Genomic DNA, 288,358 nt, shown 5'->3' with positions numbered 1-288,358 from the left:
ATCAAACAAGAGATTGCTCACGCAGTAGCCCTTGGCCCAGTCAGGATGGGACCAGATGTGAAGAATGTGCTTTACTCTGCAGCTGGGAACAACGGTCTGTCCTGGAGCCTGTGGCAGAAGGTGCCTGGGGAGACTCGAGGCCGACCATTGGGATTCTGGAGCCGAAGTTACAGAGGCTCCGAAGCCAACTACAGTCCCACAGAGAAGGAGATCTTGGCCACCTATGAAGAAGTTCAAGCTGCCTCAGAAGTGATTGGTACTGAAACACAGCTGCTTCTGGCACCCCGATTACCAGTGCTGGGGTGGATGTTTAAGAGAAAGGTTCCCTCCACACATCACGCCACTGACACCACATGGAGCAAATGGATTGCTCTCATCACACAGCGCGCCCGTATTGGAAACCCAAATCGTCCTGGGATTCTGGAAGTTATAACAAACTGGCCAGAAGGTGAGAATTTTGGATTATCGTCTGAAGAAGAAGAAAAGCAAGTAACGTGTGCCGAGGAAGCCCCACCATACAATGAGCTACCGGAGACTGAAAGACAATATGCTCTCTTCACTGATGGCTCCTGTCGAATTGTAGGCGCTAACCGGAAATGGAAGGCTGCAGTTTGGAGCCCCACACGACAAGTTGCAGAGGCTACCAAGGGACAAGGTGGGTCGAGTCAGGTTGCGGAGCTTAAAGCTGTCCAGCTGGCTTTGGATATTGCTGAACGAGAGAAATGGCCGAGGCTCTATCTCTACACTGACTCATGGATGGTAGCTAATGCTCTGTGGGGATGGTTGAATCGCTGGAAAAAGGCCAACTGGCAGCGCAGAGGAAAACCCATCTGGGCCGCTGACATTTGGCAGGACATCGCTGCCCGAGTAGAGAGACTGATCGTGAAGGTTCGACACGTGGATGCACACGTACCCAAGAGCCGGGCTAATGAGGAGCATCACAACAATGAGCAGGTGGACAAAGCTGCCAAGGTGAAAGTATCACAAGTGGATCTGGACTGGCAGCACAAGGGAGAACTGTTCCTAGCTCGTTGGGCCCATGATGCCTCTGGTCATCAAGGAAGAGATGCGACATACCGATGGGCCCGTGACCGAGGGGTGGACCTTACTATGAACAGCATCTCCCAGGTCATCCACAACTGCGAGACCTGCGCTGCAATCAAACAGGCCAAGCGAGTGAAGCCTCTGTGGTATGGTGGATGATGGCTGAAGTACAGGTATGGGGAAGCCTGGCAAATTGACTACATCACCCTTCCCCAAACACACCAAGGAAAGCGCTACGTGCTGACCATGGTGGAAGCCACCACTGGATGGCTGGAAACCTACCCTGTGCCTCATGCCACTACCCAGAACACCATCCTGGGCCTGGAAAAACAAGTCCTGTGGAGACATGGCACCCCTGAGAGAATTGAGTCGGACAATGGGACCCATTTCAAAAACAGCCTTATAAACACCTGGGCCAGAGAACATGGTATTGAATGGATATATCACATTCCTTATCACGCACCAGCTGCCGGAAAAGTTGAACAGTGCAATGGACTACTAAAAACTGCCCTGAAGGCATTTGGCGGGGGGACCTTCAAGAATTGGGAAATGAACTTAGCCAAAGCTACCTGGATGGTCAACACCCGAGGGTCTATTAATCGAGGTGGTCCTGCCCAGTCTGAACCCTTGCACACAGTGGATGGAGATAAAGTCCCTGCAGTGCATATGAAAGGCATTTTAGGGAAGACTGTTTAGATTAATCCCGCCTCAGGAAAAGGCAGACCCATCCATGGGATTGTCTTTGCTCAAGGACCTGGTCACACTTGGTGGGTAATGCAAAAAGATGGGGAAACCCATTGTGTACCACAGGGAGACTTAATTTTAAGTGAGAATAGTGTGTAACATTTTATTCTCTATGTGTATGCATATCTTTGTAAGAATATATTGATTTGGATATGATGTAGATGGTAATAGAATAAGGGGTGGATTATGTCTTGGGTTGCAGTGTAGGCTGTACACAAAGTATTTATTCTATCACCATATTCATGAACTGTTGAAACCAGATGGGCTAGTGTTTTCCCAGCCCCCCTGCCTCTTCTGCTAATGGCCCATTAACGCCTTTGAGGTGTTTTCTGCTAATAACTTTTGGGGTGTCTCCTGCTAATGGCCCATGAGTCACAGGTAACTCCCTCCAGGGGTTATCTCTGTTAATGGGCCATCAAGGACCCATTTCACACTTCTCATCCCATTGTGAGATGCTCTGCCCAGGGGGAGGAGCCAAGCATTCTCACCTGGATATAAGCTGGGATTTGGGACAGTGCAAGCAGCCCTTACCCACTGGATTCCCAGAGGACCAGAGCTCCCAGACCTTTCTACAGGATCACTGCTTCAGGAAGAGCACTTCACCTGGACTGCTTCCACCATCCTGCTCAGGTTGTATTCTGACCCTGTCAGTGATTCTTTGTGTTATTGCATTTATTTTATTTTATTTTTACCTTTTTACCTTTCTTCTCATTAAATTATATCTCTGACTTGAAGCCTCTCACTCGTTTTGCTTTCAAACCACAACAATGATTTTTAATTATAACTCCCAATGAGAAAAACAGTCATTTTTCATTGAGGTTGGATGAAGCTGAACTGGGAATATTGAAGAAGCAGCACACAGTGTTTCCACAATTTAATTATTTTAGTAATAAACATACCAGCTGCATTATTCAGAGCAAGCCTTGTATTACTCCTGGGATTCTTCTTTATACATGTTTTTTTGCATTCACAGCTTTGGTGTGATTAAGAACAAAAGTAGCACCCAGCCAGGCTTACTAGCAAGGAGAAGTGACTGCACTCTGCCCATAGTGAGGCAATTTTTGCATGCAGGACAACTGGGATTGTGTGCATGGCAAATGGGATGGAGCCCAAATATCAAGGAAATTATAGCTAACACTTTTCCGTTGCTGTTATGCAAATACTTCCTGTGTTAAGAAAACACAAGTTTGCAGTCAAATGGTACGTTTGAAGAGAGAAGGATTCCTTTGCAGTGGCTGACACAAGCAATGATTAGGGCTATTTCTTCAATAGTCAGTAGTAAGAAAATTGCTATTGAAAGAGTGGTTGCCTTATACAGATGGCAGTGCTGTCACAGACACAGGCATGCCTTGAACATGTATCACATATTGGTGTAGGTGCAGCAGGAATATCATAAACTATAGATTCCTTTTAACAATGAGAAATTTTCACCAGAATCTTTCTTGTTTGCTCACCTGTTGCTTATTCTGTGCTTAAGACTGGAACAGCAAGCCCAGGGAAGGACAGAAGCAAATGATCTTAAAAATAATAATTAGCATGCACAGAAAAAAATTGTAGCTACTTCCTTCATTACATCCTCCCTGCAATGTAAGTCACTAGGACAATAATTTTCATTTTCTGCCCTTTCTGATGTTACTGCATAGGTGAAAAACTTTTATCCCTTTTAGGCTGAAAGCTAACAAAATCTCTCCTGTAAAGAGAATAGAGGTCAGTGCCTAGGCAGGGTACTCCTGGACATAAAAAAAGTAAATCTACCACTGGGACAGTACATCTCTTGTGGTTTTGAGAGAGTACTGTTCTTCATGGCATTTCCATTAATTGATTCAGTGGTTACTGGCTCAATCTTTTTATTCTTTATGTCATTATGAAACCAATTCCTACAGTAAAGACAAACGATTTTGACAAACTGATTACTTTCTTTTGTAAAGCGTTCCCAAACTTAAGAAGCTTCATGAACATCAAATATCTGCTCCTTTTATCTCCATACTCATTCCCATTTGAGCTTATGCCCTTCTAACAGACTTTTCCCTCCGAGTGATTGCCTTTTTCTGTAAACCTTTAGCACCTTTTTCTTCTATTCTTCCCCATGGAAAGCAGAAAATAAGAGCCAAGTTGTATTAAGTTCTAGGTCAGGAAATATTTTGGAATCTAATTTTTATTTGCTTTACAACTCATGGGAAGCAGAAATTATGCAGAGTCACCAAGATCTGTAATTACCAAGTTATTCTTGGTATTTCTTAAATTTAATGAACTGAAAAATATGTTGCCTGTCCCATTGTTTCTTACTTTGTTTATTACTTTTTTATCAACTATCTCAGTCACTTCCTGTAACACATTTCTTACACACCATTTCCTAAATTTCTTGCCTACTAAGAAGTAGCTTGACACTGACCTCCCAGTTGCCTAACATCTATTCATCTGCAAACATCATGACAATATAGTAAACATCTCCTAATCTTCTGACCTAGATCCCTAGTCTTGTTCTTCTCCATTCCACTTTGAGATTCCTGATAGCAGTCTGTGTTGACTGTTGAGAAATGCGAGATATTTTGAACCAGAGTCTGTCAAACATAAGAGATTCTCATTTTGTTACCTTCAAGATGGTAAGCTGCCTGTGCTGCCTTGCCCTGTATTACTTTTTTTTGTGCTGCCAAAGCATCTCTAGGTAGGATTCTCCTGAATATTTTGCTAAACGATTAATTGAAGGTTGCTTTTATAATATGGGACAGACTGGTCACAAATATTTTGATGTGGGTCAACTGCAGCTGAAAAAAATATGCGTGAAAATACACCTGCTGTTCAGACGGCCATCATATTATTCAGCCTAATCAGTTCTTTACAGTTACTTAATCTGAGACACTTATTAAACCATTTTTGGAAAATCGACAAAGAGGGAGGGACTTAAAATGCATTTAAAAGCTTAAAAAAAAAAAAAAAGCTTGGTTGCTTAAGAAGTATTAAAATTTAGAGAATTTTGAGCACTAAACATGAAGCACGTCCACATGGCACAATACAATGCTGTGCAGAGACAATGAGAATCTATCTGAAAGCAACACTCTGTATTTTTCAAGGAGCTAACTGAGGATTTAGAAAAAAGACTCCAGAGAGAAATAGGGATTTAAAAGCTGAAGGAATTCTTGAGAATTGACATAAACTTTCAAAGGGCATCAAGATGTATGTCTTTATGTAATATTTCTATAATATCTGAAATGCACTAGTTTTGTCTTTCACACACAGTTTAGTACATACAAATGGTAGTTCTTAGAATTTTATGCAATTATCAGATGTTCAGCAGATAATATCAGTTATGCCTTATTAAACAGATATTCATAGTACCTGTTGCTTCACAAATGGTGAATGTGCAGGTATTTTTCCTAGAAGAAAATGGTCTATTGAACTAGAACAAAAGTTCAGACTGCTAAAAATATTTTTTTAAAAAAAGTAAAGGAATAACTTTTGTGGTTTTCTATTCCAGACTAAAATACAGAAAAAGTACTATCAAAGCAGGTATTTGTTAGATATTATAGCAAGAGGGTTTTGTACACATCTGTGATTTTATCACCTGGTTTCAGCGCACTAAAATAAGGAGTGCCAGAGCGTCCTTGAATTGAACTCCCATATCAATGAGTGTTTTGTTGTGCTGGGAATGGAAACTTTCAAAGAACTGGCTAAAATGTTACTAGTTTTGCTACATGTCACTCTTTTCTCTGAGTCAGCTCCTGAATATTTCACTGAGCCTGGTGTAACCAGAATTTCCAGTTTGGCTGGGACAGCCTGAAAATATTCCAGTGTCCAGCAGATATGGTTCTGTTATTTTTCCACACCACATGAAGGAAACAGGATATTCCTGCTCTCACCTTAAGCCTTGCATTGGAATGCAGGCTTTTGCAGCACAGTAGTAAGAGACAGTGACTCTGGCACAGGGTTGTAATGTGATACAAGTCTTATGTTTTACTGCAAAACAAGATGAACAGAGTATGTTCTACTCTGCATTAAATGTTGCTTAGTATGATGAGTCCCCAAAGCTTATGTTCAATTAGGTAACCTGATATGGGCCCTACTCAGGAGACATAACATATGCTCTCTTTTTTTATTCTGGCTTCTGTGGCCGTATGTATATCTTAGAAAAAAAGAAAAATACTTTTTCACTAGCAGTAACTATAGGTAAAGTAGCATAAGGAGGGAACATAAGAAGTTCTTCCCTAGCTGCTTGAAATAGCACCTGAGTTTCCTCATGGAATGTAAGAACTATCAAATTGTTCTTCTCTTGACTGACAATGCTAGCAGACATGCTCATCACTAAAATTGAATGATGTTTTTGGAAGAAACATGTCTACTAACTCTACTAAATTTTAGTAGAGTTAACTAATCTAAATTTCAGTAGAAGTATTTAAATTCTACTTGTTCAAGATTTGCCCCACCCCTCCAATATGAACTAGTATACTTAAAAACAAAAGAAAAAATGAGGACATAGTATGAAGGATGGCTAATGTTTTAGCTGGATCATGGCAGCCAATCATGATTACTGATGCAAATTATTAATGTTACAACTGCTTGAGAGAATGAGATAGAAGTCGTCAGTTAGACTTCTGTGAAATTACTTAACCACATAGTTCTCAAGGTATTCTCAATTACTGAGATTGTAAACCTTTTGCCCACACCTACAGACGCTGAAAAAGAAGTCACTGCGTGCCATCGTGTGGATATCACAAGAACAACATCTGTTCTGAAAGGATGGATTATTTTTTTGTTTGGTTGGTTGGTTGGGTTTTTTTTTTGTTGTTGTTTTGTTGTTGTTGTTTTGTTGTTTTGGGTTTTTTTGTTTGTTTGTTTTTGTGGGGGTTTTTTTTGTTTTGTTTAAAAAAAAAAAAAAAGCATGAGGAGGAGAGGGAAGAACACAAATATTTATGTCTTGAAATCGTGAGGAAACTCATTCCAGAAAATAGAGGGGGTTTGTTTTCATTTCTTGCTTTTCAGTTAAAATAAAGTAGCAATGCTAACGACCGTGAGGTCACACTGTCAACAGTTAATGGTCTGTCATTAGTTAAGCAACTAGGTAATGACTTCAGGATTTAGACTTCATATCCAACACACTTCCATTACGAAATATCACTTTAAACACTCTTGGTAACATTATTCTCTACACACTCAGAGACAGCAGAACAGAATAGACCTGATAGTAGCATACTTAGTTTATCTTTCTCTTACACTTTTTCTTCTTATACTATCACCGCTCTGTTGCAAGTTCCAGCTACAAATATGGTCATTCTCTAGGACAGTCAAAGCTACTCAAACTGAAGTAATGAATTTAAATGTGATCATGAAAAGGATGGCATTAAGAGAAATGAAAGAAGGAAAGAAGAGGATAAGTTTGAGGCAAAACCACTTAATTTTTTTTTTTTGCTTTCTTATATAAAACAGCTCATGTCCATAACTTCCATGAATAGTCAGTGCTTTATAATATGATATATAAGCCAGTTTCTCAGAACAATTCCCATGTTAAAAAGCTATTTACATGGTATACGATTAAATACAAACACAAGCCATAGACTTTTACATTGCTTTTCCACATTAAAAAATAGCAAACCGAATTCAAGGTAAGTCCTGAAATATTTTTATGACTTATCTCAAACTGTTGAAATTAGAAACTGTGTTCTAGAAGAGGGGAAAGAAAAGAAAGTGCCAATTCCCTTCAAGGACTTTCTGGATGGTGTTTCTGGATAACAGTTACATGTTTAAACACAAATATGCTTATGTGCAGCACAGCTGAGTGAGGCCCCAGAACTCAAATGGCCCATAGCATCACTGATACAAAGAGACCGTCTGCTGGTGAGCTGGCTGTTCTGTAATTTACCAAGACAATGGACATATTTCACAATAAGACTATTTTGAACTCATGTAATCTCAAATTTAAGTTGGATCAGGCAGTGCAATAGAAAAAAAGAGTGCTAATCACCTAAATACATTAATAAGCTCTATCAACATGAAGAGAAACTGGAGACAGGAAGTGAAGGAAGAGAAAAGCTCAGGTACTCTTCATTTCCCTTTGAGTGCACACAGAATGAGCACTGCTGTCTTGCTCTTTTTTCCAGAGGAGATGCCTGCACTAGCGGCAGTAATAGCGGACGGGGAGACGGAGCGCGTTGGTAAAGCAGAGTCAGTAAAAATGGTTTGGGTTTTTGGTTTGGTTTTAGTTTGGTTTGCTCTTGGGGTTTGGTTGTTTGGAGTATTGGTTTGGTTTTAAGCAAGCAACTGCAGTTCGCTGGAGAATGTCACCAATAGACCTGTTCTCGCTGCTTTTCCGAGTATCTGCTGTGCACTGAAGCATTTGGCCTTTTCTGAGCGAAAATGCGAATCCAGGGCTACCAAGGGAGCGACATTCCCCATCCCCACGCGTGGGCGCGGGCCGCGAAGGGCAGCTTTCCAGGTGAGAGGGTCGGGATGTGGCAGCCGGTGCACAGCAGTCACAGCTCTCACTGCGGTTTCCATCGAAGAAAACCCAGCTGCCCTCGGGGAGCCGAGAGTGACCGAACCCGTGGGCAGGAACGCGGGGCACGGCGCTGGCCCTGACCAGTGACGACGGGACACACCGCCCGGCAAATCGCACCGCGCCCCGCCAGCACCGCCCGCCCACCGCGGCCGAGACGGGCATCCAGCCCCGCCCGGCCCGGCCCGGCCCGGCCCGGCCCGGCCGGGACCGCCATCCAGCCCCGGCCCGCCCCGCCCCGGCCCGGCCGGGACCGCCATCCAGCCCCGGCCCGCCCCGCCCCGCCCGGGACCGCCATCCAGCCCCGCCCGCCCCGGCCCGCCCCGCCCCGCCATCCAGCCCCGGCCCGCCCCGCCCCGGCCCGGCCGGGACCGCCATCCAGCCCCGGCCCGCCCCGCCCCGCCCGGGACCGCCGTCCCCCGGCGAGGGAGGGCGCACTGGGCATGCGGCGCGGGCGCGTCCACTCTGGAGGGAGGAGGCGCCGGGACGTTGTGCGGATCGCAGGCCCGAGCGCGCCGCCCGGTTCCCCCCCTGCCGTTGGTAGCGCCCGGTGCGGGAGGCGGCGGTGAGCGGCGCGGCGGGCCCGGGCGCCGGCGCCTCAGTGCGCCGCCATGAGGCACCTGCCGTACTTCTGCCGCGGGGAGGTGGTGAAGGGCTTCGGCAGGGGCTCCAAGGAGCTGGGCATCCCCACCGGTGAGCGGGCGCGGAGGGCACCCCTTCCCGGAACGACACGGGCGGGGTGTCCACGGGGCTGGGCCCAGCCGTGGGGTCGGGGGTCCGCGCTGGGTCGCGGGAGCGCTCCCGCCGGCGAGACCACGGGCCGAGGGTCGGCAGCCCGCCCCTGGAGCGGACCGCGCCGTGCTCCTGCCAGGCAGCAGCCGTGTGACTAAGCTCGCCTGACCTCGGCGGCCGCCCGGCGCCCTGCACAGCTGCGCTATTGTCGTGACTTGCGCTTTCCGAGAACGCCCTGCCTTGTTACCTACCAGCGCTTTCCTGACGCTTTTTTCCCTGCCTCCTGCACTGCTTAGTCTTGCAGCTTCCCTCGTGCTATTCTCTGCACCCCGGTCTGTAAAGAGGTTTCCCTGAGTCATGATGTTTGTTCCTTTTCTCATCTAGTGATCGTGACAATGTACAGGATGTGCATAAGTGTCACATTCTCGGTGCGGTGGGAAAATATCCCATCTCATAAACCTCCGGTAGGAATAAGAAAGGGAATAGGCATTGAGAATCGCTCCAAGGAAGAAAGTTCAAGGGGAGTAAAGCAGAGTTTGAAACAGCAGATGGGTTTGGCCTACAGAGAATATATTTTCCTATTGCCCGTCTCTGTTTCAGTTGTCTAAATACAGGCAGATGAATATTGCAAGAGAATTTTGACATTACTTAGCCAGACACTGAAGTCAGTAGTCATATTGTGTTACATCTAACAGACATGAAACTTTATAAGACCGCTCTTGTAGTGCTGGATTTCTGACATCTGTTCCTGAGAGCATTTCACATTTTTCTCTTGATTGTTTATAACTAATGTGTTGGTATCAGGGAACAGGGAAAGAAAGCTGCTACTGTCTGTGAGGTTTGAATAAAAATTTGGTAACTGTCTATTCTTTCAAATCAGTTTGGTATCTTGCATGAAATGATCTATTCAGCTGGGAAATAGAAGTAGGATAATAATTTTGAGAGAAGGTTAAATTCAGTCAAAAGGAAATTTTATTCTACTGTAAATATGTAGTTGTCAAAGCAAATCTCAAATCCACAGTTGCCTCTGAAAGGGAACTTGTGCAAAATTGACTAAACAATTATCACATTTGCTTCTATATAGTTTATTTCATCACTACATATTTTACTGGTAAATAGTTCTGAGATACTATTTTATAGTGCAGTTGATTTTTTCCCCTCTCATTTTTCATCATAGTAAAGCTATGGTAATTGTCCTAATAGTGAAACATGCCCTGGCTGTATGTATGGTGTATTTATTAATTATTATTGCAGAAGAGAAAGAACACTACAATACAGTGTGTGTGTATGTAGGAGATGTAATAATTCTAGTATTGCCACAGTGACTGAATTTTATGAAGCTGTTTTTACACTTTGCCAATGGTATGTTGCATTATTATTATTATCATCATCACCAGTTTTATGTTTGTAAATAGTACGTAGGCAGAGTTTACTTTTAAGTATTTGAAGATCCTGTTACATAGTTGACTTATATGAGGTCACTCACTCTTTGTACAATTTTTACAGCTAACTTTTCTGAACAAGTAGTTGAAAGCTTTCCGTCTGATATCCCTACTGGTATATACTATGGATGGGCCTCTGTTGGAAATGGAGATGTGCATAAAATGGTTTTGAGCATAGGATGGAATCCCTTCTATAAGAACATTAAGAAATCAGTGGTAAGAATTTTACTTTTTGTGGGATTTTTATTGTAATAAAATACTGGATGAATTTTAACAACATACACAAAATTTGATGAATGATGTCTAGGAATTTGTGCATTATAAATGCATTTGTTATCTATATAATATTTATATTTGGAAAAGAATATACTCTTGGTAGCTAGAGAGTAGGAAGATGAAGTTGAGAAAGTTTTTCTTTCTTTTGTTCCACCATTTCTGAACTACTTCCAAAATTAAAATACAACATTACTTAAAATGATGGTGGCTTGACTTGCTGATCGCAAATTGAGCATAAACTTGGTTTATGCATTGTAATGCATTGAATTTACTGGTTATGAGAGCCCTAGCATAAGCTGGAACATAGTAATAGTCTGTTCACTGCAATGTATCTGCATTTCAGATAGGAGAGGTTGGGGCAGCTTATATAATTTGTAATTATATTTTAATTAATTCTTCTCTTAAATTATGAAATCCGTACATGAGATGCTGTGTGTAATGTGTAATGTACAGAATAAATATTTGAAGACATGTAAGGGTGTGAGGATGGAAAAATTAAAATCCTGAACTGTGACAGCTGTGGGGCTTTTTGCTGTCAGGTGCTGGTGCTTTCCTGAGTCTTGCAGAGCTGCCTTTTATTTGTTGAAAACAATTTTATTTGTACATGAATCTCTACTTCTGTTTGTCTTAGACAAATACATACTTAATTTTTTTTTTTTGCCAATAACTTTTCTGAGCAAGTAGTTAAAAGCTTCTCAAATGATAGCTGTGCTGGTAGATGCTGTGGGTTGGCCTATTTTGGAGCTGAAGCTGTGCATGAAAATAGTTTTGAGTGTCAGGTGAAACCGTGTCTTAGTCTGGACTTGCTCTTAAATTTTCTTATTCAGTTCCCTTAGGAGATAGTTGTAAAAGCTCTCCTTGAGGCAACTCCTATCAAAATCTTCATAGTTATTTGAATGTATCCACTTACTGATGAGATATTAACATTTTCTGCCTTGGAAATCCTACCTCTGAGAAGTTTTGAAGCATTTCTCCTGATGTATAAGGGTGTGGGGTTTGGGGTTTTTTTAATTGGTTTGTTAATTGGGTATTTTTGTTTGGTTTGGGGGCTTTTTGGTTTGGTGGGAGGGTTTTTTTTGCTAGTTTTTTTGGTATTGGTTGGTTGGTTGCTTGGTTGATTTGTGTGCTTGTTTTTTCTCTTTTTTTCTCTCTTTTTCTCTTTATGCACCTTTCAAGGGAGTAAGTTTTTTTAATTCCATGCAGAGTGCAATTCTACTTCATAATACAAACTAAAGCCATGGCCTTTTAATTTTTGGATTTTACGTGCTATACTAAATGTACATTTTATTTTTCATCTGTTGAGAATTTGAATGTTGGGTATTAGGCCTAAATGGTTACAGAGGGGGAAATAAACTCTTGAGTTCAAAATAATTGTCCGCTTACTTCTCTTCCTTTAGGAAACACACATTATCCACACCTTCAAAGAAGACTTTTATGGAGAAATTCTTAGTATAGTCATAACTGGATACATTCGACCGGAAAAAAACTTTGATTCCTTAGGTGAGTATTGGAGGTCTCCCTCAAACTAGTTTCTTTTTTGCCTTACTCATGCAAGTTTTGTGTTTTTACTACACCTCCTTCCATCATGAGATGTTTTATTGGTTAACCTTTGAAATTTCAGTAAAATGTTTTCGTAATTTAAAAACAAAAAACACACTCACATTTTCATATCACACTAAAACCTTCACTTTTCTTTCACTTGTCTGAGGAGTAATGCTAAAATCATGGGCTTGTCATTAAAGCCAAATGTACTAATTTCTTCTTACAATGCAGTTTTGTTAGTATTGAAACAGAACTGTTAATGTGTCTTTTGGCAAACGAAGACGATAGTGCTGATAATGAGTAAAAATGTATCTTTAGCATGCATCTTCTTTAAAAAAAGACATTTTAAAAGGGGAGAATTCTGCCTTTCAGCCTCATAGTTATATTCTAGTTCTGTGATTGTTGTTTGATATTTTGTGCCTTCTTTTTGCTTGTTGCTCTGTTCAGAATATAAACAATTTTTAAATATCCCTGTTCTTACTTTCTTCAGATGCGCTCATTTCAGCAATTCAGGAAGATATTGAAGAAGCAAAAAGACAGCTAGATCTACCAGAACACCTTAAACTCAAAGAAGATAACTTTTTTCATCTGCCAGAAGGCAAAATAGTAAACAACCGCTGAGAAAACCCATACAGCCTTTTTTTTTTTTTTTTTTTTAATTTCTTTTTCTTATTTTCACCCCTGAGATTGAATTTGCACTGCTGTCATAGACCCTTTTATGTCATATGTCTGTTAGGTGACTTTAGATCAGAACCAACCATACAAGATTATTTCAGTTTTCTTTGGTTAAGTCATCATTAGCCCAGTCATACAAAAGACCTAGAAGGCTGTACTACATCACTATAGATAAACTATGTATCCTAAAGTTACCAGGTGTTTAGAGATCTGAGCACATTCAGAGCATGACCAAAGTTAATTGTAATGCTGAGGTGTGGTTAGCTCATTTAATGAAGCATGCCTGTTTTTAACATAATGTTCTTCCAGCTTCTTTTCCCATTTTTTTAATGTCATTCTTAGATCTGGGTTTTAGCTTAGAAAATGTTGATATTGATTGACTCAGAGAATTCCTATGGTTAGATATGATTGGATAACAATAGCAGGATTAATTCTCTATAGTTCTTGTTTTTAATATGCTACACAGCTGTTGTGGTTGAAGCTGTTATTTTAATTGAAATTATTTATTTTAAGTTTATTTGACATGGAAGAAATTGCTGTTGCTCATTGTGTTGCTAGAATCTGAGCTATACTTCTTCACATTTGAACATATGATAACACATGATTTAAGTGTAGTTTAATTCTGAAGGTGTTTCACTTAATTTCAGAAAATTAATAAAAGCGTGAAAGCTGATAAACTTGAAGGTTCAGGTGCAAAAGATGCAGAAACAATATAACAAGACTTCTGCTCATTGCACAGTAAGGGAAAAGGTAGTGAGACACAAATTTGCATTGTATGTGCTGCTGGTATTTTTCATAGGAAAATCTTGAGGTTATTCACTGCACTGGCAATAAAATGTCTGACTTCAAGGTTGATATTATAGTAAGGCACAGAAAAATCTCATCAACACTCTGCACTAAGTGCAGGTAAGAGCCCAGGTTTTGGCAGACCAAATAGATGAATACACAAATGAAAGCCTTTGGGGATTTATTGCATAATATATCAACACTGTAGTGAATGTTAATTATTTTTTACAAATAGTTGCTGACAGTCTTACTCTGAAATGTGGGGATACAAGTGAGGGTTGGACTAGATGATCTCTGAAGGTCTCTTACAACCCTAACTATTCTGTGATAGGTAAGTGGAAGGAGTACTGTGAGAGTTGATGGTAATTTGAAAAATACTTTGTGAAGTATTTAATTTATAATTCTGTATCTGCTCTTCTTTTCCTCTGATAAATTTTTCAATCCCTTGATGAATGGAAACAGGTTAGCTACAGTGACTGTCACATTCGTAACTTTTTTACATCACCCTGTGTGATGAGAATATGTCAGCTCTGAGAATATATCTGGGACATATTCTGAAATTCAAAGTGCTTCTTTAAATATGTCTCAGTTGTGACTCTTTGTCTGAACTATGATGTTCAGTATGGAATGCACAATTTCTGTACTGAAATTTGATGAATTTACTCCCTGTCCTATCCTATTTTAATCCTACTTTTCACTCTACAACTTTAGAGAGTTTTAGTAAGGTAGCTGCTTGAGTCTTTGTGGCGGGTGCTGTCAAGATGATAGTTTCACTTCAAATTCCTTTGAATTATAGCCAGTATCATGGGCTGTTATTAGGGGAGAGGTCTTGAGGAAATCAAGGGCTTATGTTTGCTCTTTAGGACTTCAGTAGAAAACTTGATTTTGGTTAAATGAATTGTTCACCAGATACAGTACATTTGGGAGAGAGGGACATGGGACAATATACTTTCTTTTAAAGGAGAAGAGAAGCAATTTAGTGAGCTTTTTACTGTATAACGTGTTGGAAACTGTGTTTCTAAAAAGTCCGCAGAAGAATTGTTTCGCAAGATTGATGATTTTAATTAATTTTAAAAAAGGAATTTTAAAAAAGAGAGATAAAAGGAGAACTTTTTTTTGCTAAGAGTTTATGCATTCTTCAGATTGTAGCAATGTTAAAATCGTCTATTTTACTACTCCTTTTAGAGAATAAACAGAAGCCAAACTAGTCAACAGAGTATGTTGTTAACAATAGATTGTTGTTCATCATGGTACTGTAGCTAAACACTCATAGCTGCCTTTAAAATTGATTGTTGCCAGTAATGTCTTGGGTCTGTTGTGGAAACTATGGTGCCTTAATAAATGCCGCTATCAAAAATTCAATTCACCATTTGGTTATAGAACTGTTGTGCAATGGATAGAGAACAATAGCAAAGGGAAAACTTGAAAGACTTAAGTTTGCTCTCAAATCCTGAAGTAGCTGAAGTATGATATATGGATACACTGAACTAAGAAACTGCTCTTTCTGTGTTTGTCTTCAAGGGCAGTGTACATCTATTTGGCTGAGTGTACCTGACCATGTTATTTAAGATAAAATGTTATGTGTCACTCTTTAGGCTCAATACATAATTAATTCCTATCACAGTGTAAACTTTATGAAGGCTTATATTTTTGTATTATGTACAAGTAGCTGTATTTTGGTTGATGTTGTTGCACTGTACCATTACTAAAGGAACTGTAATTGACAAAGTTATCCTTGTCTTGGGTTTCTTTTCCTTTACCACTCCTAGCAATGTTAGTTGTCGCAGTTTTAGGCAAAGCTTTATGGGGGTGACTGCCTTATTTTGAACTTCTTAATCTTCACATGATTTTGGATTCCTCTTTGTGACTAAAGGTGCAATGATTAAATCCCAGGTGAGTTCCACAGAACTCTGTCAAGGTTACAGGGTAATCATGAGGTCTTTAGGAGTATCTAAAACAAAAAAATCCACTTAAGAAATATGGCTTTAAAATTAGTCCTTCTCACAATTAATTCCTTTGTAAAAATAAGTCTCAAGTGATTAACAGCTCTAAAGCTGTTTACTATCAAAAATGTGGAGGAATTATTTTAAGGCTCAGCTCTTAGCCATCTGACCGTACTGACAACGAGTAACAGCACTTTCATGCACTTTTATGTAAAGACTTAGTTCTTCACAGCAAGGGGCTATAAAGAACATCCTCTTCTGTAGTATTATGTATCCAGCAATGCTAAAAAATTGCTTTGTCGTGTCCCTTTAAGTGTGCTTTAAGGGACACTTTAAGTGTCGCTTTAAATTGTGTTCTACTGAGTGCTATTTATTCCCTTTGGCATAGTTTGAAAGTGCTGAACCACTTTAAAAGATAAGTGGAAAATTTTTGTTGTAAATGCTCTCTGTTTATTTCAGTTCTCTGTAGCCCAAGAAGATTGTAAAGAAGATGGAAGAAGTCTTTTTTGCCAGTGTACTTCAGGACTGTATTTCACTTTGCAATAAATTCAGACTCTCTGTTTGTGATGATACACTATTTAAACAACTGGAATTAGATTAATTAGGTGTTGATGATCTATAGAATATTTCTGATTTTTTTCTTACAAATGAGGAATACTGTGGAGGTACTTGTAAGAAGTCATGTCATAAATGCAGTTATATTGGGAAACATACTGCAAGATTATGACAAAAAACCAGCAGCTTTGAGGAACACAGATGCACCAGATGACGCCAAAAAATCTGGGTACAAGAGCTACTGTATTATGAATTGCTTTCCAACTATAATTCTATTGTAGTAAACTACTGGCACCCATCCCAGTGACGTTAGATAGATCTTGTTTGTGTGTTTGGTAGTGATTGGCATGGTTCTTGGTAGAAGTGCAAGGGCACACTTGGAGCGGGTGGTTGTAATAGTTACAAAGGACTCACATACATATTGGCAAAGGATTCGCTCTCTAAAGCGTGGTAATACATTCTCCTAAAACAGTGTGCATCTGGAAACCTACAAAATAGTCAAGTAAAGCTTTAGAAAAAAAATGCTTGTAGAAACCATGCCTTTGTCATGATCTTTGTGGTCTGAAATCTAGAGCTCAGCATGGTAGGAAAGTGTTAAATAGAGCACAGTAATTCTGTAAGAAAGGCAGCATAGAAAATCCATGAAGCAGTAAGAATTTCTCTGAAACACTGACTTCCCTCCTATTCCCGCTCATGTTCCTTGTGCTTGGAAGTCCCATTTTTAAATATGTATTAAACTGTTGCCATCCTATCCCATATATGCTGTATCATCATCTCCAGTCTCAATCACCAGATATTCTTGTAGTAGTTGCTTATGTGGGAAGGAAAAGCTTTGGGTTGATTTATAGCCTCTTGTACCCTCCTCCATTAACAACTGTGGCTTTGCCTTGTTTTATCATCCAGATGCATGTAATGGTTGCAAGTAAAAGGAAAAGCCAAATCAGCTGGTGAGAAAGTAAGGGGCTTGGATTTTCCTCTCTGGTGATAGAACAGATTATAGTACACAGTCATCTGGTAACTGCATTTTAAAAAACTGAAATTATGTGAGGTCAAGTAGGATGAGCCTTTGTTTTAAATGACCTGGTAAGAAGTGTAGGTTGGAGTACTGTTTTTGGAGGTATTGTCATTCTTTTCCAATACCACAGTTTACTCTCGTAGCTGTGATGGTATAAGGCTAAAGAAAAGGGGGTTGTTAGGGCAGCTATAGGTTTTTTAATTAGATTAAGAATAGTCAGGAGCAGAGAAGCTAGCAGGAACACAAATACAACTTACTTCTAGCCTTAGGCTAGAAACATTTTTAACTTAAGTATCTAGAAAAAATTGAAGACTGGTTGTGTGGCCTGAACTGGCTTTTCCTAATTGTATCCATTTGGTTTAATCACATTTTTTTCACTCCACAAATCTATATGCGAGATGCTGTTTCAAAGCCGATGAGGTGATTTTGGAGTGATGATACCAACTGCTGTCCATTGAAATAGGTACTTTCTAGTCAACTGTTTCATGAAAAGCGGGGGTGTTTTAAAAAATGTAGGAGAAAAGATGACATGTTGCAAATCAGTTGCAAGTAAGCCCGTCCTATTGTGGTGATAGAGCAGAGACATTATGTTGTGTGCCTTCAGCTCAGCATCCTGCTTCTGCTTTTTTCTGCTTTTCATTTTTAACTATCAGACTAGTCAGTCATAAAGCCTTTAAATGCCAGTGCTGCTCTTCATCAGGGTTATACCTTGGGATTTTTACTACAGTCAAAGCAACCTGGGCTGTCTACCAGTTTGAAGTCCCCACAGCTAGGTGGGCAGCAGCCTTCTTCAGTGTACAGTGACATGTTAGCTGGACACAAGAGTAGAACAAAAGTAAGAATATTAAAAGATAACCTATCCTTGCAGGAATATTCTCTATTGTTCAAATTGTGTTCCATAGTTAAAAGCTCAGTGTTACAAATGACAGGGGAAAATGCCTCCAAATGGTCACCTCTTATCCTGGTATCTCCTGGACTTTGTATTCATCTGCAAAACAGCCTGAGTTGTACATTTCACCCAATAAACTATCTGTGTGCACAAGGTACACACCCAAATACTGTCTTTGCTAGAAAAAACTGTTAAGGCAATATCACAACACAAAAAAGTCATTTAACTTCCCTTCAAATACACACTGAGCACTTTTGTTTGTCTTCAAAAAGAATCACAAGTGAAATCGCCAGCAGGAAAAGGTCAGTATTAAAAAAAAAAAAAAAAAAAGATTCCTAAGCTTGGTCTTGAAACTCTGTGTACCCACAAAGCAGATTTTGTGGGTGTTTTGAAATTTGTGAAAAAGCTCTTAATGAACTGCAAGGACTATGATGGACTTTTGCCTTTTTTCTTTTTCCTTATTATCATCGTTCTTTCATCTGCCCTGAAGAGGGGTCTCAGAGACAGGGGGTTCTTCAAATAATGCACATAACAGAAAAAAGCTGCAGACTGTCAGGGCAAATGTGAGACATGAAACCCAGGCCATAGCGCTGAGCCCCTGTAGACACCAGCAAAGTGTCAGGTGTCGCAGCCTGTGCTGCATAATTGAGGGTCTGAAAGAAGCAGTGAGCATGGCAAAGGAGTTCAGGAGGGATATAACTCTCTTAAGCTAGGCTAAATGTTTAATACTTCTATTTGATATGCTTCATTGGCTTTTAGTCTTTGTTTAAGGAAATAAATTGAGGCAGACATTTATTGTGAAAAACTCTTCATAGCCTTAACCAATTACTTTCATAGGGCCATTCTCTCTGATTGCCTGAAAATGTAAAATGTTTCTCCTTGGCCTTTGAACTACTGCTAAATGAAAACAGCAAATGACTGGGTTTAGTCATATAAAGATCTTTAACTTGTCAGTTAAAATTTTACTCAGGAAAGTACAACAGGTTGTTGCATAATGCTGCAGGAGAACTAGTTAATTAATAACAAAACTTCTTGACTTCATGGGAAGACTGCCAGTTTGGAGACTTCATCTCTCCTGTTCCAGTCTGTCATTCGTTGGCCCTTGCATGAAAACAAAGTCTCATGTAAAGACAAATGCTAACTCATGTCTTGTTGTTGAGCTATTTTGCTGCACTTTTTTCTGCTTGAATGTCTACTACCATGCTTTACTTGAGTATCCTGTAAGTCTCTGTTTAAAAAATTGCCTGTAGCTCTTCTGGTTGTAAGTGAAATGTGTAAAAGTCCCATGTATATGATGTGTGAATCTGAAACTTTTATGCAATCATGGATCAGAGGCTACTGTAAACTAACCATATTCTATAAATGGAGTATTTACTCCAGATAAAGCACTCCATTTTATTATTGTTATACTTGTTTGGATTTTAAAGACAAAAATGTACTAATTCAGACCTACTGAACTAGTTTTATCAAAATAATGTGCTTTCTTGGTGTTTGTTTCTTTGGACGTTTCTTTATGGTTTTCTTTCACCTAAACACCTTCTCTTTTAGAATCCCATTCAGGCCAGGCTCTGCCTTAGTGTCACATTGAATCTTGTGACTATCAGAACATTGACTACTTTGTCATACATCTAGCTCATGTCCTCTATTTCTGGAAACCAAGAAACTTATCGCACCGTGCCATTTCTCAAGCTAAGGTTTGATTAATTTAAGAAGCTACTGTTGTGCTCTCCCCGTTCAGTCTATTCCAGCACTAAAACTCTTCATAGTTGTTGGAAACCATAGGTACAAAACCTGAAAATTGCAAACCTGAAAATTGCTGCAGAATTTATTAATGGGAAGACAGTAACACCCTTCCAAATAGTCACAGAGATCTCATTACTGCAAGATGTAGGTGGCTTGGTCTGGCGGCACTACGAATACATTATTTTTTTAGACCTTCTTTTTTTTTTTCAGATACCTCTATGAAAACATTCAAAATGGGTGACAAGGAAACATAGCTAGTCTAATTTAGTGCAATTCTGAACTGGAAAAATTAAATTCTCAGTCCCCAGATCTGCCTATCCTTCCTATACTAATCTTCTATCCTTTGAAACATACCTTCAATCAGTACTGTTTTCTCAGCTATGAATTTTTTCTGGACCCTGCTGGGATATATCATGGTCTGTTCATAGATATGTGTATTTTAAATAATGGAATTATTTGTTTTGTTGTTTTGAGTTTTTTTTCTCTGTGCAGGAATATGTCTTAGAGGATGAGTCCAATTTCATACCAGAAAAAAAAGATGCAGATCTGTCATATCCTGATATTGTACTACAGCACAAGCTAAGAAGAGATCCATAGCAAAGGAAATCCTCGCCTCTTTCTGCTGCAGCAGTTTTTCTTTGAAGCCTCCTAAGTGAAAGTTGGTTCCAAGTGGCTGGAGACATTTGTCCAAATTACAGCTATTCCAGGTATTCCACCTGCAGGCACAGGTGGAATTTGAGACAGAACTCAGAACTCAGAAAAGGGAATCACATGGAGGAAAATAATAGCATGGTTGTGCTTCTGTGTTTTGGGTAAACATTTCTGCTTTCATGTGCCTACAGCAGTGCTTTTTTTAAAGCTGGGACTTGCCACATTTGGCATCTTCTGCAGAGCCAGATTTTATGAGATTTTTTTTACCTTTTCTGCTAGGATCACAAGGTTATTCATTCACTCATAAAAGTGCTTCAAATGTGTACTGCTGCTTTATGGCTTTTACCCATCTGTTCTATGAATGAATGTTGGTTCCCCTACCAACAAGGAACATCTGCTAATTTTTAGACTCTGTACAGCAGAACAGTAATATGATTCAGAATTAGATACAGGACACGAGTGAATGACTGAGTGTGCGAAGCAACAATAAAGGTTAGAAAATACTTCCTGACTGTTACAGGAAGGAACCAGAGGTACAATACAGTTCATCAGTTCATCAGTTCTGCTGCTAAAATAATCTTGATTGCCTGACTGTAAGTCAGAAAAATGGAAGCAACCTGGAAAGTCTTCTGAAGATCCACTGTTAGCCAAAAATAGTATAAGAAACTACAGCCCAAACTCACTCGTTCTTTCACTCACTCACTCACTCTGGCCACCTACTGCATTAAATAGAATGCAATTAAGATAGTGAAGAGTGGAACTAAGGAGCTGTAGTTAATTCTGTGAAGTTTCTAAGCTGTTACGTGATACTGTTCTGTGATTTGAATTTTAAAAATAGAAAAACAACTAAACCACACACAATCAATTTTTCCATTTTGTTGTTAAGTTTGAAATGAGAAGGTTTAGTTTTTGTTCAAAACTGTAGAAACACAGTTGAGTTTGACCTACATACATGCTAGAATAGCAAGGAGACAGAATCACTGGGCACTTCTATTCACCAACACAAGAATTTGTAGTATGTTTTGTTTTTCTCCAAGTTGTAGTGAAAATAAAACTTAGTGACTTTGAGAGAGGCCCATTTACCTTCAACAGGTGATTTGCACGTAGCATTCATTCAAATCCAAAAGAGGAAGAAAAATATTTCTGCTCTAAGAGGAATATCTCCACAACTGGTGACAAATATGGACCAAGAAAAACTGAAATAAGTCCTTCTAGAGTGGTCAGCTACATGCACATGACCTGTCACACTTTCAAGCACTTCAGTGAGCATTTTAGATCATGATTCTTTACGTGTCTATTTTTCATGTAGTAGAAATAATTGAAATGCTTACATTTTTTGAAGCTCATTAAAATAGTTTTAATGATGTCCAATAACCTATACATCAAAGCATTCTTAAAAATTGCCTACTGTTAATCTCACATAGATGTATATTTTATGGGTTCCTTATTTTAAGTAAACATCCAAGTCATAAAATTCAGAATTATTTTGTTAGAAAATGAGAAAAACAGACTGATTGTTTTGTGATGTTATTTAGCTTCCTGGGATGTAGTATGCTTTGTAACTTAGCAAATTATAAATTAATAATTCAAAAGTAAAGTTATGGCAGTCTAAATTGTTTCCTAGTAGAAGTCTTATAACTTATTTTTAAATGTGAGAAAGTAGTAATTTTCTAGAATTGTCCATTCTGAAAGAAATATTATTTCTTTCTGAGATGCATTTAACCAGGTACGAGGACTATGTGTTAATTTTGCCTTACTGATAATTTCCAGTATTCAGTAGTATTCATCTCTCTAAAAAGTATATTTTAAAATAAATTCAGTGTTCATACATAAACAGTTTTATATTTTTCTATATACAGATCTCTTTCAAAATGCGTTTCAAGGCTAAAATTTTCAGGAAGCCAAAGGGCAATTCTTTACTTATCTCCCATAACCAACAAATGGAAGTTCCCCCTCCTGTGACACTCTCAGCAAAACTTTTCTTTTGATCTCTTTTAAGTGTTCCTACTAAAATATATAAAACTGAACTGTGCAGTGGGAAATAAAAACAAAAAATACCAGTATCCCCAACATTTCTTCTTCTTAAGAGCTCAGTTCATAAGTGGCCCTTACATAAAAAAGCACAATGCAGCCAACAAGGGTAGCAAGGCAAGAGTTTCTTTTTTTCTCTCTAAAAGTATTTTCTTGTTAGACAAACACTTAATAAATGCCACTGTTTTCCTTGTGGGTAGGGTTTAACTCACCCAGAAGTACAAAACAAAGAAAAACAACACGGAAATAAATCCTTTGGCTTTATATCACCATATGAGTCACTGGCATGGTAAATGCAGAGAAATTACTCTGGGGTCTTATAATTAGAAGTCCAGCGTGAAAAACTGCTTGCAGCACCCAAGAAAACAGATATCTGTATAAGTGTGTGTGTATATATAGTGACGTCTTTCAAACGTGGCACATAAAATTTGATGCATTTTTATATCTTTTTCCTTGAAGACTGCACCTACTAAGGACTTTATTTAGGTTGTTTGAATCAGTTTCTCAGTAACATGTCAGGCTTTAACAGCAGTCTGAAGAATGCATGCCTCCTGTGATGTATTTCAAGGAAATACATAAGAAAATTCACATGTTGATCAAGTCTAGAGTCCTTGGGAAAAGATCACATCCACTAAACTTACTGTCTTTACCTTTGGTTTGAATCGATTGCCCGTGACTGGGTCTAGTGCTATTCAACATTCCTTGCGCATAAATGCGTACCTAACTACAGGTACCTATGCAGAAGGTACTGGCTTTTGAGTCATGTTTGCCCATCTCCTGCATCCCAAGAGGTACTAAGATGCCTCAGTTTAGGTAGCTGGTCTAGCCCCTATAGTTAAGAGATTGGATAAATTCACCTTCAGTACTTTTGTTCTGTATACATTCAGGGCTTTTATCCAATGCAGATGTATGCATATTTATTAATATTTTTAAAGTAAGTAGCATGGGATTTGAAAGAAATGAAATTAAATTAAATTAAATTAAATCTTTCTTAAAAATAAATGAATGATTTTACTTTATGTAAAGTACTTACTATCATCAGTGAAGATGAAGTTACCTGCATGCATGGGTCAATAAGTGCAACACAGGCTACTGAACCGTTAACAAGTTAAAGTAGCCACATGCACTGAGTAAGACAAGAAGTCTGGGGAAAATTCTGTGCTATTATGAGATTAAAATTGCTAACATAACACATACTTGCAAGTGGCAAGTTCATATGGTGAAGAAATCTTTATAAGGTGGTTCTAAAGGTTAACTTTAAAAAGGTCTCTAAAACCTATTATGTTTTAAATGTAGTGGTATTTGTTTTTTTAAGTAAATGAACCCCCAAAATATAACAAGAAATGTATCCATTAATTGGCTTCTTGTTACATGCCATTAGTTGGAATCGGATTTATTCTTGATGTAGAACTCATTAACTCATACCACAGTGCTATGAATTATTTCTTGTGCTGTAATTCTTATGCTCAAATTCCATTCAAAACATTTTGATTCCTTGGAGTATGATATGACCCAATGAGGAAATATAAAGGAGTTTAATTTTTCTCTGGTGAAATTCAGAGTGAAGTTTTTTTAAAAAATACGATTAGATAAAACTGAAAAATTTCCTTGTAACATCTTACTGTGGCAAAGAAACATACACCAAATACTGAAGTGCTTTGTCAGTGTTAAAAAAAAAAAAGTCATTTTGATATTATAACTTTGAGACACTATTCCATTTAATATCTATACAATACAGTATTATGTGTATGTATGTTTGCATTAATTCTGGACCTGACTAATATACCTTAGGGAATTACAATGCTTTTTTAGTAGCATAAGCACCAGGGAAGTGAAATACTTCAAATTTTGGGGGGAAAAGGAAAAACTTGTTTTAAATAAAGCATTTTAGATGTAAAAGATTGTTGGTGGTTTGTGGGTTTTTTTAAATCATAATTTTTGAAGTGTCAGCTATTTAGTTAAATTTAGCGTTATACAGTACATGGTAAATATATAACAAAATTCTTATTATACTATGCAGAGAATAGTATTCCAATAAAATTTTTAAATAGATGTCAAATATGAAAATTTACATCTGTGTCTTGGCTCAAAATAGAGTAATGTAGGAGACTAGCAGGCATATCTGCATTCTGCTTTGTGGAACCTTTGATCTAGAAATTTAATATTAAAGAAGTGTCATCTTCCAGAAAGGAGTAGCCATTCATAGGATTGAGTTGTAAACTTGGAGAGCCTTGTAAGTACATGATTAGCATTAAAACCAGATTTCATTTAATTGCTTCCCTTTGTCTTCCCTCTCATTGATTTCTCCAGTTGTGTCTTCTGTATGGAATACCACTTTATTAACTGGTATAACTGTGTTGAATTCTAAAATATCAGACTTTTAAAATTCTGTAGCAAAAATAGTTGTTTACTTTCTTAGGTTTTTTTCTCATATCCTGTTTTTCTACTCTGTGGAAATGAAGAGGGGACCTGACTCCACTGAAAGTCCAAAAAGCAGCTTATAACAACAGGTGAGGAAAAAAAGGGATTTAGATGCTTAGGAGTTATAGGTATTCATCCTTCTCTGTACATGCATGGGACATGTCTTCTGAATCTTGAAACCACAGTAATTCTGTGGTGTAAGAGACTTATTCCTCAACCATCTCCTGCTTAGATCCTGGTAAATATGATTTATGTTTTGTGCTCTGTCTTAAAATTTTCTGAAGAATGAACGTTGGGAAGGAATTAAACATAGAGAGTAAAAGATTGAAGGAGAAAAGAAGAAATAATAGACAGTAAGACAGTAGTCTGTAGTACATCTCCTTAATACAAATAAAGGGTGAAAATGATGCTTTTCTCTGAGGTTTTGGGAGCTTTGTAAATGTTGTAAACTTAATTAAGTGTATTGGTAAGAGCAGATACATAGGTATAGTCCTCAAAGTTTAATGTTCTACACATTTAAGTGTTATATGTGTGCATATTTAATAAACCTTTTGATGGTAGGAAAAATACAAGTAATTTATTTATTGTAGCCAATTCAGAGCTGTTTCAATATTACATCATGTTCTGAAAATTATTGACATTTTGGAAATAAGGTGTCAGCTTATAAGATGAGTTCTAGGTGAGCACTATTGTTTCTTGTATTAGAAGACCACAGTAGAAGTAGTTAGAGGAAACATTCTATTCAAGAGCCATGAATAACTGATACCTTCTTTTCTTAATAATAGGATTCCCAGAAACTGGGCAAGACATAAGAAGTTTACTACCTCAGGAGATTTTTTGGGTGCTATGGGGTCACATAATGTATTCAAACCATTTAAATTCTTGGATCTTCCTCAAACCTGCCTTATGTTCAGTACTCTTCCTAGTCCACAAATGGACAATTCTTAAACATTTTTTATTTACGACTCTGCTTCTCTCACTCCAAGCTCGGAAACCTTATGTCTCATAGGAGATGTCAGTGTGCCCTAGTATGCTGGGTATCATTTGCTGTCCAGTTCTGCACAAACTTACTGCCTGCCAGACTTCAAGCTGCCTCTGCTTCTGTCACACACTCTCCTGATGACTTGGAATGGCAAAGGATCTTGAGAGATGCCTGGTATCACCATGGGTTTTGGACCCTTGTGATCATAACAGAGTTTCTTTGTTAGTTAAATTGTTCCTTACTTTAGATGATGAGCTCTTGTGGCGTGGGGCTGCTTGTGTCCTGCACTCTACAATGCACCACAGGTGTTTGAGTTGGTTGCCATGTGTCTTTGCATTGTGGGAGAAGTAGCAGAGTTAGTAGTGGTAGTAATAGCACATATCGAAAACCAAGAAAAAAATTTCATGCTTCAAGAGACCATGCAAGTCTGTAAGGCTCTAAATGAGATGAGCATTAGCTTTATTGTACAGATATTTTATTAATCCAGGCAAAAGGTCACATGAATTCAGGGGAATTGTACAGTATGGAGGTTTTTCCTCGCATAAGTGCAGTTGTTTGATTTTGAAATGAAACCAGATATGTATACTCAAGGAAAGTATAGCTAGCAGGTATGCTAATGTTAGATTCTCTGATCTCATTCTGCCTCTGAAGCTTTATAGCTCCTTTTAATAGTTTCTAGGTGTTCACTTCCAGTAAAATCTAGACACTACAGTAAATTTTGTCCTGTTTTCATGAGAATCAGCTTCAGGAATATGACAACTGGTAATTAAAAAAAGAGATAATGTACCATCAAGCATGAATTTTTGCAAATAATCTGTGTAAGTTGTGGAAAATAATGTACACTAGATACTACGATTGTATTTCAACATTGAATGTTTATTTTCCATAAAAGTCTGAAGTTGAGCATCACATAAAATACTGCAATTCAATATTATATTGTATAATTATCAAACATTGAGCTGAGGTCTACATGCAGTGCTTGTGCAGTATTTTGCTTATGTTTCTGATGGCTCATTTTATTAATGCCTAGGACATTATTTATTAATTATTCATTAATTTTAAAATCAGAGTCAGAATAATAATGTGTGTAAAATATTCAACTAGGTTAAGATAATGTGGCTTAGACAAAAATAATTTGAGTCAGTGAGAAATGTAAAATAAAAATTTGCATATGTGAGCCCATTTGCAAATGTGTGAGGAAATAATATGAGTAGATGCAGCGTAGCTTACACGATGCGCATAACTATTGTGTTTATGTCTTTAGAAGCTACAGATTTTATCACAAGAAGATAAATTTGAATATCTTGTATTTTTAGAACAAGTATTTCATAAGGGCTCCTGCTGAAATGATTTCAGAGGTATATCTGAATTTTTCTGTATTACAGAATAATTTTATTTCCATGCTTTATAAACGTATTTCACCAGAAACCACCTTCTGGTATATCTCTCTTGTCAAAGGAATATAGGAACATGCAGGTTCATACATGAAATACAGAGGTTCAGATATAATTTCTGGATTAAATCCTTCATTTGCCAGATGCATTTTCTGATGCTTGAAAGTTGCAGTAATTTGCATAACATTCTACAAAAGAAATAATTCAAGTAAGGTGCAATTCCATTTCAATCTTATGAGTGAAAATATGTGATGTACTTACTGAATAAAATAGATCATACAATTTACTATACAATTTCTTCAGTTCAACATTTATCAGATACACAAGTGCAGTGAAATCTAAATGTAAATTAGTATTTTATTTCTTATTCATTTGCCTACTAAAGCAACACACAAGATTGAAAGTTTCTGTTTCAAAATATGTATTTTCTTTTAACTTTCCTTAGTTAAAGTTAGAAGTCCTTCACAAAATCAGTAGAGTATGGAACACTCAGTGATGCCTTGCAGAGGGCTGACTGATTTTGTGGTACTGGCTTTCTTCTGATTTCCTGCTCCTAAATTTAATTTAAAACATTAGACCCCTACAATGTTAAATGCCTTCTTGTATTATTTTGCCTTCTTGTATCTTGTCTGTATAAGTAGTTTCTATACAGCAATTATTCAAATGCCAATGCAAGACCAAGTTGTTCTGCACAACAGAACAACTTGTTGCTGTGTACAAATAGAAGTGGTATATAAATAAATCTCCTTTCAAATGTTATTTACATTAATAGAAAAGATTAAAACAGACTGTTCTCAAGCATTGTTATTATTTATATGGTGTTCTTAATGTAGTGAGCGTTTTCTTTTAGTTTCCATGCTGAAAAGAACCACTTTTTAGTTCTTGTTGGAAGAGAGCTAAAAAAACTCAGATGGAAAATGTAACAGAGACACAGAGTTTTGGACACAGAGTGTTTTTTTTGCATCCTTATTCCTCTGCTATTCTTTTAGAATCAAGTAATACATATTGAGAACAGAAAATCACTCTGATTTGCACAAAACCAGTCAACCATAATTGCAAATCATATTAGAAAAAACCTATATACGAACTGCTGAAAATTTTTCAAGACTGATTTTGTTTTTAATCCAATTTTGCATGAGAATTTCAAGTATTTGCTTGTCACTCTTGATTAGAGTGACCTCTTTCTCAGGACCTAGAGACAGGAATTAATTTTCTTCTAAACAGAAAATTGTGAGTTCAGCATTTGTCCTGTTATACTCCCCTAAGATGTTCTGTAAAGTAACAACATTTTTTCTCATCTTGATTTTTTTAAAATAAAATTGAATTTATCTCCTTTACTAAAAATATCCATGGGGTAAATATTAGTTAATATTGGTACTGCTAGTAACTTTGCTTACTTGGACTCCTCCTCAGTTACCTAAAAAAAGCTTTAGTCAGAGAACATGTAAATGTGAACAGGTTTAATCAATTCTGCATATATAAACCTTAGAGCTCTGTATATATTTGCTCAATCTAGTGGAACTGTAGACAGATTTTTTCCAAAAGCTTTTCCTAGAATGGGACACTTACATCCTGAAGCATCATAGATAGAATAATCTATACTTACTGCATGTGAAGGTACATTTACTTAGTACACTAATCTGTCAGTGAAAAAATGGGTTTCTCAAACTCAAAATTCTTATATTTGTGCCTTTTAGACAATTTGTCAATATTTAAGGAAAGGCAAGACTGCCAAATTCTACAGATTTTCAGATGATGAAATATGGAGCCCTTTCCTACCCTTTGTAGTCCATGCTCTGTTGCCTGTTTGTAGATCAGCCTTGCACTTGTAATCCTTGCACTTTTATAGCGGATGTTAAAGAAGGATTGTATAACAGTTCTACTTTTGTATTTAAAACATATGAGTGCATTTTAATTCTCATATTAGGAAATCTTCTACATAAAACTTTTATTTTACTATCTGTTGTAAATAACCTGGTGTTTCTTTGGTACCGTGTTAGTAACAGTGAATAATAATCTCTTCAAGAGCAACCACATAAGGAGAAGATTTGAAATGGATCATGTGACCCTTTTATAAGAAGATACTTTTATGAGTAAGAAGACTACATATGTGTTTGCTTAGTCTTCTATTGACTAGAAAAAAACACTAGTTAAAGAACTTTGAAGCAAAATCCAACAGCCAAGTTATTAATTCCATTTAGGATTCTTAGGTATGGATGGATCCTTACAGCAAAATAGAAGTTTAGTGCATCATATATTTGCCAAAGGTCATCATAGTAAAAAGGAACAGTAATTTAGGCTACTATTATCTTTTGTTTTCAATTATTGAAACTGTTTGTAAAATGCATTCTGCAATACATGATTAGAGAGACCAATTTCCAAGTCAGAGAGAATATATATACAAGTAGGAGACGACAGATTGTCTTACCATAATTCTCACAAAGCGTGGTTTGGCATAACTTGGAAGGAAGTCCTCAACATGCTTATAAAATCTTTCTCCATTAAAAGTGTGATAACGTTTAAGCACAATAGCTGCCATCCCTGTTTTTCCTTCATAATCTAAAAAAATTGAAAAACTACAAGCATGAGTGTATGTGAATGTTTTATAGCATTCAGAGGGATTTAGTATTAGTCAGAACAAATAAATGGATACTGTGAAATACCTGTCCTGTTTTCTCAGACAGCATTGAGTATAAAGTATATGATATTTCATTTATATGATATATGATATTTTATTTACTATACATGGCATTGGAATACTTTGAACATGACTTTAAGTGGGTTTATTCAATTTAAAAAATGTCACTGATGTATTTTTATTAGAAGCTCTCTGTAGCTGGAAACTGCCTGCTAGTTTTATTCCTACCTGAACACTGGTAACATAATGGCCTAATTAAATCAGAGGGACCATTAAAACAAACAAACAAACAAACAAACAAACAAACAAACAAACAAACCAACCAACCAAACCAAACCAAACCAAACCAAACCAAACCAAACCAAACCAAACCAAAAAAACTCCTCAATGCACTCACAAAGACTAATGCAATAGATGAACATAGACATATGTGAGACTGTACTTGTTCTACATTATGTTAAATGCCTGTTGTACGCTGTACAGGCAGTGCTGAGTGCTGAGTGACTGTGTCTATTCCACAGACAAATTTGTGACAAAAAGGGTAAGTGGCTCCTAGTAAATTACAGGCATCAGATTACGTTTGACATGCAAACAGAAACAAAACTTTTTTCAAAAATATGTACCAGACATAGTTCCTGCATTCTATTTATTGAAACACAAGTATAAATTCTAAATGGATAAAATATCTAATTTGCAAGAAATCAGCTGCCACATTTAAATCTATTCAGAAAGAAAGAGCAGCCTTGAGATGTGCCTAAAGGCACTGGAGAGAAAAAATATGGGCATACCTTTTCCTGAAAATAAATCTGCAGTTACTGAATTGGTGATATGTGTGTTTGTTTGTTATGGCAAGTTTGTTATGGCAAGTTTGTTATGGCAATATTTGAGACTCAAGTCAATATACAAATATGAAAGACTATGTTATCTAGATTTTATTGACATTACAACCAAAAATTGATGTAAATCTTGAGGCATTTTTAATGGGCTATTTACTGCCTGAGGTAGCAATAATACTTTCAAGGAGCTCCTGTCAGCTCCAACTGTAGATGATAATGAGAGATGCTTTGAACGTTCAACTACAGTTTTATTTGCATGCACTGCATGACTGCCACCTGCTGATCAGCCATTGAGATGATGGCCTTTTAATTTTATTTTTATGTATCTTCTTTCTTTGAACCCATTGTGTTCTCCATCTCTCAGTGCTGTCTCTTGACATCTTCTTCTTAATGTGACTAGTTTTTTTTAATACTAGGCTTTATTTCCTTCAAAGGAAATTATGAACAGTTACTCAACATCACAAAAACTTTTTTCTTTCTCAACCTGTTCCTTCAATGGCTTCATCTTCTGACATATTTTCTAATTTTGTAATTTGGTTTCCTACAACTTTTTATCATGGTATTTTATATTTTTATAAAGTATCATATATGATTGAGAACATTTCAATTATGACAAAATATATATGTTTTTGGACACTATTCATAAGATAACAGTTTCAGATGTTATCCTTTTATATATATTCTATTTTACCATTTTTCAGATAAAAGTCTGTAGCCAAAGAGAAGCATTGTGTAGTTTATAAGTTTCTATTTCTCACTAATGTGAGATAAATTTTTCATCAAATGTTTATCCCAATGTTTCTTCCATTCACTACAAAATTTCAGCACATCATGTTTATTAAATACAGCATTTTGCTGAAACTGAAATTCTAAACACTGTAGAAAAGCCTGCATTACCAAGCTGAAACCACTTACATACTTACATGTATTTGTGCATGCAGTTGCAAAACAGAAAAGCTACAGTAAGAAATTACTATCTTCGTTTTATACTCTTAAACTATAGGGAATGTCTTACCTTTTACACTTACACCATAAACGTTAACTTCTTGGACAAAATCCATCATACCAATGATCTCTGCAACTTCTAAAGTGGCAACATTTTCTCCTTTCCACCTGTTGAAAATATTTCTTATATTAATATAGATGTTGGTTTGTACATTTTTTATTTTTTATGTAATGGAGGACTACTTTTAATGTAGGCTGCATACATTCTTAACTGAAGAATGTAGATGGGCAGACAAATCCTCCTCTTGTTTAGTGCCATCTCATTTGAGATCTCAGCAATAAAAGAAGTGCCAAATTTGAAAAATTCTACTATGTTGCAGTGAACTTTGGGGGATGTGATTTCTATCCTTAGTGTTTTTGTTTAAACAAAGTTGACATTTGTCAGGTTTGAGTCTGGCCTGTGTTATCCAAGTCCTACGTATACGTGATTTCTTCCAAGCTCCCTGGATTTACCCTTAACTTTGTGTTATACCTGAAAGTGTCTCCCACTCGGTCAGTGAAATAGAGGAACCCATCCTCATCCATCTCCAGGAGGTCCCCTGTATCAAGATACACATCTCCTTCCACAAACACATTACGCAGGAGTTTCTTCTCTGAGGCTTCTTTATTTCCAACATATCCAGAAAATGGCGTATCCTCAGTAACTTGAAGAACCAGAAGACCAGGTTTACCTGCAGGCCATGAAAAGGGGATGCAAGTAAACATATATAGAGTAAGCTACTAAGGGCATAAACTATCATAATAAAAATCCTTCGGAAAACCACATCTGTTCTTGTGTGTCTAATTGCTACATTTCCTTAGCAATTCCCTGAACAGAAGAAATGGGTGAGTGGAAAAGGGAGCATAATTTTAATTCTTTCTCTTCCAAAAATCTGGACCACAGGGAAGAGATTTTTCAAGTGTGTTGCACATCACTTACCTGGTAAAAGCATTTACCCATTGAAAAGATGATTTATCTGTCATTTGAAAAGGATGATGGTCAAACAACACATGTAGAGAGAGGCAAAATATATCGTACCTAAGATCTTGTGCTTTGAAGTTTTCCAGAAGATAGGAATGCTACTGCCCTAGCACTGGTGTGTTGGTGTAAGAAAACCAGTTTTAAGCCACAGCGTGTCTGGGCCCCTGACCATAAAGGAGCCACTGGGGTCTGAAGCATATCCCTACTGGGCATCACTCCTTATTGCTGCCTGTCTAAGTCCGATTTGTAATAAGGGAGAATCTACATTGACTTCACTGAATGGATTCAAAATACCTTGAAACATGTTTTTTTATTATTCTACATCTGTGATAAGTACTTTATTCTCAGTGTGCTCCTGAGACTAAAAGATAATTCTATCTTCAAAAGACTTTTACTTTACTCCTTCAGCAGATGTAAGGAGATGTTTTCAAACAAAAAAAAAATTCTTCATAGCTGTGTTTCTGCCTCTTAAATTAAATCTTCTTCATTTTTTTTTTGAATACTCAATGTGGAAAATGGAATGAAAGCTCATACTACCTTTTGGAAGAGAAGCTGGCATTGCTGCAAATACAATGTGTAATTTATAACAAAAGAACAACCAAACAAAAATGTTGAATACAAAAAAGGAATTGCTCTAATCCCAAGTCAATTTTACAGGAGGATCCTCTAATCTAGTTTGTGAATTTACTGTCATAATGATCTACATTGCACCAAGTGATAGCTTCAGAGCTATCTAAAAAATATGTAAGAACCTGCAAAATTTTTCTAGTCTTGTCATGAAACTGGAAATGTTTTCGATTTCACTGAGAAACCAGTAATTTTTTGTCCAGTTTCTAATGTAACTGTAGTTAGGAAACAAGCTCTTTTGAAGAAAAAAGAATAAATATTTTTCTTGATTTGAATATTATCAGCAAATCATGTATATCAGAAAATTGCTACTTTTTTCCAGTACTGCTACCAGAATATGTTATAGTATATTAATTATATTATATTATATTATATTAATCAAATATAAACAATAATAATTGCTGATTTGATGACCAGTACTACTGTATGTCATTGAGATCTGACATTATCATGACCTATTATAATTTAGGTCATCTCTACAAGCCTCTCTTCTATCTTCAGAAATTTTATCTCTATGATAATTAACTCTACATACTAAAACTAATGATGTTAAATTCTTTTTCTCCAGAATTGCTAACTTTAACACGATGGATTCATGCATGTGTCACAGACACATGAACATTTGATGTGACTTTGATAAATGCAGTGCTGTCTTTCGTGAGACTCAGTTTTCAGGATTTTTCTCAAAAATATTCTGAGCTAGGAGGCTGCCTTATTTTCAGTCTGAGAGCTTCAGATCTTTGAGGGATGTATTCCATTTTAAATAGGAGTTTGGAAAGTCTGTGCAACTCTAGATATGAAATAGATAAATCTATTTTTGTCACTAAATATAAAAATATTTTCCATAATTTGAAATTAAATTCCTCAGAATTTAAATCTGAAACTTAGAAAGCATCTTTAAACATCTGGCCTCAGAGCACAACATTTCTTGGAATAACTGTATCCTTTTAATTTTTTTCTTTGAAAAAACAAACACTAAAAATCTGATTTTTTCAGGAATAGGAACAACTTTTTCTCAAGTGAGAATAAAAATAATATGGGCCTCAAATATTACTAATGTTCCTATATGATTGCAGATTTTTTCTTTGAATTATTTTATAAATATTTAGGTATATTGTTGTATATATTAGCAACATATCCCTGTTTGGATCTATTTTCCAGTGTTATTTTTAAGTTCTAGGTGTGTGTCAAAAATCTGTTGCTCACAAAAATATCTTCATCTAAACTGAGTTCTCTGTTAGTTAATAGGTAGTTAATATTTTTCCTTACCTATGGGTGCTTTTTTACACCTTCCATTTTCATCTTTTATAACTTCTTGTTTCCAGATGTCATATTTCAACAACTCAAAAGAATGTAGAAACTAAAAAAAAAAAAAAAACGCACATATGCACACTTAAAAACATCTCTTTCTTACTCACTTTCTAGCTTTGATAAAAATTGCTTTGAGTTAATGAATACTCACTATTGACTTTTGAAGACTTGAGACAGCCTGAAATAAGCTGACAGTATCCTAAGATACATTTGTCAGAAAGTGTTTATATCATGATATGCAACACTAAACATACATGTAGAGATAAATGGGTATACATACACAATAAATGGCTCCTTTATTGATAAAAAGAAGCCCATTGCCTTGAATATGGTCATATTCAAATCGTTTATATGAAAGACAAAGTGCATTTGATCAAATTGTCAATTTTGCTTTAAAACTGCCATCCATTTCTAAGTAGAGGCTTAATATTGCTGAAATGCAAATCAAGATGATTCTCTGACAAAAACATCCAAAATAAATTTACAGACATACCAAAAATTGCTCCAGAGAGATGCAAGTGGAAACTTACAACTTAATGGCCTAATTAGTCTTTCCTGCTTCATCTATCCACATGGTTAAAATTGCTAGAAGATTGAAAGTTTTATAGAATTTTATCATGGGCATGCCAAAGTTTTTTTGACATCTCAGATTAAAAGCAGAAATCATTTGGAAGTCATTAATCTGTTCTTGATCTTAACTGATCGGAATCTTCAGAATTGTTTGCATAGTATTTCACTGTACTATAATATTCATGATTCACAGAAACTGTACAAATTGGAAAAGCATTTGAGACTGTCAGGGTGTTTTTATGGTAGAAACACTGAGAATTTCAATAGTGGTTGTATATGTAATTTTATAGCTTATTTTGAGATTAATATTTTTCTCCTTTATTTGATGAGAATTTTTTGTTGTTGTTTTGCTGATCATATTTCAAAGAAAGTGTGACACTAGTTTTAATGAGTGGAGATGCAGTCAAAGAGCAAATTTGTGTAACTTTGCTTTGGAATATCTATCTCCTGATTCATACCAGAAGTCAAATCAAAACTAGTTTCTGGCCTCATCATTTAATATATGTGGGTTTTCAGGATGATAAGTAAACTTCAACAAAAAATCGTCCTAAGTCAGTCCTGTGGATAATCACTTCTACACAGTCTGTTTGGATTTTTTTGAATATATTCTATTTATATTAATATAAAGTTGGATACACAGGCTTCTATGTACTCATTTTGTATATTTATTGTGGCTTCAAAATGTATGTGCAGAGAATAGAGCCAAGGAAGGGGCTAAGAATAAGGTTCCTGTTTTCATGAACCAAATTTTACTGTATCTGGAAAGAAGGAAGCGGTTTCTTCCTTCCTGTTCTTTATAATTTCTGCCTTTCTTATGCTTTTAATTTTTTTTAAAATTATTTTATGGTTTAATTATTGTATGGTCTAATTGGTTGATTGGTGTCTTGATTTGATAATCCTTACCTTTGAGAAGATGCCAGCACGGCCCACAGCTCCTATTTTATTACTATAGTTCAGGAAACTAAGACTTCCTTCTGTGGATCCATAAAATTCAAATATTTTAATTGGGCCAAACCTCATCAGAAATTCTTTCCATACAGAAGGTCTGATACCATTTCCAAGAGCAATGCGCACTTCATGAACTCTGTCTTCTTCTTTCTGTGAACAGACAAAAAGAAACTTTCTGTAGCTGAGAAAATTGTGCCTAAATACTTAAAATTGATCTTATACTTTCTAACAAAACAATTTTCATTTATGAACTGCCAGCTTGACTAAAATACTTCACAGAACAGTATTTTTTTTATAAATCGCATAGAAAAGCATCAGAAATCTTAGTCTGAGGTTGAGGGAGTTTTGCAGGGTGAAAACTTTATTTCTGTAATTCTTTGAGTTTTCACTTATGAACTCTATAACTAGGATGTATATTACAAAGTTTAAAAGAGTTTAGCTATTAATAAATAGGTTTTATGGAAGTGGCATTTCCCATAGAATGGAATTTCCTTTCCCACCAAAGAGAGGTTTTCCTGTATCAACAAAATTGTGCCCAAGAAGACACTTGTGATGCACAATGGTCAATTTCTTTTGCAATGATACTTGGTAGAAAATTTTGCACATCTGCCATGTTCCTTAAGGAACCTGATAAAGCAGCAGAATAACTAAAAGCTGCTTAAAATATCCCATACGATTAAGTTCAATTTTAATATTAAATCCAGGTTCACCAAAAGATGATAATAAAATCTACAGTCAAAATGTAGTTGCTAATGTGTTATTGTTACATGTCAATGATGTAATTATTGCAGTAAACTATTCAAAAGTTTACTTACATAAGTGCTTTCTGCATGGGAGCAGACTGAGCTATCTATAGCACCCTATCTATAGGACTGTAGTCAAGATTCACAAGCCCTTACTTTTTCAGAGGTGTAGTTAGGATTGAATAATTAAGTTACTGTTATGACTCAATGGCAGCAGAAAAGAAACTTATTTCAGGTCAACAGAAATGGCTTCTTCAAACCAAATACATGCATTTTGGTTTTGTTGCAGTGATATTCTAATCTTTAAAACCGTAAAATTATGTTTGATTTCTAAATAATATTAAGGTAATTTAAAGATGGAACTTTGCCTTGTAATTACACTGAAATATTTTAGCAGAATTTCTAAATGTTGACTTTCAAAAATGTCCACATACAATGGTTTTGTGAACTATGTATTAACAGAGAACTTCATTTGATTCAGAACTGCATTTTATGGCAGGTTTATTATTTGCCACAATAGGATCAAGTGTAATGCAGACTAAACCTCACTTGTTAAACACAGGAGTGAAACAGGAGTTAGATATTCCCTGCTTCTGCCTAATCACATGTGTTTTCTTTTGCAACTTTAATGGTAAATCCAAAGAAATAAATGTTTTGATCACATATATGTATCCCAACCCAATTATAAATCAACTGGGAGGCTGACTGGGAGACTTCTTCAGCACTTCTTCAGCACTTGTCTTCAGGGTGAAATGATACGTTTCGTATTTTTCCCCAATATATTTTGTGATACTGTAAGACTTGAAGTAAAAATCTCAAGAGTTTGAGAGATTACAAGCAAAGGGAGAAACTGTTATTCTTACCTTGGTTCATGCCTGGTACAACAATCTGCAGGATTTCCCTGAACTACCTTGAATTTTAAATGTCTTTATTTAGAAGTTACATGGTCTCCTTTAAAAACACTCTTTGACATACTTTTTCATTATTTTTTTATCTTCTATAAGATAGCAAAAGCCTTCTGTAAGGTTTAATATTTACTTCTGATAGGTACATGAGTCTGGGTATGTTGCAGTAAATGTAATTAGTCACGGAGTTTCTGTCCACACCAAGAAATCCCTGAGTGCCTCCTAGTTTCTAAATCCATGTTCTTTCTCAATTTGTGAAACCTGAGCATGCTCAGTGAAAGGAAGGAAGGACAAACACCCTGTGTATGTATGACATAGAGCATACTCCAACAGGCCCCTCATGTTCAGCTCTAGTCCTGAGCCACACCAGACCTATTAGCCTGCACAGGTTTCTTTCAGTGTAGAAGAACCTGTGTGGTACAGCAGAGGTTATATGTGGAGGTTGCATGTTATATATGTATATAACCATCTGGTTATATGTGTTATATGTGGTCATAGTCTAGTAAGATATGTGATCTTGACATAACACATCTTGACAGAACTCCTGATGTACCTGAGCCACTTCTGTTAGCAACCTCACCTTCCTCAACTCATCTAGGCCATCTCTCTGTTTTTCCATCTTACCAGTTCCACCTATTTCTTCTCTGTTAAATTTTTGTTATTGAGCCAAGAAAAAAAAAGTTGGCTGATGCTTTTTCTTGCAGGAGAAACCTTTACACAGCTGGTTTGGCCTAGCTAATTATTTCATGGATTTTTTGATCCATGGACTACGTTTGTACAGGCTTGGGCTCTGGCCAACAGCCATCGTGTCTTCTACCTTTTAATGCTTTTTGTCTTTGATCCCTCTCCTACATCCAGACCACCCAATAATTTGATTCTGTTCAAACCAGCTGAAGAAATATTTCAGATGTTCCCTTGTTCCTAGTCCTTGTGTCAATCTCTGATCAATATCATTGGAGATCATTTGAACTTTGTGCTTGTACATGATGTTTTCTGAGGTAGGCAGGAGTACTTCTTGTCACCTCCCTTCAGCAATATCCTAACTCCCAAGTATAAAATAAATAAAAAAATAAACCAAGCTTTCTCACTGTCACTGAGAAATGAGAGTTGCAACTTAAAAAATATTTTCAGACTTACTTGTCAGTGTTTGGTGACATTTGACTTTGTTCTAAACCTGATTATGATTTAGCTCTCATGATCTTTAGGACTGTTATCCCAGGGAGGACCAAGATTTTTCACCATGGTATTGGTAGTTTGGCTTTATACAGATACATCCATCATCATATATACAGGCATGGAACCGAATGTGCCTTTGGAAGACCTCTAAGAAAAGGATTTAAACTAATAAAAACTCGTTAATCAGTTTCAAAGTTAAAGCCTCTCTTGATAAGTAACTGCTTTGGAACAGAGCACTGAAATTGTTTAATCATTTAATCTGGTTTGGACTCTTGTTTGGCCATTGAGTATGATTAAGCTTTTACAGCTTATACCTTTTCCTGGCTAACCTGTGACTTGCTGGTCACTCAGATGAAAAGCCAACAAGCTTGGCTTTGCAGAGGCACTTCTGTGAGTGTCTGGGTATAGGTGTCCTATCCTGCCAGGCTTGTTCCTTTGTCACCACTGCATTTACTGATATAAACTTGATTGCTATTGGTAACAGCAAGGAACACAAGACCTAAATTCTGTATGCACTGGAAAAAAACCTACCAAACATTGAAAATACTATACTGTTCAGAAATGGGTGAATCTATCTGACTTCCAGATTTGCTGTATCTTAAAACTGCATTTGCAGACAGAACTTACACAGGGCTGATTGCAGAGATAGCGGCAGAGTTCTCCTATGTATAAAAACATGGTAACATTGTATTTCCTACAGTCATTCCAAAACTGGCTCGCAGAAAATTTCTTCTTCAAAACACAGGTTGTTCCTATGTGATGAAAACAGATAAGGAATTTCAAAATAACATTTAAAGTAAATCCCTTTTCTTCTACCACTATTGCAAAAATAAAAAAGTTACTTCAGTTACTTAATTCAATTACTGATAAATTGAGCTAATTAAATAAATTATAAGCTATTTCCAACAGGATCTCTCTGTTAAATGTGACTTGCACAAATAAGCTTTTCTTCTTTCTCTCAGTAGGAACTAAAAACTTAGAGTGGTAGAAGCAACAGACACAAATCTTTTAACCATCTCCCATTATTAGGTCAAAGCCTAAACATTCTGTTTCGGTCAGGATCATGAACTGGTTTAGCTCTGAAAAAAGATCTTGAAATGGGGGAAATGGTAGCTCACAGTTTCTCTATTTGCATGACAAGTGGTGGAAAGGAAATGGGGTGAGTCTTCGGTGTTTCCATTTCACTTCCTTTTTTCTGTTCCTTGACAACTGAGAATCAACATTTTCTTGTTTCTGTGATCCTGATTTTCTTTCAGAGATTTCCATTCCAAAAGCCACCTCATCCTATACCTCTCATATCTGACACCCGAGCCCTTCCTAAGTGTTGTCAGTCAAGAATTTATGAATTTCCCTGTTTCTATCCTTTCAAAATTTCCTTTTTGCCCAAGTCCTCTTTGTCCCACGTGAAGCTTCCTAGAGCCTTCCAAGTTTTGAATCCCTTCTAGTCCACTTGTTCCCAAATTGGTTGTTCCTCCCTGATCTTGAAGCCTCTCAAAGCTCTTCAGCCTCATCCTCCTCAAAGGTTTGTCATGCAAATCCCAGACTCCCAAGTCTCTATCTGAACACCTAAGAAAGCTGGTACTCTACATTTTCTGTTCCAAGACAATTCACAGCCTCAAACCTCTTCATACACTCATTTTCCATCCCCTTTGTGTTTCTGTTAGGCAGAAACAGTCTTGTCAGCAGCTACTGTAAGCCAGCATGTTTGCCTGCCTTCCTCCTAAATAAACAAAACACTGAAATATCTTTTAAAACACTCCAGTTACATACTTAGCATGCCAAAACCCAGGATCTGGGCAAGACTCTAGGAAGGACATACCTGGGAAATGTCTGGTTGTTAGCTCTCTACAAATAACTCCCATCAAATTTAGAAGGGGAGATTTTGTCCTTCCCCTTTTTCACTTTAATATGATGAATCTAACTCTGTAGGTCTTACCAAACAAGAGACTGAAAAAGCTCCTCAACACATTTAGTCAATCTTATTCTGAAGGTTAGGCGTCCACAATGCATTTTTACCTTCTGACACTAAAAATCAAGCCTCAGATGCCTGTATGAACATCTTTATAGACTTTTGGCATAGGGTACAAATATGATTTCAGGTTAAACCTATGGAACATGTGCAGTGGTGCTAACAATACCTAGACCTTAAGTCATTTTGTGTCAGATTTATACAACAATTTGTGTCTGTTCTAGGTTTCAAAAACTATGCATACACCTTAGATGTTGCCCGCAAATTACAAAAGTTTTTTGGTAACCATAGTATTTGAGTTACCAAGCAGTTATTCATCTAATACTAGCATGTCAAATTAATGAAACTTGACTAGAGTTTATTATATTACCTAACTGAATGCATCCACCAATGCCAAGGAGGGAAGCACTGATGTGGTACAAGGGAAGACTGACATACATAATATCCTGAGAAATTGCACCACACTGAGAAAATACTAAGGAGGCAGCCAGAGTTCTTAGATGAGTGATGATAGCAGCTTTTGGGAAACCTGTCAAAGGGAAAGAGCAAATAACTATAAATGTACTGAATGCATTAATAGTTTTGCTGTAAGTAGAATTATATTGGGAATGTGCAGGGAGCATTTTCTCTTCTGAGTCTTTGTCCTATTCTTCACTGTTTTATGAGTATATCTCCTTAGTCTTTCAGCTCCTTCACTCTTTCTGCCTGTAAAGCTATTCAATCATAGAATTATAGAGTGGTTAGGGTTGGAAGGGGCCTTAAAGATAATGGAATCCCAACTCCCCCTGTTATGTCTGTTTTGTCTGCAGGACGAAGTCCATGCCCTTCACAGGCTTGTGCAGGTCAGCTCTGCATACAGGTTTCTCTCGCCAGAAAGCAAGAATGGGAAAACTTCTGAAGAGCCATGGTGTCTCTCAGCTTTTATTTGCAATAGAAGCAACTTCTACAAAGTTTTTTGGATTGACTAGTGGATAGATTTCCCCATTTCTTCCACTCTAAAACTAACTCCCATTTCAGAGTTAAAAGCAGAGATTCCACCATTCTTCCTTCCTGAGAAACTCTTAAAGACTTATTTTATTTGCTTTATATTCAAGAAATTAACTTCAGCCATGGAGTATCTATGTAGAAGTTCAGTAACTGAAATTTCACCCTTGTTATGCCATGGCAAAAAATGGTTTAAAGTGACTGTGCTTGTAAATAAATTAATTTCTCCCTGTCCTGACTTAGAAACTCAAGTTCTGTCTTTTTGTCTCTTGTTGCTAAATTTATACTGCCTTAATTTTCAGAGGTTTAGCTGTACTTTGCTAGTATATATCCTCACCTGTACTTCCCGATGTGAAGATATGCAGAGCTGTGTTTCTTGTGTCAGTGACAGCTCTAAGATGAAATGGAACGGGATTATCGGGCACCTTGTCTAGTTTGTCTGGTAGAGTGTGAACACACTGGTAAGGAGAACTGGTGCTCATCAGCCAGACAGCAACATTATTTTCCAAGAGATTCAAAATAAACTCTTTCTCTATTAATTCCAAGCAATCTGCCAAGTTAAAAAACAAACAAACAAACAAACAAACCAAATCTATGCTAATTATTAATATAAGTACAATTACAGACCTGATTACCAGCACTGAAATTCAGGTATGAAAAATCATACATCACACTACTGTATGAACCTACTGCAGCCATGGGAGGACTAATCTGCATACTGGACAGTGAAAAATTATCATGATGTTTAATTACCCTATATTTCTCATGTGTCTTTAATTGTATATTGGTAAAATGCCATGAATTTAGTTGGTGGCTAAGACATAGGATTTAATTTAATCACATTTGTTTCGAAGCTTGGTGCACATACCAAATAGCAAATCCTCACAGGTTCATATGGAATTATGGTAGTATTGCCAGTGTGTATAAAAGATAGAAAAACAGGAGTAGAAAGTTAAGTAAATTGCTTAGTATTGCATAACATGCCATGAACAGGGATAGAATTGCAGCTCATTGTGCTGTCATCTTTGCTCCAAGCAATGCTACCTTGGGATCACTACTTTAAAGTTGTTATAAAGTAATATAAATTTTTATGTAAGTATATTGAGCTGAAGGAAATCATTACTACAAAGGGAATCTGTGTCTTCTTGTAGTCAGTGAAGTTTTATATAAGCTACAGAAATCAATAAATAGAAATGGAAATGAAATTATGCAAATGTATCTCCCAGGGTTGTTTTCTTGCTGATGCTTAATTATTGCTCCTGGTACCTTGTACAGTACTAGGAGAGTTTCAGATTTAAGTTTTTATTCTACTAATTAATTGCATGGGGCTTATTTTGTGCTTATGCCCTTGAAATTTAAACATTCTCCCCTTTCTTTCCATTTTAGACTACATCATCTCTTTCCTTACTTTTCCCCCTCCTTTTCATCCCTCCTTTTAGGTGTGTGTATATATAAAGAGCTTGCAGCTTTGAAGGGCTCTGATTTTTTATTTTTGATAGAAGAAGAAAGCAGTGAAAAGTGAGCAGTAAATGAAACACAACACAGAACTTACCTTCTCCTATGACCAGTGCTTTTGCTGCACATGTGTTAATGCAATGCAGCAGAGATCTTGAGTGGATACTGGTGTTGAGAAAGGCCACGACAAAGCCCAGCTTGGCCAGCCCAAACCAGACATGGATGAAGTCAGGTCCACTACCCATCAGCAGGGCCACGGTGTCCCCTTTTTTCAGATTCCCATAGTGTAGGAAGGCCTGTGCAACCCTGTTACTCCTCCTGTCCACATCCCGATAAGTGTACACTGTCCCTTCATAGATAAGGAATGGTTTGTGAGGTTTTTTGTCCACTGTATGCACAAAAAGGTCAATTAAGGAGCGAATTCCATTTTTTGTCCACTTTTTTACTGTTGCCTTTGACCTCTTCCGCCTCAAGAAATAGATCAGATCTTCCCAGAAATACGGTAGAAAGATCTTCAGAGAGACACATAGCACTGCTATTCCTCCAGCAATTGTCAAGAACCACGTGCATAGCATGCTTGTAGCTGGGCAAAATAGATTTAGTGATTTCAGACATATAAAACACATACATTATAATATTTAACACTGAGTTTTAAGACATAGACTGGAAGTTAATAAACTAATTACAATTCCACCAATTAATTTAAGAACTGTTCAAAATACTTATTAGCATTTACTAGAATAAAAATACCCACAAGAGTACAGAAAATAAAAAGGGAGTTAAGGATGAAAAAAGGATTGTGCAGGATTTTTAACTTGCAATCAAAATTATGTCTAGATGTTTTGCTGTGCCATGGAAAATCCTAAAAAAAGATGGAAGCAAATAGACCATACTTTCATATTATACGTACTATCATACGTATAATATGAAAGTATGCTACATATGATACACCTGTGAGATACACCAAATGTTGTTCTTTGCTGCCTAAGTTGTATTTTCTGGTCTGATAGAATTTGAGATCATTTGAGACCAAAAGTTCAAACAGTCTGATGAACACATTGCAGGCAGTATACTCTGAAACTTCTGCATCTTCTGAAGTATCCATCCAGTTTTCACCATAGGATTTTGGGGCATTTGAAATCAACTGTGATTAATAACTTTGCAATATTTATATTATTTACACTTTTTACAATATCAGCCTGCAGTCTCAAACAAAATCATTCACAAACACATACTGAAATTTGAGAAACAACCTTTATAGCATAACAATTATTAACTTCTCGAAAGTATTTCAGGCAAAAATTGTCATATTTTCATACAGTCATAGTGGAGGACTTGTGAAGATCATGCAAGATTCCTAAAACATATAATATACATAGCATTGACCAGTCTCCTTTTTAAAGTTTCAGCCATAATTACTACAAATATTTGAAATATCTTATGTAACAATCTACGATTCAGGAATACTTCAGTAGACTGAGAGGCTTTTCTAAATGGGGTGGCCTCCACTCTGTAGTTTAGAAATATTTTACTGACAAGCTGTACCTTTGCTGTATTCCTCAAACTTGTTTATATTTTAAACCATATTCAATGAATATACTTGTAAAATTCAGTGAAATTCTTGCAGAAAGCAAGATCAGGTATGTAGCATAAAGCATATGAAATATATCAGTAAAAGAGCAACTTAAAAATGAAAGCATTGTTGCATTAATTGCACATAAACATACAAATGAAGTTAAAGCATGTAAGGCACAATACTTTAACATTCTAAACAAAAATTCTAAACCCATCAACTTCCGAAGTCTTTTAGTTTGTAAAAAGACTTTCTTAGTTACCTTGAAATCTGTCAATTCTTCTTGATTACATTGTGTTACCTATCAGGGCAAATGTCTTATCTTTCCATGCTAGAAACAATTAAAGTAGCTGCAAGCTTAGTCTTACAATAGATGTGCTGTGTGCCGGACCCTGTGTTTCAGCTCATTTGGCTTCCTTTCTGACTTTCTGTCTTTCTCAGAATGTTATTGCTTAATGGCCAAGGGCACAAACAGAAGGTGACCTCAGTGCCATGGCTTCTCTGTTTTGGAAGCCTTTACTCAGCTTTTTTTGCCACATGCAAGCATGCAAGATTCACTAAAATGAATCAACCAGTAAATCTGCTAGCTCTGGGCAAAGTCGAAATGGCAGACTTCATAAACTGAACCAATAAACACATAATCTTAAGAGAAAATAAATAAAAGGGATAATGACATTAGACTAGGTTTCAGCCCGAGATTTCTGTTAGCATTCTTATATTACTTCTATTGCCAAAAATAGCCATGGTGTATAAGTGAGAACTCAAAGCAGAATAAAACATAGGAAAAAAATAAGCAGGCTATAGGAAAAAATATTAGTCCTCAAAGCTGTGTCAAGATTAGTTTTGATTCACCGTTTCCACACTTGAATGTGATTGGAAAGGCCCAAAAATCCTTGTCCTAGAATTGTTTGAGCAAAATACTGTTTATGGAGAAGAAAACAAAGAAAATAAAAGGAAAATGTAGAAGAAGAAGGAGTGAATTTTAGGAAAGATATTATTGTGAAAGGGCATACATCTCTCTGAGAAAGACTACAGTCCTACAGCCAGCTGCAATGCAGAAATCATACTGTTGTCACTGGCTGTATGCCTGGAATGAAAAGCCTGATACTTGATTTTGACTGCAGTTTTCTGGCAATACAACCTAGCTTGCTTTGATAACTGCTTATAAGGTTTCTCCAAAGAATTCACAAAAAGTACATGCACAGGAAATTAAATTACACTCCAAACGAAGAGGCTGCTCAGAACAATGAAATATTTTCTCAAATTTAGACAAATTCAAAACACTTTGGAAAAAAAATTCACACATTGTGATAAATAGGTCTTGATTTTTCTGTAAATGCAAACCAGTTGTTTCCAAGGAGGTGTCAAATGCATGCTTAATTTGCAGTCTAAGCAAATCCTTTGTATCAAGGTTCAGCTTGTTACAATCCTTTTTACAAGATCAGCTACTGAGCTACTGTGAAGTTCTGGCATGGTTTGGTTGTTTTGTGGCATTTGGGGTTTTTTTAGAGCCTGTCTGTCAAAGTATGAAATCTGATTGTGTTGTCTCTTGTTTGCATTATTTTCACCGAGTTTCCACATAGTGGAATTTTTTTGCATGTGTACCGAGATTTTTATCTCTGCATGATCAGAAATAAACTTACTCCAGTAAGTCCATAAAGAATTTTAGAATCATAGAATGGTTTGGGTTGGAAGGGACCTTAAACATCATCTAATTCCAGCCTCCCTGCCATTGACAGGGACACCTCCACTGGACCATGTTGCTCAGAGCTCCACCCAGCCTTGGATGCTCTAGGGTATTTTCCCATGTTGTCTCTGGTAAATTTACTCTGAAATCTTGGAAAGTGCATTTGAACAATTATCTCAGAATAACTGAGTAATTCCTTTAGCCTTATTTTAATTAATGTGCAGTCTGGTTATTTCCAGTCCTTAGTCTTAAGCTGTTTGTCTGTTCAGAGCATACTATGGCAAAGAAGTATTATTCCAATTGAAACTGACTGCTAGCTCCTCTCAGTTGGAGCTCTCTTTTTCTTTGTCTGGCTCTGATCTGGAATTATTCCCTTAGAGAAAAGGAAAACAGGAAACAGAGCTGCCACCTCAGACATAGAGCTACTACATATCTGCAGCTTTGCTTGCACAAGAAGGGTAGCTCTGAGAGGCAAGGAATGTACTGGAGAGAGCAATAGCGCAAAAATTCAATCATTTAAAGAGCCAGCAAGACTATCCAGATTTGTTCTCCAGTCCTAGGAGAGTGTAAATAGCCCTGTTTTTGGCCTCTATGCCTTCATGTCCTATCTCTCTAAGGCATCTGAGATGTCGCTGAAATACCTGAGAAACAAAGACTTTCTGTAATTGCCCTCATCGTTAATGTTACACTGACCTTAAAAGTGCTTACAAGACTGTCTCATATGAACCTTGCAAGGTGGAAATAGTATTTTAAAAGATTTAGTGTTTCGAACAAAACCTCTGCTTTGAAATTCGGAAGTACAAAATTTAAATCTAATTAATTACTTAATTGGTCACCAAACTCACTAGTTTTGTTTGTCATGGCTTTTTTGTGCCATCAAGTTAGAAAGCAGGGAAAACCAGTGTTTTGTTTACTTATCTCTCTGCTTTGTTCGTCTGTTTTTTTCTTTTAAGCTGTTCCTCTGTAATCAGAAGGATTGAAAACATTTCCTTGTAATGAAAACAGAAAATTCTAAGTGTCTATTGATTGTTCTTAGGTATCTCTTTAGAAAATGAAATAAAATTCAAAAGGAAGACGTCAGTTATATCAAAATACACAATGGATTATTTTTCAGTATTTTCTGGCAACCACATGAATAATAACAAACAGGGAAGGTTTCCAAATAAGAGGGAGCACAAATATTTACTAAGAATTAAGGTAAAAGTTCTGCTTTCCATTTACATTTCAAAGTAATCTGTCAGCTTCTTCAGTGAAACAACATGCTATCTTTACTAAAAGCAATCTAACCAATAGGCAGCAAAATCTGAGTTCCAAAGCTCACCATACTATATAATCAGTAGGAATAGACTGAGAGGTTTCTCCGAAGCAGAGCTTCAGAAAATTTTAATGCAAGCAAACAAAAAGATATTTCTAAATTGACTTCTGATGCATGCAGTGGGCATTGTTTTACGTAACATAAATTATATATAAATGAAAGGCAGACATTATAATTTAGATGAGTTTATACCCAGTGGTTTTTCTGGCATCTGAATGATAAATGAAAGCATTTACTTACCAACTTTCTTTTTCTATGTATTTTGACTAACGTCCTGTATGCAACTGGATCCTTTCTGCCTCTGTGTATCACTTGTAGAAAGGCTGTATAGGTTGTCTGAAAACCTTTTTGTTTTCCAAGCAGATGTTCTCTTGAAGCTCCACACCTATAGTATGTCACTGGTGACTGTGCCTAGACATACAGGTAGACTCCTCTCTGTCTCCTGAATATCACAGGCCCCCAGTTCTCTAGCTCCTTGCTTTGCAGCTATCTTGAAACATGTGAGTAAAAGGGAATCAAGCACTGTATTTTGGAACAAAGTGTATTTGCTCTCTGTATTGAGAGTTAATTGTTAAAAGATTAAGTAGTCAATTATGCACTGTTGGTTTATATGCTTAAAAGGATGATAAGCAGCAAGACATAGGACTGTACTGAGGGAAAGGACTAATCCTAATCTGTTGAAATTGCTGTTTCAGCGCAATAGAAGCAACTTAGTGATGTTTCCATATGCTCTTACATACAGTATATACAGTACACAGCAAACATGTCTGTAACGTCTGATATTGTCGTGTAGTCTCTGCAACAGAAACAAAAGTTTTTTATGACTAACACATTTTTAACATATAAATTAGTCATACAAATATCAGAGGACATTCTTGTTATATAGTGTAAATGCTGAAAAAGGACAGTATAGTACATGGGACTGGCAGTCCACTTGATTAAGGAAGTAGAAAAGATTACATTAATGAAAACACATACCCACTGTTGACTGACAGATTGAATGATGACAGATTGACCAACTTGCTAATTTCTGAAACTCAAAACTACAACTAAGCAGCTTTTAAAAAGATTTTTCAATACAGGGGGATTGCCTGATTCCTGTTTGTGTATTTCAAATTTTTAAATAAAACATATCTTTTATATATGTATTAATATTTCCAGAACATAATTATGATATTCAGTTATTAAAAAAATCTGTAGGCCATTAATTTTTTGTAAAGTAAAACACTTTTTTTTTTAAATGCATAATAGCTTACATTATTTAATTAGATTAGAATGTATTATTTAAGGTTATGGACTTAGTTCCATTCATATACTAAATATTTTATTTTGTTTACTCCATTTGGAGGACATAATTTTAAGCTGGTCATACAGTATCCTGGCACTTTATGGAAAGATCAGACTATCATCGTGACTGGAGAAAAATATTAAAGACACTTAAAGAGAAGAAGATTACTATGGACCAGATAGCCTCAAACATAAACGTAATTCATTTGTTGGAGAAAAGAAAGGTCATGAAGAAAATACTTTGGAGTAAGGGTCAAGCAGAGGGAAGATCTCTCATTATTCTTTCTAATAACGGAAGCACTGTTTTGTGATTTTGTTACTGTTCTTGTTCCCTTGTGAATAAATTATTTTAAAGGTGGTGGGTTATATTATTGAAAACAAGGACAACACTGGGAAGTAAAAAGTAAGGTCAAGAAGATGGACAAATTTCAGGTGAAAAAGAGTTACAAGATCAGCAGAACAGAAGAGAAAGAAAACATTTATTCTGTACCATAATGGCTTTGAGTCTTTCCTAGCAGTCCTAGATTTCAGTCATTTGCCTAATAGCAGAAACTGGACTTGTATCATACATTCCAGTATGGGTCCTGCAGATAACTAACAAGCATAAGCAAAGCAGAATTGTACTACCTTCCTTACTTTCTAATTTAATATCTCCAAAATGAAATTATTAGACTAGATCTTTACATAACTTAAATTCTTCCACAGAATCACACAAAGGTTGAGCTTGGAAGAGATCTCTGGATGGCATCTTGTCAAGGTTTTCTGGTTCAGCAGAGACAGTTAGAGCCACTTACCCAGAATCATGTCCAATCTGCTCTTCAATTCTTTCTCCTGTCACAAGACACTGCTGGAAGGAGCCTGGTTCCATCTTTGCAGCATCCTTTTTAGGACTTTTTAGGTTCAGTCCTTTTCGCACGTTGATCAGGTCCTCTCTGAGCCTTCTAGTCTCCAGGGCAAAACATCTCAGCTTGCTCAGCCTATCCCCCAAGGAGAGATGCTTCAGTTCCCTGATGATTTTCATGACCCTTTCCTGGAATTTGTCCAGCATGTGCAGCTCTCTTGTACTGGGGAGCTCAGAACCAAACGCAGCGCTCCAGGTAAAGGATCACCTTCTTTGTCCTGCTGATAAAACTCCTAAAGCAGTCCAGGATGCCTGCCATGACCTCCAGGGCTTTGTCTGTAAAGCTGATTTCCTGCTGGATACCTGCATGTGCAGGTGCCTGGGGAGGCCTTTCCTCAGGGGCAGGACTTTGTGTTCCTCCCTTGCTGAACTTCTTGGGCTTCTGCCCTGGCAGAGTATGGCCCTGGGGGGATGAAGAGAAAAACACCAAGTTGTGGCTCTGTTTAGGAGGGATCTGGTTCTGCTATAGCAAGTTTGCACCAAGCAATGCAGGCTGGTAGGAGAGGAGAGCCTCAGGATATGGGGGGCAGAGGGTGTGGTGAGGATAAGGACAGGCCTGGTGTAATAAGCACTGGAACTCAGGCTGGCCCTTAAGACCTCTGTCTGGGAATATCTGCCTGGGATCAGCTGCAGAGATGCAGGTCTGAAGCTGGGGAGCATTAGTCTTTGGGGGAACAACAAAATCGCACCTGGCAAAGGTAGAAGCACCCAGGAGCACTAACTTGCCACTCCTCCTGGCCAGAGGCTGCATCTGCTCACCCCTTCTGCCATGCTACTCATCCATAGGGGCTGGCAACACATGAGGAAGCAGAGGCCATGCACCAGGAAAAGGAGGAGAAAGCACAGATGGGGACAGCAATGCCAATAGCACTGTTAATAATACTAAGATTTTGTGGTTTTCATCCATTTAATTTCCTTGATAGACTGCCGAGGGCCTTCTGATTGACTTGTGGGCTGGCAAATATTCCAGCTCCCAGCTTCATTTTCATCATTGTTTGGGGCATTCTTCCAGTACTGCTGGTGGGTTGGCCTCCTGCAGGACTGGAAAGAGCCTTGGCCTGCCAGGTGAATGGTCTCTATCTCAGCTGGACATGGAGGGACCTGGCATGGCCTGCCCTGAATCCTCATGAGGCCGTAGACTCTTCCTGTAGTTGGGAACAGAGGCACTAGGGAGATGGCTGGCACCCCCATGAAGATCAGTGTTGAGGTGATGGAGTGCTCCTCTTCAGCTCCAGCAGGGTTGCTGAAGGGGCTGGACCAGGTGTGAGAGACCCCCTTAATGAGGCAGCAGGATAGGGACCATCCAGGGGGCTGCCCTCCTGCTCCTCAGCAGCATGGCTGTTCTCCAGGTCTGGCACATGAGGGGCCTCCCTGCTGCACTGCTGCACAACAACACTGGTGAGGTTCCCTACAAAGCTCACCATGTGGTTTTTGAGGCTGAACCTTGGATGCTGGATCAAGAAATTTATGTTCAGCCCAAAGCAGCGCAGGGTGAGCATTACATAGTCCTCCACTACGTGCAAGTGCTGATTCTCAAAGGTCCGTCTCAGTTTCTGATGTATCCAGAGAAGAAATGACTGGAGGAAAGCTGGTGGTCACGGAAAAGGGATGCCCAGGTATGCATCTGGAAGCTACCTGCAGGAGGCTGGGGTATATGGTTCTCCACAGGCTGTTGTGCCACTACTGCAGGTCTGTAGGCAGCTGGATGGCCATGAGGCCTTCCTGCCTGGTGGCCAACAACTGATGACACTGCAGATGGTGTCAACGAAGTTCCTCAAAGTCATGGTCCATCTGCACCTACCAGACAATGGAGAGGTTCTCTTCTTGCAGAGGGGGCACTTTGGCTTGCTCTCAGCCCACTGCAGGATGCATGGATAGGCAGCATTGTCCCAGCTGTCCAGGCATGCAGGACAGCAGTTGCCCAGTTCCATGGTCATGCTCGGTAATGCAGTGCGATAGTGGGAGCTGTGAGATGCTGGAAGCTGTTGCCTGCTGCAGTAGTGGCTGTCACATTAGAAAGGGAAGAAATGTTGCAATCATCATCTGCCCTGGGGAAGGGTGGAAGTGCCCAGGTCCCTCAAGAAATAAACCCTCCCAGCTCTGCAAAGTAACTTTCTCTTCCAGCTCACCTATGCTGCTGGGAGCTCTCCTGGGTGCCTCAGCTGCCTAAACTCGTCAAGGCTGAGGAAGTTCCTCTGATGGATCTGGTGTAGGACACTAAGACCAGCAATAAGAAACTCCCCTCAAACAACACTGGGACCAAGGGCCTTGCTCAATACTCCAAACCTCAACAACTGACTCAGCTGGAATCCAGGCATGAGTTGACTGGGTGAGACTTGGTGAGATAAAGCAGTAAGGTCACAATCTATCATTTGGGGAAAATCAGTAGCCAACACCACAGTCTGTTACTTAGGGACATTTCAGTGTTGCAAAAAATTCAGTAAAAAAACCCCAAACCTCCTAACAACAATATACATTAAGGAGCAGGCATTCTTTACTTGGCTGGATGCACAAGGGGATATCTCCTCCAAATGCTGTGTATGCTGAGTACAGGAAACTTTCTGTTTCTATACTGTATTTTCACATAAATATTCATATTGTTTTTTCCACAATAAACATAAATATGATAATAATTTCCCCAAAATCATGAGCATATTTTCCCTCCCCTCTATGCATGCATTCTTCTGTCCTAGGGGGTCTCTTTGGTGATCCTTCTTGGTGGATGACCCCAATGTTATAGCTGGCTCACTGACACCAGGTGCAAGTGGCAGAACACTGGGACTGGTGGACTTCCAGTTCTCCTTCTTACACAATAGGCATTGTGCAGTTCCACGGGTCAGCAGATTTTGAAGAATAAGCATTGTGTTAGCTCACTGGGTGTAGACAATTTATCATCTGGTAACATCAGTACATGCCTTGGTGGCATCAGCTAACTTGAAGACACCAAGGTAACTCCAAATGTTACTCGGAGTACTATCCAGCACTATGTAACATCACAGTGGGCCATCCTCATCCAGTGCTCTCTCCAGGAGCGCTCTGGCCCAAGAATACATGTCTGGGATTACTGTAGTGCCACTGCTGACACCACCCCCTATCTTTTTTCTCATGCTTCTTACCAGTGTTTAATACCAGCCACCAAGGCCTTTCCCTGTGTTCCAAAGCCACACCAGGTCCCTGTGACCAGGGCAATCATTTCCAGGGATATCTGGCAAGAGGGCTCTCTGGATAAGAACTCATGCCTTCCTGAAAAATCTACAAGACAAAGTCTGCAAAATGGCTGTGACACTGACAGCTGCTGCTGCCAGTCACATCAGAACTTCATCAAACTCACATCCACTTGCAGCTTCTCAGGACACTCAGGCAGTGACAATTCTGGAAATGTGCTCTCTGTCTTACGCCAGGTACTTCTCTCCAGACTAAGTGGGAATACATATTTAGCAGCTTCCAAACAGGTGGATATGACAGTTTGTGTGCAAATGAGTGAATCAATTTTATTTCATAATAAAAAAATCTCTGCCCCTTGGTTTGACCTTTGCATCATTATTGTGATCTGTTTATTCACTTTGTAACAGAGGTTTTGGGATGCTCAGAATGTACCAGGAGGCCTTCTAAACTCTGTGTAGAGACCAACAGGGTAATACAAGTATATAACTATATGCATATAGTTAAAGACAAGATTACCTACCATATCACATGGCCATAGTCCTTGCTCACACAGGATGGAGTGGAGAGCAGATTGCTTTTCAGACATTAAAGTTGTTCCATTTATAAATTAGTGTGCTACAGGGAATTTGCTGGCTCTTACTATTTGTATGTCCCCAGAATCTTCTTTTCCATGAGATTTTCAATACAAGTTGCCTCATGCTATCAAGAAAAAAAGACTGTTAGATGTATTACATTATCAAGAGTCATTCTCTAATTTGATTATATGTTTATAACTTGCTATATTTGCAACATGACCACAAAGAAAAGCAAAAAGTGCCAGCAAATTAGAGAAAGGCCAAAGAAGTATGTAATTTCAATGATCACTCTTCCCTTGCCCCAAGTACACAGTAAACTATGTAAAAAAATTCACATCATGTAATGCATTCTTTGACCAAAAATCAAAGTAATACTTCAGGCTGCATGAAAGAAGAACAACTCAGAAAAGGGGATACGCAGATGGTAGAATTTGATGTCATGGTGGCTTTGGTGCCCCTGTGAGCTGAGAGGAACAGATACTAATTTCCTGTTTCCAGGTTTCTTTGGTCTCTGTTGCAGATAAAAACTGGAATACAATTTAGATTAAATCAGAACAGAAGAATTTTATTACTACAGCTATAGGAGAGAACACAGAATGACAGAGTGACCATTACTGCTGATAGGAACTCTGTCCAAAGGAGACAGACACAGAGCTGATAATACCCGTCGTGCAGGTTATACAACCTCTTCTTTGTCAAAACTGTGTCAGATAAGCAGGATATGATAGATAACAACAGAGATTTAAATCCTTCGGATAAGTAGGTTATATGCAGTACATCCATTTACAAATAATCTACTCCTTTTATGAATAATCCACCCCTTTGTAAATAAATCTTGCTGATTAGCAAGACCCTTCCTTAGCTGCAAATGTCTTTTAACCAGGGAGAACTGTAGAGACCTATGAGACATTATTTTGCTTCCACAACATTGGATTCTTTTTTCTTCCTTTCTAAAAACAGCAAAATCAGAGAATGTAAATGAAGTCATTTTAGTTAGATATATTATGCGAACAACCTTGAAGTCTGCAACCTGAACAAAATGTAGACAGGAAGATACAAAACAGAATTTTTGGTGCATCAACTAACATTGAAAAAATGTAAATGTTATTCCTAAATCACAATACTGTCCATGTTACAGAGAACTACATAGATTTAATAATTTCTATTATTGTGAAAGGATGCATTTATGTAGTAAAAACGTGGACACAAAAGGACGTAAAACAGTCTATTTTGAATTTTTTTCCTCTCTTCTATAACAAAGAAGAAAGAAATGAGATTGGAATTTAAATAAGAAAAAAATCAGCAGTGAAATAGTAATAGGTCTCAGAAATTCAAAGAAATTTGTTTTCTTGGTTTTTTACTTTGGTAAAGGGGACTTACTAGGACAATTTGATCTGTTAGTAGATAAAATCTGGAAATTTTTGAGATATTAAAGTTAGAACAATTTGATAGTTTCTCAGGAGAAAACTGATTGTGCTTGTGGTTTAGGTTTCCTTCAGTAAAAATACAGTGTTTTCTGGCTTTACCAGAATCATTTTTCCTCACAACGGCCAGAAGAGCCAGCAAGAGGAAGAATAATTCATTTCCCAGGCAGCTGTACTGTGTCAGATGTGTTACTTCTACAAAGCAAAGAGTAAGCCATGCTTTTGAACTACATCCGAGTAGCAAAAGCTCATCTAGATGCAGATACAAGAGGCCCCTAATTTACCCAGTACATATTTTGTACTTAACTCCAGCATCTCAAGCTTGCAATCCATTTCTGTTTTCAAAAGCTGTTCCAATTTTTTCATTTTGTGTTTTGCTCTAACAGCTAACCTGTCTCTTGGAAGAAATTTGTCCCAGGATGGTCTTGATCTGACATTATTTTTTCATATATTAAACTCACCTAAAAAAATAGTCTATCAAAATTATCACAACTGGTGTAAACTCACAATTCATAAAATAATAAACCATTTATTATGCTTATTACATATATTAGTTTATACAGAAAAAGCAAATCTGACCTTGCCTTATGTCCTGGAACAGAGTTAATTTCTTCCCAACAGCTGCTAAAATGCTGTGTTTTGGATTCAGAATGAGAATGGTGTTGATAACATACTGATGTTTTGGGTTTTGCTAACCTGTGTTTATCCTCAGTCAAGGACTTGTTTTTCCTTGTCCCATGCTCTGCCACTGAGGATATACACAAAAGAAACTGGGAGGGAGCACAGCTGGGACAGGTGGCCCAAATTCCCCAAAGGGATATTCTAGACCATAGAATGTCAGGCTCAGTATGTAAACTGGGGAAGTTTACAGAAGGGGAAGAAACTACTCAGAAGGGGAAAGTCTGATCAGGGGTCAGGAACAGAGCTTGGCACCAATCAGTGTGTTGTGAGTGATTGATTTGTGCATCACCTGTTTTTTCCCTTTTTATTATCATTATTGTCTACCGTTATTACTGCATCTTACTTTATTTTTTTTCTTATTAAATCCTTCTTATCTCAATGTACAGGTTTTACTTTGATTGTTCTCCCCATTGCACTAGGGTGGCATGGAGGTTAGCAGGGACATTGAGCAACTGGCTGCATGGTGCTTATTCTCCAGGTGGGCTTAAATCAGGATACTTTATAAACCCTCATCATGAGCAGTGCTCATCTCCATGAGTGATCATGCAAACATTGCAAATCTGCTTGTTTGCTTCAAAGTCTGTTTCTGAAACCTCAGTTAATTGATCAAATTCTTCCAACTGGAAAGAGATGGGATCAGAAAACTGCTCCTGACAGACTGCGGACTCAGTCTCTCCTTTCTGAGTCTACTTGACAAGTAGACTCTATGTGCCCCTGTGCCTGGAGGTCACTGCTGCAGTCCAGGTTCCCCAGCAGCTTCTGGCCCTACATCCACCTGAATGCATTGAAGCCTTTCTCAATCACTGTTTGCGCCCAGGCTGAAATATAAAGGGAATGTGAAATATCTTAAAAAAACAAAAAACAAAAAACAAAACACAAACCAAACCAAACCAAACCAAAACAAAACAAACAAAAAAACCCACACCCACCAAAACAAACAAACAAACAAAAAAACCCCCTCAATACCTCAAGATAGGTTGCAGGTTTCTCAAAACTTCACCATGGAGCACAGAATGAAATGCAGGGCTAGAAGTAAAACGGTGAGAGTCCAGAGCAGAATACCCTGTGAGCTGCCTAGCACTGGTTAAATTATTTAAATGGAGAGCAGTGAGTCAAAGTGACCCCAATGCATTATGGTGTTCTGCTGTTCTGATGCTGCTGGAGCAGGTCCCTCACCAGGAAAAAGGACTTGCAAGGGAACCTGTGGCCCACAGCATGATTCTCTTGGCAGCAGAAAACACTGGCATCATCAACCCTCCAAAATACTTTGTTTCTTGAAAAGCAGTTGAAGAGCACCTGGTGGGTGCATCCTTTGTGAGGTTCCTTTAAGACCAGCAGTGAGGTAGAGGGTCTGAATAGAAACAGAAGTCCACAACAGAGATACAACAGAGGAAGGTCCACTGGCAGTTCCTGGGTTGATTTTTGCACTTAGGAAGAGGCAGGAAGAATATATACTCCTTCATCTGCAGTGCTTTCACTCAATAGCAAAGGGAAAAAAAAATCCAAAACTAGACTCTATACTCACATGCATTAAAAATATCCTCCAGGGTATTTTGCCTATGTGGGTGAGGACATGTGAGCCAGGGAGGGTGGAGGATGAGCAGCAAACTGAGGAAGTCAGCAAGATGTGGCATATTGTATGCCAAGCACTCTGTGCTTGGGAATTATCCTTCTCTCATCCTTTCATTTAGGATGAATGTCCTAATTTGTAGCTGAGGAAGTTTAGAAAAGGGTTGAAAGCCTTTCAGCAGATACATGTGATTGCAGGTACAATGTGGGGGGTTCTTTGCACAAAAAGAGTACAGATACTACCAGGAATGGGCAGAGCAGTGTTGGCTGTACAATACATGAGGCATACAGCTAATTAACATAACAAAAAACAATTAGCAATCTTTAATCGTTTTTCTGCTGAATGCATCCAAGCCACTGAGAACAGCCCACCTCAGAAGCAATATGAAGCCAAAAGAGAGGGTAAGTTATCATGCTTGTCACTTGTATAATTTCAGTTCAGCAGCAAATTATACATGGATAGAATGGCATATTTTCCTGCTGACTTTGCAGGGGGTTTCCATTCTGTGACATAGACCAGAATTCTTATTTGGAGCAGCCATTCACAGGGACTCTGTATGGTCAGGTACCTAATCAAGAGTCAAAAGAAGACTGGAGAAAATACAGGTCTGCTGCTGAATGGTTCATGGGACCTGATAACAGATGACATGGAAAAGATGGATGTACCCAGTGCCTCCTCTCCTCAATATGTACTTCACAATGTTTTCCAGCAATGTGTACAGTGTTTTTAACCAGGCTGCTCCAATAGGTGTCAAACTCAGCAGGATCTTTTGGGGCAAATCAGACTATTTCAGATCTGAACTTTGATTGCTGAGGATGATTGTATCTCACACTGAAAGCATTATTGACATGATTCCATTTACTCCTAGTGACTTGAACGTCCTCCTCTCTGGGTTGTTGCTTCTGCTCTTGCTGGCATAGTACCTCAGCAAATTCTGCCAACCATGTCAAATCTTGAAGCCATGCTTGCTGCACAGTTTGTTGAACCAACACCTCCAGCAGCAGCTTGACTTCTATATAAAGTCTCCCTGACTGCTCTGCAGGATTCCCTAGCAGCTAAAACTCCCAGCAGGGAGCTAGGCTGTAGAAACCTCCAGGCTTCCTGAGGCAGCATGTGCATCAGAGCTTGCTGCTACTCACTCTCCTGTCCAGGCCCTGGCAGTGGGGTTGGCAGAGGGTGGGGGGCACTGGGACCAGCTGGGCTGAAAGCACTGCAGATGGGAGAAAGAGGAGCATGCCGAGATGGAAGAAGGACAGGAGGAGCAAAGTGGATCTTAGGGTGGTTTACTCCTAATTAAAAGGGTCAGAGCAGGCCTTTGCTCCTTCATAAAGCTTGTCCACAATAATTTTTCTCCAAAGCATGACATTGAGTAGTAGCTGATCTTTTCAGTCTACCTAGGTCCTGGACATGTATAGGTCTCATGCATGAAGTACAGTATGCTGTAGTGGTCCCGGAACAAAATAAGCCCATTTTTTGACTGAATGGTGTAGATATACACTAGCACTGTGTTAGTACTCTCATCAGGAATATGTTTAGTTTGAGACAGAATCACCTAAAATGTTAGAATTAATTCTGAGTAGTTAATTATTGGAAGCCTAATTTCTGTTTTCGTCCATTTTTACAATTATATTTTGGAAAACCATAGGAGTTTGAAGGATTTTCAAATTAATCTGTATTTTAAAATTGTGGAGTGCTATTACTCTGGTTTGGTGATGCAAAAAATCCTACATTAAAGCATGGACAAAAACTTGTTCAGTGTAATTGATAGATTTCATAACAGCTCCTCCTATAGCAAAGCCTCCATGTAGTGCCAAACCTCGGGCACTTGGGGGTGTCTTCTCACAAAATTTGTCTCTGACTTTTTTCAGCACGGTTAAAACGTTGCAGCAGTAGCTCTTTACAGTAAGAATCACTGATGTCACATGGGGATTTCCTCTGATTCTATCAAGCAGTCCCTGAATCCAGCCACATCTGGCCACTTGTTTCTACACTAGTGATGTGGTGAGGGTGTATGTCCGATCAGCAAGGCATGACCAGCAGCACGATGAAGTCCCAGGACTTCTCAGCATGCTGCTTTTTCCTTCGGAAAGCACTGACAGCAGTACTTCTGGCTTTGTACGTGTCTCCTGTAAAAGTGCTTAGCACATACTAGGCCTATTTTTCTTCATGGATCATTCGACCCTTATGCAGGTTCCCTTTTTCCATCTTCCTTTGCTGTAGGACATGTCACCCACACCCAGGAGGTGAGCGGGCACCAGAACTGCTGCCCAGGGCAGTGGTCACAGTACCAGCCTCAGAGAGTTCAAGAAGTGTTTCTACAGTGCTCTCAGGCACATGGTGTGACTCTCGTGATGTCCTGTGCAGGGCTAAGAGCTGGACTGAGTGATCCTCCTTGTGCCCTTTCCAACTTGACATATTCTCTGATCCTGTGATCTTTGTAGCCCAGTTTTCTGAGAGATGTGTATTCCTGTCCCCAAAGGACTCTGGCTGCATACTTGTGAATTTATTGTCATTAGTTAGCTCTATGACACAAGCCCTATGCCCCTCCATTTTGTTTAGTGCTTCTTTTAAGACTGATATAATGAGGTACTTGTTCAAGAGCAGCACAACCCAAAGAAAAATATAATTAGGCCTAAGTGGAAGTTTCTTCCTGCCATGAACCAACTGAAAACAAATTACTCCAAATATAACTTCATCTCTGCTATTATTTCAAACAACCTAAAAAACATTTCTTATGTTTCCCTGAAAAGGTGAATTCTTTTTAATTTTTGCATTACTTAAAATTAATGTTTCTTCTATGTCACATGTACCAGGTGCGTTTACTTTGAGAGATTATTGGTTTGTAGGTACTTGCTTAAATCCTCGGTAATTTTCTGAGTTTATATTTTGCTCTGCCTTTTAATGAGATGTTATTAAGTGTACCTTATTTTTGTCTCTGTCCTTAGATACCATGTCCATATCAAAGCTTTCATATGGTTTAAAAATAGACTCACATTTATAATTTAAGTAAAGTTTTAATTCCATGATTTCTTCCCTCACAGAAAACTGGTTTGAATCTGTGTTGTTCCCAATACATTGAAATCTTTGAAAGTCAGAGTAATATCTTGATTTAACTAGCAATCTATTGAAAAAGCCCGTGCTTTCAAACTTGCAGAAGATCTAAGGTTACCACTGTCAGTAACAGAAAGTCTGGGAAAATAAAAAAAAAAAGAATAGAGAAAAAAGAAAGAAGAAAAAGAAGGGTTTGTCAATATCAGGTACCAAGATAAAACCATAAGTACAGAAAAACTCTGTGTTGTTTACACCTCATACCTCCAGGACCTCCCAGCATGGCTCACCCTGTCTGGTAACAACTCCCCCTGCATTTCCAAGGATCTCACTGCTGAGCTCAGTGTAACAGTAGTTGGTGACGGGTTTTGTCATGCATACAATGAAATACAGACTTGGTTTGAAGGATATGAAGTACTTATGTCGTAGCTATAGCTTCTAGCCTTTAGAAATATCAGCTGAATTCAACATACCAATTGCAGATAAAAGAACTTGTGATATATTTAATGGTAAAAATGAAAGACAGAAATATTACACAGATTTAGTTTGGAAAGGGCAGAACTGAGTGGATCATCCTACTGTTCTTCTTCACAGTTTTCTTCTTCTTTATATGAATAAATCACAAATTCTCCTCTGGTTAAAAAAGAGTTAGGGGCATGATCTGATAGCAAACCTTTCCATGCAAAGGGGGACCGTTTATAATTCAAAGTGTAGGAGAAAGTACTGGTAGACATATTTAAATCCATCTTCCAAAGTAAGTATGTCCTTCGAATGTGTAGTATAATTCTTCATGAGACAAGACTGAAATATAGACTTCCTTGAGCAAAGGAACTTGTCTTTGAAGAAAAAAGAAAAAAATCTCAAGCTATTTTAGGAGATCAGAAAAAATAATGAAAAAGCAACTGTGAAAGGCAGTCCGAGATAGTCACGACAAATCTCAAAGTGACTTGTGTCATCCTGGCCACCCTGGTCACAACAGGATGGTCACAAAATCAACCTGAAATTCTGATGCATTCAGCTAATTTGGTTTATGTTGCAAAATCTTTCCTGGGTCTCTCTTGGCTTGGAGGCTGTCCAGTTCACCAAGGCTACCATGTATCCACACTGAGAGGTTGTTGCCTGTGCAGGCCCAAAGGACAAGGAATGCAGCACTATGCTTCTCGTGCTGTCGTCTTCTAGAACCAAAATTTACCAGACAGGAAACAGAAGGACTTACCAACTTGCTCATATGGTAAAATGCAAACAGTTGTAAAATGGGACAACCGATAAAAGCCAAGTCAGACTTTGGGAAGCTGTGGAGATGTGAGAGTATCTGTCCTGAAGAGAAGTTAAATGATTGCCCAACATTACTGGAGGTGCTAATCTACTCCTTTTTAAAAAGACTCTAGATTTGAAAGACAAAATTGTGAGAAAATTGTACAGGGCAATTGATATATTGCATATATGCAAGAAGGAAGAAGGAAGGGGCTGAGACCTTTCTTAGTTAAACTTATGTAAAAGGGAGGTTGAATTACTGGGACAAATGCTCACAGCTGCAGTGAGCCAGAATTTTTATGACCATGCTGTCCATGGGTGCTTCCTGCAGTGAGAAGGTCTTGAGGTAACTGAGACAAAGCAGACGCAGGGTCTAGTCCCACCTGAAAATACAAGGTCTTAGGACCCATAAAGAAGTCCTACACCATATTTTTAAAAAATGCAAGCCCCCAACCAGTTAGTAATTTGCATCCTAACTGTATTGTCCCAATAGGAAAGTATCTACAAATTATTTGAGAGTTGTGGGTTGTTCATCAATAGAAAGGAAACAGGAAAAGTCTTGAATTCCAGAGCAGAGGAAGTTCTCAAGAGTACTCAGTGAATATTCCTGCCAAGCTCTTTTCCTCCAGGCAGACAAACGTGACACACTGAAAAATGCTTATAAGCTTGCAGCATTCCCCAGTATGTCAGATCTCAGATGTTAGGGGAAAAAAAATCAAGACAAATATTCACATTCAGTTGAATTCAATATGAACAGATTAGCCTTTTCTACCTTAGATGTCTGCCAATACTGGGTGGGGAGGGTGTGGATGTGGTGGGAGGGAGGGAGGGAGGGAGGGAGGGAGGGAAGGAAGGAAGGAAGGAAGGAAGGAAGGAAGGAAGGAAGGAAGGAAGGAAGGAAGGAAGGAAGGAAGGAAGGAAGGAAGGAAGGAAGGAAGGAAGGAAGGAAGGAAGGAAGGAAGGAAGGAAGGAAGGAAGGAAGGAAGGAAGGAAGGAAGGAAGGAAGGAAGGAAGGAAGGAAGGAAGGAAGGAAGGAAGGAAGGAAACATTGAAAAAAATTAAGAAAGGAAGAATCTTGTATGACAAAACAAAGATGATCTGTGCATGTACGCAATTTGGCAGACTTGAAAAGCACACAGAAAATTGTAAAACGTTAGTGTTGTTTCCATACTCAGAATGAAACCCTCTCCTGATGGAGAATTAAGATCCTCTAATTCATGTGGTGCTTAGCAAAAACTGGCACCGACTGAACTATAAAGACACTCCATGCTGGAAAATTGTAACCTGGGGCTTCATTCTCAGTCAGGGAGTTGATGTTTCTCTAATGCATGGGCAGGAAGGTGTTTCTAGTGGTATCAGCTACAGCTTTGCTCTGACATAGAAAAATTGACTATGCTAACACTAATATACTCAGATGACAAACAGTTTGTTCCCCTTCTTGTTGTAGGTACTTAGGAGGGAAACAAAGCATTGTGTACATACAGCACAATCAGTTAGTCTGGAGAAATGTTATTGTTCTCACAAGCCTGAGAGTGCTTAGAGAACGGTGTTTGTGTTCTTGCACCCTTTTTACCCACACAACATTTCCTGCTTTTGCAATGTAACAGAAGTATGGGGAAGTATTTGGAACCTTGCACACATTACCTCTGAAGTCATGAGAATTTCTATGCTAAAAAGGCCAGAGGCTAAAAAGTGGAAAAACTCGAAAAGTCTGTTCTCTAAAGAAGCTTTCCCCCCCAGCAAATGTTACCAATAATTAGGAAATGGAATGTGTTGAAGTGAAAGATAGTTGGGTAACCTTGTCCTTCCCAGCTCTTGCTGCCTCTCCATCTAGCAAACAGAAAGGGCAACTTTCCATGACACAACCAGGAACACAAAGAAGGATAATGCATAGGACCACACTGCACAGAAGTATTTCTTTCATTTGATTTTCTCTGGACTCTTTTCTTTCCCTACTTGTCAGCAATGAGGAAACTGGGAGCAGAGAAGTCAGCCTTGTGGCAATAAAATTACATCACATATCGAATAACCACTGATCATGATAAAAAGTTGCTAACAAGAGAGGTATCTACAGAAAAAGTTTGACAAATTCCTATACCACAGACCACACTAGGTTCTGAAAAGAAAATTAAAAGGGGTGAAGATTTGTTTGATGGTACGTGTGAAAGGGAGCCCCTTCACTGTCTCAGAGCGGCAGCGCCCTGTAGGACTGCTCAGCCTCCCGGGGCATCAGAGCACAGCGGAACAGCCAGAGCACCACCCAAAGGGCAGCTCCTGTTGGTACAGCACAGCCAGCAAAAGTGACCCTTCTGTGCTTCTTATTCCCCCTCAGAGTATTTTCATGTCCAGATACACAACTCAGTTGAAAACTAAAATAGATGATCTCACTGATGTTAGCCTGGTAAGTTTTAAGAGTGTGAGTTTTCCTTTGTGCTTGTTTGTAAAATTGCAACCCTTGCCTTTCTAAGGTTTGTTCCATCTTCCAGTCTAATGCCTTTTCTTCAAGTTAAAGGGATTCATTGGGCCCTTTGAAATCTTTTTTTCCTTAGGAGAATTAACACCTTTAGCCATTCTCTGAAAGCCAATTCTGAAATCCGTCCTATTTTTTCATTTGCTTTGCCTAGATATCTCGACAGACCTCATGTGTTGGAAACAGAAGAGTGTGCTCCATGTGCATGAGGGGCTTGTCTCTGCCCCAGCTGACCGATGGGAAAGACAAGGAGCAAAGCCACCTACATACCAGATCAAAACAGAGGAAATAGAAGGAACACAGATTTTCTCTTTATGCAATAACTCCTATACTGTTTGAAAGTAATGAAGCAGCTAAGTTACCTGATATTATAACATTCTCTCGCAAAATGTAGATTTTAATGCCATTGACCTGTGGTGTGCTGGGCATTACTCAGCTATATACAGAATACAGGAGACTCCTCACCACAGCTGCAGCTTCTATTAATATTGGTAATGTGCTCTCACACAAAACTACTGCTACTATTTTCAAACAAGAAACAAAATGTAGCAGGAATAGGAGACATCCCAAGACATTCCTTACAAATAATCGTAAGGTTTAGGTAGTTCTTAATTAAAGGTATAAAAGGTAATAAAGGTATAAAACACAAGAGTTATTGAGGCTGGAACTGGATAATCTTAGACATTCCTCACAACCCAGACCAGTCTATGATTCTATGAAAAGAAAAAATAGACATGTAACTGAAAGAAACTAAGTTAATGTTGGGGGATAGATTTGTTTCTTTTTTACTAATAGAATTTTCCCCATAAGTTGCTAGGAAACTAACTACTGGGTACTTATAGGTACTCAGGCAGAGCAGACGAGAGGAGTTGTAGCACCTGGCTACACTTCCTTGGATCTCTGGGAGTTTCTCTCTGAGGGGGATAAAACAGGACTTTTGGGGGCAGGTAAAGGATGGTGATGGGGGCAGCTACGTTGTCTCTTGCTCTCAGCATCGGAGAGAGAACGGCCAGGCTGCTGCTTGCTGCGAAAGGAGTTCACTGTCACCACCAGGTCCGATCCTGGGAAATCTACCACCATCTGCTCGCGTGCCCCAGAGCTCTGAGCTCGCCTCCCCCTGTCCTGCTGGAGCCGGGCTGGCCCTGTCCCCCTGCTGCGCTTCTTCGGCGCTGCTTTGAGCCTTTTGCTATGCTGTAATCCTGCACTCCCCCTGCCCTACTGGGACATCCTGCTGTTCTAGCTACCATCGGGGGAGCTTCTGATCATCCACCAGCCCGGGATTTTCCACCATTCCATCTTGGTGCTCTTGGAGTCCCAAGAGATCAGACTGCCTCGGGCTTTGTGAAACAAAGCTCTCGAGGTTCATGGTTCTGTTTATTATTAATGCTGTAGCTGTTGTTGTTTGTTTGCCTTGTTACATATACTAGTAAAGAACTGTTATTCCTATCCCATACCTCTGCCTGAAAGCAGGTATTTAATTTTCTAAATTGTAATAGTTTAGAGAGGATTTGAATTCTCCATTCTTAGGGAGGCCCTGCCCCTCTCTAGCAGATACCTGTCTTTCAAACCGAGACAGTTAATCAGCTACTTCTGCTAGATAATGCGTTTACTTTGTCTTGTACACTTGATTTGAATGGACAGACTGTCCAGAAAATACCCTAGATTCGGTGGATTCTATGCATTTATATTGATACTGAAATTGGCAAAACTTTCTAACATACTTTGGAGTAGCAATCAGGCCTTCTTTATTCATAAATTTCTTTAATTGAATGCCCTAGCATTGGGTAAACAAAGTTTTTATCATACACACTTGATTACATATTCATTAAATGCTCCTGTTTACTTTATATATATATATATATATAACTTCACTTTACAGAGTCACACCGCTTGTTGGAAGTCTTTGTATAGTTCTTTGGGATCTTCTTTAGTGGTCTCTAGCATATGGTGACCTTTCAATGTGGCTGTTCCTTGACCCCTGCTTTTATTAAGTGCAATATTGTTATTTTGCATAGCCTCTACTTGGTCAACCCTGCAGAGCTGAGCTGGCATCCTGCTTGTGTTTTGCATGACTTCTGTTTTGTCTTCTTCTTCAAGGCTACATTGTTCCCTTTATTTGATAAGAGTAAAATGCTGCTTTGTTCTACCACCCTCATCAAGTGAGTAAAATGATGTTCTTTTCTACTGTCCTTATCAATATGAATAGTATGATCATCCAGCATTGCAGATTGGTTACTATTAAAAATATAAGCACCTTCATGGTTTGGGGGCATGAGTCAGATTGTTGAACAGCGTGATTTACAACAGACTGTTCCAAAAATAACGATGTCAATGTGTCCCTTTGAGATATCTAAAGCACTTGGTCAGACCTGAAACACTGTTCTGATCCAGTAATTTCTGTGGCCCTGGATTTTTATTTATGCTGTGCAGCAATTGTATTTTTGGTATTTTTAAAAATAAATCAGTCAAAACATAAGACTACCCTACAAAATCCAAAATCCCTTCTGTTAGGAGAAAAGGGTTAAAAATGGAAGAAGGGCGACTTTGCAGCTGGGAATGCCAAGGCCTGGAGAATAACAGTGTGGGGAATCCTGTATCTTATACCCACTGCTGTTTACCCTCTGTCTGTTGAAGGGATAGCATAGGTGTTTGGAGAGACTTGAAGTCAGTCTTAAGGACCTGGTCAAGAATTTTGTTTCGGGGGGAAAGAGGATCAAAGTTTGGAGATCACAAAAAACTGAGAGGTCACAGCTTGGTGATAAACTACATATGCACAGACCCTTGAGAAACTGGTGGAAACAGCAGACCCACTGCCTGTCACCTGCCAGCTTGGACTGAGCCTGACAGTGGTTGTGCTCCTGCTTGAATGTCTCTGCCAGGGACTGCCTTGGGATCACTCTGGTTAACAAAGTAATGAAATAAATTTACTCTTTGCATTTCAGCTGTGGTTTTGTGGTTGTCCTGGCTGCCGGCCTGTGTCAACTCACACACATCCTTCACTTCACATATCATTTTGAAAACATATTTAACCTCAGTTAATACAGGATTTGGCAACTAGTGTAATATTGTTGGGAGGAAAAGGTTAAAAATGCAAGATTTGATGAGGAGGATGATAGGTTTGCTCAAAGTGGCCTTGTGGCTGGGTAGACTAAGAGTATCTGTGTGGGAAAGTTCACATATTTGCTGCTGATTATCCTCTATTTTGAGAAGCAGAGCTTCTGTAGAGATAATACAAAAGCTATCAGAAACTTAAGAGGAATCTCTCACAAACAGGCCCAAGTGTCCTGCTGGAAAGAGACCAAAAACCTCAGAGGCCACAAAAGCACAGCACTGTAATGCACAGTGAGTGAGGCCTGTTGGCATCCCAGGACAGGCAGTGGGTCCCCTGCCCCACTGGCATCAGACCAAACCTAGCTGTGCTTGCAACCCCATTTCATGCATTTCTACAGCACAGTGGTGTCTAGGGACTCTTCAGTTAGTGACCTAATGTAATAAATCTACTCATTACATTTCAGCTGTGGTTTGGTGATCACCTTGGTTACTCGCACGTATCGATTCACACAGAAACACAGGGGGTTATTTAGATCTCACATTTATCTAAACAAGAATATGTAAGTTGTCCTTTAAATAACCTGATCTGAAGTTTTCTTGATCTGAGGCATACTTTGAGTTTAAAGGTTTCTATTAATCCAGTTTGATTTACAAATATATTATTATTTCTCAATTCCTGTATTCACATGATTGTCAGCTGAGTATTTTATTTAGACCAAAAAAAAAAGCATAAAATATTTCTGCTGCAATACCAAAATACATTTTCCTCCCGAGTCCAAGCAATGCAATTGTTTGGGTAGTTTGTAATAGGTCAGTTTTGACAGGTGTGCAAGTAAGAATAAAAGTAATACTAGGGCAAGGGTAGAGAAGGCATTTTCTAGAAATGTCTTCAGGTAAATCTATTACTTGTCTTAGCAGGGAATTTATTTTAAAACAAATAACCACTTAAAAAGTGAGTAATACAAACTCCTGATGCTGATTACATAAACATCACAATTCTTTAAAAACTTTTTCCCTGTAAAAATAGCCTCTTGGGGGCCCGAAGAAAAAACAGCCCTCTAGTGTATATTTTATAAACTGGATTTGGGCATCCATTTTGCTTTCAGAGAAGTAAAGAGCTGCTCACCTATTGTACTTGCTTGGCATCTACACAGCTAGGGTAGTTTATGCCTGGCAACCTTAGCAGTATTGTAAAATACAATAATGTTGTCCCAGGTCAATAGCAGCTTATTTAATGAAGGATTGCTAGTCACCAGTGAATTCTCTTCAGGAAGCAGACTTACCCACTGAAGAAGGTTCAGACTTATTCAGCTAATCTTCTTGGTATCAAATTTTAAAAGCACATATTGCATTGATTGCATTGAAATATGATACATATTTCCATCATTCTGTAGTCATAGTGTACTCTTATGTTAGAGAGATTACACTTCCCTCCTCTTTTTACTAGCTTTATCTGCCATTTTATTTCTATCTTTAGCTGAAGAATCATTTTAAACACAGATTTTTGGAAAGATTCCTGCAAGCCCCGTAGGTCCTAGGCAGTAAGTTTCTGCAGATGCAAGATATAGACAATCACCTGGGGATTGGCTGCCTCTGCCTGAGAAAAGGAGTACCACTGGTGAGTTCTCATGTCAAGCACTGCTTTCCACAGTAGCCCACATTGATCTGCCTCAACAATTACAATCATCTACTAACGTGACATCTTGAACTTACTCTAGATCATCAATCTTGCGGAACACACCTAGTGCAGGTAGCTTGGCGTGCAAGCTGTAGGTTGTGGTTTGCCTGGTGGGAAAAGGCTTCAGCCCTAAACAAGCTGTGAAGGGGCACTGCCCTCCTGTCTAACAAAGGGCAGAGTCCTGGAATGACAGCCATTGCCCAGAGCCTCTCTAGGGTCTAATGAATAGCGAGAAGTCCCCTGACTAAATAAAACCATTGGACTAAGAGGCACATGAAAAGAACATGAAGAGTGTGTGAAGAGAGTGTGCAATGACTGCAAGGGTTAAGGATTTCTTTATTCAGGGTCCCTCCTGGGGCATCCAGATTGTGCTCTGATTGTGTTGCTTCTCCACAATTTATTACTTAGGGAGCCAGAGGTCTCACTCTGCTATGGGAACCCAGGGTCGAGTCAGGAACAGAAACTTATCTGACAGTGTGGTTGTGAGGTGTTGAGACAGCCAAACAGGGCACCATCTGTTCACTGGAGCCACTCACTGCAAAGGGGCTTTGGTTCCAGCAGTTAAAACCTTGGATGGTGTGACTCTGACTCCCAGAGTGACATCTGAATGATCATACAAGAAAATGGCTTTAGCAATCAGAATATATCTGCAATGTCAATATTTGAAAGCTTATTTTGAATAAAACTCAACCAAAACCATCTCAGTTAACAAGGAAGGATGTTCTGCCGGATTTTGTGTTCGCCAATAACTAGGGGCTTTTTGGAAATCTGAAAGTGTCATGAATGAGCATCTTAAGATGCTGTATGATAGAGTGTTTCAAGAACAGCCTTGCCTGCCGTGACTGTGAGCTTGTGAAGCTTAGGCTCTTGAGGCCAGTAAGGAGGGTAAAAAGCAAGTTCTTAACTCTAGACTTCAGGAAATCAAACTCTGGCCTCTCCAAAGATGTGCTTGGAAAGGTCCCAGTGACCTTCTGAAGGGAAGACAGGCCCAAGATAGCTGGTTAATGTTCAAAGGTTGCCTCCTCCAAACTCAAGAGCAGTACCTGAAGGCAAAAATGCCAAGAGGCCTGCACAGATGACTATGGAGCTTCTGGCCAAACTCAAACACAAAAAGAAAGCATATAGAAGGGGAAAGCAAATACAGATAAACTTAGAGGAATACAGAAATGCTTTCCAAACATCCAAGGAATTAGGACAGCAAAAGCCCAAATAGACTTTAATGCAGCAAGGACATCAGAGACAAGAAGCGTAAGTATATTTAATAACTACATATAATAAGTATATGAGTACGTAGGTGATGAAAAGGTGGGGCTGTTGCAAAGGGACCTGGTTATACAGAACATGGAAAAGGCTGAATTGCTGAATGATGCTTCAGTCTTTAGTAGACAGGATGATCTTTGGAGTTTTCAGATTGCAAAGACCATGGGAGAAGTCTAGAGCAAGACAGATGTACCCTTTTTGGAAGAGAATGACATCAGGTAATACTTAACTAAACTGGACTTACAGAAGTTCCACATGGTATGATATCACTGTGAGGCCACTCTCAAAAATCCTTGACAGTGGCAACCAGAAGTGTCTGATGACTGAAAACTGGAACAGCTGTGACTGTTCAGCTGGACAAAGAAAGCTGAAGAGGAATCTCATCAATGGACATAAACACATCAAGGGAGGGTATAAAGAAGATGGACCCAGGCTCAGTGATGCTCAGTGACATGCCAAAAGGTAATGAAAAAATGAAACACTGAATGGTCCCTCTGAACATCAGGAAACACTTCCATATTGTAAGGCTGACTAAGCACTGGCACAGACTACTCAAAGAGGTTATGGAGTTTCCAACTTCAGAGATATTAAAAAAGCATCTGGACATGATCCAGACCAATACTCTAGGTGGCCCTGCTTGAGCAGGAGTGCTGGACTAGATGACCTGAAGAGCTCTCTTCCAGTGTCAAGCAGTCTGTGATTCTCTGATTCTGAAATACAATGCACAGGCTTGGATCTCCTCCTGACCTATAGAAATGATTTTGGATACCCAAACAGGATTCATTGTTCTCATGAGACTGCGTTTCCCACTCAGCCTGGAAAGGCAGAAACAACTTTTTTCAGGCTCCATTGGTACTTTTGTTTCTCAGCTAAAACAAGAAAGTACAGTAAGTGATATGACTGATAATAAAAAGTCAGAATTAAAAATAAAGAGAAATATTAGCACAAAAATGCAGGTTCAGATAATGCTAAGTAGCAAACTTATATGGATGTGTCCTAACCAAAACAGCCCTTAATTCTCAGTACAGAATTGCCTGGGCCATGAAGAAGCAGTGCTTCCCTGACAAAAGTGATAAAACAGATGGCGTCATGTCTAGATTTTTGAAGGTGGTGTGAGGACTTCTGTGGTTGGTACTCCACAGGGTAAAATACATTTGTAGACTACCTGTGGATTTGTAATTGTAAGCTGCACACAGGATTAAATATCAAATAAGAAATACTGTTGAGCTAGTGAGGGTTCATGACAATATGAAATCTCATATTAATTTTATAGCAATTATAAGTTAAAGTACGGTTTGAACATTTTAGAGCAGAAAGGCTGGCTACTTTAACACATGATCCCTGTGGGTCCCTTCCAGTTCAGAATATTCTTTACCTTCTCTTTCCTGAGCTATTGTGTTTATACAATAATAGCACTTAATGCTCCTATTACCACAAATGCATTCTTCAGCACAATGCCACATCCAACAGATTAGAAATAGCACCAAAAAAGGGAGAGTTTATTTGACAAGTAGCAAGATAGGATTGCCACATTTTCATTTACAGATTCGCTTAGGGAAAGATGGCTAATTTTCCTTACTCTTTACATACAGTTTTCATGAGGCAGAATTTATTTGGAACACATTACTGAGCGTATTTCCTTATATTTCCTTATTTTTCTTACGCAGTTTAGGTGTAAGAGATAAGAGATCACAGAAATCATTAAGATCAGCAAGCTACTTAGGCATATATTTTCTGGCTACATTAAGATTCTAGATAGAGTGACATCAATTAAATTCCATTTTTATTTGATCTGTGTGATTAGCTGTGAGATAAGGATCCAGTAGGAAAAGTAGAAAGACTTTATATTCACCTCCATGTACAGAGGTACATGTACTTTTTGATTAGCTGATCAGCACTGGTTGCTATTTCTGTAAAGCTCAGAAACTGCATGGATGGTATTAAAACATGTTTTTTGAGCAAATGGCTGAGGTTTCCAGTCACAGCATTTCAAAATAGTTCATATTTCTGATGAACAACTGGCCTTTTGAAAAAAAAGGCAATGCAAAGTCATCCACATACTAACCAAAAAATTTCGTTTCCCTTCTCCCATATTTTTTGTGTGTCCTCCCTTCCCCAGATATAAATTACAATTTAAATATATATATTTAAATACAAACAAATAAGAAGCAAAGCCACATTGAGAAGAGTTTATTTTCCCCCTCGGGAACTCCTTCTTTCCATAGCTTGTAAGCACAGCTACAAAAGTAGTATATTAGGAAATTATGTATTTTAAATTGTATGGTTACTCTTTGTGACATACTAGTGATACGTTGTTCTTGCTTCAAACTAGTGATACTTTTAGTGCAACACCTAAGAAAAAAGGGTCAAAATATTTATGACGCTTCCCAAACATGTAGCCTGCTCTTTGCTCAAAGATCTCAAGTTGTGATGGAGTACGAGGGTATGCACGTATCAAAGGGACTAGTTCCTGAAATTGCCAGAGTGCCCAAAAGAAGAAGGGGATGGGCCATTCCTCCTGAACTACCCATGCCACACTACAGCCTCCATAGGGGGCAGCCAGGCAGCTGCTCCAGCTCATTTTCCAGGTTTCTTGGATACTTCTGGCCATCTAACCCAGCCAAAAATTGCACTGGTTGTGAACCTCCCACATTTCCTCTTTTCTCTAAGAAATTATTTTTCTCATATCAACTGATTGAATGTGTTGTTCTCATGACCTTGCAAAAGATTCACTGTGTGTCTTACTTGGGGAATAAAGATGGGATGTAACAATCTTCTCTGAGTCACTGGTGGTTAGAAACATCCCTGACACTCAATCAGTGGTCATTACCTAAGCAGACCTCCAAGAACACCAGATTTTTTGTTCTAAAGTCAGTGAAATACTTTAGTTTTCTGATTAAATTCAGAGTTTGAGCATAATCTAGGAAAACACTAAATAAACTAGCAAGCATGAGATCCAGACCTACTGTTGAAGTTTAATAATCTTCACATGAAAACTCACTAGAAACCAATAACTTACCACCATACACCTGCATTTTTATTTTATTCACCTTTTTCCATATTCACAGCTTTGTCAGAAGTTAATGAAAGTTACCCAGTTCCTAATTAACCTCTGTTCATAAAAATACTGCATATGCTAATTAAAAAGAAACTGAAAAAAGAAAAGAAAGGAAAAAAAGAAGCTTATTCTTATTTCCTTTCCTTCTTTGAGGTGGTCTTGAAAACCCATCTGTTCTGGGAAGTACTCCACCTGTGAGCAGTTGCCTCCCTGGCTCCTGCTCTATTTGCTTGTGTGCCTTAAATCGGAAATTCTTTGCCAACAGGTCTGCTAATCACTTATTATGCTGCCTTTATTGGAGGTGGCTGTATTTACACTAATAGCACTACTAGTTCTGTATTGTTCAGTGTCACAAATAAAGAAATGTGCTATGAAACTGCCCAGCAGCCCACTGTGAGTCTTGTAACACAACTTCCCAGCAGTCAAATTGCAGCAATCATACTCATGCAATGGTAGTTGTGAACAGAAGTCATGACACCAGCAATGGTGATGACAGTATGTCAGGTTATTTTTTTTTTCTTTTGCTATAACAGAAAGCAGTAGAAATTAATTTGGCAGTCTCTTATTGTGTGTTTTCTGTTTCAATTATACACACAGCTTACTTAGGCAGAGTAATAATATAACCACACTGCTTTGCTCAACACGTGAGATAGCTTAGTGATTAGAAAACAAGGAGAAAAGTCACAAGGGACTAAGTCCTGTGATTGCTGGAGTCAAAGGAAAAAACCCTATTGGTTTTAATGGAAAAGCGTAAAGCCTGTGGAATGTAACCCACAACTCCGAAATAAATTGATTAGTACTAGACATTAGTATTTTGCCTTTTATACTTCAGTATTATTATCATCAACATGACAGGGGAAAAAGTCAAGCTTTTGACTTTGATTGTAAAACTGGACCTTTTTTTGCTATGATTAGGACTTATTACCATGACCTGTATGATATTCCAGTGGTTTGGTTATAGCTTTGATCATCCATCATCTAGTGAAACATTATACCTTATTTGACTATGTTTCCTATGGTATACAGGAAAACAAATAGCAAACCTGAGATGGCAAGAGAGTCTTAACAGAGGTATTATCCAATGTTTAAATAAAACAAATAATGAAATACAACATTTTAAATAATGGAACCATTCTGTTTCAAAATGGGAAACAGATTCCTGTGGGACATACCTAAAGCATATATTCCATGTGGGTAAAGAATATAGCTGTCTATGAAACAGATCAAAATTATAAAAGCAGCCATCTAATCAGACCACTCAGTAGATAACAATTTCACTCTGATAACTACATTAAATCTTTAATTACAGAGTCACAGTAGACAATTCAATGTAATTGCAAAACACCTTGCAGCAGCAAGATGTCTCTCTCAACATCAACTAAGAAAGCTATAGTTTAATAGCCACTTACTGTTTTATAAATCTGATAAGAGTAGTACTTGATGATTCCCAACAAGTTATTTAACCTTTGGATGATGACTGCCTGCCTCAGACAACAGGATGTATCCTCTGCAAGAAAAAATGATAGCTGCGCATCATGTTCTTGGAATGGGTTATAAACTGAAAGGGTTTTAAATCTTTTTAAAATCAGTTGCTGAAAATATAGCAGTACTACTTGAGAAACACACTTTGCTACAACTGTACACATTCCCTTTTGTTAATCAAGGCTTGTCTGCAGAAGATACAAGCTTATGTCCTTTGTGCTACTTGCACACTTACACTCTTTCTGCTTGTCTTTTTAGCCATGATAGCCTCATATCTTCAGAAGCACTAACAGCTTGGAGGCAACATCATACTACTTCTTTTAAGCATTTCCTGAGTGCTGCCCACTGGAATTGGGGTTTGGGCTATTGAGCAGCCCCTCTTCCAACCTCTAGTCCAGGATACTACCTGTGGTCCCCAGCAGGTAGGTGCTGTTTAAGCAATACAGGGTACACGTAGTCACTCTGTTCACATGCTTCTCTGACAGCCTTCTTGATCCCAGCAAGGATCCTAGTTGTGCCATCCTATTTCTCCCTTGTGTCATTTCTCCTGCTCACTTTCCCCTAACTCTTTGTGCAGTGCCACATAAGATAGAAATGTTGTGAGGATTTTGCATAGCCCATGTATCCCGGGAGAACATCTGCTGTTTTGCTTGTGGGTCTTCTGTGCACACCTATGTGTGTGCAGAATTTACTGTGCAGCTTATTTCCTATGATTATGTAAAGAAATTTCATTACTAAGATCTGAGGAACCCATGGACAAAAAAACTCCAAAGCAATACAAACCAAAAACCCAAACCCACAAAACAAACCACTCCATCAAAACAAAACAAAACAAAACAAAACAAAACAAAACAAAACAACCAAAAAATACCCCAAACCCCATGTCATCTCAGGCACGCAAACACTGCAAAATGAAATGTATCACTATTTTGAAAATTTCTGCCTTTCTCTCTTGTAAACATCTGCAACACCAACACAATTAAAATATATACTCCCAAAAACACAAAGCAGTTTCAGGGTGCTTAAGGGAGAGCTGCTCACAAGAGCGGTGCCATGGCAACTGAAAATCTGCCACCTCCTATAAAACCTGGAGGTGAGACAGGCAGGGAGGAGCCAGGACTCTGCAGAAGACCAGGAGAAGCAGCAGCACCTGGCATGTGCAGGGGCATGGCACTTGCAGCTGTGCATCTAATGATCTCACTGTCCATGGAACTCTGCATCAGACAAAACTACAGGATCACTGTCTTCATATCCCTGCTGATGGGATTACTGTGGGACCATGGTAATAATCCTGTTTTGACTTTAAATTGGAATTTTAAGGACTAAATTTAAACATTTAGATATTCACACTTTACTACATAGAATTTAGCTTGATGGCCTCATAAGAAGTCCCTGTGTGGGACTCCATGTCCCTCAGGTAGTCAGACTAAATGAGTATTATTTCAGAAATTTTGCCTCCAAACTGAATACTTCATACTTCATACTTCACGCTTCATACAATACTGAAATTCTGAATACTTCAAAATTATTCAAAATTATGTCACTCCACCACTCTACCACTACAGCCTTTGCTGATTAGTTGTGCCTGATGACTGGGATAATAGTCTATCGTTTTTCCAGAAGACACAAGATTATGTTTATATTGAGAGTAAAAGTGGATTTTTCCTCTGCTTGTTTCCCTGTTATGCTTACTTCCTGTGTTAGGAAAATGATGCTTTGTGCCAAAGCTTTGCTCTCCCAGTAAAGCTGCTAGTCTCCTTTGTGGTATTCAGTTCCCTACTTATTAACTTTTGAAAATGGTGGGATTTATTGGAAAATTAAAGTTACCCAGTTCCTATTTTACCTGAAACAAGATGTTTCACTATCTACTCTATGCCAATTACACTTGCTGAACATTTGGGAAATGTAACAAGACATTGGCTACCTTGAGCTGAGCTTGGGGAGGAAAGAAACATAAATCTTGAATATCTCAAGGCTGCCTTTATTTTCATAAATATTTTCTGTTTTCCCAAAGCAAGTAGGTTTCTCTAGGCGCTTCCATGCACCTATGCAAAGAAGGGTTTAAAGGCCATCTAAATGAAATCACAGAATCACAGAATCAATTAGGTTGGACAAGACCTTGGAGATCATCCAACCTATGAAATGTGCACTCTTTGTAGTCTTCTTACATGCAGCTCAGTGACACCACAAGAAGAAATGGAGAAGAAAAAAACACAGGTTACAGTTAATTTTCAGAGTTATTACCTTGGATATCAAAATACTGTGTTTTATAAGATGTATCAGTAAAGTCATGATCATTTCAGTCTTTTCATCCCTTTCACCTGCTTCTCTAAATTATGAATCTGAGGTTTTATGTTATCTTAATGCACAGCAGTGAAATTCCATTCTGACTAAAAACCCCTAATTTTGAGATGAGTTTATTTTTGTTTATACCAGTAAGCAGAAGGATAAAGAAGTTTTCAATGTTCTGTCCTCTGATGTGAGATGTAACCTCCCTTTACCTTACAGGGAGTGCCGTGAGTTTATCAAACCGTAAAATCTGAGCTTTGCCTTTCTGAAGAATCAATCTCAAAATCCATTGTTTTGCCTTGTGTACATGTTCTCCCCTGGAGAGTCTGTATCATACTGCAGTAGGACTTTGCTTTATGTGTCTGAAAACAGGACTTACAGTCACACATGCCTGTGAACACCTGCCACTTCATAACAACTCATTTTTCCTTTGGGAGGAAAAAAAAAAAAAATAATAAAAAAAAAGACATGGGAGAATGGAAAAATATTTCCCACAACCTCCATACAGTTTAGAAAAGAAACAGGATTTTAAACTGGATTTGAACTTTGTCCAGGTTTAAAAGGTAAAGCAGCTCTTAGAGTCAGGGATTCTGGGAGAACTCCCCTGCTGTTAAAAGGCAGTTGGAATGAAACTCTCCCTGTATGAGAGAGGGTATAACATCAGTATCATTGCAGTCCTGGTTAATTATATAATCACACAGCTCTTCCATGCAGACAAGTCTTATACTGAGTCAAAGTACAAGTTTACATGTACAAGATGAGAGGGTTCAAGCCTTTAATCAGATTATTGGCAGCAATTATTCAAGCCTTTCTTATTCCTTTTCAGTTTTCTTAATTTATTTGCAGCTCTAGCTGCAAATACTGTGATCTACTGTATTTGTCATATGTGAGGTCTAGGCATTCTGAAATAAAGGGGTTTTTTCATTTGTCATGTTAATTTGAGCTTAATGGTATCTGCCAAGTAGTAGAGATACAAAAAGGTGGGCCAAAATAGTCCCAGCTTCTCTGCAATTGGGGAGTTACAGGACAGTTAATTAATTACATAATGCTATTGATAGCAACAACAACAATACACTGCTTCTACATTTTCTTTTTCCCTATCCTACCCCTCTTTCTCTTTCTGTCTCCCAGTCTTTTCTTTCATTTCCATTTTCACTTTTCCTACTGCTATTTTTTTCTCTTATTTACCCAATCTCCCCTGCTAAATTTCCTTTTAGTAACACAGTTGTATCTCTTATTTATAGCCAGTGCCATAAAATGTTGGTTAATAAGGCAATAGGATAAAATTGCAACAAGACAGATGGCTACTTACACACTATTTTAAGTAACTACTTACTAGAAACTTTTCAAATTTCAAATTCTTTCTATAAGATGAAGAAGAAATTAGACAAATATGTGCATACAGTTTAAAATATGCCTAAGAGAGCTGCTTGTCAAAGGATTTGCCAAATGTTGAGTACACTTTAGACGGGGTCTGGGGACCAAATTTCACATGACTCGCAGATAGGTGATGAGAGCATATGACAGAAAACTGGGCTTCTTAAGGTGGCCTGAGCTCACTTCTTTAGACCCTTTAAAGACATAAATGGCTGTCTAAAGTTAGACACTTAATGAAGAGAGGATGTAGCCCATCTTTCCTCCCAAAAGATTATTTAGACTATTTGTACAGATAAGGACCTGGGCAAAAGTAAACTTGTTAGGAAAGAGATTGATGAGGGAATTTGACAAAGAGTCTGTTTTAGTGGTTGCAACACTGCATGTGACTTCACTGCGAAAGTGACCTGATCTTTACAATTTCCTTTGAAAAGGGACTGTGCATTTAACCTGAAGTGAAACTGATGTTCTGCAAGAACTGTTGCTGTAGCTGGTAAATTCTTAATGTGTTCCCTGCTTGCTGTGTGTGCTTTATCACTCTTGCTCTGACAGAGCCAATATGGAGATGATACTCTTTCTAATCTTTCGAACTGTACTTACATATCTTTGCTATGCTCTGAGTGCTCATATAAAGGCTGTTCCCTAAAGTGACTACTGATGTTGAATTATTTAGAAAGAGCAACTGCAAGCATTATTCTGCTCTTTCAGTTGTGCAGCCTAAGCCTTATTAGCTGTTGTTCAATTAAAAATAATTTTCCACAGACTAAAGACTACAGCACTTCTGCATACATTCTCAGGGTTTTCTCAATGCTAAATCATATGTGCAAAATGCTTCATGTTTGTGTATATGGTCTTTCCTTAATCTGATTTTAAAAAGAGACTCTCCTCAACATACACACATCCCTTTTCATGTGGAATTTTCTCGACCTCTCCCCTCTTAACACTAATGATCAGAAATCTTGGGAACGAGGTCATGGGTTTAGCAGTGGGTATTAATTTCTGGCTCAGTAGCTCAAAAGCATCCCTAAGTAAATAACACCTTTAGATTACTGTGTGAATGGATGCTAATGGTACTTATTCTGATTTTTCCTGTTACGATGCTGAGCACCAAATTCCCAATCCTTTGTTCCGTTTAAATGATCAATTCACTACTCAGAAGAATTAAATCCTTCAGAGCGATACCTCTTTGGCAGGGGTATACAGGTACACAGTACTCTGACTATTTAACATGTCATTTTTCCTGAATAAATAAATAATTCTACTTCTATCTGTGTAAAGCCAGTAGGTACATTTAGTTCTAGGAATCAAAGAACAACAATTCAGATTCACTTTTTTTTTCTGAAATTTTATCAAGTGGAAACTTGCTGAGGGATTAAATAGCAATCTTGTAACTTTCGTTGTCAGACTTATTTGATGACTAATATCACTCACAGAAGAGAATTGGAGATGGAAGAAAATGAATGTATAGATTATAATAATCAGTGCCCTTATTTCTCTATTCAAGACTTTTAGCTGTAATAAATTGTAATAAGGATATATTTTGGATTTTACATTTGAGTCTCTGGTCTGCCTTTAAGAGACAAAAAATAACCCTTGGGCAAGACATTCAGCTAATGTAAAAATCTAGATCAAAATTATCATAACTTATGTTTGCTGTATTTATATTATGGGTTTGGTATTTTCACAGAACTCCATTTTCTTTTGGGTTTGATCCCACCAAAATAATTGAGGATTTTGCTATCAGTTTTAATAATAGAATGTCCAAATCCTTAGTGGCCTGAAAAATCCATAAAGAGAAAAATAAACTTTTCAATCCCTCCAAATCTTTATTTTTTAAAGTTATTTCTGTCTTGCAATAAGTGCTGTTGTATATAAGATTGCTCCAGCCATAATCCCTTAGATATTTGCTGAAAAACTTAAAAGACATTGATTTTGTTGAGCCAGACTCTCAACGAATTTGTCAGTATGCCAAATGGGAACTGTCACCAAAAGCATTCTACCACCAAACTGCTGACTCAGATACGTCAGATTGCACTATGGGTATGATAAAGTAATGTTTTTATTTAGCATGGTGATGTAATTCAAACACAGTTTGAAGAAGGGAGTTTTACAAATTATTATAGCAATTTCAAAATTATTATGAAAGCAAAATCACATAATGGATCAGGTTGGAAAGGACTGAAGGGGGTCACCTGGTCCAACCTCCCTGTTCAACCTGGATCATCCCAGAACACATGGCACAGGATTGTGTTCAGACAGTTCTTGAATATCTCTAGTGAGGGAGACTCCACACCCTCTCTGTTTAATTGTTCCAGTGCTTGGTCACTGCACAGTAAAGAATTTCTTCCTCATGTTCAGGTGGAGCTTCCTGTGTGTCAGTTTGTGCCCATTGCCTCTTGTCCTGTTGTTTGGCACCACTGAGCAGAGCCTGGATCCATCTGCAGATACCTCCCTTTAGACATTCACAGACGTTGATGAAGTCCCCTCTCAGTCATCTCTGCTCAAGACTGAACAGGTCCAGCTCCCTCAGCCTTTCCTCCCAAGAGAGATGCTCCAGTTCCCAACCATCTTTGTCACTCCACTGGACCAGCTCCAGCAGCTCTGTGTCTCTCTGGTCCTGAGGAGCCCAGAACTGGACACAGCATGCCAGATGTGCCCCACCAGGGCTGAGTAGAGGGGCAGGATCAGCTCCCCAACCTGCTGGCAATGCTCTTCCTGATGCACCCCAAGACACCAATGACCTTTCTGGCCATAAGCCCACACTGCTGCCTCATAGGCAGCTTACTGTCCACTAATAAGTAATAACTAATGAAGAAGTCAACAAAACAATTCAAAGCACTTAAGATGTTTCTTACTTCAGCAATTACTTTTGAAACACAAAATGATCCTAAAGAAAAAATGTTATGGCAACATTCTGATCCTGTGTGGCTTTTTAACTTTCAGTTGAGTGTTTGTAGTAAGATTTTCTTGACTTCTTGTGCTAATGGACTATCACTAAATATACTAACACCAAGGAATGACTAGACTTAATCAAATAAACTTCCTAAACATGGTGGGAGGATGTTGGGGTTCTTTGTGGTTTTTTGGGGGGTTGGGGTTTTTTGTGTGTGTGTGTGTGGGAAATACTAACAAACAATATTTACTACATAGTTTCAAGTGGGAAAAGATGCATGATAACAAACACAGTTTATATAGCTTGGTTTTGACCCTTTCATTTCATAGGAGTGAATATCAGCTTATTCACTGCCAAACATGAAACGACCATGGCAGCATGGGCATTGCTACCTTAAGAAACATAAATTGAAATGAAAATTTGACATAATCTGAAAATATCTCCTAAGAAAATGATGGTCTGAAATATAGTGTAGCAAATTTTTGGATGACAAATAAAACTAGAATCCTGCTGCCTTTAGCACTACAGAACTGAGAGGAAAATGTGTCATCCCATCTCTGAAAAAAAACCAAACAAACCAGACCTAGTATTTAAGTGGTTAGGAATTTAAGAGGAAGTAAATTTGGAATTTCAGTTTATGGAAACATTGACCTGAAAGAAGTGAACTAACTTACAACTTCAGAACCCTTGCTCTCCCCCCAACTCCACATCCTGCTTTTCATTGTCTGGCAAATATCTTTCAGCTAACACACGATAATCACTTACAAACTTAAAGATTGAATTCAAGGTAATCAGTCTTCCTATGGATTTCACTTGGGACAGTTGGATATGCGAATTATTAATTAGAACACTACAAGAGGAAAACATCTGTTGTTAAATATGTTAAGTGCTATTGTTCTATCTAACGTTTTTCATTATTAGAAGGTTAAGCAGATTGAAAGTTCTCTACAGATCTGGGGACATGATCTACAATGCTGAAGAATCTAACCTATAGTTAAGTAAGTCCCAAAAGTTTAAATGATCAGTTTAGATTCATTGTCCTGTTTGCATGAACACCAAAGCAGATAAAGATGATAATCTATAACCCAAACAAGCAATTGTGGCATCTTTTAATACACACATATTTATATACATATATATACTACAAGCTCAACATTCCTATGTATGGAAAGCTGTGCAATGTTGAACTTCATGATGCTTCATTGCAGGGTCTCCTTCACAGCTGTCCAGGCAAGCAAGTTCTCTTTTTTGCATGAATTTTGGTTTTACACAGTGCCAGGCATTTAGCAGCAAAAATTTTAAGATACATTTTGTAAGTCTTTTTTTAAGTAGAAGCTGACAAACTCTTTTCAATAGTGAAAGTAAGAAGCATTTGGGCTTCTGGTTACTTTTATCACTTTGAGAAAGAAAGTGAAATACTAACAGGAGCTGTTTCCAAGTACAAAGTTCAAAGAAGGGAGTTACCATTAAAAAGTCCTTGGAGATTTCCCATTTAGTCATTGTTCACTGCTCCACCCACATAGCCAACATGGTTTATGAAGCATAAGGGAAATAAATAAACTTGCACACCCTTAACCTAACGAGAATTGAATATTTCATAGAAGAAAAGTGGAGTAGATTGACCAGAGAGGTTGTGGAACCTCCTGCCCTGGACATATTCCAGAACCGTCTGGACACAATTCTGTGCCATATGCTCTGGGATGCCCCTGCTTGTGGCAGGATGCACAGGATGCAGGATGCAGGATGTCTCCCTGTGGTCTTTTCCAACATGACCCATTCTCTGACTCTGAGAAGGCAAAAGGTACATGAATCCATAACACTTAACTTTGAGACACTATATTTCTACAAGTCAAAATAAAAGCTGCAATACTTGGTAGCTGTTTATGGTTAAAAACATCACTCAATAGAAAACTTTGCAGAATACAGGAATCAGCTGAAAAAATAATGATCATTAAGGACAGAAAAAGAATCAAAACCTAAATAATTGCAAAACCTGAAATACTGATAAGTATGAAAAAACCCCAGTGACACAAGTTTTCAAAGTTTTATGTAGAGTTTTACGTAGATCTTTTGAAGTCTTTCTACTGATAATTAATTCTTCAGTACTCTGTATGTGGGAGTAGTAGTGCAGTTTTCTTCTGTTTGAAATTATTACAAAGATTAGTCCATTTTCTATTTCATAAAAGCAGTTACAGCTTAAGAGAGAAAGTTCAAGGATCTACAAGCATATATGATAAAAAGCCCAATGTTATCTCAGACTCACTAAACATAGGTAGTATATTCAAGATTTAGGTGATTTATCCAAGTAAGCAATACAGCCATGAGAGCTGTACTTACATATAATCTAGAATTTCTCCCCATGCTTGTGCGCTATAGGAACCCCTGCAACAAAAAGGTATTTTTTGAATGAGTCATGTAAAAAAGCTCTTTTATAAATTCAGGCTTTAGCAAAGCAGTGGCAGCTCAAGAGCAAAGTTTGGATTGATCTTGATTATGCAGGATCATTGTAGTTATTTGTATTGGGGTTTTTTATCATAATGACAACCATATTCCTCCTAAATGATCATAAATATTGTGTGATGTATTCCTGCAGACCCATGCCTGCTTATCAGTTAGTTCTTATTTCTATGAGAAATCCACAGCAAGTTAGTGGGGCCATATAAACAAATGGGAAATCAACCCTGATGACTGAAAGTGTTAGTAGGAATCAGAAAATGGCCCTTTCTTTGCTCACAAACCCAGTGACAATCACTTTATTAGAAAAGTGTTTTTGCAGTAAAAATAACCTTGCTCTGAGGTACACATGGATACCTTCATTCTCATTTGGCTGAGTCTCTACATGTACTTACAGGATATACTGATTTGAAAGATGAAAATCGAAGCAAGAAGACATTACCTATTACAACCAGGCCAGTAGTAGGTGACGACATTCTGTTATTTTACTTCTGTATAGCTGAAGAAAGTCTAACACCTTGAACATACCTGGTGAAAGAAACAGCGGTTTCGTTCCTTACAGATTTCTTTAAAATCTTTTGTCTCTTACGGTCTTGATTGCTCTTTTCTCCTGATGGTGTAATTCACATCAAATGAAGACGAGTTTTCTTTTAGTGTATGAAGAACTCAAATGAAATTTGGAAAGCAAGAGTACTAACAAGAATGTGAGCCTGGAATATTTATTTTCAATAAATGAAGTAGGTTCCTTAATAGCCAGGTGATTTTAGGTGGACATCCAATTTTTAGACATGCACCATTAATTTTTCCTGGCCGCTTCTTCAAATTAATCTTCAATTTTAGGCTACAGAGAGATTAATTCTATTCATGACTGTAAAATAAATAAATTCTGAACTTTTCTCTGCATTTCAATGTTTCTTTTCTCTGAAAGTTGTTCATAAATAGCATCTGAATATCAATAAAAAGTGAGTGATAACACAGAAAAACTCAGCAGAAATATTCAGTCTAAAATTATACCATTATCTATAGCAAAATGAATGGGTTAAAGAGAAAAATTTCTTCTGACATAATCTAAACATAATCTAACATTCTAACATAATCATATTCCAGTGTTTTCAGGAGATATCCTAATCAGAAGTATGGTAAAAGCTAGCAATTTTGTCATGTGTGCAACTCAGGAATATATAGTCAAATTTTTTCCCATAGTTCTTCAATGACTTTTGCATGGAGACACATTTTCAGCATCTTTGTCCCACTACCTTTGACAGTCTTCTGTTCAGACACCAAGTTCTGAATCCACAGAGATCACTGAATAACAGATTAGTAGCAAAAATTTTTGAAGCATCGTGACAATTGTCTCAGTTATAAAACGTTTTCCAGGTGTACAGTTTCAATGTTGGGAGTTTCAATGGATGGAGTCAAAAGAAGAATCAAACACTCCAAAACAAATTTTCCTGAATATGCTGGATTTTAGTCAGAGGAGGAGAAGGAATTCTGAATTCTTACAAACTTGTTTCATGTCCCTCTGGTTTTGCCTGTTCTGCTATGCTTATTAATTTTTTTTCCTTCTTTTGCGACTGAAAACAATTGCTAACACTTTTTTCTTTTAGCATTTTCCACAGACTTAGAAGCAGTAGATTGCTAACTACAGAACATTTGCTTGTTTGATGCCTAATGCAGCATCTAATGCGAGTACAGTATGCCTAATTATCACAATTTACAGGTGCTGAAAGACATTGCATTTGGAGCCCTGCCTGTGTAGGATGGCCCTTTGCCTGGGCTGATTAAGCTGCCTGTGTGACTCTGTTGTATCTGGTACCAGAGTCCCCTTCAGTGTATTTGACTGGCCCCCACACTGCTTGTGCTGGGCCACAGAGACAGGAGATAGCCTTGGCACAGAAATACAGTGTACCAACATTTGCTCTCCCATACAATGATATCATATAGCAATAGAAAGAGAAATACACTGCAACTCTGTTTCTGTGCAGTTATAAAGGAATTTATCTGGAAGAAAAAGTTCATGTAGGTTTGGTCTCTACCTCTATCCAGAAGAGGATATGTCTCATCATTTAGAACTTCTATTTAGCTAGGGAATAATGCAATATTTTCTAGTCCTGGTACTAACTGATAAAGACCCACGCTTTGAACATATTTCTGAAATAAGTGCAACAGAACTTGCATGTAATTGCAAAAGCAACTCTGTGTTTTGAGATAGTAAGATATCATACTGCTATCTGAGCTATCCACTTCTGAATACTCTTAGAAACAGAATTTTCTTTCCCTCTGCCATATATATGAGCACAGCTTTGCACACCTGTGCACCTCAAGAGCAGGATTTTATCAGTAAAATGGTGCCAACACCCATTAAAAATGCACTGTGTCTCAAGGTTAAGTTCTCTAACATGAATCCTGAGTATATTTTTCTCTAAAGAATAGATACTCTTTAAATAGAAAAATCACGAAACAGCACTGAGAGACTAAAACCAGATGATTCACTATCAGAGGGGGAAGAACCCCAACCATGGGAGAAATCTCTCTACATGGAAGATGTTGCAGTGACATTAGATTTCCCTGAAAGACAGTCTTTCTCCACCAGATAGTAAACTGGGAGTTTTATACTTTATTTTCAGAGAAACTTGAAGCATGCACTCCGACCATCATACTTCAATTCAATGTCTTTATGAGAAAATGCATCTTTGAGAGGGAGAAAGCCACAAATACCAGAGGAAGTCTGCAGGGTGCATGCTACAGACCAATACCTAATTTTGCTGATTTGGTTGTTTGGTTTGTGTCATAATACATTTTGTAGAATTAAAGATGCAAATATATACTCTAAATTTCATTTTCCAGATTACTTCAGATATGAAGCAGAATTCTTATACTCCAGATAAGGCAACTTATTGTGAATTAATGACTGTATAATTAGTGGACATGTAAAATCTTTATAAATGCAGTCTCAGTTTAAATCTGATGGGTTTTTTTAAAGGTGAATTCAAATAATCTTTCTGTCTAAAATGATGTTACTACAGCCATTACTTATTGGGGATTGAAGGAGAGACGGGAAGACTGACCATGATCAGAATCCGATTTTACTCAGGTTTTCCAAGAACTTATATACCATTGCAGTAAGGTTAATAATTTCTACAACAATAATTAGGTTAAAAGATCATACAAACAACTCATACATTTTTCAACATATTCAACGTAGGGGGTTGATTGAATCTTCTTCTTTAAGCAGGTTTCTAATCCCATCTTCTCATGAGCTCAAAGTTCTGTTTGTCCTCTCCAAGGCATCCTAGTCACCAGACTAGATATGCTAATTAAGTCTGTCTCACTCTCGTGAATCCCCACAATTACTCTGTTATGTTAAAGAGTATGAAGCTAGAAGACTAGTCAGGAAAACATTCAGACAACATTTACTCTAACATTTTACTTATTTTTTCCCCTTCCATGAACCAGTTTGCAACTATATACTCTAAGCAATGAAACTAGCAGGAAATGAAAGACTGCTTTAGAATTTCTCCATTACTGTTATTCTGCGGGAATTTCTAGTGATTAGATCAATTCAGTTGCATGCCCTGAATAACTCCGGGAAGCAGAACTGATGCCATCTAGTTTTTGACAGCTAGGAGAGCTCAACACTGCTCAGTTTTCAAGCAAACATGTGGCAAAACATAGCTAACTGCCAGAACTTTGTATGCTCTCTGTTTGGCAGTGCTGGGATTTTTAACTCATGCAAATGCTTCTCTCATTTTCACATCCAGGTTGTAAAAACCTCTTTTTTCTTACATACAATTTTCTTTGTGGACTTGTCTTAGATTATGTTATTCTCTTCAGGAAAACAGGAAATAATGGCAACACTCCAACTACAAGTTGTTAGCATGCTCTGCAGTCTCACAGTTACAAGAACAATTGAAAAAATACAGCTTATTGCAGAACTGTTCATTAAGTAGCACAAATGCAGGGATATGGCTAAAAGGATGGGGTCATGGCTGAGAAATCCAGAAATACTGAATCTATCTGTAATCTCACTTGTATGAAAGCTGAAGAAAGTGATTAATGGAGGAAACAGTTTCCCACCTTTCAAAAAGCACACCTGTTCTGTTTAGAATAATAATGTCAACAGTACAAGGATGATAGTTTTGTTCAATGGAAGAGATCAGGATGATAGATTTGTCAACTTGTAGACAAAATTTGTCTAAATTACTGTGGGTCATGCGAGTAGCTGTATGAAGAGCTCTCTGATTTCTACAGCAAAACTGAGTGACTAGTTCTGCTCAGTTATCTAAATTGCTCATGGAGTGAAAAACAAATTAAAAATAAAACTGCAGAAGGGTAGGATGACACGAGCAATCTTTCTTAGATACCAAATACTCATTATCATCTGAAAGCAGTCATCAGAAGTCTAAGTAATTCCTATCAAATAAGGTGTGTTTTCTTAAAAGCATTTAGGACACTTTTAAAAGGCCTCCTGCCTTGTTCTGCTTTGTTTTCAGCAACCAAAAAGCTTCAGGCTTCGTGTTGGCATTTTAATATGACATAACTCACCTCTTCTTGATATATAAGTATGAAAGAATATAAATCTGTAATTACTAGACAGAAAGCAGAAAATGTCCTTCAGACAAATATAAGAAGCTAATAAATTTTAATCCCCTGTAAAACGTGTCCTTAATGACCATGATCAAAATTATTTTAATATATACCCTTTTATTATATTCATAAGCTGATCAAATCAGTAGAAGTGGAAAACTGTGTGGTTCTGGTTTTTAATATAATTTTGCTCACTTGTGGTGAGACAGGAACATAGTAACAAAAATTGCTTATTTTAATTAACAGATGAAATAGAAGTCTTTGTAGTTCCATGCATTTATAGAGGAAAAAAATCTCACCAAATTAACATATCACAGAACTGTTTGTCTTGAAACAGCATGCTACATTTTACCTCATGGATAAGTTATGGTCTGGAGAGAGACTTTTGATTCAAAGTATTTCATTACCCACTGCTACTCAGAAGACTCTAAGCAGCAGCTCTTACTGCGTTTGCAGGTTTCTAGAAATCCTTTCAGAAGTTTCTTTTTAAGGCTGAAGAAAGTAGATCTTCATATGTGTAACTTTACAACTTTCCTTCAAAAATTGGTCCATGCTTACCGGATATGTAAAACCTAAGGAAATTAAGAATGAAATTACTAATGTGGGCCCAAAATATTATCTGTGCCTATGCTGGACTCTGTACTCTGAACTTCCACAGATAGTAGCTCAGATCAATACCAGTTCACGGATTTCAAGACAAAAAAAAATTACTTGGATTATCTGATCTCACTCGTCTGGTAGAGACAACTAGAACTCTAGTATCCTGCAGTGACTGAGAACTCTGTACTGCTGTCCTTATGCAAAAGTTTTGACAAAGTGAAGACTCAAGAAAAATGTTAAATATTCTGCATTGTCAAAATGATACAGCTGCAACTACTGACAGTTTCATCAAAATTCATCACAGAGCTGTGCACCACTGGCTTCCTGGTAGCATAAACTGGTTTAAACATGACATACAATAAGGTTTCTCCCCACACCATCAAGAATGTAAGTTGTGCAGGCAAAAAAAGGTAAAAACTCATCAGCATAAAGCTAATTCCCATAAATTGTCTGAAAGAGTCTCAACCAGAAAAACATGTTTATACCAGATCATCGCTCTGCCACAGTGTTTTTGATCTGGATCTAGGATATTGTTAATACATGTCTTCAGTCACACATACGTAAAAGTAAATAACAATATTTTTCCCATCTCAGATATTTTGTGGAATAAAAAAACATTGCTATGGGATCTCATAAATGTCCTATATACAAACATCATAATCAATCCCATCAAACAGTGATTATGCAAAGAAGAAAAGTGTTTTTGATTACCCCCAAAGCTCCAGATTTTCTGCAGTTACCTCACTAGCTCGTATGCTATAAGCAGCATAACAGGGAATTCAGTATAGAATTTTGGCTTGGGAAGGGTTATTGCTCTTTAGAGTAGTTAGATTTGTGCTGGAAACAAGTGTTGATAACTCAAGGATGTTTTTGTTACTGCTGAGCAGTGTTTAGACAGCATCACACACAGCCTTTATTGCTCCTCACTGAACCTGACCAACAAGGTGCACAAGAAGTTGGGAGGGGACACAGTCAGAAACACTGACCCAAGGGATTCAATATACCATGGTGCCATGCTTGGCATATAAAGCTGGGGGAAGAAGAGGGAAGGAACCTTCATGTTGAGTGTGATGGTGTTTGTCTTCCCAAGTCAGTGTTACACTGATGGAGCGCTTTTTTTCTGGGAGGGTTTAACACTTGCCTGCCCACAGGAAATGAGGGCGTGTCTTGTCTTGCTTTGCTTATGTGCACAGCTTTTGCTTTACTTATTAAACTGTCCTTAGCTCATAGTTTTCTTAATTTTACTTTTCCGGTTCCATCTTCCCTCTCCCACTCCGAGGGGCAGCAAGTGAGTGGCACTTGGTTGCCAGCTGGAGATAAACCATGACAAGGGCAATCTATCAAAATGACAATTGCAGAAAATTAGGTTGTAACAACCAACCTACTACCACAACTACTGGCAACTCCTGTCCTATCTGTGTAGTTTTCGTACACCTGTGTGTAGCTGGCAGGCCCCAGAGCACTATAAGGAGACCCTGGGAGTGTGAGGAGAAAAACATGGTCATGGAGATTCATAACTTGTCATTTACTGAGGGTTTACTTATATAGCATTGTTACAGGGTACATGCAGGTGTGGAAAAAATTGTTCAGATACCTGTTAGGATCAGCACAAAGAGAAAGAAGAAACTTTCTCTTACTTTAGGATGCTTTTTCAAAAGTAGAGTAGTCAGAAGTTCTGCCCACTCTTGGAACAGGGCCTGGGACTTGGTATTGCCTGTTCACCATATATAACCAGTGTCACTGCTATCTGCAGTTCTTAAAACTTCCTTTGCAAGAGTTCTGTAGTCTTGCCTGTTGAGGCAAAATATAACATGAAACAGTTCACTTTAAAAATCCAAAAGGAAGTTTTGAGAAGACCTGATAGTATTAGATTATTCTCATCTTCCATTTTTCCATCTTGAAAATACTCATACAACCAGAAGCTAGTTAAAGTTGTAGATTCTGAATACATTAAAAAGAAATGCCAACCACTCTAAAGATTCAGAGCTGAGCCAGATGGCACATCTGACTGCAATCTATATGAGCCACTGTACTCCTACTGCTGTGAAAACCAGAAACTGAAGCATCAGTGGATGAAGCTAGTTTACCAGGAATCTCTCTTGTGGCTCTGACCTACAGCAGCCACTGTCTCTAAGTGGTGTGACTATTGCACATAGGTTTGAGTAAACACATGAAAAGCATTTCATAAATACCATGGAAGATAAAAAACAGAGTGAAATAAGGACCTTGAACAAAATGGAAGAAAAATGGAAGCGGAACATTGAAATGCTATGTTATTTCTTCTCTGTAACACGGCGGGCACACAATAGTTCCTTCTGTGCTTGGAATTCAATGTGCATGAGTCAGCCTGTCCGATATCAGCAATTACAGCTATAAATGCAGAGCTATTATGCACTCATGTTGTGTAGCTTGGGAGTAGTCTATTCTACCAGGAACAAAAAGGTCTTGAGCAGCTTAGGGTTCTTAACCATTCTCAAGCAGCAAGCAGGCAGTCAACTGTGCAGCCTTGCTTCACACAGCAGGACTTCAGCCCCAGCACTCTGCTCCCTGGGGAAGAGCCCAGGGTCCTGTAGGAGAGACATTCTCTTGCATGCAGCAGTGTTGCAGATGAAGTCCCAGTAACCTCCCATTTCCATCAGCAGGAAACCTTTGCACATTTTTTCCTCACAGCTTTCTTTCCACAGTCATTCATTTAAGCTGATTTATAGCCTTCTTCACTTCTTGTCCTCCTCCTCAATTCTTCCCCCTCAATTTTTCCCGGAGGCCTGAGAAACTTAAACATGGAAAGTACATGTTGGGGGAATTAAAAATCTGGATTTTTTTGCCTTCTCAGCATGGATGGGAATGACCAGGTGGATGCTGCCAGTGGCTACTCTTTTGTGGTCCTGCTCAGTGTGCATATCTGCTGCTGGCTGGCCCAAAAGCAGCTTGATGTGAGAAACAGAACTCAGAGCTCATATGCGATGAATAAAGAGAAACAAAATGAGAGGCAAGGAAGGTGACCCTCTGGCCCAGGCCGACAGGCTCAGCCCTGAACAGGGGTTGAGAAGAGGGGCTAAGACAGGCTGAGAAAGCTGGAGCTGTTCAGCCTGCAGGAGAGAAGGTTGCAGGTCTCATAGCAACCTTCCAGCGTCTGAAGGAGGCCACAGGGAAGCCGGAGATGAACTCTTTGTCAGGAAGAGAGATAAGATGAAGAGTAATGGGTACAAATTAAAAGAGAGGAAATTTAGTTAGGAAGAAATTTTTTAGTGTGAGCAGTGGAGCCGGAGCCCCTCCGTCACACAGGGGCCAACAGGTGGTCACTCCTGGCGCACCACCACGGCCCCGGCACGGCCCCAGGGCGGCACGGAGCCGGCACGGCCCCGCCAGCCGCGTCTCCGGCGGGCCCCGCACCACCGAGCGCAGCCGCTCGCCCCCCGAGCTGCCAAGGGGCTCCCCGAGCGCCCCGCCCGCAGGGCAGCGAGCGGCGGCCGGCCGGGAGGACGCGCCGAACGCCCCCCGAGCGCCCCACCGCCGCTCCCCCGGGCCGGGCGGGCGGGAGGATCCGCCGGCGGGAGGAGCCGTCCCTGGACACCGCCTCCCGCCGTCATCTGCCGCTGGAGGTGAGCGAGCGCGGCAGAGCCGGCCAGGGGCGCCGGGGGCGGCGGGTGGGTGCCGCTCTCGGGCCTGGCAGTGCTCGGCAGGCGCCGGCGGCCAGGGGACGGCCAGGGGACGGCCAGGGGGCGGCCCGCAGTCCCGGTCCCGGTCCCGTCCGGCCGCGGACAGCGCGGAGCTCGCCCTGCCCTGCCCTGCCCCGCCGGGTGTCCCCTGCCGGGGGCGGGCGATCGCGGCGTGCCCGGGACTGCGGCGCGGGCTCTCCGGGTTTGTCTGGTTCTGTTTTTGTGCTGCTGAGGTCGGCCCCGGGGAGGAGGGCTGGCGGGAAGGGGGCGGGGGCCGGGCCGGGCTGGGGCAGGGGCTCCTGTCCCCCCCGAGCCCCGCCGGCACCCGGGGCCTGAAGGGCCGGCCGAAAACGTGTCTCCTTCCCGTGCGGTGTATGTGTTTGTGTCCGTCTGTCTGTCTTCGTTTGGGAGGAGGAGATTTTTCTGATAACTTCCATGGACTTTTAAGTCTCTTAATTGTGGGATTGAAGCACTTCAAGGAAAAAGAGCAGCCCCAGTGTGAGGGAGTGGGGGGAGGTGGGTTCCTGCACACCTGAGGCGCTGGCCATTCCGGGGCTGAACTCTGCCGCAGCCGAAGGGGCTGTCCAGGTGCGCAGCCCATCCCCTGGAGGTCCGGCTGGACGCTGCGGGGAGAGCGGGGCTGGGCTGAGACATTTCTGCCCAAGGCGCTGATGTTGCTGAATAGCGTCCGATAGCAGGAAAGTCTTTAAATAGCAAACTAACCTGTTAGTACCATAAAATGACTTCTGCAAAGTAGCAATCTCTCCAATACCTTGCCTAGGTGATCGGAGGGTTTGGGGTTATCCTCTGACCCCCTCTTTTCTCTTTAATGTTGTCTCTTATAAGCTAAGCTATGGTACATGCTGTTGCTTTAGGAAAACTTGGTATCTATGTTGTTATCTCTCCCTAAGGAAATGTAAACAGACTCATTTCATGTTGCTTCTGAAAGGATATTGCTTAAGGTGAAGAAACAGTTTGTTTGTTCCTTCTGTTTTGTTAGAGAGTCATGTATTTATTTAGAGGATTTTACACTAACGTTTGGATAGCATCAGGTGAAGAGGGTTTTAGATCAATTTTAAAACCACAGAAATCCTTCTTAAAATAAACCTAATATAAGGAGCATTGGAAGTTCTGAAATTTATGAATGTGTATTGGAGCGCCCACGGGGCTTTTTTATGGAGCAATGTAAATTTATAGGATATTTATCTCATGGTTTATTATGATGGAGATACTTTATAATGAAGTTCATTAAATTGTGTCTCAAAATTCTTCCATCTTCAAAGCGGAGAATACATGTTCTGATGAATGCCTAATGTAGTTGTTATTCTGACTCTTCCAAAACATAAATAATACCTGATTTGTCCCATCTCTTTCTCCACCCAAATATTTTTTCCTGTCCATTAACTATTGGGTTTTTTCCTTATAGCCATTTCGAAACTGATTCAGAAACCCCAAAATTTAACACAAGTATTCAAATCTCTTTTGTTTTTAAAGATCAGTGTCCAATAATTAATTTATTGGGAGAAAATAAAACAAGATTGTAAAAATGTTCCTCTTAATTATTTTTATTTTGCTGTATTACATCTCTTTCCTTGATTCTTCCCTACCTACAGTTAGATTAAACATGGAGTTGAAAATCATGTTCTAAGTCTAGGAATTGATCCTTAAGCCATTAAAAGCAGTAGGAGGTTTATTTCTCCAAGTGTATTGGGTCCTAATTAAAGGCTGTCTCTAGTTATATTTTTGGATATTCTTGATATTGGAAGAATTGAAACATATGCCTAAGAATAAACATTTGTTCACATGTTTTACTATAATAGGGTGTGTTTGTGGAGTGGTGTTGATTTCTCTCTTTCTCATCTAGCCTGTAGGGTGCAAAAGGCTTTCTTTTTTTCACTTTTGACAGCAGTAGAATGAGTTAGAAACTATAAAAACTGCTTTCTATGTGGTCATGTAATGTGCTCCATGTACTGTTGAAAATGTGCTAACTGATTCTTGCAGTCCTGAATGTACTGTGCCTAATCAGTGTGTTTGTATTCTGTGTAACCAAAGTGCATTAGGTGTGTTGGCATCCTTGGCTACTTTGGAGTAGAAACTGGCAACAACCTTTCTTTGGGCATCTGGTTACTAGGCACTACCTCCCCCTTTCCCCCCGGATCATGTTTGGTTTTAAGGGTAGATGGGGGCTGGCGCAGCTTCCATGCCCTTTTCAGCACTCTGCACAGTACAGTGCTGTCTAGCAATTGCTGAGAGCCTGCCCAAAGTTTTGTCTTACACAGTGATTGAAGAATGTATACTTGGTGTCACAGTGTGATTTCTCTTTCTTCTGTGAAACGTGACCTGCTTAGTGGATAAGGGAAGGGCTGTGGATGTAGGCTACCTGGACTTTACTGAAACCTTTGATACTGTCTCCCACAGCATTCCCCTGGAGAAACTGGCAACTCACAGCTTGTCCAGCTGCTCTCTCTGCTGGTTAAAACAACTGGCTTGATGGCCAGGCTCAGAGAGTGGTGGTAAATGCAATTACATCCAACTGGTGGCTGGTCACAAGAGATGTTTCCCAGGGCTTAGTAAATATTTAAGATTTTTATTGGTGATCTGGATGAGAGGATTGAGTATACCCTCAGTAAATTTTCAGGTAACACCAAGCTGGGTGGGAATGTTGATCTGCTTGAGGATAGAAAGGCTCTGCAGAGGGATCTGGACAGGCTGGACTGATGGGCAAGGCCAGGGGTATGAGGTTCAACATGCCATACCAGGTCCTGCACTTGGGTCACAACAGCTCCATCAAGTGCTACAGGCTGGTGCAGAGTGGCTGGAAGGGTTCCAGCAGAAAAGGGCCTGGGAGTGCTGGTCAACAGCAGCTGAATATGAGCCAGTGTGTGGCCAAGAAGGCCAGTGACATGTATCAGCAATGGTGTGTAACAGTGTATCATGCCTGTATCAGCAATGGTGTGGCCAGCCCGAGCAGGGCAGGGATTGTCCCCCTGTACTCAGCACTGCTGAGGCCACACCTCAAATCCTGTGCTCAGTTCTGGGCCCCTCACTGCAGGACAGACATTGAGGTGCTGGAGTGTGTCCAGAGAAGCGGAACAGAGATAGAGAAGGGTCTGGAACACAAGTCTTGTGGGGCATGGCTGAAGAAGCTGGGGTTGTTTATTCTGGAGAAAAGGAAGATCAGGGGAATGCAAGGGTGGCCGAAAGGAGGGTGTAGCCAAGTGAGGGTCATTTTATTCTCCCAGGTAATAAGCAATTGGGCAAGAGGAAAAAGCTTTAAGCTGCACTAAGGGAGATTTAGATAAGGTATTAAGAAAAATTTCTTCACTGGAAGGGTGGTCAGATGTTGGAGAAGAGTGCCCAGGGGAGTGGTTGACTCATCATGCCTGGATGCATGCAAAAGATATGTAGACAGAGATCAGTGATGGATTTGGCACAGTCAGGTAAACAGCTGGACTCTGTGACCTTAAGTGCCTTTTCCAACCTAAATGATTCTATGATTCTACTGCTTGTAGTTATGTGATGCCGAATTTGAAATTTATATATTGTAGAAGATAAAAAGCAAACTTCAGTGATCTGGCAAAATAAAATGTGCATTTAGGAGCATATTGATGAGCAGTTGGGTACATGTTTTATTGATTAAGACCCCATGTTGCTTAATAGCAAGCTCTACATCAGTTAACTGCAACGGAATGCTTTCTTTAGTTAAGTCTTTGCTGGCAGTAGCAAGCAGGAGTTGGGGATATGGTCTTCATGTCTTCCCTGCTGGACATCCTGCCTTTCAGTGCTGGGTACAGTTTAGACCATTCCTTCTCTAAGTGTGATTTGTATTTCAGTCAGTTTTGTACTGTCACTAGTTATGGGCTCACACTACTGACACTCTGAATTTTATTTTCTCTAAATAGATAAAGTATCTGATTTGTCATTTCTAATTCCTGCTGTAGTTACGTGGTCACGTGTTGTCTTATTCTTCACATTTGTACAGTCCTGAAAGAGCCTTTTTCCGCATATATGAGCAAAAAACTTGAAGTCCTTCAGTGAGCAAGAAGTTCCATTTTTTTACATTCCCTCTTCATTCTCTAGTTGTGACTAGAAAACCGTATCAACCTGTGGCAAGGGTACAATTTGCCATTTTATTGTTATTTCCTCCTTGCAGTAAAGCTGGTCTGTCTTATTTGTCATCAGTGAAGTAGGAGGAAGTTTCAGGAGTTGCAAGTGCCTTGTATACTTTCATTATTGTCTAGATGTGCTTGTGTTTTGTATTTTGAAATATGAAATTTTTAGAAACTAAAAGTAAGAGTCAGCTCACAGTAGTTTCTTCAGTGTGTCACAGCTATGATCTGCATCATAAACAAAACTACGTTACTTGGAAAAATTTTTTGTGGTGCTGTGCATTTGCATAGTCATAGGATGCTTCTGTCTAGTAGAGCAGGTGCTGGATGATGACCATTTTATTAACTGCTATTTTTTGTTGCTAGCTCTTTTAGCTCAAGATTTATGTATGTTGATTGCATGCCACCTGGCCAGCCTGCTTTTTGGTATGCTTTGGTTTTTTAATGTGATCCTTGTTACTGGAGTATTTTAAATTCTATAGATAGTGATTTACCTTTTAAAATGTTTTCAAGACCAGAGAACACACACATTACACACCCTGGAGCTGAGGCACAGAAGCTGAAAGATTCATTCAATGCTCTCTGTGACTGCAGATCAAGACCCAGTGTTGGTAAGATGATTTTTATCCTCTTCTAAAGGAGAGCAGTTAACTGTGAATCATAAAACTCATCCTATGAAAAAAAAAGTATCAGACTTCTGGATTCAGGTTCCATTTGGCTTCTTTTATCTTTGTGCAAAATTAGGAGTTGGCAGTATTTTGGCAAGGGAAAGTATAAATTGAAAATTTAAAAATTGCCACAAAAATTGAAAATAAAAAAATTGCTGCAAAAGGACACCTGTCTTGATGTCCTTTTGTGGCACTTTTAGTTTATGATCACAATTACATTATACATTATGAACACAAATACAAAGATCCTTTGATTGCACAAATACTTAAAATCAATACCTTTAACAGTAGAAATCTTGGGGTGATCTGCAGGAGCTGACAGTTATTAAGCCTCGTTAACAACTCCGGAAACTTAACTGTGTCATTTGAACTGGAGAAAACTGCTGCCTTTTAAGATTACAGCTTGATGAACAGTGCAGTGTAATGGGATGCTGCCTTCAGAACCAAACAAATCTGACTAAAAATGCTACAACTGTTATGGCAGTTTGCCACTTTTTTGGCTGTGGTTACACAACTGTTGGTAAGACTTTATGATAGTATCAGATGACTGAATGGATCTGAATTAAAAATAACTTTGCAAGAACAAAAGAAACCAATGTGAAGGGCAGCTGTCTTTCAACTGACTCTTTTGCTGAGGCCATTTGCCGGTTCAACCTGCACTTGTTGCTGTGGTGGGGGGGATGTAAACAGCAGGGGACAGGCATAAGAGAAGTGAAGTTCATAGACTGAGACCTGATAGTTTCTCTGGCTCTTGAGAAGATGATTGAGTCTGAAAAATTGCTGTCGGTGTTCATTTAATCTCGTCAAAAGAGAGAAACTTGTTGCTTGGTTTTAACAGCTTGGTGTTCCCTTGTCCCCGGCCTGAATCTTGCTTTCTGCTCCCATCAGGGCTTTTTCTTCTTGTTGCTGCTACTTTATAGCAAAATTAGCTACTTTTACTACTCTGTAGCAAAGCCCACGGTCAGATCAGTGCCTGCCAAGGGAGTGAACGTACTGGATTCTCCTTGCACTGTACACAGAGATTCTCATCCTTCACTATCTGGGAAAGTAATTTGAGTTTTTTCTCCTGGTGAGTTTGTTTTCACAAGAAGTTCTTGGCCTGAGTACCAGTGTGAATCAGCTAAATGCCAGAGGGTACTTCCATTCAGCTAGATGATAGCTACAGGGGAGCTATAGACCAGTCAGTCTCACCTCTGTGCCTAGCAAAATCAGGGCATAGATCCTCCTGGGAACATGCTTGGGTGCATGGAAATAAGGATATGTTTAGTTACTGCTGAGACAACTTTCTGGTGTCTGCAGATGCTCTCCCCTTTTATGCCAAATTAAAGTCTTGGTCTTAATGTGTCATGAGTCAGAGCTTTTTGACAAGAGTAATGCAGTGGCCATCAAGGCCATGGCCATGTTGAGTCTGGCAGGGAGCACTACCAGAATCAAAACTATCTCAGATAAGACCACGGAATTTCATTTTCAGTAGCGCTGTCTGAGTTAAGTTTTTGGATCACTGTATTACTTAGTTACTTCAGTGTCAAATTTGACATTCAAAACTCTGTCAAGGGATGAGTCAGCTGTGTTGTGATCCTTTGTCTTTAATGTCTATTTCTCTTCCTATAGGGTTTTATAAATTTGAGAAGACTTGCTACTGATTTGTCTGAATATACAAATATTTTTGTATGCATAATTCTAACAAAACATTGCTAAGAAAATATACAGTCTATTCAGCCTTTTCTCTCCATTATGTTTGCTGGCCATATTAGAAGAGATTTATCTGAGGATGGAGGCATGAAAATTGCCTTCTAGGCTGTTAGAGATGTTGCCATGCAGGGCAATCTTTTGGAGTATGAGTCAAAGTAAAGATCATTATACCTTTACACTCTTAATTGTACAGTGCATAATCAGCAGATCCACACCTCCAGGTGCTGATTGGGATCTCTGTATTTCTTTGTGATATGTTTTGTGTGAGATACTTCACTGAGCAGAGGGGGATGGTCTGGTGTAGAGATTGCCTCTTACTCAGCTGACCCAGCTCCTGGTCACCAGGCTGCAGAGAGATTCACTGGTGTTTCTGTGGTTACACGAGTAGCCTGCAAAGAGGAAGGCTCGTGTGTCTTACCTTGCATGAAGGAGCACACACTTATGACAAAACTGTGTTCCCAGCTTATACCAAAACTCACGTCTTTGCTTGATTTTGAGTGATGTGGAAGTCAGTATGGATAACTGTATAAGGTATGTGACAGTGCATGAAGGCCGGCACACAGAGAAACCTTTGACGGACTGGTACTTTAGCTCTTTACACCCCACTCAACTTTGAGGAAAAGAAAATTTCACATTCTGAGTGGTAATGGTAGCTCCCGGGATGGAAGAGAGATGTCCACCAAGTTTAGTCACTTTGGTCAACATGAAAACAAAGGAAGTATTGTGAAGAGCTTTCTGGCTAGAAAACAGTAAATCTTCTCATGGGACTCCACAGTTTCTGGTTTTGTTTTTAGTACAAACATGATGATGTAACAAAGTCATCTGTTAAATAATGGTACTTGAATGTTTAATGTTATCAGTTTTTGTTTACACTATAAACTTTTCTGCCAGCTATTCATAGGTTGCTGTAGTAGGACTCTTAAATACTGCAATGGAAAGAGCAGTACTTAAATTATATATTTTTCAGGAGCAATAGAAATCTGAATTGGAAACTTACTTTGCTTAGAGGGTTTGCTGATTTTTCCACTGAAATAGTTTTGAACTCCTTGGAATGTGGATGAGTAAAGTTCATAGTCTTTTTGATCACTTTTTCTATGATTGTTAGACTTCTGCTGAAATTCATGGTGCTGCTTGCATACAGAGATGTGGTGCTTCTGAGACTACTTTTACTTTCACGCCCATCAGTGTGATGATTCTAAGTGTATGCAGAAAGCAGAGATGGCATTATTAAAGATGTGTCTGTTTTCTAGGCAGAAGAACATACACAAAATGTTACTACATGGGGTGCAAATAATGGAATCTAAGTATAAGATATTAAAAGTACCTAAAATTGAAGCACAAATATCTGTGTAATTTTAAGAGACCTTCTAATATTCTGATATAAGTAGACAAAACCATGCAAAGTTTTAATGTTGATAATGAGAAGGAGTTTGAGACTGCTTCAATAAAACAATCCATCTAATTAGAAGGTCTTAATTGACAATGTGAATGGCAAATTACTTTTGTATCATTTATATAGGAATACCTGCTAAAATGTCTGCTGTTGAACTTTTTTTTTTTAAAAATAAGTATATTTTCAAAATCAGGTCTAAGGAATAGTTTATTTTTAGTTTACAACTACAAATATTTAGGTTAAGATGGTTCATATGCTGCTTCACATCTGAAATGTATTTCTTATTCAAAGTCTTATGCTTAAGTTTTTGAAAGAAAAAAAAAATCCAACAGAAGGAAGAGTGTTCTACTTGTTAGCCTGCAAAGCTTTAATTAAGTCTTGGAGTACCATCATCTCTGCTCAGTCCCAAGCTCTCTGTCGGGGATTATGTAGAACACTGGCAACTAATTTTGATCTGTCCTGGAGAAATATTTTAATTGTCTGCATATGAAAGAGCAGATTCAGTGTACTGTGGTGTTTTCATGCAAAATAGCGAAGAAACATACGAGTGTTTAGCAGGACTAGGTGTTTTGTATGGCTGTCCCAAGCCTTTGGTTAGTGTTTACAAGGTTGCTTCTCTTTCTCTAGGTTTCTATCCTGCTAGAGAACATACCAGGTTTTATTTGTTGGTGTCTATCTAGGTGTGACTTTAGTTGTGTTTTTCATACACTTATGTTGGAGTCGGAAGTGTTATTGCTAACAGACAGACCCCATCTAGCATTGTCTTGTGTTTTTTTTGACTGCCTCTTTATAGCAGAGTAGGAAAACTGGAAGCTTTGAGCAGCAAATGAATACTTTGAGTCATCTACAGCCCATACAGCCTGCACTGAGGGCAGTGTTTCCTTCATTTTTTCCTTCTTACCTCAGCAGACCAGGTTGTTATTATTGTTATAATTATGTGAGCACAGGCCTTCCTGTTGTGCTGTTATTAACAAAAGTAAGCACTCAAAGCTTTGGGATAAAAGAAGAAACATGTTCGAAACTACTCTTCAGAGTTACTGGTTCCCAGCTTGAGATCATTGCATTCTGCTAGCAGCTGAACTGATCAATTCACTTCCTCTTTTCAGTAGCAACCCAGTAAGTCAATAAATGATTGCTTTGCTGATTAGCATTCTGACTTTTCTTTATAGGCTTGTTTGTAAAGGGGAAACTGTGACATGTGCTTGTCACACTCTTAATTTTAAAAGATATTCTGCTTGCTGTGGGAGGCTGATAGTGTTGTAAGACAAATGTACAACATAAAGAAAGGAGGTTGCTATCTCTTTGTTTCAGCAATGTACATTAGCAGTATTTTCTTACTATATAAATAATTTAAAATGTTGTTTAAAATGGAAACAAGAGCCACAATATGCTCAGTCTCTGGGAGCTCCAGCATCTAGATTTAACTGTATATCTTTGGGTCCTGAAGTCTGTTGTGCTAAAGCCCAAACAGAATACGTCTTGCATATTACTGGCTTCTGAATTTATAAGTCTTTTCTTAATTTGATGAGTGTCTGAAGCTACCCAGCTTCTGTTTTGTGTGCTTTATGTCACAGAAGTGACAGGAGCTCTACATAGTGAAGGGATGACGTATCAAACTGATCATCTGAGACCAGTACCCTCTTTACCATAGGAGGAAATGTTGTGTAAGGATTCTTACAGTAATTGCGTTCTGTGGAACTCTTCTTTGAACTTGCTCAAGAAAGATTGCTGTAGTTTAAGTGCATTTGTGATCAAACTGTGACTTTGGCACAGCCCCAAAGTAGTCGTGCATCATAGGAATATCCTAGCTCATATTTTTTGGTGCTTGAATTTATTTACCTGTGATGTAAAAATGGTAATTTTTTAATGGCTGTTTGACCATATGTGGAGATCAATTATTAACTAGTAAGCAGCCGTGAACATCTGCACGATTACTAAGTGCAGTTATGTTCATCACTCATCTTTACTCCTTACGCTTTGTGCAAACTATCTGCAATTCAAAATTGGGCTTTGCATCTTACCAATGTTGCCAAAAAGATTTTTGCTTTTTACACATTTTCCATGTATTCATAGCTTTGTAGATTACTATTACATAGTTATATAGCTCCTTAACAAACTGTAGTGTTGTCCTACTCCTTCACTTAGATTTTAGAACAATAACCTAACCATCCTGGAATCTTATTTAGTCTTGCCTCTATAGTGAACTAAGGACGTCTCATTTTCTCCATGTATCAAAGACATAACAAATATATAGTAAGGAGCTGGGGGGGTGGAGGGGTCTTAAATAAGGACAGAACCAAAAGTGGAGGGATTACTTAATTAACTATTCCTCTAACTGGATTATTTCTGCTAAGTATGCTAATATTTTTAAACTTATAAAATTGTTGGGGTCCTGTGTTATGTGTGCATTTCACCATATTTGCACCATATAAAGGACCTTCTTTAAAGGTAACCACTTTTTATCATTTAATATTGTTTGGCTTGTGATTTTAGACATCACCACTTGGATCATGCTTCCAAGCTTAGTACGAAGTGACAATCTGTGACAACAGAAATTTGAAGCCTGATGAAAACCCTTTTGTGTGATCTCACTGTTGGTGTTCCATTTGTTAGCTTGGTGCAGGCTTATTCTCACCTGCACATTGTCTCTCTGAGACCTGTAGGAGCTGAAGTGGTGAGAGCTGAATGTAGGTGTTCTTTGGACAAACAAGGGGAACCCTGCTTGGGCATAGGTGTGTGCCCTGATACAAAGGCTGAAAGCGGTCTTCTATGTGGTCATGGCTTTCCTGTACTTGCATTTTTGTGCATTTTTGTTATGTGGGCAAGGCCTCCTCTGGCCCTCACTAGTGGTTTTCCCAATGGCAGTCTTGCCAGTGCCCTAGATTAGCCTTGTGCACAGTGGTGTGGGCATATATGCCCCAGGCACAGCTGGCAGAAGGCAGGCATCATTGCAGTGTGACTGATGGAGAGGAGCTTGGTGTCTAGGGGACATGTAATGTGGTACCATAGAGAATTGATGCATATCCATAGCCTATGCCTAGTTTGGGTCTATGTTAAACTTAAAAAAGTAGTGAAAGTCACCTGTGATTGAAGAACTGTCTGATCTCTTTGGCTGTGATATGATGCTATAAAGAGGAGTGTAGCTTTGTATGTTTCGTTTTTCTTACATCAGGTTGTATTTGAGTAATTTGAAGTTCTCTTTGAACAAAAAAGTTACTAGGAAGCAAACACCTTTTTTATTAAGTTGGGGCAGTGTGAATTGTAGGACAAAACCCTCCACTGTACTAATTAGTATTGGTGGCTAACTTGGACACAGCAGTGTCAAGATGCTTATACTTTTTCTAAAACTCTCGGGGACTTTCATGTAGTTGTTTGGGGTTCAAGGAAGAGCTTAAATCTAAAATAATCATATTCAGTTCATTTTCATCTGAAATTATCTGGTATGTTCATATGTTGTTCATACATGTATTATAGAACTTTGAGTTTATATAGTTAACAAATATGATCTGAAATTCCCTCAGTCTTGATGTTTAGAATATTTCTGACTTAATGTGGAGTATCAGGATAGCACCATTACCTATGGCAAGTATGAAAGCACACAAGTACATTGTCTGTTTAGTGTGGTTAAACTGGAGGTTAAAATGCATGTGATAATTTTAGATGAAAGTTATAACTTTTTTTGCTTGGTTTTCAGTTGTTGGTTTTTTGGGGTTTTTGGAGTTTTATTTTTGGCTGTGGGGTTTTATGTTGTTTTGTTTAGGGGATTTTTGTTTGTTGTTTAGTTTGTTTGAGAGCTTTTGGGGCATTTTTTGGTTTGTTGGTTTTTGGTTGGTTGGGTTTTTTTTTTTTTCTTTTTTTTTTGTCAGAGCATCTCAGCATTATGCTAATGTTTACTTGCTAAAGAAGAATTTAGTGTAGTTTATCTGCAAATAAATGGTGGCAAAGTCCATGATGGTTCATGGTTCATAAATGTTGAGTTAAAAGCAAAAGATGCTTTAGGATATTTTTGTTGGCTGCTATTGAACAATTTCTTGATTTTTACATAGCTCTTCAAAGAAGAAAGAGTTTAACTTCAAACTTGAGGTGTAATTACAGGGACATAAATTTCTTTCAGGGCTTTAACTTGTCTGTCGAAATGTAAATATTCTTCTCAGTGTTTGCAACACTCTCATATTGTGCTTAAGCATCACAAATGACAAAATTGGCTAGGAATATGTGTTTTTATGAAGTAGTTTGACAGAGTAAGTAATTAGGTTTAGTAAAAAATGAGACTTAATTTTTGCATTTGCAATAATCTCTAGGGATCCTAGTGGCAAATGTCTGGCTGGAATTTAATAACTGCTTGGATTTAAACTTTGTTTAAGTAGCAACCACATTAAATACTTGGATGTTTGCTTGCAGAGTGCATTTGACACAGTTGAGATTATTGCATTTAAAAGCAGCCAAATTTAGGTGTTTTTGGCTAATTGAAACCAACAGCAGCTGTTGATACAGGAGATGGATGTTCAGAGTCTTTCTTTGGGATCTCAGAAACACTCAGTATAAACATTGACTTTGAATTTGTTACTTCCACCTATCAGCTGCAAGTGATATTTAGAATGGGTTTTGCAGTGTCTGAGAAATACTGTGTAGTATGAATCTACAAAGTGAGAATGATAGTATATCTTTAATATACAGAAGGTTGGGATTTGCAGGAGCATCTCCAGACTTGGAAGGATGAGGAATAAAATCTTCAGTGGTTTTCTTAAAGCTTTTGAGGTTTGCTGGACACAGTGTCTTCACCATTGTCCTGGGTTAGGGCAAATTTGGGACGAAACTTCCAAATGGGTTTCTCTAGAAAGCAAATTCAAGTGGTCCTTCTCCCAGCTGGTCTGGGAAAAGATTTTCTTAGAGAAAAGTGGGGAAAACTGTTTATTCAACAAGCAAAATGTTCACAAGCATAAAAAAATGAATAATATTAAACAATAAAACCTCTTACCATCCTGAAGAGAAATGACAAAATTGAGAACATCCTTGCCGTGGGTTGTAGGTCAGCTCACCCAGTCTCTCATCAGTGCTTCTTGAGCTGGAAATGCTGTCCTGGGCCCCACTGGGTCACAGGTGTGAGCTCCTAGTGTTTTTCTGGTTTTCAGTCCAGAGCAGGTTTGAACAGTTCTAAGAAAAAGAAAAAAAAAGCCAGTGCAGGGAACTTCTCTGCCTCAGCTAGCTAAACTAACAAAAAGCAAAGGAGAGCTCTCTCCCTCTGTCTGTCTGTGCTGCAGACAACACAGTCCATGAGAAGGATGCAGGGGAGCAAGTGCATTTTCTGAAAACAAACTGTGCACTTCTTCTCCCCACCTTCGCTCTCAGGACTAGTCATAAGGGCGAAGAGGTCAATATCCAGCATACAAAGAAAAGACAGTTGGGGATACAAGCATTACAAAGTCACCCCAGGACAATTAAAATTAAATGTGAACCTTCAGACACAATTTTTATAGAGCACAAAATGAAACTTTGCTTTTTGTTGAAGAATTGAAGCTAGCTGTTATGTGGAAATGAGTCGTTCAGCAAGATGCAGCTGGTTCTTGTAGCCTCAGTTCTGGTTGCGTAGATTTGTGGTATAAGGCACTGGAGGTAAAAACATTTTATGAAGTGCAGTACATAAGGCCTGGCTATTTAAGTTTTTACTTTTTATTAAAAGCTTGCACTTAAATTGTCAATCCTCTGCAACAAGCTGTCCCTCAAAACCTGAAATATGAGGAGAAAATCAGGGCTAACCCTCTAAGACCCATCAGGTTGCTTCAGCACATTCTGGCAGAAGTGAGGATCCCAAAAGCCTTTTATGTGAGAGACTCTTAAGAACTAAATATGCTTATGTAGTTGTATTGCTATTATTATTTTTATTATTATTATTATTTAGTTGTAGGAACTGTACCTTTAAGGGCTAACAGAAGAACAGAAACACAGTATAGTGAGTACAGGGAAGGTTAAGATCCCATGATTGAGGCCCATTTCCCCCATGTGTTTCCTGTGGTTTGTCGCTGTGTTGCAGGAGAGCAAAGCCTGTTGCCTGTCTCTGTGCAGGGTAAACAGGGTAAGAGGCAGTGTGAACGTGCTTGTGCTGTAGGGTTTCTCAGAGACTCCAGCTGCACACAGTCAGATTTCACTTGTAAAAAGTCTGTGTTATCTACTGGGCCTTGATCATATATTTCCTGCCATATATTCTATAAGGTGACCTTTTATTTGTACCTGTGAAATATTGGAATAAATTCTGTTCTGCCACAGACGTTCTCTTGACACACAACACTGTGTGCACATAAGTGAGAATCAGACCTGGTATTCAGGGAATAATTAGCAAAGCCAGCAGTGATGTTGGGAAGTTACAATGTCATTTGTGATACTTCCATCTGTTCATTTACCTTATCTTCAAGAGAATAAGGCTCTCTGCAGGGAAAGCAAATATTTTAACTTAGTGCTCAGATAGTGAACCATCATTTTAGGTGTGTGCAGTGGGTATTAAATGCCTCCTTGAAGTTGTAACTCAATAAAGTTTCTTGGAAACGAGTTAGAATTCCTAATGTACTTTTTGTGCAACTCAGACACTGAAATTGAAAAGTACTCTTTCCAGTTGCACTGTTGAAGCATTAATAGAGATTTGCTGTGCAGGCATGAAACCAATAAGTACTCCCTTTTCAGATTTCCTTAGATATCAAGAAAGGTAGGCAAAGCTGTACTCCAGATCTGTGCAAACACTGATGGTCAAGCTTGACAACCAAACTAAGGAGAAATAAAGATTCTTATTTGTCATGGTGCTTCAAGAAGCATGCTCTGGTCCTGAAGAGATTGTAATAACTGCAGTTAAAACTTCAAAATACACCGTTTTCATATGGGATTGTAAGAAACTGAGCTGCTTTTGTGAGTTTTTAAAAGAGATCTCCTCTGTGTTTATTGCTGGCCTCTCATAAAATGTGGTACAGGTCTGGAGCTACAGCACATTGCAGATACAGCCTCTGGGGCCTTCTCTTTTTTTAAATCCGTAATTTCTTAAATCCAGGACTTTGTTTTTGAGTCTATGCTAAATACAGCTTCAAAAACTACAATTTCAAGACAAAATAGTTTTTAAAAAGTTTCCTGTGAGATAGCTGTAGCTTTCTTTCTCAGGGAGTTTCCTTAAATACAATTCAAAGACGAAGCGCCTGTTATAGAGTTGTGCACTGCTGGTAACTCATGCATGTCATTTGACAGTAAAAAGTTTTAGCAGTGAAAAATCTTAGATGGGAGAGATAATGTCAGGTTGAGGATGGTGGATGAAAAGCCTTCGTTTTTCTAGTCTGTTGCAGTACCACACATTTTTTTTCCCCTGGCTTTTCTGCCCTGCATAAAGATGCACCAATAACTCACTTGCTGTAGCAAGGTAATTTTCTGGAGTGGTGAACCTACCTCTCCTACTTCTTGTGTTTATCTTTGTGTTTTCCTTAGGTCTTGAGATTTGGATAATATACTTGTTTTTGGTGACATTTATAGAGATCTGTGTAACCTGGCTCCTGTGTGAGATGTGAAATACTTTGAGATTTCTCTATTTATTCTCTAAAATGAGGATAAGAGAGGCATCATATATATGAGAATAAATACTGCTTTTATTTAAATAAATATATGTAAATATAGAATAAAACTAGCTTTTACAAATAATAATGAGGGCTGAATTTTGTCAGACTAGAAGACACTGGATTTGTACCTCTTTGTGTTCTTAATAAGTAATGCAACAAAACTAAGATGTGCATTTACTAACAAAGTGGTATGCTGTTGTTTCCTTAGGATCAGTTTTGCTGTTCCAGTTCTATGAGGTTACTTCTGAAGCTGCTGCAGTAGAGGTGGAGGTTTTGTCCTCCATTTTGTGACACAAGTACTTCCACCTTTAAAACAAACAAACAAACCAACAAACAAAAAAAACCCCACAACAAAACCCCCAACCAACCAAACAACCCCCCCCCACCAAAAAAAAAAACCAACAAAACAAAAAATAACACAAAAAACCCCACCGAAACAGGACCAGCTTCTGCAAGCAGCCAAGCATCAAAGCAATTTCCCTAAGGCCATAGTAATGCAGGAAGTACAGGAAACACACTATTCCAGAAACAACTTGCTTCTCTTATTTTTGATCTATTTCTTGTGATACTGAAAATTGTTCCTAGTTATTTTATAAATGTTGTCCAGAAACGCACCTCAGGGGAGTAGATGTGCACCTTAGTCAGTCTTGGCATTATCATTGCATTTTTAAAAATATTACAGGCCAGTGGAAATAGTGTGCATGGTGCCAAGTGATAGCAGGAAGCTATATTGGGAGAATGTGACAAAGTTATAGTGCGAGAAGGTAGTGGTGAAGTTTTCTCGTGTAGGAGCACACCTACTACATCATACTGTCAAAATATCATTGATTTAATGAGCTGCAAAGGCAGCCCTTGGACTTGTATCTCAAATTTAACACTGATAAAATGGTGTGTTCTGCAAAAGGCCTACTTGGAATGTATTTATGGAATGTCTTCATGTTCAAAAATATTAATAAATTTCTTTCGACACAAGGTGTTGGTGTGGGGGGGAATCATGCAGTATTTTTTCCCTTATTATTAAATATGTATATTCCTGTTAAGAATTATATAACAACAAGCTGCAAAATGAGAAGAACGTGTTTCAAGCTATCCAAAGAGCATTAGTATACTTAATGGTGAAATTTGGAAATTAAACTAGAAAATGTCTAGCAGGACTGTAGATCATTTGAAATCACAAAGATAGTCCAGATGTTAAAAAATATTTTTTTACCAATTACACAGAGGTCACAAAGGAACAAACCTGATGAATGACATATCTGTAGCTAGTAATCATGTCATCATGTCCAGGATGATGCAGTGTGTGAAAAATTCAGGCCTCTGTAGGGTGTCTCCTCTTCTGTGGGATAAGAAACAGAGGCCTCAGGCACTGCATGTTGATTGTGGTGCTTCATGTTTACACCTTGCAACAGACACCATGAGACTGAGGTCTGTGAAAAAAAACAATAGGCAGACTCCTTCTCTGCTTCAATAAAGCATACACAGATTAGTTCTGCTGGTATAGGATGAATATAGGAGTGAGAGAATGCAAAGAGCTTTCAGTCATAGAAACACTTTCATATGAAGTATTTTGTTTGTATACAAATAACCTGTGTCAATACAGAAGTAGGAGGACAACACTTTCCCTATCCAGACTGCTGTGAACACAACCAAGGCAAGTAGCGGACTGGAGCACCTATCCTGTAAAGATGAGCTGGGAGAGTTGGGATTTTTCAGCTTGATGAAGAGAAGGCTCCAGAGGTACCTTATTGCATCTTCCAGTAGATGGGGACCTGAAGGGGACCTACAAGAAAACTAGTGAGGACTTTTGACAAGGCCGTGTACTGACAAGGGCAAAGGCTAATGGCTTTAAACTGGGAGAAGATAGATTAGATATTAGGAAGAAATTCTTTACTATGTGGGTGATGGGACACTGGAATGGGTTGCCCAGAGAATTTGTGAATGTCACATCCCTGTCAGTGTTCAAGGTCACGTTAGATGGGGCTCTAAGTTACCTGGCCTACAGAAAGGTGACATGCCTGTGGAGTTGGAACAACATGATCTTTAGGATGTCTTCCAACCCAAGCCATTTTATGATCCTATAAACTACTAAACTGAAATTCATGCATGAATGTGCTTTGCTGCAATTGTGGCCATGAGATATAAATCACAGTAGTGATAGCCTGTGTTTACACCTCAGGGTCTATAGTTAAGCTTGTATGTGATAGGGAAGAAAAACCTATGCATACAACGTTTGCATTTTCTGTTTTCTTTAATTTGTGATCTCTTTTGTGTTGTACAATTGACAGAGGAAAAGAAAGGATATATGATCAGTAGGTGCCCATGGTAAAGGCTCTCTGTTATAAAAATATAAAAAAACCCCAGTATTGCAGAGGTAACTTCACTCACTCAAACCTTTTCTGCTTTATTGTGATGGGGCTTCTCATCCCCATGAGAATAATTTTGGACCCTGGTAACAGAGGTTGGAGAGAAATTGAAACTTATGTATTTGCAATAACAGTGCAACACAGAACTTTTGTCAAGTAGAGGTTCATATCTTACTCCTTTGACTGCTTCCCTTAGTTCAGAGGTTGCTTTTGTAACCATCAAATTATCCAAACAGAGAATATATAAATGTAATTATGCTGTATCAGTGCACACCTAGACTTCCAGATGTGTCTGTTCTGCTTGGAATAATACCATTTGGAGAGTCATAATAAATGTGAACAGTTATTCAATCTTAGTTGCCTGACTGGGTTTTAAAATATGCTTTACCAGCAGCTCTACTAAAAATCAGTATATTTGAAATAACCATTCAGGATTGGGATGTTTCCCAATATTGACAGCATGTACAGTAGTAAAAGCAGTGTTTAATATCTTCCTGAATTTTTCAATATGTATTGTTGCTTTTGTTTTAGCGAAAGCTATGCATAAAGTTAGTAGTTCAGATTAGTTCATCTGCAAATATTGCTGTACTTGATGTATTCCTCACAAAGATGCATTAAAATATGCTGGGGGGGTTTTGCCTTTCCCCACCCCCCCTTAATAAAAGAAACGAAAAGAGTTTGTTTTCTTTGCTCTCTTTCTTTCAATGTAACTATCAGCTCTTTCTTTACTTCTTAAATAAGTTTTTCTCTTCCCTCAGTATCCTTTTGACCATACAAATTTAATGACACCAAAGGTCTGTTTCTAGCAGACCAAAGCAGAAATAATTTCCCATGCATGTGTTTCCTGTTAAAATGTATTTTCCTTCTACTTTGGTTCCCTTGCTCTTCATCTGCTCCTGCTTTCCATTCCTCCTTTCTTCCCAGTTCAGTTGTGCACAATCTCTTTTTGAGTGAGATTCCTTTCTTCCCTTCTTGCCTTTTTCGCTCTTTGTTTTTACTGTTTTTCCCCTCCCAAATTGGTCCTGTGCTCACTTGCACCCTTCTTGTCTGTTTCGTGTATAAAAGTCTTCAAAGTGAAAGAAAGAATGCTTTTTAGCTAGATTTACTTTTCTTCTTGCTGTGAGGACAGAAATAGTGCAAAGGAAACAAAGTGAAAGACAGAGAGAGGGACTTCCAGGAGCCTTGTCTAATTTCTGAGCAAAGAAAGGTATATACTCTCACAGAGATGCATACCATGCTGGTATGAAATGCCCCTGGAGATTCCTCTTCTGTCCCCCCAACCTGATACATGTCAGTTCTTGGGGGCTGTATTTGTTATGCAGAGTATCTGTGCTGCCTGTAACTCAGTGTTATGGAAGGAGACCCCTCCAAACCCAAGTTTGTGACCTGCTAGGCCCACTCATGCAAGAGGTTTTTCAGAGACAGGTGTATGAAAATGGGCACCTACTGTAAATGTCTGCCAGCATTTTTGGTAGATATCAAGGATTAGTTATAAAATTAATTTTTCTAATTAGTTAGGTTAATTAGAAAAACACACCATTTTTGCTACAATTTGAAGAAACTCCCAAGAGAAGCATCTACCAAAAAAATAATGCTTGACTACCACCTTACCCCTCTGAGGGAAGGTGGATTTACCATCTGCTGCTGTGTTGTCTGTGCATCTTTTTCTGTCATAGCCTTACTTCACCATCACCTAGCAACTCCTTCATTTTCTCAAAAAAACCTGCAAGCTCAGACCTGTATCTCCAAACCAGTGTTTTTTACTAAAAATCATTTGCTTTGAAGTGAGGTATGGATAATGGCCTGTTTTCTTCAGCTTTTATGCCAGACTGGTATTAGTCACTGCTTGTTAACAGCAGCCTTTTTTAATGTGATTACACCTTCAGACTGGCCTTGTGAGGCCTTTTAATGTCTAGCCTTCCTCTCTGTTGCTTTTGCGTGTGCATGCTCTAACTCGCACACAGACACACACACCAGCCAGAGCTGATAAACCTCAGCAAAGGTTTTTAGCTGATCTAGAACTAAAGGTTTTTTTAACCTAATGGCTGCCTTTTACAACCATTTGAGTAATATCGTGCTCTGCAAGAAAATTGTTCATGCCACCATCACCATTTTTGTGACGACCTGTTCCTGCAGTGAAGGGACCATCTGTCTGCTCTCTGGCTATCTTTGCTGCTAGAATGATGATGAAGGGTAAGCAGTCAGGGTTGTCTGGCTGGCTCTTGTCTCACAGTATTCTTGCCCTTTATTTGGCAGTCCTTAGTTACTAATGCTGGGCTACAGATCAGTGCACTTATAATGCTGCCATATTGCAAGCAAAACTAAAGACCAGTTAATTTTTATAAAGTAAAAGCATTGCCACCTAGAATGAAATTTTAAAGAATATCACTTTTCTCTTGCATAGCTAATCATCAGGCTCCTTCTTCCCAGGAACAAGATAGAAAACAGAGAGGTTCAGGGGCTCCACATTGTTAACAACAACTCTTGAACGGCAATTTTCTGCAAATATATTTAAAATATGTTTGGTTGAGCATACTGATCTTTGTTGTCTCAGACTAAAAACCCCCAATCCAGTAGCCAGTAAAATCATGGGCTGAAAAACATATTTAATTTATTTAATTAGATGTTCCAGCAAATTAATGCCAGGTAAGGAATATAATAAAATAGGCTATTGCATTGTACACCTTAAATTGTAGGAACACTTGGTTCCTGGGAGAACGCATTGACTGAGTTGTTGAGGTTTTTTCATTTCAGTCTATGGAATCTTTATAATATTCGTAGCCATTCTTGTCAGAATCTTGTTCTTTTTCTAGTTAACAATTCATAAAACAATATACATTGAGCAAAAACTCTGATAATTGGTGTGGGTTTTTTCTTTCTAAATGCTGAAAGCTGTATTTTTTACCTTTTGAAAACTACGGTGTGGGCTGTTAACTGACTTACAGATAATACTGGATGTCTTTTCTAACCTAATTATAATGATGCCTCCAACCAAATTATAATGAAGCAGTGAGAGATAGAGATATTGTTTCAAAGGACTTTTGTGTGAAGGAAGGAGATTCTTATTTAAGCCTCTCAAGAATTGAGTGACCTTTTGATTTGTGGGAAAACTCACACTCATTTTCTTGGAAGTGCTTACAGGTTCTAGTGTCAGGTTTTATACAGCTCTTCTACAGAGTTATCACCCACTGCTTACTGTTGCTGTCTTCTTTTTAAGTCAGGTTCACAAGTACATGGACATTTTTGAATTGAAAAGGCTAATTTATGTGCAAATATGTTCTTTACTTACAATGATAGCTTAAAATTTTGAATTTTCCTATATTTCCAGCTAGGTTATTTGAAAAAATCCAGCTAGTCATTTGCAAAGAAGTTCCTGGGGAAGGAGATTGTGGTGATGCTTCTATGTTGTTTGTTAACTTGCACTTTTTAATACAAAATGTTCAAAATGCTGCAACTATATATGGAGTATAAACAACATCTGAATAATAATAGAGTGTTTCAGAACTGGCAAAAACATCTAGTAATGAGTTCATTTTACTTTCTTGCTGCCAAAATTGTTCAGGGACAGGATTTTCAATTTGGTTTGGCAAGTGAAAGGCTGCTGGAAAACAATTTGCTTATGTCATTTGGCTGGAAATATCTATTTGAAAACATTTGTATTGCCATGTTAAAATTCTGTGACTAGGTGTCCATACTTTAAAATAACTATGCATGTTTCTTACCAAGATACACCTCATGTTGCTTGATGTCAGTAGGGTAGGTATGTGTGTTGATGTGGTTTGGATTTGTATATGACAGTGGAGATATGCTCATAATTGAGCTGAGTGCCAAAGCATACTGTCAGGAAAAAGAAGTAGTCACTTGCCCATTCTGATCTCTTCATCCAAGACATGGCTTGGACAACACTGATGCCTTTTTCTGGTCTTAAAAAATTGAGAGCCAGATATGGTTAAGAGATAAGGGTTTTTTGCCTTGTTATTTTAATAAGGATCCTTATTGGTGCACCACTTTGCCTAGATGGAATGCACCGCAATGCACCCACGCAATAGATCGCATATACAGATTGTAGATCTTACAAATTAGCATATCTAACAAGGATGGCCCAATAGGAGGCCTGGATGAATGGCATGATATTCCCTCATCCGTGGAGTTCCCCCCTGGATGGGCCAAATCTCTAGTTTACAGGATATGTTGTAGGGAGGACCTGGTTTTCCCAAGATAGTGTAGGGTTTTCCGGCTTCCAGCTGCGATGCCTTAAGGATGTTTGGTCTTCTGGCCTAACAGAATACTAGGACTATACTAAGTTATCAGACTTAAGGAATTACAAGTATGTATGCTAAGAATACTGAGGATGCATAAAAGTTATATAAAAGGTATACAAAAGAAACTGTAAAAAATTGTCTTGGCACCGACATGAATATATGGCTCTTTATAAGGGCAGTAGTAACCTTTACATTTAAGCCGCCAGTGAGAATTCCAGTGAGAGAATGGAATAACTTCATAAAAATTCTGACAGTTCTTTTGGTTCCCATATTGCAGTTAAACCCTAGTGGCTGTAAAATATCTGTCCTGTTTGATGATAGGAACTCTGACAAATGGCATTATTTCTTTACATGCTGAGCAGTTCTTTACTGAACTGGTTTCAGAAAATTGTTATTTTATTAATTATGTTTTTTGATTTTTTTTTTTTGTCCTATGCAGGTTTTGAAATAGTTGTTTTCTTCCATGAAGCTTTCTCTGTGGTTTAAATAGAAATACGTTAGAAAGCTCTTTTAAACCAAGAAGACTCCAGCTTTTGTGCTTTATAGGGCATTTCATAGAATGGGATAATAGTTTCCTTTTCTATAGCTTTGTGAGTGATTTCAGAAATGTGTCTGAGGAACATCTGCTCTATAGGAAACTGAGAACTCTTAATTTAATCAAAAGACTTTTGATTATGTAGGATTTGTTCTCTGTTGAGGCTGGTATAAAACAGTTTTTTCAAATCCTTCTCAAGAATAAAGTGAGCTTTCTATTAAATGCTAACCAAAATGAAATTGTAGGGGTCTGACGAAAACTTCTACTTATTACAGTTTTAGCTTTCCTGAAGGAAAATTGTATGTGGGGGGTTAATTTGTTTTAATCAATTTTGTTACTCAGTAGAATAACTTAGAGTATCTCTTATCTTGAATTTATATTCAACTTTTGAATTTGGTGCTTACGTCATTCTTCTATCCCCATTCTTGAGTGACCTTATTTTTCACACAAGCTAGACACCTGAAATACAAGTTGCTGTATGAATATACATTTGGGAACCTAACCTTAGCCATGCATTTCTATTTCCCTCAAGCTAAAGTTGAACTCAGTTTGGGTCCTGTTACATGGCCCATTGGGCACTGCTTCTTTCCATCTGTTTCTCAGTCTTGTTTCCTGGTATTATCACTAGTGAAGTGGTGACTCTGAAGTTATGCAAAAGTCTGTGAATGATTGCAACAGCCAAGGCAATTGGTCTCTCCTCCATTGTGAATCAAAGGTCTAACAGTTTTTATTATCTTCCTCATTCCTTCCCAAGTTTCTTTTTGATCTTAGGGATGACTATAACAAAGGTGTTGTAAGGAGTTTGATTATAGTTAATCTTTATTGGTAGGTTACTTTTTTTCTTAGTTAAATTGTCTAGATGAGTTCTCTTGGGGCAGGAGTAGCACTGGTACATAATAACGCTGCTATCAAATGCATGCTTGAAAGACCGGACCACAGTAACTCTATCTTGGACTAGCTGAAATTGTTGCAGATGTTCAGTTTGAGTAATACATAGTGATTCAATGGAAAGCAGGAAGAGTTGTGGCAGTAACCAGATCTTTTCTTTCCTTTAAGATATTATCAACTACTTTTTAAACAGTTGTCTAATCTATCAAAAGAATCTCAAATATTACCTGGCACATCCTCCAGAGTAATCTCTCCCACTCTTCAGCTGTCTGTTTGCAGCTGTATAGAATGGCTCTCAACTGGAGACATAAATGGGATTTTAAAATACTTTAATTTCTTAGATAATTTAACTGCTGGACGTCTTAATTTAGCTAGCATTCATTAAAAGCTATATGTACAAAAGTTATGCTCACAGGACCTAGGAAAGAAAACATAGAGAACTATCATAATAATCCACTTGTGCATTGAGTTCAGTGTTTCCATGACATTTGCTTCTGTAAACTCTGTTGTAAATAACTACATGCTAATATGCAAATGGCCTAAATAATTCCCAATAGTGTATAATTTATGGGTTTCCTGCACAAATTATGCCACCGTTTAGTGCATGCAAATTATTTTAGGCACAGCGTTTTTATGTTGTTCAACCAAAAGTCTCAATGTTCTTTAAAGCAAATTCCTATTACCATTTTTTATACTTGCCTCTGTTGTAAAGTTACCTTTGCATAGCAGTTTTGAGTGTGGTTAACCTCCTTTTGAGGTGGAAAAATGTGGCTGAGTAAAAAGATATAGGTTTTAAAGTAGAACAGTACAGCTATTGTGAAGTTCTTGTTGTTACAAACATATTTCTTATCAAAGTAACTTGTCCTGTGCTTTTCTGCTTTTTAACTTGCATGCTCAGTCTATTCTTTTTTATACTTAATCTTCTCTAACTCCATTTGATCTACTTTTCTTTTCTCAAATGGGTATTTCTGGAGTTTCAGGTTACTAAAGCTTTTGGGTTGACCAAATTCCTCTTTTATATCTATTCTCCATCCAGCAAGGTGGGATTGTTTGCATCTCTGTTTGTGTCATTCCTTTCGAAATTGACACTTTGACTGATCTCCTTTTTGCCATACATGAGATTTCATTCCCTGTGGTTCTTACCTGCTGCTTATATGGCAAAAGCAGCTAGCTGTGCTTTCCTTTCAAAAAATCATGACCGCAGTGCTACGTGATCCCTGTCACTCTATTCTGCATGTATCATCAAAGACAAATGTAGAATAATTTTCACTCTCCTTGTGCCTTTTATTTTCCATATCAACCATTTGTCTCAGCGCATTGCAGTATTTTCTTGGACAGCATTTTTTGGTGGTTTTATCTCGAAGTGCAGTATCTGGTATATGTTAGTAACAATAGTCCATTGCCATATCAAAGTCGCGAAAGTAAAGGAGCAGAACTCTGATTCTGGCCTTTGCCAAATCTATGCCCTTCAGTGTGGTACTACCCTAACTTATATTGCATACTGTTGTATGTAGCATGCAGATGTTCCATTCTTTCAGTTGCTTCAAAGAAAACCACATCTTGACAATTTTTATTAATTTGTAATTCCAAATGGCTTATAGAAAGCTTGCTAAGTCTTCTAAAAAGCACTGTTTGTAAGTACTGCACATGAAAGCAGAATTGTGAAAATATAAATAGCAATTGGGAAGTCTTCTTTGGCTATGTACAAATAGTTCTTTCTGCTTTGTATACTTTCAGACTGCTACAAATTAATGAGAAGTTAATGGGACCTTTTCACTTTGTTAACAGGCCCTCCCTTTACAGTTTCTGCAAGATATACAAAGTGACGTCAGTTATGTCAGAGATCAAATGTTTATTCTTTCTGATTGCTGATCTGAGGTCACTGATTTGGAAAAGTGCCTTAGTTATTAAGATATCAACACCATCTAGTACACAGTAGAAAGTTTGCTCTGCTTTTACGGGTGGTGTTTGGCAAGACGTAAGAGATCTTTATGTGCGTCGAGGGAGAGCAGAAGGCACAATAGTTGACAGTAAATGTTAAGTGGGCTAATAGGGACTAGAGGAGTGAGATAGATTTGAGGCCATTGGAATGAAGCCCTGAATTTGGAAATTCGTGGAAAGGGAACAAAGCTCAACACACATCTTCCTTGAAAGTAATCCGTCACATGCAGAATTCACAAAATACAGAAATGAAAATCTATGTGCTTTGTTGAAGGAGCACAGTATGCTATGTTTCCAAGGACTTCTACACTCTGGATTCTTCAATGAATTTTCAGTTTTATTTGCATTGTTGCAAAAAAGTTTCCATCTTAAAGAATCACAGCAGATTATTTTTGAAATTAAGGATATGATTTGTAGCTATAGTTTGTGATGTTGTTGTGGCTGTTTCTGTGACCTTGGATAATACAATGGTAGTGTGTTTCACCTTGAAGAACAGGTTAGTGCACTAACTACCACTTTAAATGGAAGAGGAAGGGACTCTTGTAGGTCGTCAAATCTTCTGGGTAATCAGATGTATTCTGAGTATTTGTAAACTGTGATGGAGGTGGTATTTTTTGAAGTCCTACATTTTATTTTTTTTCCTCCAACTGAAAGCTAAAGGAGGAAGATAGATGACCTGACCTTTCTTGCAGTAAATCAAAGCATTACAATATGAACATATGTTTTTAATAGTATGAATATTATGATAAGTTACTTTTTAAATCCAGCCAGCAAACTAAGAAAAAAAAAATAACTCCTATTACGACATTTTGAAAAGACACACAAGTACTGTGCCATATTCCTGAAACTGAGGGGAGGGCAACTGTAGAAATCTCAGCATTGTGCTCAGATTAGTTGCTGAGAGACGAAAAGATCTGGCAGGTCACTGAAACTAATGCGTGTTATTAAAGCTAGGTAAATAAAGGTGGTGTGAACAGCTGACATGACTTAAAGTAGATGAACAGTCTAAATGGCAGTTTTGTGTTGGTTTTTGCTTGCTGCTTTCTCTGTAGCATTTGTGCTGGCCTGACAGTATTACAAAGACCAGGAGGAAGATCAGATTTTTTTCCCTTTTATTTTATTTGTGAATTTCATCACTTTGATTGAATTCACTACTTCTGATTTTCATCTCATTATTTTTGAGCAAAATAAAAAAGAAATCAGATAGACTAATCAGGGCTTCTTTTTTTTTTTTTTTTTTTTTTTTTTTTTTTTTTTTTTTTTTTGTGGATTGTTTGGCTTTTTTTTGTTAGGCATCACAGACTACACAATTTCTGATCTGCTTTTTTTAGGTATACTCTCTGAAATGTTCATCCAGCATCAATTAACAAGAACAGCATTTTCCAGTTTTCACAAGTGCAACAATAGTACTATCAGAAATTTTACATATATTTTACTTTCAGTCACCCTTAAAACTTCTGTAATCAGTTGTGGGTTGGGAGATCTTGACAAGGTTTCAAACCTAATTGTTCAGGGTTTTTCTTTACTTTTCCCCCCTTCTTTTTAAAATTCATATGACATTTTTTTCCCACTGCCAGATAGACAGAAAAGATAGATTTTTTAAAATTACTTTTTTAGTGGCATAAATCAATGGTATTTATAATGCAGTAAAAAGTTTGCTCTACTTTTGGAGTATTGCCTGGAAAGGCATAAGAGATCTTTCAGTACTTCTGTGAAGAGTGGAAGTCACAGCAGTTGATAGTAGAGGTTTATTATGCTGACAGGCATTACAGGGATTGGGTGGATTAAACACTCTCAGATTTTCATTCTGATTTTTTTCAGATTTGAAGCTTTTAATGACTTTTAAATGATTATTGAGTCCATTGCAACATGTAAACATTTACTTCATTGTCAGGATACATCAGTTTAAAAATATATATTATATTTTACTTCTCAGATGTTTCAGATATGAAAGCATCCAGGTTTGATCTTAGATATCCATGTGTCCTTCTGGTACAAAGTGAATATATTCCATAAACTAGTGTCTAGGATTTTTTTTTATATACATATATATATATATATACATATATATACAGAGAGAGAGAGAGAATGACATGAATTGTATATATACTTTTTCTTGTAACTGAATGACTACATGCATTACCTCAATTTTTATTTGACGGCTATGTAACTGCCCAAGCACTCAGGTATAAAAAATGTTCTCTGACATAAAAGACATAAGGTTTTTGGAGAGAGGGTTAACTTGTGATGACTGTTGAGAAAGCTGTCAGATCTTTAATGTGTTGCTCCTTTTACCACTCTGCATTAAATTATGCTTCCTTTCACTTGTTTAGATCTGTGCGTTGGCACTCTGCCTAGCAATGCTTGCAGGTTCCTAAACATCACACTTCATTGTCTGGTAAGCTCAGAAGGAAGACAATTAAACTATGAAAATTATAGTTAGCACTATTTTAAGCATGGAGAAAAGCTCCTTTAAGAAGCTAAAATATAATAAAACTAATGTAAGTCTGACTGTTCGCCTGAAGCTAACAAGTCATTTGCCTCTTGAGCCTTCTGAAAATAGTGCTGATAGTATGCTGATATCTTTAGTTGGATTTTGTGTGGAAACAAGATACATGTAGGCAATTTTTGTATGTCAGAGAATGTTTTTTGTGTCCCAACTCCCTTCATTTACAAATAATCTGATAAATAATCCTTCTGATCAAATTCTACTGGAGAGGTTAGGAAAAAAACTATTCACCGTTTTGATTGACCTAAGTTTGTCAATGGTCCAGAGTACCAGGAAGATTCATGGAATAATAAACAAGATAAGATGAGATCTAATTTGGAAATCCAGTGCTGTTGTGTATATTTTATTAGTTGGCAGAGAATCCAGACAGGAGGGAGACTTTATAAATGCATCACCTGCAAGGGAAATTTGTTCAGTGCCTAAGAAGGCATGAACTCAGGTCTTTCTAATTTCAAAGAAGTAGAGGAGTTAGCTTTAATAGTGCCTTTTGATCTTGGACCTGCCTTCAGGTAGCTCCAAAAATACCGTGAATGGGTTTTGGGTACTTGAACTCGAGGTGCGGGAAACACAAGAGAACAAGTATGAAAAGAGTAGCTTTTCATTAATGAATATGTGTTCATGGATTTCCTCCACCGCAGGGCATTTTTAGCTTAGAAGATTTGCCCCATCTGGCAAAATTTTGTGTAACAAATGTCTTCAGCTTCACACTAGAGCTGAAATCTGGCAGTGTATCACTGAATCCCCAATGTGGTTTGGTGGAAGAATGCTGCCTTATAGATCTGCAAGTCCTTTTAGTGAGTTCAAGAACTGACTCCAAAAGCTACTCTCACAGCTGCCATAAGGAAAAAATGTCTGGACAAATCTGATCAGTAAAAAAGAGTTCTGCAAGAATGAAATGACTGTGGTTTTCATAGTTGTATTAGAGGATGTTTCTTCAAAGTGGTAACAGTGGAGACAGGAGCTATGAAGGAATTTGACCTGATGATTCTTTTTAATGGAATTCAGTATAAATACTGTTTGTAGGACTAGAAATTCTTGTCAACATCCTTACATCCTTACATGTTGTGCTGACAAACTACTGGGATCAAAAGAGAATACAGTCTTGGTGTGTAAACTCCCAGTTACTTAGGACAGCTAAAGTTAGTATTCTGATAATCTTTTTTTGTCTGGTTCTGAGTTAGTATCATTGATATGAATTTATATAAGTTTCTTCATGCTTTTCTGAGAAGTCACCTGCCATATTCTGAGGATTTTGTGTCCTCCTGGCAAGAGAGAACTGTTCAAGGATTAGGAAACAGCTAAAAAAATAGGTAATCTGAAATGCACAGAACTATGAGAATGAAGTTTGTGGATTGAGTCCAAAATTGTGTATTCCACCCCAATGCATTCACTTGCCAAAAAACCCCAAAATGTTTCCTGAAAATGCATTTATATTTCAGACTGAAAACTCTGCACCATACTGTCTATTTTATTTGTATATTATTAATATTAAACATTGTTTCTTGTATTCTTTAATTTCTAGTATTCTCCTTCCACCCACTGGAAATTTTAAAATTTCATTTAATCTTGTTTTGTCTTGCTTTTTACTCCTCATATTTAAAATTAAAGATTACCCCTGTGAGAAGTTATAAATATGTTTTCTTTTGCATGATGTTTCTAACTCACTGCAGAAGCCTTACAGCAGTACACCCAGGGATATGTCTGTTTTAAAAGCAAGGAAGAATATTTCAGTTTTTAACTATCAATCGGAACAAGGCAGTATATGTAGTGAAAAGGTACATGGCTGTTATTTGGAGTGTGATTCCTCAACAGCATGTTTTATTAGTGTTTTCAAAAAAGGATTCGTTTAAGGAAATTATCTAAATTTGCTAAAAAATCCATTCTCAAAAAAAAAATATTTCATGGTAATGGAAAAAAAGCAGAACTGGCAGAACTGATTTTTGGTTGAAAAAACTAATAATGCATGGGCCTATATGAATCTAGCAAGAGCATTTTTCATGGCTGATGGCTTTCACTGAAGTCATTGGCAGTTCTAAAGTTAACTTGAAATAGAGCTGAGATGCCATTCAGGTGTAAGTACCAATACTTATTCATGTGAGCAAGGCCTCAGCAACTGAGGCTGTGTAAAAACAGATAGTTATTTATAATCTGGATAAATTAATACCTTATGCTGTTAGTAAAAGATAGATTTTGGCTATATAAGGAACACGGAATTAAAAATTCAAGAACAAGAAATCAAAGCTGGGTTGGAAGCTCCCATTTGCTGACTGTCATCTCAGTTCTCAAAATGCCAGCTATGTGGTAGGCAGAGTGGTGTTGACATGATGGGCTTCTGGCTGATCAGGGAAATTAAAAAGGTGTCCCTGTAGCACTAGGGGAAAATGCATATGGCACTTTTCCCCTAGAGTGATGGAAATTGCAGTTTGTGTTAGTTGAGAAGCATGTGGTTCTGTGATTCTAGTGTGAGAAACAAAACTGTGAAACACTTTGGGTTTTTTCTTCCTGAAGCATAAATTGAATAGATGTGATTTTTAAAGTCTGCATTTAGTACTAGGAGGTTTTCAGAGCAGAAGCCTGGAACTGAAGGCTGTAAGCTTGTGTTTCAAGAACTGTACATGTCACAGTAGTTTTTGTTACACATAAGGTTTGTAAGGTGTTCAAGAGTATTTGGCAAAAATACTCTTTAAATTCCTACTGTACCTTAATGTTTCTCTTTCTTTGTCATCAGTTAGGATAGCATCTAGGGAGCTAAAGGGGAGATCTTTACAGCCATCTTTCACTCATGGTTTAAGCCCAGCCAGCCACTGAGCCCCACACACTGGCTCACTCTCAATCCCTTGATAGAATGGGGGAGGGAATCAATAGGGTAAAAGTGAGAAAACTCAGGGGTAGAGATAAAGACTGTTTAACAGGTAATTCAAAAGCTGTGCATGCAAGCAAAGCAAAACAAGGAATTCATGCACCATTTCCCATGGGCAGGAAGGTGTTCAGCCATTCCTAAAAAATGGGAAAGCAGGGTCCCATCACAACTAGTGATGACTTGGGAAGGAAAACACAGTCACTTTGTCCATCCTCCCTTCCTTCTTTCCCCAGCTATATGTTGTGCATAATACCATATGCTCTGGGTCTCCCTTTGGTTAGCTGTGTTCATCTGTCCCTGCTGTGCCCTCCCCCAGCTCCTTGTGCATCCCCAGCCCACCCCCTGGCAGGGCGCAGCAAGGCCTTGGTGCAGCAAGGCTGCAGAAAAGGCCTTGATGCTGTGTAAGCACAATTCAAGAGTAGAAAACATCCCTGGATTATCAATACTGTTTCCAGCACAAATCTAAAACATAACCCCACACTAGCAACTGTGAAGAAAATTAACTTTTTCCCAGCCAAAGTCAGCACACTACAATATTTTTGAAACTAAATGTTTTCTTCCTCTACCCACCCCTACTCCATGTCTTACTTTATTGTGAGCTTTTCCTTTGTCAGGTACAGACAGAGATTCAGTGCTTTAGCTACAGTAGTTTCCTGCTATGGTAACAAAAAACCAAATAGTTGTACCTTAGCCTGGAAGTGAGTCCAAGACTGTAAGTTGTGGCCTGTCTTTGAGTTGTTAAACTTCAACAGAACTGAGACAGTAGCTGTTGCTCTGTGTATTATAAAGCATGTGAAAAGACACCATGAGCCACTTCAGTAGCTCTAGGGTGGGAAGAAAACACACAAAGTAATACTTGTTTTGCAAAAAAAAATTGTAGCATGAAACAAGACATGGTTGTCACAGCACAGATTTTGAAAGTTAACACAACCATAGTTAAGATAAAGCTGTGTGTTCTGTTTCTCAAAAGATTAGAACTAAAATAATTCTACTCTAGAAGCCTTTAGGAAAGAAACTGACACATACAGGAAAAATTTAACTTCTTTATGGTGTATGAGTTTTTATACTTGGTAATTACTGAACTTGGTCTCTCATTGTCTGTTTTCCTATCATTCCTAGCATTGCAGAGGTATATTATCACATGAGTGAAGAGTTATTGAATAATTTGTCTGTCTATGTTGGGAAAAAACCAAGCTTTTCTCCCATGTCTAGCATGAGTGTTTTCTTCAACTAACTTACTGAAAGAAAGCTCCCATGTTGCATTTATATTTGGCTTTTGCTGAGTATGTGTGCTCATAATTTCGGAAGTTTTGTGTCTAGATCATGTTGTATCAATAGTCTTAGAAGTTATGTGGAGAACAACAGCTGGCTGGGGATTGGTGTTTTAACTCAGCAATCAGTTATTTGAAAGTCTTCTATAGTGATGAAAATGACATTTGTTTTCCTAAAAAAGCTATTTTGGCAAGTTCTTGATGCCTTTGTTTGTGTACTGATAGAGTTGTAAGCATGGGTGAATGTTAATATTAAATGTGTGAATACAAGTCAGTGAGATGAATGACATACAATTTTAAAAGCTATAAAAACGAAGTTGTTGCCTTTAAGTAGGAGTTCAATGTATAGGAGACTGCTAATGCACATCCAAATGAAGGAATTACTGATTAAGAAACATTACCTGTATAGAGGCTACAATGAAGAATGCAGTTAGCTGCAGGAGGAAAATACTGATGTAATGTAAGAAGTGAGAAGTGTGTTTTTCTAAGGAGGCATTATTTTCTTCTCAGAAACTCCAGTTTTTTGTTTTGTTTTGTTTTGTTTGTTTTTTTACTCAGGCTCAGTTACTTCTCCAAAGAAAAGGAAGAGGAGTTTTTAAGCCTTTTATTAAAAGGTCCTTTGGTAGTGTTGAGTATACTCTTCAGATTAATGGAAAATTAAAAGCAGTGAATGAGGCCTGAGAATTCTTTTTTAAAACCAATTTTTTAGTTTTGTACAAGATGCTATTTGTACTGCTTAAGGACAAAATGAGATTTTCCTCTCAGTTGTGGTATCATGAGATTTTTTTTTTATTTGTTATCTGTGACATTTCAATGTGCTGTCTTCCAAGTCGTCACAGCTATTTCTTATAAGTGATTGGATATTATAAAGCTACAAGATTAAACATGTAATTACACAGCACTCCAGAGCATGTATGTGTATTGCTCTACATACATGTTTTATTGAAGAGTTGCTTGTGCCACAGGGGTGAAATATCTAGGGCAAAAAGGAATGACTCTGAACTGATTCCTTCCTGTGTAATACAGCTAGTTTCTAAGTGTATTCACCAAGTTATAGTATGTTCTAAGTACAGTAAGTTCTAGGTATACTAACCAAGTTATTTGACATGATTCTTGAAAAGCATCTCTTGTAGCTGAATGCTTGCTGGGACTGAAGAATAGTAGTAAAAGGAAATCTACAGCTAGTCTGTGAGACAGAAATTTTTAAAGGCATGGTGATGACAGATTTTTCTAATAATAGGTTGTGGAAAACATTTAACACCACCAATGAATGGCTTGATCTTCACTCTCAGCTCCAGATGACCTGTCCTGTTTTTTGTAAGGGTAAGTATAATTCTGTTGTGGAAGTATTAGTAAAATCTAGAATTATTTTAAACCATGTCATTCTGCCTTTGGCAGACAAACTCGGAGTGTCTGACCAAGGTGATCTCTATCTTAGTGGTTTATTCTTAGTCTAGAATGGCTTTACAGCTGTGATAAGATGTAATGTCAAATAGTTAGGGCACAATGCTAATAATGCCAAGACGGTGGATTCAATCCCTGCACGGGCCATTCACTTAATAATTGGACTTAGTGATTTTTGTAGGTCCCTTCAACTCAGAATATTCTGTAATTCAGTGTGATTCTGTGATCTCCTTGTTACTCTAAGGAGATATGCATATTAATGCAGCCAAGGATCTTAGACTGCTGAGACATACCAGTGAATATCTGGCTCACAAGCCTCATTGTTTTGCCCTTTCAAGAACATCTCAAGCAGTAGGCTGAGGAGAAGATTTCACTGCATACTGGTGTGGGGAAAAGAAACAGAGTCATGTAGAATCAGTCATATGCTGGACATATTCCTGGGCCAAGCCTCTCCTTTTAGTCTGTGTGGAAAATACTTACAGGAATATCCTAGATATGTCACTGATCTTGGTAGTGTGCTGTCCTCTGAAAAGTTTGAATTTAACAAAACTGGATAATAAATTATATGATTTTTCCGAACAATTACTTTTGTAAAGCAAATACTTTCTTCATAACTTAAGCTTCTGTTGTCAGATGTCGTCTGTTACTGAAAATGGAGATGTTACTGCTGGAAAGCCAAATGAAGAGAAAACATATAAAAAGGTAAATAAAACCTTCAGCGTTTTTATTGTATGTTTTTCCCTTCATGTCAGTAATTCAGACCTGCTATATGAATATATTTCAGAACTGACTAAAACCAAGAACAAAAGGGACACGTTCCATGGGGTTTTTGAAATTTATCCTGTGTGTGAAATCATAAGGTATTTCTATCTACTGCAGAGCTGACTATTTAAAACTTGCTCAGTCCAGCTTTGAAGTATACCATCTTGCTAGATGGATAGAAATTCTTTGCTCTCAGCAACAGATACATCTCTGGGCATAAACACTGTTGTAAGAAATTTACTAAGTTTCCAAATGCTTTGAATGTTATATGATGTGTCTAGATTACAAACCTGAAAAGCAAAGCACCTTTCTAGCACTTTGCCAAACAGACCACTATTTGTTTGCTAAGTATTTTTTCAAAAAAGGATGTTTAGGAGAGGACATATTTAATGTAGGAGCATGCATCAATCATCCATTTAGGTATTGCTGATAGTAGTTTGGGCTTTGTTTTTCTGATACTGCTTGTCTGTGACCAGCATTATTCAGGTCCACTAACAATTTTGATAACTAAGATGAGCTATAAATGCATATTTTTCTTTATATATTTAGACAACCAAATTGTTAGCTACCAGATTTGAAAATTTTTGACAGATCACCTCAAAGAAACGGTGATTATGTTTTTAAATCAGTTTCTGTAATCTAGCACAGAGGTCCTCATGCTTCTGCAGTACATACAGTGATTAGGGTTTCTAATTTCTGGGTGTTGCTTACAGTACTGCTGGTAAAGTCAAGGAGTTTAATAAGCTATTTCTCTTCCCACACCTTTTCCTGGCAGTTACATTCCCAGTACCTCAGTGGCCTTAGCATTCCAGATAGTTTTCTCAGAAATGAAAGGAAATAATATTTTAAATACAGGTTAGTTTAAATTTCCCAACTGATGACTTCAAAATATAGAAGTTGAAATTTGTCTTGACAGTTAGTATGAGAAAGGAAGAAATGTTCAGTGCCAGAAGTGAATACTTCTGCAGGTTTATGTTGCTAGACTAGACTAGTAGTAGCTGTAGGTAACTTCCATTTCCCCTGGTTATCCCACGTACTCTTCTCTGTTCCTTTTCAACTATAAATTCACAACCTTTCAGAAGAAGCTGTGTAAAATCTTCTCACTATGGCACAAATTCTACTGTGTATCTACTGGAAGTATCTCTAACAAGACCTGGGATTCACAGCCACATCACACTGACAGATTGCAGTGACTATCACCCCCAAGTTCTGACCCAGAAACTCCAGTTGTTGTGTCTTATGCCAATTTATTTCCTTTTCATATTAGTACACCTTCAGTTGTTCTATGTTCAAGATGCTGTGCTGCATATGCCCCTAATAGTTTAGTATTATTACCAAATATTATCATCATACTCTTCCTTTTTGTGATAATTTTAATAAATATTTAAACATTAAAATAAAAGAAAATATTAAACTTAATTTTTACATTAAACTTTTAATTTTTAAATTAAAATAATAAAATAATAAATCTTTTAAATAAGATATTAATTCATTTTGGCCTCAAAATTTATCCATGCAGAGCTAACTGGTAGCATATATTTGCCTGATGCCTCACTTTTAACAATGTCTCTCTTTTCTTAAGCCAAATTCCTTAGACCAACCTAAGCACTGTGAATCTGTGATCCTCACCTCCTTTAGATATTCCATATACATTGTTCCTTTTTTAATGGATGTCAGAGGTATCAATAGTATATGTCTGGAAGTATAGGGTAAGCCTGGTAGGACTTATGTTCATCAGAGGCATTGCATATCATTTCTCATTTAATTCTATGGTTTTAGGTAAGTTACACAGAGAGATCTTGCTCTGTGGAAGGGGATTTTGCAGCCAGAAGCTGCCTGTCTTAAATTGCCCACAGGTGTTGCATTTACAATTCTCCAGTTGCACTTGTTAGGTTTGATTGAAAAAGTACTTACAGTCCTTCCTGTGACTTCCTCTGCCACTTTCTCCAGAAGTCTGGGCTGGAGAAGAGCTTGTTTCCTCATCTGGTGCTTTTTCAGCTACTTGGGCAGTTTCTGCTCCAATCCACTGCTGCCCTTCACCACAGTGGAAACACTTGGGCGAGACACTAATTTACTGCCGAAGTCAGAGAGTGCTTCATAACCTATTCTTATTGTTTAGAGACTTTACTTCCACTGCCTTTTTTTAACATAATAAAGGTGTAGAAGCTTGTGCCTCTCAGCTTAGAAAAGCAGAGATCAGTACGTTGGCTTGTGCTGTGGCCTGTGGTTCTTAAGCATATTTGGCCTTAGCAGAGTTCCCAAAGAAATTACGTCTCTCTTTATTGTGGAGGAAAGAAAAGGAATTTTGTTTATAGTGGAAAAGTTTTTTTCTGGCCTCTAGAATTTTTGCAGTGCAATATGTTCTACATATTCCTGTATCTATGTCAGTTAGTTATAACTGCTATCCATATATTACAAACTTCTGTAGTAATGACTGTTTTTCACTGATTTAAGTTAATTTGACTTAGGTGAAAACAAACTATCTCCAGGAAAGTGTCTCTAATTTCATCCATGGTAAAACTTTCTAGAATAATAAGTCATCTGTAAGGCTATCAGGTTTTTTCTGGAATTTTATATTATTGCAATATTTTCTGTACTGTTTTGTTCATCTCAGCTAAAACATAGGTAGGTAACATCTTTATCTGAATTAATTAGGTCTTCAGCTCTTCAATTTCAGGAGTCAGCTGACTTGCCATCTGCATGAATGTAAACAACTTGAAGTTCCAAGAAATTTCTTACATTGCTACAGCCTTGTGAAAGGGCTTGCATGAGCATTGATACCCTATCCTTTCAGACTCTGAAATGCATAACTGGACCAAGACAGAGCATAATTTCTATTATGAATAGAAATTATTCTTCTTTCCACTGTTTTGTTTTTAGCTTTCCGTTTTTCTGCTGCTGCATTCTGACATAAATGCTCTTCTGGCTTTTAATTGTCTATTATTATGTAGTCAAAGTCTTGAGAGTAGAGGGAATACAACTTTCTGTTTATTGGTTTTGGAGTTTTTTAGGGGTGGTTTTTTTGGTTGTTTTTTTTTCCTCCCTTCTGAAAACCAGGTGTTTTTCTCTCTTTTAAATGGTATTATTTAAGGTGGGGTTGCTAAGCTGTTCAGCTGCATGTATTTGTTACAAACATTATAATCTGAAACTACTTATGAATTTTCTGTCCATTTGTAAATTGTGAGATGTTAAGTCTATAGTGTGAATATGAACAATGAAGTATTTCAGTCACCCAGATCAAAGAACTTAGTTAATGAAAGAGACACTTCACAAATATATGTTCCATGCAGCTTTTAAGTTAGAGAATTAAAATAACTTTGAGATGAAAAAATTGTAAATTGTGCAGACTATGGCCAGTTCTGTCAGGATGAAGGTTTTTTGTTGGTTAGATTGGGTTAGTCTTGTGTTTCTTTTGCTTTGGGTCTTTGGTTTGCATTTTTTGTTTGGTTGGGTTTGTGGGGTTTTTTTGTTGTGAGGGTTTTTCTCAGAGAGAAATAGGGTAAGGGATACAAGAGAGACTGGTTATTTGTTCCATTGCATGCTTGCAAAAATCAGGTCACCAGACTATAGTTTCTCTTGGATATTCATATCCAGTCATGGACCTCTGGAGTATGCAGTTGCTGCTTTTATTCATTTCCCCATTTTTTAGACTTCATTGTGAGAAGTTCTGACACACATGCAGTTTTTGGATTGCAATGTCATAATCACACATAAATCACACAAGCCCCGAGTCTGTTCCCTGTCAAATCAGATTTCAGTAGTATCCTGATGCTTAATAGTAGGATGGTGGCAAGAATGAGATCACAGACAGATGTACTAAAGCACATTAGAAGTGTAGAAGAAAATCACACCAAATAAAATAGATGTAAATGTGCACTTGTGAAAATCTGTTACTGGATTGCTACAATCTCCACATTTAGTCTGAAGGCTACCACCCAGATGTATAATCAGAGTTTGTTTCTTGTCATTACATATCTTGCAGCTCTTCTGTTTAGCGTATTAAAAGCACTTTATGTAACCTGTTCGAAACTGCATATTGTGAGTCACTTTGCCAGGAGCAAAGGAAATTTGCCTGCATAAAGGAAGCCAGCTACCTATTGTCAGAGCTTGCAAACATGTGCAAGCAGCATTGCTCCATCATTTTTAGCATTGATTTATGCCCTGCATCTAATGCCTGCAGGTAGGGTACTTTTTCTTGTAGACACTGCAATTTTACCACTGGAGGTTTTGCATCACTGGGACCTCAATGGCAGATTTTATGCATCTATGAAGACACTAAAATGACTGTCTTTAGTGACTTTGCCTGGAGCTATGGCTACTCCCAAAGCTCAGAGGTCATAAATTCTTTTCCTCAGAGACAGAACAACCAGAGTAGTTGTGGGTTCATGGCTACTACTGAAGCTTAGGCATAATTTTTTATAAATGGAGGAAAAATTAATTGAAAGCCATGGAGTCACCTGAATCCAATTTTGGGAAATGAAGGGAGATCAGATTCAGCTTGGATAAGAAAATCATTTTGATTTTCAGACACACACATGATGGGCATGAATCCATCTTCAGGAAGTGTGACCTGCAGAAGATGGGCAAACATTTGCTAGAGAGAAGTGTGAACTGAAGAAGGATTGGAGGGGTACTGTGGCCATAGTGACCCATGGTTACAAGTTGTGGAGAAACTGTAAGATGAGTTATTTTAATGGGATTTTCTGGTAAATCTATTTTTATGTTCCTATTTGTGATTTATTATGTGTCAGCTGCAGAAAGCATGCTGAAATGGGGTAGCCACCTCCATCCAGAAGTTTCAATGGAAACAGTGTCAAGAAGTCTTGTTTCAATGAGACTGTAAGCACAGCAGGCATTGAAAGACAAGACAGATCTTGCTGGAGCAATGGACTAGGCAGTAACCATATGTACATCTTGAATCGAATTGAAATTTTCTAATAATCTAAGTGAACTCTTTTTAAATATTGTGTGAAGAAGATGTATTGTTTTTCAAACAAGCATTCTCACCAGATGGTTTGGCTTAAGTGTTTACACAATTTATGGCAGGCTATATCTTCTCAGAAGTCTGGAAAACATAAACTATGTTTGCATGGAAGTGATAGTGGGAGTGGATTCCTGGTACTTCCGGTAACTAGTAAAACTGAAGAACAAATGCCTACTTGTAGAAAATTCAGATCTGGCATTAGCCATGTAGCTTCAACAATTTTGATGAAGTGACACATATAAATATTTTTCTTCCTTTTTAAAATTATTTATTTATTTCACTGAGACTTTTGCCTGAAGGCAGGTAGCTGTTCTACCCCAGTCCAGTTCATTGTCCCACAGAGGAGAAGCATGGGATAGTGAGGGAGATGAAAGCAAATTTCTCCACGTACAGTAGCAGAGAGAAGTGAACCAGAGTCAACTACTTTGTGCATGATTGCAAAGCAGTGTTAACCAGTGAAGGCTTCTGTTCAGATTCTGTTCCTCCCCATCTCTTACAAAGAACTGTGCCTGTGTTCAGGTGTCTGTACCATTTCATTTGGCAGATTTTAAAACCTGTTTGAATGACTGTAGTAGAGAAGGTGAAAGAGAGCAATCATAATTTTGCCTTTCACAGTGATAATGAGGTAGATGAGGTAGAATTTCCAAGGCAGAGTTAATTTCTTTTCATCGCTTTATGGCACCTGCAATAAACCAGCTGTCTTGTGGAAAAATCACCATCTTTGCTATAGAAAGTTCATAGGTCAAACTTCAACTACAATAAAATAAGAGGGTAGAAAACAAAAACAAGGACAAAGTTCACATTCATGAAATTCTAAAGGGTTTCCCTAGGATGTCTACTTTTGAAGAAGCCTAGAATGTTAAAGTTACATTTCATGAGCATATTGTGGGAAATGCATATAGATTTAGCAAGGAGCAATTGAGAGTTGAAAGGTGAATGGAAAAATACCTGTGAATGACAGTAGAGAGGAACTTCTATTAAATCACATGAAGCCTGTGTCCTCCTGCTCAGCTCCAGTCTGCTCATGGTTTGTTAAATGATTGCTGTCATTAATAGTCCCATACAATTACAAGAAATTATAAGGACACTTGTTTGAAAGAATAAATCCATTTACCATATCTAAAATCTTTGTGTACTGACACATTAGTGGTTTGTCAGGTTTGCCAGTAATTTACAACCTTCACACTCTAACAGAAATAATTATTGGTCAATTTATAATATATTTTCTGAAATTACAGTATCCATTTTTTTGTCATCCTTGATTTTTTTTTCTTTACTTTACTTTAAAGGGCAGATTTTTTCAACCCTTTCAGTAGCCTTGTCCCTAACTTGTACAGTTGTTAGTTTCCGTTAGTTGGTTCTTTTGGGTTTTTTGGTGGGTATGTTTGTTTGTTTTGGGATTTTGTTTTTTTTGTTGTTGTTGTTATCTGGATGTGAAGTGCCTTTATATGCATTATGTGTGTCTGAGTAACACCTTTATTTTATGAAAATAACAAATATAAGTTTTAGAAGGCTACCTGAAAGTGATTATGTGTAGGAAAAACAATGTCTAAATCCTGCTTAGTATATTTGTGGGATCATGTGCAAACTTAAGACCTGATTTGAGAGGATTTAAATTCTCATTAATTTTGCTACTCTGAAAAAGGATTTCAGCTTAGAGTAATGTAGAGCAAGTGGAAGACCAGTCTGCAGAGGAAGTAATTTAAGGGAACAGTGCATTGAGTGCTAGATTATTTATCAGTGATGCAAATATTCCATGTACCCGTGTTCTATATTATATAGTGCTGTTATATTTTATGAGTTGCATATAATTTTTCACAATTGCAAGCTCTTTTAGCAAAGCCAAATGACAAATATATAGTTACTTTTAACAAAAAGAGACAAAGGTATGTTTCATCATAATGAGGACAGTTTCAGGTTTTTATGCAGGGATAAGAACATCAAAGCACCTGTGCAGTGGACACTAATATCCCTAATAACAGCAAAAGGAGGATGGGAGAAGTTTTACTTTGTGCCTCTTTATGTAACAAAGCTGTCATAGTGTACACCTTTTACTACAAATTCAATAATTTTCATAACCTAAAATTCATTGACATGCTTATCCTGCTGGCTATTCTCATCCCTTAATACTTCTTCAGCTTCAGAAGGTTGATAACAGGTTAAATGATCTGGGAGTCACTCTACTGTCACTGTGCACTGTCAGCTTTACAGCTAATAAATTATCTCAGGGCTACTTTCTGAGCCTTCTCATGAGGCTAATAGGAAGAAAAAATTATTTCAGTCTCTAAAAGACTGAAGGTTGCTGAATTTTATTGTTTGCTTTGCAGCATGAGAATATTCAAGACAAACTGAAATAAATTAGAAGCTTAGTTTTGAAACTAGATTTTGCTGCCTTCATGGGCATTAAAAGAGGTGTCCAAGTAAAGAAAAATTCACAAGAATTAAGAAGCAGCTTCTTTATCTTTTCCTTGGATTTAATGATGACATTAATATTAATATTACTGTTACTGCTACTATTACTATTAATATTATTAATAATAATTGTAATAAATTAATACAAGTGATCTCTTAAAGACAAGGCTTGTTTTGTTTTTATTTTATGGATTGCAAAACCTAATACTTGTCAGTTGCTAAGGGCATACTGGGTTACCTGCCTGTGATGTTAGTGGTGATTGACACAGAGTGGACTTTGTGCCAGCAGTTGCTTTCAGCATGCTTACAGCATGCTGTAGCAGCCATCAATTTGTTTCAAAGCAGTTGTTAAAGTATTCTGAATGATTCCATAACATTACTTTTCTGCTGCACCAACTTCTGTGGTTGCTGAAGAAATGATGGGCGGTTACTAATGACACTCTTGAATATGAATGGAAATTAACAAGAAGGTAACCTTGTAGGAAAGGTCTGTGTCACTGTACTAGAAGGCCATACATTCTGCCTTCTGGAGACTAAAAGTCTGTAGGTCTTTTGAATTTGAAAAAAAATACTACAGATATTTTTGTGAGTTTGAAAGATGATCCAGAGATTTCCTTTTGAAATCACATTGCCAGGTTACTTGTCTTGGGTGTTTTTGAAGTTTGGTGGGTTTTGTCAGGGTTTATTTGGAATGGCATGTCCTCTGTTGTACTGTACTATCTGCTGTTCTTTCAGACATAGTCTGCTTTGGCAGTGAACAAGATGGGCATCCAGCAATGAAGCAGAAACTATTTGTATGTGTATTGGTTTGATCAGAGTTACATAATTACAGCTTTTGTTGGGCATTAATCATTCATGAATAGAAGCCTTTCAAGGAAAGAAAAATGTGACTCTTCTTATGACACAAAGCCAAATCTTTTTACTAGTCAAAGTAGCACTTTCAGAATGGAGTGTTGCTTGTTCCCACCAAATCGCTGGTTCTAAACTGTTATGCAAGTATAAGTTCTGCTTGGCGTGCAATCTTATTTAAGAGCTACACATCTCTTGTCTTTTCTTTTCTAAAAATAAGCAGCTACTAGTATATGCTGTTCCAAGAGCTATAACAAGAGTAGCTTTGTGTACTTGAACCACTTATGTAATTTCCACTCCTGAAATGGTTCTGTTTAAGTGCTGAAGTGGTTCTGATCATGAAACTTCTGATGTTCTTTCTGTCCTCTGTTAGTCTCCTGCTTGTTTGGTCGGTAGGAGGTAAAACCTAAAAGCAGGGACTAAACATGTTGTCTTCAAACTGGTTATCATGAAAGAGAAGGTACTCCCTGAGACATAGATTTCAGAAATCCCAGCTGATCCTTTATAGTATAGTAGATTAAAGAAAATATACTTATGTTAGAATGTATTCCAAGTAGTATTTTAGAATATATGAAATGGCATTTATTGAACACCGAACACTGTGTTTGTTACCCTTTTGCATATATCTAAGCACCACAAGTATGGGAAACCTTTGGCATACTCAGAAGAAGAACTAGAAGAATTAGCCTAAACAACAGAATAACAGGGCTAAGGGCGCAGATAAAGAACACAGACTCTAAGATGCTATGTTCCCTTGAAAATGTGCCAAGAGGGCCAAAGCACACATGGGAGAGATAAAGGTGAAGAGGTGAACACCAGAAGACCACTACCACAGCCTGGAGACCACCACCACCAAGGACTGAGCATGCCCAGAAGGGCGTGGGGTAATTACCATACCAAGCGAGGATGGGTGGGGTCAGGGAATGAATATGTATGAAGGGGGACCATAGAATGTCATGCATATGTAAGACCTCAGGGAATAATAAGGGGGGAAAGTTCCCTGGGGGGTATGAGTGTCTTTGGTGAAATTATTCCCCACGCATCTCTACGTCGATAAATACATACTGCTCTAACAACTACTATTAGTTGTGCAGTTCTTTCTGCGGTGTTTCCCTCCCTTCCTCATAGCATTCTTCCCCTGCCCAATGGTTTTCTTTATTCACTCCTTCCATGTTTTCTTAAAAATTCCTTTTTTGACTAGTTTCTGATTTTTACTCACTTCTGCTGTTTTTTAATTCATGAAGCATAACTGTGTATTCAGCATGGGAAAATTTCAGAGCAGGTTTCAATTTATCCATATCTAGTATCACAGTTTCATGCTGTTTTGAAGGCTTCTCTGTTCTCCAAACTCTGACTATTGAATTTAGTCAGTGCACTTTGTAAGGGTAGATTTTTACTGAGAGAGTTTGCATTCCCCATTACATTTTTCTCTGGACTCCCCATAGTCAATGGACCTCTTGCACTGACTGTTAGGGAGGATGTAATAAATACATTTATTTTCATCTAGAGTCAGCATTTAAGCCATAAGCTTGCATTGCGATGCCTTGGCATGCATGTACAATCACCTGGAATTGGTGACTTTTTTTTCCAGAATATAATGCATGCTTCACAATCCTGAAGCAATTTGAATGTCCTGTTAGATTGTAAATGTCTTAAGAGCATCACAAAAGATGGTTACAGGTTTTGTCAAGACAGACAGGAAAGTAGAGGAGGAAGAGTTGTGTTCTGGGTTAAAAGTAAATCATGAACATATAGAAGTGAACTACAGTGACTGTGGAAGCCTATCAAATGCCTCTAGGTCAAGATCAGAAGGGACATCCCTGAGGGGGATTTTAGATTGGGCATCTGCTGCTGACCTCCAAACCAAGACAGAAAGGGCAAAGAAGCACTTAAATAGGGTCACTTAAGCAACCTCTGGATAACAGATTGTGAATCTTTTCAGTGACTTCAGCTATCCAGACATTCTTGGTAGAGCAATACAGCAGGTCACAGCATCCATCAAGTTCCTGGAATGCATATAGGACTGCTTCCTCATACAAATGTTAGATATGGTAACCAGGAATGAGGCACAGCTGGACTTGCTGCTCAGTAACCAAGGAAACCAGCTTTGTAATATCTCACTTAGTGATGGCTTTGGCTGGAGTGATTGCAATATGGTGAATTCTGGGGTCTGGCTGTGCACTCTGACAGTTAATACTAAGGCAAAGTAAAATGTTATGGAAAGAATCCTCCTAGGAGCCATCACAAGTCAGATGAAGCTCATGATTAGGAAATGCCAGCATGGGTTCACCAAGGCCAAACTGCACTTGACAAACCTGATTGCCTTATACAGCAAAGTGACCTGCTGGGTTGATGTGGGGCAAGCCATGGACATTGTCTGCCTGTGCTTCTCCAAGGCTTTCTCTGTGATCTCCCACAGCCTTGTGGTGAAGTTGTTGGGTAACAGTCTGGACAAGCTGCCTGTGCAGTGGCTGGAGACCTGACCCACAGGCTGCATTTACCCCAGAGTGGGGGTAAACGGCTCCTTTTCCAGTTGGCAACCCAGCACAAGTGGGGTTCCCCAGGGATTGGTGTTGGGCCCAACACTGTTTCATGTCTTCGTAAGTGGTCATCCAGAGCTCTTAAAATCAAGTGAACACTTTGGAAGGGGGAGCCACCCTGCAGGAAAACCTGTGTAGGCCGGAAGAGTGGGCAAAGAAGAACCTTTTGAAGTTCAGCAAGGATAAGTGTAAGGTCTTACACCTGGGGAAACAAATCCAGGAGGGCAGCACAGGCTGGGAGCACAGGTTGAGGGGCAGCTCCATGGAAAGAAACCTGGGAGCCCTAGTGAGCAACAAGCTCAGTATGGGTGAGCAATGTGCTGCTGCAGCAAAACAGCCCAGTGAGATCTTGGGCTCCATCAACACGGGCATCAGCAGCAGAGATTATCCCATTCTTGTCAGTTTTGTCGGGCCACACCTGGAATACTGTTGCCAGTTTTGGTCTCCACTGTACAATAAGATATTGCCAGGCTGGAGAAGATGGAGAAAAGGGCCACAGAGATGATCAAAGGACTAGGAAGCCTGACGTGAGGGGAGGCTGAGGTTTGTTCAACCTTAAGAAATGAAGGTTGAGGGGAAATTTATCACTATGTTACCATATTTGAAGGGTGGTTAAAAAGAAGATAGAGACTCTGTTTTTACAAGGGGTCATATGGAAAATGTAAAGGATAATGGGTTAAAGTTACTCCTGGGGATATTCTACTTGAACACACGTGGAAATATTTCACAGTGAAAACAATCAGCCAGTGAAATAGACTCTCCGCAACTGGTGGGATCCACAACATGAGGCTTTTTTGAGATTTGGCTTGACTGAGTGCTTGGCTGTCTTGTCTAGATCATGCTTTTGTCAAGAAGGGTTGAACCTCTTGAGGTCCATTCCAACCTGCTATTCTGTGATTCTGTGCTGAGTTAGAACTCCATGTGTAAATTACTTGGGCAATTTGGAAAGTTTAACTTTGTTTATAGTTATTCTTTTAAATATTTTAATTAAAAATCAGTTATTTCATGTAAAGATGGTGTGTTTTGCTATATTATTACTGATAAAGAACAGAAATCAGCTTTTAGCAAACTCATGCTTGAATTCTTGCTTTCTACACAGACTGCATCCTCGGCTATTAAAGGTGCTATCCAGTTGGGAATAGGATACACGGTAGGAAATCTTACATCAAAACCAGACAGAGATGTTCTTATGCAAGACTTCTATGTAGTGGAAAGTGTCTTTCTACCGAGGTAAGGACAAGGATATTGGATTTTTCTTTAATAAAATAAAATAATTAAATAAAATAATAATACTAAAATAAAATAATCTTTAATAAAATTTAATAATTAAGCTTTTAACTAGGTACTTTGAACCCGGTTTGTTTTCCAGTTCTAACAAAATCGTGTTAGAGTAAGTATAATATATGAAACTTGAAAGTTATCTGGTCTTCATGTTGTCATTTAAAATGAAGGTAGAATTGGAAAGGCCACACTTCATCTGAAGATTTGAGACTTACCATTTATAGAGAAGGATAGTAATTTTGATACTTTCAATTAAAGGAGCAGTCCATTTGAATTGGTTTGTGGGTCTGACATTCACATTTGATTAGTTGCATATTAGTTTCTAAAAATAATACTTGATATTTTGTTGAGGGGTTTTAAAAAATCTATGAAAATTCAAGTCCTGCTGTTTTAAGTATAATATAAAAATTTATATTATGACAGTGCCTTATATTTAGACTATAAAGTTCTATCCAGCTCCTGCAAGCTATGCTGATTACAGGTTGTGCAGCTTTACTGCTTTGCCACCTCAGCTTGTATCACTGCCAAGTTGATGGTATAGAAATTGTAAAAATACAGTTATGCTGATAAGGGAAATCAAGATCATGCTGATTTTTGGTGTTCAGAAGATGAAGTACAGTCTCCGATGTAGTACCTTTTCCAAGTTACATATGCTAACAAGAGATGAAGAAGGTTTAGGAAAAATATATTTCAAACCCAGGATGAACTTGCTCCATTGAGTGTTTTCTAGGTGTTCAGAAGTGCTAAATACAGTCATTTCAGTAAAGATGTGCTATCTATGTAATCTTTCCTGGATTTGGGGATGATTTCTCTCAGTTTTTCAAAGTTTTCTTCATGTCCAGTTTGAATGCTACTTCATAAGCTGTTTCAAGTAATTTGTAATCCTTAGTATTTACTGGTGTCACTAAACCAAGTTAAATTAACAATGTAGAAAATAATTGCAGACACTTTAAATTTTGATATTTCCTCACGTAAATTTCCTTGGTTTTCGTTGAAGGGAAATATCCTTAAGGGGAAAAAACCCTTCTTAAATGAAATGAAGCTTTTCCATTATTTCCTAGTAGTTGAGGGTATTCATATCCTTGTTTTAGTGTTAATGATAGGGTTTGTGTGCAGGTTAATAGTCTTTCTCTTGTAGATTAGGCAGATATAGAGAAATTAACTATATGCATGTGTTTTCAAACACTAGGATCGCAAAATGTTTTAAAATCCAACTTACAGGTGAAAATTTTGCATATTATGTAACAAAGCTTTTATTGGTGGTAAAAATGTCTGCCTATGACAGTGGTAGGGGCTTCCATATATATATATGCTATATATTCCAAATATATATTTGCTATATCAGCTTTGTTCATGGAAACTAAATGAAACCTACATGCTAAAACTGTTTTATTACGCAGCACAGGTGGAGAAAGAAAATTTATTCTCTTTCTTTTTACACATACTTTTAAAGGAGCAAGTAAAATAAAATGGTTTGTTGTGCATAGCATTGCATGTGCCTTCTTTCTTGTGAGGCTTGCATGCATGTCCACACAGAAATGAGATTTCCTTGGTTTGTATTGGTATTAAGGAAGAGCTAGGAGACATCCCTTCTGGCTTGAAACAAAACAAAACAAAACAACAACAACAACAACAACAACAACAACAACAACAACAAAACCAACAAACAAAAAAAAAGGCAGAAGGAAGAGACTGATTGCAGTAATGTAAAATTGAATAGAAAAGCTTTAGTAGTACCATTCCAGACAGTTTCCTATTAAAAAATAAATATTTTGTGGAAAATTAGACAAATTAAAGTAATGGCCAAAGCACTGTAATTTTGGGTTTCAGTTTGGTTTTTGGTGGGGTAGGGTTTTTTTTGTTTTGTTTTATTTTGCATAGCTAGGTAGTGAGCAATATATAGCATAGTGAGACATCTTGACTGTAACAAAGAGCCTCTCCATAAAGAGCACTTGTTGACAACATTGTCTATGGAACTAAAAATTTGCTATATGTAGCAATCTCTTCAAACATGACACTTGATTTCTTATACTGATGCACAGAAATGTCAGATTTCAAATCCTTGCTATGTCCTAGTGTAACGTTCACTTTTATTTATCTAAAATATATTCAACCAGAAGTATATTACTGTGCATAAATTGTAACACTTTAAGATTACACAAAATTAATACAGGATTCTTTCTCGCTGGTTCAGAGTATTAGCATGTTGTTTCATGATGGCATTATGGATTGGTCTATGTAGGGGCTTGACAGCTGGTCTGCAAGCAAAACAATGTTAGTAGAAGAAATAACAATTGATGATTTTTGAGTGTATCCATAGCAAGGAAGAAGACAAGGCTGTCAGCATGGAAACTGATTTTAAAAGATACATAAAGAATTTTTTAGTTAGACTATATGCATAAGTAAATGTGTATACATGTACCTTATTAACTTTTTGCAGAACTTTTGCCAATTATATTTACTTTTTTTTACTATTTTTACTTTATTTTTGCTTTCCACCAATGAATATAAGTCATTGTAATGTAGTCAATGAATTAAGATCACACTTTGTTAAAAATATATAAGCTGGAGAATGCGCAGAATAAAAAACTTCAAATTTAGATCCTGATCATGGGTGTCTATGTCACATCCGACCTAACTGTGACATTGGTCCATGTCAGCAACTTCATTACCCATGTTTGAAGTAAAAAGCAAAGGTTGCACATTCTTTACAGTTGAGGCTGCACTCTCAAGGTGCATCTCAGGTGCTCTTCCCTTTTTCTTAGGGGGGGTACCTACATGTCATGGCAGCATTGTTAAAAGTAATTACTGTAATGACTTTTTTTTTGTTCCTTTTGGATTGGTCTGGGTTGAAAGCAATTAGTGGAGATTAGTTACACCAAGCAGGTGAAGTGGATTGACCTCAACCTGGAAGTACCCTGGAGCAAGCTGAGGTTGAGTAAACTTTTCGCAGAAGTTTGCAGCTGAAGGAGAACCTAACAGTGCAGCAAGAGTGGTGCTGAAAGAGCTGCTTACCCAGCAAGGTGCAGCATTTTTCCACTTGCTTTGGGTACAAATAATTCATCTGCAACTTCAAATGGGTGGCAGCTGAACTTCCCCTTAATTTTGGTGACTTCTCAGCAATCTGCCTCTTCGGATGGTGTCCTGCTCCACCTTCCTCCCATATTTTCCCTGCCTTACTTGTGTCTGCGAGGTGAGAAGACTCCGTTGTCCAGTCATAGGAAAGCCTGCTTTTTTGACAGCAACAGGAGCACTCTTAAGGTGGCAGTGGTAAGATAGACCTAAGCTAGGAGAAATTAAATGCAATGCAGCCTGTGCACCAGTGAGCCGAAGAGTGCCCTTTTATAGTTAGGGGAAAATAGTTAGCACTTTATGTTTATAAATTTTATTGGTTGAAGAGTATAAATAGTCTATGCACACCTCTCAGACCCTGAAATAACCCTCAACCTGTATCTCTGCTTCAGTAGTCATATTGAGGCATTCAGGATTCATTAAGGAGGGAGAAAAATGCCAGGGAAAAAAAGTGGTTAGGTCAGATCTGAACATATGCTCTGCATGTTGTGGGAACTACTGATGCAGATCAGAAGTAACTCCCTGAATGGCAAGTTATTCCTGGTCCAGTTATTCTGTAACTGTGTTAAATTGGTCAGAGTTTAGCCTAGATTAATTCACATGTTTATTTCTGGAAGTGACTTTAGTACAGGTGTCTCCGTACAGTGGGTGGATTTGAATTGCAAAGGTACTTGCCTTCATTTGCACATTGTAGTGGTGGAAGACCTTTCATCCCTTTCTCTTCAAGCTCCCCAGGAGTTTGTATAACATGTTGGTTTTGGAAAATGAGGTATTACCGGAAGCTGCTGTAATGGTGCTCATTGAGAACCACCATTCAGATAGTTAAAATGGTACTATGCAAATTTGCTCCTAGGATGGAGAAACAAAATGCACCCTACACTGACCTGCTTGATTCTGAAGACAGTGTCTGAAGTCTTCACCCTACTCACTGAATAGAGTGAAACCACAAGAGAAATTACTCCAAGTAACCTCTTTTCTGGATTTTCAACTCTGCTTTGGAAATCCAGCAACAGAGGTACTTACCTGGTGTTGGTACTGCTGCAACAGTGGCTGGAGAGTTTGGTAGGAAGGCTGTTCATCCTGCATTGCTCTCTGGCATACTTACACCCCTTTCTTCCTTGGCTGGAAGCATTTCCTGGTGGCACAATTCGCTTCCAGTTACTAGTTTGTACAATGTGGCTTCAGCAATATTTTGTCAGCCCTTTGACTTGGCTGTGGTGCTGGCTTCCAGTGAGATGGCCTTGGTTAGATTGGCATGTTGCTCATCTGTAAGCCTAGCTCTGGCAGGCAGTGGTGGCTCAAACTGGGCCATGGGGCAATGCATCTCCTTGTGAGTTGTCAGTGTAGGCAACTTATTAAGCTCTTTCAGTAGACACAGAAGGAGGTGAATTTTCTGTGGTGATTGAGAAGTCAAACAGATGCTACTCCATTATATCAGCTAATTTTAGCTATGAAGCTTCAGAAATGCAGAATGTTTCAAGCAAGATGGTATGTTTCAGCCTGCATTTTTTTATTTTCTTACACAGAGGTTGCTTTTGAGCACAGCTGTTGAGTTCGACCTCTTTTGGTCAAGTTGTTAGTTAATCTTATACACTTCCCTTGATGATACACTTTAATTGCAGGGTCTAGACCTTGCATATTGAGAACAGTTGCTATGGTTTCTAATGGGAAATGTGTTAGATGCTGATGACCTGTGTATGCACTCTGCAGCTACAGTCTGTATACTGAACTAGTTCATTTACAATTTGTCTTATTGTGATGCTAATGAAATTCAGTACTTTCTACTCTTTAATGTCAGAAGCTTACCATTGTATTGTGATAGCATTTGCATAACAGCCCAAATAAGTAGTCAAAAGTACTAAGAAAGTTAAAACTTTACTTGGCCAGTCTGGGTTGTACCCTACATCTATAACTGATATGTACTGCTTTCTAGTATGTTTTTGAGGACTGATTGAGAAAATTGATACTTCCCCTTGGAAATATCTTTGTACCAAACCTGTATCATAAGTTAGCTGGTGGACTAAGTAGTGCATTTGTAGTATAGAATGCTCCACAGGTTCAGTGTATTTAAAGTTGACACTAATGATGAGTTGTTGTGTAACTTAGACACATGATATGTGTTTCCAGTGGGTGGTCCCATAAGGAAGATAAGGTGACCTGAATATTCTGATAAAATGCTGCTGCTCTTCCTTGGTGCTTCGATTGCGGAGATGCACAGAATGACTCAAATTCTGACAAGGCTTTTATGGTTTGTGGGTTAAGTGATAGCACGGAGAAGAGGATGCAAAACAAATATTAGAAATGGGTATACTTTGGTGACAAAAGCAAAATCTGGTATGAATTACTGGACTCAGCTACTTCTGTTACCAATAAATTGTTGGTAAATCTCTGATAACCAGGATAGTTGAATGGTTATGTAGACTGCTTAAACTACTTTACAAGTACTCTGAGATCCTATATTTTAATAGCATTTCCAGTTGCTTATAAAATAATCGTATCTTTGTCATCATAAATAAATGCTTCTGTATTCAGCTGTTATATAGATACGGTTGACTTGATGTGTTCTTAAGTTACTTACTTTTCCTAGTTGTATTTCAAAGCTGACTTGTAGGGAACCACTCACCACAGCATTTGGTAACTGAGAGTTTAGGAAAATGTAAGTGAGAAAAAAGGATATTACCACTGGACTTTAAACCACATTATGAAGAAAACACAGACACATCTATTTGTACAGATAAACATGATATCTACTTCCATCATCTGGACAATGATGCTTTCCTGAAATTACATACAGGAAAGGAACATACCAAAGCACTACCTGACCTGCAGCATCTGTTTATTTGATATAGTTTTTAGAGCTGAAACACATTTTGAATAATTTGTAGAAAGCAGGTGTATTCAAGAGCAATGAAACTGAACTTAGATAATCTTAGTTTTTAATGTTGGGAGCATTTAAGGTTAGACATTTTATTTTGATTTTACAATCTAAAAAATAATTGCTTTCACTGAAAGAACTGAGATGCTCCTCCTCTTCACATACAAGAAAGTTATACATGGGGTCACAACTGAAGACTAATTCTTTTGTTAACAGCTCTGTCAGAGCCTTTTAACAATCCTCAGCAATGAGGGGTTGCTACCAAGATATGCAGCTGGCTTTCTCTGCCCCTTCAGATAGATGTGATATCTCTGAGTACATCCTACCAGGGTGGGGCCATAGCAAAGAAAAACTGCCAAGAAATGTATCTGGGCGTCTTGTTAAACAAAATTTTACAGCCATGGGGTTAGCCAGTAAAAATGTAATTAGTGTTACTCCACTTTTAGTTTGATATTGGACCCCACTTTTGCTTTAAATCCACACTCAGCATTTACAAAGAGACAGGCTAAAATGCACATACTGTCATTTCTAGGTGTGCTTGGTTTAAAAAAAACACAACAGTTTAAGTATTAAACCAAACTTGCACTTTAAGCTTAGTCTCTCTTCTTTAGTCTCCCTATGAATCTTTTGTGTGGTATAACAGCTAAGGTTATTAAAATGCCTTGTAAATTATAATTGCTTCCTAATCTTTCTGAAGCCTATATTTTGCTGTCATAGCTCACATAGAAAGACTTGAATTCCTCAAGATTGCCAGAATCAGAGCTTATTTTAAAAGTCTTTATCTTTGTTTTTTTCTGGAAGACCTGTGTTTAAACTAGCTGAGAGGGGAATTATATGGTTACCCCCTTTCTTATTATGTCCAAAGTACCATTTACAGATTTAAGTTTTTGTCAACAGGTCATGGGCATTTTTCTTGTTCAATTTCAAAGACATAATTGTCCCCTTGAAACTCCCTAGACTGATTAAAAATCGTTTTGTGTAATGCTTTGTACATATACTTTAATCCTGTGGGAGTGAAACTGTAAAATGCATCAAGAAAACGTGGAGAGAAACCACAGAATACATTCTTTCAATAGCTGAGAGTGGAATGTGAATAATTCTAAATAGGTAGGGATGTACTTATATCAGGTATTCTGTACAGTGGAGTCCTTTTCCAGCAAGAGCAAGGCCATATTCAATTCATACTTGTCATATGAGCTTCAAATTGATAAGATATTTGAAAGGTTTCCATTACCGTATGAAATTACTGGAAGCGAGGGTGCTTTTCTGCTAAAACTATCAAGAAAATCTTAAAAACTATTTTCCAGAGTACTAACAAAAAATCTTAAATTTTTGTCAAGCTTGCTTCATGAATTACAGAAGAGGGTACTATTGGGATCAATAACTATGCTGTTAGGTAGTGAAGCTGAAACTAATTAATATGATTAACAGAAACAGTAGGGTATGGTAAAATACTCTGTAGACCTTAAATAGAAGGGTTTTTTTAAAGATGATTTTATAAAGACCAAGAAAAGTAGTCCACATAGTGAAATTGTTATAAAGTATCTGATGTACTCTAAATACATGGAATTTTCTGTGTAGAATCTGTTCCAAAATAATTGCTCTGTTTTGCAATAAATCTCCACTTGCTATGCAGACTGTGCACCTCCTGACCCTGTGTTGGTCATTTTACTCCATATGCACTTATGCAATGGCTCAGAACTGTCCTTTTATCATAGCAACCCTCCTACCTTCATCTCACCTTAGTGAAGTGACAGTAAATGTTCTGGTATAGTAAGGACAAGTAATCTATTTGCTGACATGCTCTCACAAGAGAAGCTTTCGAGTTACAGCTCTAGGAAGCAGATTTATGGAAGTATTTAGTACTGAAATGTAGAACTTAATAAAAGAGTGTGGATGCTTCATATTCCCTGACAATTATGTGATACTTCAGTAGAGAACACTCTGTTCTATTCTTTTCTGCATCTTATGACAATTAAATGCATTTACAAGTATGACCCCAGGTTTCCACTGTAGCTCTATGATCACAGGGGCATCCTCATGTTGGACAAAAATTCAATGAGTCACAACCAGCGATGTGAAACTTAACGTCTGACAAATGTGGCAGTGTTCTGAGCAGCTGAAAGGCCTTATGAGGAGCATGAGGCTATCTTAACTGTAAAGAAACACTAACATCTTTAGCTTGTATCCTACTGATTTTCATTTTTAGCTCTATATTGGAACAATGAAGCATATATGTATTTGATTTTGATATCTTGGAGTACTGCAGTAAATATAAAGTGATCAGAGGAGTTCATTCAGACTAGGCAGCTTTCACTGTTACCTGCAGAGTTTAGCACTCCAAGAAGAAGCAGTATCCTATTGTCCTCATATGTATCATTGGTCATCCACGTGCATCTTTTTATGTGTGAATTCTAGACAAAATCTGTTTGGTTTCTTTCCTCCTTGCATCTTCTGTTCAAGAGTCAGAAGCGTTATACATTTCTGAAACCTGAGAAGACGTGTTTACCTGCTGTCACTGAAACAGCTTGGTTATGTGGGGGTTTGGCAGCATGCATGCAGGGGCAGTAGGTGGGTTGAGAAGGTTTCTGTCATCAAACTGCTGTTAATAAAAGGTGGCAAGTTCATATGATAAGTATTAATTGTACAGGATGAAAGGTCTTAAGTTCTTTCATTATATTTAATTTTTATTCATTATCTTTTTCAGGAATGTTGCTCAATGTTTATTGCTTTTCATACCTGTGTGAATTTGTAGGCTTCTTTTCTTTTAGTGTCCTCTGGCCAAGCATAATGGTACATTCTGCATTACTGAATAATTTAGTTATGGGAAATGAATAAAGAAGTGCTGGAAAAGTTGATTCCAGTAACTGTGTCGTGTTGGATTTTGTATTTCTCTATTTATCAAACCATTCAGACACCGGCCAAACTGATAAGAATAGTAAAACAGAACTGCATTTTACTATTATCAAGGACAGTAAAACACAACAGCACAACCTTGGAGAAATAGATAAAGGATGTAACTTAGGCAAACAGAAGTCATGCAAAACACAAGCAGGATGCCAGCTCAGCTCTGCAAGGCTGGCAAAGTAGAGCTTGTACAAAACAATGATATTGCACTACTCAGATGCAGAGGTCAAGGAACAGCCACATAGAAAGGACATCAGACATTAAAGACAGACCCCAAAGAACCAGATAAGGACTTCTGATAAGGGGAGCAACTATGTCAAATAAAGTCAAGTAGGTGGGGATTGCTAGTGAATATATAATCAGTGTATATGATAAAAACACTGTTCACTTAACTCTCAAGAGGACTTGATTAGAGGAAAGATCCCCAGCGTGACCAGCATGCTGTAATAAAAGCCTGCTTTCTAATACTCAAAAAAAAAAAAATGTTAGAAAGTTTCTAGCTGGCTGATTTCAGTACCAGAACTTTATCTTAAAGGTGCTGTTATTTGTTTTGAAATTACAGTGTAGAACTTTACTCTTCTGCTTAAAAGACCTCTCTCAATTTCTATCATAAATGAATCCATGGGCATAGAAAAACCATAGGGTTTTTTTGAAATGTAGCAGCATTTTGTTGCTGACCTTTACCTTGTATCTAGTATTCCTCTCAAGACTTTTGTAACTCAGTCTAAAAATACAGTGAGAGATGATAAATATGAAACAAGGAAAGGAGCTAATGAGTACAGGTAACAAACAGAAGGAGCTGGAAGCCATAGAGTAGCAGGAAAGCTATGACAGTCACTCACCACAGGAACATGGTGATATGACTGGAGCGCTCTGCTGGATGGCCACAAGCTCTTCAGAGGGGACAAGTGAGGAAGGAGAGCTGGTGGGGTCCTCTGTACATTAGGAAGAGTTTTGACTGTACAGAGCTCAAGGACAGTGATGAGAAGGTTGAGTGCCTATGGGTGACAATCAGGGGGAAGGCTGAAAAGGCAGATATCCTGGTGGGAGTCTGTTATGGACCACCCAACCGGGATGAGGAGGTGGATGAACTATTCTATGATGTGATGGTGATGTTTCATGATTGCCAGCCCTTGTTCTTGTGGGTGATTTTAACCTGTCAGATATCTGCTGGAAATTCAACACCAGAGAGGAGGTTCCTGGAGTGTGTGAAGATAATTTCCCAACATAGCTGGGAAGGGAGCCTACCAGGGAAGCTGCTCTGCTGAATCTGCTGCATACAAACAGAGAAGGGCTGGTGGGAGATCCTGTGGTTGGAGCCACCTTGAGCACAGTAACCATGACACAAGACTTTTCAATACTCATTGGAGTCAGTCTCTACCCTGGACTTTTGGAATGCAAACTTTGTCCTGTTCATGTTTAAACATGATCTTTATGCAAATGCATGTAGGTGGTGAAAATAGTAATTTCCTTTAAGGTGAGAAAAAGGGATTTGCTGGCAGTGTCTCTCTCAGACGTTTCTATTACAATGGTTAATGGTGATAGAGAGGTTTTTCTGCATTTATGGTCCTTTCTCAGCAAGCAAACAGTCAAGTTAGGCAGCTTTATGGTGAAGCTAGCTACTAATAATTGTTCAGTAATTTGGTTTGGTCTGTTTTTGTTTTCAGTGAAGGGAGCAATCTTACCCCTGCTCATCATTACCCTGACTTCAGATTTAAGACATATGCACCTCTTGCCTTCCGCTATTTCAGAGAACTCTTTGGTATCAAGCCTGATGACTATTTGGTAAGAGCCTGCACTTTTTCTTTGAGTTACAAATTATTACACAGCATGCTAGTTTCATTGTGGCAGAAAAGCATTCTTAAAGAGTGCCCAAATCAGTACAAAATTTTATGTGTGGAAGAATATATAATTAGTGAATACTTTTAATGTTTAAATTTTAATGTTTAAAATTTTAAATTCTTTATCTTTGAGATGATTCATATAAAAAACCTGCTTTGTTAATTGACTAGAGCAACATCTATGTAATTCAGATAATTTTTCTAGAGAAGTTATGATCAGTAGTGGTGTGACGTTTATCAATTCAGTTCTAATTACATAGTTCTGTGTGACTTGTGTTACTTACACACTTCATTAAAAAGTGAGGTCTACAAACGTTCCTGTCTATCTTTGAGGAACATGGATGTCAGACTAAAAAATGAAGCATTTTAGAATGCCTCCTTTGTTCTCTCTGTTTTATAAATTGAGTTTATACAAGAAAAGAAGTTTGCTGACATGGTAAAAGCCGGCTTTACTTGGTGGAACCACTTTGCACACTGCTGGGACAAGTATCCACTATTTTACCTCTCCTGTAGTTCTGCTTTTGGAAGGGAAGGCTGAATGCTGAGTTGGAATGTCTTCTAGATGTTTGCCCATCTTCTAGATGTTTGTCCAATGTTCAGTTTGTTTCATGGCGAGTCACCCAAGGGATCAGAGTCTTGGTACAAATTAGCAACATTATATGTCAGAGTTTTATTGTGCACTTTTTTGAATGAGTTTTAAAATCCTTTTCCAATATTGATAATGGCTTCTTTAAAACCAAAAGAATTTGAAAGGGCTTGGGTGAATAAAAAAGAAAAAATTGATTAGATGATTCTGAAATAATAATATAGTACTAAATAAATTGTTTCTGTTGTGTTCAAGTGTGCTATAATGAGGTTTTCTTCCTATATGGACAATAAGTCTGAAAGCAAAACTTAGTTGGTTTTGCTTTTATTTAGGTTGAATGTGGATGTCTTAATGTGGGTGTCTTATTTTAATTCTTTAGTGCTATGTATGGAATTTGTGTTACTAGTCCTCATAACCATAGTTATATATTAAAAAAAGATAATTAATTTGAATTATAAATGGTAGTGGAAAGGAAATAAGGCTTTTTTGGGAATTTCATGAATCATAGAGTCATAGAATGGTTAGATTGGAAGGAGCTTAAAGATGATTTAATTCCAACTTCACTGCCATGGGCAGGGACACCCTCCCCTAGACCAGGTGCTCAAAGAGGTGGAGCATCCACAAGCTCTCTAGAGCACACATTCCAGGACCTCACATCCTTAGAGTGAAGAATTTCTTTCTTCTATTGTCCACAACTCCTAGTGTGACCAATTCCTTACCCACTGAGTGATCCATCCATCAAAGTCTTTCAAGCTTAGAGACAAGGACAAAATGGGTGACAATAATGTCTTTATTCAATGTATTGTTTATCTTATCTCTTTTTATGCACTTCACAAGAGCTGAAGTATGTGGGCTGTGCTGCCAGCTGCTAAAAAGTCTGTGCTTCCTAGAGTAAAGTTATCATCTGCAACTTCTTTTCCACCTAAGGAAGCCTTTGCAGTAGCAGAAGTTAAAGTTTATGCAAAGTATGCATGCTGTGAATAAGATTTGTGGCAGTCAGTTTAGGTAGAAAAGGACTATTCCCTGAGGGAAGTTCCAAGTAAAGACAACTTGTTGCAGTTTCTTTTTTCTTTTGAAACAGGAAATCACACAAGTAGAAGGTAGTAAATGATTGTCTGGCTGTGGCTGCAGGGCATGTGAAGTAAAATAAGAGCAGAAATTATAGCAGGCATATGTGAGTTTACACTGTTAATTTGAAGTGATTTAAAGCTCAAGTTTTAAAGCTTCATCTCTTCCAAGGAGGATGAGCAATAACACACTGTAGGAGTCAGATAGGACAACAAGTGTAAATATATTTGAACAGCTAGTAGAATTAAATTGTCACTGAAAACCTCATGGAGTACCGTCATTTTTCAGGGAAACTTCTTGATCATAAATACTCGGTTGTCAGGCTCTTTGGGATTTTTCTTGCCTTTGGTTTTGATTTGCCTTTCAGAGGTGTCCAGTCAAAACTTGCTGGGCCCTTTAAATATCAGCATTTGGTGGGTGGACTTTTTTAGAGATGCATACCACTGGCAAATGACCAATGCAGAGTGTAGGTCAATGTCTTGTGCTTATGTTGTACTGTTCTATTGAGCTTTAATGTTTGGGATAATTGCCTTCAAATATTTATCACAGTGACAGTTACTCATGCAGATACAAATATTTTGGCAAGAAAAATGCAACTGCTGCAGTACAACTACTGATTTGGTCTAAAGGTTTATAGTGTTACAGATTGATATGGCCATTCTCCCTGAAGAAAATTGCAACTATAGGATTAAAAAGAAAGGTATTTGGTATTAATGACAATTGAGTGGGAGCAGGGAGAGGAAATATTTATATATCATGCAAAATTTTCTTAAAATTGTAAGTCTTAGCTGGAGCTACGATCAGAAGATGCATTAAGGCACTGGCATGAGTCCATAGGAAATATGCTTCTTTATTTCAAGTAGTCACAAAAGAACGTATTTATTAGATTTTCTGGAATCACTGTTATCAAGTTTAATATAAAGAGATTTTCCTATGGTTTTGAGCTTAATATCTACTCTCCATTTAATTTGAATGAAGTTTAGAATAGTGGATGCTTAATAAATGTACATTCATTTCTGTATGAGATATGGTTCTACTAGTAAGGGGTAGTCTTTGGTGTCCTTTTCCTCCTCAATGTGATTATGATTCTTAATGTGTCCTGTGGAAGAGGAAGCCTGTCTACATATGTAATATAAAGGTCCTTCAAATTCCAGTTTTTCTTGCTTAATGGTATTGAGTTTTTTCTGTTTCAAGCAGTTTTCAATCATAAAACTAGTAAAATATTTTAAAAATTAATTACTATACTAAAATTAGTCGCTCTAATATATCAAGTTTATCAGTCTAATAGTTTCAATCCCAGTTGCAAAGAATAGGATCTGCCTATTTGTCTATAATGAGAAACCTCTATTCCCAGTTTATTTTTCTACCATCTTGTACCTATTTCTTTGAGAAATTGATATGAAAACCAAATAGTTTCAGTGAAAATGTCTTCTCAAAGTTTTTGACTCAGAATTTGCTATGCTGACAGCATGGAGATTGACTCCTTCCACCTTGACCACTGGCTTCCCTCCAAAGGAACCTGTTGCTTTGGGACATGAAGAGGGATCATATGGCATATGCTCAGCTGCCAGCTGCTCTTCCATGGTTGTGCAACATGGCCTGAGCAGAGTGGCCTGCCAAACTTCAGCCAGCAGCAGAAGTATTGCTACATGATTCTCTTGTGCCTACTTGAACCTGCAGTTCTTCATACTAAACTTGTGTTTGGGTAATGCATGCATTGGCAGTGAAAAGCAATTTTTGTTTCTTCCAGTACTCAATCTGCAGTGAACCTTTAATTGAATTATCCAACCCAGGTGCCAGTGGGTCCTTATTTTTTGTGACTAGTGGTGACGAATTCATCATCAAAACAGTTCAACACAAAGAGGCTGAGTTTCTTCAGAAGCTCTTGCCAGGTTATTATATGGTAAGTAATTAAAAACTGTATTTTACCTCTATTTCTCCTGTTTCATGTCACACTTCTGACAATTCAGTTTCATTTGTCTTGAAACATTTCACTGGGTTTATCTGTATTTTTTGTAATATTTTTTATTTTTTACCTGCCTTTGTACTTCATGCCCTACACACCCTACAGGAAGAATAGATACAAATCAAGAATATATTTAGGATAAGAATTGGTGCTCTTTTAGCACTCAAGATGAAGCTGAATGTCATAATCTAATTTGATACCAAATTTTGCTTCTAATAAGCTAGTAACAAAATAAGGTTTCTAAATTTCTAATTCAGGGTTTTTTCTCCATTTTGTGTTTGTCTACCCTCTGCATTTCACTCAGAGTGGACAAAGAAACTAGACTGGTCAGTTTCCCTTTTGTTTCCAACTACTTCTAATTTTCATTTCTCATGTAGTAAAGCAATGATGTGAAAGATGCTTTTATCCATGTAATTTGTTCAAAACTTAATTTTTAAATGGAGCCTTTTAAGGGCTAATTCTAAGTCCATTGTATTGGGTTTTATGTGTCATCCGAAGGGAAAACCATTCATTAAAAAGTAAGTAGAATTTAATTAATTTTCCTTCCTTTTTTAACAAAAGCCACTCATACATACAAACAGGTATTCTTTTGGGTGGTATGTGGGACTTTGTATTATTAGACCTGTGACTGACTTTCTTTTCTTGCTTTGTTTTCTGAAGTAAATACTTGAAAAATTACCCTCTCACTTATACTAAAAATAAGGAGCGTTGTCATTATTGCATTAAAGTAACATGGATTCACGGTGTGTGTAAAAACAAAACAAGTGTACTGGCACACCAGAAAGGACAATGGTGGCAACTACTTTTTTGTTGTTCACCTCTGTTATCCTCTACCTAATTTATTTTGCCTGTTGTGGAATTTGGATTATTTCACACTTTTCTGTTCTGATGGTCAGTTGTGGGTCTGTTATGACGTCGTGCTTCTTTGGAAATAACTTAGTCATTTACACTAACCCTGAGTGTGTAAAGCCTCATGGAGAGAGGGGTTCTGTTTCTCAGAATCCAAATTAAGATAATGAGACCTACATTTGACCCAAACTCCTTCCAGCAGGTAAAATGCAAACGTTGTTCAGGTCAGAAAAATAATAAGTCTTTGGGATGCTTTTATGTTTGGCCAATCTGTTCTTTTCTGTGAGAAAGACAAACCTGTAGTTACTGCTCTGCTCTTGGCCTTTATAAGTTCCTGGCAAAAAGACAGTGCCTATGCTGACTTTCTGGAATAGAAACCCACAGAGACAATCAATTGGTTGAAGAAACTATGCTGAATAAGAAAACATAGACAAATTTCTTCATGTTAATGTCCTTTGGTCTTAAAAAACCCCTTTCTCAAGCATGGAAGTTCATTGAAAATAGACATATTTAAAAATATCTCTTTTGTTTTAGAACCTGAACCAGAATCCAAGGACTCTTCTTCCCAAATTTTATGGGCTGTACTGTGTTCAGTCAGGAGGCATTAATATTAGAATTGTTGTCATGAACAATGTTTTGCCACGAGCCTTGAAAATGCATTTCACATACGACTTGAAAGGCTCCACATACAAACGGAGGGCATCAAGAAAAGAGAGGGAGAAGTCCAACCCTACATTCAAAGACCTGGATTTCCTGCAAGATATGCATGAAGGGTTGTATTTTGACTCTGAAACACACAGTGCACTAATGAAAACACTACAGCGGGATTGTCGAGTGAGTATATATTTAAACTTTTGTGTTCACCTCTGCTCTAAATTTACTCAGTACAGGTTACTTAACCTCTGCTTATTTTCCATGCTATTTAAGGAGAGATAACTATGGATGTCAGAGCACTGATGAATCCTGTATTTTAGTTAAGCTATTGTGATCTGAGATCATAGTCATAAAATAGAATGTCCATATACTTTTTGACTGGGGACCATGAGCACTTCCCTCACTACAGAACTGGTTCCAGTGCTTGACCACCATCTCACTGAAGAACTTTTTCTTCTATCCACTCTGAACTTCCCCAGTGCAACTTTAAGCTGTTTCCTTGCATCCTATCACCAGGCACCAGAGATCAGCACCACTCTTTCTGCCACCCTCAAACCCAATACCCTTCTCTGGTCCTCCCAAATCATGCCCTGTAGTCCATTCACCATCTTTGTTGCCTTCTTTGGACACATTCTAATATTTTATATCCTTCTTACACTGTAGAGATCAAAACTGCATGTGATTCTTGAGGTGAGGCTGCACCAATGTTGAGGGTAGTGGAACAATCACCTCTTTCAAACCAGGTGGCTGTACTGTGTTCAGTGTACCCTAGGATACAGCTGGACATTCTGGCCACAAGAGCACATTGCTGGCTCATTAAGTTCATAATCTAGCACAACCCTAAGTTCCACTATCCCTCTATTTCTCAGAGCATCCAGGATTACACTAATCCATCTGTGGCAATACAGATTAACATAGGAATAAAGTCCAGTAGATTTGATGATGATTTCCATTAATTTGGAGATTTTAACTACTTTTTTCTCAAGGCATAGTTAGCCCCATGGAAGCCCCATTTATTTTGTATGATAAACTGTATGTTGAGCTGCTGTGAATATGTCTCTTAGTTATCTAGGAATGGGAACCGGCAGGCCTTGTGGCAGCAGTCTTATTTCTAGAGCAAGGTAATTTCTTCCTCAGCTGAAAAGTCCATGTAAAAGCTGTGGACATCATATTTTCAGGGCAGATAAGGGATACCTATCATTTCTCTTTGAGACCACCTTGGTGAATGGAATCAGTTCCTGTTATGGACAGAGAGAATCCCTGTAAGATTTTTTTTTTTTTCCTGTAGCATGGGTAAGAAAATGCAAAGTAGGGAAAGGGAGACTCTGGATGTCTCAGAGCTTCCCAGAATTCATGGGGTTTTGGAGAGAAAAAAATTTACTTTGTCTGAGGGAGATCTTAGGAATTTTATCATAAAAAAGCAAAATGGGTAGTCTGAACTCATGACATAGAAGAGACACCCTGAATATCAGTTTGTTGTTTACTGGCACCTGTGATACAAGATGGAAAGCATTGTTTTTGTACATGAATAGAATTTTTTGTTTAACTATCACAGAAGTCCTGCAATGCCTTGTAATTGGTTTGTAAAGCTGTTTTGTGTGACGTAATGTTCAGCTGCATATTCAGCATGAGACATTTATCTAACACAACACATTGTTCTCTCTGTAGCCTCTTGCAGTGAGTGTTTCCTGAGCTCCTACCATGTGTGATGACACAGAATGCATCAGTATGTCACATCTGGGGATCTGGATGCATTTCTGTGCAGCCCCCACTTGTCCAATATTACTTACCCAGTCAAAGCCTGGGGGAATCTACTGTATTGGAAATAACAGTGGGAATCTAAAAGATGGAACTGGACTGAAAAGACAAGAATCGATCATTTAATTGTTACATATAAAGGGACTCTTACTGATTCTTTGAAAGTCTGGGAAAATTCCTGCTACATGTTTTTGAGTGTTAACACAATCCTTTTTCAGTGTATATCTTAAATTAACAACTCTAAAGTTAGTCTAGAGTTCTTAAAGGCCCAGCAAAATTTTAAAAGTATTAAAAGTAAAGAAGAAAATTATCCTACAGTAATCAGTGTATTTACCTAAATACACATATACACAATAAAGTATATGTCTATATGTATCTGTAGTATATGTATATACACACACTGAAAGTTATATATATATATATATAAAGAATTAACTGCCTTTTTTTCTATTCAAACAAGTCCTACTCTGTGTTGTAAAATAGAGAGACCAGACACTTTTATCTTTCATACAGCTGAACTTGCTCAGCTAATAAGATTGGATCTGACTATTTTTACTTCTGTCTTTAAAAACACAAGAAATATCTCATATATTTTGTGAAAAGGACATCAGTGTTGCCTCTGCTTTTTTCTGCCCATGAGGTATTTGGATAAGTAGTGTCAGTGATAACTGGCCAGCTTTTTAGGACTTGAAAATTTGTTATCTCTTTTTACTGCTACTTCATGATAAGAGAGTTAGTGTAGGCCCTTGAAATTAAGAATTCATTTAAGAAAGGAAATTTTTGATCTTTCTGGTATTTCAGGACTAAGAAATTCTCTTCTGTGTTGCTTAAATTTGAATTGTATTTCCTTTGGTCATTTCATTTGCAATCAGAATCAGGAAGCAATGAACTTTTCTCCTACTTTTTAAATATAAACATTTCATCTGGCTGCTAGCTCTTCTCTTCCTTAAGATCCATTGCTAAGTTCAGACGCCTGTCAGAATTTCCTGGTAGTGAAAGATAGTGGTGGTGGGGACCTGCTATGGTCTGTGACTGTCCCACTGAATCTCCTGCTCTATTCAGCAATGGACCCATGTTTTCCTTGATCAGCTTTTCTCTGTGTCTTGATATTCCTTGCCAGTCTCAACTCTATCTGGCCTTTGGCTTCCTTGACCACAGCTGCCATCCCTACATGCCCAGACAATGTTTCTCTATTCCTTCTTTCTAGCCATTCTGTCCTCATCTGTCCTGTATGCTGGCTTTTCACATTCAAGCTGTGCTGTGGCTTCCTTGCTTAGCTGAATTGGCCTCCTGATACATCTGCTCAGCCAACATAGATTGTCTTGATGGCTGACACAGAGCTCCTTCTCCAGGTGGACCACTGCTGCAGTATCAGTTCTGGCCCATCACACCTCCTGGCAGTACTGGTGAGGAGATGCATGACCTCCCCAGTTAAAGAATGGACTTAAGTTGCTTGTGGTGATCCCTCATGGGCTGGTGCCTCCAGATCATCTGTGCTGGGAGAAGAACAGGTTGATAGCATTGTTCAGCTCTTGCATCCTCTCCTTGTTTTGTTCACACTTGAGATGACAGGGTCTGAAAACTTCGCTCACAGTCCATTTTGCAGTATTTGCACCTTAACTAACCAAGGAGTGTAATATTACCGTGTTCCTAAAGATGGAACATTCATGAGTTTATTATATATACAATGTACACAATTGAAAATTTGAACTAGCTTTCCAATTCCAGACTACTGCTGAGACTTGCTGTAGCTATCCTATCCTGGCCTTGTTGGAAAAGCAGTAACGATTAATCAAATTGTGGACATGTAATTTTTAAGAGCAAAAAAATAATTTGAAGATGGTTTTCCTATTGAAAAATGAATGGCTTTTGAGAGTCTGCGTTTTACCTTTATGGCAAAGAACACTGCACTTTTCTGAGGAAATTACATTTTAAAAGTGACTAATTAAGAAGCCTGTAAAGACAAGAAAATTTAAGGATAAAGAGGGTCATATCTCCTAAGTTGAGATTTGGGTATTATTTTCATCACTGCTGTTTTAGCCAGTTGCTACAAAAGTTTTATGGTGTGAATGCACATCTGTTTTGTGCTATAGCAACTGTGATGGAGACTTTGTATGACCAAATTTATCCGCAGAATTTTTCAAATCCCTTAGTAGCATGTGCAGTGTGTGTTGCAGTTTTTTGCCTTTGTTCTGCCTCAAAGGATTTACAAAGGTAATTCTTTAAGCCAAATAACTTCAGTATGCATATCCTTACAAACAGTAGTGTTGGCATAACTAAATGGAATATTAAACTGCAGCATAAGACAGAATAAAGGATGGCATGATGTGGCATGGAGATGGAAAACATACTAATCTTGGATGAAGGGCCTCTTTGTCAGAAATGGTAGTTTGAGGGAAATGATCATAGCACGATGCTGTAGATCTCTTGTATCTTTATATATTACCAATTTTGTAGTATCAATTGACATTAGTAATTTCTCATTACTTTTACTTTTAAAATCAGAATCCAGATTGTTGATTAACAATATATTTTGAGAGTTCTGTTGAAATGGGAAGTGATTCCACCTATGCTTTAGAGGGAATATAATGGTTCATTTTCTTAGGATAGATTTTTCTAAACCAGACCCATTTTTAGGCATTGACATTTGTGAACTTGTTCCTAGGAAATGCTCATTTTGTGAGACAGTCCTTTAATTTGTGTTTATTTCACATAGCTCATTATACTAAAGAGTAATTATTGATTTGTTGTAAAATCAGTCTTCTTTCTACTGTGTTAATTCCTATGTTGCTTTTCCAAAATGCTTGTAGGAGAGGAAATACTTCCTTGCATGGTTATGCATTTATACTTCATTAAATAAGCTTGTAATCTTTTTCTTCTGAGCCATCTTTTTCTTGACTCTTTTATGGAAATGATCTGATGACTTTTTTGCATGTTGTTTTGCATGGATAGCAAATGAAAATGCAGATTTCTCAGCTAGATAGTGCATAGTTTGGGCTTGCTGCATATAAAATAATGACATTTCATGGCAGAAATACTTGTTTTGCTCTGGTAGTCACTGGCTGAGATAGTGGAGTCTAACCATGACTAAGATGATTCACAGAATACTTTAACATCTGATAAGGTCTGAGAAAAGAAAATCTGATTCAGAGAGTTAATTTTTCATATTCTGAAACAACATATTTTGTGATGCCATTTTACTGTGGGTTTTTATGTGGTATGAAACAAAATAGTGCTTAGGGCGTACAAGGCATGTCACTTGCCATCTGGGTTTTCAGAGCAGCTGAAGTCAGCCTTGACAGCCGTACTTGGTGGCCAAGTGACTACGCTGTGTTGACAGAATCTGTGTAACTAGTGAATTAACGCCTATATAAATACTATCAAAATGAACAATTTAACATTAAGTTAATGAACTGAAGGTTTATTTGTCATTATCAAGTACACCACTTGTTAATACACAGCATGATTAAGACCGTTCTTGCTGAAGCCCCACAGTACCACTTTGCTAGCACGGTACATGTCAGAATGGTTACATGAGCAAAGATTGGGGTTTTCTTCCCTTTAGCCACACAAGTAATGTATTTCTAGGAATTTATGTAAATTTCTAGTGATCTCACATGGTTAGTCGGGTGTTTCGCAGGGCTTTCTCCTTTTGCTATGAATATAACCATGTAATACTGTAATTTATTTCAGTGGGATTTTTTCATTAGATGAGGTTATCATTTTGGTGCCTTGTAACAAAAACTTGCTGCTGCATCTCAAAAGCAGACCTAAAATCATCAAAAGTATCTGCAAACAAACCTTAGCACAGGAAAAGACTCATGCCCTTTTATGTTCTCATAGAATGCGGCATATCCAGAAATGTCTTGATGTTCCGCATTTTGTAAATTGTCCTTGTTGAAACAGATTATTTTGTACAACTGTGTGTGCTAAATGTTACTTAGATATTTTTAAAATTGTCACAATTTGGTATTTTAAATATTAATGAAGATACATATGTATCTTCAGAACCCCTCAGATATATTCAGCTGTAAATTGAACTGATTTACTTTTATCAAGAAGTAAGACAGCTGTCTCAGTACAGACTGAGGAATTTGACACAAAGTTTTGTTGAGTGCTCATTTATGAGATTCTGCTTTTTTATTCAGGTTAATTATTTCTTACCGGAAGTTTCATTAGAAACAAATGGGGAGCAAAACATTCTTAGATATGGTCACAAAGATTCATTTGCATAAGGAGTGGTTGGTTTGGTTATCACATTTCTAAGGGAAAGTAATCAGAACTGTGCATCAAAGCTGTAGGCAGACAGGGCCAGATCATGTCATGATATCTTGAAGGCACTTTGTGGACAGTAGAATGCCACCTCTGAGTAGGGCCATGAACAGAGTATATGGGGGACAAGGGTTCTTATGCTGTGTACTGTTTATAAGAATTTGTACTGCAGTTAATCCATTGGATGTGAATGTGTTTCAGTCTAAAAATGAAATAGCTACTTGTTTTTATGATGTTTTTCAGTAATCCTACACCAAAATCATAAATTGTCTAGGCATAGTCTATTGTACTGTATAAGTAGTATGGGTTTAAGTGGCAGTGATTAATTGATGTCATCAGAAGGATTGATTTTATCACATAAGAGGCCCCTGTGGAAGAAGAAGCAGCGCATTACAGCACAGCCTCCCATGAGACTACATCCAATCCTAGACATAGGTTATGTAATTAGTGCAGTAAAATCATGTGTCTAATGTGACCTAATTCAAAATGCAGTAAAGAATATGTTGAAGGCAGAGCTGCCAGCAGTAATTTATAACTAAAATAAATAAATATAACTGTGGCAATGCTTTTCCCAAGCCTGACTAGCTGCTGTTCTGCTTTTGCATGACCAGAGTTGCTTACTGTGCTACTAAGATATTATTTTTCAGCCTATACAAAATTTACTTTCAGCATTTTATGGCAAATATTCATTGATTACATATTTATAATGAATACATTATATCGTAATTTCTTTTTCAGAAGGTCTGAGTAAAGGGTAGCAATAAGTCAGCAGTAAAGAAAATTTTATTAGTTTTTGGCACCAAGTGCCTTTGTACGTGCTAGCCATGCTATTTTTGCAATTTATGATTGCAAACCACGAATGTTTCCACATAATGGACAATAAAATTTCAGAATCATGTGGTTAGAATACACTTTCTTGTTGTGTATGGAATCCTTTGTGAGTTCTGTCACAAGAAGATGCTGTGGACTACTAAGGGTATATAGTAGCAGCCTTTTTCTTGTTCCATTTGAACTAAGGCATCACTGTGTAGGATCTCTCTGCGCAAGAGCAAACCCATGGTGTCTTAAAGTCATTCTTTGAGTCTGAAAATCAGGTCTGATTTTGTGCCTTTCTACATTTAGATTAGTGTTATGCTTTGTTTCTTCACTGCTCTGGTTATCTGACAATGAGTATTTTTCCAACAATTAGGGTAAGTGATATAAAACCCTAATGATTAGACATACAGATGCATACTAAGTTGTTGGTTTATTGCCATTTAGTTTTTAAACCTATGCAAGTATTGAAATGGCTTTTTTTTTTTTTTAATTAAGAGAAGGGATGTTTCTGCTTAACCAAAAATATTTATGCTTGGATAATCTTCATCAAAATTACATACCTGGAATCTGCTCTCATCTCTGTAAAATCACTTTTTTCTTGTTCATGTAAAAAGACATACTATTGCCTCTTGATTCTGTGACAAAAATTACACCATTATCTTTGGGAACTATGTGCCAAAACCTATCAGGAATCACTGCTGAGTGGCGTGAGGTAAAGGAGAGGTGAGTGGCACAGTATATCACTCCTGGCTGTTAGTGGTGTTTCTCACTCCACTTAGCAGCGGCTTTGTGTAAGAAATTAAACACAGTTGCTGTCTGCGAGCAGTTTGATTATATTACTAAGTGTGATCACAGCTTGCTTTAGCTCATGTTTGGGTATCAACTTGAGCTGTATTGCCTTTCAATGACGGCATGCCAGATTTCATAATGGTGTAGCTGACTAAAACAAATGAAAGTACTTGTGTGTGAGAGAAGAAATGCTGACGGAGACAGAAATGGTTGGTAGAGCTAGAAGAGAAGGCTGGTTGATTAAGTTATGCTTCAGAAGTAGAACTTGTCCTTTGAGTTTAGATAGGCCCTATTCACCTAGTAGAGGTACATGATTTTTGTACTCCAGTCCCATTAGCTGCTAATAAGGGGGTGGTAGCAAATACTTTTGCTGACATTTGAAAGTTCTCCAAAAGTATGGCCTCTGTTATAAATAGGAGGTGGAGGGGAGATAAGAGAGGAGCACAGGCAAAAACGCTCAGGGAGGTCTGGAATGAGGATTAGAGATAATTTTAAAAATGTGTTGTTTGTAAGTATATGATGGAACCATTAATTGATTACTTGCTATAAAGGAAAAGATGCTACCTGGAATTATCTCCCTTGACTACAAAATAACGTCACGTTACATTTCAGCTGTGCATCTTCCTTTCCCACTTGTTACAAGAGCATTCAGCTAATTAGATAACTAGCAATTTGACTTATGTGGGGTAGTAAAAGGGTTTTGTTTAACAGTAATTTCAAACACTTCCTGATAAGAGTAGCTTGTGCCTTGAGAGCCTGTTTTCACTCAGGTTTGCAAAATGCTGCTGTGTAATTCCTTGTGGTTTCAGTATCGTTATTCCTTTTTTGGTAGGTTCTAGAAAGTTTTAAGATCATGGATTACAGTCTGCTTCTGGGAATCCACATATTGAACAATAACATGAAAGAAAAAGGAGAGTGTTCCCAGAGTACATCAGACACAAAACGCCACGGAGGGCAGAAAGTTCTCTATTCCACAGCCATGGAATCTATACAGGGCCCTGGGAAGTCTGGAGACTCTGTCACCAGAGAGACAACAAACACGTAAGTGCTGTAACCTGCTCTTAAGATTACTATTAAAACTATTAACAAGCAAAATATTCTTAAGTACCTGCATTCCAGGAATTGAAAGATTGAGCTTTTTTTTTCTTTCTTTTTTTTTTTTTTTAACAAAAACGATATCATCAAGATTTGCCACAGAGCATGAAATTGGAATGTTGGTCAATTGATCAGCTTTAAATACATGATGGTTCAGAGTGAATTACCTATGCACACATGCATTCTTTTATAAAAGAGATGTTATTAGACAGCTATTACAAGAGTCCCAGCTATAATGTAATTTTAACTGGAAGTAGCCTTTGAGACCAAAGCAAAAACTATAAATCAACATTGAAATGGATATTCCTACAGGCATTGTTTTCATCTTGAAGTAGTATACTCAATGTACATAGAATGATATCATTGACAACTGAAGTCATATATTATATTTCCTGAGATTAAGAACAGATGCTTTTCTTCTATTTGTCTGTCTAGCAAAAACTTTAATAGAAATCTGAATATATGGACAATCATTATTCTGTTGTTTCCTTCATAATATATTAAGTGCTGTGAGAGCATTATTGTCACCATTCCATATTTCATATAATAGTCTTTCATTATAATGGGGATTTAATATAAAATTAAGGATTTACTTTTCTCCTGGTCCTCAAGGGAGCTCTGTAGGTAAATACAACTAGTGATACAGAAATCTGTGCTTAAACCTACAGCAAAGAAGTGAAAGAATTATGATGGTATTTAGCATTCACAGAGTTTCCAGACACTGAGAACTCTAGACTATAATTAGACAGAGCTTTATTTCATTTGGTTTTTACAACTCACAATCACACCAAAGATGGCCAGAGCTGTTGTATAATGGCAGATGTGTTGCACTAGCTGCCACCCTGGGTTCCCACACCACGTGAGCTAATATAGTGCAACTCAGATCCTGACAAGTGGTGTGTCCTTCCTTGGCTCCTTGCACTATCTCTCTCATATAATGGCTAGTGGAGAAAAAAACAATGCTGAAAAATGGACCATTTTTCTAGGTGTTGGAGTAGGAAGAGAGGGCCTTAGAATGAAGGTCCAATGGCTGAATAGAGACCCTGGACCAACTGGAGGCCCATGCAGTCAGGATTCTCAGCTTGATAATGTTGCTTTATCTGTCACTTATGTGTCTGTAAAGATATTTTGGAAAAGTGCAGTAATACATAATTTTTAGTGAAAAATATATGAAACAACCATTTCAGACTTTCATTAATGAGAAGACTCTCTGTGGCTTATTACCTATGATCAATAAATTGAGAAAATTCTCCCTTATCTAAAGTTACATATTTTCCTTAGCAATAAACTGATGTATATTTTCTTCCAATTTTCAGATCATCTGAATATTTCCAATTCTATTTAAAATGTATCTTAAAATATTCCTCCATTTTTTTAATAATGGATATTTACCACTGAGTCCCAGATACCTCAACTTTTCTATTTAAAATTGGTTGCATGGTAGATGACTCACATCTGACTGACTTTGCACTGTGGCATCTGGCTTGAATATTGTCTGTTCCTTTGGGTTTACAAGTGGGTACAATTCAGCTGGTAACTGGTAATCAGAGATGTCTTAAAAGATGTTCTAACTATGTTGTTTCTCTTAGAATGGGAGGTATTCCAGCAAAAAGCTATAAAGGTGAAAAGCTGCTTTTATTTATGGGTATTATTGATATTCTCCAGTCTTACAGGTAAGTTGAACTTCAACTTCCAATGAATTTTCACTGAGCAAAATATTCTGAAATTACTTATAAAAATGGAAGTTTTACAAAGCAGTTCTGATTTTTTTTTTTACATACTTAGGTTAATGAAGAAGCTGGAACATTCTTGGAAAGCTCTTGTTTATGATGGGGTAAGTGGATTTTATTATTTTTTTAAACTGCTGATATTTTAGCTGGTGGACCTTTGACTCATGCTGACCAGGAAAAAACTAGTTCTGGTGTATTTGTAGTCTAACCTACATGGTTTGAGCTGCTGCTGAAGTCTTATCAATACATGCTCTGATTTTATTTGTTTATTTAATTAGTTAGTTAGTTAAGCTTACTTATTTATTTAAGCTTTCAAATAACTAATAATATTAGTTTGTCCTTACAACTTACACAAGTCTAGCCACCTCGTAGAACCTTGATGAATCTATAACTGAAAAAAATATATAATTTGAAAAAATAATTTCAAATGCTTGGAAAATTTTGCAGATTATGAGTTATAATTCATAACTCATGATTTCATAAATGAAATACCTAAAAAGTTCTCGAAGAATTAACCTTTAAAAGGTAAAAAAATGGTAATGATTCACTAGTTTTCACTATACCTGAAACGAGTAATATAGTTCACCTGAGGTGTCCATCTTCTTTCTTGAGATCTTACTAGTGATTTACTTGTGGAAAGTGTGACTGAGATCTTTTTCAATCTTGTAGGATACTGTTTCAGTTCACCGACCAAGTTTTTATGCAGACAGATTTTTAAAGTTTATGAATGCAAGAGTTTTCAAAAAAGTTCAAGGTAAGAAAGTAGTGACTTCTACTCTTTTATGTATTTTTATATTCATAACTTTTAATGCTCCTGTCTTGGCAATAAAAACAAGCCTGTCTTCAACATCTTCTAGCACTTTTGCAGCTCCAATCAAGAAACTAAATTTCTGGCAATTGGGGTTTTACTCTATTAGTAAAATTACTGAGAATTAGGTACTGTGTATTTTTGTCACATCAGGGCTGTCTAAATTTGGCTTCAGGTGACCACTTAGACACACTATCGCTCCCTCTCTTCAACTAGACGGGGGAAAAATTACAACAAAAGGCAGGTGGGTTCAAATAAGGACAGGAAGAGATCGCTCACCAATTACTATCCCAGGAAAAACTGACTCAGGTAAGGGAAATTATTTAGCATCTTACTAATTAAAAAAAAACATAGTTTAGAGAAACCTTCATACAGGCCTTTTCCATCAAAGGTTCAGATCAAGTTTTATTTTCACTACCTTTTGTACCACTGGAAGTCACACTGGTCTTTGCTCTGCATGTTGTCTAAAGATGATACCACTTTTCTAAAGACCAGTTGAGCCTGTGAACTCTTAGCCTGCCCATGAAAACCAGTGTTAAAGGCCTGGCAGATCGGCACAACAAACATGATTATGTGTAAAGGCATATGAAAGAAAAAGGAAAACTGAAAATGCAACAAGAAGGCAGAAGTGTAGGTGATAAGTATTTTGTGAAATTCTAAATAAGAAAAAGAATATCACAGACAGATGAAAGGAAAAGTAACTATACTAAAACAATTAAGATATTTTAAGTAGAATGAAGGAATCTAAAAGAAAAAGAGAAAAATTGAATTAACTCTAAGTAGTGATTCCCTGTATGCATGATATGTTATGGCAGCTTTTCATAAAAATAAGACTTTTTTTGAGTCTTATAAATACTGATGAATTGATAGATAATTTCTATATAAATTGACCATGCTACTGAAAGGAAGTTCAATCTGAAGTGTTGCAAGTGCAGAGAAAGGATGGTTATGTGGGACAAAAGAGACCTGGACAAGCTCAAGAAGTGGGAACCTGACCAGGTTCAACAAAGCCAAGTGCAAAGTGTTACATGTGGGTGGGGACAATCCCAGATACCAACACAGGCTGGGGAATGAACAGACCCAGAGCAGCCCTGCTGAAAAGGACTTGAGGGTGCTGGTGGATGAGAGGCTGGGCATGACCCAGGAATGTGCACTCACAGCCCAGAAAGCCAAACATGTCCTGGGCTGCATCCAAAGCAGTGTGGGCAGCAGAGCCAGGAAGGGGCCTTTAAGAGTACACCTTGGGCAGCACAAGAGCCTGACCAGGGCTACACCCAGGGTGGACTTAGAATGGTCACAAAATGGATGACCAGTCACAAAATCTTACACTTTATAAGTTTTGGTCCATTTGCATATTGGGGTTTAATTGTCCAATTACAGCTTTGGGTTCTGAGGTCTCATCCTTCTTGTTTCTCTTTTCAGTCCACTGTTTGTGCTTTTGAGCCTGAAACCTGTATTTGTTGTCTTTGGTCTTCAGCAGGAAAAGGATTTGTTTTGTCTCCCTACTCTATGAAGAGAGCTTACTAACACTTAATATGAGGCTCAGAACTACACCCCTAGGCAGCACAGAATCCAAAAAACATGAACACTAAAACTTAAGGCATCAGTCTCTTAACATTTTTGTTAGTTATCTGGAGTGAGAAACAAGTCTTTGTGAACAGAGAGAGAACAAAATACAAACAAACACTAGAACTAAATAAGATTAAAGAAAAAAACCAAATACTGGAATAAATTAATGATTCAAGGTGTTGAAAGTTAAATCTTTTGGAAAAGATTGATTAATAAGAAAATAGAAGAATCTGATGTAATGTGACAAAATGCTAAGCAAAAGTCAGCTTAAAGGAGAAAGGAGCCTCCTGAGACCCGGTTGTCTTTAAATTTTAGAATAATTTTGCCAAAGAACTGGTGGAAGTTCTGCTGTCTGAGACAATACTAAAAAGAACTCCTCTGTGTTGATAAAGAGTAGAGTGTCTGCTCCTTACTACTTGGTAGTCCTGTTTGATAAAATAAATGCCATATATGTTACCTCAACATCTGAGTCTTTTTTTCCCCAATTCTTTCTAATTCTGACTGCTAGATTTGTTCCAGGACAAGACACAACCTGTTCTGTATTTGAAGCCTACAATGTGCAATTAAAGGATATCATGCCTAATTTTCCCTTCGATCTTAATTCATCTGTCTCATTTTTCCAGGCTAATAACCTAAGTATCCTAGTCTTATTGATTCCTTCTGTATACAGGGCCGTTAATGTACTTTTATACATATTAATGGTTCGAATGCATTATCATTCTTTCATGAAAAATTGGGAATGCTCCTGCCTTCACAAACATTTCTAAGCTTTGAGTCAGACATTTCAGTTTAAACACTTAAGCTCTGTTCTGAATCTGGTTTTTTTCCCCTAGTGCACAGAACAACCATGCACAATTAACCACAGAACCTTAATAAGTGGATTTAGCCTTGGGCAGAGGCTAGCTCAGCAATTAGCTACTATGTTCTTTTTAAAAATAACATGGAATTATGTATCTGATTCTTTTCTTTAAGACAAGTGACTTGATGTAATTTGAACTTTACTACAAAGTAATGGAAGACGTGTTACAGTGCATCCGTAGTAACTTTGCAGCCAATGCATGGAGATTAGCAGTCAGCAGCTGAAAAACACTAAATGAAATAGCTTGCATCATTCTGAAGGAGAGCTACAGATGGGGGTCATGGTTCAGTAGTAGTGGTGACGATCAGTTCTAGGATTTGATTCAAAGTGCTTTTTAAATAGACAGGCCCTTATAAGAATTAGAAAAGAGGTGCTGATACCTGAGTGTGTAGGTCACTAAGATTTTGGAAGTGTTTATTATACCCAAAGGAAATGTTTGACACATGAGTGGAAATTCTGCAGTATCATTACATAGAAGTAGTTAACAGCTCAAAACATGATTGTAACATCTCAGAATATTTCAAATGTCTTTTCTGTTTTCCTATTTTCTAGGGTCTTTTTCTGTATCATTCTGTCTCTGATTACATGGGTAGTCCATAGGAGCTTTTTAACTTAGCAGTGCCAATGACTTGACTTATTGTCCTATAATAAGCAGTAAGAGAATGAAAAAGACAAAAGTACTTCTCTTGCAGATGAAATAACAATACATTTCACTCTAGTTTTAATATAATGTTTTTAAAGTAGGTTTCCAGACATGTTCTTCATCGGTATTCAAAACCTAGATTTTCTATATGACTTACTTTTTCATATGCTGAAGATGTGCAGGGACATAAGATAACATCATTCAACACCTATGTTCTTTTGGTAATGCAGCTTTAAAGTCTTCACCTTCAAAGAAACGGGGCAATTCCATCACAGCCCTAAAGGCAGCGTCACAAGAAATAGTGTGTGCAGTTAGCCAGGAGTGGAAGGATGAAAAGCATGGCATTCTTGCTGAAGGACAAAGTTATGTCAGCCTTGATGAAGAAGGTACTGTCTTTCAAATCAACTCAAATGATGGTTTTAAAAATTTTGTGTAAGTTCTAGAAGTCCTGTAACTAGAGCACCAGCAGTACAGCTGATCTCTCAAAATTAGTCAGGTTATTCTTATGGAGAGAGTACCTAGTAGTATATGACAAAATGGACCTTCAGGAGCAAGATGAAGTCAGAATCAAAGTTTGTAATACAATGTTAAACTTTCAGATTTCAGGATGTCCTAAAAAAATGTATTCAGCCCAGCCAATAAATTAACCACAGCCAATAAATTAACCACAGCCAATAAATTGGCAAGAGCCAATGCTATCCTTTTCACTGATCTCTAAAAAAGCGTATCACATGAAGTATTTGAAGTTCGTTGTTCCCAGAGTCTTTTTGAAGAGATACAACTTTGCCTCTTTCAGAACTTGCCTGCAGCCATGATGAAAGCAGAACCAATTACCTAATCTAATCTGATAAATGAGCCCTGGTAGCATGAGAATAGTCCCAGGACCGAGCAAAATTCATAACTCATACCTCTGCTTAATACTTGACCTTGGAGTTACTCTGTATTCTGCTGAATGTATTTGTTAGCAGCTGAAATTCACTCTGTAATACAAAAGAGTGTGGGTATGGGCATATGAATACTACCATTTCATCAGTTCAAACATTAGGAAACTTCAAGAAGCTGATGGGGGCACTATGGGACTCGTCATACTGACATGAAGATTCTTGGGTTCAATTTAAAATGAAATTTGTTAACATTGTTCTTTATTTCTGCATATGCAGTACTAGGTTCACACCACCGGCCAGATCTAGTGCCAAGCACTCCATCTCTGTTTGAAGCAGCTTCCTTGGCAACTACTCTTTCTTCTTCTTCCTTGAATGCAGATGAGCACTGTCAATGTGATCAACCTACACTCTATTCTAGCAGGTAAAGGCCATATATGTTAGAGGATTCCCCACTGTTCCACAAGAAGTTTAACATGGTGCTCAACAGAAGGAAGCTCTGCAAAATAAGTAGCAGAAGGGGCAAATGACTATGTAACTTAGTCTTTAACCTTTCCAGTGAAGGAGAGAAAAGCCTATAGGTTTTATCATGTATTTGTTTGTAATTATATGTATTATAATTGAGGATCATTAAATAGAAAGCATAAACATGGTGAAAAATGTTATATTAATTCTTTTGCATATTCCAAAACTGAATTGGATATCTAAACTTTGCTTGGGCCTTAGTCTGTACCTTAAACCAAACTACATTAAGGTCAGTGTAGGAAGTACTTCTTGTAGCTTGGACGTAGCCTAAAACAGCTGCAGAAATTGCTCTTTCTTCTGAATGTACAGTGCTGAATAGTCTGCTTTAAATTCTTCCATATCAACCATTTTCTGAAGTAAATTTCTGTGACACTTCATCCATGCTCTAGGATAAGAGCCTATCTGATTTTTATCCAGGAAGTATAAAAACAGGAATGTCTTAAGAAAAGTTGTGCAGATGCTAGTGAGCTAGGTTGAATGTGATTTCAGTTGTGTTAGTATGTATTTCAGCTGTGTCTGTCCAATACTATGCTTAAACCAATTAGTCTTGCTGGGAGATCATCTCTGTATGTGCCCATAGGCTCCCTTGTGTACCTGAAGTGTGCTGTGTTGTGTCTTGCCTGTTTGCAGATCTCTTTACTGTATTGAGTCATTTCTTTGCCTGTTTTAATCAAGAAGGGTAGCCACTCAAGCATCTTGAATATTGTTTGGAATAATTTGGAGTCCTCAACTACTCAATGTATAAATTTGACAAATGCACTAATGTGTCAAGACGTAGTTCTTTTCTGTAAACTGCATGTTGCCAAAAAAATCGAGTTATTTTAAAAGCAATCTTGAGGCAGTAGGATTTTACCTCCTGTTAAATATTTGACAACAGTATTTACATAAAAAGTAAAATGACTTGCAGCATTACTTAATGAAAATGATATTTAAAGCTTCCACTTCCATTAAGTTGAAATAATTCTCACTGATGTGGCATCTTCTGTACATCTGATGGTTTCCTATAAAAATTTGAGTGAGGCATGTTTTGGGGTGTAATGAAGATGAAGTTTTAACTGCAGAACAAAAATGTTTCTACACAAGCTTTAGGAAATAAAACTACTGATGAATAAGCATTAGTAGAAATAGAGCTCATTGACTTCAACTTTTGTCAAGTTTTCTGTAGGATTTCAATATTCACGATCTTTCACAAAGTTTAGAAATTAAATTACAGTGTACTGAAGGGTTTTCTTTGCTTTAAGCATCAAATAAAACTACAGAACTGCTTTGTATCAGCATCAGGTGGGAAAAGAGAATGGTATAGTTGTCTGAATAAAGAGTTCAGATTTAAAGCATTTCAAATATTCTTTACTCTCTAAAAATTAACTGTAAAGAAACCTATGAGTAATTTCCATTATATTTTACTGTAAAGATACTCCAAAATAATTCTAAAATAAAGTTTTTAGCAAGTCTACACTTTGATTGCATATCTAGGCTCATTTACTTTCCAGTTGTGATTCAGTCAATGAAATAACCACTAATGCAGGACATGGTGCCAGCTATGTGATTAGCATGCTTATCTTACAAAATCAGATTGTTAGTGTCTGTAGTCCAGGTATGGACTTCATCATTACAAGAGAGCACGTTCTCTAACACAGCAGACTTGCTACCATCATTCAGAGATTTGTGGTTCTCTCCACGTCTTCTGCCAAAACATCTACACTGTAGCCAAGAGATCTGCCATAGAGGCTTACCAACTAACATCTTTGCTGGTCTAGGTGTGCCATCTGCAGCTAAGGCCTGGCGGCAGTTTTTAATTCTCATTAAGTAGTGGTGTGTCTCACAATCTCAGTAAATACAATTCATGAGGATTAGCTTCCCTGTCATAGCTAATGGCTTTCTCTTCGGACTTAAGAAAGCTGTTAAGCATGCTCAGTATTGAACTAACTTCCATAAGATTCTGGGCACGTGCTGTTTCGTACCCACTTCTTTTGGCATCAGTTCAAGGAGGTCATTCCTTCTTCTTGTCACTTAATAATATATACTTCGGAAGTTTTACTTATGTTTTTATGGTTCACTGAAGGAACTTCAGTCCTCTCATAAAAAAAGCTAGCAGGGAAATAAACCCACCAAAAAAACCCCATGCTACAACAAACTGTAGATTCAGATCTGAGATTTTTCTTGCCAGAATTCTTCTTTTGAATATTAGTAATTATGTGATGCAGGACTCATCATTTTGCCATTTGTCTCTGATAAACAGAAAGCTTGGAAAAGTCTTTGAAACAAAGCATGAATTAAGGATTTGTTTACAAATGTGAGGCTGCTTTCAATCTTAAAAAATGTAATTGTCTATGACATTCTGCTTTGTTATTTAATAGAATTACAGTTTGGCATCTTCTTCATCTGGCTTTTTCCTTGTTCTTCAAGGTAAAATAGCACAAAGTAGGAAGTACCTGAATTTGCTTGTAACCTGTCAGAAATTTCTGGTTAAAGGTAATAAAGGAGGAGAGTCCTGTGTGTGTAGTAATAATGTGGTATTTGTACAGCTCCTTGATTCCTACTAATGAGCAGTATGTGCTCATACCACTTAGAAAACAGATGGTATTATTTTCCTCATTAAAAAGAGAGCAGTAATACTTTTGGATACCTTGAAGCACACACTGCATTTTCTCTTTGGTTTGGGTTTTTTTCTTCAGAATTGCCCTCTGTTTCTGTTACCAATACAATACTTCCCCAAGGAGAGGCAAATGGCTTATAACAGAAGAAAGGCCATCAGCATCTGTCCTTGAGAGTGCTCAGCATTTGTGGTAGAAAAAAAGAAACTGCTGCTGCTGCTGGGGTTAAGCAGACAGAAGTGACTTGCTGAGGTGGAGCCAGCTTCTGAGGCTGTGTCTTGTGAAGAGGGTTTTTATAAAGCTGGCCTGGTACAGATTAGAACTAGCATAACTAATTTGTAGTTATGCAGAGAAGGGTTCAGGGACACGTGATCAAAGTGAAAAAGAGATACTGAGCAGTAGTCATAAACATACAGCTTATTAGGAGTGTCTTTCCAGGCTGCAAACCCATTATTTTCACCAAGTTATTCCTCAGTTGAAAAAGCAGAGGAAACCCAAGGTGCTATCCAGACAGCATGAAGAGGCATTAGAAATTAAAGAGTAGTGGAGAGGGGGAAATGGCTGTATTTTTCAGCACAAAAATGACTGGACTTAAAAAACAGAAGGAAAAAGAAGAAAAATACAATAATGACATATGCTATTCAGTAAAAGTACATTTTTGTTGTTTGTCAGAAGACAGCTGGTTTCTTTTCCATAAAGTTGTTTCTCAGCCAAGTGGTTTTGTCATAAGCAATGTCAAGTATTCCTTTTAGTAAAAGAACAGAATTGACAATTTATTGCTTCTCTTAAAATTTTCAAATATTTTCCATTCCTCAAGTAGGTTTATATTTGGTCGATAGATATTTTAGTACCTAGAGTGTCTGTTTTCCACTAGAAAATGTAATTATTAGCCCAAGGCCACTTCTTTGAAAGGGTTTATTTGTTTTATCTTAGGAAATTTAATACGTACATATTATATTGTTATTTTTACAGCAGAAGTGATAACAGATTTTTTCCCTTTCCAGGAAAAATTTTCCTATTAAGTTCTGATGAATTAAATTAAAGATGAGAAATCTGAATATCCTAAGCACTATGACACTTGTATCACTTGATATTGCTGTTAGAATTGCAAAGACCAGGAGGAGGTCAATGGTGCTCCTGGAAATGTTTGAAACTTGCTTTAAAATATTTTACAATGTTTCAAACTGTAGATGTTTTACAATTCATGCTTTAAATATTTCAAGAATACAGAAAGTCTTTATTAAATGTATTTTTCAGCATGTCTCACAGGACCCTCCAACCCCAAACCCAAACAAAATCCCATGATGCATAAAGGGGTGCTTCACATCCCTCTTTAGGGCAATGCCAAGATGCTGTGGGCTGTATAAGGAAGACAGCTGAATTCTTCTGATACACCTGAGCATAAGGGAAAAAAAATCTATATGAAATCTAATTCTTCTTTCTCTTTATGCATTCTATGCCTCATTGCTGTAAGATGTATATGTAGTCTGGACTTATGCCTTCTCTTTCTTCTTCTTCTTCCTTCTTCTCTGTATATTTTTCAAATTTTTGTTTGTCTTACCTTTGTGTTGCTGTTTCTCAGTGGAGACCAGTTGAAATTTTGGAAGACTTTGAGTGATTGTGGGTTTTTTCTCTTATACAGTCAAGCTTCCTGAAGCATCCAGACTTTGAAATGCTGCTCTTCTGTTTCTTTCCAGTGACAGGGATTTATAGGTATTGGTTTTTCTGTTGTAAGGAATACTAAGCACCCCTTTTGCCAGTTGGTGTTCTACATAAATAAACTTTTGTATGTTAAGTTTCAATGTTCTGTCTATCCACACATTACTCTTAGCTTCTGAAGCTTAGATAACTTTGTCTGAATCTGATTTGAAGTGGATTAAATTCACACATGCTTCATGATAATAAGCAGTCAGGTGGAAGAAAAAGACTTGAATGCTTAAATGCTATGAACAGGTGCACTGAGACACTGGCGATATCTCCATGAGAAAGAAAATTTGACTATGATTGAACAACATGTAATTGTGGTTTAAAGTAAAACAAAGCTTTCCCAGTTCTCTAACAACGGAATTAGTTTTGCTTCTTTTTTCCTTTTCTTAATTAAGAATCAAGATCAAATGGAATGTTTTAGCCCAAGGATGGCAACAGCATAGTTGAGCATGCTCCTTGTGGCTGGTCATTACTGAAGGAGAGAAAGTACTTGTAAAAGTGGGGGTTTTTTGGTTCGTTGGTTGGGTTTTTTTCTGGTTTTGGGGTTTTTTTGCTTGGCTTTTCTTTTTCAGCCTAAGAATTAAGGATGAGAACTAAGTGCACTGTAGAAACCATATTAAAACTTTGTTCTTCTGAATTGTTCTGTCTGAAACACTTTGTATGTGGGGATTTCACTTGTTCTCTCCTGTGCCACCCCCAATATGTCTTTGCCTTATCAGTCTCATTAAATTCAGTCTGCATTAAAACTGAAAATAAATGCAGCTATGATGATGCTATTGAAGAAATTTGAACTTCAGTCACCAACTGCTGACAGCATGTGTATTACTGTTAAGAGATTAATTACAAGATTGTTGTTTTTACTCTTTTACACTGCTCAATAGAATTCAAGCTACACATATGAAAATAGTGCTAAGTCAACAGGACCTCTGTCATCCTGATGCAAGAGAAATAGTCCTGCTTTCGAAAAAATGTCCAGTACATTTTATGATAAGAGGAACATTGTAATGTGGTGAATATAAAGCTGTGTTCCAGTATGATGTTGATTCATTATTTTGTTGAGCATTTGAATTTCAACTTTATATGCTAGTTTCTGCATGCTGAACTTTGCATGCTAGTTTTGCCCTTTCTGAAGTTTTATCTCATCTGAAATATACTTAAAGTAGTGCAGAGGGAGGGAGAAATGAGTCATTTCTGGACTGATGACTGTAACCTATTACCATACCAAGCTAAAATTCAGAATTTTTGCTTTTCACCGTGTCTGTAAACATGTAAGAACTTCTAAAATATGGTCTACACAACTGACAGTTGAGTTTTCAAGGTAGCCTGGAGCCTAATTTCTGGCAGCTAGTCAAAACATGCGATGAGGGACATGTGGCTCCATTAGAACACCTTTGAGAGTTTCAGCTTTGTTGACCAAGTGTGTTAGAAAATGAGATTTCTGTGGAGGTGCATTTGCAGTTTCACATTAATTCTGTAAGGCAGAGAACAAAAAAATCAATGAATGAATAAAGTAATAGAGTGCATTAGCTCTCTAAACATCACTTCCTTGCACTGGTGTACTAATGACAATACACTCTTGTTCTCCCACTTTTCATTCTGAAATTATGGCTACTAGTGATCCATGTCTGCATGGAAAAGTCCAGTGTTACTAAGGTTACAACATGCCTAACTGCTTACTCTTTTCTCCCCTATTCTGAATTATGAAATGCTGCAAAATTTTACACCATGTGTAATGTGGAAGTAATTCTGAGATTAATGAAACTATGTGACATTTACTGTGACATAGTTTCATTCATTAAATAAATATTGAAGTTCAGGAATAACATTACTTTCTGATAAAATTTTAGTAAATGCATAAAATAAAATCTGAGGTTTCTATAAAATTAGTCAAATATGAGCTTCCTCTTATCTAGCCATTGCCAACATATCTATATTTGTTTATTTACATTCCTTTTTTCCAAGTATTTGAAGGTTTTTATGTTTAATAGAGAAACTTACTTTTAAATTTTTAGTTGTGACTTAGTTTTGTAACTTGGATTTTGGTTGATTGTACTCTCCCTTTCCTTTGCAGTAAAGGGTTACCTTCGAGTTCAACGTTCACTTTGGGAGACAGTGCCATCTATTTGACTTCAGAACAGAGCACATTGGAAACGGAAAATGACAATGCTTCAGTTTTGGATGTCTACTTAGTAAGTTGTCGAACTGTTTCTGATGGGCTTTTTCACCTGTAATTGCTTTGACTAAAGCTTAGTAAGTGACTAAAATTCCTGCTTAACTTCAAGATCCAGAGGTTTATTGAGTATTTTTTGTGTGAAACGTGTAAGTTTGCATAGGTACTTTTTGCCAAAGCAAATCCCTAAAGAATTTATGTCTATTAACTATTGCATTAATGATGAAGTATGCCAAAACACCTTTCAGTTTTTCTCTAATGGTAGGAGGTAATTTCTGTTGTTTTCCATTGGAGGAAAAAAGAACAAAACCCAAACCAACAACAACAAACTATTTCCTCTTCATGTAGAATACTTCACAATGTAGAAATTAAATTTTCCCAGAGTGGAAAGTTCTGTGTTTATGTCACTGATTTTGCAGCCAGTAGAGCTCAGTGGGAAATACATTAATGACACCCTTTTCTGCTTTGAAGGATTGTCCAGTTGTGACGGCTGATTTAAAAAGTATCTTTTCTTTGCTGTTCCAGTTCTTAGTGTGCAATTTATCTGACTGCTAAAAGATAAGGTCTTTTGTTGTCTTCATATCACCTATGTTCAAATGTTCTCTTGGTACCCACAGCTCACATTTCAGACATAAAGGCAGTAGGCACCCAATTTAAGTTCCAGTTGAGTGAAGTTTTGTGCATCTAATTTTTTTAGGCTGTTTTGAAATTGTCAGTATAAATGCAAATGGCAGGTATGTTAAGCTTGGCATTTTTTTCCAAAGGCTTATTTTCATAAATCATAAACAATTCTGACATTATTCTAGTAATATTTCCCCTTGACTCTCATGCCAAGAATTGTACCAGAGATAAAGAATCAAAGAGGGAGGTTTGTTCATATTTCTAATAAATGTTTGACAGAGACATGGTTGTTTCCTTTCTAGATAAAATTTACTGCATTCTTTATTTTTCTTAGCCCTAAAATTACCTGATTTTTGTCTTAAGAAATCCACACTCTCTTAGTATCATAAAACAGCTCAGGTTGATGGGGCCTCAAGAGATCATCTAGTCCAACTGTAATTGTTGAAATCCAACTGGAATGGTGGAAAAGGGAACCTAGATAAGATTATGTAACACTCTTTTCCACCACAGCTTAAAAACCTCCAACAATGGTATAGTGGTCTCACATTTGCCAACTTCTACTTCCGAAAATTAGGGCAGTGGTCTGAGTGCTCATTAGAATTATTTACTTTTTTTCTGCTGTGACATAGGATTAGGAGAAAAGCAAAGCAGGCACGAACCTTAAAAGATATAAGGACAGGCTTATTTACACAACTACAAGAAAGAAAAAAATTAATAAGAATCAGAATAAAGCCTTCAAAACACTTCTCTCTCCCTCAACAGCTTCTTTTCTTTCTCACAGACAACATATAAAGACAAAACTTGGAACTCTAGGTCAGTGCCACTTTATAAAATAGTATTTTGTCAATCCATTTAGAGAGAGAGGTGTCTCTTTTGGTCTGTTATGGTAACTTTTCACAAGAACTAACAGTCCACTTGTGGCTTTTAACTCTCACAAACACAGCTGCCCAGGGAAATCTGCAATTGTGAGACCCCTCCCATATCATGCAGCCTTTCCCACGGCTGCATATGAGCCATGAAATTCATTGGGGTATCATTTTAAAGGTGAACAGTTCCAAATGCAAAGCTTTTTCTTCATCTGTCTCTAAAATCATCTTCATCTCAAGAAACAGGTCATCTTTCTCCCTGGGGGGCAGAGGGCTTTATATCACTTTCTCTTTATCTTACTCTGTTCAAGCTTCTCATAAGATCAAAGCTACTTCAATATTTACTTAGTTCATGACAAATACCTTTGCTCAAATCTAAAATCTAAATATTCTCATCATCTCCTCAGTGCATATTTTTTTTCACAGTTTAAAGAGATGTTGTAGCATGTTACAGTTTGTTGCCACAGGTCACAAAAGACTTTGAGCCCAGAAAACAATGCATCTTCTCCATCTCCTCCTCTAGGATGTAACTTCTCTTTAACTGACCCTGATATCTTCATGGTGTCTCTTTACATGTCTCTCACTCAGAGAAACATTAGTGCTTTGCAAGCTTCATCTGTGCAGTGAAAAAGTTGAATTCTTACCCAGGTTTCTCCCTCTTAGGCTGTGGCTCACAGTGTTACATTTCAAAGCCACACTTATGTGGGGAGGCCATCAGGAATTTCAGGATTTCAGTAGCTAGGCTGGTGGACGCCTCCCCCCACCCCTTAGTGACACTGGGCTGGGCTGGGCCGAGCCTGGGCTCGGAGCTGCTCCTGGGGGCCTGGGGGACATCTCCATGGGCCTGGCTGGCAGCAGGTTGGCTGGATGTTTGCAGCCCGTGGGGCTGCAGCAGCAGGGCCTGGCCCGGGAGCCACACGGCGGAGTGAGACCAGCCCTGTTACCTCTTCCAAAGCAGGAAGGGAAAGGAACTTTCCTCAGTATTCTCTGATTTTTAACCTGTGTAGTCCAGGGGCATTTCTAACTCTCTAATTGGTCAATCAAGCTTTCAACAGTCTATAGCTATAACTTCCCTAGAAAAAACCACTTCCATGCTAAACCAGCACAAATGGGAACTCTGCCACAGCCTGCAGTTGTTGTTCCAGTGATTGATTATCTGTCCAGAAAAAAAATTTCTTGTATTCAGATGAAATATGTTTGTGTCTGATCTTACATCAAGATGAAGTATGTCACATTCTCTTTTTCTGTGGGCTGTGCCACTGATGTTTTTTCCTTCTTATTAGCCAGCAATGCTTGAGTGTGTATAGTATTCAGTTAATAGCTACTAATTTAATAGTCCAGCACACTTAGGAGAGTTGTTGTCTGCCCTGCCTCCACTGACACAAAACAATAGCAAGTACCCATGGCCAATTAGACGTAGAATTGACTTAGTTAACTGTGACCTCAAGTAGCCCATTAAATCAATCTACTCCTGTAGGACTTAAGTTAATTTGGCTCATTGCTAATAAAATGTTGACCTGAATCATCTGTTCAATGAAGTGAGACTGATAAATCCTGAAATGTTATGGGAAGTGGACAAATGACTAATCACACACAACCTAACGTTGCTAGCAGATTAGCTGACTTAATGAATTATGCTTTTAACTAAATAATTTGAGAATAGGATCCAGACCTGTGACACTTGAATGCTCATAAGAAAAGCATGGATGTGCATGTAGGTATACTGGAGTAAGGGGGAATGCTTCCCAACACTTTGCAAAGAAGAATCCTAAGTCCAACCACCTCAACTACATGTATACCAAATCATGAATTCTAGAGAAGAAAAGGCACTGCAAATTCATGCCTAGTCTGAGAGTTACGATGTGAAAGGAGTCACAGATACTTGGGGGGAAGATTCCCAGGACTGGAAGATCACAATAGATGTCTACAAACTCTTTTGCAAAGATAGGAAGAGGAGGTGGAGCTGCACTTCATAAAAAAGAAATCTGAGTATATGAAGATAAGCTATGGAGACTGCAAAATGTCTATCAAATGACTTAGGACCAAGATTAGATGGTTCATCACCAAGAAGGATTTTTTTTTTTTTTATGTGTATGTTCCTGGCCTTCAAACCAGGATGACGAGGCTGACAAAAACTCAGTTTGGCTCTTCAAGCAAGTATTGAGCCAAAAGAACCTGGTGGTCATGGGTGACTTCAATTACCCAGGCATTTGTTGAGAGAACAGTACAGCAATGCACAAGTTGTCCATGAGATTCTTGGAATACATGAGGACTTGGATCCTGCTAAATGTGCTGGTCATGTTGACTAGGAACAATGCATTGCTAGATTTACTGCTCACAAACTGAAAAGATAACTTTAAATGATATAGCCTTGCAGCAATCATAACACCATTGTAGGTTTAAGGTCCTGCTGAGCATACCAAAGACCAGTATTAACAAAAAGGCTCTGGATTTTAGATAAGGCAGCTTTGGTATACTCAGAACCCAGATGTGAGGGATTTAATAGGAAGCATGGATGGAAAGCAAAGCAGCATGTCTTTTGAATAATATCCTGCTGGAAGCAAAATAACAGTCCATTGCCTACAAAGTGAATGTAAGAAGGCAGAACAAGTGGCTACCTAGGCTTAACAATGAGGTTTTGAGTGTTGTTAAAAGCAAAAAGGAAGCATAGCCTCTACAGAAAGGTCATCAGGTACCTACTTGGGACTACAAGATCCTTGCTAGGGCATATAAGGTTGCACACATGAAAGTCAAGGCTCAGCTGGAACTGGAACTGGCCAGAGACAGCAAGAAGAAGAAATAATTAATCAGATACAGAAGCAGTTGTACTAGTTTGGAAGCAGACCAGTGGGGAATCCCAGGTCAGAAACACAATTTAATAGGAAAATTTTAAAAAAAATCAATAATCCAGAAACATTGACAGAGTCAGAATACAACCTTGGCACCCTGTTTGTCAGGGTATTGGTACAGTGTTTGATTAAATAGTGGCTGCAGTCCTCTTGAAGTGGTAGATGTGGTTCTGTTGAAGGAGTGATCCTATAGAAGAGTCTGATCCTCCTCTGAAGGTCTAGTGGTGGTTATGGAGCTCTTATTCTATGGGAATTCAGTGGATAAAGCTGCTTCCGGTGTTCCAAACCCCAGATTATATGCAGGTAGGAACCCTTGGTTCCTCCCCCTGGGCAGTCATAGTGGGATGTAATTTTTGAGTCATGCAGTGAGGCTTGATGGCCCATTAACAGAAGATAGCCCCTGGAGCGAGTTATGGGTCATGGAAGAGACCCTCCAGACAGGTCATGGAAGAGATCAAGAACACTGCCCCACCTGGTTTTAACAGATGGTAATAGATGTAACCAAAAGCTTGTATTCTTACATTGTAACCTAAGACAAGCAGAAGCCCTCTGAAGACACAGGCCCATTACTAGACCAAGGCAGGGAAAAAAATTACAGATAATGCTGGCAAGACAGGGGTTCTCAATACCTTCTTTACTCCCTCTTCACCAGAGTGGCTGGACCATAGCTTCCAGCATCAAGTACATACAACACACATGTTGACCCACCAGTAGTGGCCTGCAAGTGCTCAACCCACATAAATGCAAGGTCGAGGAGGGAATATACCCCAGGGTGTCAGCAGAAGTGGCTGATATTGTTGCAGGGCCACTATTACTTTTGAAAATTCATAGAGATCAGGGGCCATCCCTGATGACTGGAAGTGGGCAGATCTCATACCTATCTGTAGAAATGGCCCTAAAGAGGACACAGTATCCTTACTGTTGTCCTTGGGAAAGTGGCAGAACAAAACCTCCTAGGAACTATTAGCAACTAAATGAAGCAAGTGACTGGGAAATCCAGCACAGATTTATCAAAGGTAAATCATGCCAGACTAACCCGATCACCTTTCTAAAACAAATTACCATCTTCAGTCAATATGGAGAAAGCAGTAGATGTTGCTTGCCTGCACTTCAGTAAATCATTTGACATGTGCCATGTCTCCCACAGCTTGGTCCTAGGCAAATGTCAAATACAAACTGGATGGGGGTGGTCTGTGAGATGGGCAGGAATCATCTCACAGGTGATCAATGTGTTTTACTGAAGCTGGCAGCCTGCCACAAGTGGGGCCCCCCAGGGATCAGTACTGTTACGGAGACTGTAACATCTCCCTAAAATGATCTGGATGACGGGACCAAAAGCACCCTCACCACGCTTGCTCTGTACTAAACTGGGTTTTGAGTGGCATACCTTGGCAGGGAGAGCCACCTTTCAGAGACAGGAACAGGCTCCAAAATTGAGCCACAAGAACTGTGTAGAGTTCAACCAAGAGAAGTGCGGAGTCCTGCACCTGGGAACACAAAACCAAAGAGCCCAGCCAGGTTAGGACCCAGGAGCCGTGGAACAGCCTTGCCAAGAGGAGCCCGGGGCTCCCAGCAGACAACAAACACACAGACACCAGTGCACTGCTGCAACTACTGAGGCAATGTGGATCCTGAGGTGCATTCATGGGGGCACTGCTGAGAGAGATGTGATCATCCCACTTCACAGTGCTTGTCAGACTGCACATGGAGTGCTGTGTCCAGCTCTGGCCCCCACAGTTCCAAAACAGATGTGGACAGACTGAAGAGGGGTCAAAGGAGTGTCATAAAGATGGCCAAGGATGGGGAGAACCTGACATTTGAGGAAAGACTGTAAAGGTTAGGTCTTAGCAGTCCACAGAATTTTCAGGAGGGACCTCAACGCAGTTTTCCAAAACTTAAAGCATGACTACAGATAGTATTGAGACCTCCTTTTCTCTAGGGGCAGTGGATACAAGTTGTAGTGAGGGACATTTCTTCTCTTTGTAAAAAATAACTTTTTACAATGAGAATGATTCAAGAAGAATGATTTATAGTGAGCATGATTTTATAATGATGGACGATTCACGGGAACAACCTCCCCAGGGATGCGGTAAGGACCCCATCACAGGAGATTTTTCAAGATGCAGCCAGACAGTGACACTCGATAATCTCATCCAGGCTCCCCCTCCTGCAAAAGGTTGAATTAGATGGCCTCTTATGGTCCCTTCAGCCTGGGCTGGTCTGTGGTACTTTTGGCCCCATTTAAATAGTGAAACCATTTATTCTTTTTGAGTATGATAGCTTTTGAGTTTAGTTTATAAAGCAACAGTCTTATTTAACAATAATACTGCTTAGCACTGTCAAGTACTTCTTTTTAGGTTGGAAGTCTGTAGGGTGGATGGTGGAATGCTCTGAAAATACAGTGACAGGCACAGTTAACACCTTTTGTAAAGCTGTCTGTATGAGTTTCAGGTGTGACAGTCATCTCTTTAGTTGTAGAATATTCATTACTATTATGTCTTGGAGACATCTGTAAGTATATGTGTATTCCACTGATGAATATCAACAGAAAAATAATTTAAACCCAGCTTTGGATGTCATACAAATACCCAGTGTTTATTTCCCTAAGCAAAGGTCTGGACAAATAAATAGGTCTTAAGTGAAGAAAATCATACATGGTTTTGCAAACTAGCAGCACCCTTTCTCTGCACAATGAAGAAAAACAAATTCAAAATTCAATAATCATGGTAATGGCACACACCTGAACTGTCTAGGCATGCAACAGCCAACAGCTTCAAGGAAAGTGGATACCATAGCTAAGCACGTTACTTCTTACGCAAATTCATCTTGAGAAGTTATTTACCTCTGCCTTCACTCTCATCTCCCACACCTTGTACTGAAGCCTACTAAACAGTTTTGAGATTGTCGTGGAAGTGAGCTTGTCGTGGTTTGAAAGCAAAATGAGTGAGAGGCTCCAAGTCAGAAATACAATTTAATAAGAAGAAAGGTAAAAAGGTAAAAATAAAATAAATGCAATAATGCAAAAGACCACTGACAGAGTCAGAATACAACCTGAGCAGGATGGTGGAAGCAGTCCAGATGAGGTGGTCTTCCTGAAGCAGTGATCCTGTAGAAAGGTCTGGTGGCTCTGGTCCTCTGGGAATCCAGTGGGTAAGGGCTTCTTGTACTGTCCCAAACCCCAGATTATATGCAGGTGGGAATGCTTGGCTCCTCCCCCTGGGCAGAGCATCTCACAATGGGATGATGAGTTGTGAAGTGGGTCCTTGATGGCCCATTAAACAGAGATAACTCCTGGAGGGAGTTACCTGTGACTCGTGGGCCAGACGTTGATGGGCCATTAGCAGAAGACAGCCCAAAGGCAGGGGCCTGGGAAGAACACTGCCCCACTTGGTTTAACAGTTAATGAAGATGGTGATAGAATAAATACTTTGTGTACATCCTACACTACAACCCAGGACAGAGCTGTAACTTAATCGCATGTATCCTGTATGCATCCTGAGATGTTTGTGGAAGAAACAGGAATAGGATACTCTTCTGTCTATTAATCTCTTACTTCCTGATGCCTCACAATATCCTTCAGTGGACCTGGAAACAACAACTAGCCTGTGGCTGGGAAAACCTGAAGATGCTAGAGTCTAAGTGCTGGCCAGAAGGCAATTTTGCTTTTATGATTAAATGCATGTTAGAAGGAAAAGACACATGTTTTTAAAAACACTAGGAACAGGCTAGTAATTCCTAGTGTACATCTCAAAGCAAATCAATAACATCTGCATTAGCTGGTCTACACCTCATTTTGAAAGGTTACAAGATGTGGTTTTAAAAGGGTAAAATGCAAGGAGAAAAATGCAGTTTTAATTGACATTCTCAGATTTTCCTTTAATCCTGTGATTAATAATCTTTGTGTTTCTACCACGAGGCAAGCTGCTGCAGTCTTACCCACTACATATTTAAATGAAAAATACTTTAACTTGCTTAATTTCAGGCACCATAATCTTTTGATGTCTTTGCCTCCTGTGCTTTGCCTGTCTTTGCCTGTCTTTGCTTTGAAATGCTAAACCTTTTGGACAAAGTAAATTAGGAGCTATGAATTTTTGGTCCCATGTATAGAAAAAAAAATTCGTCGTAAAATGACATTGTGCTAATTTACTACAAAAAGCAGCTTAAAATGGCATTTTCTGAAGAGTTTTGTGTGGAAATTCTGATAGTCAAATAAGGCGAGGTGGAACAGAGGTTGTCAAAAAAACAAAATCCTTCTTACAGATAAGAGTATTGGGTTTGAGGTGTTACATTAAGGGAACTCCATGCAAACTCACATTGTGCTGCTGATATCAAAATTGAGAATGTACCTGGTAACAGCAAGAATTTTTGTTCCAGGACACAAATAGAGAGGGATCTTGGGTTCACAACTGAATGCTGGTCTGGGCCCATAATTCCTTAATTCTGAAAAAAGACCAAGTTCAAACTAGCATTTTGTTCACCTGCTAACTCCTCTGCTTAACTTCAAAGGCTTCTTGCTTTTATGAATATGTCATACAATGATAGATCAGCCAGTTTCAAACAAATTATTCTGTCAGAGAGAAACAGGTCTCTTGTATATAAGCCAGAAACAGAGAAGGTAATACAATTTCCTTTGATGTAGAAATCCACAAAACAGGCTTTCCTTCTTCCTCTGTAAATAAATTTCATCTCTTTTTAAAATTCCCCTGAAGCCCTATTTATTAGTGTCAGTTCAGGCATTGTCAGCAAATGCTGTTGAACACAACAGTGTCTTAGCGTTCTATGGAATTTGATTAATAAAATATAAAAGTCCAATGTTGCAAAATTCCATAACAGTGATCTATGATCTCCAAGTGCAACCAATCCTGATGACCTTAGTCCAGCATCACTATGGAGTGCCTTAAAAGTGATAATTCCACTTGAAAAGTAAGGAGTAACTTAAAAGCCACCCGACTCCTTCTGTTCTGCAGTGAAGTCTCAAATTGTTTGATTAAGCTTTCTCTAGCTAAAAAAGTAACACATGCAATTATAAACTATCTTACTGTGTTTTCTTAGTCTTCCCATGAAATCATGTATAAAGATAGTGGATATACTGTACTACAATATCAGTAAAATCAGAGTAGTAAGGCTTAGGTATTTAATTGATTTACTTCAGGTAGGCTTCATTTCCCTTACACTTCCAAAAGGAAAAGGACACGTATGTTAATAGCAGTGAAAAAGTTTAAGTTTGTTCCATTGTGATGCTGTATATGTTATCTGGTGTAAATGCAGGATTTAAACAAATAAATACATTTCCTCTCTACAGGGTCTTAAATAAATATATATCCTGCCTATAGGATTTCATTAGTGAATTATTTTTTGCTTACAGAATACTTCTGTATATTTAACTACAATGCAAAATTCTTGTGTAGTACAAAAGTTTTCACATGGAAATACAGCATTACTTCCCATTGCTAAAGGAATGGCTCCTAATATTTATATATAATTTAAAAGTCACTGTGACTGAAGAGATATAGATTGATAAGGGCTTCAGTAAAATAAAATAATGGAGTAACTGTAGTGATGAGCAAGCCCAGTGTATTTAGAGCCTGGTTAGTGTAGCTATGATTTGTGTCAGATGAATTGCACAGATTATGCTATTACATTTAAAATTACTTATGGTGTGGTTTATTTCCAAATGCCAATTTAATTATAGGATTTTGAAGTCTTAAGATAATATTGAAGATTAATTTTGTATTTCAAAGCTGCTGTAGATGCATAAGTAAGCAGATTTACAAACATTGGTCTATAAAATACCTGTTTAGAAACTGTCAAAGTTTCCAAACTCTTCTTACTCATCAGTTCTCCTTTTCTTCTGTACTCTCTCCCATAATTTCAATTAAATTCTAATCATGGTGTAGGTTTCTTCAGAGTGCTATTGTGGAATAATAACAAGTGCAGCTGAAATTACAGCAATATCCAGACAGAATACATGTAAAAACAAGCTAGAAGTTGTGCAGTCACACTGCACAGCATACCTCAAATTTTGGTATGTTGCTCTTTTTATGGAACATTCTGTTTCTCTGCCTTACCATTTCCTCTGAAGATACTCATAGAAAAACACAGTAAACTGAACCTGAATTCTGAGACTATGAGAAAGAAATTAAGACCTTCTCATTTGCAGGCATCCTTTCTTTCCCCTGAGAGCACAATAACCCTTAAAACGTTACGTGCCCATGGCAGAACCAATCAAGCACTCTCCTCAAAATAGAAATTATTTCAGGCTGAAAGGGGCAAACCAACTTGTTTTATGCAGTAGGGTTAGCTGCTCCTTTCCTCTGTTGTTATCTGTGTTTTCCCTATATTCATCCATGCATGATCCCAAAAAGGAGAGGAAAAAAAAAGGCCTCTGTCTTCCACAAAACTGAAACCTGGTTGGAGGTGAAAAACAAAGGAGCAGTTGAATGTAGTTTGGCAGAGGTGTTCTTGCAGAAGAAACATTATGTAAGAAGAAACATTTTAGTCACCCTTGCATGAAAATCAGACACAGGAATTGGTACTTGATTAGATTAAAAAGGTAGCAATTCAGATCACAAGGAATTTGTGGCCTGAGGAAGCCAAGTGCTGAAACAGCAGCACATATTATCATAGAACTACATGTTCTCATACCTGGGGCTTTTAAAACACCCTAAGAGGAAATCAATCAGCTCAAAAACATATCCATGGAAAGAGAATTGGAGCACAAAAATGCTCCAAGACAAAAAGTCTCAAGCAGGTTCAAACATGGTAAAGCCATTACATACATACAAAGTGTGAGACTTCTCAGGCAACAATTATAGGAATGATTCCTGTAATGTCATTTGTGCATTATTTATCATTTTGGACCAGATTGCTACAGACAAACTCAGTTTTTATGGGGGAAAAAAATTCCCATATCCCTAATCAGTGTAACCCTAGAAGTTGTGCAGTGAATTCAATGTTGCCTGGAGGATTATGTCCTGTGCATTGAACTAGATGGATTTCTTTCCAGAATAATACAGTATTGGACTGCACCTGACATAAATATGAACATCTGAAAACTTCTTCTTCTTCTTAAAATGGCATTAGTACCATCATCAGTATTTCTGTGATTGACTCATACAGTTAGCAGTTGCTACAAGTTATTATCAGCTTCTTTTTCTCCAACTCCCTTATGCAAATTTTATTGGAATTTTTCACTGAAATGCTTTGGAAGGGTCAGAAGAAAGCGAAAAAGAACAAGAATAAGCTAGTCATGGTTCCATTGCATATCAATACCAATAGCCACCTTAATGAGAAGCAGTAATAAGTCCAGAGGGTTGGAAGCTGTGCTGAGTGATCACTGTACTTGTCAGAAATGGATCTGTAGTCATTCATATCTGAGCTTTCAGACAGAAACAAGATGATGCTAATGAAAATTTTGATGAATGTCTTGCTTCATATAACATTTTGTTTCTTGGTACTAGCATTTTTCAACTTTTTTTGCCAAACTGATTCTAAAAACCCCAATAAATTAATTAAAAGTCCTTGTTAGCTTTACATCACATTGATTTTAGAATATCACTTTCTTAATTTTACTCACTTGTCCAACAATTTTACTTCACATATTAAATGGTTCTGTATTTTCTAAGTACTTAACTGCCTTAGCACATTCAGGTGCTAATATGACAGTCAACTTTACTTCCCAGACCACGGTTCCCGAGAGAGAGACAGAATAGCACCTGAGAAATTGGCACTGTGCTCAATGGTACCAGTGATCATGAACACCCTAACACTGGTGCACAATACAGTAGGAAGTATAAAGGTTGTCATAGAACAATATTGAAATATTGTTCTTCAAGGTTCAAGGGCTAGTGCTAGAAGTCATAACAAAAATATTGATTTAAATCTACTGGTTACCATTCTCTGAGATAAGCTTAAGAAATGCCTTCAGAGATTTTTTTGTTCATAATCAAGATTAGACTGTTGCCAAATTATTTAAAAGTTAGTTAAGAACTTGTATCAAAAAGCACAATGTAAAGGTGACCTTAAAAATCTGTTTAATAAATAGAACCTTACATCTTTGTAATGTTTTTTAATAAGGTTTTAGAGTAAGGTCATTACAGATCCCTTTGTTTTGATTTTGTGTCTTGCTCCATTTTGGATATATCAGCTGAGATGCCCTCAATTTACTGAAATATATTCCTCAGCTGTCAGTTTATCCTTAGTTTGAGTTGTCATAATAAGATGTTCATAAAAGAATAGTTTCTTTACAGTTCATCTCTAACTCTACAGGGATGCCAAGAAGTGATCAACTATTTCTATTACATGCAAGTAGTATAGAAAACTCTAATCCATTAACATTATTAGCTATTTGTTTTGTTTTGTTTTGTTTGTTTCTTTGGTTTTGGTGGTGTTTTTGGGTTTTGGGTGGTTGTGGTTTTTTTTTTTTGTTTTGTTTTGTTTTTTGTTTTTGGTTTTTTTTTGGTTTGTTGGTTTGTTTGTTTGTTTTGTTTCGTTTTGTTTGTTTGTTGGTTGGTTTGGTTTGGTTTGGTTTGGTTTGGTTTGGGTTTTTTTGTGAAATAGAATGATTGCTACAACATTGACTAAAACATTAATTGTGCTTGAAAGTTTTCCGACAGGTATGATTTTTCATCTCGGGAAAGAGTACCATGCGGAACCTGACAGCACTTTTATTCATGATGTATGAAGACTGACACTTTTAAGTAGTAAATGCGACAGTTCTGAAAGATAAAAATAAACTGTTGTGAATTGCTGAGTGCTCTCAGATTGTTCTGTCTTTTATGACATCCAGAGAGTTCAGCATTTTGCAGCAGCAAGTAATTCTAGTTCACTTAATACAAGTGTACTGCAATGCCTGTAAAACACATAGGGGATAGCTGTTGTACAAGAAAAGAGACCAAATGCTTTTGATTAGGGATCTGGGTCATAAAAGAATTGCTGCCAAATTGTACTGCAGCCTGCTTAGGGGAAGAAAGATGTTACCTGCTTATAATTCTGAAAGAAAACAAGTTAACACAACTTCTAACTTGTCATTTCTGTATTTCCAGTAACGAACATATGAAGAGTAAAACTAAGAGAAGTTACCATGGTTAATGAAGAGCACTTTCTGCACTTCCCATTTAAGAAGGAGGTATTTGCTGAGCCTAATAGACAAAGAGTAATAATCAACGGAACTTATTCTAAGAAGTGCCAGGATCTTTGAACCATAGAAAGGATTGATGAACTTGACAAAAATGACATGAAACATTCCTCATTCTGCTATCATCTGCTGTTGCCTGCTCAACTGTGAAGAATTGTATTCAGGCTGCTTTCTACAATATTGCCAATCACCCTTTTTGGACTTCTAAGTGATATTTTCTTATCAGCCCTCTAGTGGTTTTATTTGCATGCATTCTATAATTATGCACAAGCAAAATTTATTACCTACTTCACCTATTTAAAAATAAACACAGTGGTGAATGGAATCAGTTTAATTTTTTTGACCCCTTCAGTTCTAATCGCTTAGGTCCACATCAGTGAAAACGGGAACTGCTATTGTACAAGGGTTAGGGCAAATCTCTGCACAGACCTTATGAAAATGAGCCTCTAAAGATATTTTCACTGTTGGTAAAAAGGAGATTAAAAAGTTATTTATAACAAGGCCTTATGTTGTGTACATATATCATCCTTGAAATATTTTTGATTTTGCTTTATTTCTTGTAAAAGAGAAATTCTATAATTTATTTAGAAAATACTACTGTAAACTATAGTTTTATTGATGAATAAAAGATTTTATTCTAAAGACTATAACAGCTGTCATCCTGCTATTGATCTATACTGGATTTAATTGTTCTTGCATTTCTTTACCTTCATGAGTTAGTCTTAAGGGGCCTCTTGAGATATGACAAACAGGGCATCTGTCTTTACTAGCTTTATAATGAAAAGGGAAATCTCAAAATTAGAGCAGGAAAGCCAAAGGAACATACTGAACAGGCATTGCTTTACAAAACTATTTCATATTTTCCAGTATGGGCAATCATTTTAAGGTAACTACAGAAACTGTTTTGGTTCCCTAATTTCCTAAGTAACAGGGAGATAATCCCAAATGCCAATTATCACCAGTCCAAGATTTTATGTACTGTTGTATTTAAAAATTTGCACAGGTCTCTCTTTAAAAGCTACCAAAGTTATTGGTAATAACATGTCTTCTAGGAATAAGCATAGTAAACCTGCTAAATTGACAAAACCAGAACTTGGCATTTTAAGTCCTAGAATTTTGCTTTGTACCTGTACAGAATCTTTCTTTTAAGGATTTGGTATGGTGGATTTTTTTGGTTTGGCTTGGTGAGAGGATGGTGGTAGTTGCATTTTTTTGGGGGGTTTGGGTTTTTTTTGGTCTTTGACATAATCCTATAATCCTGATGAGTAAGAAGAATAATTCTTTAATTATGCACAGTATAGAGAAATTTAAAGGGTTTTGGGGTTTTTTACTTTCTAAGAATGCAAAGGCTAAGGCTTCGCTTAGAGCCTGTATCTCATGATTACCACTTTTCTAGACTTTAACATTAGACTGCTTAATGTCAGCAAGATAATTTTTTTGCAGAATTCCTCTGCAGAAAAGGAAAACCAATCTGCATGTCCTATGAGTAAAAACATTTTATACATCTCTGTCAAGTGTCTGCTCCTTCATGGGCAATGTACAGGATATTTAGAATGTGTCTCTGTGCAAAGCAGACACTAGTCATTAGTCTTACTTGAGGAAAAACATTTAAGCACCCGCCTAACCTTCATAAAAAACACGCATGACAATTTCCCCCCAACTACCTAGTACCTATAGCATCTGAATCATTTCTTCTTAGGAAGAACCCAAAAGATTCACAACTTAACTGCAACAATTCTGTCCAAAACCAGAATGACTGCACCAAACAATTCAGAGATGGAGAGATCTTTTGTGTACAATCCCTTGAACCCAGTAATTTATAAATCAAAACAGTAATTTAACACTTGAAAAAGGAAATCCTGTATGACTATGGAGCCTCCTGGGGAGAACTTCTCCAAAGCATGTGCACTTAAGAGGTGTGTGTGTGGTTAATGATCAACAACATTTTGCTCTCTAGTGCATAAAATGGTGTAAATTTTCAAACATCAAAGAGCACAGGAGTTTATAGAGATGCACAAGTTTCATGTTTAAGTATTTTGGTTCTCTTCATCTTGCACTGGCGTTTCATGTTGGTAGCACTTGATAAAAATTTAAAGACTTATAAACATACCTGTAGAGCTGATGAGGCAGATCATGTCAAGTAAAAATAATATACGTAAGGCACAATCAACTCCTCAGAGTATTAAAGTAATGTATTGGTCTGTTTCTCCAGATGGAATTTGCCACAGGGAGCAAAGAAGAATTAGGTCACAGACATGGGCTATCTGTGGGCAGTGGTATCTGAATACTCTGGCCCTGCAAGCTGCTGAGAATGAAAAAGCACAGGTGGATGCCAGCAATAAGAAAGGTATGGAATAATTCCAAATTTTTGTTATCTGAGTTTGTGACTTAATCATATGGCATTCAGAGGTGAAGTTTTGCCTTCAGTGGTAGTATCACCAAATAGTTGCCTTCAGTTAATAAAAAAACAAAAACCCCCAAACAAACAAAATCCCCAGCCAAACAAACAAAAAAACCCATTTTGTGTCCTTGTACTATACTATTCAATGGTTTGAAAGCACACATATCCCAGCATCTATTTTCTTGTTGACTCTGCTGATACTTCAGGCAATTTAATTTCATATAACGGTATTTTCCCAAACCCTTCTAGACAGTGATAAAAGAGTAATCAGTAGCACGCTCCCCCTGTTGTTCATAGAAGCCATTTGCTGAAACATTTCCAGTGATGCATACATTTGCTTAAAGTAAAAACACTATCAGCTCTTTCCAGACTGAATGTGTGGGGTCTGATCCTGCAGCACTTCTGCATCTGGAACTCCTTCACAGGTATTTTACACTAGTATAAAAAGCTACTGATACCAATATTGCAATCTGAACAACATTAGACTAAGGGACACAAACCAAGATGAAAACCACTAAGAAATCATTGCTAAAATTGCTAATCCCTAATTTGAGCCCATTAGAAGTTTGACTGTGTGACTGTGAAGTTTGATCAGTGTGATTGATCCTTGCTTGGTAGTAGCATCTTGTAAAATTCACTAGCTTGAACTTGTGAAATTGCTAGTACTAGAGAAAATATTTAGTCCACATTAATTCATTGATTTGTCATGAACTTAGAAACACAAGATGAACATTTCCTATTGAGACTTGTGTATGACTTGAATGACTAGAGAAAAATCACTGTGGAACTCATTGGACAATATCAGAAAACACCTGAGGTTCTTTTAATAGGAGAGGCAAGCTATATAAATAAGCACCATCTTTAAATAGATTAAATACTACATAAAAGAACAGGTATTCCTCCATTCTTCTTGCTGTTTTTCCCCTTCCCTACCAAGGTATGAAAAATCAGTCATTTGCTTTATTGATGTATCCTTTACTGATGTACAACTAATTTGTTCCTACAAGCCTTATCTTGGTCTGTAAACCATTTTCCTGTAGCTTCTCCCAGCAGGGCTAAGTATGGGTTGTTCTTCAAGGAACTAAAGTGTATCTTAAATCTGCTTGATGTGTGAAAACCTCACAACAGGAACAGGAACTGGGAAGACACTGGTAACAAAGACAGGAGTCTGTTGAACAGAGACAAAAAGCTGGCTAAGTTAGATAATGGTTTGGTACAAACAGCTTTTAGCTAAAACAGACTTCATAATTTCAGTTGAAATTTGTGCATGTAGCTTGAATTGTTTGAGCCTTTTCCCTTTGTGCAGAGTAAAATAATTTTAGCTTACAGAAAAATATTATAAAATTACAAATCTTGGTGAGAAACTTGATAACCTCTTCCCCAATATGGTGGAAGATCATAGAATCAATAGAATAGTTTGGATTGGAAAGGACCTTTCAAGGTCACCCAGTCTAACCCCACTGCCATGAGCAGGGACATCTTCAACTAGATCAGGTAGCTCAGAGCACCCAGCTGCTTACTTTATTAAGAGTTTTTGAAATATAAAAATACATCTCACAGTAACCAGTAGTGAGCTTCTGAATACTTGTATGCTTTTCATATTAATGGTTTTACATGCAGTGGCTGCACCTTTTGGTCCTGTTCTGTGGAGAGCTCTGAAGTGAAAGTAGTCTGTGTTCCCACAGAAACTGTGCAGGTTTTTTAAGAAACCTTTTTATAGGAATTATTTCTTACCTCTCATCTACTTGACAAGCCTAGTTTATTTCTCTGTTTAAGTAAGAATACGACACGTCTGGCTGAGACTACATCTTCACATACTGCTGATAGTATGGTGTCACCAGCATTTCTGGAACTTAGTGGAAAATGTCAGGTGTGACAAATTATGTGCTTTATTTTCCCTTTACTGGCTCAGCAAAACATTTTACCTGCAGGATGTAGATTGGAATACTTCCGGTCACAGAAAATAGTCCTGGAGCTATTTATATATTTATATTTATTTTTATATATTTCTATAAAAGTCCCGAGTGAATGCTTGGTGCATATTGTGGCTTCTAATTGCTACTCTTCCCACGCCCCTTGTAAATTTCCTCGGCGAGACTGCTCTGCCCGAGCAGAAGCCTGCGAAGACTGGCCCACGAGCGATTTTTACTCGGTGCTCTGCGCACAGAGTACACGGCCCCGCAGCTCCCTGGCTCTGTGACACGCCGGGGCCGGGATCTCCCCGAGGCCTGAGCTCCACAGCGGGCCCGGCACTCGGTTCCAGGGACAGCCGTGCCAGGCCGCGCTAGCGCCGGGAGGAGGACACCGGGACAAGGCCGGCGGGGAAACGGCCGCAGCCTCCAAACCTGGCCGGGCGGACAGGCCGTGCTCGGCTCTGACACGTCTGTGCTGTCCGGCAGCAAAGCACTTGGATTTAATTTATGCCGGCGCCGCTGACGCCGGAGCGGGCAGGGCTGGGAAGAAGGGCAGGGCTGGGAAGAAGGGCACACCCGCCCCGCCCCGCGCGCCCCCAGCGCTCTCCCGGCGCCGCCGCGGGGGGGGTGCGCGCGCCGGCCGGTCCCGGCCCCGCCCCGCCGCTTCCGGCGCGGCCCGGGCGCCATGTGGCGGGCGGGGGCGGCGGGCGCTCTGCGCTCCGCGGGACGGGCGGCGGCGGCGCGGGCGCGGCGATGCGGCGGCACCGGGGGCGCCCCGAGGGCGGGCGCGGGCGGCGCCGGCAGCGGCCGCACGGTGAGCGAGGGGCGGACGGCGGGGGCGAGGCGCGGCCTGCGCGGCGGCGGGCGGGGCGGCTCTGGCCGAACGCCGGCCGGGGCGGGCTGGAAGGCAGGGAGGGAGGGGCGGCGAGCGGCGATTTGCGAGCCAGGCGCCGGCTCTGAGCAGGGCGAGGTCAGCCCGGGCAACCAGCGCCGCCGCCGGGCCTCCTCGCGCGCCTCCTCCCTCTTTCCCTCTCTCCCTCCCGCTGCCTCACACCTTCCCCTTCCCCCCGTGCCCGGGGAGCTGCCGCGCACGGAGCCGGTGCGCTCCTCTGCTGCCCCTCTCCAGGCGGAGCAGGCGGTGCTGGCTGTCCTCAGCCGGGGGTGGGACGTGGAGGCGTCTGCCGGCTGCGTGCTGGGACCGCTGTTGGCAGCCTCCGGTCACAGACCGGGTATGGATAAAGACTGATGGAATTAGAGCCTCTCGGCCTGGAGGGAGCCGGAACGTGCTTGTGGTCTTGTAGCTTTTGAGTCCAAGCGTGTATAAAATGCTGTAGGAAAAGGGGTGCATGTAGTCAAACATGTCAACGTGTAGTCAAACTTGTAGGCACCGTGGTGTATTTTGTTCGCCTGTAGCGTTTTGTCGCCGTTCTGTCCTTTGGTTTTGGACTAACAGGCAGCTCGTCGGTAGTGCCTGCGGATAGATACCACAGCACGTGAAGAGAGATCGGCTTGTGTTTTGTTCTTCCGTGCTTGAAGAGAGGCTGACATAGCTTGTTTGCAGACCTGCTTTTCGACTCAGTCTGAAGTTTTCAGAACCTTGCACGAGTACACAGAAAGTAATCATGAATGCTGTTGTACCATTAGACCGCCTGGTCAGCACCAGTTAAAAAGAAAATGGAAATCCTGCCACCTTCCTTTCTTGGTGGATAGCATAAGTACTCCTGCTACTGTGTCTAACCTGGGGATTAGCTTTATTTTCACGCTTATATCGGTCTCCTCAGCGGGGTTGCCCATTTGGTTCCCTTGTCTAATACTACTGGTATGGCAATTCAGCTTTTCCATAATTTGGAAATCTGGAATCTGAAGTGGTTTTGGCTCTTTTGTACATAAAGGAGGATTTAAGGTTTCTGTTTATTTCAGCTTAGGATGTCATGACTTCAGGAGAGGGACACATGTTTTAAGTAATGTAGCATTTGAGTAGTGGATATTTATGAAAATCTGAGCCTAAGCCGTTTAATTGTCTGAAGTTGCTCAGTAATTCTGCAGAAGAGCAGTAGAAAAGTTAGAATAATTCTCTTTTCTGAGTTCATTCTTCTGTGAATGAGAGGGTGTGGGTTTTTTTTTTTTCCATTCATTTGTATGATGAAGACAAGGATATTCTAGGTTACTTCAATCATCCAAAGACTAAAGCTGCATAATTTCTTCTATATTAGCCCTGTGATATAGATTATGAACATTTTACATGAGGATGGAAAGAACTTCAATGAGCGGTTTAATTTATATGCTAAATACATAGTTTATAATTCTTTACATTTTAACTTTAGTTCCATTTTGCTTCTGCTTACTTTAAACAGCAATTACAGTGTTCTTCAGATGTGAAGAGCAGGACTGTTTGGTTCATGAATTTGAGAAATGCAGGAACTCTGAGTGACACAAGGTAAAAATGCAATTTGAGATATTCATATGGAAATATTGCTTATGTATTTTAGAATAACTTATATACATACTGAGACTACCAAACTAATGTAATGTTGATGTGATGTAAAGGACAACTACAGTTTCAGCTAAAAACATTTTTTGTGGATTTGGAAAGTTACTTAGCAAATAACTTGTGTACCTAACCGTAGGTGTCTAGCACCATTTCACCTATGCCAGAGGATGTGAAATTTCTGCTTCTTCTGAGAGGAGGTGACACAGTATCTGTTAGAGACTTCTCCCATTCCAGTGCAGCAGTTGGAGACGCAGTAAAGGATTGTGCAGATGTCTGAAATGGCTCTTGCCCTTAAGTGCCTAAAGTGGGCCCTGAACCAGTACATGGATCCTGCTCGATCCAAAGACTTTCTGGTCTCCATGCCCCAAGGCATTTTGTGGTATCCGTGGCATAAGTGACATAGAGCATATTTCAGTAACTGGATAAGAAACTTTTTTAAAAGATGTGTTTTCTCTTACCAACCGATACATATTACATATTCAGCCCATAGGAACTGTTTCATTTCCATAGGCATTAGCAATAATTGAGATTATTTTACTGAAGTGTTTGTTGGTAGGGAGATGCATTTACACACTGAGTTAAAAGCTGACACTCATGGAGAAGGAACAACTTCTGGGATTTAATTACATTTAGTTAATTAAACTGTTCTACAGTTTGTTCCACTAAAGAGGAAAAGAGGAGCGGTCTCACAGGTGCTTTAAGCCTTATGTAATAACCACAAGGGTGCTTTGAAACTCTCTGGAGAAGGCTATAATTCATAAGTTTTAGTTCATAAGCACAGTTTCAATAACAACTAATTACCAGTTGCATGGCTAATTCTAATTAAGAAGACAAATGGTATACATAAACATGACTTGTGATACTGACATTTCTAAACTGTGTATGGCTACAGGAAGCTTTGTAGAGTCAAATGACATGTATTTCTAAATGGGAGATGCTTTTGTCTCTGTCGAGTTCAAAACTAAGCAATTCTTACACTAAGTCCTTTCATGAATATGCCTTACTTTGAAATCTGATGCTGTTTACTAAATGGGGGTTAGTATAGCTAAGGAAGTAAGTACTTTTTCCTCAGTTAAGAGATCTCTAATACTAATTAATTTCAAAATTTCACCTCTGTTTATAAAGTGGATTGTCACCTGTATGATCTTAAAAAGTATGACTACTTGTTTTATAAAATCATTTCATGGTTACTGTTTCATCCAAAGTCATGGTCTCGGTATGTTTTTATTGTAGGTAAAATGCTGTCTTCCATACTTTTCCTCCTAATTATGGACTTCTGTGTCATTTGTAGCTCTTTAGATGAGACCACCTATGAGAAACTGGCTGAAGAAACACTGGACTCCTTAGCAGATTTCTTTGAGGATCTGACAGATAAACCTTTCACCCCAGAAGATTATGATGTCTCTTTAGGGGTATGTTTTAAACATTATATTACCGCTGTAATTATTGTAGAGTTTTGGGGTTTTTTCCTATTATTTGAAGGAGGATTTTAAATTAGTCACCTTAGTGCTGAAATTACAATGAGTTTTTACACCTTTATTGTATACTGACTGGGACAACAAATCTGGTGAAAAGTAACACACACTGTTGTGTAATTTAGGGGTTTAAAAAGTTTCATGTTTAGAGAAAGACATAATATAGAATAATAACTGAGCACAAGAGGAGATGGAAACTGTTCTCTAATTTCACATTGGTCTACAAATTTTCATAAACAGGCATAGATATCTGGCTTAGCAATCGGTTCCCTTCTGGTGAATACTAGAACTGTAGGCCTACATGGCATAGTACATCACATGTAGCTGTTAGAGCAGTTTCTTTGATTGGCCTGAATACAGAGAAGCAGCATTTTTCTTGACCAGGTAGTGTATGTTTGTCCTGGCTTTAGTGATGACAGCCTGTGGTGGAGAGAAGCAACAGGAGGGTGCAGTGTTTGAATAGGATGTTGCAGAAGTTAAGATCAGAGCATACATGTGGAGAAGGCTGCTGTCACAAGAGACATTGCATGGCTGGAGCCTTCAGTAGTCAGCCACTCAAATTCTTTTACAGGAGGACAGACTCAGATTAAAAATGTCTGTTTTATTTGTATGGGAATTTATTAGTTTTGATACTCAGTTCCTGAAGTGATCTGTGTGTTACAGCCCTCAACATGACTTGGAGAAGAGCACTGTTTCTCCCTACACTACTGTCTGCTACATAGGTCTTTCAATACTGCAGTTTTTTGAAGTCACTCAACTATTGCTCCCTCTTCATGTCTTACCACAATGAGAGCTTTCTGCTGGCACTGTCAGTGTAAGGTTTTGTTCTCCAGGATGTTGAATTGAATGGTTTGGGTTTCACTGTGCAAAATACAAAACCAAAACAGAAGTCTATACTTTTGGACTTCCTTATGTGTAGCTTTGTCATCATAATTTTCATTCTGTATTTCTGATAGCTGGGATATAAAATAATTGCCAGTTGCTTTCTGTTTAGCAAATACTACTTGTTGCTTTAATTATGTAGATAATGTTACAGCTAATTGCTTTTCTGGTAAAAAGCATTGTTTAACCATTACTCTTCAGTGTGTTTCAGGATAGCAGCACCTATTAGTCTGGTGTAACTATCCTAGGACAAAAATTAGAAATGGTTGAAATTTACCTCTTTAATTTTCTTAGACACTTCATTATATTAAGCTGATGAGTAATGTAATATTTTTTTCTTTATCTACTATATGATGGATTATGTTTGACATTGACTTGTGAAGCTCAAGAGGTGATAATACTTTTACGTCTTAATTTTTACCAGTGGTGTTTTACTGTATAGACTGGATGATGACAATTAATAATATGCTGTCATTTCTGTTGAAAGCAAGAGGTTAAATAGCCCAAGTTTTAATTCTAAACAAACAGCGTCAGTGCTGCAGGAAGCCACAAGGTGGCGAATGTGATAAAGGTCTGCTCTTATAAAAGTGATTGTTTTGAGCAATTTATATCATAGTGTTCGGGGAAAAAAGCACCTGTTTGGATTTTTTTTTTTTTTTTTTTGGCCAGGAACTAGCAAACATTCATCCAGCAATACAGAACACGTACAGCAGTATTTTGTAAAATATGGTAAAAGTATCTTGCAATTTAAGTTCTTAAAAAAAATTGTCATCTTTTCTAGTATTTCAGAAGTACTGTAAAATGTATGAAGAATTGTTTTCAACACACCAGTAGAGGTTTACTAATATTTACTTTGCAAGTATAGAGCAACAGTACTCTCTTAACAGCTGACCCACAGTATAAATAATAGTATAATTTTTTGTTAACTCTTTGAAAACCTATTTACTGATAGTGTTTTTGTAGAAACATGTAATGTAACATTGTGCTAAATACTTAATATGGCATAACAAACCACATAGAAGAATGCTGAAACCTGTATATTATTATGCAGGCCTGATCCTCCATCCTCTTCTTATTCTGCTGTATCTCTACAATTCTAAGACCACCGAGATATGGAAAACTTGAAATTCTGACAATCAGAGAAGTAGCTTGTTCTTGTCTTTCTGTGCACCATACTGATGTCCAGTAGAAATAACTGGCAGGACAAACGTGAAGGAACTTTTAAGCAGGAGACCTTTTTATTGTTTTGATCAGAAATATAAGTGCCTTAACAAGCACAGAAACAGCATGGAAACTAAGGTAAAAAATCAGATCCTGAGAGTATTATTTTATGCCTGGTGATAATTTAGATATGTCAGAAACCAGTAACCCTGAGTTACTTTGTAGGGGAAGGACGCTTCGAGTTGCTGCTTGTGCTACAGAGTGTGTTGGCAGGCAGCAGATACTCATACCTGAAAGTATTTTTCCTCCTAGTGAGTGTTTATATGTAGCAAATACTCCAAGCAATGATAGGTAGCTCTTAGTAGTATCTTCTGCCTAAAGTATGAAAAGTGATACCCTTAAAGGAGCTTTATTGTGCTATAGGGCTTGAAGTATTTGAGATACTGTGAACTAAATAAATTATTATCTGAATCATCACATTGCATTCTGTAGAAATGTTTCCCTTTTTAATTAGTATCTTTCAGATCACCTTTAGATCAAGTCCAGTCCAAATACTGTTGTTTTTTTCACTCTTAAAAGTCAGAACAGAAAATATCTTTGTCATTTACAAGAATCATGTTGTCAGTAAGAAATGTGAGCAAGAAAGAGAAAAGAAATGTTCACTAGGATAATAGTCTAAAGGTGGCATGACCAAAGCAAAACCTGACTCATGGAAAACCAGATTCATGGGATTTAGAACTGGAACATTTTTTCAGGTATGAATCACAATTATCAAGAAAAAAAAAAGTGTTTATTCCCTGTTAAACTGTTACTGAAGAAAAGGAAAAATATGTGGCTCAGAAATCTAGCAATGACACATAAAGCTTCTTGACTTTGAACCACACCAGTTCTGCATTGTTCATTAATATAAAAAAAGTTGCTACTGGATGATGTTTTAATCATTGCTAAACGAATTGCAATACTCCGGTCCTTTCAAGATGCCAAGTTCAAGCTCAAGAGTATTATTTAGGTAGTACCATTGTGAATGATACAAACACACTAAAATCAAACTCTGACCAGAAGGTTTAAAGTCTATATCAAACTCAAAGATGTGCTAGGTATTAACTTAGGGTTTTAGTATCTAATGATTATTCTCTCCTGCTATTATTGTTTGGGAGATGGTTGAGAATCTGATCCAAGTTTCTGTCACTGCAGATGAAGTAATTGTTGTCAAAGTAGCAGGATACAAGTTTTTATTTCTGACTTTCTTTGTCTTTTAAGAGTGGAGTACTAACAGTTAAATTGGGTGGAGACATGGGAACATATGTAATCAATAAGCAAACACCAAACCGGCAGATTTGGCTGTCCTCACCCACTAGGTAAGTTATGTGTAAGTTAGTTACATAATATCTGCAGACTGGGTGGAAATGTACTTCCTCTTATTTATAGCATGGCATGATGGTCAGTTGTAATATCCTTTTCATAAGTAAGCCTTCTGTTCTGTATGTTCTCAAAACAGGATATAATCTAAATGTTCACTAATGGTTTGATATAGGGGTTCAGGGGATACTGCAGTATTACTGGCATACCTAAATTAATACAAGAAATGTGTAACAAAGTATTTTCACACATTGTTTCAGCCCAAAACCACTGTCTACAGGTATATTACCTACATACAGGAAATATAAACAGCAATGATTAAAAAGAAACAAACAAAGCTTCTGTTGGAAAAAGAGCGATGCTGATGTCATCATCTAAATCTGTCTTTGTGTTTTACACAGGGTGGCTCCTTCCCTTTCAAGCTTGTGGGATTTCCTGCTTTATATGTTTATGTATGCATGCCCACACTGGTTGTTTTTGTCAAGCATCTGCACTTCATGGGAGCCTTAGCTAGCTGCTTCCTCTGCCTTTTCTAATGCTCTGTTTTAATCCATTCCAGGTTTTTGATTAGTTTTAGCAGGAAGGGCAGCCAGATAAGTGGAAAAATGCTGTAGCTGTCCCCCCCGCCAAAAAAGCTGTATTCTATGCCACTACCCCTGGAAAAGAACCCAGGGAGATGATAAGTGTTACTGGTGAAGGAACCAGCTTATAAGATTTTTGCATCACTGACATGCATGGGCTTCATCGCTTTATGAAAACAAAAATTCAGATGATTCCTTCTGTTTAGCTCTGGTTGAGCTATGACATACATGCTCTGGAATATGGATGTTGAGGGGAAAAAAAGAAAAGTAGAGTTTTTGCTTTTTGTACTCCCTTAACTGGCATTATGATAAACAGTGGTATTTCCTGGAACATGATGCTTTGTGTTCTCTTATTTCCTAACTTCTGAAAGGCAACTCCAGCAAATGCTGTGTGATCTGAACTGTCATCTTCTTTACTGCAATGTGCTGGGAAGTGAAGGAAGCAGATGTTGCTGCCAGTAATCACTTGAATTGAATGTTTTGGGGCATTTTTACAGTAAATGTTGTCCTTTAGTTTTTAAGAATATATCCCAGTGGAGACAAATTTGTCAAGATGTGAGACATTTTTCTTGGAATTTATTTTGGCTGTCTGTTTGCTGTTGAGTATCAGTACACCACAGTGAAAGCTTTACTTAGTTAACAGTTAAACAAGAGGGGCACAAGGGGATGTGTCCATCCTGCCAGCAGTGTGATTGCAGTAACTTAATGTAGCTCCTGACTGAAAAGACTTTTCAACCTCACAGAATATTACCAATACTTTAATGTGATAACTTAATTCTTTTCTCTTATGGTTGAAACATATATGCGGACTTTCCATGAGAAATATATTTAATCTATCTCTAACTTTGTAGGCATTTTATAGAATTCACCAGATATTTGCTTAAACTATTAATCTAAAAGTCACATTTGTGCAGTATTTCGGAGATACATAGAACTATGAAAGTGTTTCATATGCTGACCTTATCACTGATACTTACTGCATAACATTTAAAAGCAGTTCAGATAACATACATATTTCTCTGTCTTTGATTAAATGGTATGTCTTAGCCTGCTTTTCATGAATGACATCATTCTCTAGGTGCAGGAGAGTATAAATACATGCTTGTGCTGCAAAAGGTGAGGTGAGAAATACTTAGTAAAATAACTGCAGCTCATAACACCGATTCAAACAGTTGACATTTCTGATACAGACAGTGAGATTTCAGAGAAAGTGACTTGGATTTGTGCTCGCATTTGTAACTTCTCATACATTGATTAATGATTGGAAAGTTCTTCATTTGACTGTTGTGAATAACTCAGGATAGTCAAGGTTCAGATCAGTGTTTATGCTTGTAGATAGAGAACCTGCAGATAATTCTTAGGTATGTATAGAATAGTCTGTTTTCTAGCAGACTTGGCGCGTTGATTGAGATCGAAGGCATATATCTTACAAGATAAGGGGTTTATCTGTTTATCCCAGATAACCATTTCATTCCTTTCTATTTTCTTTGCTTAGCTGATATTAACAGCAGTGAGTACCTTTCAGTCATTCTCCCATTTGACATGTGGAAAACTGGTGGATAGTAAGGTCTGGAGTAGAACCTAGGTGTTCAAGTTTCTTTCTTGATACTTAATGAAGACCCGGAAAAACCAAGCCAGTAACAATAAAATAGTGCAGAGGAAAAATAGCATTTTAGTTACGAATCTCCCATGTGCAAATATATTTGCTTTCAGGGGCTAAATTATTTTGTTGCATCAAAAATGAAATTATTTGTCCTTTGCCGTGCTTAGAATATTTGCAAGAACTAATCAGTGGCATTAATTCAGCATTATACAAGTATCTGTTGTGATATTTGTATGCAAGAATATTATATCTGAGGGAAGAATGGGATAAAGGAAGAAACTGTGGGGAAATCAGTGTCAAAAGCAGGAAGGGAAAGTGCTTGTCTCCTCTAGAAATGACTGATGTATCTTGTCACCTTTCAGATATATCTGTTTGATGGCTCAGTAGTTCCTGACATATCAGGCCTTTTCTGCTCCACTTCCTCAGACTGCCCACCAGCCGTTCCCCATGCTATCTGTTATTTTTCTTGGGCACTCTGTGGCATACATTATGCATACAGGCTTCCAGCAGGTCTCCTGAAATAATCTCTACTTACACAGTGTGTGATGTTTTGTTGTTTTTGTTTTTTTTCTAGTGGGCCCAAGCGCTATGATTGGACTGGACGGAATTGGGTATATTCTCATGACAGAGTATCTCTTCATGAACTACTATCAAAAGAGTTTTCAACAGCTTTTAAAACTAAATTGGATTTGTCCTCCTTAATATATTCTGGGAAAGAAGATACTTGATCGTATTCTACCTCATAGAAGTTTAAAGACTTTAACTTCAAGCCAGGCTCTTTCTTGTGCTGAAGTACTTGAGCTTAATTCTGTTGTTTTCTTGGCATCAATATATTGTGCAAAATGAAAATAATATATTTTTCCTTTAGTGTTCAGTCTTTGGATTTCTGTGTGCTGTTTGAATCTGTGCCCATGTAGTACACATGGTTGAGATCACCCATCCTGTCACTTAATTTCTTGCTTTCTTTCTGCAGAAGTCATGAATTTTTAGTGTCTATAGACTTACTTGCTTGGAAGGACTGACCATTTGGTGACTTCTGACCAGCACACAAACACTGAACTTTTTTTTGGTGAAACATTCATCCAGATTGAGAAATGCCTGTGAGTTACATTGACATAAATTGTGGTACTGTAAATGTACCTCAAAATTTCTGGCTATTGTAGCACTCATAGTGACGTTTAACATGTCAAAATGTATGTCGTGACGGGTTTTTTCATAGTATTGCAGAACTTGCTATTCTCCAAATTCTAAATTGTAGTTTGTTTCACCTCAGGATTTTTTTTTTTTTTTTAGCTAAACTTTAAATTACTTAGACATTTTTGTGGCTCTGAGCATGATACAGAACTGGAAAGGCTAGTGTGTGAAGTTTAAGCTATACAGCAGTATCTCTGCAAACATTTCATTCTGTTACTGCACATTTCTCTTTCTCTACCCTTGTTCTTCAAAGAGTTAAACAACTTACTTTGGGTTTTTTTGTTTTGTTTTTTTTTTTTTTTTTTTTGAGCTGAGCAAAAGTAAGTTCATGGTAGTGAAAATTTGCACTGATTTTATTCTATGGCATTTAAGTGGTTTTAGATTATCTTGTTTATCATCATGATACAGCAAGCCTTCCCCTGGCACCATGCTGATGCAGAAATTTCTTAGAATCAAGTATAATTCTTAGGCTGATGAAGCTATCTTTGTCAGGCTATTAAATATGTGAAGGAAACAAACTATATACTCCAGATCTTAAAACAAAAATATTTAAAAGAAATCATGAATGACAACAATTCAGCAGTTGCGTTCTTAATTTTACATGGTTGTAAAGTCACAACTCGCAGGTTTTAACTGCCTATAAAATGGACCAAATTCTTAACTAATGCATGAGGGAAAAATTACACCACACTCTTGGAGATTGTATGAAAGATGTTCAGTGCACAATATTTTTGTTCTTGGTTTCTCTGATGCTGTAGTTAGTTTGGCATGATTCTTTAGCTACCTTGACAGGTAAGGATGGATTTTTGTCATTGAAAAACAATAACTGTGAAGTGTTCTTGCCCAGTATTTGCATTTAGAGTATAAGCATTGTTACCTGCTATTTCCCACTACTAAACAGAGAAACATTTCTATGGAAGTAACTCTTGGTTAATGGTGCATGCTGTGTGCATGTTTTAGAATCAATATAAATTTCTGCTCTACAGAATGAGATAAATACAACGACTCCCAGACCTTGTGAATATAAGAGTAAAGCATGGGTTTTTTTCATAAAGTACAGGGAGGTAAAAATAGAATGTTTTTGCTGTTCTGAATTTAGAACACTGAGAATAATTTATAGCATATGGAAATATGTATTTTTAAGTAGTTACTTTTACAATATTTAGCTCAATCTCCTAAAATTTCAGATAGTCATTTAAACACATTTGTGTACAAGTTAATGACTTGATACTTGAATTGAGGATACCAGGTTATTCCTTTGCCTGACCACGTAATTATTTTTTTCAATTGACTTGCAAAAATTATTTTCTTAAGTATTTGCATGCAGTATGATCAATAGTTGGATCTGATTGCATCTGATTGATATTTGGAAGTTCATTTTCCATTCCCTTACATCTGGTGGAAATGTTCAAACCAAAATAAAATTGCATGTAGAAATCTTAATTCATTATGTAAAGGTATGATGATAAGGGTGAAGGCCACGGACATATGTGTATTTTTGAATTCTTTCTGTTTCTTAAAAAACGTACTGGAATGAGTCTGTCCAAGTGTGGCCAGTCGAGGTGGATTTTATAAGAGCATTTCAGCATTCACAGTTTACATGCCTTGCCCTTCATCTGTAATGCTACTGCTATTTATGCAAACAATTTCCTGAGTTTAGGTATCTGAGTAACAAATGTATTTAATCTTAACTGGTGAAGATAAATACTGTCAGCAAGTTAGAATGAGTTTTATCTCAATGTACAAAATTAATCATAGGACATGACTCATTTTTTGTTTTACTACTTGCAGCAAATTATAAGTAGGGGCAAGGACTCCCCGTGAGCCGTCACACTCATACAATGGAGGCACAGAATGAGCTGTGATCCTCATGTCAGACTGCTTATTGCCCCAAGACAAGTAACGCTTCCGTACTGTTTTTTACTTCCGTAACTTACGGAATAAAAAGATCATTGTATAGTTCCCCACCTGACATCATGTCACTAGTTTCTTGTTTCACCTCTCTCAAAAGAAATAGCTAAAGGACAGTCATTAAATATTGACTGTGCACAGACAGTATCAATAAGAACCACTGTGTTACAATGCAGTTGCTCCATTGTCAGTGAAGGAGAATGTGCAGAATATTTTGGAAGCATGAGTGTTGCCATTCGTAGTTTTACTGGCTGTGCAAGCTCAGCACATAAACTGGGGTGTGTTGGGCTGTTTTTAGATACACCAGAATTTACACCAACTGCTAATCTGACCCTTGGGTTTTTACAGTTTATGCTTACACTCTGAGAGACCTAGTATGTCCAGCCTTGCTAAAATTCATCGTTTCCTATGTGCCCAGTTCTTTGGAAGTCTCCGTTCATTCATATAGTCAAGTCTCCAGCAATTGCACACAGTCTTCATTGACCATAAAATACCACCTTTGTTTGCCAGGAGTTATGTGCCTGAGTTCTTGTCTGGTGTTTGTTCATTTTCTTTTTCACTTGTGGGTAATTTGTAAGAAAACATTACTACTTCTTTCCAAGATTGTTCCATGTGATAAAGTCATTACATCTTACTTCCTTAAAATTCCCTTAATACTTCCTTAAAATTCCCTTAATACTTCCTTTAAAAGTGTCTTTTGGTAGCATCAATAAATGCGATAAAGGCCTGTCCTGAAGAGGAGGTAGCAGAATAAGAGAAAGGGGGTTTACTACAGGAACGTTTGTGTTTGATTAGTTTCTGGTTGAACTCCGTGATTGTGCTACCCAGCTCTGTAGTATTTGGGAGTCCTGGGAAGGAAGACGGTGGCTTGCCAGAAGACCTGGGAGAACGTTCAAAAGGAAACATGGGAGGGGCAGAAGCAAATGCTATCACGAAGAAATTAGCTTTGCCCAGCCGCTGGTGTTGGCAGGGCAAGGAGAGAGATGGGGCAAAGTGCTTCATATTGTGGCCCTTTAGGGAATAGTGTTTTAAATTTACACCGCACCACTATTTATAATTGTAACTAATCAAAGATGTTCCAGTCCATTTTGCTATTGAGATTTTTTTAATTCCTGCATAAAGATAAGAAAAAGTTGTGCAGAGTTACATTCATATCTCTCCCAAATTGCCTTTTATGTGAATTGTACTGCTGGCAGTTGTAGAACAAAGACAATATTCATGCCTTTTACTGAGGGAGGTGACCAGTGGAGACTGCTTTGCTGGGGATAGGATAAACAAAGACACGAACAATTAAAGTATTCTAAACCGTTCCTAATTACGGACTTTTTTTTTTTTTTTTAATTCAGGTTAAGGAAAGACAGACAAGTTCAGATAAGAAAACAATAGGTATTTAAGCCATATAATATTGCTACCCTCTTCAGTTTGCTGAATCGATTTAAAAATGGTATTGTAATTACGCAAAGTGATCCGTAACACAGTGAATAATTTTGCAAGCATTGTTACTTTCCAGGTGTAGGCTCTTCTGCTAGCCATCATTGTTCTCTACTGTTGTACTGAAAAAAAAACCAAAAAACAGCCAGTTGTATATTTAATGCAAGCATCCTTAGGCAACTGTTACAAAAGATTTAGAGAATTAAGAGATGAAGTTTTAAAACATTCATTAAGGAAACAGGCACGCACCACTGTGTAAACCAAGTGATCTGACACATACCTGGAAGTAAAACTAAATTTCCATTTCTTGTGCCTTGATTCTGCCTGAAAGCAAAATTGTGTGTGTGTGTGTGTGTGTGTGTGTGTGTCCTGATCATAAAATTAGTCTGTCACTGACTGAAAACATAAAATTTATGAGTTAGTCCTGAATTAGTCGGGGTTTTTTTCTCTTCTGATTTTTTGCCGTTGGGGCTTTTAGACTGAAATAGGTACTTGAAGCCCTGTGTATTCACATGCATGTTAATTATTAACAGTAGCTACAAGCAGAGCTTTTCCATACAATATCTAAATGCAGTTTCATGTTTGCCGTAATAAAATAGGTTCTTTCACGGCCTCCTTCCAAAGTCCAGCCTCTTCATGGAGAATACTGTTTGCCTTCCTTATCTTACTTTCTGTATGAGACATAGTGCATGAGCTGTACCTATTGAGGAAGAAGTTTATCAGAATGAGAAATGCTCATTGTGGGAATCTACTATATTTCTCACCTGCAAACAGCAACAAACCAGAAAACTTTTAAGTAGTTTGTTCTGCATGCCCGGTACGGGTGGGAGCCTGCTGTTGTAGAGGGGCTTGCAAGGGGTTTAACTGTACACCAGATAAGGAATTCCTGGTGACATTCAGTGCTTTACAATGCAAAAGAAATATGACTCCAAAGAATCCTGTCGGGACTGTTTTGCCTTGCCTTTCTCATCCCCGGGTGCAGGACAGCAGTGATGCCGAAATCTGATACCTGTGGAATGCCAGCCTGGAGTGTAGTTCCCTCCTGGTATGTTACCCTTTCGGGAACAGTATTGGTGGACTTGCAGAGTGACGCGGCGTGTTCCGGCCTGGAAATGGAGCTACCCTGCCTTCTGCTAATCTTGTGTATTTCAGCTGAGAGTGATGGTGTGAACAGAGCCCTCCCGAGCTGTCAGTAAAGCGGCCGCAGCTATTCTGTGATAAAGGACGAGGAGAAGCAGATTGAGATGCGTACGTGGAGCACGGCGCTGTGGTGTTAGACTGTCTCAGTGGTCTTCCCGTTAGAAAGGTTCAGATGGGCAACGATCCCAAGTTCCAAACAAAACACTGATGTAAACGGAAAACACACCCAAGCGCCGGGGCTGGGTGGCGGTCACCCTGCCAGCGGCGGCGGGGCTCCGCCGTGCCCACTCGCAGCTCCGCTCTGGGCGGGAGGGGCCTCGGGCAGAGCCCGGGGACCGCACTGGGGGACAGACCCGCGGTCCCCTGCCGGGACACGGGACGGGCAGAGAAGAGCCGGGGGGCGGGGCGGCCCTGCCGCGGTGACTCAGCGGCGCGGAGCACCGGGCTGCGACCGGTATTTCCTGTTCCCCCGCCGCCGCCGCGGGTGTTGGTGTGTGCGGGCGTGGCCCGGGGGAGCGGGGCGAAGGCACCCCTGGACTGGAGGGGAGGCAGCCGCAGGTGGGGACACGCCTAGAGAGGGGCCCCGCCGCCCGCCTGGTCCGGCCGCCACCGCCCCTCCCCTGTCGTTCCCTGCCCTCCCCATCCTTCCCCTCTCCTCCCCACCTGGGGGCGAGGCCGGCACCTGCTGCGGGAGCCCGCCCCTGCCCGCATCCCGCAGGAAATCGCCCGACGCGGCAGGAGCGGCCGCGCGGACCCAGCCTCAGCCTCGGCCCCGGACTCGAACTCGAGCCCCCGTCGCTGCCCGCTCCGGGACGGCGGGGCCGGGCAAGGCGCAGTCCCAGCGCCCGGGCGCCCCTGGGACCTCTGCTCCCGCTGCCGGACGCCCTTCGTGAGCAGGCGAGTATTTCCGCGGGATACCCTCTCCCCGAACCCGCGCTCTCCGTCGCTTCCCTCCCGCCAGGCAGGTGCGGTGCCCCCCGGCACCCCCTGTCCCCCGCGGCCGGCGCCTCTGCTCCCCGCCCCGGGGGCCGCGCTGCGGCCACGAGCCGCCGGCTTCTCCTCCTGGTTCCTTTGTGTGCTTTGGCTTTATCGCCTTCTCGCCTGCGCTCCTCGAGGGCGCTTTGCCGCCTTTGTCCGCGGAGCCGGACCCGCGGGGCCCAGGCCGGTCCGCCCCGCCGCGCACCTGGGCGGGCCAGCGCCGGGATCGGCCGCGATCGGCTTTGCTCTTAACGGGATTAAGCGGCTCTCGGTGACTTTTTCCGTGATAAGTACTTTCCGGAAGAGTGCGATACTACGTGGAAAGTGGGAGAGATGTCACTGGCGAGCCGGGGTGTTTGTTTAGCCGGGTTAGTCCCGGGGAGGTGGGGCGAGTCCCCCGGCCAGCGCCAGCCCCGCCGTCGGGGACCTGGGCCGCCTTTGTTGTACCGAGAATTCCTGAAATCTTTATGTTGGCACATCCCGAGTGGATTCCAGCCGTGCCTTGGGCTTTGGCTAACTGGGTCAGGGGAAGTTTCAAGTTAACAGGGAACTGTAAAACAAAGAACAGGCAGTTCCAGAAGACAAATGTTTTAATTGCCCTGTTGAAGTGCCTTGGCATCGGCCGTGTTTGCGGTGCTGGAGCCCAGGTACACTAGATTTTTATCCTGGAGTGCCAAGGTCGATCTACCAGTGGCACGCACTTCAGTATGCTTTAGTAGACAACTTCACCCTTAATTACCCCGTACTTGAGACCTGTTTGCGTATTTTTTTCCATCATGAGAAAGTACATGCTGTTTGAACATACTTGTGTAAGAGCCATGTAGCAAATCGGAAAACTTTCACGCTTCCAATGTTGCTTTCTAGTAGTTACTCACTTGAGAGAGAGAGAGAATCTCTGAATTATCTGCTCCCTAGCTTCAGCTTATAAAATCACGACGGTTTCCACAGCTAAGATCATTCCCAAGGGCTCTTGGCCTCACAGCTGTGCTCCAGCAGAGGCTGCAAAGGTCTGCTTTGTTTTAACCTTTGGATGTAATTATCAAGGTCGCATAATTGGCAACAAAATAGATTACCTTTTCATTTGTTCTGCAAATGTTTGTTTTAAAGCTTGAGAACAGTGATTCACCTATAGTTGAGGGAAAATAAAAGAGAAACTAGTATGTGCAAAACTGTTTCTTTCATTCGTGAAGCATTTGTCGTCTAAGGCTTTAACAATCAGCCCTTTCAAAGAGCGATACTTGACAAGATCCATGAAGTCCTGACAAGGCAATCCTGTACTGGAAGGCATAGGAGGTTTGCTTGTGTGAATTAATGCTAATCGAGAGATCATCCGGCTGCTTTAAGAAACTGAAATGTTTTGCATTTAGTAAGCAAGTGTGTGCCACCTAGACATGGTCAGTAAGATTTGTACTTGGTATAACATTATTATGAGGGCTGTCATCAGGCTTCTGAGGAAACTTCCTGCATGTATTTGACTTTTAGGTGAGTTTACTGTTATAATTGCTTCTGGACTGTTACATGCAAACATCTTAGGCCCTAAACATTGGTTTTAAATAGCGGCAGTGACTTCTTCTCCCTTTATAAAAAGGTGTCACTGTGAATACAGGAGAACCTGTATCTAATTTTGTTTTACTGTTGCCCTGTTTTGCTGTTTGCAACTGCTGAGATGCTTAGTGCCACTGCACTGGATTTTTCTGAGACTAAAGGCAAACGTTGGGAATTACGCAGCAGAGTGAAGATGACCCCAACAGTTTGCATGAACTATAACGTAAATACAGCTCTTCAGAATGAAGCATCAAAGTAATTAGGTGTATGATACTTTATTGATTGCTTAATTCCCCCTTTTCTTGGTGAAAAAGTCTCACTTTGTGATTAAAACAGTGTTTAGATAGCGGCGTAGTTCACAAAATAGGATGTGCCATACCTTTATAAAACCTTTATGTTTAAAAGCATTAGAAAGCTCTTGGACCATAGGAATCCTCAACTGGGGAATGGTCTAATATTCCAAGACTATTTCAAAGCTGCATTTAAGTTAGAGCAAATCTGGGTGATAGCGTTTGTGTGTGTTTTTTAATAGTTACCAATCTTGTCTTTCTCCAGAACTTCCTTGTAGGGTAAAAGAAATCTCGTGTTACAAGACTGTTCACTTGTAATTGTTGAAGTAACAGTATTTATGTACTCAGGGACGGCATAACTTTTGTCATACCGTAGCCTCGTTAGTTTCATCCTGTTGTAGTAGTCTTGGAATTGATCATTCTAATGACAGGGGGAAGAGAGCACTTACATGTTAGAACAGCTACAAGTCTGTGAAGTTAGAGCTTTTCAAGTCTGGTTTATTTTCAAATAGGTATGAAAGTTCTAATTGCAGGGGAAAATTTTTTTTTTTTTTAATTTGCCAATTGGTCTTTGGTATCAGCTGCAGAAAGGTTGTGGATCTTAATCCCAAATTGCAGTGGATTTCTGCGAACTTTGGAAGACTTCTCAAAAACGAGTTAATCTATTTGTAAAACAAATATTTATGCAGTAATTATATAGGGCACAATTTTGTCTTCTAATAGATGAGTCTTGCCATAGAGGAGAATGTTTGCAAATGGTGTGTTACCTACAAAGGTTGGAGCAGTGACACGGGGATGACTGGTTTTGCATGACTGTACTGGCATAAACGCACCAGTGCACGTCATCTTTCAGAGTCAAAAGTTCAGTTTCAGTCCCACGACCAAGTGCTCTAAATGCATTGAGAACATACCTCATCAAAATAGAGCTGTTCAACCGTGGGATGCTTTTCTCAATTATCTGAACCTATCCTCTTCCTCAGACATCTATGTCTGCTCCCTTGAAAACTTTACTTACTGCTTGTTCCCAGAGTCTTTGAAGCCTTCTGTTGCTCTTTAGTAATTTTTTACCAGTACTTGAGTTATCCTGGTCCCACTTCAGAAAGGTTGGTGGGTTTTTTTCCTGAGTGGGTAAATTATGATTTAGAACCTGCTGCAATTATGTGAGTATTTTTGTTAGGGGTTTAAGAAAGTTTTTTCTGTTTGTTTATTATTTGTAGGGGTTTTGATTAGTTTGGTTTCTTTGGGGTTTCTTTTGTTGTTATTTTTTGGGGGGTTAATGTCTTATTTGTTGTTTTGTGGGTTTGGTTGTGGGGGGTTTGTTGTTGTTTGTTTTGTTTTGTTTTGTTTTGTTTTGTTTTTGGGGTTTTTTTGTTTTGTTTGTTTTTTTTTTTTTTTGTTTTGTTTTTTTTTGTTTTGTTTTTTTTTTTAGCAGACAAAGCCAGCATTCAGGTCTAGAAAGCTGAGGTTATTTTTTACTTAAATATTACATAATTTAAACAGGTACTAAGTGCAGCATTGTAATTAGACAGCTTGATGCAGCAGGAAAGCTTACTCAGGTAATTTAATACCTTAAACTATTAATGTTTGGGTTGGGATTTAGTTGGCTTGTTATTGGGATTGTTTTGTTTTTCTTTTTAAGATGATTGCTATTTGAAAGTGCATGTCGTTAGGCCATATCATAGTTTTTTATTTCAAATGAAAATGCAGATTGTGTCAACTCCTTTCTGTTCAGTGTAAAATGGTCCTTGCGTTTGTGAATGTATTTAGGATGTTTATGATCCAAGCTTAGTAATAACAGAGTGAGCTGTGGGAGCTCTGGTATGATATCTGGTGCAGCATCTGCCCTGGTTCGTATTCATCAGCTGCAGGCTTTGTTTTTAGGAAACATGAGCTACCCAAGTCTTCCTGAATTTAGGTCAGCATTGTCATTGTGCATCTGAGTCCCAGAACCTCAAGATGACCATGGTTGTTAATCTAGGAAGAAAAGGAAACTCATTAGTGCTCTCTTTTCACATGAACAAGGTGAAAACGACAGACAAAAATACTGCCTGATACAATAGTAGGTAAATAAAAAGTGTGCAAGGCAAAATATAAAGCCCTATTGTTCTGGGTTTTTTCCAGTGCCTGCTCTCTTTTCATGCTTTTGTCTCTGCTTTTGTTTTGTACCAGTAATCCAGAAGTGCTTTTGAGAAATTTCTCTTTACTTCTTAAAGGCGTGCAATTACCTAGAGTGTGGGTTATATACATGTGAAGTGTCAGGTTTAGGATGTCTCCTTAGATTTGGGTGTATTTTCACTGAGTTAGGCATGACTTCAGATATACTGGGCCACTGTGGCTTTTTCCTAAGACTGGCTCAATGATACCTCTCCCAAAAGCATTTTGTTGTTACAACTCTATTGTACCAAACTCATTTTTTGACATTAGTATTGTATTGATAAACTGAACATGAGCTTAACAATGCAGCCTCATTATAACAAAGATTTCACATGTTGGTTAAAGCTATGTGTTATTTGCCTTGCCTCATTAATTTTTGGTAGGGTTTTTTAAGGCTTTAGAGAAAACCCATAAATCTCTCCTACAAGTCGCTGTTAACAGCAAGACTGTCTGTAGACCGGCTTGCACTCTCTATTCTAACATCTGCTTCATCATCTAGCTCTGCTTAATAGCCAGCAGATTTGACTACTGGTGTCTCTAGCCTCCTTAGCACAACTTTGTATAAGCTGATTCTGAGAATCTCCAGGAACATATGGACTGTTCAGGGTAGGGACGGTCTCTAAGGAGGAGCCAAAAGCAACTGCAATCCGTGAAGCCGTGAGAAAGAAATTTACAGGTCCTCCTCCTCTCTTTTCATTCCCACGTCCCACACTCCCAGTCTGATCCTTGATGCTCCTCTACCTTAAGATTTTTTTTAACAGATCAGGCTTTACATATACGCTGGTTGTGGCGCAAACAAAATACATGTGATACATGTGTGTTCTGGAAGTTAATAATCGACTGTCACAGTAATTCCTATCACTTGAGCAAAAGCATGTAGGAAGACATGCTTGCTTCTTTGCTCTCTTAATAAGAGAATTCTTTGATCTGTAGCTGTTACACAGATTTTTGTTGAAAGAGAGAGAGAAAGAATAGGGTTTTGTGGGGTTTTTTTTCACAAGATGGAAAGTAATTTGTTGCTGTATTGGGCAATGACGGTTTTTTAGTCGGGTCTGAAGTGACTGAAGATGTGATCCTGCCTCTGCCATCAGTTTACAAGAAGTATGCTCTACATCTAATTAAGAGTGTATGACTGTTTTCATCTGTTGAGGATTAGAGCAAATGAAGGTTTTTGCTTTGATCTCGTAAATGGTTCTTTAATGGAGAAAAAAGCTCTGTCATTCTTTCCCCATTATCAGAAATACATTGTACTTTCCGAGGCATCACTTGTGTGTTCTCAGTTAGGAAAACTGTGCTGTTGTCTTTCCAATAAAACTTGATTTCTGTTCTTCCTGAAAAAAATACAAAGACAAAAAAAGTGGAGTGGATGATAATTCTCCAGCAGGAAACAATGGAGGAAGGTATGTTTTAGACTTTTGGTTTGCTCTACAAAAGTCATCCTTCACTAACAATGCATGTACTAGCAGCTTGGAATTTCTGTTTCTAAATAAAGTTGAAGGAAGTTGATAAACGGTGAGTCAACTTTCTCCCTCTAGATACCTGAAGATTTCACGCACTATTTAACCGAAAGCAGTACTTGGGAGCGACTTGTGCTCATTGTGTGGGCAACACACTTCCCTGTGCACAACACTAGTCATGAGGCTCCTTTTCTAGTCAGAATTAATATGCTTTGCTCAAAGAGACAAAAGATAAACCAGAGCTGCACTTAATGCTTTTTAGACTTTGCATAGGACTGACTTTGAAAACTGCTGTAGGAAAGTTTTTTTAAGAATGATTTCTTAGATTTATAAGGGGAAAGTTTAGAGTTAAAGAAGTGTTAAGGGAGAAGGTGGACAGAAAAAAATACCAAAACTTCAAAGGAGAAAGTGTGGTAATACTGAAGTTGTTAATGAAACCCACTTTGAGGGAAGACTGAATTTTATAAAAAATATTTCTGCTTTTGAGTAAAATTGAACTGTCATGGACTTCTACAGTCAGAAGATCCTGAAGTACTGGAATTGTCAAAAACTGCTCACTTCTTGTCTTGACTCTTCTTTCTCAGTACAGCCTTCACAATAGAGCTACCAAAGCTATCAGAAGACAGGAAGCATTCAGGCTTAATGACGTTAGCTGCGCTTGCAGGCTTCTAGTAGTACTCCGCTTTCCTAAGCTTCTTAATGCTTCGTATACAGATGTTTAAAGTTGTTGTTAAGTGATTTTTTTTTTTTTTTTTTTTTTTTTTTTTGGACACAAAGAAGTAATTTTTGCTTAATTCATGTGGTTTAAATATATTAATTATTTTTCTTAAGACATTACTACATTTCAGACTGCATACTCCTTATCAGCACACAACTATGTAGGTGATTTTTTTTTTCCCTCTGACAATTGTAGTGGTATTCCCAGAATCTAAAAGATGCTTGATTTTATTTTGCTCTTCTAAGGTCAGCCACATGTATTGCTATTTAGTAATTACTTGAGATAGGTCAGTATGTACATGTGCTAACATAACCTACAAATGTGATTGAATATAAAACACCAAATATGGCTAATGCAGGACTTTAAGTAATGTAGGATCTGGAAATAATTACACAAATCTTGTTGTTAAGAGCTAAATATTTTACAGCACAAGAAATTATCTTGGTTTCTAAATAAGGAACATGCAATATGATATCACTCCAATAAAAATACACACATGCCTAATAATACTAGGGAATAAATAACATGCACAATTTACATTGGGAAATTGTGGTTCCAGGCTCAGTCTTCCTTTCACATTTCTTCTTTCTATGTTTTTATCTCTATTACTGCGTAAGTGCATAATATTTATATATGTAATTATGTATATCTATATCTGTATATATAAGCATTAATTTCTTACTATCTAAGCACCATTATATCAATGTTTCCTTGATTAGTTTTGCAATCAAGTACATCTCTTTGAATATTGCAATTTGACAGTACTACTGTGTCTCAGAAATGTCACTGTTACGTCTTGCAACATATGCATCTGTCTCCACCTTTGTAGTTCATACCTGAGGTCTTTGGCATGTACAGATACTTACCTCATGGCTAGAACAATTCTGAAGTGGGATGTGGCTTCTGGCATCATGTGAGGCACATTTGAATGACTAGTAGCTATCATAATGGGAGTCTCTAGTTTTCTTAATACTGTACAAGCCACATAAGGAAGTAGTTCTACATGCCTTTTTCTGAGTAGATCAGCTAAATCCCTTTTGACACTTGTGACATAGCTTTCTGGTGCTTTCTGGTGAGAAAAGTTAAGGCAAAAGCTATTTTTGTCTGTCTCAAGTTTTCTGTGCAGTTCTCTTTTATTCCCTGGATGGATTTGACAGAGAAGTTACCTAGTGCTCCATTAGCAGTTGAAAGATTATAGACAGCAGAGATTTAGCAAAGGATTAGTCAATTGGAGAGTGTGCATTATCCGACCAGGCTTAGAACCGTGATTGTCTCTTCAATCATTTTCATTAGTGTCTTATTCAAAGATCAAATTACGTAACAATGACGTTTCTGGGGAATCTGGTAGGAGTTTTTCTTTGGCTTCTCTCTCTCTTCTACTAACTATCCATGCCTGGGAGAGGGAAAAAAAGCATTATTTTTATGCTTCAAACTTGCAGCATGTTTTAAAAAACAGCATTTAAATTCAGTGAAGAGGCATGACTTCAGTTGCAGCATCTGTGTTTGGATGATAACTTAGCATGGTGGAACTCTTGAGGAAGGCAGGATGCGGTACAAGAAATACATAACTATTTTAGAAGCAGCGATAGGTATTACCCCCCTTAACAAGAGGGAATTGCTTCCTGAGGGTAGACATGCAAATCTGTGGCAACATCCAGGGTAAGTGTTAAAAAGCAATCAGTGAGTAACGATGGGAAAAATTGTGCTCACCTTGAATCATGCATTTTTAAAACTTGTTTTCAGAAAGAGGAGAGTTATTAATAAAACAGATAATCTTTTTTTGTACTTTGTGAGAGCTGTATCTTCAGTAGTTGTGGTTGAACTTAGTGGTTTCATTAGAGATTTCTTGTCCTTGGCTAGAGGAATAACTAGAAGAAAGTTATTTCTAAATGAGAAGTTTGCTGAAGAACAGAAAGAATAAACATGTGTATACTGATCAGAACAGAAATGAAATGGCTATTTTGTATTTTTTGCTTGCTACTAACCTGATGTATGTGTGTGTTTACCCTCTTCTCATTTAAAAAATACATATTTTAATTTTTATCTGTCAGAAAAGCTGTTTCTAAAATGAGAAAAGGAAAACCACTCTTGTCTGTGCAGGCAACTTTACTTCTCTGCTTAAAAGCAGGAGTTCATCATACTTAGAAATATTGTTTCCCTGCTAGAAGGTTTTTCCTGATTTTTATTAAAATAATCCAGAGTGCTTTCTTGTACCACACAACTTGAGTATTAGGCTTCAGAAAAATCCTTCTGTATGTAATTGTTTCCACCAAAAAGTACGTTGTGTGGAAAATGGAGTTGTCATTCTCTCCCACCTGCCCCTGTGGGAGATCGATGTAGCATGGATGGATGGGTGTCTTCACAGTTCTTCTGGTCTCCCCTATTTTTATAATACAACAGAACATTGTCACCTTGTTTCAGACACTGCAGAGGAGTGCAAAATATAAGACGCTTTTGTCCAAGGCCAATTAGTATGTTTCTATTGGTTTGGAATAGTTCTATGTAAGCAAGACTTCAAAGAAAAACTTGGATTATAATGGTGGCTCTTTGACTATAACTGAATTCAGATTTATCCTGTAATTTTTCTACAAATGCGCTTTCTTTAATGGTGGTAGCAACAGTAACAGCAAATAAATCACTAAGTATCACATGATTTATTTTTATTTTCCAGATCTATCCCCAGAACCACAAAATCTAGTCTAGAAAATACACCGATGGAAATGGTTTTGCACCTTTTTATTAACACAACTGTTCTTCATGTTGGTCCTAAATTTCCAGTGTCATCTTAATGAGTGCTTGTAGGGCTTTTTGTTAAAAACTTGCCCATCAGGAGGGATTCTTGGTGCCATGTATTTAGACTCAGGATAGCAGAGTGTGCTGAACTGCGACTTCCTTTGATTGTTCCATATAAATTTTGTACATGCAAATCTCTTTGATTTTTTCAGCTGCTCTTTATATGTTGATAAAATGGTACCTGATTTCTCCTGCTATTTTGAGAAACTCTGTTGGAAAGTAATGATATGTTCTTGTAGAATTCTTCTTTGTTCTCAAGTAGGTTAGTCTGCCAGAGTCACAGCTTGAATCAAACCTCTAAAAATGAAACTTACAAACTGTAATGTCTATTTCTTTTATAACTGTGACTGTTTGTCTTTCATCTATTACTGAGTATTAGTCAGTATCAAAATATAAAATACACTGTTAAAATCTGTTTTTATTTCCAGCCTTCTTATTTAGACATCTTGCTTTCAGGGAGAGGTTTAGTTAATGTGATTGTTGCACACACTTGGAATTATATTTGGATTTGCCATTCCAAAAGTTTCAGAAAAGCAGACAAGCTGTTGTCATTGGACTGTAATAGGGATCCCTTTTATGTTTTTATTAAAATTTTCAGGGAATGAAAGGTTGATAACCAGGAATTGTGTCAAAGTAAACTGAGGTGACAAAAAAAGCACTTTTTTTTTTGTAGCCGCATACTACTTGTTCTAGATGACTGGAATAAACACATAAATAATAGCAGTCTGCTAAGATCAGCTCAGCACTCACCTTCTAGAGGTACTCTGTCACATTCTTTGTAAAAATAAAATGTTATAGAAGTGTGAGAGTGTGTGTATAGAAAAAAAAATGCAACATAACAAGACACTTTCCAAAACGTAATACTGAATAATGGGTATAGAGGTCCTCATTTGTTGACTCCTCACAGCACAAATTCAGGTGCATAATTAAGCACTTTATTTTTATTAAACATCTCTTAAAATAAAAAGTGTGAGTGTGATGCTAGGTCCAGAGCCAGTTTGAAAGTTGTAAGAATTCTGCTTAAAATCCCAGACTACTATGTAAAAGAAAGTAGGAAAGACAGATACATTATTTTGCTAAGGTATTCATTTATATTTTCATATCAAAGACATTACAAAGTTATGTTTTTCTACTTCCATCTTTGCTTGGAATAGTGATGTGATTTCTGTGACAGATTGATTTTTATAAAGTTTGACAAAGTGAAAATTATGGCAGCAGTGGTAGTTAGGAATATCTTGCTTGTATGACTTTTCTGCAGCCTCCAGAATAGTATTTTGTGCACTGCCTAGAACAATAAAGCTGAAGTTTGTTTTGAATGCATGGTATAGCTTGTGCTGCTCTTTGATGGTCATATAAATTCATATTAAGCATCTTTTTGTTCTGCAACTTCTGAAATCATGCCTTGATTTAAAACTGTATTTTACTTTTAGAAAAATGCATTTATGCTGGAAGAGTATTAGGAGAAAGGAGAAAATAACCTTCTGGCTTCTAGGTGTGATGTCTGGCAGGTGCTTGCATTGTTGCATGTTTTAAAAAGTTAATCTGAAACAAAATGTATTTTTTTAATATTTTAGAAATTTTAATTTTGCTTTTTTGAACCTGTGACCTCACTATTTTTATGCTCAGGAAAAAGTGGGTGTTACACACAAGACACATCAAAACTTGGGCCAGACTTTCAGACGATTGGGGACATTCTGCAGAATTCTTTCAGTATCTCCTTCTAACGTCTCTCAAGCCATCTAGAAATGGCTAATGGATTATTAACCATAACGAAAAAGCATCTATACATTGCAGGGGACTGGGGGGGGGGGGCAGGACCAAAAAACAAACTCAAACCTGCTCAAAGAATAACTACTAAACTTTTCTAGGGAAGTTTGGCTATATCTGTCTTTGAAGATGAAACGCTTTGGAAAGATGTTTTGGAGAGAAGAATTAAAATTACTGAGATGCATGTTGGTTTTCTTTTAAAAACAAAACAAAAGCCACCACCAAAACCTAACCATTAGCTTGTGTTTCTATTTCTGTCAAAAGATCCTTCTTTATCTTAGTGAAACCATTGATTTTCTCTTTTCCCACTGGAGATAATCAAAGACTAGACAAGGGGTCAGGGAGAAGGGGAGGCCTGTGACAGGGATGCTGAATGGAAACTAACATCCTACTTGTGCCCAGGAGGGGTAGCTAAAGCCTGTTGAGCAGGGGAAGGGAAATAGAAGTTTACACTGCGAACTGTTTTTCTTTCTACCATTTGGCCACCGAAGTCCTTAAGTTACCATCTAATGCCATTGGACTGCATGTATCCAATTGTTCTTGCTGAGGATATGCTCAAGATACAATGCTGTTACTAGTTTTCCTGTGAACAGTCTTGTGGAAGCTAAACAATCAGACCAAAACTAAATTAAAACAAAAAGCCAGATGGTTTGTGCAGAGGACCAGTGCAACAAAGTAACTATAAGTATGCTTCCTGTCAATACCTTACTTCATTGGCAAAAATGTATTGATGGCTTTGCATGCAGGCTCGTGTGTAAATATTGCTGAGTATCTCCTTTTTTCAAGCACTATTTCCAGTTGATTGCCAGGGAAGCTAAAGCATGTCAAACTAAGCAGAGAAATATATTTTATCTCCTCTTTATCTCTAGGATTTCAGTGTTCCAGGCTTCACAAGCACTCTTTTGTGGTTATACGTGACTTAAATGAAACTTTCTTTTTCAGGGAGCAAACTACTGCACTGCCATCTCCTTGTGAGTGGGACTGGGAGCACAGCTGCACATCAAGCCCAAAGCATCGCACAGCCAGCAGACAACGGCACTCAAAGATCACCACTCCTCCCAAGGTACTGGTCAAGTTGCATCAGTTAGACCTAGCCATTAGTTTAAAACTATGTACTGTTCTCATGTGCCAGCTAAGATGTACATTCTTTTAGCTCTGTTTTCATAAGGTTTCAAGAAATTGTACTTAGTAGAATAGTATGAAATTAAAACTAGTTCTTTTGAATTCTCAAAGAACCTGAAAATTATTACATGCACATTTGCTGAGAACTTCATGATGTACAACAGGCCTCCAGAAGAGGAGAGGTTTCTGCAATGAAGTCAATATTCTGCTAAAGTAATGCAAATAATAATGCAGGCCTGTACTAGTTCATCTGTAAGCTAAACATTGGTAAAGAATGGATGTAATCTATGATGGTGTCTTCAGCAAATATAAATATTTAGCATGGACTTAAGGATAAATAAATTACCTTAAGCAGAAAGGGTAATATTCATGAGAGTTGCTTAGTGACTCAGTCAGTCCTGGGAAACAAAAAAGCCACACACAGGGAGAGTTGTTTTGCTGCATATTTTCTTACAGTACATCACTAAGGTGAATATAATCCTTTTGGCATATTAACCTTGCTTTTGAAACTTTTTCTCAAGTGCTTCCAGAAAGACAATAAAATGCGTCCTTAGTTTTATGTGTTGATTGAACATGCTTGGTTTGTTTTTGTAAGTCATTAAGAGATGATGATTTTAAGAGAGGCAAGGATTTTTATGCTGATGTTTTGCAAAACTATAATTGACTTTTATTTTTGAGATGAATAGCTATTGCTGCTTTAGTAATTTACTTGAAAATATGCATATCTGCTGTCCTGACTTTATAATTTTTGACATACTTAACCAAAGCTGTTTAATTTTCTGGGAGTGATTGAAAATTTGATATGAGAATATCAGTGAAATGTAACTAGGCAGGAATGTCTCTGCTGAAGTCTTGAGCACCCTCTGACATTTTCCTCAAAACAAAACTTTCAATGGTAGGGTATGCAAACTTTACATCAGGGAATGTGGATAGTTGCAAGCTCAACACTTAGCAAAAGAAACAGCAGAACCATTTATCAGCAAGGTCAAAATGGCTCAGAAGGTACACATTTGTTTGCGGGCTTCTAGGAGCTGTGGAACCGGCAGGTGAATGACTGGTATGGCTGTGTCCATCTGCTTTCTCCTTGATTATTCTTGCTGTTCTCTTCTGGACTCTTGCCAGCTCACTTTAGTCATTTGCAAAAAACATTTAGTCATTTTTACCAAAAACTCAAAAGTGGGCATTACTACCCTAGCTGGCACCTTGCTGTTTCTGGATAGGGCTGCAGAACTGCTTTGTTTCTTAATAAGTCCGTCAGCAGGAGATTTGCCAGTATAAATAGGATGGGGAGAGGCAGAGCTTAGTTTTTGTGCTGTAAAGAACTAACTTGGCTGAAGAACTGCTGTCCTGGGCTTTGTTTTTTAAATTAACCTCTATACCAGGAGAAAAGTAACACATCTTTGTGTATGTTACGTCTTGTGTAATCTGCATATTCTTTTGCTTGTTTTTAATAAGCATAAGGATCTCCATGAGAATGGGACCTTTGTTTTCTTTATTATGTTGTCTTAATTAATTTGAGCCATAACAGTTGACTACCATGGTAAAGCTTTGTTGTAGGGCTTGACTTCTAGTGGGGAAAGGCAGATAAACAGCTAAAAGCAGAGGATTGTTTCACAGCCTTGCCAGGAGTAGTCAAGAAACAGAGAAGAGAGGAAGGAAATGAGATGTAAGCAAAATGAATGTTCAAGTAGAATGTGCCTGCTGTTTAAAATGAAAAAGTTTGGGTTGGGGAAGAGATTTCCTTTCAAGTGTTGATACACATTTTGTATGGTGTTTAGGGAGAAAAACAGTGCACATTTGTGTGGTTTGGATTTGTTTAAACTACATTGTTATTTCACTCTTTAGAATAATGATACTAGCTTTTATAGCTTCTTAAAGTAGTAGAGGTTGAAGTGCTTATGCTAAGGAAAGTTGTTTCAATTTGTGTAGGCTGCAGAAGAGGAGATGGGGTGGTGGGGGGGTGTGTTCTAGCAGAGTCACTGTTAAGAAGACCCTGTTTCACTCTCTAGCAGGAGGTCAAACTGTTTCATTTACTTGCCTTACTAGAATAATTTTCAAGGAACTGCAGTGTAATTTAAAACATTGCTCAGATGAAAATATGTTTAGAACAAATAGACTGTATTTCTTTTTCTCACAACTATAATTTTTATTAACTCTTAACAAACACCTCTGCATATTCTCATGCTGTTTTATGTATCCCATGAATATGCTATACATCTATGTTTTATAATTTTATTCTTTGCAAAAAGAAAGCAGCAACAAACAAAACAAATAGTCTTCTGGTCTAAAGCAAAACGAATTTGTAATGTGTGAGATCTAGCAGAACTGATGACTGCCCAAAACATTGAGGAGAATATACATTACATTACATTATAAAAATATAGATATTACTTATTTTGTACTGTTAATGTCCACTGCTGTTCCTACTTGTTCAGCTTGTAAGACTATGTCTGTTTCAAATTTTTTTGTGACCTTGAAATTGAGTTTATGATTGGCTTAGAACAGTGCTGCCTCTTGCTCTAAATAATTATCTCTATTTTTAAATGTTTAGCAGTTTGAGGTGTCTCAGTAAATCTCTGTGCCTAGTTTAAAAAAAAATTAAAATATTCTGCTCTTGAAAACATCAAAATAGGTGGCCTCACAAGTGACAGAGGATTTGATACTGTTGATTACCCCATCAAAAATATGTACAAAGTGTGGGATGCTGTGTATGTTGGACTCTGTGTTTCTTCCTGGGACATCTATGCTTTCTAAAATAACAGCTTTAATATTCCTGCTTTGACATTTGGAAAGTGTGTATAGCTGTTCATCCTTACACTAGATCAAAGACAGCCAACAGACCAGGCCCAGCAGTTGCATGCCAAAATCTTTATGTTGCATAATCACAAGCTGTACTTTGGAAGTGGAGACAAGGGGCAGGATAATAATTGCATCATTCTGCTTTAAGCTGGAACTTGAGTCATGCAGTAACTCCAGAATGATAGGATGATTCAGGTGGTTTCTTGTACAATCTCGTAACCAAAACAAGGTCATCTGTGAGATCAGAACAAGTTGCTTGGGGCTTTACCCAGTTGGGTTTGAAAACCTCCTAGGACAGAGACCATACAACCTCTCTGCAGTGGGCCCATGATTTGCCTGTCCTCATGGGGAAAATCTTTTCCCTTTATGTACATCTGAACCTGTCTTGTTTGAACTTTGGCCCATTGTCTCTTATCCACTTTGCACTACTGCTAAGAACCTGGCCTCATCTCTTGAATCTCTTCCTGTCAGCACCAATGGGCTGCTGCTGAGTGTCCTGAAGCCATCCTTCCTCCAAGCTGGAAAAACCCTGCTGCCACAGCCTCCTCTTGCAGGGCCAGTGCTTCAGTCCCCACCATCTTGGTGACCCTCTGTTGGACTCACTTCTACACAAGGTAGCAAGTGTTGAGGTAGTATGCAAGGTGTCTCTTCTCCAGTCCCCCCAAAACAGAGATAAGGATTCCTGTGCCATATATGTAACAACCCCAGTGAAGAGCTGCATGTTTGAACCGTATGTATGGAGCTCCTGAGCAATTCCTGAGAGTCAGAGGTCAGCTACCTACACATCCTCTAATCCTGAAGGTTGAATCTGTTAGGGCCCAGCTTACTATATAAAGAAGCGGACGTAATTGGATTTATGAATCATTTAAGTAGGACTGGGCTGACTGATTTGTGTGATTTTGCAGGCTGATGACAAATGGCAGTCTAAAGAGATTGCCTGGAAGGGAAGGGGGAAGGCTGTTTGACAACATGGTATTTTTAGAAACTTCTACAATGTCTCTCCTGACAGGATCATGAACACTTGCTTTAAAACAAGAGCAAAACTGACATCTCTGTTCAGATAGTTCCACAACTGGACTAGCAGACTACATTTCCAGTATCTCTTTCTGAAATCAGTTCCCAGCTCTTTAAGGAGGTTGCCTTTTTGCCATGCTGTCTAGCAGCATTACCAAGAGTTGAACTTTAACATGTAAAGAAACAGGAAAAAATTGATTGTCATAGGGACAGGTTAAAAGGCTTGATGGTGGAGAGGAGGTGGAGAGAACCTGAATCACAACATGGTTGCTGCAGGCAAGTTTACAGAATAGCCTTACTGGGCTGGCTAGAGTAACTGTGAGAGCAGCTGCTTGTTTTAAATTTGCATTCACTAGTGTAGCATTAAATGGGTGTTCCCTCTGTGGATGCTGGAAGTGGCACATCTGCTTCATTCACAGTAGCATTAGATAATTTATGGAATATGTCCTAGGTTTTGCATGACTCAGGCTACAGCAAATGATCTCTCTAAACTAGTGCTACACAGACCATAGATTCAATCTGATTCTAGGCAAACAATGTCTCCCTTGGTTACTTAAACTGAAAATCTCAATGAGAAATGTCTTCACTGTAAGTTATTTGCGTGTTTTTCATAAAGTTAATACCAATAATCTTTCTATTGAAGTTAATTTTAAAATTCCTGTACACCTATGTAACATTTCATGAAATCCCTTGCAGATGATGCTGCTTGGTAGAGTTATAGCACATTCAGAATAGCTGGTCCTAAATACTGCAGAGAACAGAGCTGCAAATGTGTAGCTCAGTTCATATGATTTTGACATGGTGCTGATACCCAGCCTTTACTCTTCATGATGCAGTATCCCTGCAGGACTGACTACAACTGGACCTGCACCTCCCAGTTCAAAGAGAGACCAATGATTGAAATGTGCATGCAGCCATGCGTCCAAACACTCAGGGTGCTCAAGGACCTGCAGAGACACATCACACCATTTGGCTGGGGTTCCTGCCCCTCTTCTGCTTGTGTTGCTATCCCAAGTGAGTTTTATCTAGTTTCTAGGTATTCTGTATCCACACTGGGCAGGTTTTGTGGTGTTTCAGAGAGGATGAAAAAGGAGAGGTTATACCTGATGGTAAACAATATGCTTGAGCTGCATGTTAGGGAGTTGGATTTGTTTGGCTTACAAAGGAAGAGAATGGGGATGCTGTCCTCCCATGGAATAGCTGTTAGGTGAATTGAATGCTTTGAGAACCTGCTCCCCCTTTTCCTACCATAGGAGGCAGGTGCTGGAGGAGTTCACACAATCCTCGTCACTGTTTACACTGGTATCCTTCCATTTGCTGCTTATCTGGCAACATCTTCCTCTCATAAGGCCTTCCTGCATATCCATCTTGGGAGGACATCATGGTCAAAGAGCAGGCCTGAAAGTTTGTTCATGATGGTTGAATTGTAGGATAAGAAACCTGGCAATTGTTACTGCCCTGTTTCTTACATCAGTCCATGCCATCACTATGAGCATCTGGGCATTTGGCCAAGCTCTGGAGTGAGCATGAGTGCTAGAGGCCACTTAGTGCTCACATTTGGAGGCTGGTATGGGATGATTTATATGCCCATTGTGGCAGAGTAGCTGTTTAGTTTGAGGAAAAAAAATAAGAAAGCAGGAAAGGATATGTATACTTTTCTCTTAAAAGTGAGAAATTTTATGGACAAACATGGGAAATATTTTGATAAATCCACGAGGATTATTTTCCATCTGTTATTGCAGGAAACCAAATAGAGACAAACTGATAGGCCCTTCCCAGATGGCATTTGGTGGTAAGGGATTGAAAACCAGCCTATCTGGCTTGCATAACTGTGGTCAGTTCCTTAGGCTAGCATGGTGTGTTAACCCTGCTTGTGCCCTAGAGCTCAGGGAAGTATAGCCTCTGTTAGTGATAACATCCTGTGGCTCTGATGAAGTTACAAAACATGCCAAAATGAGGCATTAGTGAAGCCACAGCTTTTGTCTGGAACCACAAATAATCCTTCTTGGCCTTGGACAGGATACCTAGACTCTTAGATTGCTCTAACTGGCACTGCCTGCCAAGAGGCTGTGTCTAGTGGGGGAATCTAGTGGTAGCTCTTTATCTCTTGCCAGGACCTATGTGGAAGGAAGCAGCTTCAGGAGCCTGGTGCTCTACTTTATGCTGTCATGACCTTTGTGTTTGTGTTTAGAGATGGCAGTCACAAGATCTAGTGGCTTCTCCTTTTCCTCTCCCACCTCACGTCTGACAAACGCTTCTTTTCAAAAAGTATATTGCCATCCAGCTTAAAACAAATGTTGTTCTTGCATCTAAAATGTGTAGTTGTCTGCAACAAAATCATGTTGTCTTCATTGTGTCATGTCATTTCAACAAGTACTGGACAGTGGATTTCTCTGGTAATGCTGTGATGTAACATTCTGTGCTGATGTTGAGAAACAGTGCTCTGTGGAAAGTTGCCTCCAATTTGTAGGTGTGCACCGGTGTGGAGAGTGACAGCTGTTTTGTCTTGCCATGCTGTATCTCATGGACAAATTATTGATGCCAGGAGCTATCACAGGATTCCATGTGTGTGAAAAACCTGGCCTGGCCCCCTGTGCTTCATTTCTCCAAGTGGTCCTGACTTCAGCCATATACTGGACTGCTAGTGCTGAAAGAAAAAGTTGTATGATACCACTCACTTGTAAAAATGAGAGGAGGAACAACATGAAAGAAGAGCAAAATTTCTGGCCTTTGTTTGTTTGTTCTGTTCAAATTTGAGAGTAGGCTATACAAAGTAATGGGGTGTTTGCTTTTTCCGTTTTTTTTTTAACATTGGCTTAGAAAGTTTTTCCCTTACAGTTGGTTCTCATTCTTAGTTTCTTCCTTCCAAAAGTTGATTCAAGTATTGCCTCATCCACCCAAAATAGCATAAAGCCAGGAAGACGGCAGCACTTGGGAAAGAAGTCTTTATTTCTGAATATAATGTGGTTGAATTTCTGCCCATCTTCTCATCTTTCCTGCTTTTAGTCACCACTCATTTCTGCAAGCTCTTGAGAATAGTTAACTCAATAACGTGTTTTTTTAGAATATGTAATTACAGCCCTCAAAGCAAGCGATTTGGCCTCTAAATTGATGGCAACGGAGTGGACTTTGGAGACTGATGTGGAAGGCTGTTAGGTGGTGGGAAGGAAGTCTGACCACGGCTGTGGACGGGAGGAGTCTGTCGGCTTTTGGGGGCTTTCACACCCACGTCCACCTAAAAACACACTGACAGACAAGGTGGACAGGACTGGTGCACGCCTGACAGAACAGGCCTTTGGATGCACAGGCTGTGGCTGTTCGCAAACCTGGTGTCAGGAACGCTGCTCAGGCTCGGGCCAGCGGCCCATCGCTCCCGTTCATCCTGTGACAGGCGTCACTGCCGGCCGCTGCCAAGGGCAGGAACACAAGAAATATTTTTGTAAAGGGGGAATAACAATTCTTTTCTTCCCAGGGAGAATGGAAGTGTTTTTTCGCCTCCCCGGGGCGTTTACAGGCACGATTGGCTGGCGGCGGGGGCGGCCGGGCCCCGGCAGGACAAAGTCTCTCTGTGGAGGGCTGCTCAGAGCCGGCTTTGTCCCCGGCCAGCGGCGCGGCCGGCTCCCCGGCGGGGCGGAGGCGGCAGGAGCATTCCCCGGGCTGCCGGGACTGAGCGCCAGCCCCGAGGCCGCGGGCGGCGATGTTACTATGGGAGCCACGCAGGGCTCGGCCGGGAGCGGCCCGCGGGAGCCCGCGCCGGGGGCGGAGCAGGTCGGTAACATCCCCGCGCTCCTCCTCCCGCACCGCGGGCCCCCAGGGGAGGGCGCAGGGCGGGGCGCGGTGACACCGCGGACAGGTGTGTTTGTCACCCGCGGGACTCGCCTGCGGCTCCAGCGGAGAAGCCGCGGGTGCCGAGGAGAGGAGCCGCTCGGTGCGGGTTTGCTCCGCTCCCCACCCCGGGCCGGCGGAGACGGTGCTGGAGCCCCGGGCGGCGGGAATACCGTGTTTTTTCCGGTTAAATGGAAGCGGAGAGGCAGCCTGACCTCCGAAGCGCTGACCGGTCCCTGCGGCGCCCCAGGGCGACACGTAGTTTTGTATTTTAAATACTGGTTGGGGTCAGTGTGCAGGTCAGGATTTTAACTGAAGTTTGATGGAGAAAAAACTCTTCCCCCTCTCCCTGGTCCCGGGTTTTTTTAATCTTTTTATTTATTTTTTTATTATTATTATTAATTTTTTTTTTTTTTAAGATTGTCAGTTGCTGAACTGCAGTAACCAATGTGGCTGTGGAGCAGTAGGCAGCATCTGTCAGGAGTGGAGGGGTGGTGCGGTGTGCGTGCTGGCATGCAGAAAACTGAATTTATCTGTAGTCACTTCCCCCACCCCCGCTAAAGTGTGAATGGAGGCCATAAACACTTATTTACACCTCATACTTTGTTTCGTGGTTTGTAGAATAATCAGTACTCTTATTTGTCCTTGCAGTGTGGATTATTATAGGTGATTATTTCCATACTCTGTGTGTTCAAGTTGTTTTTTACTTAGATGGTTTCGGTTTTGCTTGTTGTTGGTTTTGTTTGGTTGGGATTTTTTCACCACAGAGGTTGTGCAGTTGATCCGGGTAACTTACTCCACTCTTCTTGTTCTGTTGTCTTCATCCTCACCTGTATTTGAATGTTTGATCTCTTCTTGATCCGTCTTGTAAGCCCTTTGGCACAGATCGCAGCGTATTTGACACTGTTGTTTCAGTACATTTGGTAAGTAGGTATAATAATTTGCTCATGGCTCTGGTGAGAGAAATAGAAACAGCCATAACAGTGTGCTGGTGACTTGCCTTGCAGGGTTCTCTTGAGGATGAGGTTTATATGTGTTGTCCTGAGATGGACGGAAAGTCTGACTTGTGCACGTTTGATCTACAGGAGTTACAAAGCCTGCATTGTGCCACTTCATGTGGCTATAGTTAAAATACTTCACTTAAAGGAAGTTATAGTCATTATGAAATGATTCCTGAAGTAAGACCTTTCACAGTATATTCAAACAAATGTAGTGACAGACTCTGTTGTCTGTCTTTTTCCATTTGTCTCAAATAGTAACATTTTTTTGGGCCTGTTTTTATCAATATTGGTGGAATCCTTTAGAAGTTAATGACAATGTTTCTGTTGGCTTGATAAAAACTGTGGGTTTTCAGGTCTCAACTGACAGTATGGCATTTCTTCAAACCATTTTAAGGCCTGCCTTTCATGTAAAGAAGTAAAAAATAATTGGTTTGGTTAAAACTTCTTTTTGGTTCACAGCTGTGAGTCCATGTAGTTTGGAAGTTGGTTGTGTTGGTTACGAATTCAGTGCCAGCTTCTCTGTGAGCAGAATGGGAGCTTTAGGTGATCCTTCTGTCTGCCTACTGTCTGAGACTGCGAGAAAGCTCACGTTTCTTATGTGGACTGGACTTAACTGGGGAGACATGGTCAGAGTCGCTACTGCAGTGGTTATGTTTCTTATAAAACAGTTGCTAATAAGGCCACAATTCCATTTCATTTATAAAGACAGCTATTTGCTCATTATTTTGTAGAAAAAGAGAAAAGAACCTGGAGAGATACTACAGCTATGAGTTCTAGCTTCATCTTTATTTTTTCTAATGAAGTTGCACAAACAATATAAAATTTATAGCTGTACTAGGAATTCTGACTAATTCGTGGCTGTTAAAATTGCAAATGAACTTAGAATCACTTCGGTTTTTTAAGCCATATTTGGAACGTATTTCTTACCATGAAAATTAGGGATTCTCCAAGAACTTTATGTGATCTGTGCTGAGAGGAGAGACATATACTGCAAGTACCAGCCTTCAGGCAGATTTATGCTCCTGAATGCATCCTAACTGGAGTGTACAGTGGAAAACAACATGTAAATGCAATTACTCTCAATGCTTTGTGAGAATAAAGCATCGTCTGTCTAACTTACTAAATAGTAGGAGAGGTGCCTTCATGAACTCTTGAGGCGTCTCTATCCCAGATCTTCAAAATACAGTAAAGAAGAGCAGGCTCCTTTAAAGAAAGCCTGCAGTTCTAGCAGTTAACTAAACAGGCAGATAATCATCAGCAGCAGCTTTCCAGGTGTTTGTGTCTTGTGTTGTGCCCTATTAAGTAATCAGAAAGCAATATCTTTTTGTGTATTCTTCCACTGGAGTCCCTAGATCTAATAAACAATACTGTGTGGGTGTTTCATAACTGAGTTTTGGATGGTTCTTGTTTAAAAAACCCACAATATTTTAAAAAACCAAACCCTTGGAAAGAAACCAGCTCTGATTAAGAGCATCTGAATATAGCTACAAGAAATAATGCACCTATTCATTATTCATTTATTTATGACTTAATAATATGTGTATACTTAGTCTGCTCTACCATTTGCTTGCACATGTGTGCCCATTCTGTGATTAGAGCGCATCCCAAATGCTTACCCCTTACGACTTCTAGTCAGTATGAATTTTTCAGAGATAATGCAGGATGTCTAGCTAGACTGTGATTCTAGGCTCAATAAACAAAGCTCTGAGAAGCAAATTGTTGGCCTTTGACTGAACTGAGAAGCTTGCTGCCCGGGTCAGCGCTTGGCACTGATTGCTCTTCTTTCTATGTTCAGCACTTGCAAAAATCCGGTGGATAATGTGGGTTTCTTTTAAAGGCCATGGCTGAGGATTCTTCTGTCCAATCAGCATTTCAGAAGCTTTTTGAAGAGTTGCAGAACAGCATGAAAAATAACTTACATTTTTTATTTCTTTGTTTTCCTTAGTAATTCTTACTCCAGAAATAAAAAGTGGTCAGTGGTTTTGGTTATTCTGTTCATAGAGTTGATACATTATTAAAGCAATTGAAGTGACAGTAGCATAGCTAATTGGTAGCATGTGTGTGCATGCTCTTTAGATGATGCATAAGAATTCGTTTTTTCTGTGTGGAACTGTGCTTGCGTTGTTTTGTCTGTGGGCTAAGTAACGACTATAGGTTGGCTGTAAATTTTTGTTATCTAACACTTACTTTCCTAAAAGTCTTTCAGTGGGGATGTTGTTTCTGACTACGTACTTTGGCAGGAACGCCCTTTCAGTTGCTGGCAGTTGACAAATACTTGTATGTGCTTTACCTCAGTATGATGTGTTACATTAGGGCAAAAAATGCCGGTGTCAGACTTTCTAAAGACATAGTGTTGATTACAGACAGATGCCTACTGACATTTCCAATAGCTGCTGTGCACTCAGCTCCCCTTTGGTAATAATTATTTCCTGGGTGTTTGTGTGCAGTGCCCAGTGCACCTGAAAGATGTAAGGATAGGTTAAGATGGTGGAAGATGATGAGGAGTCTTGTACCTCAGGGACATTTGTTGAGCTGTTGGTAAAATGTGAGACCCCGTGTACCAGAGTACCTGTACTGTTGCTATATCCCTCTTTGCTGCCCTTTTAGTGTATGTGAGATACTTTTAACCTAGTTCTAACATATGTGGATGTCTTTAGTATGTTTTGTCATTTTCTGGGTTTTTTTTGTTTGACAGGTTATTATGATATCTGTTTAATTTTGCTATGGTGGTGAATGATAAAATTTAATTAGTTAAATTTTATTCATTAACTTCTCTCCCCTGTTTTTATAATTTGACCTAATTTTCAGCTCTTTTCCCAAGCTTTCTTTTCATGGTTTGTCTTGTAGAAGCCAGTAAATAAGTTCCTAATGATTTCTGCAGCAATAAGAATAGACCGAATCTCTTGGATCACAATAATTTGAAAAAAGGATTAAATTTACCTTGGATTTTTTTTAAAGCTTGTTCTTCTATAGGCAGGTACATAACTTCAGTTTCTTTCAGATGGGGAAAAAAGCAGAACACTTTATTAAGGTCTGCTTCTGCTTTATGTCAGAAGGTTCTTGAAGTGTATAATGCTCTTTCATGTGGCTCAGACCACAAGAAGAAAACTTTCTGTTCCAAATCTCAGATGAGAAATGAACTTTTAGTTCATTTACCAAAGTGATGTTTGCTCTGGGTGGTAATTTAATGGAAGCATTTCTAAACCTTAATTCTGAGCTGTTTAGTTTCCCTTCAGCCACATATGCAAAAGCATTCTCTTGTTTTTCTTTCTTAGTTCTTTTCAAAGCCTCATGTGGTTTATGAAAGTTGCAAAAGGAGGAATATTTTTTTTTCTGTCCCTTGCTGAGCTTGTTCTGGTTAGTTTATTCTTTGTGTACTCAGTTTGCAGTTCAGTGGAAGTGGCCCTTTTTCATAGGGATGTGTCAGTTTGGTTTCATTTAATGGTTGGAGTGATGCCTGAAGTTACATTGATGTTACATGCATATCAAGTGTTGACTTGGTGGAAATATTGCATCAAGGGCTCTAGTTTTCAATTGTTCTGCTGGCATCCTTTCAAGTGAAGAAACAATGGCTGCAGATAAACTTGGATTAGTGCTATAGGAATGAACCAGACACATGAAAGTTGCTATCTTGATATGAAAAAAAAGGGCAGCTGACTTCACTCCTCTGCCCCTTGTGTTGGTTTAGTGCTTGTTTATGGACTGCTGTCATTAACACTATTGGTAGGAATAATTTCTACATATGCTGGAGGTGTATGTGGTAAATTCTTCATAGCAATATTAGTCATGCATAACTGCGTGGTATACTTAGAGTTCACATCCAGCCTTGCAAAAGGATTGAGGGAAAGAAATGAAAAATACCTGAATTTTACTAGTCTCATCTGTTGTTTTCTTGCCTGAGAGTGTTTTATCAGTGTTATCACGTATGGGTGGATTTTAGTGTAATACTACTTTATGTTGGATGATAGGTTGCTGGTGACACTGTCCCATAAAAATTCAGAGCTGTAGCTATATGATTAATCTTGTTGTTCAAAAAAATAATTATACTCCTTTGGAGGCTCTGAGGAAGAAACCTCATTGTGAGTAAAGGGATTCTGAATGTGTTTTACTGAAGTAGGTGTAGCTGGCTTAATCCATTGTCTCATGGTATATAAGGTCTTTGGAAGGGCTGGGTGATAGTTTGTTTCCTCTTTTTCTAAATACACTGTGAGGAGTATCAGTATAAGATTTACAGACCTAAAGCCTTCAAATGCAATCCCCAGATCTGCATTTGTATCTGTGCATCCCACTGTCTGAATCACAGAAAAATTGCTAAACTCCCTTTTGCAAAAGATTTTGTTTTCATTTTAGTTATGTGCAAGACAAATTAAAGTTTAGGAGTGAACTTCAGCAATGCTCTGGCATGACTGGGTGGACTGTTTGAGACATCTTGAGGGGGAGAGGTGGGTTGCTTAGACCTTGAAGGCAGGAGTGTGGTGCTAGAAAGAAGGGAATGTGGAGAGGTGTGACTAGTGTGACTGGAAAACAGTTAAAAGTTGGCTAATAAATCAAACTGGGTTTTGTGGCATGTATATGAATGATGCTGAATGTATGACTTCAAGCTCAAAACAGCTTGATTTTAGAGAGTTTTGGTATCTTTTGGTGAATGTGACCTTCAGTTTGATATTTGTGATATGGCATTGTTAATTGTATGAAATGCACCGCATAGTGTGAATTTTGTGGGGTTTTAGGCTTAGATATGATCAAATGTACCATTAAATTTTATGCATTACACGGAGCTATATTCAGGTTTATTTCCTTCAGACAAAAAAATAAAGCTAATGTGACATTGTGTTGTAAGATTACATACTTAGACATATACGCACAGGAATGCTTGACTAAAAGTAAAATGCTTCCAAGAATACAGTGTATTTGTTGTTCTATTAATAGGGTGAGAACAAAGGCTACTAGAAACCTTAACAGGGATAGAAAGTGGATGAAGCTGGGAAACTGTCAATTGTTCCATTGCTTGAATAGTCTTGCATTATGACTGGATGATTAAATATAAATGCTGGCCTGATTGGATTGTATCCCAGTAATGAATTGGCCTTTCAAAAACCAGTTGCAGGAAGTAGTAGACAGGTACCCAGCTTGTTTTTCTCAAATTCCAGAGTTGCAGGTGTTGAATGACCAATGGAATAACAATCTTCTGATGCCAGAGTTGGTCACTTCTATTGCTTAGTTTGCTATTTGAATGCGGATGCAGGAAGACGAGGCATTCAAAAACAGTAGCAGTACAAAGTGTACTGCTGAAGTTGAATAAAATTATAATTAGAACTTTGGACAGTGGAATATGTATGGTGCTTCAGTGATTTGATTTTTTGTTTTTGTTGTTTTGTTTGCGTTTTTTCTTCTGTTTATTTTTTTTCAATTTTAAGATGCCACAAAACTAAAAGCTATGTTCTAGCTGCAGAGAATAAATAATTCATGAAATTAGGTACTTCAGGAATGATGGCTGCATTTACTTTATTTCACAGTTAACTTAATTTTTTCTTAATGAGGTTGTATATGTACACCTACTGAGTCTGATTTACTTCACCATCAAATCCTGATACTGCAAGCACACCAGAACCAAATTTTTGAATTTTTATTTTATTATGCCAAGACAAGTTCAAGTCCCATTGGACTCAGTTTATGCACAATTTGCTGTAGCACTTTAATTCTCAGACTTCATTTGTGTGGGTATCTCAAGGAAGGTCCAGAAATATTGTGGCTGTAAATAAATGTGTTACATTTACAATTAAAGTGAGTGGGGCTGACTAAGTTAGAAGTAGCTTTTAAAGCTAGAGTTGATCAGGTGAACTGAAAGTTCAATGTCCCTTGAGTAGTGACCTTCCTGAAGTGTATCCAAAGAACCTTCCTAGCACCATAATCTGTGTGACGGGGTGAAAGTCTAGGAAAAACATTCAGAAAACGAAACAGCAAATAAACTCTTCACTTTCCAGTGCATACGCACATATCCTACATTAAAGTATAATTGATCTGTAAGCCTTTTACCTCAATTAATTTTGATCTTCAGATTAAATCACTTGGCTTCCAGGTTTTTATCTCTTGAAGCCTTACTGAGTTTTTAAAAAACAAGTTGTGGAGAAATCTACTTCACTGCAAGCCTGGGCACATGCTGTGCCTCTTGAGGTGGAGTTTGTTTTCTTTAGAGCCACTTCAACACCTGTGGGAGAATAAATGGTCATTTCCAAGGCTCCTCCACTGGACTGGTGCTGTAGGTCCCAGAATCCTTGGGAAAAACAGCTTCTGGCTATCATCTGTGAAGCAATATCTGAAAAGGAAGACATCTGATGAAAAAGATGTTAGTTGCTAGTTATTTCTCAAGAGGCAGAAACTGTTTTCTAAACATTAAAATAATTTAATGGGGAGAATGACAGACTGACAGTGATAGGGAAATAGGATCTGGGTTTTTTTTTCCCCCAAATGGCAGTTTTCTATTTCAATTGAAGCGGTTCCCTCACAAATTTTGAAGAATTGATTGCTTCCTTTTGGGGGAACACTGGAACAATTTTACCAGGGCAATGAGAGAAGTGTTGTTCGGCAAAAGATAGAGAAGAGAAGGGAACTTGGTCCTGGAATACCTCTGAGCCGAGCTTCTGAGATTTAGGTAATCAGTAGGTAAGACAGCTGTGTTTTGAACATAATCAGTTTCTTCCCTCCCCCACCCCCTTCATCTTGAACAAGCTTTTGTTTCATTTGTAATGGGATATTGTACTGGTTTTTGATGATGCATATGTGTGCATCTAAGTCCAGTAGAATTCAGCTGTGACAAGTCCAAGCTACTCCACTCATGCCTACCACTCATCCCAGAAAAGTTTTGCGTGTGTGCTTTTAATTGGTATAACATATGGGATATGTAAATTGATGCTGAGTTTTAATGTTTGGAACTTAATACTCTCTGCTACATAAATACTGCTTTTTGCCCCTATCTCTGCCTCTAATCATGGTAAATGATGACCTGCTCCGGGTAGCACCAAACCAGTTCAGGTGACTGCTTTTGTAGTAACCCCTTTCCACAATAATTAGAGAGGGAATGAGAACATGAATCTCTTGCTAAAAAAATTTCTTTGTTCAATAAGTGTCACTGTTTTAACAAGACACCACACAATCCCTAGTAATTTCTGCATACTCAGTTGAAATGATTAACCATTGCTCTTACTGTCAGAGATCGTAAGTTCTGTGAAATACAAGTGAATTAATTCTAGAAAATTGCTCTGTCTGTGTGTTGTTTACTTTTCTGATGTTATGAGAAATTACTCTTTTATGTCACAAAATCAAGACCTTAAAGGATCTTGTGGTACTTTCTGAAAGTATAAACTGTTTAAGTTCAGGTAAAAAGCAGTTTGGAAGAAAAAGTTTCACTCTGAAAATGTAGTTATAACTCTGCTGTTTATTCTTAAGTGCTAAAATGTAGGATTGCTAATTTTCACGTACCTATTTTCATGGTGGCTCTGTCTGCACTAGTGTGTGGTTTTTCTTTGGAGTACCAGATGTTTCTCCTTTGTTCCAGAATGTGAAACTGCATGGGGAATATGTTTATTTCCTTTTTATACGCAGTACAATTAATTACTGAAATAAAAGCATTAAGAGAAGGCACTTGATAAAACCAGAATTAATAAAGAACCCCAGCCTGTTTGATGATAGGGTATGGGCTGGAGCTGAAAGAAAGAAAATAAAAAGTACCTAACAAATTTGTTTTAACACCATGTTTACTGTCATATTTACTTATGAAAGGAAGAGTTTGAAATAGGATACTTGCCTAATGATAATTTTCAGATTTTTTTTTTTACTCTCCAAATTACGGTGATAAAAACGCTCCGCCACCAGCCCACAGCAGCTGCGGGTGCTGCAGCCCCCTCGCGGCGCCTGGGCAGCCTTCCTGCAGGAAAGTGGCTCACGCCTGCCTGCTGCCTTTGCTGCTGCCTGCTCTAGGCTTTAAAGTGCCCTGCAAATCCAGCAGGAAGTGGCAGCGCTGCTCCTGGTGCTTGTAAGCCTTTGTAACCTGCAGCATGAGCCAAGAAGTATGGGGCAGGGGAAGGAAGCAGGCTTGCTTTCTGCTTGTCTATGCCACGGGGCATATATTTGGGGTGCATATATATGTGAGGATCAAAAATACCTTTTGCCCTGCACAAGACATCCCCAAGAGTCACACCCTGTGCCTGAGAGCACTGTCCAACACTTCTTGAGCTCTGTCAGGCTTGGTACTGTGGCCACTTCCCTGGGGAGCTGCTCTGGTGCCCAGTCACCCTCTGGGGGAAGAACAGTTTTTGAATATCCAACCTAAACCTCCCCTGGCACAACTTCAGGCCATTCCCTCAGATCCTGTCACTGGTCACCAGAGAGAAGTAATCAGTGCCTGTCCCTCCTCTTCCCCTGATGAGGAAGTTTTAATTGCAATGAGGAGACTCCCCTCAGTCTCCTCATTGAGAACAGTCCCAGTGATCTCAGCTACCCCTGCTTGAGGCTTCCCCTCAAGGCCTTTCACCATCTTGGATGATTGCTCTCTAATAGCTTTATATCTTTTGAGATATTGTGGTGCCCAAACCTTGACACAGGACTTGAGGTGGCGCCACATTGGCACAGAACAGGTTGGAATAGTCAATAAATGTATAATGTATTTTCTCATACTCTTAAATAGCCTTAAAGCCACCTGGGAACTTCTATATTCCTGTCTTTTCCGTAGAAGTCTTTTTCTTGGTTTCTTTTTTCTTATCCTCCTGGCTAGATGGCCAGTCCCAAAGAGTGGTGATGAATGGGGTTAAATCCAGCTGATTGTCAGTAACAAGTTGAGTTCCCTAGGGCTCAGTACTGGGTCTGGTCTGATTTAATAAGGTATTTGATGACTGGGACAGATGACACTAAACTGGGTGAGTATGTTGATCTGCTGGAGGGTAGGAAGGCTCTGTACAGGGATCTAGACAGGCTGGATTCATGGTCCATGACCAACAGCATGAGGTTCAACAAGACCAAAGGATGGGTCCTACACTTTCATCAGAACTCCAAGCAGTGCTACAGGCTGAGGACAGAGTGGCTGGAAAGCTGCCCAGAGGAAGAGGACCTGGAGGTGCTGGTGGCAGCAGCTGAACATGAGCCAGTGTGTGCCCAGGTGGCCAGAAAGGCCGCTGGCATGCTGGCCTGTGTCAGCAATTGTGTGGCCAGGTAGGATGAGGGAAGTGATTGTCCCTGTGTACTCAGCACTGTATTCAAATCCTGTGCTCAATTCTAGGTCCTTCACTCCAAGAAAGACATTGAATTGCTAGAGCATGTCAGGAGAAGGGGAACAGAACTGGTGAAGGGTTGAGCACAAGTCCTGTGAGGAGCAGCTGAGAGAGCTGGGGATGTTAGGCCTGGAGAAAAGGAGGATCACGAATGATCTCATTGCTCTCTACTACTGCCAGAAAGGTGGGTGTAGCCAGGTGGGGGTGGATCTCTTCTCCTAGACAGCTAGTGACAAAATGAGAGAACATAGGCTCATGTTGTGCCAGAAGGGTGTTTGAGTTGAATATTAGGAAAAGTTTCTTCATAGAAAGGGTTATCAAACACTGGAACAAGTTGCCAAGGGTTATGGTTGAGTCACCATCTCTGGAGGTATTTATAAGGTATTTATAAGGTATACTCTTAGGTTTATGGTTTAGTGATGATCCTGGAAGGGGTACATTAACAATTGGACTCAATGATCTCAGAGGCTATTTCCAACCTAAACGATTCCATGTTTTAATCTGTCCCTTATAAAATCTTGTTTTCCTGGTACGTCCTTAAAAGTGAAGCCTCATCTGTTGTCCAAGTAGAATTTAGCTGCAGAGTTCTAATATTTGTTCTTCCACCTCCCTTGGCCTTCCAGTTCAGCTGACAGAAATGGCCAGAGAGTAATTCAGTGAGAAAAAATGAACATGTTTTTGTGGCTTTAGAAAACTGTCTTGGCTTCTTTTAAGAACTAAGAAGCAGAATTCACAGAGTGAGTCAAGGGGCTGCATGTAAATGAGCAGGAGTGTGGAAATTGTTACGGTCAGAAAGAATTTGTTTAGTTCATTCCATGCGACGCTGTACCCAGCTTATGCGGTTGTAGGTTTGGGAAGGAAAAACTGCATAGCCAAAAATGAAAAGGGGTGTTGGTCTTGTGAGAACCTTCCAAAGGTGCTCATTTTTAGAGGCAAGGAAACTTTGACAAGTCTGAGAAGAAAGCACCTAGAAAGCAAGAGAACAAACAAATTAAAAATAGAACCCACCTTAGATTTTCAGAAGCTATTTCTAAGGTGAATCGTGACTTGAACTTGATGTTACTGTCTTGAACAGAAAAAAATTCCCCCAAAACAAATTACCTTTTTTTTCCCCTCCCCAGAAAGTCTAGCGTATGCATTACTCAGATATTTATATGTACAGCTTCCCCATTTTTATTTAGCTGTTTCTTTAATATAGAGTTGAAGCGAAACAGAACTATTCAGAAATTATGTGCCCCAGGCTATAATCCTGCAAAAAGATGCCTTATGCCACATTCTTTAATGTCTTCTTTTCAGTTGTCAGGTTAGTCCCTTTCGATTTTGGAATTGCAGAAAAATTATATATTTATAAAACTCAAATCGTATGCCTCTATTTTGATGGTTGGGGGTTTTTTTTGTTTTTTTGGGGTTTTTTTTCCCTGTGCTTGGGACAATTCCTGCAAAAATTTTCTCAACTAGGATGCTGTTTCATCACTGTGAGCCATTTGAAGAATGCTACCGCAGGGGCAGCTGCCCTGGGCAGATTGTGTGGTACCCTTCATTACATTTATGCATTGTTTGTCATTTAAATGCTGTGAGCTGAATGAAGGTATATATTTTGCATTAAAAAGTGCACAACTTGTCAAAGATCCAGATCAGCATAGATCTTCTCTGTGTGAAACCTTTTTCCATCCCCTTGGGCTTATTCGTTAAACAATTTTTTGTGCACTGGGAGATCTGGGGCATTATGCTGTGAATGTTAATATCAGGGCTACAGTGTAAATGAGACCTAGATTCGTTTGTCAATTAATATTTCAATAGTCTGATGAACAGCGCTGTTGCCCTTAGTCTCCCCCGTTCTGGATAGGCATGGATTCTAGTTCAGTTTGCAGTCTGGAAGGCATTTGTTGTGCCATAATGCAACAAGAGGTAGAAATGAATGCAGGTTCTGCCACCCAGGAATTCTTCCTCACCTGTTAACTGGCTCAAACTCCCACAATGGGAGGGAAGGTTGATTCCTGTTTTCCGATTTCAGCGTCTGTTTTCCTGCAGAACCTGTATTTGGCAGAAATGGAGGAAGTCTCTGTGTTGACTTCCTTGCACAACACTTCAGGCTACTTGACTTAAGTCAAGAAACCTGAATTATGCTCTTGGCTCTGCAGCTGAGAGTGTTGGTACTGGGTGATTTGTAAGAAGTAGTAGTTTTGCTAACTGGAAGCAAAATTCATAGTGAAATAGTGCTCAGCACAGTGTCAAGTAATGACTGTGGGCATTGTCGTCATGATGGATTAATACCGTTCCTGAAAGAAGTGAAACAAAAGACCTTTCATTATGGTTTAGTTAACAGTTCTCATTTGATAATTTTAAAAGTTTTTATGAAACTGAAGAAGTAAAGATTGGTTTGTGAATGCCCAAAATAGGCTTGTTGTACTTCATGCGGCATTTGCCGGTAGTTTTAGATCAAATCTATGGTTTATAGCAACTAAGTGGTATAACTTCTGAAATATGATTAAGAAAAGCTTTAAACAGTATCTTGTCTTTTATATGAAAAATGGTTTGTGTTTCTGTTTAGTGACATTCAACTTATCATTATCTTATTTATCTATGAAAAACAAATTTTTAGAAACATTATGCTCCGTTTATGTTTTCTTTGCGTCTTTTTTAGGCAGCCATTCAGATTGCTGTTTCTACGTGTATTGTGTAAAAAAAAGTTTCTGGCACAAAGTCTGATAATACACAGAATCACAAAGTGATTTGGGTTGGAAGTGACTTAAAAATAATCTAATTCCAATCCCCTTGCCATAAGCAGGGACAACTTCCACTTGGCCGGGTGCTGATTGATGAATGTGTTTGTTATCTTGCCAATAGTGCAAAAGTATTTTGCTAATATTTTTTCTTGTTGAGTAAATTCCCAAGGCATCAGGTTGAAAGCAAACCTTATATAATTTAACTAATAATTCTCCATTAGAGGGAAGAGGAAGAAGGGATTGACTGCACAGCTCATTTCTATGTGATTTTCTTTTTCTTCAAAAATTTCCATTCCATTGCAGAAGTATACTTATGTGCACAGTTTCTGACTTTTTTTTTCCAACTTCCTGCCTCCTGATAATACAACCCATTGTGATGTTAAATACCATTTTGATTTTCCTGGAATGTGAAAGTAGAATTTATGATCTTTAAACACAGAGCTGTACCTTAAATTTCTTCTTTGTGCCTGTAGGAGGAAAGAGAAGGAGTTTCTGCCATTGTTGAAGAGCAGTTATCTTTTACTTCTAGTGGAACCATTTTTTTATCACTTCTCTTTAATTTGAGCCATTCATCATTCTAGAAACATTCAAGAAATCATTCTGTTTCTTGAGAAGGATCTGTTGTTCTTCTGGGAGTTGCTGTATTGGTGCAGGAGCCTATATGAAAAATAGGATATACTTCTCTGAATTGGAGCATTTATTGACAGAAAATAAGGTACCTCCTTTTTGTGCAAGATGTTGGCTGTATTTGAAAGATCCATGGGTAAAAGTAGTTTTTCTCATTTTCCTGGGTCCTAATCAAAGGTCTGCTGTGTCATACACAGGTAATTCATGGGAACGCATCAGTCGGAGCCTTCTTCCAAGTCACTTCCTCACTACAGGGGAAAAGCCTGGTAAAGGTCCTGTTCCTCTTCAGTCACTTTTTGCTATGTTAAGAATATTTTTCAAGCTATGGCTGTGCAATTACATCATCATCAAAATAATTTTGTAGACATCTTTAACTACCTAGACTATGGCATTCAGCTGAAAAAGAGGAGATGTGGTGCTTCACACCACACTGGTGTATAGGTTGCTTCTCGTTTCACTGAGCCTCCAATCTCTATAGAGGGCATTTCTTTAGTGTCATCCAGAAATTGAAGTGGATCAGGATCTTTGAGTGCCTGTACATCTAAGGCCACTCTATTTTGTCCATCATAATTGTCTTTGTGAGGGCAGGTGGCATGTGAGGGCAGTTTCAGATTCCTTTGATAGTGTATTTGGTCTTTGAGACCAAGAATACTTATGTCTTGATGAAGCACTGGACTCCCTCCACCTGGCTGTTCCTGTCAGTGGCTAGAAGGGTCCTTGCCCCTCTGTCTTTTACAGGAGGATTCTTGATCATTTTCGTTGTATGAGTCTTTTTTTAGGGAAAACCTAGACTCAGCTTTCAAGGTTTCTATACTTACAGCCATAGTATCATATGAAGGGAAACAGGAAAAGTTGAAGGGCAAGCACCTCTTTTTTTTGTGTTACTTTCAAAATGGAGCCAACAAGACTGTTTTCAGGTGTCTTTTCTGTTTGTTTGGATGAATTATGCCTTATTTGTATAGATTATGTGTGAGGAAACCCCCTTTTTCTTCCTTATCTGTAGAGGAAGAGATCAAAATATAGAGCTAGGTGTAAAACTTTCACCAGGGTGAGTGGAGAGATGCAGTCTGCTGTGCTAAGATTTTGTTGTGGTGTTCTGAGTTTTTTGAGAGCTCTCTTCTTTTCATCTCCCCAGTTTATAAACCATATCCTCATGCTTAGTTTTCTTTCCCCACATGATTCAGAAACTTTTTTTTTGTCAGGACAGAAAGAGCCAGAGTGTGCATCTGTTATTGGAATTGAGCTTGCTTTAAAAAATAGTTTCCTTTTTAAATGTCTGTGGATAATAGGTGTGATGTGTAAAAGGATTTTAACTGCCTTTGTAATCTTTTGTTAGGAGTGAAATTAGGTTGTAGTTTCCCTTTATACTTAGTTTTTGTGAAGAGGAATGCAGTGAAAATGAAAGAACAGTGTCTGGGACAATGCTTGTTTGAAAATTTTTTCTATCTCACTTTAAAAGAATTGAATTGAGGTATTCCTGTTGTGGAGTAATTTTTCTCATTATATTCCTTTAAAGAAAAAGGGTAGTCCAAAATCAAGAAAGAATAGTCCTTGCTGTTGTAACTGCTATAGCGCATGGATAATGTTTCACTGTTTTTATTCGCTTATGTTGTCATGGTCTTTTCTTCTCTATTTGGAGTGCTTCTGAAGCTTTTTCAGGGCAAGAGGGAGGAAAACAGAAAAGCAAAGAAAACAGGGCTAGAGAAGTCTCAAAGACATACTTACATTTGTTTCTTTTTCCTGCCTTTTTTGTAAAAATAAAGAAATACCAGTTTTGGAAGTTGTGAATATGAGCCAGTCGAGAGGAATGTGCTCTTTAGAAATGTTGATGGAGATTCTGGATTATTTGACAAAACTCTAATAAAAGTCTTACTTGCGTCCAAGTGAGTAACCTGAGCTGGAGCCCAGTGCTGGTGTGTTTCTCCTGGATCCCCTTGGGGTTCTTTTGGCAGCTCAGTTATGAAGGTGCAAGCCTCTGTTCATCCTAGTTCTGCTGGCTAGTGCAGAGGTCGGGTCACAGTCAAAATGCAGAATGCTGAATTCAATCTTCATTTTGAATGGAAGATCTTGAACACATGCATTGTCTCTCTGCAGCCTTCCTACCCCCTATTCTTCCCCGCCCCCTCCCCCCCAAAAACAACAACCAACCAAACAAAAAACTGCACCAAAAACTGAATTACACAATCCTTCACATTTTCCACTGCTGTCTGAATTAAAACTCTTTAGCAGTTAAAATTGGTCTACTAGAGCAAAATGAAATTTATGTATGGAGGTTTTGGTTAGCGTTGTGTACAAAACTTGGCATGTCGTCTTATCTGTTCACTGCCTGTGAAACTTACATAAAGTCTAGGGGAAAAGTTCACTTGAGGCTTAAATTTCACAGCATTCATGCAGCATAAATGGGAATGATAGCTTGACCTATTTTTCAATAAAGTAACCTATCTGTTTGGCTATACAATTAGCTTATCGGTCTTATAAATGAACCTTACTAAATGTTTGATGGCAAATAATATTATTTGCAGTGAGTATAATTTTGTATGTATTTCTCCTTTTCCTTGTTGGAGCCAAGCCCACACAATTCTGCAAAAACTGTGAATTATTGTAGTCAATATATGAATTTTCAAATAATCTGCTTCTTAAGCATTTTTAAAGTTTAAATTAGGTTCCTGGAGTGGGGGGTGTCGGTAAGCCCATATGTGTTTGGAAGAAAAATAAGGTGCTGCACAGTGATCTGTTTTCAACACTTTGTTTAAAAACAAACATATGATTACAGCACTGCATTTTCCTGGGATCTCTGAAACTGGAAGTTAGTTAAACTCACAGTACATTTCCTTGCTGTGGTTTTGATGTGTTTCTGTGTGAAACTGCCGGCAGGATTTGTTCGAGTATGTAGGCCACTATTGTATTAGAATTACATAACCGTGTTGAGTGGTGGAAACAGATGAAAAGACGGGATGTACGGCGTTCCCTCACAGATTATATCCTGCAACAATGAAGACAGCTCAAGCTCTGCAGAGAATGTGGTCACATGCAGTCAAAAAGTTGGGGATTTTGAAAGGGCACGTGAGTTGCTTTTTGTTGCGTCTTGCCTCACGTCTTTTCTTCCCCTCCTCCCCTCATATATTCCTCCCCTCTCCAACTCACTTTTATAGCCAGATGATTGTTGTGGCAGGTCTTCTGGTTTTATTCTTCTCTTGGCGTGAATGAAGTTGTCTTCAGTGATCTCTCCGTAGCAAGTAATTGCATAAATCTCTTGATGACTGTCAGAGCTGCAACAGCTGCCTGTTTGTTGTACAGTGGTGATTTTAGCACTTTGATTAGTTAGTTTCCTGCCAAAGATTCTGCTAAACAGTCTATTTCGGGTATTTAGAAAGCACCATATTTTAGTATATGAACATTAGACAGATTTAAGCAAATCCTGACTACAGTGTTCTAATTAGAAATGGACTGACTATAGTCCCTAATGAATTTAGATTAGCTAATTACAGTAATTTGCATTTACTGCAGGTAGCCTGTTGTCTGTGTGAAACCTGGGTGGACTTGTGAAACAGTTACTGTTAGTAACTGAAGGTGGGGTTCTTAACCATTTTGCCTGCCTTTCTCTCTCCAGTGTTTTGGTGTGCAATCTTGCAGTGAAACTGCGATCCTGTAAAGGATGCACAAGCTGCTCAGGATCCCTTTGTGTTTCCTTACAGATGAAGTATGAAGAAATTGGCAAGGTGATGAAGGCTTTTCGTAACTCATCACTTGATGCATTCAGAGGAGAGTAACATCACTAAATGTGGAGTACAGGATTTCACAATTCGGGTGGAGACTTAGATATTAGTTTTGATCAAGTCCCCGACTGATGATTTGTAATATTTGTAGTCTCTCCCTCACAATCTTCTCTTCTCCATTACTCTGACGGTATGGGTTAGCATCATGGCAATGGCAAGCAGCAGTACATTTTATAATGTTAAAGAGATTATTATTTAGAGATTGTTTTTGCCTTATGGGCTTCCAAGGTGACCATTCAGTTCTTTGAACTCTGTTGCAGAGCTGCATGCTTTTATCAGTGCAGCAGAACTAGTCGTGTTGTCTTGGTAATTACATTGTACAAAATCAGCTTTGCAAGTACATAGTGTGCCTTCCTTCCCTGATGCAGAGTACAGCAAATGGTAGACAGTTTCCCAAGGAACAGTTTCAAAAAGTGGATTACTTTAACAAATACTTGCGAGTTTAAAAGAGAATTGCTTGATTATCTTTTGCTGAATTTTTAATAACAGTTTGAAGGTAAAAGTAAACCCCCAACATTTACGCAGAATATCTCTGAAACAGTCACTGATGCTATGAGGATATTTTCTAGGCAAAAATGAGATGATACTATGGGCTTGGAATCTTGCAAAACCTTTATTTTAGTGTCTGTAGGCAGTAGTTTCTCTTTCATTCTTACTACTTTTTTTCTTTTTTTTAAAATCAGATGCCATAAGACTTACTTGTCAGAGTAAAGTAAACTTCACTCTGTAGGCTTATGATGCTTTCCTTTACTACCCAATGTATCTCTCCACTTGTGCACAAGGTTATACTTATGCCATTGCTCATGGAAGGCCTAGTTTTCTGGAAGGAAATTCCTGTAAGTTTCCTGTTTCATATCCTTACATCCATCCCTGATATCTTTACAGTGCTTTCCTCAGTCCTTTTCCTGCAGTGTTGTACTGAATAAGCAGTCATTCCTCAGGCCTGTCTTTGTCCCCATGGGTGGTAAGCTCCCTGTGACTGTGTTCTGCCCACCTTACTCTTGCACCTGTTAAGAGCTGACCTCAGGATTCTTGGCTGGAACGTGGTGTTGGTAGGAGGTGCATGCAGTGCAAGTTGACTTTAAGTGATGTTCATGCTACACATGTAAGTTGTTGAGGCTTTTTTACCAAGAGGAGGATGGAAAAGATTTTCCATCTTCTGTGCTTCTACAAAATTTGAACCTACCTGCTTGTCCTTCAAATTTTATCCATCATTTGGTACCAATTTGCATTTCTAAAACTTCATTCAGTGAAGTCAGATGGAATTTAAATGACACTGAGGCCCCTCTTTAGCACAGACTCATTTTTTGCAGAGCTTAAAAATACATAGAAAAGCAGGACTGTAGCAAGGGTCGGTAGTACTTAAACTGTTTCCTACATGCCAGATAAGCAAGCCTAGTCACTTCCATTTACGGCAGCATCACAGCAGTTCAAAAAAACAGCTTAGTTAAGGAGGAATTTTTCAGTTGTGGCAAAGGTTCTCTGTGCAAGGAAATATATTGAGTGAGTTCAGTTTCAGATAGCTGAAAGCTTTGACATGTTAGCTTGTTAAATGGTAATACCAGATAAAATAATTTTATTATGTGATTCAGCATATTCAACACTGACCCCAAGACACATGTGTTTTAATACTGATAGTTATGAACACATTCTTGTCTGGTCTGGATAAGTCAAAATTTAGACAAAATTACTTACATATATTTTAAAATAAGCCATCATCTCCTACATCTATTTTTAATTTTCTTTTTAATTAGACTCCAGAGGTTCTGGAAACTGGAGAGCATTGTTTATTTTCTGGGAGAACAGAGCAGATTTAGCACTGTTCAGTGTTGTAAAATTCCTGGGAAGAATGCTGAATGTTTTGCATATTCCTTCAGTATCTCTGAGCAGGACTTACTTTTGTTTTCAGTACAGTGAATGTGCAATGGAAAATGTAAATCTAGTTTCTCTTTTGGTGCTCAGAATTAACTGAAACTATGCAACAGGGGGTTTTTTTTGCATATGGGAAATAACATCCATAACTTGCTGAACAGTTGTGCACTGCCAGAAGTCTTGCTCTGAAAATGCAAGGGACGCCTTAAAGTACAGGGGTACCCTTCTTGTGTCGCTTCTCTGTATTGCTTTGGAGTTTAGTTGTCAGTACTTCCTATGATGCCTTTAAAAAGACCATTAGTCTGAACTGAGCTTATGTGTGAAATTCAGTTTTCTGAGATAAAGGAAGACCATTTTCAGTAAAAACAAATAAAACCTATGGCTTGAGTATGTGCATGCACATACTTATGCAGTACCTGGATTTTTCTTCTGCAATGGATGCTTTCCATTTTGAAATGTTTGCAGTGTCATTTTTCTGCAGTGCAGTAGCTCATTTTGCTCCTAGATTTACAGGGCAGGGCAGAGATTGAAGGGACTGGCTGTGTACTATATAATGCATCACAGCTGGGTGATTATTCTGTATTATATTTTAAGCTGTGATGTTGGAAAGATTTCAGGTTATATCATGTAAGATAAAGTGATCAGTTTTAACTGGTAATGTGGAAAAAAAAAGTCTCTGAAAAGTGTCACAGAAGTGGCTGTACCTGTACTATATAGTGATATATTGTGTTTTCCTGTAAAATGTAATTTCTTGATGAAAACTTAAATATTTAGTTATGTAATTCATAGTGGAAAAAAAGTCCACTTTTTTTGTAAATCAACATGAACAAGACACAAGAGATCTGAACTCTAGTTAATTTTGAAAACCTCAGTTGCAACTGCTAATCTTACTGCATACTGGGACAGAAAAGTCTTCCATAAGTCTTTTATGTGTTATTTAAGTCAGGGATATAGAATGCTAGTCAATCTGAATTAAATGCTTTTGCTGAATAAGGATTTTCCAGAAAATCAGAATGAGCTGTTAAATCAGTGAAACGTGAAGGGATTCTACCACCCTGGACCCATTAATATTTTCTTCCTTTTTAAAGAAAAAATGTGTTAATTGAAATACTTGAATTTCATACTAATTCTCCCAAAATATTAGAATATGCAAATTATTTTTAAACCTGTGTTTTTGTGGAGTATTTTAGATTTTAATTTAAATAGTTATATGCTGTGTGTTTTACTAATTGGTTTCTGTGTGCAACAGGCCCCAGGCATGGAAGAGCTGATATGGGAACAGTACACAGTGACCTTACAAAAGGTGAGTGAGTGCCTGTTATATTTTTAGTTTTCAAATATTCAAGCACTGGTTTACTCTGAATATGTTTTGCAATAGATGTTATTTGCATGTCTGAGTCTAGGATAGGATTAATTCATTGTCCAAATCAGATATGGTTTTTATTTTAAAGCTTAGTTGCTACTCATTCAATGGTGCAACTCTTTAATATTAGGAGTAAATTCAATTAACAATTTAAGTGCTATATTTGCTACTGTTTCATCTTTCTAATAACAGGGTAATATACCACATGTAAGCCACATAGCTAAATTCATTGTTGAAGAGCCTTAAAAGTAAAGCAGATGGTTCTATCAAGCAGGTTGTGGTTAATGTCCAAGCTTTGTAATAATCACTGAACAGGATTCCACTGATTTTATTTTTGTAATGTACTTTAGTATATGCTAGTGTAGAATCCAGTGGAAAAACACTGTTATTAAAACAGGTGGACTACAGGTGTCACTTTAAAGTTGTTTGGGTTTTTTTTAAGATAAGAGGAAGTATCTCATCAAGTGGAATCCTTTTGAATAAAAAAAAAAAAAAAAAAAAAAAAAATTAGAGCCCTTGTGCCTGTGTGCTTTAACAGCTAGGCTGCCACACCCCAGAGTACAAGGTACACTTTGGCTTCAGTGGCAGTAGTCAGTCCAGCTGTTCTGATGATCTAGCTTCAGTAAGCAGCCTGCACTGAGCTGCTCAAGTTTTTTTCACATCTCCTGCAATGAACTGAACTTGATGTCCCAAGGTGAAATAGCAATCTTTTCTACATAGCATGTTTCATGTGAGAAAGTATGGTTGAGAAGAGGTTGGTTTTTAGGTTACAAAGGTAGACAGGAAAAAAATTGCGGAAGAAGATCTTAGTTGCTGTAATGCCCAGCATTTCAGATCTCTGATATCATGTAAATCAGCATTACTTCTTTAGCACAGAGACAAGCTACTGAGGTGATAAAGGGCTACTGAACTTGCTGTATCCGCTACTACCATTGAATTTTACTGTATTTTGAATCTATTGTTTTGGTGTAAAGCATCAAACTGCTTTCTGTAGAACTAAGCTGTAGCAAGTGAAGTGCTGTTTTAAAAGAAAACCACATTGCTTTTTTCCTCCTCAAAGAAATAATCACTTACTATCAGCATTAGTGGAACACAAGGTGAGGTATGATGAGTTACACGTCCTGTGTGAGTGTTGGGGGAAAAGCATGACTTTAATTTGATGTATTACTTTGCCACTATGTTAAAACATTTTGTTCAAATGTAGCATAATTTGTAATTTTTAGTGATATGATGTGTATGTTAAATAGCTGATAAAGTTAAACTTGTGTAGTTTTGTGCTCACCTTGATGTCAGCAGCTCAGTTATGCTGACAGTTCTCTGGTTTACTCTTACTGACGTGCGTCCTTGGCATTCTGTGAAGCACTTCTTTGTTTTGTGAATGCTATCTCAGAACATTTAAGGATCTGTTATTTCTATTGTGACAGGTTTGACATATTTTACATATTTAAAATATTTACATATTAAAAATAGTTGATTGTTACAGGGGATGATTATATAGACAATGCACAAGTTTACTATTTGCTCTTTGTAATCAACCGTGATCTTGTTATTTTTTACTTAGCAATCATAATGAAGATGAGATCCTGGGAAAGCTATTCCACTTTCCCAGGCATCACTAACAAAATAGATTCACCTTACAAAAAATTTGGTATGAATAACCCATGGTATGGTGAAGCAAAATGCAGGCAAATTTAGTGAGTTTTTCACTTAATTGCTAACAATCATAAGACTGTGGAGGTTTTGGAAGACAGGAACTTGTCATCTTGATACATAGATGTGTAAACCTAATCTTTCTTAAATCTAGAGGTACTATGTGTTTCTGCAGCACTCTGCATGCAGCTGTCATATTTTAAATAATATCTACTTTGAGTACCATCACGAGAACATTCATTTTCCTCTTCTTTCTCCCTGTCAAAATTCCTGTCAATGTATTCAATTGTTACTGTATTTTGTTTTGTTGTAAAGGATTCAAAACGAGGATTTGGGATTGCAGTTTCTGGTGGCAGAGATAACCCTCATTTTGAAAATGGTGAAACATCGATAGTAATTTCAGATGTTCTCCCAGGTGGTCCAGCAGATGGATTACTTCAGTAAGCACTTTTTTCTTTGGCATTTGGAGGGACATGGCTATTGAATACATAAAACCTTTAGACAGACATGGTTGAAATCCTGGTGATTTAATCACCTCAAGATTTGGTGCCCTCTTGAATATCTAGATGTCTCTTAAAAAAAAAAAAAAAATGAAACAAGTAAACCCTACATAGAGATGTTACTTGCTATTTGGTAAGACATTATATTTCAGTGGTGGTGTTGAAGTCTTTAACAGTTCAGGATATTTCTTTCACGATTGCATTTCATTTAAAAAAATAGTAGAAATTACTTAGTATCTTAAAATCATCCTCCTTGTTCCTCCTCCAGTAAACATGTTTAGTGATCAATCAATTAAAATTTAGGAAATCAGCATAAGTAAATTGATGATGGCAAGTGAATACGAATATATTTGTATTGTGTATACCACTTTCAGACAAAACACATTCTGAAGAAAAATAAGGGCAAAGCTGTTCCTCCAACAAATCAAGGAATATAGGTCTAACCTTCAGAGTGTATGGGTAAAATCATCCTGTCACTTAAGTAGGGTAAAATGAGCACATGTAGATATTGCAACGCTAAATTCAATACTAGCTTTATATGTATGGACTGTCCAGAGAGCTGTTTTAATGCTTGCGTAAGTCTGGATGAAACTGATACTGAAATATAGCATGCTGTTCTGGCATCTTCGTCCACTAAAAGAAATTGGAAGGTTATGAAAAGAAGCACAAAAATCTTTTAGGAGTTGGAGTGCCTTACAAATGGAGGCTTAGAATAAACGATCTTCTTATTTAAAAAGGAGATTGTGATGTGATTTGATTATAATGAAGATAAAACAGTTGGTACCAAAGATTTCTTTTATCTAGCAAAAAATGGCAACATAACCAGTAATTTGTTGAGCTAGTGCTCTGACTGTAACTTGGTAGTCACCAGAATAAACCATTATGAGGAGTATGAGGATGGTGAAATGTGTTTTTTTAAAATTTTTAATGGTCACTTTTTGCATTGAAATGCCTTTATGGAATTTATGGGATTAAATTTATCAGTGTTATAGGGCTGTTTCATAGGGGGTTAGGTGTTAGTGGTCTATTTGATATGCAAGAGGTCTAACAGAAAGTTATTAATCTCATTTGGCCTATGTTTTAGAACAGGGAGGGCTTCTTGTGTATTATTGTTTTGTTGGGGTTTTTTTCTCCCAGTCACCTTTTAAGAGTAGATGTGACCTGAACACCAGACTTTAAGAAAAATGTACTGCAGTTTTACTTGTCAATATTTGTCTAAATACTGGTATGGCTGCAGCAGTTTGAAGCTTTCATGAAATTATTATGTGAAAGAAGTCTAGCACTAGGTGTGAAAAATCAGGAGTCCTGGAAGAACTAAATAAAAAAGTTTCAATATTCATCACAAATGTTCTTTAAAAAACATTATGGCAAGGTGCTTAAGCTGAACACAGTATATACAAAGATAGTGCTGCTCAATGTCTCATTTTTAGATGTACCAAAGCTGCTTCTACTGTTCAGATATTGTAGAGCTGATATAGCAAACACAGTTTTAAAGCAAAACTCCTTGTTAAACTGAATTAAATCCATCGGTTTCCTCTATTAAAAAAAAAAATGTTCTGCTGTTTTCATGAAGACTTCTCTTAAATCCTCTCTTTCCTTTTTTATCTCTCTCCCCATTTTCAGAGAAAATGACCGAGTGGTCATAGTTAATGGGACCCCCATGGAAAATGTTCTACATTCTTTTGCAGTTCAGCAGCTTAGGAAAAGTGGAAAAGTGGCCACCATTGTAAGTAAATTCCAAATGTATTCATTGTATGATGATATGTACCTATGTAACCAGTCAGGATTTTGGTTTTCTTCTATAAAGTGTAATTAAAGGCACAAAGCAAAGCAGTCCTTTGCCAGATGCAAAGTACAAAATAAATAAAACAAAGACATAGTTTCTGCAGATGAAACAAATTGAAATTAATCAGCAGTATCATAAAGTTGTCTTGTTAAAAAACTGAGAATAAAATATGTTTATTTTACTGAATAACAAGTGGTACAAAATAGAAGTTATGTGAGGCAAATGATGTTCTGCCTACACAGATCTTGTCCAGTAATAAATAAAATAATTGTTCTTCCTTCTGTTTTTCCCCAACATATATTTGAAACATGAAGAATATTCATCTGTTCAGTTTCACATTCTGATCTTTGATAGGAGTTTGTTTGTTTTCTATTGTACTGAACAGGTAGTGAAAAGACCAAGGAAAGTGCAGGCTGCTGTGCTGCAGAGAAGCCCCTCCCTTGACTATGAGGACAGACCTTTAGATGTAATGGATGACCATGCAGAATTTGATGGCAGAAGTGCTCGAAGTGGCTACAGTGAGCGAAGCTGGCAGAGTGGAAATGGAGGGCGCAGCCAAAGCTGGGGAAACAACCTGGATCAGAGTTATAGGGATGAGCATGACCGAGGGCGTAACCGAAGCAGAGACCGTGACAGAGAATGCAGCTACAGCCGTAACAGAAGTCGTGGTAGGAGCGTGGACAGGAGCTTGGATCGAGACTACAGACGGGATCAGAGCAGGGGAAGGAGCATCGACAGGGATGCTGCCTATGAACGGGACTACAGAGGAGACTACAGCCCACCCAGTTACAGTCATGGATCCTTATCTGATCCTAGATATGGGAGGGACATGAGGAGTCGTAGTCAGGACAGGCTCCGTTCCCGCAGTCCTTCACCTGAAATGCACCACCGACATGAGTACCTGGGACCACAGGATCAGAGTGCACCCATCAGTGTTCTCTTAACAAAAGGCAGACATAATGAAGGTGGGTATAATAGGGAAGGAGAAGAGTCAACTTCCAGTACAGCATGGGTTTTGGTGGGGAAAAGGGAAGAGCTGAATCACTTTCTACTTTTGATTTTTTTAAATGATGGCTTAAATTGTTCTTTCATTGTTTCTGGCTGATTTGGAATGTTGTTTCCCCAGAGCCTTGAACGTTACCTCTGAACAAAGATTTGTTCACCCAAATAATTTCAGTCTTTTCAAACCACTATGTCCATGGTTTTCCATTTTCTCTGCCCTTTTTTTCTGGTTCTGATGGATCTGATCATGATTCAGATTACATTCGGTACATCTACAAAAGGGTTAGCTAGAAAGGGTAAAGAGTAGACTCTGCCTTTAGTAGTACAGGTTTTTTGGTTCTGGTCATTAAAGAATAGTGAAATAGCAGCTGAAATACTGAAATAACAGTATTTCAGCCTTTTTTGCTGAAGTGTGTAAATGAAGACAAAAGCCTTTTTTTCACTGTGAAATAAGGACTTAAGCTGGAAAGCATATCTGAGATTAGGTTGTACGTAATTTTTTCTTTTTGGGGTGTGGGGAGTTAATTTATTTCTGGAGGGGTTGGCTGTAGTTGTTGGGTTTTTTCCTAATCTGTCCTGTTTAAATTGTAATTTTAACAATTTTTTTGCTGATTAAACTTAGTATGCAGGAGCTAATATCTTTTTTTCATTGACTCTGGCAACAATCCTTTTTCCTTCTTCTTCCTCTGCATCTAGTGTTTCCACTTGTAAAGATAATGCAGATATGTATACAAATAAGGAGACATTTAAGGTTCACTTGTATGTTTAGCTATACCATAATAATCTCTGGCATTCACATGGATACTTTGCAGACTTGCTGAAATGTGGTGATCTTTAAAGCAGAACAACATTTTGTTGTTCTAGGATGCATGTTTTTTAAAGATGTTGCCTTTCTTTTTAAGTAGCAAATATACTGACCCAAGTAACTTAGATCACAGGGAAAAAAGGGGCAGGGGAATAAAAAAAATTCCTTTGCCTGAAGCAACCTAGGCATTTCCTGGAGTACAGATAGAACAGGGTCAGCATGCAGCAACTGATGAAAATAAATACTTCCATTAGTGCTTTTTTACCCTTTTCCCCCCTCTATGCCGTGCAAAATCTGAATCAGCTGCTTACATTAATAAGCAGCTCCAGAAAAAAAGACCTTGTTTTGCTGCTGAAGATGCAGACCAGTTGTCCAAGTGTAATTGGATTTGGGTTGTTGCTTGTTCATACTGTAATGGCAGCACAGGTGTGAAGACTCAGCTTAGGGTGAAGTGGGTTTACTAGACCTACTTTTTTTTTCTCTCTGATGGTATAATGGTGTTTGATGTATGTACACTGGGTGGTTTTTAAAACAATGCATCCTCGCTCATCTCTAAAGCTGCCATGGATTATCTTCTTGGTTCCAGAATACGGACTCCGTCTTGGAAGTCAGATCTTCATAAAAGAAATGACCCGTACTGGCCTAGCAACCAAAGATGGCAACCTTCATGAAGGAGATATCATTCTCAAGGTCTGTTCTGGTTTTACTGCTAGCAGTTTGGCTGTCACTGGTTTTAGTGGTTATTCTGTACTAAGTCACGTTATAGTCAAGTTCACTATTAAACTTGAGCACAATGTGGACTTCTTTGTTATTGTTGCCTTTTTGTGTCCAGATCAACGGTACAGTGACAGAGAACATGTCTTTAGCTGATGCCCGAAAATTGATTGAGAAATCACGTGGGAAACTCCAGCTGGTTGTTCTCAGGGACCGAAAGCAGACACTACTCAACATTCCTTCATTGAATGACAGTGACTCAGAAATGGATGGTGAGGTTTAATGTGGATCCAAATTTCTGGACTCTCTGCAAGGACAAAATGGAGCTTGTTTTGCTGTGGGAGAGTAGTATTAGGTTCTTTAAGAGAAACAATGAAACACAAACAAACCTAAGTAACAGTCAATTAAGCAACAAGTCCCCTTCCTTTAGCTGAAAATAATTCTGTAGTAATCCTTCAGTTACATTTCAGGAAGGGGCAGAGATGGAAGGACCAATGTTGGTCTGGCAGAATCAATCTTACTTCTTGAAACAAGCAAATCAGTTGGTTTAATAAGAATTTTTAAAACAAGTGCATTGGACTAGTCTCTCCTTCTGAGGATGTTAACATTCATGTTAGCATTCAAATGGAGGGAAGAAGTGTCAGGATAAGAGGAAATTAAGTGCCCCCAGATAACTGGTTTCTGTTCCCAGCACCTGTTCTATACAAGTGTGTGAGCTGTATCTCTCAGCCTGATCTTGCTTCGGGAAGGGCTCAGAATGTTTGGGAGAGCAGGATGTTAAATTATTTGGAACAAGATACTTGCTTTTCTGGTGTCAGAAAATGGGATGGAAACTTTCTGTAGGTTTTACTGTGAAGCCTGAGGTGTCATTAAAATCCGAAGACCACTCTTGTTTCTTTGCCACTGAAGGACAATGATGTGAAGGTGGTCTTTAGTTTGGAAACCTCCATGACACCTCAAATCAAAGCCTGCTAGCATTAGCTAGTGCATGTGTGGTATGCTCAAAGTAGTTGTGTGACGTGAGTGTGTTTCTTAAAAGTTGTGTGAAACTTTCCTGAAATATTTTGGGAGGGTGGAAGCACTAAAAGGCACTTCTTGAATCTTCAGATTCAAGATCTGAAGGCACTTCGGATCTAGCTTGAGATGAGAGTGGGCTGAAATGTACAGTGTGTCCTATATGTGAAAACTTTGTAAATACACATGCTGATCAGGTGAGCAGATAACTTAAACAAATCCTGCATGTCTTGATTTGCCACTCTCTTTACAGATATTTCTGAAATAGAATCAAACAGATCATTCTCCCCTCAAGATGACAGATTACATAATTCTGATCTAGATTCACATTCATCCAATGAAAAACTGAAAGAGAAACCAAAGTAAGAAATTGTATTCTCTATTTCATTTTTCTCATGGTTATCAGAGTTATTCAAATATATGCATTCTTATCTGATTTCGTGACACTTTTTTTTTTATTTCTTTCTTTTAGTGCAAAAGAGGATCCCTCCAGTAGAATGTCCAGAATGGGAGCAGTTCCTACTGCATTCAAATCAACTGGTGACATTGCTACTCCTGCTGTTACAGCTGTAGACTCAAACAAAGAACTGAAGTACCAAGATGACCCAGCAGGTCAGAGCCTGAAGGTTTTGGTTGCTTTTTTTTTTCTCCCCTGGCCACAGAATGTCCATTCCCTCAACCATGTTGACAAAGCTGGTATGCTCTTCATGTAAGCCCCACCCTGACCACAGAGAAGAGGTTTGTCTTTGCTTTGTGGTGCAGGGAAGAAACACCTGATATTTTTTGATGGCAGCTGCCTATTAGAATTATCATGTGAAAAAAGCAAATGCTCTCCTAGAATATCTGCTGTTAGACCTTTGCTCTAAGCAGATGAATGAAGTCTGATCTAGCTTGCCTGAAAGAGTTGTGTATCTCTTCCTTCAACTTTTTTTCTTTTCCAAGAATTAAAACAAACAAACAAACAAACAAACAAACAAATTAGTCAGACATGCTTGATTTTTAAATCCATACTAATCTTTGGCATGGAGGGTTTGATTGCTATTTGGTAGCTAAAAATTCCTGTTATTTATAAGTTTTCCAATATCTCCTTTTTTTTTTTTTTTTTTTTTTTTAACATTTAGTGCCTCAACCAAAACCAGCTACACGAACAATTCTTAAACCCAGCCCAGAGGACGAAGCAATATATGGGTAAGGCGGCACTTGCTGAGTTCTTTTGCACTCAGTATTCTTCCAATGACCAGTATGTGATTCTTGTCTGCATGGGTTTGTGTTCTCTCTCCCATTGGGAGTGATACTCCCTTTGTAGCTTAATGCTGAGAAGAGATGACATCAGGCTTCTAACTGATGATATTTAAGATCAACTTAGCTTTAGAAATATATGCCTGGAATCTACCTGGAAGGTATAGAACACCCTGTGTTTCTGGACTTGCATGGGAACACATGCAAGACTTTTGTTTTCTTTTTATTAATAGGAAATCAATTTACATGTTTTCTCTTGAGAGTTTCCAAATGAGAAACTGAAGGAATAGGAGTGTTGGAATTATAAGGACAAGCTTTAAGTTTTGAAAATGTTCTGTATCTTGGTGTATTTTCTTAAATGGATTTTCTTCTCAAACCTTTTCTGGGTTGGACCCTGCATATGTTGTCATTGATGTGCAAATTAATCAAGTGATTATTCTGGTGAAGGGGAATTTATAATACAGGCTTAGGGTATTACCGAGAAATGCTGACAGATAAGTAGTGTCCTCTGAGTTGGAAGGTCACTCAGGCATGCAGATTTTCTGACAGCAGAAAAGCTGAACCTAGTCCAATGAAAGGACTGATTGTTAACATATCAGTAGATTATACTTGAAAATATTTCTCATTACATTGAAGACTTCTAACAAAGATGTTAAACAGTAAAGAAAATAAGTATCAGTTTAATTCATATGACAATTCATTAGATTATAGAAGAAAAAACAATGGGTATGATTATTCATAACTCAGTCTGTTTTCACAAAAACCGCAGGTGTTCATATGACAGAGAATATACTGTAGGTAGGGAGGCACTTTGGGGTTTCAAAAACAGGGACCTGTTTCCCTGCTCCATCAGATCTGTGCATGCCACTTAGTCAGTACTGCTAGTTAATTTTCCACTCTGAAAAATGCAGATTCTTTGCTTCTTGCCTTCACTGAAGGGTCACCTCTGTAAATATGGCCTATATAGTGAAAGAAGGGAGATGAGAATATTGTTAAGGAGTTGTAATTTTTTTTCTTTTGGTATCCTAATGTTGTTATATGCTTGATATCCGGCCTTACTTCCTTTTTCTGTTTGTAAATCCTGTAGTCCTAATACAAAAATGGTGAGATTCAAGAAAGGGGACAGTGTGGGTCTACGACTGGCTGGTGGAAATGATGTAGGGATATTCATCGCTGGAATTCAAGAAGGTACCTCAGCTGATCAGGAGGGTCTGCAGGAAGGAGATCAAATACTTAAGGTATATGTCCCTAAAATGCAAATAACTTCTATATACTCTTGTTTGCTTCTTAGTGGCAATATGGGAGAAATTATGATCTCAGAAATCAAATTATTGATTTAGAAGGGTGTGGTGAAGGGATCTTACAGAAATGAGTTTTTGAAGGAGAATTGTATATCTAGCTTTAAGTTGTTTATAATGTTGTGGAAGGAGTAGTTAAATAATAATAAAGAAAAATGTTGCAAGATGGGACAATAAATTTTTTGTACTATGTTTATTCCTAGTCTTGGAGGAGGAAAAATATGGCCCATCATAATTTTCTTTTATCTTTGTCCACTTTATTTGGGTTATGTGATTTATTTTTCAAGTTTCTGATTTATATCATCCATGCCACTTAATTGCTTCATTCTGCTTTTTTTCTGAAAATTCACTTTCCCATGGAAGGTTAATGTAATTTTTCCTCTACCCCTTTTCTCTTGCCTCTTCTAGAGGCTGTTAAAATTGAAAAAACAATCTAGCAGTGTACAACCAGAACATTTTATTTCAGGAAGATTACTGTTAATAGCTGGAATTAAATATTCACAAGAGACAATCATTGATTTATATATATAGAGAGAGAGAGAGAGAGAGAGAAAGATAGATATAGATCTATAAAAAAATAGTAAGGGAAGAGAATATTAAGGATTTTTTAGATAAAAGAAAAATCTGTGGTTATTCCTTTTATTGTTGATCTATCAGTTGTGGGTTTTTTTTGATATGTAGGTAAACACTCAAGACTTCAGAGGCATTGTTCGGGAAGAAGCTGTTTTGTATCTCTTAGAAATTCCCAAAGGTGAAACTGTGACAATTTTGGCTCAGAGCAAATATGAAGGTAGGCGCTTTGAAAAAAATGTATGTATATATATGAATTTTATAAGATGTGCTTTATCAGTGAAACCACAAATAATCTTTCTTGTGCTTATTTTTGATAGCATTTTAGTTAATCTCCTTTTCAGTAGTTGAGAAGATAGCTGTATTCCATACATACAAGGCTGCATGTGTGTTGTGTTTTTCAGAGCACTTCTCCATGTCTTTTATTATTAGCAAATAGCAACTCTTAATCCTGAAAAGTGGTGAGGTGCTGCTTTTTCTTCTGCTTCTCTGTCTGTAGCAGCTGGGAGAAGATCTGCTGTGCCTTGGCAGTCAGAAGAGATTTGGTCAGCAGAAGATGGACAGTTTTATTCATGAGTAATTAAGGAGCAAGAAAAGCTTCTTGCTTTCCTTTTGGGATAGCTGCCTTTTGCCCTGGAGCTGAAAGGGCTGTGCACATACAAGTACAGAACACTCCTGATAAGTGTGTGTAGGGGAATGTAGATCTCAGTTTTTAAATGTTTCTGAGCAGATGCTTAGAATTTCAAAGCTGTATTTGCTAGAATCACAGCTTAATCTTTCTTTCAAGTATAAAAAGATAAAAACTAAAAGGGAGGTCTTGTTTTAGTCTACAGAGACATCATGGCCTGTGGCAGAGGAGATTCATTCTTCATCAGGAGTCACTTTGAGTGTGAAAAAGAGTCACCACAGAGCTTAGCATTCACCAGAGGGGAGATCTTTAGAGTAGTTGATACACTGTATGATGGCAAACTGGGAAACTGGCTGGCTGTGAGAATTGGAAATGAGCTGGAAAAGGGCCTCATTCCAAATAAGAGCAGGTAAGGTGGCACCATGTCTTTCTATCCACTGTTAGAAGTAAGATTTTTTCCCTCCACCATTTTTGCTTCCTATGTCATACCTTTCTTCCTTTCAATTCCCCTCTAGAATGTATAAATTATTTTGCCTTCACTTTTACAAGAATTGTGCCTATAAAAACTGCATATTTTAGAACCATGGAATTAGGCAAGGAGACAGTGAGAGAGGGTGGTGTTTTCGACATACCAGGCCATTATTTGCAGCACAGACCTAGAGCTTCTGTCTCTGCAATCAACCAAGCTTTGAGCAGTAGCTGCTTCAGTTCCTCTTCCAGAAAATGGGTGGTGGGTCCTATTTTTGTTTGGGTTTTCCATTTTTCCCCCATCTTCTTCTTTGTCTGTCCACCTTCACCAAACAAATGAAAGACCCCAACCAGAAATAAAAACTAAACAAACAGAAACCCTTCCCTTTAGGAAGTTAATGATTCTTTGTGCAAGAGTACGCTGATGATTAATCTTTTAGAAGAATTCAGTGCTTGAATTTCTTATGTATATCCTTGTGGATAGTGTTTTAAGTATGTATTCTGAGGCTCTTTTATTTACTTTTTTTTTGGTAGTTGTAGTCTGTATTTTTGTGTGAAGTATTGACTGAACCACAGCAACATTTTTGATTAAATATGCTTTCCTAATCAAAATTCATGGAAGGTAACAATAAGTGTTCAAATGTGTACAATGCTCAAAAGAATTAAAATTAATCAGAAACCTCCCCCCCCGCCCCGCCAAAAATCATAAAAACACAACCAAACTGCTGAATTTTTAGACTGGAGCTTTTAAGTTCTTGAGTGTGGTTGTGATTTTATGATGGAAGAAAAAGCTCACAACTACATGATACACATGAGTTACAAAATACGCTTCTTGTGTGGCTTCCCTGTCTGTTTCCTGGTAAGGGCGTTTTCTCCTCTCTGTTAATTGATCTGACCAAACCAGCCTTTGTTTCTATGCTGCAGTGACTTAATTTTTTAGGCCTAATGAGAAGGGAATAGTGACAGTAATTTCTTAGGCCTTCAATTCTGAGTTGCCCTCTCTCACCACCTCTTTGCATTTGCATTCTTCTTTTTATGCTTGTGTAAGTTACCAGTTTAGGACCTCAGCTTGTAGCTATGGCAGGTGAGAGCATTGTTCTGACAATGTATTTGCTCCAAGGCAAAGGCACCTGAACTTGTCTGCTTTTACCTCCACTCCTTCCTATCTATTTGGCAAATTATCTGTTGCAAATTCAAAATCCAGTCAGTTAAAGCACCCTTGCCTTCTTTGACTAGTTCTGAACTCCCTGCTTTCTCTGTCAGAGCTGAACAGATGGCCAGTGTTCAAAATGCCCAAAAAGATGGCTCAAGTGATAGGGCAGATTTCTGGAGAACACGTGGCCAGCGATCTGGAGCAAAGAAGAATCTGAGGAAGAGTCGTGAAGATCTGACAGCTATTGTATCTGTGAGCACAAAATTCCCAGCCTATGAGCGTGTTCAGTTGCGTGAAGGTAGGTGAAACTGCTTTGAGCTGGCTGCCCATATATTGCTGGCTGCTTTAGCATCCAAATGTTTGGTCAGCTAAGAAAGTTGATTTCTAACAACTTCTCACAATGTTAAATTAGAACAAGAGGAAGTGATGACATTTTTCTCAGAATGGAGATTTCTGGATGCTACTAATAACTCTATGAAAAAGCTTTTTTATCTTCTTAAACTGCTGTTGTTCTCTCTTGTCTCCAAATTATACCTTCCAGTTTTAAGGTTTAAAATGAAAAAGGGATAAAGCAGCAGGACTTTCCTTGTTTCCTCAGATTCTTCTTGGTTAGCTCTGAGACTACAATCCATACACCTGAGATCAACCTCAGTCTTCATAAATAACACTTCAATAGTAGCTTCAGAGCAAATAGAACCTAAATATTTTCAATGGTCTGGATATAATCCATGGCTCATGTGGTCTATCTCCATGATTGTAAACTAGCTGTATTACTAGTGATGAGCAGATCAAGCTGATTTTCTGAGTAGTAGCACATGAGGGTATTCTGGAACAAAATAAATAGTTAAAAGTATTTTAAAGGAGATCCCCGATGCCAGGATGAAGACTTAGGGTAATGGCATTCTACCATTAACTCTGAGGATTTTGTTTTCACTTGCTTCAGCATGAATAGTAACATAGTTCTACATTTCTTTGCTTCTTCAAGCTGCCTTGAAGTAGATTTATCATTTGTGTCTTTATTCACACAAAAATATAACCCACTGTTTCAAGGTTCATGGAGTTTTGACAGATGGAAAGATAAATGAAGATCTGTACATTTTCAGATGTTGAATATTCTAAATACAATTCCACTAGAAGGAATAAGAAAGCTGTTAAATCAAAAGTCTCTTACTTTCTCAGGTAGTAAAAGTAGTTTTCTCTATTATTAGTTGCACCAGCATTTGAGAAATTATTTTTAAATATATTTTAATAATTTCAGCTTAATTCTTAACTTTGGACAGTAACTGAGGGTCTTTTATCTATAAAACAAATCTTTTCAGATTTCTTATTTCTCCAAATATTTTTCTTTCAGCTGGTTTTAAGAGACCTGTGGTGATATTTGGCCCCATTGCAGATGTTGCTATGGAAAAGTTGTCAAATGATTTGCCTCACCTGTACCAGACAGCAAGTAAGTTGTCCTCTTAGTGTCTTTTTCCTCCTTAACTGAGAGAATGGATAACTTAATGATCACAGCTGCCTGGCCACTCTAGATGAACTAAAATGTTTTCTTTGCAGAGACAGAACCCAGAGACGCAGGTTCAGAGAAGTCAACTGGGGTAGTTCGCTTGAACACTGTGAGGCAAATAATTGAGCAGGTAGGGCATTCCTCTGAAAACTTCATATGGTCAAAGGTGTGGTGTTTGATCTGTTTGCTCCTAGAACTTTCAGAGTACTCAAATTTTCACTGCATCTGTTTCTGTAATAAGCTTAATGGTAAAGCTGTTTGGACAGCTTCAGCTGTCAACAGGAATTCAACAGCAATTTTGGTAATTTTTATAGCTTTGAACCTGATATTAGAAATCACATTTTCTTTCTCAAGTCCATTCTAAATTTGGGCAGAGGAGAAACTGTTTTAGTTTATGCTTTCTGAATTCACCAGAGGCTTTACAGTCATGCAGTGCTCTACTTGCTCTTAACACTGTAAATATAGTATAACTGTGGGAAAACATTCCACAAGCTGTTCTCTTACTTGGACATAAATATCGTGGTTTTCCTAATCGGATGTTCCAATCACTTCCACTTGTTCCCACATGTACCACATTGACTGGCCTTTCTTGTTAACAGGATAAACATGCTCTGTTGGATGTCACTCCTAAAGCAGTGGACTTGCTAAATTACACCCAGTGGTTTCCAATTGTAGTCTTCTTTAACCCAGACAGTAAGCAGGGTGTGAAGACCATGAGACAAAGGCTATGTTCTACATCAAACAAGAGCTCGAGAAAACTTTATGAGCAAGCAAACAAACTGAAGAAAACTTGTTCCCACCTCTTTACAGGTAAGGAAGAATGTTTGTTTAACCTTCTTACTAAGTGAGTAGTGTATGGGATTGTATAAGGTTCCAAACATCTACTTATTACTCTGCATATTAACTCATGCAGGCTGGAACTAAAGAGTGTGAAGGTATGGTCATGAGTAATGCCTTCCTTGACTAATTTCAAAGTTCCTTGTTCTACCAAATTCTAATGGAGAAGAAATTGTGAGCTGGTGTACTCCCATTAAAAGATAAGTGATTTAATAAGCTTGGAAATGGACCAACTATAAAACAAAAATGCTTATCAGTGATCTAAATGAAGTAGCTGTTAAGTGTTCTCACATGCCTCAACCAAAAAGGGTTAAACAGCAGAGAATGGATAAAGGATTGCATCGCATTTATCATATATATACACCTTTTCCTTCAATTTTTGCAGCAACCATTAATTTGAATTCAGCTAACGATAGCTGGTATGGTAGCCTGAAGGATACAATTCAGCAACAGCAAGGAGAAGCAGTATGGGTATCAGAAGGAAAGGTAAGCAATCAGTTCATACTCTCTGAATCTATACAGATGTTTCCAAGTATCTCTTGCCCTTCATAATTTCATTTGCTAGTGGTCAGTAGGCTAGACAAATAGTCAGTTGATGTATGTCTGTAACAAAAAAAAAAAAAAAAATTATTCTTTCTGTGACATTTTGGAGCTTTCATCACTAATGCTGGACTAGGGGACAATGATGATGAGGGATAAACTTTTACAGGACTTTTTGTTGTATTTGTTGTATGTATTCTGCATTAGTTTCTTACAGTTCCACAGTATCATTCCTAAGGGCTTGTTTGGCCTGATGTTGAGTCATAACTGGACTTTAATTCTAATTTATTTAACCTTTGTTCCATACTTCTTACTGACATTTCCCTAGATGGATGGCATGGAAGATGATGCAGACGATCGTATGTCTTACCTTACTGCCATGGGTGCTGACTATTTGAGCTGTGACAGTCGGCTGATCAGTGACCTGGAGGATACAGATGGCGAGGGTGGTGCATACACTGACAATGAACTTGATGAGCCTTTGGAGGAACCAAGGATTTCATCTGTTAGCCGATCCTCTGAGCCTGTGCATCATGAGGAGGTGAGATGATTGGATTTTTCAATAAGACTGAACTTAATGCTTTTTAAAAACCTTTTATGTATGGCTTAAAAATCAGAGGGTTTTTTTTAAACAGCATTTTTACCTTATTTCTGATAATGTTTTAGAGCTACACTATGAAGAGGAAAAATAATAATAGCTCTGTTTTTCTGCCTAAATTTATAGATTTGTTGATGCTGTCTTATGACCTTGAACTTTCCAATTACATTTGCAGTGATTGTAGTCAGGTTGCTGGCAGTCTTTTGACTCCTCATTACTCTTCCCAAAATCATAAACTTGAGAGAGAGGAAAAATGATTGAATTACTGGCTACTGCAGTGAGTTTTGTCTCTTATTTTCTTTCACAGAGTTTAAAAAAGTTTACTCCAGAACCAAGGGCTCAGTTGAGAAAAGCTGGTAGCAGGGAGATCCTTAGAGAACCAAGTCCACCTCCAGCATTCAAGCCTGAACCACCTAAGGTAAATTTGTAGAAACAAATCTGAATACAAACATCGTCTTTCTGGAGAACTCTCCAGGGTGCCAGGTGGTCTTTGGAAAGAGCAATAGACATGGTCAGAAACTAAAAAAAAATTTAAGTGTGGAACAGAAGAAATGATCGAAAGTGTTTCAAGATCAAGCAGAAAGAAGGCTTACAGAATAACATGATTCTCAAATGCATGTGATCTCTAATATCACTTTTGCATCTACTAGCAAACTGAGAGGCACTCTTTTAGCTAAGCAAGATCAGAAGTGGGCTAATTACCAGGAAAAACATATCTGATGGCTTTTACTATGAAGCCCAAAATCAGAATCTACCACCTGACCATCACTAGGAATTTATGTTAACTGTTTGTTCAAACATTGCTCAGGAATGAAGCAAGAGGGAAAAATTACAGTGTTTGGACACTAAATTCTATTTTAGATATTTCTGAATTCACCTGACCCTGAAGTCCTTTTTTTGTGAGGATCAGTGTCCTCATATACTCTGAATATTCAAAATACAGCCCAAGTGTGCCTTGACAATGAAGACAGGGCAGAGGAGGACATGCGCAGGGAAGACAAAACTGAATATAGAACAGAATTGGGTTCTCTGCACCTGTAAATTTTAGGACATGATACTCCACATTAAGCAGTAGTGAAAAATTTGGGGCATCAGCTTTCTCTGTGCTGTGCTTGTAGCTCTGGTAATCCTTAACAAATGGGACAGACAAATGTCTAAAACTTCTAAATGTTCTGGCCTTCTATAGGCTGATGTGTAGTCTATGAGCATACGCCCAAAATGTTGCAGCAGTTGAAATATCTTTGAAGTATTATGAAGATAGAACCTGATAAATACATAGGCAAAGTGAGTACTTTCAGATTAAAGCCTTCTTTTGAAACTGTAGTGTGTAGCACCACATTATACAGTTGCTGATGTAAACTTTGTGGGTTTATACCTTTAGGGAAAGTTGCAAAATAAAGAGGATCCATATGACTTCCCCAAGAGCTATGACTCCAAATCGAGTAATGTTGCTGTCAGCAGTGAGACTTCAGCTGTATCAGCTAAAGCAGCACCACCACCTGTTTCTGTGAAACCTGCCTTTGGGCGTCCCATTCTGAGAAACTCTCAGCCAGCCGTCCTGCCTGCAGAGGAGGAGGAGGCAAAGGTGGAAGAGGAAGGAAGTGAACAAGAAAATACTCCAAAATCAGTACTAAGGAAAGTAAAAATATTTGAGGAGATGGATCACAAGGCAAGGATGCAAAGAATGCAAGAGCTACAAGAGGCCCAAAATGCCAGGGTATGAAGAGATGCCTTTCCCCCTCCTGTGCTTTGCGACCTATAGAACAGCCAGAGTCCTGAAAACTAAAATCATGCCCTTTTGGAAGCACAAGTTTGGGAAACCACATGCAGAGACATACTGTCATTCGTGTGTACTTGTGTATAAAAAGAGGCAATATTTTAAGTTTTCCTATTGTAACTATAAAAACCTGACTTCTAATAATCCTGCTGCTTTTGGCAATCTGTTGTTCTCAAGTGTGCTTTAAATTACCAGTCTAGCAAAAGATTATATAATTGTAGGAATATCAATAGGATGTTACCAATTTGTACTTTAATTGTTGTAGCAGTGAACTGCTGGATCCTAGATCCTAATACAGGATCCCTAATAGAAGAGTTTAAAAGAGTTATTTTCTTCTGCTTTCTTTTAAAGCTTGAAATAGCCCAGAAGCATCCGGATATTTATGCTGTCCCTGTCAAAACACAGAAGGCAGAACAGAACTGGCCCCAGCCGATGAGGTACGGTGTATCCAGTTCCAAACACTCTGTCTCGATTCTGGACTTTGCTGGCAGGAGGAAAACTGATCTTGCCAGTTTTTGTTCATACAAGTCATCCTGCCTTGGTATATCATTTTCTTGTAGCGCCTCAAAGATTATCATAAAGTGGGGCAGAATTTTAGCAAACTCTTCAGTGAACTCATTTCAGGATTTTTTTCATTTAGTTTATTTACAGTAAATTCATTTATAGTGTTTGAATCATCTGGGAAGAAACAGTGTATTCTTTCACTGAAATATTTACGAAGTGTTATGGCTTAGATTTGATTTTCTGGCCAACACATTATTTAATGTGGTGGTTTTATGTTTGCTGAATTTTATTTACTAACTATGAAATAGAATTTTGGGAGAAAAAGGCAAAACAGGCTTAACTTAAAAGTAAACAGGTAGCTTATTAATATATAATAAAGAAAAGGAAGAAAAAACCTGAAACCTTTATAACTTTTTTCTTTTCACAATGTTGACTTTTTTACAAACAACATAGAGACAAAACCTGTGACATTTAGTTAGTTTCACTATTTAAATATATAGTCTTTTATCAATTTTTCAGGAGAGGAGTCTCTTGTTTACCAGGGAATTCTCCCACTAATAACCTAGAAAAGTTCTCTTGCGGGTGGGAACTCTCACAGAAACAGCCGCCCCAGGGAAAACTCGCTTCCATGTGGTCTCCTCCCATCAGCAGTGGTCCAAGCCGCTTATGGATCATGGAACTCAGGCATCTGGGGTGTCACCTTTTAAAGATAAGCAACTTCAAAGCAAAGAATTTGTCATCTCAAGATGTCTTCTCACTCCCTTCACTGGTGGGGGAGCTCCTCATACAGTCCATCACAAACACCTTTGCTCAAAAATCCACAGATCGTCTCCCCAAATGCAAATTTTTCCATGATTTAAAGAACAATCTACCAACGGAGTTCATTTCCATAGCTCAAACAAGAAAGTCCAGCCAGCAGGCAACAGGCAACTCCTTCATCCTTCCTCCGATTCATCTTTCACTGACACTCTCTCCATCTGACTGGTCTGCTGGGTCCTCTCTTTGTTCACTCTGTCTCTCTTCTCTCTCTCTCTGGGAAGAGCTAAGTTTTAAAAGTTTCGTGTTGGCAGGAAAGAGTTAAAGCTTGCCCAGGCCTGCGGTTGTCAGGGGAACTCTGCCGCCAGGATTCTCCAAATCCCGGGAATGGGGAAAGCTCGGGCCGGCGGGTCCTGGAGCGGCCCAGGGGATGAAAGGCCCCAGCCCCGGGTCTCCTCCAGGGCGGGCCCAGCTCGGAGCGGCCGCGGGCTGAGGCTCCCCTGCCCTGCTGGGGAAAGGGCCCAGGCCACGGGCCGGCCTCGGGCCAGCTGCCCCCCACAGGGGGAGCGGCAGGGGGTTTCCAGCTGCTAAAGAACCGATCCGGGCCGGGCCGGGACACGCCATCCCCTCCCCGGGCTGGCAGTCTCCAAAGGAGAGCCGGGACTGCCGGACCGCCTGGGAAAGGCGGGAGCCAGAGAGGAATCCCGGCCTTCCTTCCAACTTCAGGGCTGTGTGTTTCCCAGAGGTGTATCCCTGCGTGCAATTGGCTGTTTCGGTTATCAATTCAAAGAAAACTACTAATTGCACCTCAGTATCTGTACTAAACTAACACACAAAGGCAGTTTTTTGCCCTGGTCAGTATTACAGAAGCTGGGCTGTGTTCATATCCTCTGATGTCCATTTTACCTGTGCTAGATATTTGATGACTGTTAGTCTATCCTAAATATTTGCTGTTCTAATAACAATTACTTACATGCTTATTCTTTACAGATATGTAGTGTAGCTAGGGTAAACTAAGGATGGAAGTTGATACAGGTGACGCATCAAATCTCATGAAAGTACAAGTTTTTCATTAACATTCAGTAAGTTCTGGACAGGTTGACCACTGCGTCACCTTACCCTACACACTGCACGTTTCTAGGACTCGACACATACGCAAGAGCTAACACACTGCATGATGGATTTTGTTTTCTGCTCTTCAGGACTCTCAATTTTTTTCTTGCATCGTAGCAACAGCCAGTAGAAATGGAACTTATTTCCTAGTGAGTCAAATGCTTTGATGCCACAGTAAATAATCTAAAATGCAAAGATGAAAAACTGGTATTTTCTGGATTTCTTGGCAGGTTCAGAAAAGCATTCCTTTTTATATAGCATTGGAAGCTTTATAAAAGTGATGAAAATTAATCTTTCACGTTTGCAGTGTTTGCTTACAGGTAGAAATCAGTGTTGTTGTTTTTTTTACAGGAGTGTTAATGATTGGCCTAGAAGGCAGTATTTAAGCCCTGGGAGAAAGCTGTAAGGAGAGCATGGGTTTTTCCAGAGCATGGGTTGCAAAAATCATGACGTTTGAAACTGAGGAAATACTGTGCCCTGAAGGATTCTATTTTTCTGTGTCTGCTTAATGTAATGTCAAATGTGTACCACCACACTGTATAAAAAAGCAAATGTGTGGGTTATTTTTGCCCACTTTTAAGGCTAAGAGCCTTAGTGAAAGCCTTGAGTAAAAAGGCTACCACTTCAAGAAACGTCACATAAGAAGTGTTTGGACATTGAGACAGAAGACTGAGGATGTAAAAGAAGGAGGCATAGAAAAAATTCTGTGCAAAACTGATTAAGGGAGATGTCAATTGGGGTAGCAAAGCTGAAAACCTCTCTGCTCAGGGAATAGAGTACTATAAAGCTGTTGATGTCTCCATATGTGCAGGGATGTTTAAAAATTTAAATTTGGCATTTCTCCAGGTAGGTTGAATACATCAAATCTGAGCACCATTCTCCAGCTTGATGGAAATAAGATGCCTCTCCAGATAGATTTACCATGGTCATGCAGTTTTTTATTGGCTAGAAGGGGTTTCACTTGCTCCATCTGCCTTTCTCAGCTGTATATGGCCATAAAGCAGATACTAAGCACAACAGTTTTCCATAATGGGAGTAGACATGATCTCTTTCTCTTTCCATGTTCTGCTATGTTAGCTCCAGGCCTCCAGAACCCCAGAAGCCTCCTGTCAGGCCTTACCTGGAGAGCCGTGTCAGTTACGGCAGCGATGCAGAGGAGGAGGAGGAGGAGTACCGCCGGCAGCTGGCAGACCACTCCAAGAAGGGCTATTATGGACAGCCATCCAGATACAGAGACACTGAATTGTAGGCTTGATAGCGTGTCCACGTCTAACACTTTTCTGAGGTTTCTGTTAGTCTTGGAGAGCTGTATTTTTACTGGGGGTGGTGTCAGAGGGTATGCTACTCAACTCAGACATATCTATACACTGGAACTGGAAGAGTTCGTTTTTTGGGGATATTATTTTGTCAGCATCTATGAAAAGAAATCACTATTGCCTGAATGCTGTTGCCTGTTTTATAAGGACCAAATCCTTAAAGTTTGTGTTAATTCTTGACATTTTCGTATTTTACTATAAGCCCTCCTTTTTCCTTTTTATTAACACTGCCTTTTTGGACTGTTCTGCTGTGTTACGAAAGTATGATCCCAGAGATACACTTCCTAATGCAATAGAACTAAATGTGAAAGTGTATTTGAAGAACAGTAAGTGCCTTTAACAAGAAGCATCTGAAGCTGTTTGTCTTGACATCTGATACTCGGTGCAAAGCCATAACACACTAAAAAGGGGATTGACTGTTTTACCTATCTTTATTTTTTATCAGTTTCATGGTAACAATTTTCCTTGCATGTTATTTTTCTAAGTTCATAGATGCATATGCAATATTCATAAATACTGACTGTACATATTAAAGGTGCAATTGACTGGGTGGTTGGAAAACACCAGGATGTGCTTAAACAGAGAAAATGGTGTAGAAAATTCAGTCACATATTAAAATTTACACAGACTGCAAATAATAAAGTATATATTCTAGACCAACCTTGTGTATCTAATTTTTCTTTTCAACAGTATTAGTCTAGAACTGCTGACTTCCATGAGTACAGTGTTTCAGTTCAGAGTCTCCTTCTGTTCAAGTAACTAGGAAACATCCCTATTGATGTTCTGAACATCATTTTAAAATCTGTCATGATTTAAAACTGGTGCCAAACTATGGAATTCCTGCAAGAGACTTACTTTTTTGAATATTAAGTTTTGCCTCACCATTTCTGCTCTTTAGCCTTATACAATAAAATTCTTGAAAGTATCACAGAGAAAAAATTCTTTTGATCATACAATATGAAAGATTTTTTTTAATGGTCTTCTAAAACTAAAGTGCCTTCCACCCCTAAGCATTCTATTCTGTATTAGAAATTCTTCACCAGGAGGGTGGTTCAGAACTGACTAGAACAGGCTCCCCAGGGCAGTGGTCACAGCACCAGCCTGACAGAGTTTAAGAAGCATTCAGACAATTGCTCTCAGGCACATGGGGTGACTCTTGGGGATGGTGCTGTGCAGGTCCAGGAGCTGGGCTCACTGATCCTTATGGCTGCTTTCCAACTCCGGAAGTCCATGATTCTGTAACGCTGTCTTTAAAAAGGTAGAATTTTCTTGTCGAAGCAGTAGAATGAGGAAACTTGTGCTGCCTAGATTAGAATCATATAGGTTGGAAAAGACCTCCAAAGATCAAGTCCAGCCATAAACTGAACAGTGCCAAATCCACCACAGAACCATGTTCTTACCATATCTGCACGTCCTAAATTCCTACAATGGTGGTGACTCAGCCGCTTCCCTTGGGCAGTTCTGATGCCCGAAAGCCCTTTCTGTGAACAGATTCTTCCTAATACCCAGTCTAAAACTCCCCTAGTTCAATTTGAGCCCTTTCCTCTTGTCCTGTCACTTGTTACCTGGGAGAACAGAGTGACCTCCACCTCACTACCAGCCTTATAGAGAGCCCCTGAGCCTCCTTTTCTCCAGACTGAACACCCCAGCTGCTCCTCCCAGGACCTGTGCCCCAGATCTTCCCTGGCTCTGTTGCCTTTCTCTGGACACACTTCAGCACCTCAATGTCTGTCCTGCAGTGAGGGACTCAGAACTGAACAGAGCACTTGAGGTGTGGCCTCACCAGTGTCAAGCACAGGGAGTCAATCCCGTATCTAGTCCTACTGGCCACGTAATTGCTGATCCAGTCTAGGATGCCATTAGCCACATGAGTACAGCTGGACCACGTTCAGCTGCTGTTGACAGGCACTCCCAGGTTCTCTTCTGTTGAGCAGTTTTCCAGCCACTCATCCCTCAGCCTGTGGCACTGCCCAGGCTTCTTGTGACCATGAGGGGCATTCACAAGGGCAGGCCTTGGCACTTGGCCCATCAATCCAGCCTGTCCAGAGCCCTCTGCAGAGTCTTCCTATCCTTGAGATCAGCACTCATCCAGCTTGGTGTCATCCACAAACTGACTTGAGGAGGCACTTGATCCCTTTCCAGTTCATTGATAAAGAAGATACCAATATAATAAAAAATGTGATTTAAATATACAAAAGACATGAAATATATTGACTTAAATGCGGTGTAACAGAGCGGAGGGGTTGCTCTCCTAGAGAGGCTGTTTGAGCTCGATCTGTCCCACGGCAGCCGAGGTTATTGTGGTATACGGGGCTGCTCCCGAGGCGTGTCCAGCACTGGCAGCGGAAGGCAGGAGGCGCTGGTGGCACCTGCAGGTTGCCACCAGAGCTGCCCAGCTTCCAGCCGCAGCCCAAGCGGGCCCTGGGACGGGCAGATGGGACATGATGCGGCAGGGTCGCAGCTCCATCCCCCACTTCCCAGCCCCCATTCACTCAGGGATCATCCACCTCAACCAGGAGGAAGTGGCAGAACTTTATTGGATTCACAGAGAAACGCAGTGACAAGTTATGAGGAAAAGGTTGATCTACTGAATGCCTTTTTTGCCTCAACGTTGAACAGTAAGAGCAGTTGCCCTCTGGGTACTTGGCCCCCTGAGCTGGAAGACAGGATCTTTATAGGTGACATAGACAGTGAGGATCAAGTGCTGCTCAGCTGATTTGCACAGGGCATTGTTATAAATGAGACAGCCAGATGTGAAAAATAAAAAAACAGAATTTATTTTTCCCGTAACAGTGAATGCGGAAAGCCACGATAAAAAGACAGCCCCGACCTCGGGATTGGCACCAGGTGAACATATAGACAAGCCTCTATTGAACTTATCCTCCCCGTTCATGAATCCCATCACCAAGAGTCAAGTTTTTATACTCTTTTTTTTTTTTTCCCAAGGCTAGATTCTTTGTCCACATTTCTTTGGATGATGTATTCTTGAGTTTTCTTTTGAGGCAGTATTCCTTTGAATAGTTCTCTGGCCAGAGCCTGATGAATTGATGAATTTTCCGGGAAGGTTGCATCGGGTATGCCCAGAGTCCCATCTGATTCGACGTATCCTTGATTAATCATTGCCAATGGCCCATCTCCAGGGCTGAGACCTTCTTTTGAAGTGTTGATTCCTATTATCCTTCTGCCGGAGCCACCCATCCTGGAATGCAAACCTAGTTTCCCAGAATCGGTATCTATTCATTACTCTTATTTATATTTTATTTTAGCATGAATTATTAAATGCAGTATGTTCCTCATAACAACACAAAACTTGAGTGCTGCATGTGACACAAAAGCACAAGAATGGGATGCCATCCAGAGGAACCTGGACAAACCTGAGGAGTGGGCCCACAAGAACCCCATGTAGTTCAAGTCCAACTGCAAGGTGCTGCACATGGACCAGGGTAATCCCAGACATGAGTAGAGATTGGAAAGTGAACTCATTGAGAGTATCCCACCAGAGAAGGACTTGTGGGTTCTCATGGCTGAAAACTTGAACATGAGGTAACAGCATTTAGTTCCAGCCCAGACAGCCAGTTGTGTCCTGGGCTGCATCCAAAGCACCGTGGGCAGCAGGGCCAGAGAGGGGATTCTGCCCCTCTCCTCTGCTCTGTGACACCCCACCTGCAGTGCTGCATCCAGCTCTGGGATCCCAGCACAGGAAAGATATGGAACTGATGGAGAGGGTCCAGAGGAGGCCATGAAGGTGATTAGAGGGATGAAGAAATTATCCTATAAAGAAAGGCTGAGGCAGCTGTGGTTGGTCAGCCTGGAGAAGACTTTGGGGTGACCTTACAGCACTCTCCTGTACCTGAAGGGAGTCTACAAATAACCTGGAGATGGACTTTTAACAAGGATATGTAGTGATAGGATGAAGGGCAATAGCTTTAGGTTGAAGGACAGTAATTTTAGATATTAGGAGGAAATTCTTTACTGTGAGGTTGTGAGGCACTAGAACAGGCTGCCCAGAGAAGCTGTGGACGGCACATCACTGACAGTGTTCAAGGCTGGGTTGGATGGAGCTCTGAGAAACCTGGTTAAGTGGAAGGTGTTCCTGCCCAAGGCAGGGAGGGTTGGAACTAGATGATCACAGGATCAAAGAATCAGTTACATTGGAAAAGACCTCTGAGATCATTGAGTTCAACCTTTGACCAAACACTACTTGTGAACTAGACCATGGCACCAAGGTCTCCATACAGTTGTTTCTTGAACACCTCCAAGGGATGATGATTTTACCAACTCCCTGAGCAGTCCATTCCAATGCTTAACAATTCTTTCCATGAAGAAATTCTGATGTTGTTGGGGGTTAGATTTGCTCCTTTTTTACTTAAAAAAAAATTTTCCCCATAAGTTACCAAGGAGACTGACTGTTGGATACTTAAAGAGTACTTGACCAAAACAAAGAGGTGGCCAAAGCTTGGTTGGGGAGATTTTTTTCTTTATCTGTTGTAACTCCAGAAGGGAGGGGGTAACTGCCTTCTCTGATAACAAGCCAGCTGTTAAGAAGTGGTTGGGGTATTGATTCTTATCTCTGCTCAGTCTTCCACTACCCCCATGGGAATATCTTCTGTTAATGGACCATTAAAGCTCACCAATGGCATGACACATTTCATCATCCTATTGTGAGATGCTCCACCCAGAGAGAAGGAGCCAAACCATTTCCACCTAGATAAAAAGGAGCCACAGGTATCACCAGGCAATCCAGTGTTCCCATGGGACTCCCAAAGGAAGACTGCACCCATCTCTGGACCCCTGGCTCCACAGGATCATCTCTGCTTCCAACAGGACCACATCTGCTGCTCCAGGAGGGCTGACTTTGGACTGTTTCCAACACCCTGACCAACAGGGCATCAGGTTGTATTTCTGACTCTTTCAGGGTTTTTCTGGGATTCCTTGTTTGTTCGTTTGCTTATTCTTTTGTACTACAACATTTGTATTTTTAATATCCCTAGTAAAGAGCTGCTATACTTATTCCAAAAATCTTTGCCTGACAGCCTTTTAATTGCAAATTTATACAAATATGAAAAGGAGGCGGGGGGGCTTACATTCCAAGGGAGACTCCGTCCTGGGTTGTAGTGTAGGATGTACACAAAGTATTTATTCTCTCATCATCTTCATGAACTGTTAAACCAAGTGGGGCAGTGTTTCCCCAGGCCCCCTGCCTTTGTGCTGTCCCCTGCTAATGGCCCATTAACGCCTGGCCCATGACTCACAGGTAACTCCCTCCAGGAGTTATCTCTGTTTAATGGGCCATCAAGGACCCACTTCACACTCATCATCCCATTGTGAGATGCTCTGCCCAGGGGGAGGAACCAAGCATTCTCACTTGGATATAATCTGGGATTTGGGGCAGTATAAGCAGCCCTTACCCACTGGATTTCCAGAGGACCAGAGCTACCAGACCTTTCTACAGGATCACTGCTTCAGGAAGACCACCTCATGTGGACTGCTTCCACCATCCTCAGGTTGTATTCTGACTCTGTCAGTGGTCTTTTGTATTATTGCATTTGTTTTATTTTATTTTACCTTTTTTCCTTTCTTCTTATTAAATTGTATTTCTGACTTGGAGCCTCTCACTCGTTTTGCTTTCAAACCACAACAGACTCCCATCTTCCTTGGCAGATACATGTCTATTCAAACCAAGACAGATGTCCAATCTGAACCTGAGGTTGTGTCCTTTTGTCTTGTCCCTAGAAGAGGCTGACCCTCCACCTGACTACAACCTCCTTTCAGGCAGTGGTAGAGAGCAATAAGGTCACCCCTGAGCCTCCTTTTCTCCAGGCTGTACAACCCCAGCTCCCTGAAGTGCTCCCCACTGGACTTAAAAAGTGCCTTCCAGCCCAACCCCCTCTATCATCTATAAGAGAGAAGGCTGACACACACTGCTGTATGGAAAACATAATGGAGAAAAATATTTTGTTTTAACAGTGTGAAGCCAAATGAGGAGGAAGCTGACTTGTTCCAAGCCAGACCTACTCAAACTCTTTCATTACACATTGACTTTTTAAAAACCAGTGTCTTTTAAATGAATGGAGAGAAGAAATTGGTATCTAGATTAGATTAAATGCTTCAACATAGGGTGGTTATAAGAGGCCAAAAGATGACCACTTTGTAGGAACGTTCTGTCTCAATGCTTCATTTGCCGTCCTATACACAGGTTGAATTTAGACTTTCCATTTGCCTTGGTGCCTGAGATAAAAGAACCAGTGGATAGCAAATATACATTTAATTCCTCTATTATGTTATAAAAGATAATGAAAAGTTTCCATTAGAGAAGTAATTTACAGCATTTTAAAGATGTTAGACAAAATTGTGCATATGTTTAGCTTTAGTCTTCTGTAATGAATACATATATAGCTAGATGATCTTTTAGAAGCAAATCTTTTTTTGCGAATTGAAGACTAGAAAACCTTTCCAAAATAATGATCTGTTAGGTCTACTTGGAAACACAGCTGTGTTTTGTCAACTCTTTTCCTCATTTCATTCTAGCTTAGAGTGGTTGGTCTGTGCTTCACTCACAGGCAGAGAAATAAACAGCAATCTGTGCTCCACCTTCGTATCACTCAGTTAATCCTTCCAGTCATTACTTTTAATGAATTGTTTGTTCCTGAATGAAGCAGTAAAGGTAGATTGTGCCCTGAATCATGCAATGTCACTGCTATGCTTTGCCTATTGTAATAATCAAGAAACTGGCTGACTGTGGAGGAACAATTTATTGTTATTAGACAAACACACACAAACAAAACCAAACAGAAACCAAACTCTGGTGGACTAAGTCAAGTGTAACTGTTCTGTGAGAAAATGTAGAAAACATGTTAAGACAGACAAGAGAATAAGACATCTGGACATACCCAATCTTCTTAAGAAATAGGGAAGAGACCATCTTTTATTTTTTCCACTGCGACACTTGGTATGGTGTCCTCAGCTCTTCACTAAGAAGGAAACCTGGACAAAACTATTTTGCAAGAGGAAAGAAAGAACATGTCTGTTTAGATCACTAGAAGGATTAAACTCATATAATTATTAGAGTTTTGGAAAAATACTTGTGTATAATTTATGGAAATTTTTATAGCATTAGGGAATAATTTGCTTGAAATACATGTACTTTTTACTGATTTCTGATGCAGGCCAGTTTTCCAAAGTAATAAATATTTCCAGTAAGTGAAAAAATTTCATCTCTTTACACTTCTTTACATTCTTTACATTTCTTTACACTTCTTTACATCTTCACACTTCTTGTATCCCACTCTGATTGTTGTTACTCTTTTTTGTCATAGGTGATAAGGAATACATTTTTACTTAACACTGGCAGTACATCCAGTCCAAGTTTGTTTAAGTGTAGGAGCATCCGTGGATAGCAGGGAGAGGGAACTCTGCAGACCTGAGACGCTCTAGGAACATGTGGTTTTATTGCATGGATGGTGGGTAAAAGGGCTTGCCTTCAGCCACCAGCCTTGGCTGAAGGGATGCCCCAAAGAGAGGGGGAGAAAGAAAGCAAGAGGGTAAGAGATAAGAGAGCTAGGTCCTTGTTACAATACAATATATCTCATTTTGTATTTATATCTCATTGAATATTCTAATTTACAGTAACCAACTGGTGCAAGATACAGAACCTACAGACTTTGCATACAGCCTATGAGAACTGCTATATTACCATATCATTCTGTATTCTAAACTCTATATCTTTTCCCCAATACCTTGCGAGGCATAGATTTGAGAAATCTCAACTGATCCTTTATAGTGGATTAAAGAGCATATATGGTATATTAGAATATATTCCAAATAGTATTTTAGAATATATGAGATGGCATTTAGTAACACTGTGCCTATTACCCTTTCGCATATATTTAAACTTTACAAGTATGAAACCCTCAGCATAATCAGAAAATGAACTAGAAGAACTAGCCTAAACAACAGAATAACAGGGTTAAGGGCACAGATAAAGAGAAGAACACAAACTCTAAGATGATATGTTCTCTTGAAATTGTGCCCAGAAGGCCAAAGCACACATGGGAGAGATAAAGGTGAAGAGGTGAATGAAAGAAGACCACTACCATGGCCTGGAGACCACCACCACCAAGGACTGAGCATGCCCAGAAGGGCGTAGAGTAATTACCATACCAAGCAAGGATGGGCAGGATCAGGAAATGAATATATATGAAGAGGGTCTGTGGGATGTCATGCATATGTAAGACCTCAGGAAATAAGAAAGGGGGCAAATTCCCTGGGTATGCGTGTCTTTGGTGAAATTATTCCCCACGCATCTCTACGTCAATAAATACATACCGCTCTAACAACTAGTAATAGTTGTGGGGGTTTTTTTTCCACGACATTTCGCCTTGGTGGGGCTACACCCTTGGGTCCCTTGGTATCCCTTTGTTTGTTATCACTTAACCCATCTCCCAGCTAATCACTGTCTTCCTGCCTGCCATGATCACATCTCAAAGCAAGCTTTCTTTTCTATTTCATTCACAGGTTTTATATTTTTAGAATCTCTTGCCAAGCAATCATATCTATAAGCTTTTCCTGTCTCATCTTTCCCAACACTTAAGCAACTTTTTAAAGCCTCCCAAATATCTACATGCTGAACATAAAGGAAGCTCTAAAACAGTATCATCAATCTCCTTGAAGTGACTACCAGACTGGGAATGAAGCCAACCACATAGCAGTGCGTGCAACTACAGAAGAAAAATACTGTAGGGAAGAGGCCTAGAGCCATGAGATATGTCATGGTGGGATGACTGTGGGCAGGACGGCTTGCTGATGGAGTGATAGGTCATCAGGATGATTGTAGCTGGCCCTTACTGCTGCAATTGCCCAGGCAAAAGAGGCAGTGACACCAAGTTGTCTCTATTGTGTTTTGTTCCATCCTTGAACAAGACCCACAGGTTTTGTAACCTCTCTCTGTATCCTTCATTAACATCCCAACTGGCCACCCTCTCACCGTATCCATGCTAGCAGTAATGGTATTTGGCTGCAGTCTGATGTTCACTCCTCCCATATGTATAAACTGATATTTGAAACCCTTCATGGCAGAAGGTGAGAACACAAGCACCTTGCAGACAAGTCAATTGGCTTGCTCCTCTCTCCTCCCCAAAGCAGGGACACCTCTTTGGCAAGACTTGACCCCCAACTGTGTCAGAGGGCACCTACAGCACATAGCGCTGTACACTTTTTTCATGTCTAGTGAATCTGTGTCTGGAAATCTAATGAGAAGCTATAACTTCATGTCCCAATAAACTGAATTATTAGTGAATCTGGATTCTTGAACATTCTTATTCAAGTCAACCAGGCTATGTTAAATCATTAAACTGCACTATTTGTGACTCTGTGTGGCAAATGAGACCAGACTTACAGTGTAACCGACACCATTGGTGCCTCTAGGATCTCACTGAATGTGACTGGACTTAGAGTGACAAGATGGTTTCTAATCAGAAATTAAGCCCAGCTGCACCTAGGCCCTCTGTTCTCTGGGGACCAGCTGGGAACTAAGGGGACTTATGTTCTGCCAGTATTCTATACTTTTTATGCAAAAAATACACAGACAGGTATCAGACCAAAAAAACAGTTTATCTGACCTCTTCGTCCAGACAGTATGACTTACCAACAATTGTCTTTCTAATCACACACACATTCACAGGAGAAGGGGGGACAACAAAATGGCAGTTTAAGACTAGCTTTCGCTAAAATGTAATCAAAAACAGGGGCCGGGTATCCCAAAGTACTGTGATAGTCATAACCACCTCTGTTATAAGCCATGGGAAAGCAAATGGCTGAATTGTACTTTTTGTCATCCCTAGATACATTCTCTTCCCATTTATAGTCACAATTCAGCCCTCAATTGGCATTGATAGTAATTATTGCTCAGCTACTTATATGAGGGAAAAAGAGTATTCCATCCAAGTACCTAACTTCTTCCCATGTCAGTGTGTTTGTATTTGCAAGGAATTTATAGTGTCTAAGTGAGATCAAGGCTTCATTTAATTAGCAGTGTTTATGTATCAAAACCCACATATCAATACACATTTCTATACACATACACACACATATTCTAATGATACATATCCATAGGACATAAGAAATAAAATCAGAAGAAATAAAACATTTTTCCTGAAAGAATATAGGTAAAGAAAGCTCAATGGGAACTTGGAAGTATAAATAATGCTATAGGAGATAAGACGGCAATAGTACCTAGCAGTTCCATGACCCATCATTGAAAATATTTCTTTATTCCAGCATGTTCTTCCACTGCTAGAATATTAAGAAAACAAATGCTTGTGCAACTCTTTGACTTCTCATTGTGCATCCTATAAAATTTTAGTAGTAGAGAGAATATATAATCTAATATATATATATAATATTCTAATATCCAGATGAAATAAAAAGAAAGTAGCAAAACAAAACAAAAAAGAGGCTATGAAGTCATAAAGCAGAAAATGAAAGTGTTGTCAAAAGCATACACAGGGGGGAAAACCTTAAAAACCAACAAATGATGAAAGAAAACTGCTCCTACAGCATAATTAAATGTCAAGATTTTGAAGAAATGGGAGTCTACAAATAACTTCAAAGCACCAAGCATAGCACTCAGAATTTATACATAGGAAAGAAGGAACATTAGAGCTTGTCCTTATCATGAATGCTTTTGGCTTTATACAAATTGCCCTCCTACTGTCAAGCGCCACCATCATCTCCAGTCTTCAGTGCAACCATCTCCCTCTGCAGCGAAGAAAAGTCATCGAGAACAGCCTGCGACTCTTGGATAAAATGGGAAAAAAGTTTCCTCAACAATGTCTAAGAGAGAAAATGCCCTTCAGATTTCCTACACAGGTTCTGCAGCCCAGGCAGAAAGAGGCAGTTGGAGTTGCCATTGAAGAGATCTTCCAACATATCTTCTATATCTTTAGCAAAAATCTGACTCTAGCTGCTTGGGATGGAACAGCTTTGGATCAGTTCCAAAATGGACTTTATCTGCAAATTGAGCAATTGGAGGCATGTGTAATCAAAAAGCACACCCAACACCATTGGAGTAAAGAAGTCAGCAGGCTGAAATTGAAAAAGTACTTCCAAAAAATTGACTGTTTTCTTAAAGACAAACAACATGACCTATGCTCTTGGGAGATCAGCCGTGCAGAAATGAGGAGATGTCTCCAATTGATTGATAAGATGACAAGGAAGCTTAAAAACTAAGGTATGAAGATTTTACCCTCACATAATTTATAATATTTATAACTAAATATTATAAATAACATTTATCATTTGTTCTATGACCTATCTTGTGGTAGTGCTCTAGTTAATTTTTATTGTATTTAAATTATTATGGTCCTGAAATTTAAATTTGCAAATGTAATGCATTATTCAATGTGATGTAATTTGTTTCATTGGTAAGCAAGCTGTCTACTCTAGCTATAAATTAAACTGTAAGAATTTTCAGTGAGGATTACTCTCTAGGAAGATATTGCAGCCTTTGACAGATAGTGACATCTTATGGTGTTTTCTGATGAGAAAAAAATGCAGCTACTTTCCATCTCTATTTCACCTACAAGTAGAGAATCACATATTTGTGGATGAACTACTCATCCCATGCCTTACAGGAATTGCTGTATTTCTACTGATTTGTATTGATTTGTACTGATTCAGACTGCATCAAAGATAAAGTTGTACACTGCTTTTTTAAGTGGTCCTGACTTAGGCTGAGAGTATGCATTTTTCTTTGAAAGTTTGTATCCTCTTTTCCAAGCAAGTAATTTTTTTACATTTGAGTAATTCTAACATTTGCTTTGTTCAAAGCTGCAATTCTAGAAAGATTTGTCTACATAGTATATTTTTTGCAGTAGTTACGACTTTTGAAGTAACTTCCCTACTGGCCAGTGTTACTTTTAATTGAAATATATTGTCTCTAACTGTTTGGGGACAAGGGTTTTATTCCTTCTTCCAGTGTTTCCAATTTACTTAAACTTTTTTCATAATATTATCTGAAGTAACTTTTCTATGTAAAAGTACCCTAAAGCCACGTCTGCCTGTGGCACATTCTACTTGCTATAATAGGTATATTCATTCTGGCTACTGCAACTTCAGACATCACCACCCAGTGCTGTTCTTTATTGCTGTATGAAATATGCCTCTTTCCCTTTGCTCACAAATTGAACTATATAGATGTATAGCCCTCCAGTTAATTTCCCCTCCAAACCATACACTCTTCAATAATAATTACAATATAATCAAATTCTTTAAAACAGCTTGCAATAAAACTGGACCTGATTTTACCCTTGGGAAACTGTCCCTGCGTAACTCCATTTCAAACAGTATGCTTTCCCTAATCACTTGCTATGAGGGGAACAGAGCTATGTCAAGTGTCTTTTACCCAAAGAATAGAATTAAAAGTTTGGTAAAACCCAACAACTTAAAAAAAATCATCTGTCTGTGGCCACCCTGATGTACATTTGGCACAGGCTTTTGGGTCTGGCATAAAGAAGCAGAGGAGAGAGCATATCTGTGGATCCCAAAAGAGGGGAGTGTTAGTCCTAGAGGGTTGAAATTGCCAGAGGTTGGTTTAAGCATCAGGTAAAGAAAAACTTTAAAGCTTTTTCTGATCTCCATCCACTCCAAAAAGTATAATTGAAAAGGGAGGTAGTAAAAAGTGCATCTAAGCAAAAAATTGACTGGTATGAAAGCAGTGATGGTGCATGGGGTCTCAGGTACCATACCTATGACACAGGTCTCTTTTGCAGAGTGTCCATACTCTCCACTACTCATGGATGCAAGGTAAAGAAGAGATGGAAGATCTGTATCTCATGGATGAAGCTGAAATACCGGGAATAAAACCAGCTAGCAACTTCACCATGATCCTGAACAACAAAAAAGACCAAAAACCAGAATAAATATCCAGAGAAATTTTTCCACCTGGTGACACTCTGCCACAAATGTTACAACAAAATATGTATTTCTTTGCTTTGTAACTAACTGCATTTGAAGTGGACCCACCCTGGGATTGTTTCAAATCTCATTTCTGTTTCTTGTTTGGTTTCTGTACTTCAAACCTGTACAATAAAATTACATTCAGCCTACTTACCTTTCTGGTTCTGATATCCTTGGGTGGCTTTTGCAATGCAGAAAGCTGTTATTGAAATGATCTTATTTTTACTGAAATTTGGAAATAGCATGAAGTATTTTTCAGCTGCTGTCTTGTGAGGGTTTCCAGTTTTTATTGTCTTGTCTTGCAATGGAAATATGTTAATTTATGGCCCACTAGTTGTTCAGAATTTTTCATATCATTAACTTTTCTTTTTAATTCATAGTTAAAAATCATATTTTAATTCATAGTTTAATTCATAATTAAGATTCCTTAAAAATCTTCTCATCAAATAAAAATCTGTTTTGATATATTTCAGTCAACACAGCACTTTGCACTGTGGGAAAAAACCAGAATGGGCACTAGAGGGCAAAGTGAAATTAGAGACAAATGTAAGGATGTTAGGTGAATGTACATGTGTTTTGACAAGACAGTGTTTCAGCTCTTTATAAGCATGCTTATCAATAAAGTGCTATTGATCCACAGAAGGGAATTGAAAGAAAAATTAACTATTCTTAAAAAAAACAAGATTTCAGAGATGATGAACAGGAGCTCATAAATTAACATTTGATTTCAATTACTTTTTGGCGAGATGTGAGGCAACAGAAATTATTTGTATTGAGACAATATCTGGAAGATATTTAAATATGGGGACCCTGGAATAGTCATAGTTATGGAAGAAATAAAAAGAAAAAAGAAAATTGCAAGCTAATATGCCTTCATTTTATTCTTACTTTAAAGAAAGGTAAGGATTCTTAAGTGTAAGGTAAAAAATATGAAGATTCAGCAGATCATTTCTCTTCATCTTACCCTTGTAACATTTTGGAGTAATACATATTTTATTGCCACTGTGTTACCAGGGGAGCTGTGTATTATGCCTCTGGCTAGCTGAAACCCTCTGGTACTTCTTCCAGTCTGTATTTTTCTAGAAGTTAAACAGATGAGGCAAATATATATGTTATTTTCAAATGGAAATTAATAAAACAGTAAATGCAAAGTCTTAAATCCCCATGGAAAATTTAGCATTGATGAAAAATCCTTCCAAGAAGGGACTGATTGTAAGCCAAGAAGCTTCATACATTTTTCCGTAAGACTCACATACTAGTGCTGTGCAGCACAGGTCCTGGTCACAGCGGTGGCTGTTCTCATGGCTAGTCTCACAGCACCCTGTTTATCTATGTTGTGCTGGACTTGGCTGTGTTGCACTTTTGGGAACATGAAAACCGGCAAGTTTTCATCTATGCAGAGTTAGTTTTCTGGCATAGATTTATGGGATGGGGGTCAAAAGCCTTGTCTTCCACATGAAATTTAAGAATAGCTACAGCAGAGCTGAAGAAAGTTCAGTCAGCTATCAACTACAGTTGTTCAAAGCACTTTGTCCATTGGTTTGGCTTGTTCCATCAGCTCTGGCTTAATTTTTAAATTGAGGGGAAAAAAAGCAAACCCAAATCAGAAGAAAATCCCAAAGCAAAACAGGACAAAAGCCTGTGGAAATAAATCTTCAAACAATCACCCAGGTTTAGCCCTTGTTGCTTGTCCTTCAGAGCAGCCCTGGGGAAGTTACAGGGGTGGCCATGGTGGAGCAGGCAGACCAACAACAAGGCTGGAGCTGTGGATCAGGGATCAGGAACTGCTCATGGGATGACAGTGTCCACAGACTGCTACATCTTGCCTCACCCCTTCCAGTCCAGTCTGCCCCTTGATAGGACTAGCCCTTATCTTTTTTTCCCCCTCCCAGTTGTGTAGGAACACCGGGTTCTTCCAGGGAGTGATCAGAGGAAAGACCAAGAAGTGAGGGTGACAAAGATACAGAGTAAATCCTGAAAGAAAATGTCAGTGCTCAGTTTTAACTGACAGAATGAAATTACTTTGCTTCAGAAATTTAATGCAAAGCAAAACAATATGAACGAAGCAAATAAGGTTGCAATTGATATTTTCCAACACAGTGATTGTTTTTTAATATTCAAAAATCTTCTAATCCTCATATAGGCAGGTATGAGTCATTTGTACCATCATTTCCCACACTTCTACTGATGTCATGCTATCCTCAGAAAGGTGCCAGGGTTTTATCAGTGCTGAGAGTTCACAGAGGAACAATCATCTGACAGAGAATGTGAAGACAATCTATCTTCTCAACCTTCACCAATCCCAGTGCTGCAACCCAGCTTGCAAACTAGAGGGAAGCTGCGGTGGGGCCAGCCCTTTGGGCCCACACA

The 288,358-nt window shown here is 38.5% G+C and overlaps 6 protein-coding genes across 15 annotated transcripts; 5 read left to right on the top strand and 1 right to left on the bottom strand.

Moving 5' to 3' along the window:
• Positions 1-8,810: 8,810 nt before the first annotated feature.
• RFK (riboflavin kinase) lies at positions 8,811-15,460 on the top strand. Its single transcript, XM_083883389.1, has 4 exons — positions 8,811-8,968; positions 10,514-10,665; positions 12,123-12,225; positions 12,758-15,460. Exons 1-4 carry the CDS (start codon positions 8,887-8,889, stop codon positions 12,886-12,888), a joined length of 468 nt encoding a protein of 155 aa, XP_083739515.1. The 5' UTR covers positions 8,811-8,886; the 3' UTR covers positions 12,889-15,460.
• Positions 15,461-26,416: 10,956 nt separating this feature from the next.
• On the bottom strand, positions 26,417-48,583 carry SLC27A6 (solute carrier family 27 member 6). 7 transcript variants are annotated; one of them, XM_083883093.1, is made up of 11 exons: positions 48,296-48,583; positions 43,578-44,063; positions 42,363-42,575; positions 41,412-41,570; positions 39,700-39,824; positions 36,204-36,398; positions 34,689-34,779; positions 32,304-32,502; positions 31,842-31,939; positions 29,781-29,911; positions 26,417-27,540 (listed from the first exon to the last, which is right to left on the bottom strand). In XM_083883093.1, exons 2-11 carry the CDS (start codon positions 44,053-44,055, stop codon positions 27,364-27,366), a joined length of 1,866 nt encoding a protein of 621 aa, XP_083739219.1. In that variant the 5' UTR covers positions 44,056-44,063; positions 48,296-48,583; the 3' UTR covers positions 26,417-27,363. The 7 variants fall into 7 exon arrangements, with proteins under 7 accessions (XP_083739219.1, XP_083739224.1, XP_083739218.1 ...); XM_083883098.1 differs by having other exon boundaries at positions 43,578-43,829; XM_083883092.1 differs by lacking the exon at positions 48,296-48,583 and adding an exon at positions 47,586-47,699.
• Positions 48,584-92,729: 44,146 nt separating this feature from the next.
• Positions 92,730-192,936, top strand: PIP5K1B (phosphatidylinositol-4-phosphate 5-kinase type 1 beta). 4 transcript variants are annotated; one of them, XR_014592543.1, is made up of 16 exons: positions 92,730-92,758; positions 126,133-126,215; positions 126,930-126,998; positions 138,943-139,073; positions 149,646-149,763; positions 153,224-153,376; positions 154,823-155,122; positions 163,410-163,618; positions 165,262-165,345; positions 165,458-165,506; positions 166,072-166,156; positions 169,512-169,667; positions 170,442-170,586; positions 177,060-177,177; positions 190,539-190,621; positions 192,843-192,936. XR_014592543.1 is itself a non-coding variant. In XM_083884129.1 (15 exons), the coding sequence occupies exons 3-15, from the start codon at positions 126,930-126,932 to the stop codon at positions 190,539-190,541; spliced, it is 1,620 nt and encodes a 539-aa protein (XP_083740255.1). In that variant the 5' UTR covers positions 92,730-92,758; positions 126,133-126,215; the 3' UTR covers positions 190,542-191,243. The 4 variants fall into 4 exon arrangements, 3 of the variants coding, with proteins under 3 accessions (XP_083740255.1, XP_083740257.1, XP_083740256.1); XM_083884129.1 differs by lacking the exon at positions 192,843-192,936 and having other exon boundaries at positions 190,539-191,243; XM_083884130.1 differs by lacking the exons at positions 92,730-92,758; positions 192,843-192,936 and adding an exon at positions 120,632-120,650 and having other exon boundaries at positions 190,539-191,243.
• Positions 192,937-195,629: 2,693 nt separating this feature from the next.
• On the top strand, positions 195,630-209,808 carry FXN (frataxin; the record flags this gene model as incomplete). Its single annotated transcript, XM_083883856.1, has 5 exons — positions 195,630-195,758; positions 197,299-197,381; positions 198,727-198,847; positions 202,214-202,311; positions 205,071-209,808. The coding sequence occupies 5 exons, from the start codon at positions 195,630-195,632 to the stop codon at positions 205,222-205,224; spliced, it is 585 nt and encodes a 194-aa protein (XP_083739982.1). The 3' UTR covers positions 205,225-209,808.
• Positions 209,809-210,982: 1,174 nt separating this feature from the next.
• Positions 210,983-273,683, top strand: TJP2 (tight junction protein 2). The gene is made up of 24 exons (XM_083883855.1): positions 210,983-211,069; positions 222,817-222,937; positions 251,149-251,202; positions 253,228-253,352; positions 255,036-255,138; positions 255,584-256,163; positions 257,592-257,695; positions 257,838-257,991; positions 258,987-259,095; positions 259,206-259,345; positions 259,855-259,921; positions 261,060-261,210; positions 261,952-262,060; positions 262,667-262,877; positions 264,200-264,387; positions 265,441-265,536; positions 265,644-265,723; positions 266,193-266,403; positions 266,816-266,916; positions 267,299-267,511; positions 267,876-267,986; positions 268,950-269,285; positions 269,697-269,782; positions 272,796-273,683. The coding sequence occupies exons 3-24, from the start codon at positions 251,158-251,160 to the stop codon at positions 272,965-272,967; spliced, it is 3,492 nt and encodes a 1,163-aa protein (XP_083739981.1). The 5' UTR covers positions 210,983-211,069; positions 222,817-222,937; positions 251,149-251,157; the 3' UTR covers positions 272,968-273,683.
• A 10,022-nt stretch (positions 273,684-283,705) lies between these two features.
• On the top strand, positions 283,706-284,260 carry LOC310922331 (interferon omega-1-like; the record flags this gene model as incomplete). Its single annotated transcript, XM_083882804.1, has 1 exon — positions 283,706-284,260. One exon carries the CDS (start codon positions 283,706-283,708, stop codon positions 284,258-284,260), a length of 555 nt encoding a protein of 184 aa, XP_083738930.1.
• Between the last annotated feature and the right edge of the window lie 4,098 nt (positions 284,261-288,358).

Source organism: Zosterops lateralis, assembly GCF_965231275.1.
Source record: "Zosterops lateralis genome assembly, chromosome: Z".
In the NCBI taxonomy this organism is placed as follows: Eukaryota; Metazoa; Chordata; class Aves; order Passeriformes; family Zosteropidae; genus Zosterops; species Zosterops lateralis.
The sequence above is the reverse complement of the archived record's forward strand: the minus strand, read 5'-3'. Positions and strand labels throughout refer to the sequence as shown.

Excerpts from the sequence above, each read along its gene's own strand:
- RFK (XM_083883389.1), top strand. The coding sequence starts at position 8,887 with ATGAGGCACCTGCCGTACTTCTGCCGCGGGGAGGTGGTGAAGGGCTTC. Across the intron at positions 10,666-12,122 it reads AGAACATTAAGAAATCAGTG|GAAACACACATTATCCACAC; the intron begins GTAAGAATTTTA and ends CTCTTCCTTTAG. Across the intron at positions 12,226-12,757 it reads AAAAAACTTTGATTCCTTAG|ATGCGCTCATTTCAGCAATT; the intron begins GTGAGTATTGGA and ends TACTTTCTTCAG.
- SLC27A6 (XM_083883092.1), bottom strand. Across the intron at positions 36,399-39,699 it reads ATCTCTGCAATCAGCCCTGT|AAAGAAGAAGACAGAGTTCA; the intron begins GTAAGTTCTGTC and ends GTCTGTTCACAG. Across the intron at positions 34,780-36,203 it reads GTGCTGGCATCTTCTCAAAG|TTTCTACATTCTTTTGAGTT; the intron begins GTAAGGATTATC and ends TTTTTTTTTTAG.
- PIP5K1B (XM_083884129.1), top strand. The coding sequence starts at position 126,930 with ATGTCGTCTGTTACTGAAAATGGAGATGTTACTGCTGGAAAGCCAAAT. Across the intron at positions 165,346-165,457 it reads GATATTCTCCAGTCTTACAG|GTTAATGAAGAAGCTGGAAC; the intron begins GTAAGTTGAACT and ends TTACATACTTAG. Across the intron at positions 170,587-177,059 it reads CCTACACTCTATTCTAGCAG|TAAAGGGTTACCTTCGAGTT; the intron begins GTAAAGGCCATA and ends TTTCCTTTGCAG.
- TJP2 (XM_083883855.1), top strand. The coding sequence starts at position 251,158 with ATGGAAGAGCTGATATGGGAACAGTACACAGTGACCTTACAAAAG. Across the intron at positions 265,724-266,192 it reads TGAGGCAAATAATTGAGCAG|GATAAACATGCTCTGTTGGA; the intron begins GTAGGGCATTCC and ends TCTTGTTAACAG. Across the intron at positions 267,987-268,949 it reads TCAAGCCTGAACCACCTAAG|GGAAAGTTGCAAAATAAAGA; the intron begins GTAAATTTGTAG and ends TTATACCTTTAG.